At 48.3% G+C, this 277206-nt stretch overlaps 14 protein-coding genes and 1 long non-coding RNA gene across 47 annotated transcripts; 7 read left to right on the forward strand and 8 right to left on the reverse strand.

Moving 5' to 3' along the window:
• Nucleotides 1-1284: 1284 nt before the first annotated feature.
• ZNF318 (zinc finger protein 318) lies at nucleotides 1285-27236 on the reverse strand. Of its 2 annotated transcripts, XR_012673112.1 has the most exons (11): nucleotides 26777-27236; nucleotides 21473-21618; nucleotides 16050-16683; nucleotides 13504-14928; nucleotides 12103-12202; nucleotides 11041-11327; nucleotides 7941-8144; nucleotides 7359-7458; nucleotides 6202-6320; nucleotides 1645-5754; nucleotides 1285-1528 (listed from the first exon to the last, which is right to left on the reverse strand). XR_012673112.1 is itself a non-coding variant. In XM_075146703.1 (10 exons), exons 1-10 carry the CDS (start codon nucleotides 27140-27142, stop codon nucleotides 2326-2328), a joined length of 6810 nt encoding a protein of 2269 aa, XP_075002804.1. In that variant the 5' UTR covers nucleotides 27143-27236; the 3' UTR covers nucleotides 1285-2325. The 2 variants fall into 2 exon arrangements, 1 of the variants encoding a protein (XP_075002804.1); XM_075146703.1 differs by having other exon boundaries at nucleotides 1285-5754.
• Nucleotides 27057-50618, forward strand: ABCC10 (ATP binding cassette subfamily C member 10). 3 transcript variants are annotated; one of them, XM_075146704.1, is made up of 24 exons: nucleotides 27057-27136; nucleotides 27833-27921; nucleotides 29221-29270; nucleotides 34384-34580; nucleotides 35445-36813; nucleotides 38081-38308; nucleotides 38513-38669; nucleotides 39376-39515; nucleotides 39997-40076; nucleotides 40225-40396; nucleotides 41399-41497; nucleotides 41730-41919; nucleotides 42307-42384; nucleotides 42777-42968; nucleotides 43381-43516; nucleotides 43917-44112; nucleotides 44914-45257; nucleotides 45427-45596; nucleotides 45894-46054; nucleotides 46475-46728; nucleotides 47052-47197; nucleotides 47680-47777; nucleotides 47955-48067; nucleotides 50122-50618. In XM_075146704.1, exons 2-24 carry the CDS (start codon nucleotides 27846-27848, stop codon nucleotides 50255-50257), a joined length of 4782 nt encoding a protein of 1593 aa, XP_075002805.1. In that variant the 5' UTR covers nucleotides 27057-27136; nucleotides 27833-27845; the 3' UTR covers nucleotides 50258-50618. The 3 variants fall into 3 exon arrangements, with proteins under 3 accessions (XP_075002805.1, XP_075002807.1, XP_075002806.1); XM_075146706.1 differs by lacking the exons at nucleotides 27057-27136; nucleotides 27833-27921; nucleotides 29221-29270 and adding an exon at nucleotides 33377-33423; XM_075146705.1 differs by lacking the exons at nucleotides 27057-27136; nucleotides 27833-27921; nucleotides 29221-29270 and adding an exon at nucleotides 33551-33828.
• Nucleotides 50619-52836: 2218 nt separating this feature from the next.
• Nucleotides 52837-59357, reverse strand: DLK2 (delta like non-canonical Notch ligand 2). The gene is made up of 5 exons (XM_075146707.1): nucleotides 59270-59357; nucleotides 57562-57625; nucleotides 54956-55086; nucleotides 54155-54299; nucleotides 52837-53614 (listed from the first exon to the last, which is right to left on the reverse strand). The coding sequence occupies exons 1-5, from the start codon at nucleotides 59340-59342 to the stop codon at nucleotides 52837-52839; spliced, it is 1191 nt and encodes a 396-aa protein (XP_075002808.1). The 5' UTR covers nucleotides 59343-59357.
• A 13668-nt stretch (nucleotides 59358-73025) lies between these two features.
• Nucleotides 73026-112377, forward strand: TJAP1 (tight junction associated protein 1). Of its 7 annotated transcripts, XM_075146724.1 has the most exons (13): nucleotides 73026-73178; nucleotides 74239-74313; nucleotides 96213-96307; nucleotides 97190-97293; nucleotides 97874-97927; nucleotides 98872-99030; nucleotides 101982-102010; nucleotides 103120-103281; nucleotides 103934-104000; nucleotides 104466-104495; nucleotides 105722-105829; nucleotides 106540-106623; nucleotides 108333-112377. In XM_075146724.1, the coding sequence occupies exons 6-13, from the start codon at nucleotides 98905-98907 to the stop codon at nucleotides 109647-109649; spliced, it is 1923 nt and encodes a 640-aa protein (XP_075002825.1). In that variant the 5' UTR covers nucleotides 73026-73178; nucleotides 74239-74313; nucleotides 96213-96307; nucleotides 97190-97293; nucleotides 97874-97927; nucleotides 98872-98904; the 3' UTR covers nucleotides 109650-112377. The 7 variants fall into 7 exon arrangements, with proteins under 7 accessions (XP_075002825.1, XP_075002824.1, XP_075002827.1 ...); XM_075146723.1 differs by lacking the exon at nucleotides 97190-97293; XM_075146726.1 differs by lacking the exons at nucleotides 97190-97293; nucleotides 104466-104495.
• Nucleotides 112378-112906: 529 nt separating this feature from the next.
• Nucleotides 112907-120600, reverse strand: LRRC73 (leucine rich repeat containing 73). Of its 2 annotated transcripts, XM_075146743.1 has the most exons (6): nucleotides 119983-120600; nucleotides 119329-119489; nucleotides 118166-118288; nucleotides 116892-116992; nucleotides 116062-116245; nucleotides 112907-114443 (listed from the first exon to the last, which is right to left on the reverse strand). In XM_075146743.1, the coding sequence occupies exons 1-6, from the start codon at nucleotides 120252-120254 to the stop codon at nucleotides 114373-114375; spliced, it is 912 nt and encodes a 303-aa protein (XP_075002844.1). In that variant the 5' UTR covers nucleotides 120255-120600; the 3' UTR covers nucleotides 112907-114372. The 2 variants fall into 2 exon arrangements, with proteins under 2 accessions (XP_075002844.1, XP_075002843.1); XM_075146742.1 differs by lacking the exon at nucleotides 112907-114443 and having other exon boundaries at nucleotides 114571-116245; nucleotides 119983-120319.
• A 4561-nt stretch (nucleotides 120601-125161) lies between these two features.
• Nucleotides 125162-130751, reverse strand: YIPF3 (Yip1 domain family member 3). 4 transcript variants are annotated; one of them, XM_075146739.1, is made up of 9 exons: nucleotides 130415-130719; nucleotides 130121-130327; nucleotides 129941-130047; nucleotides 129257-129302; nucleotides 128774-128866; nucleotides 128209-128340; nucleotides 127562-127675; nucleotides 126969-127092; nucleotides 125162-125651 (listed from the first exon to the last, which is right to left on the reverse strand). In XM_075146739.1, the coding sequence occupies exons 1-9, from the start codon at nucleotides 130499-130501 to the stop codon at nucleotides 125530-125532; spliced, it is 1032 nt and encodes a 343-aa protein (XP_075002840.1). In that variant the 5' UTR covers nucleotides 130502-130719; the 3' UTR covers nucleotides 125162-125529. The 4 variants fall into 4 exon arrangements, with proteins under 4 accessions (XP_075002840.1, XP_075002839.1, XP_075002841.1 ...); XM_075146738.1 differs by lacking the exon at nucleotides 127562-127675 and having other exon boundaries at nucleotides 128209-128434; nucleotides 130415-130741; XM_075146740.1 differs by lacking the exon at nucleotides 127562-127675 and having other exon boundaries at nucleotides 130415-130728.
• A 76-nt stretch (nucleotides 130752-130827) lies between these two features.
• On the forward strand, nucleotides 130828-134210 carry POLR1C (RNA polymerase I and III subunit C). Of its 4 annotated transcripts, none has more exons than XM_075146735.1 (9): nucleotides 130830-130937; nucleotides 131032-131103; nucleotides 131209-131316; nucleotides 131826-131958; nucleotides 132078-132197; nucleotides 132398-132544; nucleotides 132719-132868; nucleotides 133439-133555; nucleotides 133893-134210. In XM_075146735.1, the coding sequence occupies exons 1-9, from the start codon at nucleotides 130869-130871 to the stop codon at nucleotides 134009-134011; spliced, it is 1035 nt and encodes a 344-aa protein (XP_075002836.1). In that variant the 5' UTR covers nucleotides 130830-130868; the 3' UTR covers nucleotides 134012-134210. The 4 variants fall into 4 exon arrangements, with proteins under 4 accessions (XP_075002838.1, XP_075002836.1, XP_075002835.1 ...); XM_075146734.1 differs by having other exon boundaries at nucleotides 130831-130937; nucleotides 132398-132550; XM_075146737.1 differs by lacking the exon at nucleotides 132078-132197 and having other exon boundaries at nucleotides 130828-130937; nucleotides 132398-132550.
• A 1865-nt stretch (nucleotides 134211-136075) lies between these two features.
• Nucleotides 136076-174647, reverse strand: XPO5 (exportin 5). 12 transcript variants are annotated; one of them, XM_075146709.1, is made up of 36 exons: nucleotides 174475-174647; nucleotides 174323-174351; nucleotides 173254-173308; nucleotides 166937-167142; nucleotides 166509-166630; nucleotides 165792-165864; nucleotides 165054-165191; nucleotides 164559-164741; nucleotides 163498-163539; nucleotides 162583-162609; nucleotides 162113-162298; nucleotides 160834-160910; nucleotides 160291-160390; nucleotides 158808-158891; nucleotides 158271-158396; nucleotides 157941-158031; nucleotides 156337-156465; nucleotides 155461-155576; nucleotides 154354-154509; nucleotides 153888-153929; nucleotides 153171-153278; nucleotides 151630-151829; nucleotides 150918-151017; nucleotides 149834-150015; nucleotides 144791-144891; nucleotides 143586-143682; nucleotides 142922-143058; nucleotides 142192-142289; nucleotides 141638-141684; nucleotides 141338-141432; nucleotides 140422-140484; nucleotides 139834-139916; nucleotides 138958-139065; nucleotides 138656-138793; nucleotides 138389-138496; nucleotides 136076-138285 (listed from the first exon to the last, which is right to left on the reverse strand). In XM_075146709.1, the coding sequence occupies exons 4-36, from the start codon at nucleotides 167039-167041 to the stop codon at nucleotides 138037-138039; spliced, it is 3711 nt and encodes a 1236-aa protein (XP_075002810.1). In that variant the 5' UTR covers nucleotides 167042-167142; nucleotides 173254-173308; nucleotides 174323-174351; nucleotides 174475-174647; the 3' UTR covers nucleotides 136076-138036. The 12 variants fall into 12 exon arrangements, 11 of the variants coding, with proteins under 11 accessions (XP_075002810.1, XP_075002811.1, XP_075002813.1 ...); XM_075146710.1 differs by having other exon boundaries at nucleotides 174323-174647; XM_075146712.1 differs by lacking the exons at nucleotides 174323-174351; nucleotides 174475-174647 and having other exon boundaries at nucleotides 136076-137768; nucleotides 138165-138285; nucleotides 173254-173855.
• On the forward strand, nucleotides 145367-156421 carry LOC142080766 (uncharacterized). The gene is made up of 3 exons (XR_012673114.1): nucleotides 145367-146073; nucleotides 153061-155949; nucleotides 156328-156421. It is a non-coding gene; the product is annotated as an uncharacterized LOC142080766 (long non-coding RNA).
• On the forward strand, nucleotides 167288-177291 carry POLH (DNA polymerase eta). Its single transcript, XM_075146728.1, has 10 exons — nucleotides 167288-167497; nucleotides 167605-167739; nucleotides 167829-168052; nucleotides 168486-168655; nucleotides 171938-172041; nucleotides 173115-173234; nucleotides 173854-173977; nucleotides 174643-174708; nucleotides 175411-175574; nucleotides 176436-177291. The coding sequence occupies exons 1-10, from the start codon at nucleotides 167361-167363 to the stop codon at nucleotides 177289-177291; spliced, it is 2100 nt and encodes a 699-aa protein (XP_075002829.1). The 5' UTR covers nucleotides 167288-167360.
• A 2256-nt stretch (nucleotides 177292-179547) lies between these two features.
• Nucleotides 179548-190657, reverse strand: GTPBP2 (GTP binding protein 2). 2 transcript variants are annotated; one of them, XM_075146729.1, is made up of 12 exons: nucleotides 190463-190657; nucleotides 188069-188095; nucleotides 187247-187431; nucleotides 186830-186938; nucleotides 186082-186279; nucleotides 185626-185800; nucleotides 184771-184990; nucleotides 184194-184329; nucleotides 183726-183784; nucleotides 182713-182884; nucleotides 182271-182435; nucleotides 179548-181847 (listed from the first exon to the last, which is right to left on the reverse strand). In XM_075146729.1, exons 1-12 carry the CDS (start codon nucleotides 190640-190642, stop codon nucleotides 181650-181652), a joined length of 1824 nt encoding a protein of 607 aa, XP_075002830.1. In that variant the 5' UTR covers nucleotides 190643-190657; the 3' UTR covers nucleotides 179548-181649. The 2 variants fall into 2 exon arrangements, with proteins under 2 accessions (XP_075002830.1, XP_075002831.1); XM_075146730.1 differs by lacking the exon at nucleotides 188069-188095.
• A 251-nt stretch (nucleotides 190658-190908) lies between these two features.
• Nucleotides 190909-195564, forward strand: MAD2L1BP (MAD2L1 binding protein). The gene is made up of 2 exons (XM_075146744.1): nucleotides 190909-192469; nucleotides 193104-195564. The coding sequence occupies exons 1-2, from the start codon at nucleotides 192116-192118 to the stop codon at nucleotides 193632-193634; spliced, it is 885 nt and encodes a 294-aa protein (XP_075002845.1). The 5' UTR covers nucleotides 190909-192115; the 3' UTR covers nucleotides 193635-195564.
• A 2-nt stretch (nucleotides 195565-195566) lies between these two features.
• LOC142080760 (epoxide hydrolase 1-like) lies at nucleotides 195567-205288 on the reverse strand. 2 transcript variants are annotated; one of them, XM_075146731.1, is made up of 10 exons: nucleotides 205178-205288; nucleotides 203804-203827; nucleotides 202869-203082; nucleotides 201891-202071; nucleotides 200870-201100; nucleotides 200370-200499; nucleotides 199200-199414; nucleotides 197023-197131; nucleotides 196562-196687; nucleotides 195567-195865 (listed from the first exon to the last, which is right to left on the reverse strand). In XM_075146731.1, the coding sequence occupies exons 1-10, from the start codon at nucleotides 205204-205206 to the stop codon at nucleotides 195664-195666; spliced, it is 1461 nt and encodes a 486-aa protein (XP_075002832.1). In that variant the 5' UTR covers nucleotides 205207-205288; the 3' UTR covers nucleotides 195567-195663. The 2 variants fall into 2 exon arrangements, with proteins under 2 accessions (XP_075002832.1, XP_075002834.1); XM_075146733.1 differs by lacking the exon at nucleotides 203804-203827.
• A 27722-nt stretch (nucleotides 205289-233010) lies between these two features.
• Nucleotides 233011-252443, forward strand: RSPH9 (radial spoke head component 9). Of its 2 annotated transcripts, XM_075146747.1 has the most exons (5): nucleotides 233011-233245; nucleotides 233474-233636; nucleotides 234215-234344; nucleotides 234905-235051; nucleotides 251810-252443. In XM_075146747.1, the coding sequence occupies exons 1-5, from the start codon at nucleotides 233019-233021 to the stop codon at nucleotides 251968-251970; spliced, it is 828 nt and encodes a 275-aa protein (XP_075002848.1). In that variant the 5' UTR covers nucleotides 233011-233018; the 3' UTR covers nucleotides 251971-252443. The 2 variants fall into 2 exon arrangements, with proteins under 2 accessions (XP_075002848.1, XP_075002847.1); XM_075146746.1 differs by having other exon boundaries at nucleotides 233019-233636.
• Nucleotides 252444-253307: 864 nt separating this feature from the next.
• MRPS18A (mitochondrial ribosomal protein S18A) lies at nucleotides 253308-276068 on the reverse strand. 3 transcript variants are annotated; one of them, XR_012673115.1, is made up of 7 exons: nucleotides 275899-276068; nucleotides 275718-275749; nucleotides 271947-272051; nucleotides 264827-264950; nucleotides 263943-264009; nucleotides 260451-260641; nucleotides 253978-254050 (listed from the first exon to the last, which is right to left on the reverse strand). XR_012673115.1 is itself a non-coding variant. In XM_075146748.1 (6 exons), the coding sequence occupies exons 1-6, from the start codon at nucleotides 275996-275998 to the stop codon at nucleotides 253906-253908; spliced, it is 573 nt and encodes a 190-aa protein (XP_075002849.1). In that variant the 5' UTR covers nucleotides 275999-276067; the 3' UTR covers nucleotides 253308-253905. The 3 variants fall into 3 exon arrangements, 2 of the variants coding, with proteins under 2 accessions (XP_075002849.1, XP_075002850.1); XM_075146748.1 differs by lacking the exon at nucleotides 260451-260641 and having other exon boundaries at nucleotides 253308-254050; nucleotides 275899-276067; XM_075146749.1 differs by lacking the exons at nucleotides 260451-260641; nucleotides 271947-272051 and having other exon boundaries at nucleotides 253308-254050; nucleotides 275899-276035.
• Between the last annotated feature and the right edge of the window lie 1138 nt (nucleotides 276069-277206).

The following is a 277206-nucleotide window of genomic DNA, read 5'->3' on the forward strand; positions in this document are numbered from 1 at the left end:
GGGTAACAATTCTCAGTTTCTCATTTGCAAAGCTCTTGCTTTCCCTTGGTGCTATCTGCTCTCCATCCGTGGCCAGCCAGGTTCTGCATTGAACACCACCACTACTTGTAGAAGCAACTGTAGGAGAGCAGATAACAAGGATATTGGATTTACATTGATGTTCTTTCCCCCAAAATAAAGTTAATCAGGAGTATGTCCCACACAGGTAACACAACATTGAATAAGGTTGTCTGAAGAAGACGATTGTCCAAATGATTGTTTGCCATTGCATGCACCGAGACCTTCAGGAAAAGCAATCTGCAAAAGGAAACTAACCAGAAAGCATGTCTGTATTCCAAAACAGCACTTTCTAAAATGCAGAACTGTGCAAAAATTCAGCCTTCCCTTTAATATCTCCCTTCCCTGCACTGATATCCCTCAATACAAAGCAGGCAAGAAAATCAGTTCCCTTCTTCCTTTGTGGATTTGCAAGGGACCAGGCACTTCACTGAAGGAATTGGAGAGAAAATGGGGGGAAAAAAATTTAGCTGTCAAATGTAAACAAATAGATATATAATCAAAAGACATTTACAAAAGAAAACTGAGAAACAACTACAAAGGACTTTTTTATAAACCAGGATTTAAGCAATCTCTACTCATTACCCAATTCCATTTTAAAAGTATCAAAGCATGTCAAACCTTTCTTTCTTTGGTTTTGACAGCAAACGGTTATTTGAAGAAAGTAGGGCAATGATACTAACGACTTCTCATATTCAATGCAGTAACTGCTTAACATCATAAAAACAGCTCAAAGAGCCTTTCTCAAAACCCTCTTCCCTTAATTACCTTGTTTTTGGTGACTTGACCACTTATACTAGATTTACAAATTCAGCTTAGATAGTTCTTACATTTCTAATATGAAAACCACCATAATGACTCTGAAAAATGTTTCATACCTTCTTCACACACAGTCATGGAAACAGAAGAAAAATGATGATTTTTACCCCTCTCTGGAGGTCCACGTGCTGGTAGTGATTATAGAAATACGAACTCTGCTTGTGTTCTGCCCCCGCCCCCCTGCCTTGAGCTTTACATAGGGCTCAGGACTTCAAACAAACTTCCACGGATGATGTTGACAGTAGTTCTTCCATTGACTTCAGCGGGGAATAAATCAGTTTCTTACTGAGCAGGCTAACTGTTGAATGTCTTCATCGTCTACAGTTTCTCAATTTTATCAGCTACTACAGGAGTTAGAAATGTAAACACTTTCCTTGAGTTAAAAAAAAAAGAAAATCAAGAAGAAAGTCTTGTTGACCACCATATGTTTATTTTTTAAACAATTTACAAATAAAAATGTTATATTTATCCAAGCAAACACATTTACTACTTTAGTCTTTAACAAGCTATACAAATGAGAACCATCACGCTAGAGCTTTTTATAGCTCAAGGACCATTCAGGGTAGGCATGCATGTGTCTGTATCACATGAAGCGAGTCCAATTCCTGACACCAGGGTTCTGATCTTCTGCTTCTTCAGAGCTGGTCAGCTGCTAAATGATTTAACACAAATAGTTACTGGATCACAATACAATGAAAGAAAGCCCATTTCAAATCATGTAAGTGACCTCAATATGTCTGGTCCAGGTGTCAGGCCACAGAGCCTTACCGATTAGTCTTCTTCTCCAAAAGCCAGTCGGACAGATTTTCTCCCCTTGCTTAGTGATGTGGCATCCATACATGTGCTTATACAATACAATGAAACAGCTTAAGTACAGATGTAATACAACAGTAATTACAAATCACAGAGACATAAACAAACAAACAAAAAAATCAACTCTAATCACATTCTTGCATTTCAAACAATGAAAGTAATCAAACCCATGCATTACAGTTTAAAGAAATTTTCAGTTTTAGCTCTTCTGCAAGTCTCCATTTCCTCAAGTTCTAAATTGCTGTTCTTGAGCTTGTCCCAGTGGCTGGGCTACTCACGGTGCTACTGACACAAACAGGGTGAGCTGGATATCATCCAAGAATGGTCAAAGAATAAAAGCCCCCAAAATAAACAACAAAGACGCACGCATTATAAACGAGAGATTCCATTTTAATAGCAGAGTGTAGAAAAGAAATTGGCAAAAAAATTCACATGAAAAAACATTTTACACAATTAATTATGTACAGAATAAAGTATGTGTCTGGTTTCTGATGACGTAAGTTTCACTTTAGTCAAGTCCTACCACAGGATGCAAAATACACCCAAACCCCTCAATTGGAACAAAAAAAACAAACAAAAAACATGTACATAATCCCAGCTCTGGCTCCTCAAATATTGGGACTAGCTGGGTTCACTTCAACCCACTGGGCTTTCTGCTAAGCTTTCAGCAATTCCTGAATTTGTTGTAGCTTCCAAACTACTGTCAGCAGTTTCTGTTTGCTCAGTCTTCTTCCTCTGGATGGTGCATACTCCCTTGGCTCCTGAGCCACCCTCCTTTCTGTGTGTTTCTTTGAGCCCAGGAAGGAAAGTTTCCATGCACCCAGAAGCCTGACCTTCTGTGCTGCCTCCATCACAACTCAGTGATGGCATTTCAACAGCGCCACCTTTGCTCTCCTCTGCTTGCAGAAGGATCTCAGACATGGGAGAAATCCCCTGCATTTCTAGAACTGGCATGACCACTTCTGTAGTGTCACCATTTGAGGACTGCGATCCAAGCTGCGGCATAGCTGTTTGAGAAATCCGTGTGCAAAATTTATTTTCCCGACTACCAGAAGTCAATGTAGCAAAATCAGTAATCTCTGTTTCATCCATTGTTTTTTCAATGCCCAGCTTCCTAAGTTTACTGGACTCGAGCCTAATGGATGCAATAGTTTCTAGTTTTGAGACTTCTTCTGTATTCTCATTTAAAAGTCCTGCTGTAAGGATGCTGAAGCATTCATGTTTTACCTTAGTATCTCCCAAACCGAAATCAGTGCTTTTGAAGTCGACCTCTGCTTTCTGGGAGGGAGTCTCATTGTGTTTCACATCTTCTGATGTCGAAGAAACTTTCTTGTTATCCACATGAACATTTGCAGAGAGACTTTCAGATTGCTCAGTGTTCAATCCTGAGCGAGTGGTATTCAGATGAAAGTCATTTGCTGCTGAGATTCTTACAACCTCATGCTTTGGTTCTGGCGAGTGGACAGCTTCTTCTGAAAGATGCTCCCTATGGAAATCTGCTGATAAAGTAACTACTGACTCTTGGACAAGATCAGAGCGAGCCCTAGAAAAACCTCCAGTCCCTACTCCTTTTGCATCTCTCTTGACAAAAACATTATCTAATGTGACATCAGATCCAGTGTGTTCTACTGATTTTTTTTCAACTTCAACTACTAATTCTACACTGGATCTGAGTTCAACAATGTTTGCAGAGCAGGCGTTGACTAACCATGCAACCTCCTGCCTTTGGGTTTGGTTATCTAATACTGCATGGCCTGAAGTTTCAGGTCGAACTTTTTCTTGAGCTTCTAATACGCTACTTCTAGTTTCTGTGTTGGCGAGACATGTGTCTGGCCGTACCTTTGTCAATTCTGAAGCACTAACTTCATTAGAACCAGTTTTTATTTCTACATTTGGAGTATTTGGTAGATCCCAACCACTTTCAGAACAAGAACGGGTTGTGATGACCCGTTCTTCTCCATTAGTAGTTCTGGAAGTGTCCCATTCACCAGGACTTCTTGTCAATTCTGAAATCTTATTTTGGGTTTCTGAAATTTGGGAAGCTTTGGCAAGGACTCCTGGCTGAGATACTTCCAAAACTACACTTTTCAGTTTTACATCTTTTAAGGAGGCATCAACAGAATTCTGCTCTGTCATTACTGCTACTAAAGCTTTTTCTTTTGAAGTGTTTTGAGAATCACAGAGCAAGTCTGGCCTATCAGTTTCTGAGTGAATTCTATAGTTATCACTTAACTTTTCCTCTACCAAATAAGAATTTCCCAGATTTTGAATTTCATTTTGCGTTTCAGGTAACAAAGTCTTTGGGTGTAAGCTAAGCTCAGGCTTTACCGCTTTTACTTCCCAGTCTTTCATCTCTGCATCTTTCTCCAAGGTACCAGGAACATTTGTGTTAGTAACTCCAGTTTTATTTGCATCTTCCTGTCCAACTTTCTCTTGGACCTCTGTTTTCTGTAGATCACAGAATTCCTGACTGCCTACCTGCTCTCTACCTCCTATATCCACAAGTCCAATTTCTGCAGGCATCTGGATACCAGAAGCAGTTTTTGTTTCTGGCAATTCTGTGACTGACATTTCCAATAGCTGAGGCTGAAGTGGTTTCTCGTTCATTTCAGCCTGATTCTCACCAAGAATCCAAGTACCCATTACTTGATTATTACACTGTGAGGAATCTTCTTTCAATTTAGTCTGAACATCTGTTGAAAGAGGAGTCTGAAATTTTTGACCTATGTCTTTCTGAATACCATTTTCAATGTCAGGGCTCATCTCAGTATGAAGTATTAAAGTCTCCTGAATATCAGTTTTCTCCAGTTCTGAGCTTCTCTCGGCTGAATGGACTTGGCTAACTTCGGTAGCTGCATTCTGAGAATCCTCTTTTAAGGAGGATGAGCTATTACTTGTTCTAGGGTTTGCAGATAAGTCTGCAGGTTTTGTTAGGTTAGAGTTTTCTCCATTTGGAAGTGCAGAACTTGCAAGCTTGCTGTCAGCCGAACCCTTTCCACCACTACTGTAGAAAATATCATAGAGATCTTTAGCATTGGCTGTGGCCAAGCATGAGTTTCGTTTCTCTACCTTTTTTGCCTGTTCACTGAAAACAGTTGAAGGCGGTGGTGGTGGAGGGGGTCTCACAGGCATTGCCAGCATTGTCTGTTCACTTTCAGACACACCTGGAGCTACTTCATCTGCAGGGATGACAGCTGCCTGCTGGACTGCTGGTGGAGGAGGGGGTGGTATCTCAGAAGTCTGAGAAGACTCACTTTTCTCTGCTGCTTTCAAATCCTCCTCTGCCCCTTTTAAAATTACTTCTTCTCCTCCAAAAGCTTTTGAGATGATATCCGGAGGCAGTAGAAGGTCTGCATTGGTTTCTTTTACCACAGGCAGTGGTTTCGTGGTAGCTCCAGAGGATTTTATGGATAAAAAGGTGTTCAAAGGTGCTGGTTTGCTAACTGTTGCAGTAGTAGACTTCCTGAAAATCATAGTGGGGACTGGTAGATTGGGTAGAATTTTTGCTGGTATTGGTGTGGAAACAACTGGTGTCCATGGGCTAGTGTGTGGAATAACAGTTTTCCCAGACAGCTTGATTTCAATGGGCTTGACATGGGGTTTCCCAGACTGACACTTGTTCTCCTCTTTGTTTCCTTCTGTACTGTCCTCCTTTGGAATAGCTCCTCCTGGGGTTTTATCCTCTCTCTCAGTCTTTTTCCAGCTAAATTTCCCAAAGGAGGTCTGGCTTGGTGATTCCTTTTTAGATTCCTCTTTCTTTTCTTCTTTTTTCTCCTCCTTCTTCTCTTCCTTCTTCAGCTTAAGCTTGATACCCATTTTTCGCCCGGAAGAATCTATTTTGCTTTGAGTTTCACTAGTCCCTTCTCCAAGCTCCGGGATGCTCTTTGCTTCCTCTTTCTTTATTATTTTTGGTTTCTTCTCATCCTTCTCTTCTTTCTGTTTCTCGACTAGTTTCCGTTTCAGCTCGCTCTGGCGCCTGCGCTCTGTTTCCAGAACTACAGCCAATCCAGCTTGACGGTCTAGATTTCTTCTCTCTTCATAGAGTGGGTTTTCATCTATGTATTTCTGTGGAAATAAATGGCACAATTTTAGCCACTGTTTCCGTGAAAAATAAATAAATAAATTCAGCTCTGTAACAGTTTTGACTTGTTCAGTAAGCACCATCTCAACACTAAGAGAGCAGAGAACTTCTTCCTACCAAGAAACTGAGATGCTACAAACTCCACATTCTGTAATTTAATGTGAATTGAGTGGTGGCTTGCAGCAGAGCTGGCATTTTAAAGGAGAGTTTGAAAATCAACACTGGGACCTAAACACTGTTTCAACATCATGAAGATGAAAGATCAGTCTCTATGTAGTGGAAAGTTCTGCTTGTTTAGTTCAGTAGACTGTAGTGAAGATAACCAAAAACATATACTCTGTGGAGTCAAATGTCATTCTTCAGGAAAGGAAGAGAGAACAAGTAGAAGCTAACACAAAGAATGACTCACTCCTGGTACACCAGTTACCAACCTTATATTTCTCATTGTGGGGATGACTTTTCACATGCTGCTCTGCTGAGATTTGATCTCCAAAAAATTCATGACAGAGCTGGCAATAATATCCAGTGATGGGAATCAGAAACTCAGAGCCTGAAAAGGCCGAAGAAAACGATCAGAGAAACAAAACTTAATAAATGCCAAGCTCTTAACAAAGCCAGATAAACATATCTAAGAACAACAGTAAAACCTCCAGCAATGTTCCTTTTGGAACAGTTAATGCTGCTCTTCTTATGATTACAGTATGGGAACCTATACACTACCAGGAGCAAACACGTAAAGTGAAGAAGCTTGATTACTATGATTCAAAAAATTATTTTAGTGCTCTCCATCCTATTAAGGCTATCCCCTATTCAAGCAGGTTAACATTTCCTACAGTCTTAATCTATTTTCCGTCTTTGTAGTATAGTCTGCTTAAATACTAAACACCTGGTTTATAAAAAGAACACAAGTATTTTCATTGAAGTTCAGCAAGACTGCATCCTTGTGCCTACTGAACCAGCTGCAGTTATCTAACACACTGCAGATCCTCCTTTAGCGGGCACTACTAGAAGCATGTAACAGATTAATAAACTGAGATTGATCACTGGCAGGCCTGATTTAGACATTCAGATTTTAAATCTTATATTAATTTTCAAATCACTTACAGCCCCTTCCATATAGTTTTCTCAGATTCTCTGTATCCACACTCTACCAAATATTCATCAGTGATTTTTCGGGGACATCTCTACTACAAACATGTTGAACAGAAGAGTCTGTTGCAAGACTGTGTGGAGTACTGCACAAGATCTGCCCAAACACAGCAAGCTTTTATGGTCATGTTCTGGATTCTAGTATGTTAGCAAAAATCACTTCAGAATTACACTGGAGAAAGCAAAAGTCACCTGGTATTCAAAATAAAAAACTAAACTCTAAAAAGAAGAGAAGGAACCATGCTATGTTTTCCTATGCTCTTGCTTCATGACCTTTTCCACAAGAACAACCAGGAAATTATTTGCCTTTTACCTAATAATACAGTATCTATACGTGCTCCTATTACAAGGTAAAGTTTTGAAACTCCTTTCTCTGAGCAACTGCAACCTGCTGGAGGGCAAAGGGAGATGATACCCAAGTTAAAAAAAATTAACATACCTTTGGCAGGAACAGTTATCTTATCGATGCGTTTTATGGAGTCTTGTTTGGTCTCACTCTGGGTCTTCGAAGCCCAAGGTCTGTTGTAAGGATCCAGGGTCTATTTGCACAGTGACAGAGGTATACAGGCTCATATATTACACTAGCAAGGCAAGTACACTCGTCTTTTTCCTTTTTAACATCCTTTCAGAACACTGAACATTAAAATCAACGTGCAAATATTTACAGGAACTATGTTTTCCTCTCTTTCCCCTCCCATTTTGCTATTTGTAATGAGAAAATAACCTGTGAAAAGGGTAAAATGTAAATGATAGCAAAGGACAGGTAAACACATGAAACACAAATATCAAACACTAGTTCCCGAGCGAACTGAACACAGGCCCCATTTACACTAGTCAGAACACACCGGTAGCTGTACAAACTGCTCAAGTCCAACATTAGGGAAAAAGAATTTGATAAGCAACTTCTTGGGTTCATTATTGCTTCAGGTCCTCTTGTAAAATGTAGTTCTGTGATGTATGTTTTAGTGTTAGTATTTATAGCAATATGAAATGCACTTAGTGAAGGAAGCCTGCAACATACCTGTCTGTGTTTCTTATTATGCATGTGTGTGAAAAAGTCAAACATGGTCCCGCAGATGGTATTGCAGTCTTTGCACCAGTGGTTCCCTGCATCATAATATTCATAAATATTGGCCAACTGGAAAGGATGTTTGGAGGACTGTGAAGAGGATTCTGCTGGCTTCGGGCTTCTACCTCTGGGTTTTTCATTAGGAGTTTTTGATTCCTAAATTGAACAAAAGGAAACACTTCTCTAAGACAAGGCAGGACAGACATAATGCTCTAGAACTCAGAACCTGCCTCCAGCAGAAGCCACACACACACAAAAAAAAAAATATATCACCTGCTTTTCAGCGCCCAGGCTAATTCCACCGTTTCAGAGAGCTGGTATTGCCGACTAAGATGCTGCGTGGCCGCAGTGAAGAGCTTCCAATAAGGCTCCCAGATGTAATGGCTGGATGGTTGTAGGTAATCAAGGAACCAAATGAACAAATTCCCTATGGCATGCACCCTTCCCACTTCATGGGTTTCACATAAAGATCTGAATAGTTCCAATTTACCATACTAGCCAAACAGTGCCCAGAAGACCCAAAATGCTTCCCCTAGAAGCATTCAGAATTTACTATAAAAGCAGCTTGGATGAAAGCAGAATGAAAAAGGAGGTAAGAATTAGTTGACCAAAAGTTTTAAACTCAATCAGCTTTATCAGATTATTTGAGAGTTCCTGAATTCTCCAGAAGACTCATTGCTTAGCAATAACAGAAAGATGGTGTTTTGTTAATTGCCTAAGTATATAAGGTGAAGCATCTTGTGATTTAAGCATGTGATATTTGCATTTACATTGATTTGTACAGAAAGACGCCATGCAGTGATACGCAGACATTTCAGGACTCTAACAAAATACTACACTAACACTGCAGAGTAGCAAAACAAATAATCCCTGAAACAGATCATGAATGAGCCCTGCTAATTTAGATTACGATAGTACTAAATGTATTTTGAGTTTTGAGTTACATTTTTAATGGCTGAAAGCCAATTATGTTATCATTTCTAATCTGCATGGCAGTCTGGAAAGAATAGCATGTTAACTTAGCAGACACGAGTTGGTTGCATGATTTCCAAGTTATTCACTATCGGTGTTGAACAAATTTACTTAAGCAGATTCAAAATTGTTAAATAACATCTGCCTTACTTGAAATTCCTTTTGATAAACAGGAGTAGATTCTCTCCTATTAATACCACCCCACACAATATACATTGTAAATCAAACAATGAAGAGACACCCAGCCACTATGCACCCCACAGATATCCATAACCCAATACAATCTAGTTCTTGGTAGCAGAGCAGGAAGTGACCCAGTGAATATTTGCATATATTCTGTCTGCAAGAACATAGCAAAGCTGACATTCTCTTAAACAATGAGAAGATCAACTTATGATCCGCAGGAAGTGCATGGAAGGATGTTCATGATGTCTGAGAAGTGTCACTGTTATTTACACCCAATATATCCTATAAAAATACTATCTCAATCAGAATTTTAAAAAGGCAATGCTTCTCACATAGGTAGGTGACAGCCAACTCTTAACCCCAGTTTGTGCTTAAGCCCAGCTCAAAGATGCCTTTATAATTTGCTGCTATTTAGAGCCCAGAAGGGACGGATCTGTCTGTTTAGTACAACAAGGCCAGCTTCACCTCTGCACTGACTATGTAACTCCAACACACAAACACAGGTTCAGCTACAAGGGACCACAAGGTAGCTTGCAAATAAGCAGTAAGGCGTACATTTTTGCCCTTAGGTTGGCAGAGTCAACCGATCTTAGTGTCAAAAGGCCTGCACCGTCTTTCTTTTCATTAAAAAAAAAAGTTAACAATCAGGTGAATCTTAGAGACTAAGGGCAGTGTCCTATGTGCCTACAGATATCTGAAAATACTAAATGTTCCTGGCCAGAATTCAGAATTTTACATGTTAAAATAAGGAACTATGAAAATGGGATCAAGTCATTATGGGTTTGGACAATACAAACAATGGAAGTTAAAATAATGAAAAATATATTCACACATGCCATATCTCAAGATAAGAAAGCAATGTAATTTAATGCAATGTAGGATTTAACAAACATTGTTGCCTACTTTAGTTTTATGATGTGGTGACTGAAGCAAATGATTTGTAAAAATAAGTGGATACTAGACTTCAGTGATGTTTCGAGAAACAACAAAAACAAAACACAAAAGCAAGCCTTAAAATGAAAGACATCTAATGAGTTCTCTGAACCAGACCAGGATGAAGCATAAGGAAGAGTTTACAGGATACACAGATTTGAGTGACCTTGTAGAAAATAACTCTTACCCTACTAACATCTTCCTCTCTGCAAAAAATATACAGTAAGGTCTACACATAAAGCATCTACCATCTCCCATCAGCTATTTCAGTTACATATTTGAATAAACATCTGAAAAGCAAGATAATTAATCTCCCGAATACATGCATAACCTTTCAGATGTTACTATCATACACTACTTCCAAAGTAAGAACTACCTTTTGGAATGCAATAGGCCTGTTTTCGTATATCCAGCACTCAATAGTATAGACCATGTCAGAGAGGCCATACTGATGCATACTGACGTTTCTTAAGAGAGACCACGTAGCATGTACATAATAATCACGTTAAGCTGACAATCATATGTAAATCTTGCAATTTGTTAATATCATCACCCACTGAGAAGACGAACATGCTCCAAACTTGCAGAGAGCTTTGCTGCTACAAACATTCCTCCTTGACAGGCCATGCCACAAATGTTGTAGAGAAAAAAAGTCTGTCCTCCTGGTATGGCATTGAGACCGAACAGCTACAAACACTCATGATACTGTTCAATCCAACCAACACCTCAGCAAAACCAAGATCAAAACCAGTAAGTGGTACTGAACTGCACAAACCCCTGAGGGAAATTATAAACACTGATACATTGACTCTCACCTGCATGCACCATCTAAACCAGCGTATGAGATGTGATAACAAATGACATCAAATGATCCTCTAGTAAATGTTCGGGAGCAGCTGTCTCCCCAGTGCCCTCTTCTCTTAGTGGGAAAATCATTAGCACACAAGCCAGAAGACTTTACCTTGTTGGAGGAAGATGTTTTCTCCAGACCTTTTGCATTTTCTGACTTGCTGTTCTTTTCCGAGGAATCTTTGGTTTCCACAGATGGTTTTCGGGGTTTTTCAAATATGTTAATCCCCAGGATTTGTGCTACTTTGTCAAGCTCAGACTGCTTCTTGTCAGCTGCATCAGATTCTTTGTGCAGCTCTGAAATCTCCTTCATAATATTCTCTTGTAGTCTGTTCACCTCAACCAACAAGGGGTCTTTATGTCCATCCTTCTCACGACGTTTTTTCCTCAACATCTCTCCTGAGCCAATCAAGGAAGTAGAAGAGTTGGAAACACAACAGGAAAATTGTCTTAAGATCTGTACAACTATTCCAGCCACAAGTAAAATACTAATATAAAATATTACAGCCAAATCTTAACTAGGAGGTCGTAAAGATGGAACAGACACTCAGGTACAGCATCACTAAATCTGCACGATCCACCTCTATAAGGATTGCCTTCATATACACCCCTAACAGAGGCACCATAATCCTCGAGAGAAAATCAATTTAATAACCACTATTTCCCTGTGTGACCAAACAAGCAAAAGTTAATCATACATTCTAACCTGAAAGTATCATTTTCCAAAGGTGAGGGAAGTTAGTATTTACTTGGACCAAACAAAAGTTTTAAAAATAAAAAAAGTTAGCTCTGTCTAGAGAAGACTTTTCCTTCTCTAAATAAGACTCATGAAAAATTGAAAGGCACGCTGACACGTCTTCAGTTACTATTTCTCACTTCTTCTAAAGAAGCACTAAAATGCACAAAATGTAATTCATTTAACTTATCAAGCTGCCAAAAAAGATGCAAAAGCAACTGTTTGCTTTAGTGTAACAGCCAAATTTTGACATAATTAATTTTAATACAATAATTAGGTCACTGCTTTCTCAAGAGTTCTGCATTGCCTGGAGTATGAAAATATCAGTTTTAAACTACAGACTACTATTATTTTGGTCTTCACTTCCCTAGCAGGTACTGGGACTTGTGACATGTCCCAGTGGAAAAAAAAAAAGCGGGGGGCTGGGATGCACTGTACCTTGCTGTTTACGAAGCCTATCCAATTCAGTCTTGAGATAGTAAAGCTTCTTCTGCCGTGCTTCTCGCTCATTCTTCAGTTTTTCTCTCTCTTCTATCACCTAAACAGATTGGAAGGGGACTGGATTTTCTTCTCTTCCCAACAAAAGTTAATCAGTCTTGCAAGAATGACAGCAAGACCTCAATTTGCCAGTCACAGAACACTGCTCACTATTCTCAAAATGTTCTTGAGTATTTTAACACAACAAATACACCTCTTCCTCTGCATCTGCAGGTAACTATATCATGTGCTCACGCTTCAACCCTATATGAAGGCTTTTTTTTTTTTTGGGCAGTGTATTCCCCAAAACTGCTTTGTTTGTTGCACCATTTCCCAAGGCACTTAGGCTCAGCTGACTATCTTCTACAGGGGTGAGGCAATACCTTCTAGTAAAAGATGTCCCCACCCACGGCAAGCAGGTTGGAACTAGATGATCTTTAAAGGTCCCTTCCAACCCAAACCATTCTATGGTTCTATGCCCTTATTTTAACAACAAAGATTGAGTGGACACCAGTTTGAAAACCCAAATAACTTTCAGGAATCTTCCAGTCCTTTGAGAGTTATATATCTACAGTTTCCTATTTAAAATATGTTCTTCCCCACTACTCTCTAATTATCATACAAACCAAGGTAACTAGAAGAGGAAAACATTAACACCCATAACCTAAACTGGTGTCCGATGCACCAAGTAAAGAACAGTTTCCCTTAAGTTCTTCTGATTTTGTGATTCTTGTAAGAGATAATTAATAGAAATGTAGAGGGAAAATTGTATGCAACTGTAAACAACGACATCCTTTAGTATGTATTTAAGAATGTCTAATATAGGTATAACCGTGGTATTATTGTACCATGTACCATGTTCAGATAGAGCCTCCTGTGTTTCAGTTTGTGCCCATTGCCTCTTGTCCTGCCACAGGACACCACTGAAAAAAGCCCAGCTTCATCTTCTTTATACCATCCCTTCAAGTATTTATGTATCTAGATATCTTCAGGTATTTCAATTTCTAAAGCTCAGCGGAATAAAGCCAAGCTGTGGCCACCATGTGTTTTTTCTGTAAGATTTTGGCTGGCCCAAGAACTTCAGCTTTGTGCTTGATTTCATCTGTTCAGCCATAACCTATGGGCATACAGCCATAACTTATGGGCGTACAACTCTGAGGGATTTTAAATGCATTTTTTAAAATTGTCATAGAGTAATATAGATAAATGCCTAGAAATCTTTAACAAAAGCAAATTTAGTCCAATTGCTTTTAAACTGGATTTACTTGCGAAAAAAAACCACGCGCACCTGAAAAGGAAAAGCTTCTACCCCAGCAATCAAGCAGTCCAACATATTTTGATGGATTAGCATAGATAACATACCTTCTGCTTTTGAGCTGCCCGATTTTTTTCATCTGACATCTTTTCTGTGGTATTTTTGAGAGGGTGTGAAGACAGACGAAGGGGCACTTTGGAATGAGCAGGAGTGGTAGGGACATGAACGAGCACAGAACCATCTCTTTTTAAATCAGGGACATCCTTTCCCATAGAAACTGTCTCGATTACGCGGAGGTTGGGACGTGTGGGGTTTGCTGACATGGCCATAGTAAGAAGACCATGAGCTTCTGGCAGTGTAGGATTAGGCTGCTGGGCAGGGGGGTACATGGTCCAGCTAGGGGCTGCATACGCCATATAGTGCCCATATGCATCGTATCCTGGAGGAGCCATTGTGGGAGGTGGATAGTTTTGGGGCATTTGAGTGGCAGTGAACTGGGAATAGTTGGGAATTTGGTATTGGGAAACAGAAGTAGGTGTAGGCGGCAAACTAGCAGGAGCTGGTGGAACTGAGGGAATGAGAGGGACAGAAGGAAGAGGCTGTTCTGGTGCACATGGAGGTATATCCTGTCCCACGGGCTTGTTCTTAGTATATTCTGATTTCTGAAGGGAGGATGCATCTTTAGACTGCTGGAAAGAGACTGGAGGTGATGCTGAGCGCTGCTGGCCTGACTCGGGAGAACGAGTGTCACTCCGGCTGCGACGCAAGTCCCAAGAGTCCAGTCTGCGAGGATCTGAAGAGCGACGATCAGGAGAACGAGATGCCAACTTTTTGCCATGAAGGCGTTCCTGGGTACGAACAGCCAGTTTTCCAATTTCAGCAACACCAATGTCAAGTCCAATGGTTTTGAGTAAGTCATGGATCTTTGCATACTCAGCATTAGGCTCTTCCAAAGGATCCAGCTTGACAGCTGGAGCAGGAGAAGGAGGTGGGCTCGCTTTCTGGCTTATTACCTCATTGCCACAACTCACTAGGGGCTTCTGAATGGGGAGAGATTCAGTTTTGGTGTCTTCATCCTCATCACCATAAAGAAATTTCTCTTCATCCTCAATGTCAGGAAAACTACGCCTCCTCTTCTCCTGAGCACTGACAGAATCAGCCATCATGCCCAGAATTCGTGAGAAACCACTGCCATCCTGACTGGCCCTCTCGTGAGGCAGCAGGAAGTCAGTATGGCGATCAGCAGGCTCTGACTTGGGTTCTACCTTTTCCTTGTGACTTAAGAAGCTTCCAAACTTCTCTTCAAACGTGAAAGTGTCTTTGGGAGCCCCAGAAAGTGGGCTCCACTCATATAAACCGTCACGCACCTCCTTGTTTGCAGACTCCACAACAGAGTCTTTGTTAAACCGTTTGAGAAAGTTCTCCACTTCAGAGGCAAAAGGAGCCGTATCGTTGCTCTGGGGCAAAGACGAATGACTAGAAAGAAGCGGAAGATCCTTGCTCGGAGCCGGACTGCTTGAAAAGCTCTCAGGCTGAAAGAGAGAGAAATTACTATTTACTAGAGCACCTTCTGAGGGGACTATGCGCCTCACAGAACAAATAAAGGAACATGCTAATTTCTCCTTCAGTTCACAGCTGAAGAAAAGAGAAAAGACAATATACAGTGGAAAGAGAACACAGAAGATTACAAAACAAATTGCCTCATGATTCTGCAACGTCATGTCCAGCAATGAACACTTATCCCAGAGAGTACACAAAATCACAATTATATTTCATTAATTTTTTGCAAGCGTAAGACTGAAGTTTTTAAATTGAAACGCTATAACATAAATTTGGCTACGCTTTGAGTTTAATCACAGACAAATAAGATTTCAACACCTTAAGACAGGTAAAACCAACTGCACTGGGGTTATTCCCAGTCACTTCTTCAGATATGCATAATTAATGCCATATTAAATAGGATTTCCAATAATAGGTATAGAATGGGATCCTTATATTGGGGCACCTCCTGAGATAAACATGTCACTGTCAACTAAAACTGATTCGTACAACAGGCAGATCAAAAGCGATACACTAAAACATGAGAAAAGAAAAGTCAATTTATCACAGTGGTTGCAACTGCTTATCTTTCCATTGCTCTAATTTTGAGACTCAATTGGTATAGCTTGGGTACAAATTAAGTAGGGTTGATCCCAGTCTACAGTCCAAAGGGAAAAAAATAAAGAAACTCGAAGATGTTTTCAGCCAAAGGAACTGAGGATGCATTAGGCAGTTCTCTAAGTCTATAAAGAAACAAGAAAGAGGCACTGTGACAGGCAGAGAGCTTCGATCAATGTCCTGACTGCCTGTGGTACAAAAAGACTCAGCTTTTCTACAAAAGCTGACCCAGATCTCAGTATCCTGGGCTGAATTTCAAAAAGGACATTTTACTCTGATTTTACATATATATGATTCTTGATTAAATGCCTTCGCTGTTTAAAGTTTCTAATGCAATCCTAACTTGTATAGGCCTGCAAAAAGATACCTGTCCTCTCAAAGACAGGAAAATGTAAAGATTTGGCTTTTCTATTTTGGAAATCAAACTAACATTCTGTATCATGAAGTGACTGTTTTGGAAAGTAGAAACATACAGACAGACAGACAGAGATCAAACCTGAATAGGAGACTGTACTTCCATCTCCACTCGTTTCTTCAAAATCGATTTTTTGGGCATGGATGGGATTTCCTCAGGCCTATAAGTATACCGAGGCTCAGAAGTCTGTAGTGTGTTAGTCAAGCCGGGGATCACATAACCACTGCCTGAAACATCATGATTCAAGTTTCTACTACGCTCTTCTTCTTCTCTTTTCCTCCTTGCACGGTCAAGCTCTCGGAATTCTTCATTCAGGTATGACGGGCTCGGGCTTCTACTGCGGCTGCGGCTTCGTCTGCGATAGTTTCGTGTTCCTGATGAGAAACCCTGATGCTCTCCACTCACACCATGCATCTTCTCATCCTTTTCGTACCGTGGACGCTTTATTTCTCGTCCCCTCTCTTCTGGCCTCGATGGGTAGGAGGATTTCCTGAGTTTGTCACCATCTCTGTCAGATCCACGAGGCAGCTCTTCTCGACGACCATAATGCGGACTATAATCTGAACGATGGAGGAAAACATCTCGGTTGCGGTAGTCTTCATCATGTCTCATGATGAAGGGACTTGAAGGTTGATCTTCATGTGATGGATATCTCTCAAGGCCTCGAGGACATGAGAGGCCTCTAGTGAATATCGGACCATCAGCCATATCATCCCTGTGTAAAAGAAGCATGGAATAAACCTAGTACTTGAGTCAGAGTAAACTAAGTGTTACTGCTACTCAGGAGTAAGAAATTTCCGAATCAGTTTCAGAATAACATCTCTATCATCTAACAGAAGCAACATTTTATGTACTTAAAGGGCAGGGGAGAGAGGGAGACTTATTTTAATGGTACTATACATCCCTCCTAGGAAGTCACCTGCAAACACAGTGTCATGAACAATTCAACTCATACTGCAGAAGGAGAGCTTTGAAAAATTGATAGGATGGATTTATTTCTATGAAGGCGAAAGACTACACGTTTTAAAAAAACCATTACTATCGTATTTCAGACCACAACCCCCTCTCCCAGCAAGATGCCAAGGTCACATTTCATATGAATTATTCAAAGCATAATTCAGTTTCACACTGGCAAATGCAACCAGATCCTCTTTTTATCTTCAGCTGTGGACAAGGGCCACAAATTCTAGCAACATTTTCTGTGGCAACAGATCTGTAGACAGGACTGTCACTAATCACATGAACTGCTACACCAAAAAGAAGCACAGTTTTTGATAAAATATCTATGAACCAGGGATAGTAAATTTAATAGTATCATTCTCTTGTGCCAGCCCCTGCATTATTACACAACTGGCACAACACCAGAATAACTAGCTGCATCTCTTGGAGTATCTTCTTTTGGACCTATTCCTACACACACCTCCAATTAGGAGTACTGTTTTAACTAAGTCCTTTTTCCCCACCCCTAAAAACTTTTCTGGGACTGTTCTTCAGATCAGGCAGAAACAAACCAAACCAACTGCTGTTCTTACTCACAGATATTTCAAAAATATAGTAAGATCCTCCAAGAATGGGAAGTAAATGTGCTCCTTAAGTGAAATCCATGGGACAGAAACCCTAGAGAAATGTCTTGCCCCAGTGATCAAGACATCAACTTGAGATAAACTATGTATGATTGTCTGAATCTTCAAAAATCACCTCCTCCTACTGAGAAAAGTCCCTCCATAGATCTGAGAAGGAACAAATCATGTCATGCCAGATGACATCTTCAAAAAAATTTGCAGATAAATTATAGCCCCAGTTTTTAAAGTCACCAAACTACAAGAACAACAGACATAAACAGACAAGGTCTTTTTCTTGAGTATTTTCATAGTTTACTCATGCATATTTAAGAACCAAACCAACACAAAACTTCACTTTATCTCTAACCTGCATCATTACAAAGCATTTCATATGTTATTAGATGCTTTATCAGTCCAACACATCTTGTAAGGCAAATATGGCATACACCAGTACCCACAGTATTAGATGGTACCTTTCCAGTTTCCAGCAAACTACATGCATCCACCGCCTCCAAAAGCACCAGAATATCTAAAAAGTAGCTAGAATTAAATTTCATACATAAATGTTGCTCTTGACAGCCTACATAAAGGTATGCCTATCCCCAGAGAGCCTGCTAAACCTATTCAAGCTGCATGAACACACCTGGTGGAGTAAGAGATTTATTTCACCATACACCTTCAGCTGATTTTTGTGCAAATAATTTGCATGCATGCTTGCCAGGTGTCATCTACAATTCAAATGCTCTGACTGCAGTGACAAAGCAGAAGGAGTACTTAATGATACTTCAAAAGAAAGGAACAGCAAACCTACTATACTTACAACTAGAAAGATGTTCCAAATACACTCTGAACAGCTAAGATACCCACAGATTAAATACAGGTATGAGAAAAAGGATTACTTGCCTTACAGAAACTGTGATTCTTTGAAATATGTTTTCTGTAAATATAGTCCAACAGAGATATGTCCCTCTTAACTGGTTTGGGTGTTTTCAGTCAGCAATGTCCACTACAGGCTATTGCATCCCTGAGAGAGGATACAAGGTGGCACCACTGTGACCATTCCAATTCCTTCACCAACACAGAACCCATGAATTACTGGAATGTGCAGTTTCAGAGAAGGAGAGCAGGCCATAGACTACATAGACATGATGCCTCAGAGACCTACAACTACTGTAAGGTAAGTTTACTTTTTGGCATATTTATTCACATACACAGAAGCAGAAATAAATAACGGTATTCTGCTGTCAGCAACCAACAGAACTCCACCTCAACAGACAGTCTTTGAATAGGAAATCAGATGAGCTGCTTGTACTCAAGCCAACAGTCACTCTTGATATTATGCCAAAAAAAATGCTATTTCAGAGCACAGCTTAACACAGACCAAGTCTCTGCAGCGATATGGTCTAATCTTTTGGCTTAACCTCAGATGAAAGAATTGGTGGGATGCTCTGTATAGCTTATGCCAGCTCAGATAGTAGTAGCATGTCTTAAAAATACTGACAGAGGGAGAGATGGAAGACAGGGAGAGAGATAAGATATATTCTTCACTTTGATAGACTGAGATTTTGGAAGACAAAAAAATACTAATCTGTTGAAGCAGAAGACTGAAGCTGCTTAGGTGACCTTGAAGTCACAGGCCAGCAGCATTCAGTATGTTACTTAGATACGTGCAGGAGGCCAGCTGCCCTAGAAACTCGCGGCAGGTTCTTACAGATGTTTTAGGATGGACCTGCACGTGGACACACACCCTGAGAAATTCTCCTGGGGCACCCTGAAAATCTACAACTGCAAGAGAATCCAAAAGCATCCCTGATTTCCATCGTTTGTTTTTTATTTCCTTTATAGGCTAATGAACCATCCCAAGGCCCTGAAAATTACAGAGAATAATTTGTAAAAGTGATGGCTTGAAAACTCTGAGTAGTTAGCAAAAATAGCTGAGAATAACTAAATTCAGAATTATTTGCTCCAATTACTTCAAAATTTGAAGAGACATCTTCAGAAAACATCTTTTTTTTTCTTTTTTTTAATGTGTATGGGAACGTACCACATGCCAAATAAGAATGTGATATGCCCAGTACTAAGCCCAATGATGATTCACAATAAGGGCTACTTCAAAGCCCAGTGATAGATATAAAGCCAGTGACCTAGTGACCAGGGCAGCCTCTCAGAGGGGAAAAAAACCCACACAATGAAAAAATACATGATAAACAACATCCTTAATTGAATACAAAGTGTCTTTTAAAAACAACTAAAATGGCTAAACAGTGAAGAAGTCTGGAAAGAAACTTTAGGAAAAGCTAAGGGATGACTAGGTTGGCACACACTTTAGGCTTCTGGACAATGGGCACCACTCAGACAAGTGCAGCCAGCACAAAGAGATTGGACAAAAAAAAAAAGTAAATGTAACTACATGGAGTTCTTGCATACCTACACTACAAATACATGGGAAGTCACTTAAAAACTGAGGCCTACACAGTCTCACTCTCTCTTATTCTCATTCTGATTCATCTGTCACTTTTATACCTTCTCAGGAGTCTATTCTGACCATTTGTTTACATCTACGGGTCCTGTAACAGAGATAAAGTGAAAGTTCTTCGTCATTTTCACTCATGTTAAAATAAACTCCACTGTACCTGACGTTACTTCTAACCATGCATCATAATCACAAAACAGGTTAAATATAAAACCTCACTGGAGAAAAGGAAGCAACGGGACAAACACACACACACCCCCGCACGTTCTTAATTTGCCAGAGCAGTGCCAGTTCTCCTACATACCATTTCCTGCTCCTTCTAACCACTGTACTCTCCCTGGGCAAATGCACTCATCTCATTCAGAAGACTGCAGACTTGACAGGGGATTTACAAATCAAACACTGATCCCAGGAGAACTAAGGTAAAGGCATAAAAGTGACAGTACTGAAAACTAAACTCTCATTTGGTTTTCCGCACCTGCTGAAACTTAACCTTACACTTGAGAAAGACAGGAAATTCGCTTATTCTGCTCACTTCTCTCTTTTTCTCTCTCTTTTTTTTTTAAACAGTTGGGGATATTTGCATGAAAAATTAAAGTGCTTTTTTTGTGCTGGATGTTTATCTCTGACCTGAAACTGCAATTGTCTACTCTGGGGCACAAACTATACCATCTTTAACTTCGCAATTCAAGACAAAGAAAACGATTTTATTTCCACAAAGTCTTCTGATTTTATTTCTTTTGCCAGATTATACCTGTTCTTCTACTGAAGGCAAAGATTTCCAAACAGTATCTACTAATATTTATACTTCACTGTTCACAGCAGTATTTTTAACATAAAAGACGTCTCTTCATTAACTATGTTTCTCTCCAATTCCAAACAAGGGACCCGAAGAATTCTAACACTTATTTTATTATGTATGAGATAGTCTGACTAGGTTCACTTCTCCTCTGCAGGGTTTTTAAAGTCAAAAACAATAAATTTTTTTCAAGCTACACTAGAGCTTTTTTCTGGATTATTCTCAAAAATCAGGAAAGTAGATTATTGCTCCCAACAAATGAGGAAGCTTTACACTATCCATAAACAACCTTCCTTTCAGTCAGGACTAGGTAGGTTCATAAGAAACAGAATAAGGTGGCTGAAGCTGTGAAATGTCAAATGAAGCAGCTCCCTCCTGCAATATACTCTGAGCACATTTAGTTTATATGGGTTTTAGAAGCAGTTGACAAAAATCAGAGAAAAAGTATCTGTTTAGAGTTATTACAAACACAGACAGTGACTTTTTTTCAGGAATCCCCTGCACCACAACCTGCTGGAGGCTGGGGGAATATTCCAGGGAAGCATCACTACATGCTTGCCCTCTTATCGTCATTCCCTAGGCTAATTAGATGTTCGGTCTCACCCGGTACAGCCATTCCCACGTTCTTACTGTTTCACACACTTGAATCCCCATCTGTGGAGGACCATACCTGTCACTCAGGTTATCAATTGGTGAGCCCAGTCTATCAGGCAGCCTCCTTCGCTCTGGTGTGCCAATGCAATACCGGTCATTACCAACAGTAATCCGCAAACTCTGTTCCAGTGAAGACTCAGAGCGGAGACTCGGTGAACGTCTCTGTAAATTGAAGAAAGAGTGCAAGCCCATCAATCAGGGAATTTTAATCTCAGCTACAGAAAGGCAAGTGACTCTGCTCTGCTTCATATACGAGACTTGGGGTGGATGGATTAATTAAAAAATCAAACTAGAAGAACAATTGTTCCAAATATTTCAATTGTCTTTAGTTACTAAAGAAAGGCAAGGGTACTGAGTGCATTTAATTTCTCATCCCAGCTGCCAATAACACGCTCTATATTTACATTATCTAAAAGGGAAATTTTCAACTCAAAAATACATTTCACAAAGCACCATTTTGGAAGGTGGAAAAACAGAGAGAAGTTCAAGAAGTCCCAGAGTTGCTGCTGTCCTCCTTTCTTTGTAGAGGAGAAGCAGCTAAACAAACATTGCATAAAAAACAGTGCCAGGAATTTCTTAATAAAAGTGTCTGGATTTCTGGTCCTTTCCAGCTTTAGTAACAACATGAACCAAAGTATAAACCAGTGTAAACAACAGTTTTCCTAGCAGTGATGTTTTCAACAGTTTTTCTCACCTCACACTGCTTTCAGCATATAAGCACAACACAATACTAAAAACACCAGTGATTATAGAAACACCTTCTATAACAGAATTCCCATTATCATTATTTATTATTGGTAGAGCTAAACTAGAGCTAAGTAAAGTTGCCTTTGAAAAAACTACAGCAGAGAAGGCCTGAGCTAACTGCCTCTGCACGGACCTTCCTTCGGACACATACTCAATACAGAAAATGTCATTACTGGTTAAGTTATGCTTAACGAGTTATGCCCCACATCATTCTAGAATATGGCACTAGAATACAGGAATGATCAAAGTAAGGGGAGTTCCATACGGAACAGATAAGGCTACCTGAAAACAGAGATACTTGATTTACTTTTTTAAACAAACATGGTTTAGATTCTGCTTAACAGGAAGCAATGAACCAGCTTCAGTTCTGCCAAACCAGTCATGCACTGTGCGTTGCTTTCACCACTGAAAACTGCACTAGCAAGCAGCAGGTGCGCTATGTTGTCTGCATCCACCCTGAGAAGATGCCGCAGATTCAGCTCAATCCTCCAAGAAACCAAAAGAAGAACAGTACATAATCTTCAACAAGAAAGCAAAAGAATTCCCTCACAAATTTACCTGAACAAAATTTACTTGCAGTAAAGTACAAATCTGCGCTAGAATCCATTGTGCACATAACCCTGTCCTAAGGTAACATATTAGTGATCTCTGGTTTGCTCCATTAACCTGAATCCCAGCATTTATCAGAACACATTTTAATTACTTTCTAAGACCAACTGTGTTGTATAGCACAGTACGATCCTGCAACAGCCTGTCTGGGATACAACATATACAAGGTGCATGTGTCTCACACAAACACACTCTGAAGGCTCACATGTGCCCAGTATAACACTGAATTTTGACGGCTGCCTCAAGAAGTGATTATCTTGAAGAGCATCTTCTTGCCATCGAGACTGTTGGCAAGTTGGGCACATACATGACAACCATCTCCAGAAACTGGAGACAGAGAAGTGATGATTACTTCTCAGAACAAACTTCTGGGCAAAGGAAAGAAATAGTTTACATTTAGCAAGTTTGGGATTTAGGATTGCCTATGACTGCCATACAAATTGCCCAGAAACAGCAGTTACGGTGGTACATATTTGAACTTCGCAAATTTTTTTTTCCAGTTTTGAGAAATTCCAGTTTTACCGATCACCACCACTAGTCATTCCTACCTATGCACTGCACTGCATTTTCCTCCCTTCTTGTTCCGGTGCCTAAACCACAGTTACCATTGCCATATAAATGCACGGGTTGCATACCAGCTATTCATTTTTTTCTTTCTCTGTTGACCCAACATATTCCAGTTCTCTAATTTCAGCCAATTTTCTTACAAGAAAGCAAAGAAGCTGAGAGAAACTATAAAAAGAACAAGGACGCAGAACAGCAGGGACAAATAAAAGTAGCATGTGTCAGCCTTGCAAGAACAAATAAAGTCCACCAAAATCTCTCATTCTACAGCCCTGACCTTCCTCTCCTCCATTACATTTTTCAATACTCGCCCCAAAACTTTGCCATCACTCCATGCTCTTCCAATTCCCACAGTTTTCCCCAGCTACTAAGAAACTAACACCATCCATACTTACAATGTCCAATACACAGCTCCACTGGCAGTCAGCATCCCAGTTATACATGAGAAAATAGGCAACGATGCTGATAACCTGGGAATGCATGCACTCCATCTCAAAAAAATAAGCAACTTCCAGAATCAAGAAAAGGGAATAAAAAATCTCAAAGGGTGCTCCTTCCATGCTCCAATTCATATGAAGAGTAGGGACAACAACTCAGAGCTTGTACTCAAAACTTTTCTGCTTTTCAACCCATGCCCTTACCCCATCAATGTCTTCATTCCACATCCTACATCTTCCACCCTTATGCATATACTCCCCTCTTCCAAGTCTTCCTTCCTCGTTGCAGCTTAAATTCCTCTTCCTCTCAGTCTTTTGTCTGAATTCATCTCCTTTCAGTGACAGCTCCAAAATGCCAGTTACTAACACATTTGTGTAACTCTCCACGTTTCCACACTTTATATCCTCAAAATTCTGGAGAGGGGGTCTTAAGTCATATAAATCTGAAAACTTTATTAAAACTTTACCCAATCATGCTGACCCAACATATTGCTGTCTGCTTTGTTCTGATCACACTTAGTTCCACTGTTTGGAAAACACCAGCATAATCCCAGCTTTTATCTTTCTCTAACTAACGCTAATTTTGTAAACAGTACTTCTAAAAAGTAAAATCAACCTGTAAACATATTTTATGCTTTATAACATCACTTTTAAAGAAGCAGTAGTGTTGGTCGAACACCTTTTGGTGGACAAAAACTTCCATGGAAAAAATGTGCACAATATACAGTCTAAGAATTACTTACACTGGGCTTTAGCATATGCAAGAGACAGCACAATACAGGTTAAAGAGCTATATTTAATTGTCTCAAGATCCCTCTTATTGTGAGAGGTGCTTCCTAGAGAAAGGTTTTCCTTAAATGCAGTAATATTCTTGCAAATAAACAAAAAATCTATTTGGCTCAGCAGTTCAGCACTAACTAACTTGCTAGAGCTTAATTTCTAGGATTAGTAATTTTTCAATCCTCCTTCTCTGAAATTAGAATAGGCAAGAAAAACATCAAGAATCTGCAACAATTTCCCGAGATGACTACTGTAACTTGAGGCAGAAGGGTGCAAAATAACACTGGAAGAATAGTGTTTGTCAAGAATAACGTTTGTGTAAAGTGGGGTTTTTTGGTGGCTTTTTTTTTCCCTAAAGGGGGAGTTGGAGGCTTCCAGTCAAAAACTTCTAGTTCAAATTTCTCCAAGTCTGAACCACCAACACATTTGGCATTGAAAGTTTTGTTACAGCCGGCACAGGTTCACAGCCTGTCATAGATACAGTGAAATGGCAGACTGAGTGATGGTGAAGTCAGTTTAAGAAAGTTCTACTCCTGTATCTCAGTTTTTTACCCCCTCAGTTGTGACCGTGCAACTGTCCATCGAGCTACAACACAAACTGACATGAATCAGATTAAAAATTATCTCCTTTTAAAAAATTACTTATTTTCAACCTGGGTCTTACTAGCAATGCAATTTGCGGGGCTACCCCACAGATGACTTATAGGACTGAGATAACGGTGAAATACAGTCTAAAAACAAATGGCCGGAGGCAAGCTTCTCAGCTTGGCTTGGCTTAACTGTCAAATACATTATCTTCCCATACCTTCAGGACAGCTCACCTTTAAATAACAAATAGCACCAATAACTGAATTTTACTTCCACTACAGTCACCTGTGATCTCTTATATGGCTCCATCTCCAAAGAAACCCAGTAAGAACCTGTACTGCCATCAGAAAGGACAATCCCAATTCTCTCTTGGGGTCCCATCATGCAATGAATCATAGCAGACAATATATTTTTGTCGGATTGATTTTCAGCCATGTTGTTTCCTCAAATCAGCTCACCCTGCAACTTCACAAATACAAGTGTGAGCACAAGGGAGGGGGGCAGAATATACTGCAGAGCAAGAGGAAAAAGTGAGTGTACCGTTCCTTTTAACTGTACACGTGCTGGATTGAGTGACCGTGGAACCATAGCCTAAAATATCCCAATATGAAAATATCTTCTTTCAGCGCAATACAAACGCACAGTAAACCTATTACATACCACAGCTAACAGTTACCAGACAGGTCAATCATTGCACCAAGGAGTAATAAGAGAAAACCTAAGTGAGCGAATGCCACTCGCTCAAAAAAAAGTACAGCTATACACTTCGGTTTAGTACGAAGGTGTCTGCACCCAAGATGGTATCACTTCAGATGCCAAACCAGAGTTTCACATGCCCAAATCAGATCTTGCCAAGACTGAGCAAGAAGACTGGAACACCTTGTGCACAGCTCCAACTACAAAGCAGTGCCTATCAAAGAATACCTCTCAAAGATAGAAATCTGTAACAGAGTCTCCTTTGTACGTCCATGACAGCAGGAAGAACTCGGACACAGTACTCATTCAACATCCTATTAAAAAAGTTACCTTCCCATAAATTAAACGATATTTATCCGATAACACAAACCAGTGTTAAATGGAAGAAAGCGACTAGTTACATCCTTTGCCTTAGCAAAAGACAGCATCATCTTTGAGCCTTATCTAAAATGGCTCTAGCCGATAAGAGAGAAACAAAAATGCAACGGAAATTAAAGGAAAAACATTACTTAAAATGGAAATCAATGATTTTTTTTTTCCATTTGGCTCTCTAAGAAACGGGGGGGAAATCGCCCTTCTCCCCCCGCACAGGGAGAGCCCGGGGCCGGTGCAATTCTGCAAGGACCTCGCCGCGCCAAGTTTGGGGCCCTCGCCCCGCTGCCCCCCGCTCCCGCCCTTCCGCCGGCGGCGACACGGGCTGATCCCACGGCACAGCCGCGGGGCCGGGGTACCGCTGAGGGGACGTCGGTGCCGGGAGAGACACCGCCGCCAAGCCCCGGGGGACGGTGGCCGCCATCGCCGGGGGCCGCGGAGGCGGCCGGGTCCCCCCGCGGCCTGACAGCCCCCTGGAGAGGGGGCAAGCCCCGCACCTAGACCCCTCTGCGCACGGCAGTAGTTACCCGGCTGCTGCTGCCGTCTGCGTGCTCGCTCCCTCGGCGGCCCCGGGTCCCCCCGGGCCCCGGTCCTCCCGGCGGCGATGGCAACCTTCTGCTGCGGTGCGGCGACGGGGATCGGCGGGAGGCGCCGCGGTGGCCCGACGGGGAGCGGTGGCGGCGCGACGGGGGACGGGGCGAAGCGGAGCGCGGCGGCGAGGCGGCGGAGGCGGCGGTGGCAGCGGGCGGCGGCGGGGGAGGCCGGCCGCGGCCTGGCCCCGGCCCCGATGTGCTGGAGCGGGAGGCGCGGGACCCCGACGAGCTGCCCTCTTTCAGCCGATGGGAGGAAGACGAGGACGAGGGGCCGGAGCGGCCGCTACTGGAGCGGTACATGATGGCGCCGGCGGCCCGGGGGTCCCGGCGGCCTGCGCGGGCGCCCCAGCTCCTCTGACCCGGCCCCCCCCCGACTGTCCCCCCCGCCTGCGCGCCGCCGGCCGCCCTGCGCGCGCTCCCGAGCCAGGCACCCCCGGACCCGGCGGGGGGGGCGGGGTGAGCCCGGGCCGGGGAGGGGGCGGGGGGCGGGAGGCGTTGCTTGGGGACGCCCGCACAAAATGGCGGCCGCCGGGGACCGGTCACGTGTGTCGGGGCGGGCTGCAGCTTGCCGAGAGGCGGGTGATGCCGCCGTGTTCGGCGGTGCGGGGAACCGCTTCCTCCCTCCCCGCTCCTGGTCCCCGGCGGCGGTGAGGGGAACACGCTCGGGTGCTGTGGGCGGCCTCTCCCTCATGGAGGCTGAGGGGAGACGCCGAGGGACGGGCCGTGAGGCAGTGGGCCTCGGCCGGGCCTTGCCGCAGCTTGGTGTGCCTGCGGCGACAGCAGCCTCTAGGTCGAAGCCAAAACCAAAAGGGCTTGGGGTCCGTCGTCCGTCCCCCCCCCCCGCCCTGTGCTGTGGAGCTTGTCGGTATGGGTGCTGTCCTTAGCAGAAGTGTGTTCAAGAGCAATCCTGGGCTGCTCGGTGAGGCGATGCTGAGCCTGAGCGTCCAGCTCAGAAAACAACTGAACAAATTTCCTTGCTGTGACTGCCAGGAGCTGGGATGACATGATAGGGGGGAATCGCTTCCTGCCTCCTCCCTCTCACCTGAGCACCCGCTACCGACCGTGCTTAGTGCAGGCAAGTGAGTATGACAGTTTCGATTCTCCTAAGTGAAGCGTGAAATGTTTCTCTTATTTCATGCTGGGGGCTGTCTCCGGTGAGGAGGAGGAAGAGTGTTTTCAATTAACTGAAATGGGCTAGCAGTAGAAAGACATGAATGCACAGAAATGAAGGTTCTGATAAAATTCTCCATTTCTCAAATTCTTGAGCCTTTATATCTTGTTTAGAAACTGGGAGAATTTTCATGCATTAGATTTGTATTTTATTGTTAGCTAGATGATATGTGAGGGCTTGTATTTGAAGACCCAGTCAATTTTTGCAGACTTAGATGAAATTTTGCCTGTGGTTTTTGGGAATGTATTTGCTAGAACATAACACACCATTAGAAGCATGCTACTTAACAAAGAGCAGCAGGCTGATGGGTGGGGGTCTGTCTGATACTCTAATAAGGTATTTCTGCTGGGAGTGGCTGGGTACGATTGTGTATTAAAACTAACTGCCCCACCTTGACATTTTCTGAGTGAGTGCTCCACTACACAGGCTCAGGAAACACACCAATCATCAAAATAAGCACAAGCTATATAAAGAGTGTCTTATTTTCCGTTACTGTGGTCCACTCCTCCCCCTTCTCTCCTAAGGTTGATAATATTAATCAGTGACCTTAATTCAGTTATAAGTATCCTGGGATAAGAATTTCATCTTTGAAGGTGCCCAGCAGGTTGCGGATCTGCTTCTGGTGGGAGCAAAATGCAATGACGGTGGAGGCAATGGATACTCAACCTGTTCCAACTACCTACCCTAAGCAGTAGACGTGGTGATGCTCAGAGAGGCACAGAGTTGTGCTTTACAATAACTGCAAAACTGATGTGTACGTAGGAATTTCCCCTCTAATTTTGTATTGTAGATCACATCCAAGTAGCTTATCACTGTGAGGAATGTACTATTATTCCAAATGTGTTCTGTTTCTTCAGTAAAAGGAAAACCATGTTTTCATGATTAGTGTCAGGCATCTGCATTAAGCACTGTTTCACCAACTGAAATAAGTAAAAACAGCTAGCAAGAGGGAGAAAATGGACTTGTTTGGTTTCAGACATCTCTTCCATGCTGTTCCTCTCTTTACATCAGTTTTAAAAAATGGCTTTAAACCACAGTTTGGTTTCAAAAGTCAAGAGTAAAAAGCCACAAACCCAAGAAACCCAGCAAATAATTTTCTTTTTTCTGTCAGAGTTTATATAAAAGTTATGCATATAATATCTAAAAGCTTTGCAAAATGCCAGAACATGAAAATATTTTCTAACTTCTTTTTGCCTTGTATCCAAAGGAGGTCTACAGGAGATGTCCTGGTGGAGAGATTTCAGTGGCATTTGGAAGGTGAAGGAATTCAGATATCAATAACTAATCAGAAAGTTCATTAAAACTTCTATCTGCACACCAGTAAGTAAACTGCTCAAGGGAGGAATGGTTAAAAGAAAGCAAACAGCATATGTGTTGTGGCGTTAAGAGTTCAGATAAGAAAAATTCCATTTGTTGGAGAAAAACACTTGAATGACTACTGCTCATTAGCATTTTGTAGCACCCTGTCATCTTTCTGAGCATCGTTTTAAAATTACAACTTATAAACTCATTCTGTACTAGCTGTAGTGTCATCTTTCAATCACGTGTCTTACTGAGTTAAGTTTTTAAAGGAACTGAGCACCCATAGTGGGATTCAGTTAAATTATTCCTAAAATCAGTACTGAAATTTGAGGCCAATGGTGCAGAGCAAATTGAGAGTTTTCATGTCTTTGCAAGAGGAAGCACTACAGTCAAGTCCTTACCTCCTTTACAGAGGATTTTGTAATGCTCTTGTGACTGGTGTTCCAGATTCTCACTGGACAAAGGAGGTGCCAATCAGTCTGCTCTGCTACAAGTTCAGCTCCCAAACTCCTCTTTGGAATTCCAGAGCTCATCTTTGAACTTGCAGTTAGCAGCTGCTTGGAGAGATTTTAGCTAATTGGATGCTGAGGGCAATGTTGGGGTAATAAGGTGTCTGTGAATTCTCATTAGGCCTCAAATAAGAAAGTCATGGGAGCAAACGACATTGAGAAAGAAAAGTTAGCAGTAGCTCTGTATGAACAAGTAAACAGAAATCAGAATTGAAGTTAATTCAGGTTGGACCGTTAGGTTAAAAAGCAGTACAGTAACAGAGAAAAAGACAAGACCTTAATTATAATTTTCTACCTTACATCTGAGTCAAGACTAGATCCAAGGGCATGAGACAACCATGCAGCATTCCCTCTTATGTTAAATGGCTAGGCTGCTAGTAAGAACAAAGGCAATTTCTGTGTTTTTATGACAAGGTGTGGTGGAAGATATTCCTCTGTCATCTGAACTTTGCATTAATTTTTCCCCTGGAAAACAGGGCAAAAATATGTATGTTGTGTCTTCAGGTCCAGGCAAAGCAACCCGTTCAAGAAAAATTTTGGACTGAGCCAAGTAATCAAGCCTTCCTTGGTCATGACATCATGGAATTTGAGGATGGTTCAGCTGATAGCAGAGCCCTGGCTGGGAGCACAGAAAACACATCTAAACAGACAATTGCTTTCAGAGATTTTTACATCTATAATTACAAGGTTGATATTTCTGAATTTAAGGCTTGTCTAGGCTGGCTTTTGTTTTAGCTCAGTATTTACTTTTAGCTGGGAAGTGGAATGGGCATGCAGCCTACACTCATTCCCTGACTGCGAGTCCTGGGAGGGGTATTAAGTAATCTGTTACAAAATAAACTCGCAAGAGAAGGCGAGGGGCGGTCTCCCTTTGCCAGATAGCTCTTCCTTGCTGTGGGTGTATCAATCTAGAGCATTAAAAAACTGGATGATAGACAATGAATAAAATCTGGCCTGCATTGGCCTGTGGGGGTGGATTAAATTAAACCTGATGTTGAGGGTGTTTTTCCATTTTGAATGCTCTGATTTTTTGATAAATGTCAGGTGTATGATTATTTATAGTGTGCAAGGTACTTTGTAAGCAATATACCCACAAGCCTGAACTCCACATGGCGCCCATCTTAAATCAGTCAAATACGTAGCAGTAAATGTCACAGACAGCAATATTCAGGAAGAGGGGAAATAGCCAAAAAGAAGCACGAAAAGGAGGCATGTCTATTTAGATTCTTGCCGTGCTCCTATTTAAATGTACTTATGCAGAACAGGCACCAGTGATTTCAGATCAGTTAGGTGAATTGGTATTCTCCTAGGGTTCCTTTTTTTTTTTAATACCCTTTGTGTTTTCCCGTATGAGTTTAGATAATACTGTCTGGAGCAAAAAGGGATCCGTGACATCTGAAAGCTGTCCATCTTTCAGCTGAAGTGGAAAAGTTCATGGTTTTTAACATGAAAAGGTTAGGAGGGATGAGCAAGCAGAATGCAGCAAATGAAAAAGGACAACGCTAGAACACAATGTGGCTGAAATGGAAAAGATCTGAGAGTGATTATCTCAAGAGAGAGGATGGTCTTTGTCCTGATATCTGAGAACTTCTCTGGTATCTTACTAAGTCAGGGGAAGTGGTTGATTGGTTGGGGTTTTTGTTTTTGTTTTTGTTTTCATTTGGAAATAAGTAAGACATTAGAACCACGAAATCTGAAAGTTTCACTTGTGTGCAGCTCATGCTCCAGCCTCACGTATCCCCCATTTGCTGTCTTGAGAGTTTGCTGCTTTCACAGCATTTTTTTGAAGGGAAGCTTCCTTGAGCAGAGAGAACATAAAACTTACTATCAAGGCCTCTGCAGGAAAGTTTATTCTAGAAACCTTTGGACAACCTGTGGGAGAAACAGCAGACTGGCCACACAGTGTACAGTATCAGTAGCTAGCTTGGTTGTGAAAAGGCAGCCTTGCAACTCTGACACACAGGCAGATTACTTTCAGGGCTGTGAGAAATCAGAATCCTCAGAGACAACGATTAAACAAGGATACATCTCTCTCTCTCTCTCTCTCTCTCTCTCTCCCTCTCCAGGTTTAGGAAAACCGCACTCCCCTCCTGCTCCTTTCAAGGAAACTATGGTTGGAGGGTACTGTGGCCTCCAAGCTCTTGCTCTTATCTCTGCTGTTTCACACTCCCTCAGCCAGATCGCTCTGTTTTCTCAGACAGGAATGTTACTGATACTTTCCTTCCTCAGCCCCAGTGATAACACTTCTAAGCTCAGAGAATGCTTTATTGTGTCTTTGATGAGCTGCGTGTTGAAAGTAAAGTTTGCTACCTGTGATGAATTATTTGCGGGGATATGCTAATTTTCCCTGGCAAGAGAGAGTACTGAGGGAAGGTTTGGGAAGGTGAAGTACCCACAGCATCTACTATAAAATCACCAGTAGCAGCTAAAATTGCCAGATGGTGTGGTGATGTTTACTGCACGCTCCTGTTACTGTGTAACAGCCTGGAGGGGATGAGGCTGGATGTCCTCTCGGGGTGAGCATTTACTCACCCCCCCAGTGCAACGTGCTCTTTGTAGTAAAAACGGAGTGTCATATTTGGGGATGCTGCTTGCATGTGTGTGTTGAAGCTCTGGACAAACATAGCCACTGAGCACAATACAGGTAAAACTGAGTGGATTTGTTTAGCTTGTGTAATTCAGATGATTGTACTAGGTTAACGTAATGATCTTGCTTTATATGGCTATTACTGCGCTAGGAGAGCTCTGCCACTTTGGGTTTACTGATCTATTGTTGGCAAAGTGCTCTTGTAGCAATATCTGCTACGAGCAAAGAACGTTGTACACATAAAAGCACATTTATACCCATAAAAGTACTGTACCTGCAGGTGCTGACTTCTGGAAGCACAGCAGTGTATAAATATTCCTGTGCTGGTCAACAGAGTTACACTGCCAGGCTGTAACGCGCATCTGGTGTGTGTCCGTGTAAAAACGTTCGTGGAGTGCCAGACGCTCTGAGCCAAGTATGACAGGAGAGGGAGGCGGGGGATCACTAAGATCACCAGGAGAAATTCCGGGGAAAATCACATTTGTTCATGACCGCGGACTGATTTTTATTTTAACTAGAAGATAAAAGTCTGAACGAGCAGCACGTGTTTAACTCGTTTGCTTCTCCTCCTCACCTCGTCCTCGTCCTTTCGACCGAATCCCTGAACTCCCTTGGGTTCGTCATCTCCTTGGCTGCGGCACGGCATCTGAAAGGCATTTCAGGCGGAGCTGCCTGCGAAGCGATGACAACTGCTCCCAAGCGCGGGGCCCTGCGGCCGGGCCTCGGGCCTGCGCCGCCGCCAGGGCCTGGCCCTCCTGCCTCCGAGCGGTCTCCCCGGTCCAGATCGCCCGGTTTGACTCGCGCTCCCATTCCGCTGCCCGCCGGCTGGTACTTGGCCCCGGCCCCGGCCCCGGCCCTGTCCCCCTCCCCGGGCCCCTCGGACCCGCCCGGACCCGCCCCGCCCGCTGCCAGGACTGCAGCGCGTCCTCCCGCCCCCCAGGGGGCGCACGGGGCGGCCCTGCGCCCTGTCCTTCCCTCCCCCTGTGGTCGACGGGGGGCGGGGTGAGCCGAGGTACGGCGGGGGGCAGGGGTCAAATTTCGGCGTGCGGCGGGAGCGTTGGGAGGGGGTGGCGGCGTCGGTGCGCGTCGCCCCGGTGGGAGTGGCCGGGGGGGGGGGGGGGGGGGGGGGGGGGTCCCTGGGGGTCCCGCCCGCTGCAGGCCACGTGTCGGTCTCTCCGCCTGCCCCTTGGTGCAGCGAGGCGGTCGCCAGGCTGGGCCTTAGCCAGGGCTTCCCCGCACCGAGGGCTGTACCGGCGCAGGCCGGGAGGGCCGCCATGACAGGGCCCGGTCCCCCGGCTCCGGTGCTGCAGTGCCCCGTTCCTCCCCGCCGAGCCTGTGGCTCTCAGCCGGTCCCAGGCTGGAGATGGGACCAGCTGGTGCGAACAAAGGAATGGCTGTAAAGCCGAGGCCTTCCCAGGTGTGCTTCAGCGCTCCAGGGCTGAGTCCTCCTGGTTCCCCTGTGCGGTGTAGCTCGGAGGTGCCGCCTGCTTTTCCGGAGGGACGCCGGCATCCTCCCCTGCCGTCCGGAGGGTGTTTAGCCTTACACGGCGTGTTAAGGAGTACCGTTGTGGGAATTGTTCTGAAGATGAAACTATAATTGAGAGATTAGTGTTTAAGCAGCTCGAAATATTTTTCAGAGCGATCAATAGAAAGGCAAATGCTTCCTGATGTTAGTTTCAAAGGATAAACTGACCATGGGAAAAAATCAGCCTGGAAATAAGCAGAAAGCTCAAATTCCCAGAGCGTTGAGGTCCCAGGGTGACTTAAGGGGACAAACAACATAATTTATTTTAAGCTGGAGCTTGATCATTTTGTAAAGTAGATGATACGATAGCAAGTGCGCAATAGCAGTGCCTGGACTGTGTGACCCAGGAAGCTGCTTCTAGCCCTATGTTCATTTCTTATCGCAGTCCGCCTTGGACTGGGACTGTACTTTTTCATTTTATACCTCATGCTGTTTTTTCTACCCTAGGAGCTCCTGTCTCTCACATCGAATTCCCAGCAAAGGATGGAGAATATCCTGGCTGGTTTGTGTGGGACCAGCCCAGAAGATCCACTCCCTGTGTGGGTTCATGGCAGCGTGGGCCATTGCTTTAATCAGCTGACATTAAATGTGATTCCTCATGTGATCCTTGCGGTGGTCAGTGCCTGCTTCCTTGGCACTCCAAGGTATGACAGCTTGTCTACCTCTTGATTATTATGCAGGACTAGAGGTGGGGTGGAAAGGCTGGAAATTAGATCTCACTATAATGTGGTGAATATGTAATTAGAGAAGGACACAATATTATAGTCCTATTATATTTGTCAGCATCTGTCCTAGTTCAGAGTACTGTGTACAGCTCTGGTCCCTCCATTGCAGAAAGGAATCCAGAAAGAATAGAGAGGGTAGTGAGCATAAAATTAGAGAAAATAATTTCAGTGAATGGGGATTGGGAAAACTGGAGAAAATATAAATCCAAGGTGGCGTGGAAGATGTATATAATGTAATAAGGGGTGCAGAGAAACCAAAAATTGTTTTTCTGTTTACCCTCTTCTGCAGTTCGTAAACATGGCAACGTTCACTGATACGGAAAGGCCACAAACGATAATGAATCAAGTGATAATATTTATTTGGGCAATAGATTATGGACTTTACACGCACAGCATTACAAAGACAAGAGATATCAAGGATCAGAGATGTGACATGTAGAATTTGATCATCCAGAATTTGTGTTAAAGAGGTTAAATATGTTGTTTTTCCTCAAAGATTGGAGTCTCATTTAACCACAAAATATATCAGTTTGCAAACAAATTTCTGTAGAGAAATGCTGTTCTTTGGTAGCATCTGAATCTCTGGTATTGATCAGATACTGAGCTATGTTGGCCTGATCTAGTTTAGCAATGCCTACAGTCTGAAAAAGTTACAAATCTAGGGAGGTGAATCTAGGAAGTTAGGTAAGAGTGAACAGATAGAAGGGGGGAAGAAAAGAGAGTACTGACTGAGAGGTGTGGAATTTCAACTGTAAATTTTTTCTCTGCTCTTTCCTCCTCTAGATCTGGCTCCGGGGTGCCTTGCAGGCCAGGCTGGGGATGCAGAATTGCCACCTCCTTTGTACTTGCTGGCCTATTCCTTGCTGATACCATCCCAGCCACCATTTCTCAGCAGGAGCTGGGCCCTGTGTACCTGGAAGTGCTGGCAAATGGCATTGCCGCCCTGACATGGCTCACGCATGGCCTCGCTCTTCTCATGCTCTTCAGGTCCATTCATGGCTTTACCAGGGGCCCTGCAGCCCTGGCTCTCCTTGTTCTTTTACCGCTACCTTCCTTCGTCATCACGTTAGTGTGGTACTACCAAAGCGGGACAGCTTGGTCCCCTGCCCGCCCTGCTGCCTCCTCCAGGTTCGCCGTTCTCTGTCTGCAGCTGGCCTCTCTGCTTGTGTATGTGATCGGCTACCTCTTACCCACCACTGGCAGGCAAGACTTCCTCTCCATCAATCGCTCCTGGCAACAAGACCAGGGTGTCTCAGAGCCAGGGATCCCAGTGCCTGATCAACAGAGAGTGGCAGAAGATGGTGAGAGCTGGCTCTCACGCTTCTTTTATGTTTGGATGAACCCTCTTATGAAATGTGGCTATCAGCAGAAGCTGAACCAGCCACAGGATGTCTATGTGCTTCCTCGCCAGCTCCAGGCTGCCAGGGTCTGTGATCGGTTCTACTCTTGCTGGCAGAAGAAGGCAGCTCTGCACCAAGTAGAGGAGGAGACGGTGTCTCTTACTAGCCCAATCATTGCTGGAGGCGATGGGAGTAGCAATGCCCCGGACAGCTTGCACCGTGCCCAGGAGGCTGTGCGACTCTTCTCAGTCCTTCATGCGGCCTTTGGGCTTCGTTTCTACTCCCTTGGACTTCTCAAGCTGGCTGGCAGCCTGCTGGGTTTCTCTGGTCCTCTGCTTCTGAACCTGCTGGTGAACTTCATGGAGTCACGGCAGGAGCCCCTCAGCCGTGGGGTGCTCTATGCCCTCGGGCTCTTTGCTGGTTCCTTCCTGGGCGCTCTCTTGCGGAACCAGTTCAGCTACGAGGTGAACAAGGTGACGCTGATGGTGCGGGCTGCCATCATCTCTGCCATCTATCGCAAGGCTCTGTGTGTCAGCAGCACCAGCCTTACCCGCTTCACCGTGGGGGAAATTGTCAACTTCATGAGCACGGACACCAGTAGGTTGGTCAACTTCTGCCTCAGCTTCCATGAGGTGTGGAGCCTGCCTTTCCAGTTTGCCATTACCCTCTACCTCCTCTACCAGCAAGTGGGCGTCGCCTTTCTGGGAGGCTTGACCCTGGCACTGCTGCTTGTGCCCGTCAACAAGGTCATAGCCAACCGCATCATGATGAACAACAAGGAGATGCTGAAACACAAGGACACACGGGTCAAGGTGAGGGGCAACTGGTGACCCTCTGAGTTTGTTGCTATATTTTGTCCCTAGAACTTTGGCTTTTTTGCCACTTGCCACAATCCCAAACAGATTAATTGAATCATAAATATTGGGAAAAATGCCAGAGGGAGCGCGCACACACGCACACACACACACACTTGGTTCAAAAGTGTTTCAGGTGATGCAGTTTCGCCACCCACAAGATAGTGAACCTCTAATGCTTGTCTTGCCCCCTGGGCTAATTCAGGTTCCCTTGCAGGTTTCTTTTCTGTGTGTAGTAGTTAAGGTAGGTCTCCTGATTGCTTCCTCTAGAGGTGCTTGTATCCTATTACTCCAGTAATGTTATCAATGGTGAGGTGGCTTGCAGTCTGGACAGAGGCAATGATTACAGACATAGTGGTTTTATATCACTCCAGTGTGGCACCATCAGCCATCTTTTCCACCGCTTTCTGCATATTTGCAGTGCCATCTCTCTCCTTCCCACATGTCAAACATTAGATTCCTACCTTTTGGCCTTGTATCTGTAATGTGAGGGGACAGCATTTTCACTCGCTATTTCCATCATGCTATGGAAGCATGAAACATAAGTCAGCTCCATGGCAGACCTGTTGGGAGCTTTAAAAATATTTCTCTTCCTGACAGAAAATGCATCTAGTTGTATGGGGTATGCTGGACCTTCTCCAACTATTGCAAGACTGGTTTGCCAAGTGAACTCTCACTTTTTAGTTTTCTTTAATGTCAGGCACAGACACATCTTGGCTTGCTCTGCACATGCTGACCTGAGAGCAGGAATGAGAGGGCAGCGTGCTGCCGGGACACCTGAGCTGCTGGATGTGAGTCAGCCAGGCTCTGGATACAGACTAGCTGTGTCATGGCAGCACCAGGCCTGAGAGTCAGGTGGTATTATCTCAAGGCGCTGTCAGGCCAATGTAGATAAATGGCATCCAGGCTGGAGCTAGTAATTCCACGCGTCCCTTCACCTGTGTTGCACATCCTTCAGTTGGGAAGTAGTGTAATATTTTGCCTTTTCCTGAGCTGTACACAGCACAGATGGCTGAGGAAGCCAGTGGAACGAGTGAGAGCAAAAAGTTCCCAGTAGCTGCCGCTTGAGTTTATGTTTTTGTTAGCAGTAAATGCTTCCTGGTATCTCTAGCCTGGCCCTTAGCAGGAGGCAACTGCAAACTGGCCCAAGCCCAGATGCCTCGCTGGCATTTGCTGCGTTAGGCAGGTACCAGTTGCTCTATGTGCTTTTCCTCTTTGCCTGCAGCTAATGACAGAGTTCCTATGTGGCATTCGTGTGATCAAGTTTTATGCCTGGGAGAAGCACTTCAGCACCAGGATAAATGCCTGCCGGGCTAAAGAGCTGCAGAAGTTACGAGCCATCAAGTACTTGGATGCTCTGTGTGTGTATCTGTGGGCAGCACTGCCTGTTGTTGTCTCCATTGCCATCTTCATCACCTATGTCCTGTTGGGTCACCAGCTGACTGCCACAAAGGTGAGTAGGTAGTAGGGAGAGCTCCAACCTTGTCTCGTGCAGAGGACAGTCCACAGTGGGGCTGCAGTCCTGAGGCATCTTCTCTGGGAAACAAACCCAGCCTGTGTCTCCCCACAGCTCTTGAGGCTCTCACTGGTGAGGCTGTTTGGAGGGTACAAGAGGAGGTACTACCTCCAACTCATGGTTGTTTCCTTACCCATGCAGGTGTTCACAGCATTGGCCCTTGTGGGGATGCTCATTCTCCCCCTCAACAGCTTCCCATGGGTTTTGAATGGGACCTTGGAAGCCAAAGTTTCTCTGGATCGAATCCAGCGTTTCCTTGAACTTGTGGACCAGGACCTGGAAACTTATTATGCCCTAGGTAATGGCGAAGGATGCTGCTGGGCTTGGGACCCTGGGCAGGGGGCATTCAGAGAAGCAAGCTGAGGTGTGAGGGCCAGGGGCAGTACTGGAGGGCAGGTGGCTGTCACCCCATGATTCAAGACATTCAGTTGTCAGAGGCAGAGTGAAGGCATTTCATTTCTGTGGAAAATGGGAGACAAGGCTATAACATTCCTCTTTACCAACTGTAGGCCATTGCTTGTCCCCACAGAGCTCTGCCGTTAGTGTCCCTTTAGAAGAAGCTGCTCCCTCCTCTGTCCAAAGCTCCTCTGACACTGAAGCCATCAATAACCTTGGCTTTGCCTTGCAGAAAGGCTTGAGTGGGTGCCCCTCTCCTGAGCCATCTCAGCTCCCTTTATCTGCTTCCTTGCCTTTTGCCAGCTCCTGCCATTCGTTTACCTTCAACAATAATAAAACCAGGTTATCCTTACAGTGTCTCCCTGACAGCCGGCAGGTAACCATGTGTGTCTGGTGGGAGCTGGAGGAGGGAGGCGGGAGGTATAAGTTTAAGGGCAAGTCAGTAGGCAAGCATCTCATTCTGCGGTTGTGTAAAAGGCATCGTGGTGGTGCCCTGTCCGTAGTCTCATCCATTTGGGAACAAAGCTGATAATATTTGTGATGCTAGGTGCCTTTCATTTTCTGGCCTTCTTATAGTAGTGCAATGCTGTGCTGCTTTTCTCTTGCAGATAGCCCTTCAGGTACTGCTACTGCCATGGAGATGCGATGTGCAGCCTTCTCATGGGCACCAGTTGAGGAGGAAAGCACCAGGCAGCCCTCATCCACAGGCACTCTGCAACTGCACATTGAGAACCTGTCAGTGAGAAAGGTGAGCAAAGATGCAGGAGGTAACAGAGAAGAATGGCACTAGAGAAGCCAAATAATGGAGCAGGGGTGGCATGTTTTCATGTTTTCCTGGTCTTATGAGCCATGCATCAAAATCTTCTCTTGGTCAAGAGGCACAGGGCACATACCACATCTCTCAGAGCTGAAAGGTGCTAGAGGAGATCCAGGCATGGCTTATAGACAAGAGATGAACCAGCTTCCTCTGCTTTCCACCACTACTGCAGGAGAGGACTGGGCAGGGAACGCAGCTGGGCTCCAGAATTAACATTCCTTGCAAACTTGTGTCCTGCCACATCAGGAGTCTGGTTTACCCAACAACTGTACCCAGCTCTGCTGCTGAACCTGTGAGATAGTCCTTGTTTAAGACAGCAGTCAGCTTTCTTACAGGCTACGTGTGGCTCAAGAAATGGACAAGCCACCCAGTATTAGCACATCAGGTTGCTCCTTTTCATTTCCCTTTGCAGGGGATGCTGCTGGGAGTTGTTGGGAAGGTCGGCTCTGGCAAAAGCTCTCTGCTTGCAGCCATCACTGGAGAGCTCGTTAAGTAAGTAGCCTAAAGACTTCTTTCTGCCTGGTCCCTCCATGCCACGGCAGGCAGGGACTATCCAGTACTATCCCTATTTGTAGGCTATTTTGATCTGCCAACAGTTCTGCTTTGTTGTCCTTTGCACCCACTTCTGGTGTTCTTGCAGGCAAGATGGACGAGTGTATGTTTGTGACCTGAAGCAAGGATTTGGTCTGGCCACACAGGAGCCTTGGATACAGTTTACCACTGTCCGTGAGAACATCCTTTTTGGGCGGGAATATGATGCCAGGTTGTATGAGGAGGTTGTAGAGGCCTGTGCCCTCTCCGAGGACCTAAACGTGAGTGCCTAAACTGTAAAACTGCCTTGGCCTTCTTGGCCAGCTTTTGCATCCAGCCTGAGCCTCTCTGGGAGCAGTTGTCATTCTTTCAGGCTGTGGACTGCTTTTCCAATGTCCCAATCACACAGCGTTACTCTGATTACCAATCCCAGACCATACCTGGCCCCACGGTTCTTTGAGGTGTGAAGTCACTCTGGTAGCACTTTGGATGGTTTCTTCTGCTGCTGAGCCAAAGCTCTTGATCCTGGAGAAAGGAGATGTTCTTGCAGACCTGATGACTGCAGGGTTTTTCAGGCAGAACCTATCCGCAGCTGATGCTTTTTTGGATCAGAAGGAACTTCCCTGGGATCTGGAAGGGCTGAGCCTGTGGTCTTCCCATCAGTAATACACATATTACAGGCTTGAGGCTTATGGCTATATTAGCCAGTAAACCTGGCTGTTATATATGGTAGGAAGCTCGCCTTCTCCTCCCAGTTTATAACCTGATGCCTGATTTTCTGAAGCGCCAAGCACTAGGAGCTCCTGTTTGCTTTGGCAGGAGCTGTGAATACTCTGTAAAGGCAAGATACTTATCTGAAAAGTAGTAGACTATGCCTATGCTACCAAATCAACAGGAAACTGTTTTCAGCTACTGAAACACTGTAGTTTTTACTGCTAAACTGTTTGGATGGGCCCTGGCTTGATTTTGCTGCAGGCACAGCTCTTGCTCTCCCAGAAAATTCCCAGGTGCAATTTCAGAGTTATCTCAGACCAGAAGTTGCTCTCAATGGGTAGCTTAGATGTGGCCACCCTATTCTGGAGTGCAAGAGAGTTTAGTTGCATAAATGCCAAGCTTGCCAGTTGTCTGCAGAACCAGTGTATAGACTGTTGCATTGTTTAATTTTTGGTAAGGTGTCACCCTAAGGAATTACTGCCAGAGGCAGGAGAAGGACCCCAGTGTTCTCTTTTTCGGTCCCCAGTAGTTTCCTGTCCCTTCTAAATGGATTTTCTTGAATGTTTCAGATTTTACCAGCAGGTGACCAGACAGAGGTTGGTGAAAATGGTGTGACACTCAGTGGGGGACAGAAGGCTCGAATAGCCCTTGCCAGAGCTGTTTACCAGGTAAATAGCAAAGCAGTCATGCTGTGGCAGATTGTGCCGGTGCCAAGTCAGATGTAAAGAAGCAGGAAGCACCCAGCTATACAATATGCTCTGGCAGCATGTCTTAAACCGCATCATGCTGGCCTAAAGGTGCTGGCGGTGTGCCACACAGAGGCACTTGCACTTTTCTCTACAGTATTGCCTGCTCTGGCAGGGCCAGCAGCTGTATCCTTGTCTTTTGTCTTCCTCTCAGGAGAAAGAGCTTTACCTCCTTGATGATCCCCTGGCTGCTGTTGATGCAGACGTAGCCAACCATCTTATGCAGAAATGCATTCTCGGAGTTCTCAAACACAAGACCAGGATCCTCTGCACCCACAGAACGGAGTTTTTGGAGAAGGCCGATGCCTTGTTGTTGATAGACAATGGCAGGATAGTTAAGACAGGTACACTGGCTGTCTTCTCAGGCATTCATTTGTGCCTGTGTGCCAGTCTTGGAATGGCTTAAGCAAAGACGGACATAAGGGAGTAGGACTAACTACTGAGGAACCCAGTGATAAAGAGCTTGAGGACACTGCATGTGGGCAAAGATGGGGTGGAAGGGAATGTGCAGATGCACAGATAAAACAGGACAGCCCTAGAGGTGGGGAGCTGATAAGGCAGAAGGCCATAGCAGGTTGTATGGAGCAGGGCCTTCAAGGGTGCAGGTGCTGTGAGAGAAAATAGGGAATATTATGAGAGAACAAAACCGGGCCATTTCATAGCAAGAGGCAGTGAGTAGCTGGCATCTGTTCCTCACAGACTCTGAAGCACTTGCATGTCTCTCTTCACAGGCACACCAGCTGATATCCTGCCACTCGTGGAAGCCTTTCCCAAGTTCAAGGATACAGACAAGAGGTGGAAGGATAAAGGTCTATACCTGGCGAGCCTGAGGGTGGCTGGGGCAGCACAGCTCAGCTGAGCACCTAGACAGAACCTGTACTTGATGGCTGCTGGCCTTAGAGCAGAGCTCCCACCACCGTGCTCTGCTGTGGCAGTGCTGATCTGTGGGTAGTGTGTGCATAGAGGGAGAGGAGGCCCATGTATCGTTGGGTATTGGTCTTGAGCAGTATTTGAATCTGTTGTTCCACTTGTGGTCCAGTTTGGATGAAGGTCTGCTGGGATTGGTGCACCTGTCTTGAAAAGGGAGAGAGGAGGGAAGAAAAGTCTCCATCATAGCCGAGACTTGCTCTGTTCAATCAAGGAGCAGCTGCAGGAGGAACTTACGTCACACTGACCTTTGCTTTTGCCTCCATTCCCACAGCCCCTGATGAACAGGGCCAAGAAGAGGCCATAGAGACAGAGGCAGAAGAATCAATCCAAAACAATCATCTCATCCACAAGGAGGAAGAGAAGAAAGAAGGGGCAGTGGCTTTTCAGGTGTACAAGGCATATTGGCTGGCAGTGGGCAGCTGCTTGGCGTTATCCATCCTCTTCTCGCTGCTCCTGATGCAAGGTGAGGCAGTGGCCCAGCAGCACATCTGTCTTTAGACGTTCCTCTCCTCTTGTTCCCTGGTTGTGTGGAGTCCAGGGAAGAAAAGAGGCCAGGGGTTTAATCACTATCCCTGTAGCAGGAAGACCCCTTTTCTCTTCCTCAAACTAAAGTAGCACGATTGGGAGGGGACACGTGGGAACAGGATCTGTTGTCTCACTGCTGCAGTTGCATGTCTGCTCCTCTAGCAGTGCACTGTCGCTGCTGCAGCTCAAGACTCTACTACTAACAATGGAGAATGAAGGCAGGGTAAGACTAGACTGGGCCGTGAGATATTAACAAATGTTGTCCAGCAGCTTCCCCTGCAGCTTTTCTGCTTCATATTTGCTGATTCAAAGGTTGAATCCCTCTTTATGCAGTCTGTCTTTCTCTGTAGCATCCAGAAATATCTCAGATTGGTGGCTGTCACACTGGATCTCCAGCATATCCCAGACAGCAAATACCTCTGTGATGGTCTGCTCAGCTTCCCCGCCTTCCCCAGAGCTGCTTCTCTTCTCCGTTGTTGGGCTTGTGTAAGTGAATGCCGGTCAGGAAATGCCAAGGGAAGCTAGAAACACACTTCCATTTTGCCCTTAAGTGCATTTCTGTGAAGATCCTTGTTGAGAGCAGGGATAAACTGACCACCCCGCTGCAGGGGATCTGTGTGGCTGCTTTGACAAAGAAAGAGAATCGAAATTCTGACCTGATGAGGTGCCCAAAGGGCTTCTGCCTGGGGCTGATGGAAGACCCCTAGCTGCATAGTAATCAGAGTGTTTCTCCCAGCGTGCCAAAGGGGTGGTCTCTTACAGGAGTATCGGGTTGAAGTATCCTGGTTTCCCCTTGAGTATGCTCCTGGGTTCTCATGCCCTGTCTGTGAGTTTACTGTCATGGGGACCTTGGCAGATTCATAATCCTCCTCCTTCTGTGTTCCAGCTCCCCCATTCAAGCTCTGGACACCACCCCAGTCCCTTCCAATGGTTCACTGGATGTGAATTTCTACCTGATAGTTTATGGGAGCATTGCAGGTGCCAACTCCCTCTTCACCATTCTTCGGGCCTTCCTCTTTGCTTACGGCACTATCCGTGCTGCCACTGTCATTCACAACCGACTGCTCCAGAGGGCTCTAAAGGTAATGGTCAGAAAGTCCAGGGCAGACTGGGGCTCCTGCAAGTCACTCTGCCCTGCAGTTCTCACAGTTGGCGGTAGGGATTTGGGAGGTGGATTAGGGTTTCTGCTGGTATTAGCTGATGAGCTCTCCTTAGGGCTGTATTCAAAAAGAGCTGCAACACAGCCCGCACAAGGGGCCAATGAGCTAGAGTTCAAAATGTGTCCTGTAAGGCTTGTTCCATTCCATGGAGAGGTGTTTTATGGCTGGCACCTGCATCTGTTCACTTATTAGGCTTAGATATATAGCCAAGATGAGGGCCAATTGAATCATATTAACTTTTGCAGGATCATGAGCTCAGATTCAGATGAGATTGGAAGGAGTCATTAAGCAAGATTTAGCGCTGGTGCTGGTATGTACCAGTTAACTTTCTTTAGGGCTTGGGCTTCCTTGGGTCCTCAGGCTAGAGTTAGGATTAGAAGATTAGAACATAGGATTAGAGGCTAGGATTAGAGGATTGTCCCACTGGCTTCTGGTGGGCCAGTATGGGATCTGAGTGACTGCTATCTTGGTAGCTGTCTGCCATTCGCCACAGAAGGGCTCCTTCCTTTTATCATGCGAACAGCATGAGTTGTTTGGCTGCGAGTGGATGCTGGCTTTGCGGTCTGAGATTTCTCCTCCAGCTGAGGAAAGGAAGGGGCCTGCGGTGGCCACCCCCTTTGTGGCCTTATATGCTCCCCTTGGTGCTGCTCTCCTGGGCGCTGTTCTGTGGCTGGATCTCACTGCAGCTGACCGAGTCTTACTTTCTGGTTCCCTTGTTGCCAGGCCACAGTTACCTTCTTTGACACCACACCAACAGGCCGGATCCTGAACCGCTTCTCCTCAGACCTGTACTGCGTGGATGACAGCCTGCCATTTATCCTCAACATCTTCCTGGCCAACATGTACGGGCTCCTGGGCATGCTGGTGATAATCACCTATGGCCTCCCTTGGATTGGTTTGGTCTTACTCCCTCTGGCTGTTCTCTACTTCTCCATCCAGCGCTATTACCGGCGCACGTCCCGGGAGCTCAAGCGCCTTTATAGTGTCACCCTGTCTCCCATTTACACTCACTTCTCAGAGACCCTCTCGGGACTGAGCAGCATCAGAGCCATGCGGGCAACACAGAGGTGAGTGGAAAGAAAGAGTACCCAGAGAGCCAGAGCTTTGGCTTTATAGATCGGGGCCGTCCTGACGTGGGGCTGGTTATAGGGTGGCAGGAATGCCCTGGCTGGGGCAGCAGGAACGGAGGTTGGGTGATGCACAGCCTGGTGCGAACCTCTGTTGTGCGCCTGCCAGGTTTGAGTTGGAGAATCAGCTGCGCCTGGAGCAGAACCAGCGCTGCCTCTTTGCCAGCAACACAGCGATGCAGTGGCTGGACATCCGCCTGCAGATGATTGGGGTCGCTGTGGTTACCACTATTGCAGGAATTGCCATCATCCAGCACCAGAAGCAACTGGGAAATCCGGGTAGGCGGATTGTTCTGTGCCTGCTCCTAGGCTGTGGCCCAGGGGTTCCTCCTCTCCTAGTCCAGAGCTCACATCTCCTTACACCAGGGTAGGATCCAGAGCTCCTGCTCCCTGTCCCTTTGCAAGTCACCCACAATGTAGTGCTTCAGCTCCTGTCCCTCCTCCTGCATGTCACCATCCTAGAGTGGGATCCCAGATTCCAGAGTGCTGACTTCTCCCTTGTTTCTTTGTCCTGTCACCAAGATCCCAGCTCCTTCCCTGCCAGTAACATTCTTGCTTATTCTTTTGTCCTCACAGGACTTGTGGGCCTCGCACTCTCATATGCCCTGTCTGTCACGAACCTGCTCTCAGGCCTCATTTCCAGCTTCACTCTGACAGAGACCATGATGGTGAGCGTGGAGCGGACAGAGGAATACACCACAGACATCCCCATGGAGTCCCAGGATAAACTGGTCCAGGTAAAAGCTCAAATATGTTCTCAGGGACCGGCCCATCTTCTGGCTCTGTGCCCTGCACTTACCTCCTGGGGAGATCACAGGGTTCCAGTGAATGGGTGGAAGGCCTTCACCCACAGAAACTGCCTTGATCGCTCCTCCTTTACCAGTACATCCCCTGGAGGGGATGAATCTCTGGCAGGAGTTGGTGAAGGCTGGAATGACAGGAAGGGGTAGAAGAGCAGAACAAGTCCTAGGTCCAAGCTGTGAGAGGAAAAACAAGCCTAGCAGTGGGCTGGAGATGGAGCTGGGCTGTGCATTGGGTCTGCTCAGAAGCCAAGGAACCATCCAAAGAGGTGGATGGGACTTCGCCTGTGGGGAGGCGAGGCTGAAGATGGCAGCGGGTCATGGTCATACCCTGTCTCATCCTGGTATCCCTCTTAGGTTGCTGCTGACTGGCCAAGCCAGGGGCTTGTGGAGTTCCAGCAGGTGGTCCTGGCCTACCGGGTGGGCCTGCCCAATGCACTCGATGGTGTGAACTTCACTGTTTACCCTGGAGAGAAGGTGGGGATTGTGGGTCGCACAGGATCTGGAAAATCCACCCTTTTCTTGGCCCTTTTCCGCATGCTGGAGCTGAAATCAGGCCGGATTCTCCTGGATGGTGTTGACAGCCAGCTGGTGGGCTTGGAGGAGCTGAGGTACGGAGGGCTGAGCAGAGTGGAGGGCAGCCAGCGGGGGCCTGGAGGCTGAGAGCTGTCAGTGGTTGGATGCCAAAGGGAAGAGTGAGGAGCAAAGGACTTACTGTCATGGCACTCTCTTGTCTGATTGTGGCAGCTTCTTATCAGTTGCTCTGTTGTTTCTGAACAGCTGTGCTAAGGAAACCGGGCTGAATATGTGACCCATGTCTCTGTGCCTCTAAGATACACAGCATGCCAAGGCACCCCACCCCAGGAATAAAAAAAAGGCCTTTGCTTTTCTGCAGCACTCACCCCATGAACCCTCAGCTCTCGTTTGCTTGCAGGTCTAGGCTGGCCATCATCCCCCAGGATCCATTTTTGTTCAGTGGCTCAATCCGAGAGAACCTGGACCCCCAAGGAAAATGGACAGATGCTGAGCTCCACGAGGTGCTAGAGCAGTGCCACCTGTGGGATGCTGTTACTCAGATGGGTGAGTCTGAACCCAGCGAGAAGAAGCTGGTGAGCCCTGGTACTGGGAGAGGGGAGAAGGCCTCAGCTCAGTCAGGGAGCTCAGGAAAAGGAACCAGGTGGATGCAGTAGGGAATTGGTTAGGTGAGGCCACAGTAGGACCAGGGTGGGAACAGGTCAGTGGGACCCTAGTGGCATTCCCTGAGATTTAGTGGCATCAGACTGGCAGGTGATAGATTGGGTAGCAGGATCTTGCTGATGAGACCAAGCCCCAGTGGATGTTATAGCAGAGCCTGAGAGAGAAGCCAGCCCCTAGTTCTAGGGGAGCGTGGCATCTTTGTGCCAGTCATTGCTTGCATCTAAGTGTAAACGCTCCGGTTCCCAAGGCCTGGGCTGGAGCAGGATTGGGATTTTGAGTGCTACTGGGCAAACTCCAGACTGGGGGAGCCACTTGGGGCCCTGTGCAGAGACTGGTGGGGTGACTGCTGAACTTGACCCCTGCAGGTGGATTGGACAGCGAGCTGGGAGAGAGGGGAAAGAGTCTGTCTCTGGGACAGAGGCAGCTGGTGTGTCTGGCAAGAGCCCTCCTGACGCGAGCCAAGGTGAGTGCTCTGCCTCCATTGGAGCGAGGGGGAGGGTGAACTGCTGATGGTCGTGCTCCGGAATTGGGGTGTAGTGGGAACAGACAACCTGTGTTACCTTCTTGGGCTGTTCCTGGCCAGGGATTGGGGTCTCCCCTGTGGTGCTTGGGAGCTCCCTTCACTCTCTGTCCCTGGCAGGTTCTGTGCATCGATGAGGCCACAGCCAGCGTGGATCAGAAGACAGACCAGCTCCTGCAGCAGACCATCCGCCAGCGCTTTGCTGACAAAACCGTTCTGACGATTGCTCACAGGTACAGAGAAAGCAGCACTCTGCGCCTAAATTCATCCTACCGCTCACAGGGAGTGGTGACTGCGCCTGCCATGCCTGGGCCTTGAGCTGAGCAGGGAGGTCTTCGTGATGAGGCTTTTCAAGTGCAAAAGGCTGGGCCTTGCCTATTTGCCTTTTCTGCTTTATTAGCCCCTGGGTGCTGAGAACAACTGGATGTGAAAACGTTGTACCCAGAAATTGGGGGACAGCAAAGGGCAAAACACCGCATCGCATGGCAGATGGCTCTTCCTGGGCACTGCTTGCTGGCACCGGGGGAGTGAATCGGATCTTGTGGTTCTGCCAAATTAGGACAAGGAGCAATGGAGAACTATCCTACAGAAAGGAGCAGCGTGGAGACCCGGGAGGAGCAGGCGTCTCTGGCTCAGTAGAGGGCACTGCAGGACAGCCGGCGGCAAAGGGCTGCAGCGAGCTCCTGGCCAGGGGAGGCAGAACGCTGGGTAGTTCTGTTTTTCAACACTCTGAGTTTTGGTCCCAGCCTGCAGCCAGTGCTGCAAAGCTAGACACTGCCCAGGCAGGACAGGGCAGTAGTGTTTGACCCACAGCTGAGAGATTTAGTGTAAGAGTAGGGGCAATAGATGGTTACAGGCGGAGGGAGGAGGGCAAAAAATGAATACCGTGGATACTGGGAAGGGATGGGTTAGCATTAGGCAGTGCTCCCACTCTTGCCAAAGGGAAGAGAATTTGGAGGAGGGTTATGCAGTTGTATGGAGGGTGTTTTCAAAGCACAAAGGTTACCACAAAAATAAAAATCAAATGAGCAGGTGGCAGGACCTGGTGTCCTGCTGCACAGAAGTGGGAGTGATGGATGACAGGCAGGGTGGGCTGGGCCTGGCAAGTGAATCCAGTGGGTCTTGTTAAATACATCAGATAGGAGCGAGGCAGGAGGGGTGTGAAGGGAATGTGGTTTCTACACTGGGGATATTATGCATAGAGTAGAAAGGTAAGGGCACCATGGGCTGAGGTGTGTATTTGGGTTGGGTGGGAGGAGGCCACCTCTGATGGAGGAGTAATTAGAGAGGAGAACCAGCAGAGGAAGGAGTGGCAGAAGGCAAGGCAGCAAGACTGGGTTGAAGGTGGCCCCAGCCCCTGTTCCACTGGGATGAAGGGAGATGAGGGAGAGCAGTAAGGAGGGAGAGGTGATGATGGAGTTGTTTTGTACCCGTGGTTCTTCCATGCCATTCAGCTTCGGGTAAACCATTAATTGGATGGGTGAAATCTAGGACGGGAAGTGACTCAGTACTTGTCCCTTGCCCCTTCAGGTCACTTCCAGTGCTGCAGCCTGGCACTCCTTTGGGGATGAATGTGTAACCAGAGTCCTGAACTCCATAACACTTCTTACCTGCTCAAATCCTGTGCAGTGTCTTCCCTGTGACTTGCAGCTTTGTAGGGCTGTAGTTTCGCACTGAACAGTGCATGACTGTGCAAAGGCATTCCTGCTGCCATGTCTTCCCTCCTCAGGGCCAGAGGTTGCTGCCCTGCTAGCAGTCTGGGCAGAACTGGGTGCATACGGGTGCTGCGGGTGCTGTGGTTGGCAGTCTGGCAACTACAAATCTACTGGTGGTGGCAGTGTAAGCAAAGATGCCAGACTGCTGGGGAATGGCAGCTGACGCACAAGTCCATTTCTGCTGCCTGCAGGAGGTGGCAGGTGAGGAAATGTAGGGGCAAACAGAAGCAACTCAATAACTCTTTTGTGGGAATGGAGACATCTTGTGCAACCCCAGAATCAGGCATGCCCTGAGCTCTCCCTCCACAGAGCTTCCCTCTGCGCTCCTGGTGCCCAGCCATGCCCAGCAGCTGGAAGTCATCGCTGTGCTCTCCTAAGAGGTGGTGCATTTCAGCAGTGTGCAGAGGCTCTCTGGGGAGCTGGACTGCAGTGTGCTCCTGAGTGCGCAGGGAGATGCTCCACAGATCCTGATGTTGGGCATGTCTTGGGCCACCCCTTGACAGCAGGGGAAGCAGTATCTAGGGTTTCTCCTCAGATCCACCAATGTATGTCCTGGCATCTGCTGTCCACAGGCTGAACACCATCTTGGACTCAGACCGCGTGCTGGTGATGCAAGCTGGGAGAGTGGCAGAGCTGGATTCACCCACCCACCTAAGCCAGAAAGATGGCTCCTTGTTCCAGCGCCTCCTGCACAGTGGGCAGCAGTGACCTCCCTCCTGGGCTGAGCCCAGGCAGCCATCCTGGCTCTGTGCCTGGTTTTCCCCTTGCCTCAGCCACCAGCCCTGTCCCTGCAGGGCCAGGAGCTGCTGAGGTGAGGGAAGGGGTTATTCCTGCCTGCAAACAGCGATTGTGTGTCCTCAGGGACAGGGGCCTGGCACTGCGGCCTTTCCTTTAGTAGGGAAGATGGCACCTGGTGTTTAGGGCCATAAAAGCCTGGCTGGTGGGATACTGCTCCCCTCCAAGGCTTCCCTTTGAGATTACAGAGGGATTTTCTGCTCACTGAAGAATCAGTGACTCCTAGTCTGAGACTTAGTCTCACATGTGCAATTTAAAATAAAGTGGAAACATCCTTGTGAAGCTCTGTTATTCAGGGCCCTGTCCCCTTTTCCCCCCAGACACAGACTTCCTTGTGAGATACAGGAATGGTGCTCTCTCTGCACAAAGACAACCCTACCTGTTCCCTACTACTTTCAGAGGGCATGACCTTTCCAAGCCCAGAAGGTTGCACGCAGGGACCTTGCTGCTCTTTCTCCAGTTTACAGTGGAGAAGGCCTTCCCCTGAAGGGCCAGAATGCAATTACATTAAAGGCCTCTAAGGCTAGTTTATTTCAAGACCACTTTTCCAAGGGAAACTCCCTATCCCTCCTGCCCTGCTCCCAGCTGCACAAACCCACAGCTGCTTTCAGTTTTAGGATCAGATTGCTCTTCCCATCGGCACTCTTGGACTCAGTCTTGGGTTTTCCCCTTCTCTCCAGCACTCTTAAGGCAACACCTAGCAGGTATGCACCTTTGCTATGCTGTCCTGGGGCAGGTCCCGTTCCTTCCCCTGAGGCTGCAGGAGCCATCTCCACCCCTGCAGCCAGAGCATGGGACAGGACAACTCCAGGACAACCATAATCTGGGTTTGCATTCTTGAGGGAAGTGATGGAGATACTCATCCAGAACAAGCAGCTGAGCAACCTGATCTAATTGGATCTGCTGGTGTCCAGAGGTCCCTTGCAACCTAAATTATGTTATGATTCTCTGATACACTGTTTCTGGGCTTGTATTTGTTTTATTTGATAAAGGTACATCATCCATCCATGTATTAAAAAAATAATCTTTCTGATGCAGCCCCAGTCCCCTCTCCCAGGTCTCTTTCCTGGCTGAGTGCTCACTCCTCTGTCTGCTCTCTTCAAACCATCTTGCACCCAGCTCTGGAACCCTACAGGCCAGTAGTAGGGTTTGGATTGTGGAGGTTTTTTACCCCACTGCTTAGCCCTCCGTGCCCATGAGGGGGCACAGAAAACCCTGGCCCTGGCAGAGAGATGCTGATTGCTGCACACCAGACCAGCACAAGCAGGAGCAAACCTAGTACAAAGGCTAAGCGACCTGGCCATCTACTGCCCCTTAGCCGTGCTTTAGGAAAGGTGGAGAAGGCAGTATCGTGTCTGCTTCCTATGGTCATCCCAGGCTCGGTAGCCTGTCCTCACATCCACTGTGGCGAGCTTAGCCTTTGTTGTATCAAGAAATGCTACAATGGCTGATTTGAGGTTAGTGCCAGCTGCCTGCCTTGGAGAGACTGGGAGAGGAAAGGAGGATCTGGATCTTGTATTGCTCCTGAACCAGTCACAGCACATCTCCAGCCCTGTCCATCTCCAGTTTCACCTGCGGGGGCATATGAGAAGGACCAGCTCAGGCCCAGAGGACCCTAGAGGGGAGCAGGCCATGCTCCTCCTTGTCAGCAAATGATGAGACAGAAGTGCATGCTGGAGAGGGGAAGGAGCTTGGTTGGTTGTGGCCAGACCAGAAGGGACGGCTCGGTAAGTGGGGGGAGAAGACCCCTGGATCATCAGGAGGAAAGTACAGAATGTGTTTTAACCCCAAGTCTGACAGCAAGAGGAGGGGGCATCACCCAGGGCAGAAGAAGGGCACAAGGAGACCCCAAATGATCTCCAGAGTCTCTTTGAACTGGCTCACAGAACCACAAGCCCAGGGAGCATGGGTGTTTGCTCGCGCCCTAGGGACATGGCATCTGAAACGATAGCCTCCAGAAACAGCCAGGAGCCACCCCATCCAGTACTGTGGCAGGGAGGCCCGTGCAGCCATGACCGTCCTGAAGGCCCTAGAAGAAATATCCCAACACCAGCAGAAACGAGGACAAAGCCCCTTCCAGTAGTCACAGAGAGGAGTTACAAAGGGCCTGGCAGAATTTGGGCTTGTAAGAAGGCTGTGCCCTGCTCAGCACTACCTGTCCTGTTTCCGAGAGCTCATGTCGGACGATACCGGCACTGCATGGTGTGGGCTGCCGCAAGCGGCACATCGCCGCTTCCCTGCAGGGCTGGCCCAACACAGCCCTGCTTTCAGATGCCCGTGGGTGCCGGCTGCGCCAGCCAGGCGGGAGAGAGCTCAGACCCGGGTGGGGCCATCACACCCGTGCTCGACGCCCGTGGGTTTCGTTGACACGTTCGCTGCCCTGGGAGCCCTTCCCCGCTGCCCGGCTTGTGCCGGCGCGGCTCCCCAGGCTGCAGTTCGAGAGGTTTACCAGCACAACGACCTGCCAGGGCCCGGCTCAGAGTCCTCGCAGCTTACAGCTCCGTCGTCTTCCTGGGCTCGATCAGGATGGTGTTGAGCATGCCCACCTGACACTCCTGGTCTTGGAGCTTCCTTGCAGCCTGAGAAGGGCTTTGGCACCAGTTCGACCTCTGACGGCCCCTCTGCCAGTTCCTCAGCATTAGCAGGACGGTGATGAGGACTAGCACTGCTGTCAGCACCCCGAACACTAGCACTGTCACCAGCTGGGCTTCGCTCAGCCCTGAGTCCCTTTGGGTTACCACCTCCTTCACAGAGATTTTCAACAACCCTCCCCCCGGCTCTTTCTCGCTGTGGTTGGCCACACGCCGCCCCGTGACCGCGGTCCTGACAGGCTCCGGCTGCGTCACACCCGGCATCTCGCTGGTGGTGCTTCTCATGCCCCCACCGTTCTCATGGTTCACAGGGTGGTGTGGGGGAGCCCAGGTGGGCTCGGGGACAGAGATCTCGCAGGTTTTGCCAGTGAAACGGTCAGGACACAAGCAGTCATAGTCATTGATGCGGTCATAGCACTTTGCCCCATTTTTGCACGGCTGGCTGGCGCAGTCGTTGATGTTGATGGTGCAGAAACGCCCTTCGAAGCCCACCTGGCACTGGCAGGAGAAGCGGTTGATCCCATCGTGGCAGGTGGCACCATTGGCACAGGGACGCATCAGGCAGTCGTCCACGTCATTCTCACAAAGATCCCCCACGAAGCCAGCGAGGCACCGGCAGGTGAAGTTGCTGGCAAAGCCATTTTCGTCTTGACACTGCCCCCCGTTCTTGCACGGAGACCTGCATGGAGAGAGCAAGGACGAGTCATGGCCCTGGAGAGCAAACAGCTTCCCCCGCCCCAGGGAAGTAAACACACGCAGCTGCTCGCGTCGCCAGTGGGTCCAGCACCGTCTCTCTCCATGGGGCAGCTCTCTCAAGCAGGCCGGGCAGGAGTTTCCGCCCCCCCGAGTGAGAGGCTGTGGGACCTCCTCAAAGCCTGTGGCTGTGCATGGGCCCACCACCCACCAGGAAGGGTCTTCAGCCAAATGATCTGAAGAGTAAAAACACGCCCTCCTGATGCTCCCCAAAGACATGATGGATGTCAGCTCATCACACCTACAGCAGCGAGGGTCAGGAATCTGTTCAGATCACAACAAAGACCTTGCCCCGGTGGGACTGTGCAGTGCACGCAGCTAAACTAAAGCCAAAGATGGTTTTGGCTTAACTCCATTAGCGCATGGAAATCCACAGATAATGAGCCAAGCTGGGCCACCGCTTGGCAGTGCATGACCCGAAGTTAATGCTGTCTGTAATCTCATTGCCCTCGCTGCCGTGTCTCACCCTGCCTTCTCACATGGCCCCGTCTTCATCTCACAGTCCTTCCCGTGGAAGCCTTCTGGACACAGGCAGGAATATTCCCCATCTCGATCGTAGATGCACTGAGCCCCGTTCTGGCATGGGGACTGGTGTTCGCAAATGTGTATGTCTGAGGGGAAAGAAAAAGTTGGGAATTGGTGAGAAAAGAGGGGCGATGTGGCCAATTCAGTTTGAACACGGCCCATCAAACCCGCTGGGGATGGAGAAATGGCAGGAGCTTCTCCCTCCTCCCCTCCAATGGGCACCTGCAGCAAAACAAGTGCAGTGCCTACGTGGTGCCTCCCAGCTACAGTCTGCAAAATGCACAGGCTTAGGGGTGCAGAGAAAGCAAATCGTCCTGCAGATCTGCACGATGTGAAGATGCTGTGCGTGCCATCTGGCCGGCCAGTGCAGACTCCGTGGCACAGAGGACCCTCTGAGGCCAGAGAAGGGGAGTCCACCAGCCACCTGCCGAAGGCAGGAAGTCCCGGGGGAAGCAGGAGGAGCTGCCCAGAGCCCAGCTGCGGCGTGGGAAAGGCAATGAGTTCATCTGCTCCATTTCCTGAGGCTGGCCGGTGCAGCCAGGGAGCAGGTGCCGGCAGCCTGACCTCTTCTGCAGGAAGGGGACAGTCCCTGCTGTGGCAGCCAGGCAACATCCCATCTCCCGGGCAGCCTAAGCAGCATCACCCACGTGGCTTCTGGCTATGCTGGCTCACCCGTCCGTGCAGGGTGTGATGGGCTTCTGCCCTCAGCACCAGAAGCTGGGATGTCCAGCCCGCGACTCACCTTTGTCACAGAACTTGCCGGCCCAGCCGGTGTGACAGATGCACTGCCAAGGCTGGTGGCATGTCCCATGGAGACACCCCGGCATACGCACGCAATCCTCGCAGTACTCGCCCTCCCAGCCCGGATCACACCTGCAGGAGGACAGGGCATGGCAGCATGATAAAACCCAAGTAGGAGCTGTGGAAAAGCTGGCTGCTTGCCGTGCAGGATTCCCACAGGTACGGCAGCGCTAGGAAAACTTCCCAAAGCCCCCCACGAACCTCCTGGCTCCCTCCTCCAGAGGAGGTCAGTACTGGCATCTCATCTTTCCAAGGAAGCAAGCGGACAAAGCGGAAGCAGACGCACCCTCTGCAGTGAGGGTGGGTGAGGGTGCAGAGGGGGTGAGGGGGCAGAAACAGAGCTCAGCAGCTTTGCTTTTAGTGCCCACGTCCCACGCTCTCCTCCAGCCAACCGCTCTGTATACACCACTGCATTAGCTCAGCAATTCCTGCGCCTCCCTCATCGCACAGCCAGTCTGACAGGCAGAGAAGAGGCCCGTCTCTAATCCTGAACTCCCCAAGGGAAAGGGACAAGAGGCCCCTGAGGCCCACATGTTTCATTGCATCCCGTTGCATTATAACCTGTGTTATTTTTCGTCTGAAGCGCACTGTAATCCAGCTGCGAAACCTTGCTTGCCGTGGCTGGCGTATTGAATAGACTTACCAGCCAGCTCACAAGGACAGCATGATGGGAAAACCCACAGCACACAACGAGCCCTCTGGCCCCAGAAGAGCGGGATGGTGGCGATGGCTAAGTAAAGCCAAGCTGCATTGCTCCAGTGGCTTCCCTCAGACCTGCCAGCTCCAAGGGGGAAAGCAAGTGATAACAAGACGAGATCTGAGTGGAGGTGGCACCAGCCGCAACAAAAGCTATACTCAAAACAGCACGAAATTAAACCTAACAAAACCAACGCGGTCTCTAGAATAAGCAAGGGGGTTTATTTTCATGGCTAGGGCTCATTTCAGCGCAATGTGCAGTGACTGCAGCTTTGCCAGGCTGGTCTGAGTCTGCACTTTCACACCTGGACTGGCTATTGTCACTGCAGGTTGTTCCAAAGAGATGAGGAAAATGGTTAAAAAAATAAACATATATGTTAATTAGAGGCTTTTTGACGGGAATGGAGGCAATACCATGTGCCTGATAGAGGCTGGGAAAATACATTCATACCTGGACAGCCACGAGCTTACAGTGGGCTGTGGGCACCCCTACCCCCCAGTACCTGCAAGGAACTGGGAGCAGGCACCATCAACTCTTCCCCTTCTCTAAAAGGGAGATGGCCAACCTAAAAATTGCCAGGGAGATGGCCAGGTAAGCGGCCAAGTCTCCCTGAGTTTGGAGTGATTTCAATGGGGTACTGCCAAGCTGCTGAAGGGTTCAGAAAATGCTCTGGAGGCTTGAAACCTGGAGCAGCAACTCAGGTGTGCCTCCACCAGAAAGACCTGCAAGCTGGGCCACCCACCACATGGAGAAATGTGGCTTCTCTGGCCGGGGCTTTGCGGCACCGAGCTCCCCCAAGCCACAGCTGCTGAAAGGGCTCAGGGAGGAGGGGGCCCAGCAAAGCCAGGGCTGGACACTTCCTGATGCAGCGGTCAGTATGGTTGTGGTCAGCGTCAGGCCACGTCTGCTCCATTAGGCGAGAACCAGTGGCCCAGGCATGGTGTGACACTGGGGGCTGTGTGGCGAAAGGGGGCTGAGCATGCCCCAGCGAGGAGAACGGGGCAGCAGTGGGCAGTCTGTCCCCTTGCAGCACAGGTGTCCGGGCCAGTCCAAAGCAGCCTGCTCTTTCTGGGGCTGCCCTGCAGGATGGGGGCTCCAGGTGGCCCTACAGTGGGACGAGAGGCACTGCCTGGAGCCGTGGCAGCCCAGGGTAGCCACGTGATTGCTTCCCAGGCTAAAGTGCACGGTCAGGCCCTGAGCTTTGTCCCTGCGGGATCTGGGCACCAGCTGGAGCTGGGATGCCAGGGATCACGCACGCACTTCTGCTGTGGTAGCCCCCAGCTGGCTGGTGAGCCCTTGGCGAACACACGGAGATCCCCACCACAGCCTAGGCTTCTGAGAGGGGACCCCTGATGCCTTCAGACATTTATGTGCACGCTGGCAGCTCTTCTCTTCCATGGCCCCAGGGAGAGCATCTCCATCTCAACCAGTGAGGAGGCCAAGCAAGCTGGCCGACCCCCAAGCCTGCCCTGCTGCCCAGTGACTTTCCCCATCGTATCTGAGCCTGAAGGCTGCCTCCCATCACACAGGCATGGCCAGGCTGTGCTAAGCTCTCGTCTAGACAAAAAGGGCTCAGCAGAACTACATCAGTCAGTGTGTGGCAGGGGGAGCCTGGAAGCACTGGAGCAAAGGCTGGAGGGGACCAGCAAGAGGTTGAAGGATCAAAATGTGCCACTCCAGAGGGTGTCAGGTAAAAAGAAAGCAGAGTCGTTGATTCCAGGTGTGGGTGAGCGAAGGAGGAGGCACTTCAACTTGGGGCAGGAGTGTAGGCACCGGGGACACAGCATCAAGGGAGGGAGAGCAGTTACGGTCAGGGGCAGCAGGAGCGGAGAGCCAAGGACAAGCCGTACCTGCACTTCCCATCCTGGTCACAGCAGCCGTGGGCGAGATTACAGCGCTCGCTGCAGTCATCACCTACAAGGCAGGAGATGGGTGGAGCTGGGTTAAGCAGAGACCATAGACGACTCCAGATCTGCCCGTGGCCCTGCTGGCTCACAGCTTTTTTTTTCCTTCCTAAGCACTCAGCCTGCCCTTCCCCAGAACTGTAAGGTGGGGACCTTCCTTTCAATGGCTGGATGCCACATGAGAGATGAGGATTTCGCAGTCACCCAAGCCACAGTAACACTGCCTTTACTGAGAAATGGGACCCTGCTTCAGAACTACCCAGTCTCTGATCATCTTCCCCATCCTCTCTCTGCTGCCTCCCTTAGACTTCGGGCCCTTCTGGGCAAGAGCTGGGGTTGCCCATGCATTAAGGCAACCTGTGTAATAGGGCCTCACCCATCTGGGACCTTGGTCCCACGGTCATGCAGCAAGTATGGTGGGAAAGCTCAGGGCCAGGTACTGCGAGGGGCACAAAGGGACTGAGGATGGAAATGGAAGGTACGGCTCCTCTTTATCTCCCAGGATGTCCCCATCCCCAGGGACAGCTGGCACGGAGCGGTCTGGTCAGGGGCTCCTGCCCTCCGCCAGGACCCAGCTGCTAGCACTCCCTCTCTGGCACAGGGAGGCAGGACTGGGCATTGCATGTGGCCAGGTATCCAGTTCTGTTTATTTATTTAAAGGCCACAGAAGCTGTAACTGAGCCATGGCCTCGCTGTGCCACTTCTCGTCCTCCGCTCAGCACTGGCCTGCTTTCTCCAGCCAGGTGTCTCCAGAAAGGTGTCCCCTTTCATCTCCACCTTCCCCTCTCCCCCATCACTTGCTTGCATCTTAGCCCCATGGGGAGGTGGTTCGCTTCAGCTCTATGGGCAGTAGAGCTAGAGCAAATGTTAGGAGGCAGGGGGTTTCTCCAGGAGCCCAGCATGATCCCAGGCCAGGCCCAGGAGATGAACGCCCTTACTTGACCGAGTCCCTCCATCCCGGACCGGGGCAGGTTAAAGCCCCCACGCCAAGAGGCGCACTCAGGCTTTCCCCAAGCCGCGTGATGTGCTGCCTAGGAAGCGAGCAGGGAGAGAAATCCCCCATGCATGCGTTTTTGCTGCAGTGAGGTGGCAGGTCCCACTGCTCAGGATAAGAGCCTCCCAAAACAAGCCACCGTGGAGCTGGAGCAGCATCCTGGGACTGCGCAGCCCAAGCCTGGGTATTGTCGCCTTTGCTATTTGTAACCATCTCTCCTGGCAGTTGGCTTTGGGAATTCATTGCTTATCCAGAGCGAGGAGAGAGCAAACTAATCTTTGGGAAGGGATTTCGTCTCACGGGATCTAGGATTAGCATTCAGTTTTGGGATCGTCTTTCCCCCTCACTGTGCCTCTCTGAACAGGCTCATCGATTCAGTGACCCATTCACCCTAACTGCGAGAGGCAGAGCAGCGGGACCTCTCACTGCCAGTCTGCTCAGGCACCGCCACCCCCATGGGCACCAGAGCGGGGGTCTCTACAGTTGCCACCAGTCACCCCCCCAGGGTGCTGGATGACTGAGCAGCATTTTCTGGTCTTCCAGGTCAGGCCAGCTCTGTTTTGGATGGAGAACTGAGGAGACTTCAGCAATGCCAAGGACAGTGTCCTGGTTTGGAAAAACAGATATAAGAGAGAAGGACCCATGTCTACAGAGACTCACCTTGGGCAAGCTGGTGATGGGCCAAGAGGATCCAAACCAAGGACATGAGCTGGAGACAGAAGCTCCTGAGCATGGTCAGCGTGGCCCCACCGAGATGAACACCTGCAGAGAGAAAAAGAGTAAGCTCAGAAAAATCCCCTGGCTGACACCGCAGCTTCACTTCACGCATCCCTTCCTCTCCGCTACCTGGGAGTTTTGAGTTGAAATATCCAGTTTTGTACGGACTTGTCACTGCACTCCTCTCTGTCCTTCCAGACTCCTTCCTCTAAGGCAACGTTGGAGCACTAAGAATCAAAAAGCCTTTTAAAATGCCTGTATGGGAGAACTGAGTACACGCACTCAATCCTGAGCGTGTAATAGCTCAGGTTGTTACACCATATCTTGGAGCACTTGCCCCTGCTAGCTGCTGTCAAGAGAGCAGAAGCCTCTAGAAACACCAGTCCAGTTCTGGGGACCTTCATCTTCCCTCCCTAGGTCTGGGGGGCTTCAGCTTCGTGCTAAGCAAGGTCCCTGCAGTGCACGCACGTTCAAATGAATAGGTGGGCTGAGTCTTTTCACAGCGCCCAGGCTGCTTTTCAAGCCCTTCAGAAGGGCAAGGAGTCAAGTAGGTCTAGCAGACGAGCAGGCAGTAAGCGACAGCCCTATTTAATTTTCCAAGCAAGGGAGTAAAGCTGCAGCCCCAGGTAGGAAAGGCAAACACGCACCTCTCGCTAGGTGCGGTCCTTTTCCTCGGCTGTCCTGCAGAGAGCCCCGTCAGCCCAGGGTTCCTGCACCCATCTATTTTCCGACTGCCTCCTGCTCTCTTGAAGTAACATTAAATACTTTCCAAAAATGCTCCATTCCCTCCCAGCCTTCTGGGGTTGTTAAGGGCAGGAAATTCGAGGGTGATATCATAAATATATTACTATAATGAGATGGGAGGGGTTAAACAGTTCTGCTAGGAGAGTGGCGAAGGTATGGAGCAGACTCCATCCAGCTGCATGGGTGTGATGGACAGGGGCCATTCCACTTTCAGCTGGACTCTTTAGCTCGGGAAGTTTGTGTTGGGTCAATAGTTGCATGAAAGGCTTCTCAGGTGGGGACAGAAGTGCTCCCTCCCCCACACACACGTACACATGCATTGCAGGAAGAGGTGCTGGGCTCCCTGCTAAGGGCTTCACCTGCCTGGACCAGACAAAATAGCCCACAAAAAGCAATGATGTTGCTCGAAGCATCTCTCCAGCAAACAAACCATCACCAACAAAGGATGCAGTATTTTCAGAAGGGCTACAGGATGTTCTTGTCACTGCCCCAGCCAAATCCCAGTGTGGACTGCTGCAGCCTCTCTCCCCACGGTCCCCTTGTCACCATGCTCGCAGGACCTTCCCTCACCTCCTGCTCCAAAATGCTGGGCAGTGGCGAACAGCTGCTGCATTTCAGGGGAGGGTGAAGCAATTCCTATGAAACTTATAAAATAATTTAGGGCTGACCAGTTGGTATCCTGTTCCTTCAGGGCTGCGAGGAGCTCAACCTCCGACCACGTGTCATTGCAAAGGTCGTTTCCCCCACAGTTCCCCACAGCCTCCTCACTCGAGGCACAGCCTCTCAGACCTCCTGATGTAGCTGCCCTACGGGCGCTGCTCCCAGCGCCCACCCAGGGGCCACTCCCGACCCCAACAAGGTGCCAGGGGCATCCTGGAGGGTAGCTGGTGCCCGAGGGAGCTGTGAGCAGCCCCCGGGCAGGCCTGGCTTTGGGTCATAGGGACACAGGGGAGGGAGCTCCCTCTGTCCCACTCCTCCACTACTGCCTGGCTGCGCTGGGGGCTACAAGCCCCCCAGGGGCTGTGGGCTCTTAGAGACGCCCCCGGGAGCTATTAACCTGCCCCTCGGGGATATTAGGGACCTTCGTACGGTTGGGGGATAACAGGGACAGCCCCAGGATGGGGGCTATCTGGCACTGCCCCCTAGACTGGGGGCTATCAGGGACCCCTCCGGGCAGGGGGTCCGGGGGCAGGGGTGGGAACCCAGAGGATGCCGCGCCGCTGCGGCTCGCCCCTCCTGCCCCGCCCCCCCCCCCCCCCGCGGCTTTGGGACCACCCCGAGCCCCCGGTGCCCCCCGGAGGAGCACGGCCACGGGGGTCCCCGCCTTCCCCCCACCCCCTGGCCGGCCGGAGGGGACGCTCCGCGGAGCCCCGCACCGCACCGGCCCCGCCGGTCCCCCTGCGGCCGGGGCGGCGGCGGGGTGGGGGGTCCGGGGGGGGGTGCCGGTCCCCGCCGCGCGCTGCCCCCCGTCCCCCGCCCCCCTGCTCACCTCGGCGACGCGGCGTGTCGTGGGGCTATCGCGGGGTGCGGCGGCGGGGGGCGGCCATGCCCGGCGCGGCGCGGCGCGGCGGCGGCGGGGCTGGGGAGGCGCGGGGCTGCGGAGGGAGCTGCCGCCGCGTGTGCCGCGCCGCTCCGCCCGCCGCCGCCGCCGCCGCCGCCGTGCAGCCCCGGCCGCCTGCCAGCGGCTGCGTGTGCCTGCACATCCCCGCTCCCTCCCCGGGACATCCCGCCTCCTGCCGCCCCAAACCGCAGGCAGCCCCCGGCCCGGCCCGCCCTGCCCGCTCACCCCTGCCCTGCTCCCGCCGCCGGGGGCGGGGGGGGCCCGGCACGGCCCCACGCGGGCCCGCCCGCCCCGCACCGCCCCGGGGGGGCTGCGTCTGCGAGGGGTCACCGGTCCCGTCCGCCAGGACCGGCCCGCAGAGGATGGAGGGGTGCCCCGGCTGGGGGTACTCCCCCGGGGTGCAGCCCTGCTAGGGATACCCCCGCCCGCGGCTCGGGGGGCTGCAGCGCTCGCCCCCCTCGCGGCTGGACACACACTCTTGGGTAGGGGCTCCAGACCGCTGCTGCCGGCCTCCCGCGGGGCACCTCCGCCTCGCAGCCCGGTTCCTCTCTCGGAAATAGGTGCGGCATGATCCGAGCCCTCACTTTGCTCAGATTATCAAAAAGAGGCGAAAACGCCTCCTGCAGCCCCTCCCTGCCGGCTTCAGGGGCCACTAACACACCTCCACTGGCAAACCATAGAGTTAAGAAGCTCCATCCTTAAAGCAGAGGTGGAACGTGAGGCGGTCACCTCACAAGAAAGAAGCCATCTGGTGAAGCTGTGGTCCTCGGCACTTCTCTCGATGCTGCTCACAAGCCAGCACCTCGGTGGACACCAGCACCTCAGTGAACAATAAGAAAACCCTGGGAGAGGGGCTGGGCCGTCACATCTTTGGGAGGAACAGCTGCCTGCTCTCCTCCTCACCTTGCATGGCCTTTCTGCTACTTGACAAGATCGTATCTGTCACCTTCAAAGGTCCTAGCAATCCTTAATTAGATTACATGTGCACCTCAGCCAGCCTCTTCTACCCTTACGCCCCATAAATTTTGTTATTTTCCACCAGGAAGGAAGAAGAACCATGTCCTACTGGCACTTACGTGGATGCTTCCACATCCCATATCATCTCACCAGAAAAAGCTCACCCCATCCGTGCTCTCACCTTCTCCGGTGCCCCTGGCCCTCTGCAGGTCCTGACAGCCCCATCAGCACCACGCACCCTGTGGCAGCTGTGGGTGGCACTGCGGGCCTCAGAGCCCCAGGACAGCCCAACAGCCAGCAGCCCCATCAAAGCCCATCTCTCTGCAGGCTCTGATTGCGGACCCCTGCTTGCTCCATCCTCGGCAGGTCTGGACAACACAACCCTACTGAGCAATAACATGGGAGCCTCCCACCCTGCCCACTGCCGCAGGAGCTGCCTTCTTCCGGCCTCTTTCCTGCTCTCCTGTCAGCCAGGAGCACTGTTCCTTTCCTTGCCTGCCTCCTCCTGTCTCCATCACCCCACCTAACTGGTCCAAGTTCCCTGAGGGCCAGAGAGGTCCAAACCTCCTGCTGCTTAGGCTGCTCCATCAGCTCCTCGGGTATTTATAGGACAGGTGTGAACCAGCTCTGTTCTGAGATGCTTCCTGTGGTTCTGCATCCATTCTCATCCCCTGATCCTTCACATCCATCTCAGCCTGCTTCTGAATCCTGGTTCACACTGTATCTGGGGCTTACAGCAAAAGGGAGAGGGGGCGGCTGAGGGCAAAACACAGCTCCTGGTACTCAGTTAAAAACCAGTCAGCCTCTCCTTCAGTCACCGCTGCTCTAGGACCTGGGAGAATCCACCTTTCTTCTCTGACCCCCGCAACACCCTGTTTTGCACTCTTTGCTCTGCCAGTCATGGTTGAAGGCCAAGTTTTTTACTGGCGGCACCTCTGACATTGAGTGTAGGCTGCTCAGCCTCACCCCCACCTCCTCCTTGAAATCCTACTGCCTACACCGACTGTCTCAGATACGACACCACCTCCCGCAACATCCTTACCTGCTCTCGCACTCCTCTGCTGGGATCTGCCCCAGTCCTAACAGCGCTGTGCTGCAACACCATTGCACAACCGTGCCTGGGTGCTCTTAAACCTCACTTGGTTAAATGCGCCTAAGAAAACCCTCTGGACGCCTTGTGTGCATTTGAATGGGCAGGTACGAGGGCACTTGGGGAGGGGTCCCTCCGCATGTTGACATCCGTAAGTATCTGTGTCCACAACACAAGCGCTGCGGGAGAGGGTCAGGGTTATGTTGCAGTCAGCAGAATGGGACACGTGGCTCTCCCCATGCTGCTTCTCTCGGAGCTGAGAGCCGTGGCGCGGAGCGAGGGCTGTCCAGGCTGAGGAGGTAAAGTTGGTTGCTGGAGATCTGAACGCTGAGGCAGGGGAATGGAGAACAGACGCAAGGGTGGGATTTCAGAGGGGGGGAATGGGCATATTTGAGGAAATGGGGTTTGGGGTTTGAAGTTTGGTTTTGCGTGCGAGTATCACAGACAGAAGCAGGCAGGGATGGGTGGGAGTAAAACAGGTAGGTACAGAGGAGGGGGAAGGGACCAGAAGGGAACCCCAAGCACCGTGGACCTTGGGTGTGCTCCTTCCTCAGCACTGAAGGGCTCCTGTCCCGTCCCCAGGAACACTGCCGAGTCCCAGGCTTGCTCTGGCAGTCCCTGGGCTGCCCAGGATGATTCAAGCAGAGCAGCTCTATTTGCAGACCCAAGAAATGGGCGTTGAGGAGGGGATTCCTGTGCTTGGCTTAGACCCTGCTCTACTGGGCTCTGATCCCTGCCATGCCATCCCTAGAGGCGTCTCGGATGGAACAGCTGCTGGGTCAGAATTAGGAAGGATTTTTTCCTAGCCATAAGAGTCCCTCCACTGCTTTTCCCTCTGGTGAAGGAAATCCCACAAAGCAGGGACCTGGAGTGGGAATGGGAACGACCCGTCACCACAGTCTCCCCCTCCAACGCGTGCCAGCCGCAGGCTCCCTCCCCTGCTGTCCTTCCAATACACCACCACTGCTCCCAGCCGGAGGGAGGAATTACCTGTCAAAACCAGCTGGAGCTGCTTCCCTTTCTTTCGGCGTCTGGAACCTGCACCTTGGAGGCAGCCGGACATCAGGGGCGAGGAGCGGATGCTGGGCTGAGGGAACAGGTGATCTCTCCTCTTCTCCTCCACCGAGGAGCCTTTCCCGGAGCAAGGAGAGAAAGCAACTCTTCCCTGTGCAGAAGCCTGGAGAAACTCACCCCTTTCTGCCCACTCTAATCCCTCGAGGGAGGCAGAGGAGCAGCACAAACCAGCTGGGAAAGACCGCAAACACCTCCGAGCTGCCAACTCAAATGATCATCCTCTCCCACAGCTCTCACTCCGGGTCACCCTCTCCGCCTTACGCACGGCAGCAGCCCGGGGTCTCTGGGTTAAAACAAATGTTATCCCCCATCCCACCCCCCTTGCTTTTCCCATTCCACGCCAGCCCACAACAAACATCAGCAGCTCGCTGGCCCTGCAGCCATGTAACCCAACCCCGGCCATTGTTCCCCCTTCCCCAAGGTCTATATTTGACTCTGCGGCAGCACCGTGGCTGTGTGTATGTGTGTGTGTGTGCGCGCGCGCGCGCCCACTGCACGCGCACGCTCCGATATTTGTTCAGAGCCTCATTCCCCAGATGCCCGGGATTGCTTAGAAATAGCTTCCATGGGCAGTAGGTGTTTCTGCCTGCAGCGGGGAAGTGGAGGGGGCGGGCGAAAGAGAAGCAGGGAGAGGGTGAAGGTCGAAGGTGGAAAACCTCCTGGCTCTTCCCTCCCAATTTGCACCATCTCGATGATCCGCTGCCCTGCAGAGCATGGCCGGGTTGACAGACGGCAATGCATACAACAGTGGGACTGGCGGCAGATCTGGGCAATGATGGAGAAAAGGCCAAGCTGTTTGCTGAATCCATCCTCTGTTGCCCTGCCCTAAGTATCGCTGTCTGGTGGCAAAAGTGCAGTTCAGCCTCCAAAAGCCCTTCAAACCTTCCTAGGTCTGGTGGCTGAGGCCACCAGAAATGGCACAGGTGAGGGAAGTACCTAATTCCCCTAGCCTGGTGGCTCTGCAAGGGGTGCCTCAGCATATGGGAGCTGCCCCAAGATTCACCCTCCTCTGTTTCAGTACTGCATTTTGGGTAGCCACCTTGGGCTACCCCGGGATGTATTTTGTGTTTTCCAAAAGCCTCCAGGAATGCTGCCCAAACCCAGTGTCACATTCCCTGTGACACTGGAGTCCCTGGGAACACTGCCTAGGATCAGCACGAGCCTCTTTTATTTGCATCCTTTGCAGCCTGCCAGGACACCCGGCAAAACCAGAAATAAGTGCAGCCAAAACAAACAACAGGAAGGATGGCCTTTATCTTAAACATTGATGATCTGGGGAACTCATTGCCACTGAGTAACAAGAAAAGGCATTCATCTCAAAAATGACTAGATGTTTATATAGATAGCGAGAATAAATAGAAATGAACTCTGGAGAGCTATAATACCTCCTGCTCTAGGGCACTGAAGATGAGCTCCAGGCCATGGGGTAAGGAGCAGCTTTCCACAAGGGCAGGTTCTTCAGTAATTTTGCTCAGAGAAATGCTTGTACCTTCCTCTGAGACGTGCAGATTCGACCCTGGGAGAGGAAGGATGCTGGGCATGAGGAGGCACCATCCACACATGCCCACTGGACAGAGGGGTGGCCCAGCGTACATTTCCCATCACCAAGGCCAAGGGGGGATGGACTATATGGATGCTCCGGTGGTGCCTGTGAGACATCCTGGAGAGGTGATTCCCAGGTGTTGAGAGCCAAGTGTCAGCCTCCGTCCAAACCTCTGACCGCCAGCTCGCCTCTCCTCTGCTCCGAGCCAGCTGCAGGGAGTCCCTCATCATCAGGGCTGCTGCTTCCTGATGGGGGTCTGAACCCGGCACTGGCCTCCAGGCAGCTGCTCTGTTGGGACTAGCTAATATCCGATTGTCCGCTGGGCTGCTCCACTAAAACAGATCCTCCAAGTCTAGCAGAGTGCATGTGTCATTGTAATGGACTTGAGCTCAGTACCCAGCAGCCTCCAAACCTGCTGTGAGGAACAGGTAAAATAAGCTTAAGTCACGTGTTATTTTGAGATAAAGATTCCCTGAGTCCACCCTCAGTACTTCTATCCAAGATAGGACAGAGCCACCAGGGGAAAAAAAAAAAAAAGATGAAATCCTGAAGTCAAAAGGAGTTAAACTTGAAGAGGGAGGGAAAGAGACGGCAGTATATATAGAGGGCGGCTAGAGAAAAGATGTCTTATCTTGAGCCCCCACAGCTCAAAAGACTGAGTCATCCCCCTTCAAAAAACCCCCATGAGTTCATTGAGAAGGTGTAGGATCTTGTTTCGCCCTGTGATTTCTGGATTCCCTCCGCATGTGTGTGTGACAGCTAATGTCAGGGCTCTCCCAAGGGCACAGACTTCAGGGGGTGTACACGTTCCCCCTGCCTGCCTCCCACTGCTGGGAGGAGATCTGGAAGGACTGGAGTGGGAAGGAGATGTCTGCCAGGCTTTCCCTTTGCTGGCACACAACCATGGGTGCTTCAAAGCCCACCTCCAGCCATGTCCTCTTCCTTTCCCTTTCCAGCTGGCAGCTTGAGCAATGAAACCTCTTAATCTCACCAGGAGTGCGCAAGCATTTAACGGGAGTCTCTTGAAGCAAATGTTTTGAGCTTCCTCAGTGCTTGCCTCTGAGCTTGCTCCTGGGTATTTACAGGGGTTGGCATATCTTGGCGTTTGCAGCGAAACCTGGCAGGAGAGCCTGTTGCAGTGAATTTCAAGGTCATTTGATGAAACTACGGCCTGTGCTTAGAAAGGCTTGAACCCTGGGTGCAGAGGAGGGGAGTCTGTAATTACCAGCCCCAGGGGATGTGGACGAGTGTTGGGGGCGAGGCTAATTGCAGACTGACTGGCTCCTTGGCCTTCAGCAGCTCTCGTGAAGCAGGGAAGCAGTGTGCTCAGCCAAGCACCAAGCGTGTCCTAGGGAAAGGTAATTCCTCCCCGGCCTGCCTGGACCCGTCCCTATAAACAACGAGAGCTGCGCAGGGAGAGCAGTGCTGCAGATTTCACAAAAAAAAGGTCTCTGTGAGCTGGAGATGCGCACTAGGCACGCAGAAGGGCTCCTCGGAAGGGAACACACAGCCACGTGCCTCTGCCTGGAAGAGCCTGCGAGTCCCTTCTCTGCCCTCGGAGAGCTTGGGGGATCAGCTCCTTCCTCCCCATTTGTTCACCCTGGTGAAGTGCCATCCCCAACACCCCAGCGTGCTGCAACCTCCCCCCGCACGCAGGCGAGCGCTCTGCCCCACGCCCGGACAAAGCCCCGACTGCCTGTGCACACTGGGAAGAGCCAGCGTCACGCCTAGCCCCTCCGCCACCTCCCCGTGCGCTCCCGTGAGAGAGACATCCCCCCTCTCCTCTCCACATACTTTTAACTCGGTTCATTTCAAACACTGTATTAGCATGACAAGCTAAACAAGTTTTGACAAAGGGGAAGGCAGGCAGAGCCCCTCGAGTCTCGGTCTGAGGCTGACACTGTGAGTCCAGCCTTTGCTTCCTGGGGGGTTTAGCCTTGCATCGGGAGCAGCCGTCTTGCCTCTCGGCCGTTTCCCTCCACTCCTTCACCAGGCTAAATCGCTGGTGTGGGAGGATGACTGCCCTTCAGCCTCTGCTGCACAGCAGCACCCATGCTGGGTTTAGCATCCATTGGGGCAAAGGCTTTACAGGGAGCGTTGGCGGGGCTCGGGTGAGGCTGCGGGAGGAGAAACTGTGCAGTGCTGGGGCAGCTCCTCCGGTGGGGAGCTCACCCCAGGGAGCAGTGGTAACCGTTGCGTGGGTCCCAGCTGGGAACAGGTTTTTCAGGCGGAATACCTTGTATAAGGTCACAGCCCGGTACCTGGTCCCTTGCAGAGCCCTGGATAAGAGTTAGAGGCACCTGTGCAGGGCTCAATGCAAGAGCTGGGACTGATTCACCAGTTGAATGTGGCATGGAGCTGGCCATGAGCAGAGGGATGAGGCGGATGCCACAACCAACTACGTGAGGCCAGACGACCCCGATTTCTGCTGCCTGCCCCCGGTAGTGATGCAACTGGCGCAAGGTGAGTGCAGAGCATACAAATCCACCACTGCCAGGCTCTGCACTCCCTGCCTCGCGATGAAAGACTGCTCTAGGGACGGGGCAAGAGGCGAGAGCCAGCTGTTGCTGCACTATTTTATGGCTAGTTAGAAATGGCCAGTAGGGGTCACTGACATCTATTTTATTTATTTTATTTTTATACATATGCATTTATAAATATACGAAACATGCATAGGCAGCAATTGTAATGGGGAAGTGTTGATGTGCAATGTATTCATCAGGTATACAGGTCAGGGGAAAGTGTCCCTATGTTTGAAATACCAGTGTGAGCTGTGCATCCCTCTGCTCAAATTCCATGATGGCAGGAAACCACCGAGCCATGCCAAGCGCCAGGGTACTGCGACAGTGGTTTTCTGTCATCGTTCTCCAGTTCTGCCTTCATCCTCCACCTGTATTGGCAGAGATGCTTTGAGAGAGATTCAAGAGATTCAGAGATTCGAGCCTCGGGGGCAGGATATTGTGTCTGCTTGTCTTTCTGTGCAGTGCCCAGCACAATTACATCCCAACCACGATGGATGCCTTTAGGCAGTCCCATAAGACAAAGAGCACTTTGGGTTGGGATGGGTCAGCACAGTTCTGCTCTTCAGCTGCCATTGCTGGGGATCTTGACAGCAAAGTGTTTGCCTGTGAAAAAGCTCCAGGAGTTTTTTGAGGGTTGCATCTTCATGTTAAAATTGAGCCCCAACCCTCACTCTTACGTAGCGGGATGGACTGAATTATACACATGGGTGTTGTTAGCAACTGTTTTACTGGTGGGTTGTATTTTTCTGGTAGGTGCATGCTCCAGGCATACTGGCAGGACGTGTTTGGCTGTCCAGTTCTGCATCCACAGACTTGTTTTTCTGTCCCAGGCTGGCTGTGCTTCGCTATTCTTACTGTTCCTGAGATGCGGTTGGTTTTGTGTGCTGGGCTCCTTTTGTACTGGCATATCCCAGAGTGCAAGCTCTGCTCAAAATATGTCTTAGGTTTTTTTGGTTTTGGTGGGCTCAACCCATCCATGAAGCCTCTTCTGCCCCTGAGGTCTAGTGGGGAATCCTCTGTGCAGCTTCTTCAGACAGCTGGCATCAGAGAAGTAGCGGAGGGGGCAAGTGTTTCCTAAGAGTCCCTTCAGGACTGCAGCATGCAGGCAGGAGGAAATGGGACTTCATGCAACTCTCAGGCGGGTGATAGCCTCCAAACCAGCCACCAAAGGGTGGTCCGGCACCCGCCATCTTCCCAGCTTGACCTGGGTTGGTGGGGAACTTGAGAGGACCAAGCCTGCACTGCCTTCTTTTGGTGGGGAGACATTACTTCCGGCATCTACTTCTTCACCATCCAAGACTGTAGGCACTTTAGAGGGATTTGTCCCTCCACGGGGTGGCACCTGCCCCTCCAGGGGTTCCTTTTATACAGTTACAGGGGTCTATATAAAGTGCTGCCAGCTGGAAAGTATTTTGAAGAGATTCCTCCCTGCTCTTCACTAAGGGTCATAAATTCAGCTGGTATTTGAGAGAAATGTACTTCCAGGACTGTTTGCTGAGGGCTTTACATCCGCCAGAGGCCCCTTAAAATAAAAGGATTATTGGGAGTCAAGTGTTAGATTACCTGGTTCTTGTTAATTGAACTTCAGAGGCTTTAGCGAGCAACTGGCTCTAGCAGGGAGCAGCACTTTGGTATTAATGGTGTTATATAAATGAATATAATGTAACCTAACGTCACGCTTCCGCATCATGTCACATCTCTGGGCTCAGGGCATCCCGCTCACAAGCAAACCGGATACAGGAAAAGGCAGGGTGGATGTGTGCGGAGAGAGATGGAGAGGGATTGGGAATCAAGGCCTTTGGGATCTGAGGAAAGAGTGTTTTTCAGTGCTCAGAGCAGGTGATTGGTGTTCAGGCATCCCGAGCTCAGTTCCTGTCTCCCTTTGGCTGTCTGACCTTGGGATCTGATTTTGAGAAGAGTTAAGTTTAATGGAACTTAATAAATGCCGAGACCATCTGAAAATCAAGCTCTCCCCTTCCTGCAGGGCTTATTTCACCTAGCCTTGCAAAAAGCTTGGAGATCCTACTCTGAAAGGTCACCAAAAGAAGGCAAAGGACTCTAATCATTGCTGCCATCAGTGCGCACCCACGGAAACCTGAACAGACCACAACTGTGAAGGCTCCAAGGCAGCAAGGCCCGGTGGAAATGAGAAACCTCATCAGCTATGAAAATTTCATCAGCTGGCGCTGTGGAAGCAAGAATCTGGAAGTGTAGAGCAGATGGGCAGCCTGGATTCTTGGAGCCATTGTCCTTCTGCTTGTTATCTGACTCCGGCACAGGGAGGATTTGGAGAATTTATGGGGGCACAAGTACTGAAGGCTTTCTTGAAATATCCCTGGCTGACGCGTGGCATAGTGCAGACGGAACTTGCTGGGTGCGCAGCAGGCGTTTTTGCACAATATTCCCAAGGTCATGGAAGCGGGGTCCTGCTGAGCACCTGTCTTTTATTGTGTAAGAGAAGGGATCATTTGGGCAGAGTTTGCAGCACTGTGAGCCTGGTACTACCTGAATGCAAATGTGAAGGCTTCGTAAAGGTAGTACATTGGGGAACATCTTCCAAATATTATCAGGACTTTTCTCAACCACGCAGATTTCCTCTGGACTAAGCTCCATTATCCACCATGTGAATATCAACTCAGGAGATGTTTGTAAAAGAAACAATAATAGGGAAAGGGGGGCGGAGGGTGAGTAAGGCTATGCACCAGGCATGAGAGGCAATGGACAAAGTACCTGTGTGAGCTCAGAGCAGAATAAATGGGGTTCAAAATTAAAATGTATTGACTTCTGAAGTCCCAAGGCTAGAACAATAGAGTGGATGATTTTGCAAATAAAGACCAAAGCGCATTACCTAAGTTGTGTCCAGGTTCGACTAGCTCTTGTCCACCTTTGACTGGTACACACTGTCCTCAGTCTCTCTCCTTTAAGAAGCAGGCAGTTGTCCTTGGGGGGTTTAGGTGGATTTTTCCATTCACTGCTCTCCCCCTCTCCCTCCTTCTCCACCTGGCCCCACGGATGGGGTTATGTTTCCCTAGTGACAGGCTGTGATATGCCTCAGAGTATCAGGGTGTTTCTCAGGGACTGCGGAACGTAACAAGGGGAAGGATCCTGGACACTGCCTCCCTGTGAATTGTCATGGCTGGCAAAGACCTGACGAGGGCAGATCACCTGCAGTTACTGTAAGCCCACTTTGGGGTCCTGAGCACACCCACAGGCTCTAATTGCCGTAACCAGCCTATACCATTGTTTTTCTGTCATCTTCATCAGCTCAGAGGTTGAGCTGCCTCTTTTCAAGTTCTGCTCTGTTACGGAACAACTGTGTAAGCTCGGAAGCAGCCTGCGAGGTGACCAAGGGCTGCAGCCCGGCTGCTCTGTTGGAGCCTCCAGAAGCAAATGCAGGGGCAGGAGACGGGACGGGTTCTGCATCCTCCCCCAGCCAGGCGAGAGGCCTCTGCCAGAGCCAGGCAGCGACAGGCAGCTAACAGCCTGTCAGCCCATCCGTGTCCCTAAATACATACGAAGACATCTCAACCCTTCCAGTCTCCTACCTGAGGGCACGTGGGTCCCGGTTTGTCGGACTATCCCCGTGCCATGCCCTCGGTGGTACATTTTGAGCCGGCTTGTCTCATCAGGGAGATTTATTGAACATGAACGTCCACACACAACCGTGTGGCGCGACCGTGTCCCCAAGCGTCCCCACGGGCAGAGCCGTGCAAAGGCCTCAGGGGAAGCTCCTCTGACGGGGGGAGCCCTCTCCACGGGGCCTGTCGGGGAAGGAGCCCAAGCAGCCTGGAAAAGCTTTCCCAGATAAACGCGGACCTGCCCGAAGCTGCCACCCGCCGCTTGCTACCATGGCCCCCCACCCCACCAGCCCGGAGAGGGTAAGCGGGCCCGGCCCGGCGGCAGCGCCGGTAGAGAAGGCAGAGAGACCCGCCTCGCCTCCTCCTGAGGGGAGGGCACCGTTCCCGTCCCCCCCGTCGCTGGCACTTGGGTTCGCTCATCCTGCCCCCCACCCCGCGCGGCCCCGTTGGTTTCGTCCCGTCGCCCCTCTCCCCCTGCCGCCCGCCCCGCCTCGCCCCGCCCTTCCCCTCGCGTTGCCGCGGTGACGGGGGAGACGCACCGCCCGCCCCGCCGCCGCGCCTGGCCCCGCCCCCTCCCCTGCTGTCCGATGACGCAGCTGCGCTGCGGCGTGGGGATTCCGCCGGATTACCCGGCGTGCCCCGCGGCAAAATGGCGGCCTGAAGCGAGAGCGTGGGGCCGGGCCGCGCGGGGGCAAAGTTTGGGGCGGGACCGAGGCGGGACCGAACCGGGGCGGAACCGGCCGCAAAGTCACTGGGACCCCGGGCGGAGCCGAGCCCGACCGGGTCAGAGCCGGGCTGGGGCCCCGGGGGTGGGGAGCGGGGAACGCGACCGGCTGGGGACCGGGCCCGGGCCCGGGCGGGGCCCCCCCGCGCCCCCGGGCCTCGCCAGCCTTCCCGGGCGGGCTTCGGGCCGGCGCCGTGCGAGCGGGTGGCTCTCCCTGTCCCCGTGTGTGGCCCGGGGCCGGGAGGAGGTGTCGAGTCCCCCGAGGACAGCGGGTCCGGGCGGGTCGCACCGTGGGCAGGGGGAGTCAGGCGGGCGGGGCGGGCGGCAGGTGGGGGCCAGGTGCGGGAAGGTGGTAAGGCCACAGCCTCGGCCCCGGGGAAGGGGCCGTTCCCGTGGGGGAGGGTGGTAGTGCCACCACCTGGGCCATCAGGGCGATAGGGAGCTCTCTTTCCCGCGGGGAGACCTGTGGCGTCGAGCAGAGCGGGCAGGGAAGCGGCAGGCCGAACCGGGTCCACGTAGAGTGTAGCCTTGTCTGGGTGATGGAGAGGTAGGTGGTGTGGGGGATGAGAAAGCAGTATCTGTGCAGGGAGCGTCGGTGGAGTAGGAGTTGCAAAGTGGAACAAGTCTGGGCCAGGCATGTGTGTGTTAAGGAACCAGAGCATAACTGACAGAGGCAGAGTTGGAAGTGGGGGAGCAGCACTCCCCTGGTGCCAAACCTGGCAGGGGGGTATGGGAAATTCTCTACCAGCCTGGACACCTTCTCTAGTGCAAGGGATGCTTCCTACTATAGAATTAGTGAGCAGCCCCTGGGAACATGGGAAGACTTTAAAGAAAAACAGGTGAACAATAAATACTGAACTGCATCTGTCTCTGGGCTTGAGCACACTGCATGGAGCAGAATAAAAGATCAAGTGCTAATAAACGGATTCTTAGGTGGACAGGAGATTGCATTGGTAGGCATCAGGGTGTGCAAATGATATGCAAGTCTGGCAAGGCTGAGAATGACCTAGATCTGAGAGATGCCAGGTGGAGGTTGTCCACTGAAAAGAATCATCCATCAAATGTAGGTAGTTCTGTGCCAGAGAAAGCTTTTCAGAGGTATGCATCTCTGTTTTACAGATTCAGAGAAGGAACTGGGATAACAGGCTTACGTAAGAGGAAGCAATGAATCCTTGTTGAAGCATCAGACGGCAGGTAAGAAAGCCAGGAATGAGCTGATGCTGATTCAGACTGTGTTCTTTTGGTCCCACTACTTGAATTTTTTGAGAATATGTGAACCACATACCTGAAACACTGTCCCTCTCTGTGGTGTTCTCTGCATCATAGTAGGCTTATGTTGCCTGAATTGAGAGGCTAGGGGTTTCAATGAAATGGGAGTGATCCTGAAGAATTCAGTAAGAGTCCTTGGGAAAAAAAGCTCAGTTAAAGATGTAAGCCAGTGCTCTTTACACGCCATCCAGAGAAGCAGTCTAAAGTCTGTTCTCTCAGTGCTGAAGTAGCTGTGTTCTCTGTGTAATCGCAAGAGGTCTACCCAATCGCAATCCTAAAGAAATCCTTTCCGATGATCCTGCTCTTGCAATAATTGTGATGCCAAAGTTAGGTAATTCTAGTGATCCTCTGTTCTGTTAGGTTATTTCTTCCACCACATTGTTTTTTCCACCCATATTTTAATTGATCCCCTGATGGGTGGTGCAGGTGTACTGCTGGCCTTTCTGTCCTCTCCTGACCTCACTGTTGAGATCCATTTTAGAGGCAGCTATTTGGTACCCAGCAGCTGGGTCCTTTGAGTTATTCATACCTTTCAGTTACTTGTCAAAGCACTTTTAGTGCAACTCCTTTCTCTTTTCTTCACTTCTTAGGGAATCACTGCCGAAAGCATATGTATCCCAACAGTGCTTTGCATACAGTGTGTTTCAGCTTCTGGATGTTAAATCAGCATTTAAGCTAGCAGGTCTTAGCTATGGTATCGGAAGCTTTTGGCTTTTCATTCCTTCCCAGGCACCCAGTGCTCTTGAAATCATGGGAATGCATTTCAGCAGGGCCAGCGGAGTTCCAAAGTGCAGCCCATGGCTATCTGCATCTTTAGTATTAACAAGGGTCAGGAGGAGATGAGTTACGTGCCAAGACCTGTTGCTTCCTCAAACCAGCTTTCTGAACCAAAGATGACCTTGCATTCTTTTCCAGTCTGTTTCAAGTAGTTTGTTGGCTGCTGCCAACAGCAGCAGCTGCTTTGCAGCTTTCAGACCCTGAATTCTTATCTCTGCCATCCACTCTAAGTACAATCATGTGGCATAGTATGTAGGGGAAATAGACGACAGCTTTGAAAGAGGTATAGTCCTTTGCAGGTCTGCCCCCTTTTTGTCCCAGAGTAGGATAAATAAAGTCAGATGGGACGACGAATGATTTTTGGTCAATGTGCTGGTGTGAACGGTACCAGAGCTGGCTTGGAGAAAAGATTTGTGGCATATATGTGGTGTGGCATATAAAGTTCTTTTAAAAAGGTGAAGAAAGCCAAGCTGTTTGAGCAATAGCAAAATAAATAAGTTTCAGTAAAATGTGACTGTATTTTTCAGTAGTTGTTTGAAGTAGACTTGATGCTTGTGAGTCCTGGAGGCTGATGATTTTTCTGAAGGTGAGCTCCCTAACCTGTTAAAATGTCTGCTATGTTTTATGGAGGATCCAGTGAAAGCTGGACTCTCTGAGACTTCCATGTGTCACCACATCTACAGCGTAGTCCCGAGAAATAATTCTGGAGGTTAGATCATAACAAATTAACCATGTTATGTCCATGTTAGCAAGGGCCTAGCTTTTACAGCACAGTGTGACAAGAATAATGTAGTAGTGGCTAATAACCCTCTGCCTTTCATGTTGCTGGGAGAAATATAACATGTAGGGGTCTCAAATGAATCTGCATGTGATACAGATTGAGGGCACTAAGAAATGAGGATCTGGCTTGACACCTTTTTGACTCATTTCTGCTTTTTGACTGGGGTTGTCAAGAACTGTAATTGTCATAATAGAGCAGATTTTTTTGACTGTTCGACTTGGTTGATGCTTTGCGAGTAAACTTAAGGTCCTGAAGCTGGGTACATTCATCTTTTTGCTTGAAGGCTTTGGTTAGGAAGATACCCCCTTTTTGTATAACACCTTAAGCTATGTAGAGAGTGAGTGCTTGTGGTATTTGTGCTAGCTGTGTGTATTTCAAGTCACTAGTAACTGGGTAAATATGATCCTCTCTGAAATTCTTCTTACACAGGACTGCAAAGGAACTACGTGCGTAATCTATGCAAACAGGGCTAATGCCTTAGGGCGTTAAATCACCCATCCTGTTTCCCTGCCAGTTCCCCTACCTGAGGGCTTTTCCTTAGATCTAGATTGGCTGGGTCTGTAACTGTAGTAGGAAGAACGTTACTTTTTAAAATTGAAGTACCTTTACAGCTGGTTGGAAGGGGAGGATGACCCTGCGGTCGGAATTCTGAACTGCAATGTAGGATACCTAATTTCTGCCACAGATTTATTGTGTGAACATGTTCAGGTCATTACTGTTTCTTGCTCTTCATTCTTTGTTTGCTAAATACGATTAACGCCTATCTTATTGGGGATTTGAGGAAGAGTACATGAGCGTCTATAAGATGCTTGGATGCTGTGGTGTTGAATGCTGTAGTGAAGCTCGGTGGAGGAGAGATGAAAAGGATATTCCAAGCCGTGACTTCATAATGAAGCAGGCCCCTGTGTGATCCACTGTCCTGCGTATTCCGTAGCATGGTGAAATTGCTATAAAGTGCAAGTCAGTCCCTGCCTTGTTTAAAGCAAGTGGGCACTCTGAGACCCCCCCCTTTTTTCCCTTCCCAGGAGCGGTTTGCCTGTTTCCACAGCTTGTAATGCCTTATCTGGCTGAATCTTTTTGACTTAAATTAATTTTTTCTCTTTTTTTGCCCCCTTGTTTGTTCCAGACACGGAAATTGTTCTCTTCATTGTCAGGATGTTGATGTATGGTCTTATTGCTAATATGCTCAGACAGAGAGGGCCAAGAGCAGCAGCTTGCAGGCTGTCTCATACTTGGAATGACATGAGCCACCCTCTCTGGAGTGTCCTCCTGGGAGCTGTGCTTAGGAAGGAAATGGCGTGGAAGGCCATGTAGGAGTGTGAGAATAGCATTGCAATGGTTGGAATGCATTATAAGCATCACTTGGGTGGGCTCAGTTTTCCTCTGCTTTTCAACAATGCTGGGTGCCAAGCCTGAGGAAGACTGCTGTGCAGAGGTGAAGGAGCTGGAATGTATTCTTCAGTTGAGGTGAACGCAATTCAGTGAGACTGATAGGCATCAAACTGAATAATGATTTTAAAGTATTTTCACATGATGTCTAATCTGTGGAAATTCACTACCACATAATAGCACTGAGGCTAAGAGCTGAGCGGGATTCAGAAAAGATCAAGCGCTTATGAGTGGAAATGTTCAGACTTGCTTTAGCTAAAGAACTCGTTTTAGAAGGTGTATTTTTCAGACATAACCCAATCTCTAACAGGTAAAGGTTTGAAGAAAGGGCAGTTTGTTCCATAATTGTCCACTGGGGCTTCTTGCTCCGTCTTCTAAACCACCTCGTATTGGCCTGTGTCAGAGGCAAGGTATTGAATCACACTTACTTGCTATGTTAGCTTGCCCACTAACCTTTCTTTTTTGTGATAACTGCATTAGGAAAAAAAAACCACCAACCAAAAAAAAAACACAAACCCACAAAGCACTCCAGTTGCTCTGATTAGGCCTGGTAGTTGAGGATTTTAAGCTGGAGGAGAGCAGGGTTGTTGGAAAGATAGTCTTCATCTATGGACTGCACTATCGTATTCGTGAATGTGAAGACACGTAAGTATTGTCTCTTCATGCCGAGTGGTCAGGCAAAGCACTTCGTGCTTCTTGCCTTTGCTTGTAAGAGGGAAAAGAATGTGTGGAGTTTGGCCTCTCCACGTTGCAGTCTTGTAGTGGACTTTAGTCCGGAAGGTGACTGAAAGGAAGAGCTTTAAGGCTGTTCAGGTGAGATCCGCTATGTTGTAGCGTGAGCCTCAACATACTAGAGTCTGGGAAGACACGGTCTGTGTCCTGCGCTCATGTCCAATCTGTGTTGAGGATCAAGAGAATCATCAGTGCTGCTTGGTCAAGTAGGCATACAATCGGTTTGATGGATAGGCTAATAAAGGTAAGTGGCAGTGGTATGGAGGTATGTATAAAAAGGTGTTTGTTTGCACTGTCTGCCTAAACGCAAGGGGAACTCCTGAAGGAAAGAGTGCGTGTGAGGATTTTCAGAGCTAGGAGCAGGTCCTGCAAACCTTGAGATCCCTGTACGGGTACCCTCCCTATGGGCTGTTCTGGGAACAACATTTAGGGCACAACGTAACCTTCTGTGGCAGGCGTAACGGCTGTGAGTAAACGGTTACTGACTTTCACAGAAGTTTTGTGATGGTGAGAAAGTGAAATGGGTCAGGATTGGAAAGTAGGGTTTCCTGCAAGGGTTAGCCTGGTTTTTAAGCACAGAGGATCTGACCTGCTGCTAGTGGCAAGAGAGAACTGGTTTAAATTTCTGATTTCTAGGGGTCAGCAAATTCAGAACTGAGAGTCCCACAGTGACTACTGTGTCTTTATCGCAGGCTCTGCGATAAAGCTGGCTTTGGCAATGTTGTAGGAGTCATAACTGGATTTTCTTACTCTTGTGTTTAAATTCTCAGTTGTCCAGCTGCATTAATGTAACACTCATGCATGAATGGTTCTGAAATTAAAAGGGACAGATGAGAATTGGGGAATTATACTTAGGCTCATAAAAAGCCTTAGGCAAGTTTTACTTTATAGCATTTGTTTCACAAGAATATAAGTTATTTTCCCGAGATAATAATTAGATAATCATTGTGGCAGTAAGGTTTTTGACCATTATTTTAGCATATGCTACTCAGGGTAACTACATTTAGACCTGGGTATGTCTTGCTGCACAAGCTCTATACAATTCCCAAAGATGCCTTGCTTCATTGTCTCCTATATCAGATTTCATCCTGCAGCTTTGCTGTTCATTAGTGAGGACTCTGCTGCTGCCCAACGGGAAGGTTAAAAATATTCTAGGGAGATGACTTGAAATCTGGTCTATCTCACATAACTGAAAAGTGATTGCAGTTAATTCTACTGTTCTGGTTTTTCTTGTGTGTTTTTATTTATCATTTTTTCCTTGTAGAGAACTCTTCCACCTTCCCTTGTATCTGTGGGAGATCTGTACCCAGTGTATTGTCTGTACAGCCCTTTCAAATGGGGGAAAAGAAAATAATGGAAAATGATAGGATATTTGTTTAAAATTAGAGCTGTTTTAAGTAACTTTTCTTGAGAATGGGCTCTAAAAATCCTCTTTAAAAATTTTCTGAGCAGAAAGCGTCTCATGCACTAAAGTATGGAAAATATATTTCTTGAACTTTTAGAATTTCTAAGCATTGCTTGCACTATGGTTAAATACTAGGAAATCAAAACTTTGCTCAGAAGGATTTTCTCAGGTAACTACATTTTGCTAGTGATACATTCTGTTGGTAGATGTCTATGTAGGCACTCAATCCAATTTCTTCTAGGGCTAGTACGGAGTGTCATTTTTGGGAAGCTTCTCGTACCAGGTTGGATTGATTTCTGAAAGCAAATCACCCTTGCTGGGTTGCAGAATTTCTGTAGATTCTACTTATAAGTGTATCCATTTTTCCTTGATTAGATGATGCCTTTGTAAATAGGTCCCCAGGTGTATCTGAAATGGCTATAACAGGATTCAGTGTCGTCAAGGCTCCAGCTGGATGGGGAGAGCTGTATTACTATGCAGCTCCAGAGATGATTTACTACCCGACTGACAACTTGCAATATAAACATTAGTCCAAGCATGATCTTGTCCCAAAACCCCGCCTACGCAGGGAGCCAGGAGTCTTCCTGCCACGCGCCATAAATCGTTTACAGTTTGCTCATGCCCATACATTTGAAAAACAGCTGTGTATTGGGGATTAGCAGTTTGCAGAAGGCCCGTGAGGGGCTAAATTAGGGTCTCTTGCCCTGGTGGTGAATACCGGTATCGGAATAGTGGGAGTGCTTCTCTGCGGTGGAAGGCAATTTACTCTGGGAATGGGGGGTGTGTGCAGGGTATCTGTGAGAGTTCAGCAGCCAGGGGAGAGTGTTGGATTGCAGTGCTCCAGTTTGAGCTCAGATGCCTGATTGAGAGCTGCCCAGCATAGCGGGGGATTGAATAATTCATTGTTAGCTGTGGGGTTTTAAAATTTTATTTATATATTTATTATTTCTATATATTTTACATATGTGTGTATATATATACACACAAAATGCAAGCAGACTACTTCTGTCTCCTAGGAGCTGAAGGATGATAGAGTTTTTGGGTCTTTTTTTTTTTTTAGTGTGAAGAGTGGTTCCCCTTTTGCTAGCCCATGGTAGCACAATCAAATTTTATATATATTTTTTTTATATATGTATATTATATATAAATAAATATATATAAACACACAAGGCCATCTGGGGCTTCACAACTAATTTTCAGCTTTTATAAAAAGTTTTACTGTGTGACTTGGATTTATTACAGTTTTGCAACTTCAACTCCCAAAGTAAAACTATTTTTGTGCTAGCTGCGATAATTTAAATTACCTCCTGGAGCTTCTAATGACTAACTTGTGTTTATGGTGAAACCTCCCATTTGTCCAAACCCTGGAAGCACGATCTGTTTGATAATTCTAAATGTATTGATGCTTTTACATCAATGCCGAGTACATCAGAGCCTAAAGTCAGTTGATGCCTTCAGGTCTTTCTGTAATAAACAGAATATGCAGATTTTGCTGTACAGTCAGACCAGACAGTACAGTTCAAATACCTCCTATGTGCTGGCTGAAGGACCAGCTGCTGAGTAAAGCAGACACAAGCAGATAATTTTTAGCTGGGTTGGTGTCTCCATCAACAAATCCTTTCTTGAATGGGTTGGGTAAGAATCTGGGTGGAATGTGTCAGTAAGGCACCCCCTTCTAGATGCATCAGCTGAACAGAAGTGCTTCCAGACTGTACCATGTGCATCCATGGGGCCATGGGCAAAGCTAGTGGGCTCTGGGTAAAGCAGGTGACTTGTTTCCAGAACAACACAGTTAGAAGGGTTCTTACTATTGCTGCACAGGCGTCCCTTTGAAATAAGACCATTTTCCTGGAGCTTCTCGCTCTGCTCTCCTCTGTCTTAGGTTTGGGGAGAGTAGCTGGAAGGACTCATCCTAGGCTTGTTTGAGCCTAGGAGTTGCCTCCATTTTTCTTATTCCTTTTGGTGAAAGGCTGTACAGTCTCTTTGATTCTTTGTGCTTTGCTGAGATGGAGGCCAGATAGCACCAAATAATGTTTGTGGCTGTTTGTGTGGGCATTTGAGATTTGGAAGGCACCTGCTAATGAGTTGTAGGTCATTTCATGTCAGATTGGCTAAGTTTCCGTCAGGCTGGTTCTTTGTTGCGGCAATGCATATGGACTGTGTGTGTTTGGGTATCCCTATTATCTATCTCGGATGGAGAGGGCTTTCCTCCTGTTTGCTGCCTCCTCTCTCCCCACAAGAAAAAAAAATCACCTGATTCTGGAGAGCTTTTAACCTCCAGATTGAATTAGATGCTTTGCTCTTACTTATATAGACTTTCCAGATATATACAGAGTTAGAGAGGGGCGTGGGTATGTGATCGTATTTCGAGCTTTCCCTCCTTCTCCTTGTTTTTGATGCTGCTGTTGGAATTCACCCTTCCCTTTTCCTGGGAACTGGTGTGAAGGAATTGCTGTCACCCAGAGCAAAGCTCAAGCCGCTTGCCTCAAGGTCTTACCTCTCCAGGTTAGGACTTTGCCCGACTTTCACAGGCGGCAGTTTATTTATGAGCTTATGTTACCTGAATCTTCTGGGGTAGGTCTCAAGGGAACGATTCAGGGCAGTCGAAAACTCAACTCGGAGATGCTGGGATAGGGGAGGGAAGGAAAGAATAGTTAGCAGTACAGTTAACTCTTCCTCCCCCCCCCCCTTTCTTCCCTGTTTCCTCACCTGCCCAGCTGTGTAGTAGGTTAGCAGTACGTGTCTGTTCTTATTCTTATGAAAGTAGACTTTGTTCTCTGAAGACTGCTAATCATGCCCCATGGGGGTGTAATCAGTTATAAGGTATTTAATACAGTGCAGGCGGGAACAGGCCGCCTGGCCGGGCTGGCAGATTGCAACACTACAATTATAAAGGGCCCCTTTCCCCCACTCACCCGCCCACCAGTGGCAGGATGAGGGCTGTACCTTGAAACAGTATTAAGTCTATGAAAAAATAAAGATGTGGTGGGGGAAGGGAGAGGAGAGACTGAAGAGGCAGCTCCTATTCCGGGAAACAGGCAGACCTACATTCTGCGAGAGCTGCAGCCATTGCAGGTTGCACTGTTGAGACTTGTGGGAGTTTGGGTGCCGTCACCATCGAAGTGGATTGCAAAGGGGTGGCCCTTGGCAACCTGTAGAGCAGCAGGGGCTTCCATCCTCTCTGAAATGGGTTTTCTTGTGGTGGCTGGGGTTGGAGAGGTATGGAGTGGTTAGAAGTGCAGAAGCCTTTTCTCCTGCATGCGGTGATTTAGACACCTAATCTGGTTGGGTGCTTTTGTAAATCCTGCCAGGCTTCTATTTATATCTTTGGATATAAATCTATTGGTAAATCTGGCCTTTCATGCCTCTTTCTTCCAAGTACTGGAGCTACTGCAGCCTACCTTACTGGCTTGGAAGGGAATAGGTAGCTTGAGGCCTTGAATTTTAATGGGCATGGGAAAGTCTACTGGACTTTATCTGGTCTGTTCTTGTTACTTAATACCAGACCATTCCCCTTGGTGAGGGCCTTGAAATGCACATGTGGGGTGTGGAGCAGCTGGGCTGCAGCCTTATAAACCATCCCTGCTCTGGCAGCTTGCTAGATGCATCGACATGTTTCTGGAGCTTGTGGCTACATTGACCTTTCCCCTTCCAGGTTCCCCAGAGATTACAGTGTTTCAACCCTTCATTGGTGTTCTTTGAATTTACTGACACTGTTTTGTGCGGTGACAGCACAGGGCTCCCTCCGTGTGTGCTCTTCGCTTCTTGGAAATTAGAATGGAATATATATTCTGCCATATCCGCTTGTGTTAAATAGTTTCTGTCATTTTTGCCTTACGAAATCCTGCTCCTTTCCAACATCCCTGTGCTTTGCTGAAGTTCAGAACCTACTCTGTGAAGCACAGCAGATAGAAGCGTTTTGGCAGCCTTTGGGATATTGGTATAGATTCAAGTGGGATATATTCTTGCTACAGTGCTCATGAGAGCGTTGGCTTTCCTGCTTGGCGCTGAGAGAACGCGGGCTGTTAAGTCTCACAATTGGCCCTTAGCACTGGGCAATGGGTTTTTAGGAGTGGGTTGATGTTTAATTGTATTACACAAAGTGAGAGCAGATTCAGAACATGGGGGTCAGAATACAGCTTTCCTTGTGTGGACTTGAGAACGCTGCTGTCAACTTCCCCTCCGGATGCATCCTCATCTTTTTCCCTTTAGAGTAATTTCGTGTTTGGGAGCCATGAATTCTTTGGAAAGTTTTGGGATTTGGAGCAATGCCGTGTGAAGGAGGAGTAGTGTTTTTTCTGACTAGAGCATAGGGTCTGCTTGTGACTCCAGAAAATAGCGAGGTCCCAAGAGGTTACCTGATGTCTTGGTTTTTGTACATTGAGTCTCTCTTCTCTTGGTCATGTAAGTGACCAGGTGTCAGTGCTGTAGGGGGAGAATAATGTACAACGAAGATCAGGTCTGTTTCTGTGGGCAATGGGGACACTGTTTACAAAAGGATTTTTGGGTCATGAGGAAATACCTGCATCTCAGAGAAGCCGCTTGACTAAGGTAGCATGGTTTCCTGGGGCTGGAAGAAGGCCTGGATCCTTCCAAGCACCCTTGATGCCCAAAGTCAGGTTCCTATTCAACTCTGCCCCCTTAGCTTAACAAAGCTCAGTGTTATGTTCGCCCCTTGTCTTATAGGAAAAATCAGGGAAATTCCTGCACACAGCTCTCCTGCACCTGCCCTGGAACATGGTTACTTCCCAGCTCTGGTGGTGGCTCTTCTCCTCCCTGTGGCTTGCGTGCCCAGTTGATAACCCTCCTGCCTTGCTCTGTTTCTCTTGCCCCATGGCTCGAGAACTTGCCTGGAGAACTTGAGGACTCTCCCACAGATGAGTTTGAGGCTGAAGCTGTTGTTGGGGTCCTGGCAGTGGCAGGGCTGGCATGCGTGGGGAGCGTGGTGGGTGTCAGCGTGGTGGGTGTGTGGGCTTGCTGCTTGTTTTCCTTCTCTGCCTGGTGAGGAATGCAATGTGTTTGCCTTCCTTGGCTTGTGGTTGCAGCCACATTCCTGCACTGGGAGTCAGCACGGCGGCGGGCGGCGTGCTGTTCATGCCCCCTGGCTACATGCTTTCAGCTCCACATCAAAGGTGTGTTTAGTGTGTAGCTTGTGCCATTCCTGGCCACACCTGGTGGCCTGCAGGCATGCAGGAGGTGGAGTCTGGCTGTGTTTGCAGATGGCATTCAGGGTTCAGACTTCTTGCTTGTGGAAAGGCTGGAGCTGAGTCCATGCTAAACAACCCCAGGAATGCAGCGGGAGAGCTGAGCGGCACAGTCACTCCAGGGGCATGTCCTAGCAGCAATGTTTCCTTTATAGCTGCAGCAAAATAACTCATGCCTGCTCCTCCAAAGGAACTGGCTGTTTGCTTGGGTGTGTTATAGGGTTTAATTTACACTGATAAGGCCAATTAAGGTTGACTTGTCCCCCTGCAGCCTGTGTGCTCTTGGCAATCAGTAGATGATTGAGTGGCTTGTGCCATCAAGCTCTGCTTGGTACAAACTGCATGAGATGTCTGCCTGGAGATGGAATGGCTCCGGGATTTAACCTGGGCAGGAGTGCTTCCCGCAGTCAGTGGGTAAATGTTCTTACACGCATGCGCTGCAGCTGAACTGCTCCAGCTTCTTCTGGAAAAGCTTTCTTTTTCTGGCTGGTACCTCAAGAGATGAGGACGGGAAGTTTGCTGAAGGATGGCAGATCAGGATGCAGATGCATTATTTTGGGATCCTTGACATGATGTCTGTGAGAAATGGTCACTAGTTTTCTGTGCCCCTATCATGCAAGCCATCTTTGTCCTCTTTATGTAAGTCTTTCATTTGCCTGGCACGGGGAAACGTGGTCCCTTTTGGCAGTGTCAGTATGGGCAGCCCATGGACAAGGCTTGTGGAATGCATCTTGTGTGTCCTGGGTAAACCCTGGGCTGTTCACTTCATTACCCAGTTTGCTTTGATCTTTGGGACTTGCAGCTTCCCTTCTGGCAATTTCTACTAGCCTGAAATTCTGTGACCTGCCAGTAATTTCCATATTAAAGTTAGTCTTCTGCAGAAGAACTCCCTACTGCTATCCTTAGACAGTAGTAGGCAAGAAAGAATTGGCTCTCAGAAGTGCTCTGGCTTTGTAGCATAGCTTTTGCTTTTTAGCTGCCACAGCCTCTGGATCAGTTGCTGCTGTTACCAGACGGTCCATGCCACCCTCTCTTGAGAAGGATGTATCACTTTTCAAAGAAGGATCTCAATGATGGGTGATTAGGGCAATGTTACTTGTTGCAGAAGACTCTTACCATTGTGAAATGGGTGGAAATTAACCCCATTGGGCTCTCTTCTCCTTTGATTTCATGTAAATTGTGCATTTAATTTCAAACTAGTTGCCACTGACTTGTACCTGACTTTTAGGGCTTGGATGTTGACGAGAGAGTGTGTTGCCTGAATCTTCATTTTCCTTCCTTTATTGTGCAGTGCCAAACTGAACAATATGCCCTGTGGCAACATGAGGTGTAGCAAAATATAAGTAAGTCTAAAAGTGGAATATTATTGATAGAACATTTAAGTGTGTATAATCATTGGGTGTTTCAGCTTTGTCATGCAATATAGGCTACGGCTGCCAAAATGGAGGGTCTTGTTTAGGGTTAAATACTGCTTTTGCTGCCACTTTCCAATTGTCAGGAAGGGAGTAAGGGAGCTGGAATGAAACAAATGTGACATTGGTTAAGGAGGAAGGAGGGCTGATTCTTGGCCTTTTTCTTTCCTGTCAGTGAGTTTTAATATGTTGAGGAGGGAAAGTGACTAGTTCCTTGTTTTGGCTTCCCTGCTGGCCTTCGAGTCTGTGTAGGAATCCAGATCTCTGTGCTTCTGTGTCCAGTCCCAAACACCTCTGCTGGGGAGGTGTGCTCCTCTGGCTAGAGCAGTAACCCTCACCAAGTAGCTAGATCTCCCCCTGGTGGGACAGGGAGCAGAAAGCAAGGCTACAGCTGGACAGTAAAACTGGGAATTGGTCTGATCCTGGGGCACCTCGAGCAGGCAGCAGATGTGGTGTTTCTCCAGTTGAGACATTCCTTAGTCCAGAGTCACAGACTCTGTAGAGCTGAGCTCGTGCAGCTGCATGAAGCTGAAGGCGTGAGCGAACAGCTTGCTGTCGGCACTGGACAAACACCTTATCTTTGCAACATCTGCCTGGCTATACACTGGCATTCGTCCATGGTCTTTGCCCTTAGACAAGTGGTGAGCTTTGAGTGATTTAGTCTGACACTTGACAGACAAAAAAAAAAAAAGGTACATGGAACGTGATGGCTTCCTTTCTTTAGGATATCTGGGGCCGATCATCCTCTGCTCTCACTTAGAGCCCCTTTCAGGATAGGTGACTTCACTTGCAGCTCGACTGTCTCTCATTCCCAGCTTCCTCTCTGAAGAGCTGCATAGAACTTACTTATGGGGGGGTCCGCAGGGAAGAGCCCTGTGGAGGTGAAAAGCTTGTCTTCACTGCTAAAAAGGAGGTGTTTTTTCTTAACCTCAGAATAATTAACGGGCTTACGCTATCCCAAAGGATAACGGCAGTAAAGACCAGGCATTTCAGTTTTACAAGAGCAATGCTGGGCAGGGGATGTAGTGCTAGTCTGGACAAGCTGACCTTGTGGTAAAACTAAAGTGCTGGGCCTTCACTGCAATTGCCCCTTGAGACAATTTATGCTTATTATTAGCTCCAGCTGAAGAACAACACTGGTGCTAGCAATGATGACAGATGTGGAAGGAGATTGTTATTGAGAGCTCTGACTCTGCCCCGAGGAGGGGTTGTGTCTGAGGGAAGAGCTGAAGCGACCCTGCTTGGTCTCAGTGGGGCGTCTGTGGTTATCCCCCCCCAAGAGAGGAAGGTGAAGCTAGGAGGTACAAGAAGCAAAGAGAAGGACAAGCAGTGCAGCCTGTGACTGCTGGTGACAGGCAGCCTCCTCATGTACAGCCTGTAGGACAGGGGGTGGAGGTGTGGGTCCCCTCTGCTGTGGTTAGGATCCAGCTGTTAAAAGGACTGACTGGAGCCCAGGTGAATGGGGGGAGAAGAGCCATAGCCAGTTGCATGCTTTATACAGGTCACAAATGAAAGACGGGCGGGTGGATCTGTTTGTTTTTCCTAAGCTGGATTAAACTGTGTTGTATTTCTGTGACTGAACTCTCAGAATAAAATCTCTCAGCAGTTCAGTGGTGCTGAAGACTAAGAGAATCATTAAAAAAAAAAAGCTTAAAAAAAAACCCCAACAAAAAAAAACAAATGAGGCAAACTGAGGCAGATTAACTACAGGGCCACACCACAAAAAAGAGAGAAGATGCTTCAGGGTTACATTCTGCTTCAGGAGCCATGCTGCTCTATTGTTTACAGAGTTGAGACAAGTTTTGTGCCTGTTCCTGCCCTTGGCTCAGGCTCTGAATCTGCTAGGCCCAAAGCATGTTTTTGAAAGCCGTCTCCTTTCCTTGTTCTGCCTTTGTGGCCTGTTGAGACGACTACTGCTAGTGTGTAGGAGTGGGTGCTCTAACACTGCACATCGTGCCTGGGTGCACAGGCTGAGTGGAAGTCAATGGGGAATACTTGATGCGGTCTCCAGAGTAGGTAATGGCTGTGACTTGGGTTAAGTGGGAGGTGTCTGTGCCTGGTAGGAATCCTGCTTTGCAAAGGAGTCAGTAGCAACATCACTTGTAACCTCAGGGAAGGGAAAGTGGCAGGATGTGATCAGCTTTGGGAAAAGGCTGTGAACCCCTTTCTCTTTTCTCCCTTCGGCTAGGTAGGTTTATTCCTCTAACACCACTTCTGTTTCTCTCAGTGCTACGCTGCTTTTCCCTGCCAGCTTATAACGAGCTCGTTGTAGGTGAAGCGGGGATCAGGCGGCTGGGTTGAAGAATGACCCACTGCTATCCTCGCACAATGCTGGAGTCTGTAATTTTACTTCATTATACTGACTGCTGTCTGTATTCAGTGCCATAGAGATCATAAAATATTTCTGTGCTAGAAGATCTTCTCTGATGAATAGCACAGAGGATGGCTCAAGTTTCCATGGCAATGCTTCTGAATGTGCTTCTGTCACCAAAGAAAGAAGGACTTTCAGTTGATTAAGGTTTGAGGGGGTTGTCTGAGAAAGGGGATGGTGGTGAGAGTGCATGTTAGTTGTTTGCCTGCCTTTGGGTAGTGCCTCTGACTGATAGATAATCTGGAGAAAGAGGAAGCTGACATTTGGCTAATGGCAGAGACGGACTGTGTCGTGCAAACTACAGCTGGACTCCTGGACATGCTTAACTGTTCAGCTACAGATGCAGCTGCACAATCACCCAACAGTTAAGCCTGTACCATTCTCTGCCTCTCACATCTGACCATCTGCTAGGGAAAAGCTAATTAAACCAAAACGATTCTTGCTGGGATTAAACCCCAGCAGCAGAGCGAATTGAGTATAGTGCAAATATTGTTCTCCTACTACTGGATCAGGGTTGCTGCTTTATTTGTACTTATAAAGAATTGCAGGCTATTCAACTCAATTGCTGTCAGGTAGGTGTTTAGCTCATGCACACTTTCCTTCTTTTTTCTATCCCAGATCCCTCTTGTTTTAGGTGCAAGAGGTAAGGCTGTGTCTGCTGAATTTTCCTGTAGTTCCTTTCTTATGACAGCTGAGGCTGTTTTTCTTTAACATGGAATTTCATGCAAAAACAGTGCACAAAGCTGTTTTTTCTCCTAGCGCCTCAGTTTCTTTACTTACGGAATGGAAATTGTTCCTGCCTTCTTCATTGCATGTATTTACGGTGAGCATGAATTCTAGAGTTGGTGCGGGGCCACATAGCCTTATAATTGCTAGAAGCTACCAGTGTGAATCTGAGACTCAAGACCAAACAGTTTATTGCAAAAATGTGCCTGCAGCCCTTTGAGAGTTGAAATTTAAATCTCGTAAAATGGAAAATGTGGAAGTGTGGTTCCCTTAGCAACTGAACTCTTGTGTATACCTACAGTCCATGTTGCCATGTGATCTGGGCTTCAAAATAGCTCTTTCAAAAAAATAATAAATTAAATGGACTTACAACTCTGATTTCACGGCTGCTGCTGATACTCCGCAGAAGTGACAGCTCACCACGTTGTTCAGAGTTGTGGCACAATTTAGTTTCTGAAGGCCAATGAGGGATTTAGTCCTCTGCGAGGGGCTCCGAGAGGATTCTCGCTATTGTCTTTTCGTGCTGAAAATGGAAAACTTGTGCTGAAGAGGAAGTTAGTTCTGTATATGGTGGCTCAGAGATGGCAGTAGAAGGTGGCGGTGAGGAGAGGGTGATGGTGGCATTGCTGGAGAGGAAGGTTGGAGGGAGCTCGAAGAGACCTGATTGAAGAAGCAGGTAGAGATGAAAGTGAGACTACTGAAAGAATGCAGATAAATTAAGTCTTGATATTCAGGAGGAACAGTTCAGATAGTTTTGAATGAGGAATGGAAAAAAACCCAGTAATTTTGGAGTTGCTGGAATTTAATCTTGACAAATTTCAAGGGGAAATGAGGAGATGAGAGGTGATTTCAGAGTGTGAATTTGTAGCACGTTAGGTCTGTGACCTCAGACTTGTTTTGTGTAAGTGCTCACCCCACAGTTAGCACGAGAACTTCATATTTTGGTGGAAGAGGGGCAGTAGTAAGACCATGCCTGGGGGCAGTTAGATAACGTGCTCTAACTCCACACTCCAGTTTGCTCAGATAAGCTCTTGGTGAGCCATACCCTTAGGAATGAGCGAGCGGGGAACATTGCCTTCCTGGTGTCTGAACTGTTCCAGGTATGTTGGACATCAGCAAGCAAAAGCTGCGTGGGTGTATGGAAAGCAGGGTACAGTGCGAGTATTTGTGATCACCCTCCCGTCTTGCTTGGGGAGAGTAGATAAAATGTTATGCCATGCTGGTCTGAGCTTTATTATGATGTTTAGTTGGCATAGGAGTAGTAAAACTTTCAAGTCATATAAATGTCAATACCTTTAATACCTTAATATACCTCATGTAGTGTGGTTAGCTTATATTGATTCTAAGAGATGTCACTCTGGGTTTTTGGAAGGGGAAAAAAACCCAAACAAAACACAAAACCCAGCAAAACCTTCTTTGGAAGTAGAAAAGAGCAAAAAAGGGTTAACTTCAATATTGGTAAGGATTTTGCCATTGCAGGGAAGTTGTACTGATTTAACTTAATCAGATTAGAAACAGCTGTGATTATATTAGTGCAGCATTCCTGTATAGGCATCCTTAATTTAGTTTGTGTCTTGTATCTATCTATTTAACTTAAGTTGATTCAATGTAAAGTGCTCTTAAACTCAATTAAGAACATTTACCCAGGAGGGTTATACTGCTTTACATTATTTTCTGAGTCAATTTGATTTAGTACAGTGTGTATGTAGACAAGACCTTGGGGAAAAAGCTGATCCTTTTTATTACTTGCTGAACAGTATGTCATGTTTGGCTGCTGCCATGTGATTGTGGAAAGAAAGAGCTTGTTGTGGTGCATGTTGGTGGAGGATGGGCAAACGGATCATTGCAAGCCTTTATACAACTTGGTCATTCTTAGCCATAGCATTCGATTAAAATAGATGGCTCCTCCTTATAAATTAGGCTTTTTCTTGTCTAGAACAGATGTGAGACCCCTGATATGTTATTTTAAGGTTCCTCCTCAGCCTGCCAGTAAAAGTGCCTGCAGACCTGGTTAGCGTGCTGTGTATGCAGCAAAAGCAACATCTCAAAACTTTCGCAAATGTTTAATGTTTCAAAAGATTCATATGGCTGAGCAGGTTTGAGCTGGACTTTTCTACAGCTAGGCAGAGCTTGAAAGAAATTTCACCCAATTTTGATGCTGCTTCCTGGGCACTGTCTCCCCCCAGTATGTGCGTCAGTATGTATGGTGACTTACATACATACAAAACTCACGGCTAAGGAAAAAGTTACTACGTAAGTACTGCAGATGTCAGTTCTCTTTCTTTTTGAAAAGGATAAATCTAGTCAATACATCTTGTGTTTTCTACTTGTGGGTGAAAGCTCTATGGGAACAAAACTGGCACGTGAATTACTCCGCAAGCATGGTTGTGGTGATAGCATTTCAGAATAAAGCTGGCTGCTGTAAACAGCCGTTTCATTTCTTGAAATTTGCTTTTGCCAGCGCCTGCAAGCATCAGGGCTGGACTTAACGCCTCCTCAGCATTGCAGATGCTCTGTAGGCTGGGTCACTGCAACAACTTGTCCATCTGTCCTCTGTAAATAATGCAAATAATGTGCTCTGCTCCATTGTCTGGCTGTGTAGATACTGCATAGTGTGTTAGCCATCTGTGCATCTCAGCAACTCATAAACAGAGGGGATGTTTTGGAGAGGGTATTGAGGCAAGTATATAGGTTGCAGTAATGGAGCATTCGCTAACATTGCTATATTCTCTGCTAGAGGGGCGGCTCGGTGACGTTCAGTCCCTGGCACTGAGGAGCTCAAGACTGTAGTTTTCCCACAACTTCTGAAACCAAAGGTTGAAACAAGAGGACTGCTGATACTAATTGCTGGGGGTTGTATGAGACTTAGGGAATACTTAGAGGGCCTTAGAGTCGTCTTCTCAGTGGCTGAAGAATTTAAGCTGTTCCTACCTTGTTCTAATTAAATGCCTTTTGATTTTATGCTCTAGGAAGGTAATGTATGTGGTGGTTTTTTTTTTTTTTTTTTCCCCTTTTCTTCCCCTCCTACACAGCATAGGAGCTGACAGAGGTCTGGGAAGGGAAGTCTTACATGTTGATTTTCTACAGAAATATTCACCCACTCCTTCCTTCACTTCTCTTCAAATGTTTGCTTGCTGTAGCCATTCCCTTGCTGTAGCCATTCCCTAGCTTGTGTTTGAGAAAGTTTAAGGCCATGGCTCCCAAATTTCCAGCTTTTTGCCAGATACATGTTGTTAGAGTATCAAGATTTGCTTTTTCTAGCAGAGCCCAGACAGTAATTTTCAGGAACTTTTGAGAGTTGTTTTCTAATGGCCTGGTGTACATCTCTAAATATCTGAGAAACATGCTCCAAAAGTCTTCCCATGGAAGATCTTAAAAGAACACAGGTAAGAAGACAGAGTGGGGAAGGACATGAAACCCAAGATGCAAAGACAAAGAGGCTCTGGAAGTTTGTAGCCTAAACCACCTTGTGAGAGTTGAAAGAAAGGATCACTGAACAAACTAAAGAGATCAAGCTAACAGGATCACTGAACAAACTAAACAGGCTTCTGGTGTGTCAGCGTTTCTGGATGAGAAGCTGTCATTAGCCCCTGATGTAGCTGTTGGTGCTAAAGGTAACTTGGCAAATGACCTTTTGCTGAGGTGGTTCTTGTGCAATTTCAGATGTAGCCATTAAAGGTGGTTCTATGCTTTTGTATGCATTAGAAAGCTAGCATTCATTTCCTGGTCAAAAATCTCCCCTGGGTATTTTTATTCTCCATTAACATTCCTTCTGGGGATTGGATTCGGGTCCTTTGCTTCCTGTCCTGTTCCTGTTCAGATGTTAATCAGCTGTTGCGTTCTATTCCAGTTACGTGTTAGTGATGTTAGTGTTTCTTGGGCAATGCTGATCTGTCCTGGCTTTTACAAAAGGGTTAGGGAAGCTAAGCTACTCTTAACACAGCAAAGAGAGTAGATAATAAAGTGCATGCTTAAGGATACGGAGTGCAACTGAATTAGGGGAAGTGGGATCTTTGTATTGTGGAAGAAGGGAGCAGGACTGCAAGAAAAGTGCGATTCTGATTACTTTTAAGAGAATTCCGCAGGGTGCAATGGGTATGACAGACACATGATATGTCCGGTGGTATTTATATTCAACAAGAACTATGTAAGACTGTAGAGTCTAGGGATTTCATTTTCTTTGGAAATATGTTAGGTGTTAAGTAGGGCTTGTTACATGGACTGTTGTTCAACAGCTAGTCTGATCCCTTTTTCTTGATAGCTCTTGGAATTGTTCCCATGCAGGGAACAGAGGTTTCTGCCTAGCAGTCGAGGTTAATTGGTATGGAAAAGCAGGAATGAGCAATAATCCTCCTGAAACTCAATTTTAATCCAAGAGTCACTATAATGCTATTACTCAGATCTGAATCGTGAGCATTAATGTACAAGCAGAACTGAGATGCGAGTTTCTGCACTAGGAGCTGTCATCCTTTTATTTTAAAATGAGCTTCAAAGTAGCCAGCAGCAGAATGGATCTGAACGTACTTTTAATTGAGATGCCTTCTCTGAATGAAAAGATATCTCTCATTAAATATTAAAGTGTCCTTCAATAACCTTGCAGTTCTTTTCCATCATACTCAGCACCAGCACTCTACAGGTGCTGCTTTTAACTTCACACAGCTTGTTTGTCTGTCCTGGAGAAGACCTCTTGATGCAGTTATTGCATCATCCATCTTGCTGATTAGTTGTCTTGATCAGGCTTACTGCAGCAGCTTCTCACATAGTCTGGTTTGAGGCACATGGAGGCTAAGGTTGCCTCTATCCATAAACACAGGAAGGCAACTGGACAAGTCTCTCTTGCTTTTGCTTCTCATGATGCTACTGAAGAGACATTGTTGACTGCTAAAGCAGGATGTGCCAACGTCCTGTATTGGACATACATTCAGAGTACAGGTTGACCCACACAGAGTGAAGATTCTGGATTAGCTGTGGTGATCAGATATGTGGCACAGGACAGCACCATCATTTTTTTACACATGGGTATTGCATTTGGAGTTTTTCAGAGTACACTGACTGTGTGATAGCCAGTGAGTGTTTCTGTAGTGTTGCATTAGAAACAAATGTGACTGTGATTGTGTTATGGAATGTATTTTCTCTGTCATACAAGTTTATCTTTCTGAATAAAAAGCAAGGTTAAAGAAATGCTGCTTTTAATAGGAAAAGTTTGGAAAGATGACACAGTGCCTGAAATAAGAAACATTCTCTGCAACATAATCACCATATTTCTGTTGAGGAAGGGAGACTGCTGACCCTGAACACTGGTAAGCAGGCTGTTTTATAAGGTTGGAAAAGGCAACACAAGAGAAGGTGATGATGCGGAAAACCCTGCAAGTCCCCTGCCTCTTTGCAGGGGATGTTAGGCTGCTGCAACAGCAAGCAGGCAGAAACTGTTTGCATCCTAGAACCAAAGCTAAGTATTAGCTACCTCAGGCCTCAAGGGACTTGCCAAGTATCAGGAAGACAGTAGGTGCCTACAAATGTTGCTTTTTTTTTTTCTTTGGTGCTTTCCCTTTTTGTCCAAAGGGTTCCTTTTTGGACCTTTTTTTGTATGCTATGGACCTCTTTCTTGTTACTGGAGACAAAGTGATGCCAATGGGTAGTGTTGTGGTTTTGCATGCATGCCAAGTGGCTGTTAGTTCTGTGGGCCCTGTACAGAATAGTCTTAAGCAATTCTGTGCTAGATCACATCTGTTCCTGGTGTGTGGTAAAGATTTTGCCTTTCCCAGATCACTCAGAGAACATAGCTACTCTGCAAGTCGATTTTACACTGAGGGATGCTCTCTGGTAAAACCAGCTAGAGTCAAGCTTGTATGCTGCCTGTGCAGCTGCACTCAGCCACTGTCACTGCACTCCCTCACTGTGAAGAGGAAAGAGGTTGTGTGTGTTTTGTCTTTGTGAGGGGGTGGAGGAATCTTAAGCTTTTTGCATTAATGAAGCAAATTGTTAGGTTTCCACTGCAGTCTTCTGACCCTTTGTGCGTTCATGTCTGTTTGCCTGGAAGATGTGACTATTGCTGATGCTGATCAGCGTGAGTTGTAGCCCTCAGTGAGCCATTCCAGTGAAGCTGTAACTGTCAGTGGGCTTAGAAATGAGACTGGAACTACAGTGGGTAGTAGCTAGAAGACAGTAGAACTGGAGCTACTGCAGACAATAGCCTGCTAGGAAGAGAACTGTAAATGTTACGGAACGTTACTGATGAGAGATGGAAAGGGCAGATAAAAGGAACCAGGAGGTTAAGTTTCCTCTTGTATTCCAGTGCTAATTAGAATAGCTGAAGAGCTACCTCCTGCTGTAGCTCCAGGCTAAAGCTGAGCTTCTCCAGGGTAGTCAGAATGTGACTTGACAGCAAACTCCTTCAGAGAGAGACTTGTGAATAGCGTGGTGAGCAGAATTAGTGCCGCCTTCTATTTCTGGATACTACCTATATCCGTTTCTGCTTTGGAGCACAAGGTCCATCTATTCTGCAGAGAGTATCTGCTCTTGTCTGAACAGAGATGTGGTGAATTGAGCCACTTTGGGATTCTCTCTCTGTGGTAGCAAAGGATGCTCAGGTATTGTAGGCAAGAAGGGCTTAACTGTGCTGTTCAGTGCAGGGAAGTCTGCAGAACAAAATTAGGTTGGTGTGGCAGGGTGGTTGGAGCAGAATGACAGAGGCTGGATTCCTGGTGTTGGACAAGAATGCAGGTGGGGAAGTGGTGACCCCTGGAGCCATCTAGAAAAAACAGCCCCTTTCAGAGGTCAGTTACTGGTCTGCAAAGGCATCCTGCTCAGTGGAGAGGTGGTTAAAAGACCTTCCTTTTCTGGCACACGGACAAGGAGACAAGGAGCTTATTTCACTGGAGGGTCCTGGCATTAGATGGTAGCCTGATGGTGCAGCAGTTTGCTGCCGACTCTTGCCCTGGCTGTGGGTTGCTCTGCGCATGCCTGGCTGTTTCCATATGTTGTGCTGATAGGTGAGTGACACCAAGTTTCCTTTCTCGTGTTTCAGGAGCTGTTGGCCAGATACTGCTGGATGCTGACAGGGGAAAGCTGACTCGGAGACAAGCGGCCAGAAATGTTTGGACACGTTGTCACTTTGGATCTGTAAGTCCTTGTTTGAGGGAAAGTTACCTGGAGGCACTGTGAGTGTTTAAGTGTCTCTGGAAATTCTCAGATCATGAGGGTACGTTTCAAATCCCGATATCTTTTCCAGGTAGGTGGGGATGAGATGGCAGGTAGCATAGTTGCTGGCTCTGAGGTAGGAAGCAGGACAGTCCTGTTTGAGCCTGAGAGACAGGCTCCTGTATGCTGAGAGACAGGGATGCCTTTGGCGTGTTCATTCTGAGCACCTCTGCAGTGGAAACATGTGTGGACCCATGGGTGCAGCTGTTCCTGGAAGCCTCTGCTTGTCTGCCAGCCCATGTGGCTGGTGGTTTTTCCTTGACGCTGAACCAGCTCCCACTGGGAGTTGGTGGAAAAGCAAATTCAAACTATGCTGGCCTGGTCCTTCCTGGAGGTGCATGTTCTCCCTCTCTCTCTCTTTCTCCCCCCGTACTTTACAGTTTGCCCCGCAGAGCAGTTATGCTGTTGTGAAGCTGTTTTTTCCTGTGCTAGTTGAGACCCGACTATAGCATTGTAGTAAGGAAAGGGGCCAGACAGCTTGTTGGGGCAGAGCCAGCACTAGGGCACCTCTTCAGTTTGTTTTGGCAAAGCTTGAGTTTGCGTGGTCCTGGTTGCCTGCCTGTTCCATTCACCTTCAATCTGGCTCTCCCCGTGTGTGTACAACTGCTCCACGCCCTGTGCTCCTGTCCTGCCTCCCAGGGCTTGGTGCCATTGACAGGGAAAAAGCAGCACAGCAGCAGAAGTGCATCAGGGAAGGGAAGGGAAGGCTCCACTGCAGTCTCTCTCGTGTCAGTGGCAGAGTGATGGCCACAGAGCTACGCTCTTACAGCTGGCTCCCAGATAAACCTAATTCTCTTCTTTTAGTGATGGGTACCCTGGGCTTTGAACAGAGAGGACGGTTGTTTCTGAACTTTTGTTGTATCCCTGGTTGGTTGGACGCTATTTTACAGAAGCCTATTGGCAGCAAGGTAGAGCATGGCATACTGCTTGCCTTCCTCTCTTGTGGAGGTGTGGGTTACCACAGCTGTAGGCACAAGGATGTAATGTTTTGGCTCAGACAAGAGTCTGATAATTGCCAGCTCATTTGTAGGTGAGAAGCACTGACTTAAAAGGACTAGTGAGGTAATTGTTAGCATTACCAAGCTTCTGTACTGAAGGCTTCACAGTTAGCATCCCTTTGCAGTAGCAGGGAAGATTAGCTGGGAGGGTCCCATTTCACAGGTTTGTTTAGTCCTTCCTAAAACCAAGGTTCGCTTCAAGCTATTGCTTCATGAATTTTGAGTTTGTGTGGTCCCAGTTGTCTGAGTGCCTTGGACATATCCTTGCCAGGTGCCTTTCCAGCTCTCGCTGGGTTATGCGGCCCAACTGTCCTAGGCTAATTTCAGTTACTTTCAGAAGACCTGACTTGGGTTGGGGCAGGTACCTGGAGCGACATGACCATCCAGTTGTCCTTGATTATAAATGTTCCCTATTCCTTACATATTTATGGGGTGCGATTTCAAACTGGCTGTTTTGATGGATGCTAAGCTATTTGTTTCTCCTCTTCAGGTCATCTGAGTGAGTGTCCCTGCTTCATGAGGCTTCGAATTTGAGCCCAGGCTGGTAAGTGCGCAGGTCCTTGTGGGCATCTCCGAGACTTCTTGTCTTGTGTACAATGGGGTGGTTGAAATCCTGGCTGCTTGGAGGAAGACTTCCTGCCCTCCACTGCAGTCCCAAAGTGGTGGAAAGGAAAGAGATTCTTCCATGTGTACAAGATAACTGCTTTCCTTCTACCCTATTTTTTGCTCTTGTGCTGCTGCTGCTGCTGCAGCAGGAAGAATCCTGCCCAGTACGGCTGGGGTAAAGGGACTAATCTGGTCTTTCCAGTGGTACTGCTGCATGTTGCAAAATCTCGCCTTAGGTACCAGTGTCAATGGCATTGCTCCCTAATTTGATGCCATCTGTGACTTGGGAGTGGTCTTTGTCTTTTCTGACAAAGTGAGCAGTTGTAATGGTATGGTACCTCCTTCTGACAAGCCTCCTGTGGTCTGCTCCATTGGGGTTCCAGTGTAAGCCAAAAACTTCTGGGTTTGGGCTCTTTAATGGCTGGAGTCTCCTCCCACATAGTCCCTGCTGACAGTGACAGCAGATGATCAATAACTCCTGCTCCAGCTGTCACTGCTGCCTTTAAGGCTTGCAATTTCCATATTGGAAAAGGCCTTTCCTAAAGAGCCTAATCAATATGCTGCTGTGAGGTCTGTTCTCGTTTGCTATATATAATCCGGACACACACAAACTACGTGAGTGAGCGTGTGTAGAGGGGGGGAGAGGATGTGCCAGCCCTCTGCTCTCACTGGCTGGGAGAAGGACACAGCTACCTCTTACTTTGCTCCCTCTCCTGCAGCTGCTGCTCAAGGCTTGTGGCCACATCCTTTCCCTGCTCTATTAGCACTCTGCATGGGGACCTGCTCTGGGACGCCAGGGGAGCCAAATTCCTGCTGGGTCATTTCTAGGGTTCAATGGAGCGCCCGTGACACTCTCTTCTGTGCACTTTCTGCTGTTGGTAGGTACCCCGCTTTCGGAGCCACGCAGGTGGGAGGATGTCAAGCACAGCTCCATCAAAGAAGCCTTACCGCAAGGCACCCCCGCAGCATCGCGAGATCCGCCATGAGGTACCCATCATTCGTGATGACCAGGATGGAGTGATCTTGGCCGAGCAGAGTCAGGTAACGGCTTGCCGGGTGGCAAAGGGCATAACACCATTGCACCAGCAAACAGGGTTTAGTTACACTGAGGCAGGCCAGCTCAAGCAGGCAGAGGGGTTTGAGGTTTGCAACCTGAACTTCTCCTCATCGTGGTCCCTGGAGTCCAGCAGTGAGAAGGAAGTGACAGGGTGCAGAGCAGAGTGGAACATCAAGAGTCAGACTGTCTCGCCAGCACTTCCACGTGGTGGGAAGATGGGGCAGCAAAGTGGGAAGCAGTGCCCAAAGCGCAGTTGTGGGCACCTCAGCAAATTTGTGAGCCATAGCATGGAGACTGTTGTGGTGTCTGGAGATGAAAGACACCATCCCACTTGCTCTTTCAAGAGCAGAAGCCTGGAACGCTCGCTTATGTTTAAAGAGCCTCCTGAAGTCCTGACACCGAGGAAGTTTCGGGTCTCCTCTACACACCTGCCTCTCAAAGGGATCCTGAAGCAGACCAACATGACAGGCCCATGCCCTGAGAGCTTACGCAAGTCCCGCTCAGTAGAGACGCTTTCCCGTGGCCGTGGCTCACGCAAGTACAGTGATCCTCAGCTCTGCCTCAGCCGTATGGAGAAGCACTCACTGGAGCACAGCAGCAGCAGTGCCGCTGACTCTGTCAAGCGCAGGGAGAAGATCACAGAGGAAAAACTGCAGTTCTCCAAATTCTTGGATGAGATTACCCAGCGGGTGCTGAGTCCCATGCGTTTGCGCTCACTAGGAGAGACCTGGGGAGCAGAACAAGACCAGAACTCTCCCCTTTTCGCCAGAAGCGCCGTGCCAGAAGGCCAAGGGGAAGGTCACCTGCAAGGGGTCAAAACCAAGCATGCAACTGAAAGATCCCCCTGCCCAAGCAGAAGAAAAGCAGAAAAGAAATGTGAGGGGCTGGGAATGGCTTCGTGCCAGAGAAAGTGTGCTGAGGAGGCTGAAAGAGTTTCCAGACTAAGAAAGAAATCTGTCCTTGGGAGGAAGAACAGTAAGGAAAAACTCCTTTCCTTGGAGAGAAGGGTAGTAGATCTTTGTCAGTATGAGCTGCAGCAGCTGGCAGACCTGGGGCTGGCAGGGACATCCTCTGGGCAGCAGCACTCACTGTCTTCATGGAAAAGCAGTGCAGAGGGCAGAAGGGATGAAAGCAGTCCCTGTTCACGGCTATTACAGCCACACCATCTCTGTGCTAAACTTGGGCAGAAGCGTGCAATGGAGCCGAACTACCCTGAGAAAGGATCCTTCTCCACTCCAACACGCTGGAGTCGGGAGGAGGGGCCTACCCCACCTAGATCCTCCCATTCCTTCAGCCTGGCACTAAACAAGGTAGGTGCCAGGGCCACCGGCTCACAGGCAGGGGTCTCACAAAGGCCAAAGCCCCCACCTGGATCTCATCTAATCTGTAATGCCAGTGGGGAGAGTGAGAGCAGGCTCCCAGACCTCATGTTGTGGGTGCTTGATCATCAGAAGCTGCACTTTTGTGGGTGCTACTTATGGCTGTGCTCCAGATTGGGTATGTCTTCCTGGGAGGAACCAGCTTCCCTTTGGCCCCAGGAGTTAGGAAGGTAGGAGCTGGTGTTGTTCTCCCCACTGCAGACCTCCCAGGTGTTTGCAGGTTGGAGGCCCTCGAGGCTGTGGGACAGCAGGCATGTGTAGAAGGCAGGCAGCTGTCTTGTCAGGAGGTGTTGGATGTTCCCAGCGCTTTGCGTGTGCCCTCTGCCTGGCTGCCTTGAGGTACTGGATCTTTGTATGATGGCTGTTTCAGGTCTTTGTAAGCCTTCTCTTTTTTCCAGCCTGCTTTGGGGCCATCACCTTATTTTAATAGGAATCACATTATCCCCTTTTCCTGGTCACTAGCATCTACTCTGTGTGTATTTATGGGGATAGGGGAGGCAGTTGCTAGATAATTCTGCATGAATTAACAGATTGCCATGTGGGGTCAGGATGTAAGAAAAGAATGGATTGATGCTTTGCCTTTCGGGACAGGAGAATGTATGCAGGTGCTAAGGACCATTCTTTTAAAGTGTGAATTGATGAAGGAAGCAGCCCCATGATGTATTAGGGCCAGGACTGGGGTGGTTTGCCTTCTATAATATTGCTAGCAGCTCAACAACCTCATCCACAACTGTCTGTGACATGGCCTCTCAGCCCAGAGCTGGCTCTGACACTTAATGGACAATGGTTTGTGCAGTGCTGTTGGTACCGAGCACCAAAAATAATCCATGGGCAGCTTTGACTTTGTGAGAATGGTCAGTCTTGGGCTTTCACAGAAAATATGGTTGCTTCTAGTGCTGATTAAATCTCTCCGAGCTGTGCTGGCAGGCAGCAGCCATCTCATGGGTTAACACAGAGTGCAAAGGAGGTGAGAATAGCTGAGCTGTGCGCTCTTGTTGCTGCACTGTGTCTTCTTGTTCTGCAGGTCCCTGCTCCAGCCATCTCTGGGGATCTTGCCCAGAACATTAATTTCTTTCACAGGCTTTTCTGACCTTTGGTGTTTCTTCTGCTATCCCAGAATAGTTACAGTGGCTGGTTTCAGGTCTGCAGAAAGAAACCCTTTTCACAGCACAATCTGGGTGGTGTAAATGGTAGACACATTTTTCAGCTCCCAAATGATTCTCTCTCATTCTTTTTGTGGGGCTTCAAGGGTGTTGTGATTGCTGTGGTGACAATTTAATCCTCGGTGTATGCTGGCTTGTGAGATTCCTGCTACCCACTAACTGTGGATGTGGAGGAAGCTGAAACACCAGCTAAGGTGATGATGTTACAAGAGATACTGAGACTGCACCGTGGGAGAGTAAAGTTACCAAACTTGTGTGGTGGTTTCTAGTCTAGCTCTTCTACCCTGAACCAGAACGGTAGGGTCTAGCAACCAAGACTCTGCCCTTTAGGACAGTGTGAGAGACCAACTCCTCCTTTGAAAGAATCTCACAGCTGTTTTCTTCTCTGTGCAGGAACCCTTGACGGATGCAGAAAGAATGAAGTAAGTGTCCTGCTCCCCCTTTATGCCTATCACACTGCAACTGTGTGGGTGCTGATTCCTCACATCCTGCCTGTGCCACCTGCACAGTGAAGCTGACTGGCCCTGCGGGCACCTCTCAGATCTTCAATCTTCTTGGGGCCACGTGGGCAGAGCTTTAGTCTGTGCTTTGCCAACCTCTGCCTTGCATGTCCCTCGCCCTGGAGACCCCCAGTGCAGGTGCAGGCAGAGGAGTTGGTGGGTGTGAAAGAAAGTAGGAGATGAAGTCTTTAATAGAGGTGGAGAGAGGATTGCCTTTTTTAACCCTTCTTGTTGCCACTGTTTTGGTGTAAGCCACCAGAAGCAGTATGCAGAGGCCTGCTGCTGACTGAGGGTGAGAGCTGAGCCCTTTGCTGGTGGTGGTGTGGGGCACAGACAACTGCTAGCACTGAGCTCCAGGCCATGGTGAGGAGAAAGCTTGCCCTGCCAGAGAGAAGCCGTGCTTCTGGGTTTCTCTAAGCAACTGAGCACAAAGGAACGAAAACCAACAGGAAATCCTTCTGACCACCAGGCGTGTCCTGGCTGGGGAGGAATGGAGTTGTTTGTGTTGGAATGGGGTAAATGCATTGTTGTAAATGCACCCCACCACCTCTGCTTCTGCGCTTAAGGCTGTATGGAGTCTTATTTCCACCATGTATTAAAGATGTGAGGGCTTTTGAACAGTTTCAGGGGAGGAGGAGATGATTTTACTCTTTTTGCCTTCAACTCTTCTAACCTGGACTGGGATAAATTACTGAGTGGGTTTCATTCACCAGTGAGGGACACTGGAGCTGTGCAGCTCATCTGGCTAGTGGGCTTTATCCAAGCACTGTAACCCGAGAAGGAGCTGGGAGCCATGGCTGGCCAGCTGGCGTGTGCTTCTTTGCCCCTGCTCCAAGAGAGTTTGAGTGTCCCTCTCCTGACAGAGATGCACCTCTTGCTGCATGTGCTGGAGTCTCCTACCAGTTCAGTTCCTGACTCCCTGGGGCCCCTGTGTGGGGTCTGGGCCCTAGAGCAGGGCAGCAGGGTGGAGGTGCTGGTGTGGAGTAGTACCCCTTGTGCACTCAGCGGTACCTCGTTCCTGTGTGCCCCAGGCTACTGCAGCATGAGAATGAGGAGCTGCGCCGACGGCTGACTTATGTGACTAACAAAATGGAGGCGATGGAGAGGGAGCTGGAGTCAGGTCAGGACTACCTGGAGATGGAGCTGGGCCAGAACCGTGAGGAGCTGGAGAAATTCAAGGACAAATTCCGTAGGTATGAAAAAGAAAACGAGAGGGGTAGAGTTAGAGAGATCCCTCCCACCAAGGACTCCCTCAGCTGGCATGAGCAGGCTGTGCCCTGTTGTGTAAATCAAAGGCTTGCTGCATCTTCAGAAGGGTGCACCCCTAGGCTGTAGGGCAGTTAAAGGCTCTGCAGCCATTACTTCCTCCAGGGTACAGTGTAGGAATGCTGCCAGCGCGAGGGGCTGAGAACAATAGGGAATTCTTCATCTATTGGGTGTAAGACAGGATCCAGCTTGGATGGTTACCCCACATGTGCAAAAGGAGCCACTGATGGCTGCAATAAAAGACATCACCACTTTACCTGAAAAGAACCTCAGTTAGAAATCAATGCTAGTCACTGGTCACATGCTTAGACATGACATAGCTCAGAGGACTCCTCCAAAGTCATTCACACCCTCCCCTGCAAGATCCTTTCACCCAGCCAACCTCATCTTGCCTCCAGTAACTTGGGGTCTGAAGGCCATTATGTGGCAGAGGTGAGGCATAGTTAATATGCCTGGTTGTCTTAGTACTGTGAATACCAGTCTTTCTGGAGTTGTGGAGTTGGTGGTTTGCTTGACAGCTATGAAGGGGACTTAAGCAGGTGCCTGAGATCTATTCCCATGTATATCTTGTTTCTCTAGGTTGCAGAACAGCTACACTGCTTCGCAGAGAACCAACCAAGACCTGGAGGAGAAGCTGCATGCCCTGGTAAGTGCCCTATTAAGACACTACAGAGAGGAGGTGGAAGACACCTGTGTGTTAGAAACAGATGGAGGAAGGGGTCCTGGCTTCACCCAGAAGATGTGGCAGTGGGGGAGGGGTGAGATTCTGGCCATGACCATCAACTCCCCATTGCGGCTGGTGTCATGAACTGGTTTCTTGACTTACTGAGCCCCTACTTGGTCATGCACGTGAGCTTTGGTTCCCCACAACATAACTGCATGGTATTCCGTCATGTTGCTTCAGTCCCTCTCAGAATGCCAGGGATGTGTCAGCCAGTCTTGGGGTGGTCATCCTGGGAGGACGGGTGCAGTCAGAGCAGAGCCAATGTGCATGTATGTCTGTTGTGTGCATTCATAACACTCATGGCTGTTTCTTTTCTCTCCCTCCCCCTCTCTCTCTTTCTCCTCCCCATGCTGCTGCTGGCACACGCTGGGTGCACTCACCTCTCAGGCCTCTCTCAGCCAAAGCTGGATTTTTGCAGTTGCGTCTTTTCGTTTGTGTGTTTTTTCTTTTTCCTCTTTACGTGTCTCAGCCTGTTGGTTTCATTGTCAGTCCCACATACACCATCCCAGATGGAGGGGCCCCAGCCCTCGTCCAGCCAAGGGCTCACCTGGTATCCAGCAGCTGCCCGCAGATGCAGCAGGTCCTAGCTTGCAGTGCTCCATCTTAAGAGCGTTTGACTCTGAGCCAGCTGGAGCATGGCGTGCTGGGAACTGGTGCCCATAAGCTGTGGCACTGCACAAGATGTGGATGGCTGTGAGCCATGTCTGCTCCCTTTCGTTCCCCTTCTGCGCTGTGAGCAGGCAAGTCAAACAGCTGAGATGCTGATTGCCTCCATGTAGCCCAGGATGAGATTTTTTTGGTTCTAGCACTTGAATTTCTTGGGTTAATATTCATTGTGCTGAAGAGATTGCATATGTGAGAAGCGTTGCCCTCCCCTACCCCCTTGTGTGTTGCTGTGCTGTACCCCCGATGCACAGCTGGGCCCTGGTGGTCACAGCCTCAGAGCAGCCTGGGGAAGTGTTGGAGGAACTTCTTGAGAAGAGGATGGCTTGGTTGTTCTGAGCTGTTGCCCCTCTCTGCTGTTACACCTGGGTCTCTATCAGCCCTGTACCTGAACTGTTAGGGAGTGTGAAGAGGCAAGATTGCCTGCTTTAGCGAAGGCATTAACTGAGCTCCATATGAAGCCGCACAGGTCCTTTTTCTTACTAGAAAGGCTTGAGCTCTTTCAAGATGGTGCCCTCTCCCTGCCAAACGAACCTTTTGTCCATTCAGCATTGACTGCTGGATCTTTATGGGCAGTATTCTCGTTCTGTTGCCCTAGAGAAGAGGACTAGGTATCACAAGCTCAGAGGTCTTTGCTGCTGGTGGCAGGGTGGGACTGACTGCTCAACACCACTAGCTTTCCACCAAGCAGCATGCGAACCAGGGCGGAGAGGAAACATGGTCATGCTGCAAGAAGAGATACTGCGCTAAGGAGGTTCAAACTCAGCCTTTTGTCTCTGTAACTAGCAGAGTGGCTGGCTCCATTTAGCCTTTGGAGTCCCTCCTTTGGTGAAGAGCCAGGCTGTCCCCCTTGTCTGTCTGTCTGGAAATGTTTGTATCCCAGCTGAACATGTCATTGTGCTATGCTTGGGCTGAGGTGGGTGGTAAAGCCAGGTTCTTCTGTGCTGGGGAGATTTACACCTGGTGTTCTTGCATCCCAGATTAAAAAGGCAGAGATGGACCGCAAGACGCTGGACTGGGAGATTGTAGAGCTCACTAATAAATTGCTTGATGCCAAAACCACCATCAATAAGCTGGAGGAACTCAATGTAAGTGTCAGTCTGCAAATGGCTGTGGAAGTGTGTGAGGTGTGGGCTTTTTCTCTTGTTCAAAGTCATTAGTATAAAGAAACACTTCAGTGTGTATGAAAGTGTCGGAGCAGCACACAACAGTAGGGATAGACAAACAGAAAAGGGTCTGAGGGGTTGAGCAAGGAAGAACTGACCTTCAAGTTTGATGTATTTGCTCTTTTGAGCTTAGGGTTTGACCTGAGTCCAGGCTGTACCAACGGGGGTGGGTCATTCACTCTAGAGCTGGGAGGCCTTTTCTACACCATTAATATAGAAGTTCCTGGATCCGGTGCTTGTTTCTGTTAGCTGCTTTCAGCTCCCTCCAGTCTGTCTGTCTGCAAGATGCCTGACATCAGGCAGCGTCTTCAGGCATGGCTGAGAGCTCTGGGAGGGGATAGCAAATCTGGTGACACTTCTGGAGATTATTAAAATCCCCAGAGGGAGAAGGGGGTGATACACTGACAGAGTATATGCCTGGAGCAAGGGCTGGAGTTGAAAGGGACACCTTGGCTGAGTTATAAGAAAATACATAGGGTTGTGGAGAGGAGGGAATGGCAGGTGCCCTCATGAGCAGTTCATTAGATGCCTCCTCCTGCTTCTGTTCAAGCAGCATCTGGTCAGGTGGCGCCTTTTTGGGTAAGACATCAGGCCAGTCTGACACTGTTGCACACCTGTGCCCTTTCTTGCAGGAACGCTATCGACAGGACTGTAACCTTGCAGTACAGCTGCTCAAGTGTAACAAGTCCCACTTCAGGAACCACAAGTTTGCTGATGTGAGTAGCAGTCCTGTTGAGGAGGGGAAGAAGGGCTAATGGTCTCTGCCCGCATCTTGCTTTCTCCAGCTTTCTCTGCAGGGCTGTTGGCCTCTCATCCTTCAGCCTCAGATAGAGGTGTGGGGGGGCTCCTCTTCCCACTCCCACTGAGAAGGCAGCACAGAGCCTCTGCCAGCTCCTCTTTCACGCCAGCTCCATTTCACAGCTCAGCCAGGAGCCGTTATAAAAAGCACAATAACCTTGAATTTGATAGCCTGCTGGGTGCCTGATGGGAGCTGGCAGGAGGACAGACGTCTCTCTTACCCTGCTCTGTCCTCTTCCCTTCCTCACCTGGCCACATGGAAGGGCCACGCTGCCTGATAAGGAGTCAAGCAGCAGTAGTCTGGCCCTGCTTCACTACTTGCTCTGAAGAGAAATGTGGGAGGCAGCGTTCAGGGTGTCTTTTAGGCCTCCTGAATGGGATAAGGTGGTACCAACTCATATTCGCCCTGGTGGGGCCTGTTCAGCTCATCCTGCCCTCAGGTTGGGCAAAGACAGAATTTAGGCCTTTCATATTAGTAACATCACTTCTTCGGTTGGAAGTATCATTCAGGCCCTTACCCCAGCTCTTTCTTTGCCGTACCCCTAGTCTCCATCCCTTCTTATGTTCCTCTCAGCAAAACCATGCGCTTGTCTTTTTTAACTTAGCAGGTCACCAATATGTCACCCTCCCCCTCCCCCATTGCGTCTCAAATTAGCACTCTTTGAGGTCAGTGTATCAGTTACTGCTGGGGTAACCTTGACCTCTCTCCCAGCTGTCTCCCCTCCCTGGAGCTTTGAATTCTGCCCCCCAGAGCGCCGTGTCCCACGTGGCTGCCACTGGAGGAGGGTTGGTGCTGAGCAGCTGTGCAGTCTGCCTCACAGCCAGCTGTTGCCATGCGGTGTGCCCTGCCTCCCCGGCTTTGGACGCGGTTTCCCTCTGGCTGTGATGGGACCTTGCTGTGCCACTGAGTGGCTTGTGGAGCTCTGCTCTCCACTTCATGCTCAGCATGGGTGTGGTGACCAAGGTGAGGGCAGCTTGGCAGGGTGATGGGGAGAGCAGTAGTGCCCATTTGCAGGACAAGGAGCAGTGCTTACCCTCTGTTGAGACCCCAGTCCTGCAGCTTTGGTAATAAACCCCATGTGTGCCTCTCTGAAATGGAGAGAGTGAGGAAGTGGGATGAGGTGGTGGAGTTGGTGGGAACAAGGGAAGGCATCGATTCTGGCCTGCGGGCAGGCTGCCAAGGCAGCGTGGCTGCAATTACTATATTTGGGGAGCACCGCGGATCCCAGCACTGGGGGCTGTTGAGTCACTTCAGTGCAACCACCGGCTGATTTTCCACAGATCAATAGACCCCTTCCTAGCATGCGCTGGCTGGGCCTTGACTCTGTGCTCACAGGCGTGGGGGACTGAGCCTGTGTGCCATCTTTTCTTGTTCTCTTTGCAAAATGGGGCCTGTGAATCATGGCCTAGAAACATGACTGGTGTGACAGCTGGAGAGCGTAGTTAGTCCCTCATGGGGCAGGTTTGCTTTAGAAAGAGATACCTTTCTCAAGGCAAGGTAGGTGAATGTTAGGGTCAAGATAAGGGGTACAAAGTACACATGAAGGTTGTTTGGAAAAGACAGATTATTTGCAACTAAATGACTTGCGTGGCAGCCCCCTTCTAATGTCCTTTTCCTTCTCCCTAGCTTCCCTATGAGCTGCAGGACATGGTCAATAAGCATTTGCACAGCACTCAGGAGTCCGCAGGCCCTGGTCAAGAGGCAACCCACACCTTGGCTCCATCCGATGTTGTGCCCACCTCAGTCATTGCCAGAGTCTTGGAGAAACCAGAATCTCTGGTTCTGAATTCAGCCAAGTCTAGCAGTGGCAGCTGTCCCATGGCTGAGGATGTCTTTGTGCATGTGGACATGAGTGGAGCCCCTCCTGATGCCTGCAACAGCGCAGGGCAGATGGGGAAGGAGGGAGGAGATGTGGGGAAACAGCAGAATGGTGGCTGCAAGCCGCAGAGCAGTGTGGAAAGCGTGCCAGAGGAGGTTCCTGCCTTTGAGAAGCTAAGCCCATACCCTACACCCTCACCTCCCCATCCTATGTACCCTGGGCGCAAAGTGATTGAGTTCTCTGAGGACAAGGTAAGGATCCCAAAGAACAGCCCCCTGCCCAACTGTACATATGCTACACGCCAGGCCATCTCCCTCAGCCTCGTACAGAGCGAAGATGAGAGCTGCGACAGGCACCGGACAGTCCCCAACAGCCCTGCTTCAGAAGGGCGCCGTTCGGCCTCCAGCTGTTCCTGTCAGCAGTCCCCCAAAGCAGCCAGGGCTCACGGCTCTTCCCAGAGCAGCCCATTCAGCAGCCCTCCCCAAATCCCGAGCGCCTTTGCCAGCTCTGCCAGCTCTGAGGAGGACCTGCTGGCCAACTGGCAGCGTATGTTTGTGGACAAGGCACCCCCCACCTCAGAGCGGGTGCTGATGAACCGCATGGCCTTCAGCCGTGACACAGCCCCTGAGCTCCAGAAGAGGTTCAGCCGCTCCATGCAGGAGCTGGGTAGGGCAGCCTCAGCTTACTCGGATGGTGAGGAGTCTGCGCAGAGCTGCAGCTGGACCGTGAGCCGGGACTCGAGCGTGGACACGGACAGCACCGAGTCCAGAGCCCGCAGGAGCCATTTCTCCTCAGACTATGGTACAGATTTCTCCCAGGAGGAAGCCCAGAAGCTGTTGCAGGAAAGCAGTGGAGGCACTGCTGAGCCTGGAAGCCCCTCACCAGAGAAGCACAAGGACTATGTGGACCTTGGCTTGCCTGAGAGCCCAGCTGAGGAGAGAGAAATGTTGCTCCAGGGAAGCAAGGAGAGCAGCCAAGGAGGTGCCCAAGAGGAAAGTGGAGAAGGCAGGGTCAAGCCTCCCTTCAGTCGGCCGCACCGCAGCCCCAAGAGGATGGGGGTCCACCACTTACATCGCAAGGACAGTCTGACGCAAGCCCAGGAGCAGGGCAACCTTCTCAGCTGAGGCAGGGCAAGAAGCAGCCACATGCTGCAGAGCTGTGGGATGCCTCATCTGTCCACCTTCTGAGGGAGAAACCTCCCTTAGTACCCTCCTCCTGGGGGGGCTCTGCTCTGAAATTTTATATTTATTATCTTCTTTTGCTACCTGGAAGAGCTGGGGTCCCCCTTCCCTGGCACCTCAGACCCACAGTACTAGCACACACAGTGTGCAGAAGCGCACCCACTGCCCCAGCACACTCGCAGCTCTCTTCACAGCCTCACACTGGTGCCTGTACCGGAGCTCGTTCTTGGTACCCCTCGTCCTGGTGCCTGTGCCTCTTTATGCTCGCATCTTCCTTCTCCCTTCCCACTCAGGTACCTGAGGCTCTGGGCGCTCTCATGCCGGTTGCCCGCAGCTGCTTTGCGCTCTTTTAACTTGTGCCAACAGGGCAGAGTGCCTGCGTGGTGGTGTCTGATTCCTGGCAGCCCGCAGGGGCTGTGAGTGGGGCACGAGGACTCTCCCAGCGGATGGCTATGGGCCCCTGGGGATGTGCTGGGATTGCTGGTGTCTCATTTTTCCTGCTGGGTTTTGTTTTCCCCGGCTGCCCTCTGGGTGGTTCTTCAGAATCTGCCTCTGCAGGTCCCCATCACTTGGCTCCTGTGTTGGGCTCAGCACCCGGCCCCCGCTGAGGCAACGCACGGATGCTGGTGCTGTGGCATGGGGCATGGGTGCTGTCTGCCGAGGTGGTTCGGGGAGGCACTGCCTGCTAGGCGCTGGGGTTTGTGTTTGTGTGTCTCCTCCCTCACACCTCTTCCCCCGCTCTCTGTGCTGTTGTTTTGTTTGAACGGTGCTGATGCTTTGCTCTTGGGTGGGCTTCTTTCTTCTTTCCAAGCCTTTGGTTTTGGGGTGTATTGTTTTTTCTTTCTCCCCGCCCTGCATAAACAGACACAGCCGTTGGCAGCCGGTCCGATGCCTGCATTGAGGGCGTGTTGAGGAGGCTCAGCTCTCAGAGCTGCGCTTGCCTCTGATCCTGGCCTCCAGCCTGCAGAAACCCCTCCAGATTCGAGAACAAGGTCTTGCCCTGGGCGAGCAAGGTGTGAAGGACGCTACTGGGCTTTTCTAGGCAGGGCTCCGTGCAGGGCCGGCAGGGATGCGAGGGCAGCGTGCTGAGGAGCTGCTCCCTGTAGACGCACTACCTCACGGCTCGACAGCAGCCCTTTGCCAGGGTCTCCTCACACGCCCCCTTCTCCGGGGGGCTCCAGGCTGGCTCTGGCGCCTCTCCGGGGCCTCCCCTTCTGGGTAGGGCTTCTCTGCTTGTTTTTCCTAGTGTAGCGTGATACTGTGTGACTTTTCTTCTCAGTCTTGTGTGCTCGGTGTCTTGTTGGGGGGGAGGGAAGGGGAGAGGTCTGTAGATGTAGATATTTTTTTGACGCCCAGGCGTCCTGTTTTAATTTTGTCCTGTGCCCTTGTCTGTCTGGTGTTTCTTGACTCCCTTGGGGGTGCGAGGCAGAGAATAGCCTGGTTCCCTGCACCGTGCCCTCCTCAAGCCCTGCTGGCTGTCCTCAGCCTGCTGTCTGGTTTTTGAGTTGGGTTTGTGTTGTCCTCCTACTCTACTCAATGAGGGCTCTTCACCGGGCTGTAGGAGAGCAGCCCTCTGTCCAGGAGGGACCTCTTGTTCATATGCTTATAGCAAGATGTGCAGCCAAGAGCTGCCTGGGGGCCCTGCTCCCCTCCCCAAACCCCTGTTTCTGCAAAGGGCCTGCAGCTTGCAGCTGGGGCCAGCCAGGGCTTCAGCTTGAGCCTGGAGGCTCCAGGGCCTGTGAAAGGGAGCTGCGGGCCTCTCTGGCAGCTGCGTAGGTTGGTTTGTGTACCCTGGCTAGAGCTGCTGCCTACATGCTCACCTTGTTTCCCACCTCGAACAGTTGTGGAGCTGGATACCACTCTCTGGCGGGGAGGTGGGACTCAGTATTTCACTACAGTATTTCACTTTATACCTGTGCAAACAGGCTGGTGCTGAGAGTGGGAGCCTCCTCTGAGCCTGCAGGGTGTTCATCTCCCCTGTCTTGAACGTGGTGGTGGGGTCCTTGCGTTTACCCTCATCAGCTGCTCCACTGCTGCATTTCTTCTGTTCTTCTGCAGTGTTGCTGAGGGCTTGCTCCTGCAGTGGCTGCCAGCTCCTGCCTCACGGACACCACCTGGGGTTGGATGCTCACTGAGTGAGCTCCTCTGGCTCTGAGGCTGCTGGTGGCCTGCCTGTGGACAGCACAGCCACCTGGGCAGTGGGGGAGGCATTGCTCCTCAGGGCTCAGCCCCGTCTCCCCTGAATCCTGGCATGCTGGTCAGAGAACAAAACCCACTCTTGCTGAAGCAACTGGTGGTGATGGTGCTGGGCAGAGCCAGCCTCCCTCTGCTTTGGTCAAGGTAGACTTAAAACCAAAACAGTGGAGAAACGGAGGGGTGGCAAAGGGGTGCCCAGCGCCTCACCAGACACTTCTGCTTCGCAGCATTAGGCTGCCTGGCAGAGGTTGAGGGGGAGTGGTGGCCTCAAGAGGAGCAGAGCCCCCTCCCGGCGGGCACAGTGCCTGCCCTCTGCCCTGCTGCTCACCTCCAGCAGTATTGGCTCTGGGGCCTTGAGCTGACCCCACTTTCAGTATCTCAACTCCAGACTGTTAATCTGTAACTAATGTGTTTTTTTCTGAAATTTTCAAACTGATGTATATTTTAAGACCAGAAATAAACTATTTTAAAAATAGGTGGCAATGGCTATAGTGTTCTCTGTTGGGTAAGACCTGGACTGGACTGATCCTGAGCATGTGAGGGAGCAGAGCCTCTCGTGGTACGATGTCCCAAGTTTGCTGAACTGCGTGTGCCACCCATTACCTCTCCCAGGGAGAGCGATCCTGTAAGCTTCCCAGGAGACTGGTTATCCTGAGTGCCCACTTTAGCAGCAGCCTGGTTCAAGGTGCTTGTGCAAATCAAGTCATCTGTGTTGGAGAAGAGGTGCAAGGAGTGATGTGCGGGATGAGCGGTGTTTTACTTCTGTAATCGTATCCAAGCTCTGGAAACTGCTCTCTGGGTCTGAATGTAGACTGTCAGCTCAAAGATCAGACTCAGCCTGCAGACCAGAATCCATTGTTCACAGCAGAACTTGTGTCACTTTTGACTCAGAAGCTGACAGCGGCTTAAAAAAAGAGCAGATTATTTAACCAGGCAACTTTGAGAAACATTAAAAAACAATGTGGGCAATTTTCACATTATTTAAAGGCTGTAAAGGCTAGGCTTGTCAAAACCTCTGCAATGAAGCTTGTGCTGTAAGCGGCCTCAGTGTTACTCATAAAATTCTGCCTACCCCATTTCAAGTATTTTGCTGGCCGTCCTTCTGTCTGATCTGTGTCTTGGCAAGGACCTCCACGTGCTGATCTAGAGCAGGATGAGGTACAGCTAATTCTTTCAATATTTGTTGGTTTTCTTGAAGCCCCAGCTCTGAGACTCATGTGAGAGTATCAGTTCTCCATTTCAGAAACTGAGTTATGTGGGAACACATAACATACCTCCTCCCTGGAGTTCGTAAGAGTTTTACAATTCTAGTGCCAGTATTTTGTGGTTTTATTTTGTGTGGGGAAGGAGGATTGGGGTTGATTGGACGTACCCCAGATAGGAAGCCCTCCAAACATGAGAGAGAGGGAGTTCCTGTAGGATGCCGATATGGACATTTGGAAGCGTTTCCTTTTCATGTTGAATAGCGCTGCAGAGGTCACGGGGCTGTGATGAAATTTCCTCCATCTCCCAAGTTATGCTGCCTGTGCTCTTCTGACCTAGGTGCATGTAAAGCGTGACACAGGAAGAGTTTCTTGTTTCTTTGTCCCCATAATTAATTATTTTATTCTGTGTTCCCTTGAGTAGCAGCTGCTGTCACAATTTAATCTTCCAGCCTAATCCAAGCTGTGAAGCACGATCTTCCTTGCCTAGCTCCAGCAAGGGGCACTTGGCCGAGCAGTGAAACCTGCAGTGCTGGTGCGGGCTGAAGCCTTCAGCAGAGGGTGCACGGCTGGTGCCAAGCTCCCTGCAGGTGGGCTCTAGCCCAGCCCTCTAACTCCGGGGCAGAGGGAGGGCCTGGGGGACAGCAAATTGGGCTACGACCCACCTCCCTCCAGGGCCAGCCTGCCCCTGCGAGGAGGGAGAAAGCCGGCGAGCCGGGCGGCCGCGGGGGCGAGGGGCTGCTGCCCCCTGCCGGCGCCCCGAGCCGCCAGCACCGCTCCTGCCTGCTCCCCTCAGCGAGCAGCTGCCGGTACCTGCCGGTACCTGCCGGCGTCTGCCCCAGCGGGGGCGCAGAGTGACGGAGGCTCACGCCGCCATGAGTGGTGCCACGTCTGTGACCTTTATAAAACTCTCATCGCGACAGCAGTACAAGCAATAGAAAGAACATCTCTTATACACATCTGAATAAATACCGCCTGCGCCCTGGGGGCACAGCCGGGCGTGGGGGGGAGGCAGGGCAGCGTGAGCTACACATGCAGCGACTGGACAAGCACAAGCGGCCGACGGGGCGCGTGACAACACAGAGACGTGTGTAAAGATTCGCTCGGACCAGGCTCCGGCACTCAGAGAGCTGAGGGAGGCATCAACAGGACGTGAAATATGTGAGAAGACAGCTGGGGCGGCCCACCAGCGGCAGGGGGGCTGGCGGACGCACGCTGCCCCAGTGGGCACGGTGCTCTTCTCGGCAGAAGCAGGCAGGGTAGCCCAGCTACATTTCTGTTTCTGCTAAGAGGCTGTCACCGAGACCTGACGTCATCAGGACCATCTGGGAGCTGGAATCTGTGGCGAGAGAGGGAGAAAACCATGAGCCGCTTGGGCCGCCGGAAAGCGCGGAGCTGTACTTCAGATCCAGAGGTGAGGATGAGGAATTAGAGTGCCGCAGGGTGGGAAGTGAACTGCTGAGAGGATTGTGAGATAGATAGGTCTACTCTGGCCACACAGCAGAACAGAATCGATGGGGGGGGGGGGGGGAAGGCAGAGACAGCAGCAAGAGCCCAGGGTGGGGTCTGCATTTGTTATCTTGGCTGTCGAGAGGAACATCAGCTCTGAACCCTCCCCACGTACACTTGCAGATGGTACTGGTTGTGCTGACCCAGCCGTGCCCATACCCAGCCCTGCGCAGACATTTAGGTCTGCACTCACCAAGTGTCTTTTCAGCTAGAGGGACAGTGTCCAGGTGGGACAGGCTGGCAGGCTGCAAGCCAACCAAACCCACATAGGGTGGTGGCGGTGCCTTCCCAAGAGCAGGGAGCACAGCGGGCAAGCAGCCATTTTATGGCAGCAGAGGTTTGGAAATCCTGACTTTCTGCGCTGCATGAATGGAGGGTTTGTGCAGCCCTTCCCTGCCTGCCTCAGGAAGATGAGGGCAGCTTGCTGGCTCTGCGACGGCACACAGCACCAGCCAGGAACGCTGCAACTCTCCCCACGCCAAGTGAATCAGCTGCAAGGAGGATGGGCACGCATAGCAAGTAAGAAACTCAGCAGGGTACCATTTTCCCATCCAGAAGCTTTTTTAAACAGAAAAAAATTGCTTTTTCCTGGATGTGAGGGATCTTTAGTGCCTGTGTGCTTCAGATCCAGAGTCCTACACATTCAAAACTGCTGCATGGGATCCCAATTTTGGAGGATTCCCAATTTCTGGAAAGTGGATCCAAAACTTGGCCAGACCTGTCAGTAAAAGATTTTTATGGCTCTAATAAATGAGGATCCAGATGTTTTGAGGCCCAGGGAGTGGTTGTGCTTGTCTGCTGCTAGTCTAATATGAGAACTGGGAGGGGGGAAGGACAACTAAAGGTAAAAAAAAAAAAAACAAACCAGCAGGATCACAAGGTAGGTATGACAATATACAATATCATATATACAAACAATACACAACAGGCTACTGCTATATCCATAATACATCTTTTTTTCTGTTATAAGCAACAGACAAGCTGTGGCACCTGGCTAACCCTTCACACGTTTGGGACGCAGAGATAGGAATAGCTGATGCTGTGCAGATTGCAGGGAGGTTCTGGAAGCGGTGACGAATGACACGAGTTTTGGCTAGGATGTCTGGCAAAGGCCCCCAAGATCTTTAATGCTCCTGCCCTTGAGTTTTAAGACTTTGCACAAAGATTTTGTTCCTGCAGCATCAGGGAAAACACCTCTGAGGTACCGTTTCCACTCTTTGCAGCAGCTGTATTGTCCTTGGAGGCTGCCTTTCCAAGCGCAGCTCAGCCCAACGCTATTTAACATGAAGGTCGCGCCTGGAGGCTGTCTGGATTACAGTTCACAGGGAGAAGGGACAGACCCCATTCACAAACCCCACCATGAGAGACCGGTGGTGCTGGAAACACCCCAGACACCCCAATTCCTGCCTGTGAGCCCCTGCCCGCAGCCCAGGTCCCAGAGCTCTTACTGTTCTGGCAGATCCAGGGGTTCTTCTCCCTGGCTGTGACTTCACGAGCCTCCGTCTCCTCCTCTTCCTCACCCTCTGAAAGCAGGTCAGAGATCTGCTGCTGCAGCTCAGGACTAATGTTGTTCTCCGCCAGGATGAGCGTCCGAAGGGCTGTGGGGTAATTCTCCACCATGTCCAGCAAGGTCTGGGCGGAGAGCAAGATAAACAGGCTGACAAGCAGCACAAACAGCAGCTAGGCTGAGCAGAAAGAACTTTCAATGCTCTCTGTCCCTGCAAACTCCAGCTCTCCTCTTCTTACTCTACCTTCCCTTGGCCTTGACCTCCCTTCGCGAGGCTTTTTGAGAGCCTGAGGACTTCCCACCTTTCTGTGGGACGAGCTGAGCCTGGATTTCCTGGCTCTATCTATCTAAAGGGGAAGGGACTGCTCTACATCCTGTTGCTGCCCCACAACCAGGCTAGTCCCCTCTTACCCCTGGGATCTGGGGCTCTGAGAGGAGAGCCTGTGCTACCAAGCCTTGGCCACTATCCGCCCACAGAGCTTTAGCTCTGATCCTCAGTCACAAGTCCAACCCCTTACTTCTTCCAAGAAAACCAAACTACAAACAGATCCGTGTGTTTCTCCCTGGTGACTTGAGGGAGATCCAGGAGCCCTAGGTCAGAGCTGTGGCATACGAGCTCCTCCCGTGGCCGAATGCACCCCTGGGCGCAGGGAGAGAAGGGTGTGCATGTGGACTCAGGGAGGGCGATGGAGGCAGGTATAGGTCTTAGGGCCTCTATAGATGGCCAAGACCTATGCCCTTGAGACGCAGAATAACTGTAGGCTCTCATACCTGGGCTGACTGGTTGGTAAGTCCTGTTCCCTCCAAGTCCAGAACTTCGAGGGTTCGACTGGAGGCCACAGCGACGGCAAGCATCCCTGCTACCTGGTCACCTGTGGGAGAAGCAAACCAGGGCTGTCAGCAGTGCCTGCCTTCCCTCATGTAATACCACATGCCCTCATGGGCCTCAGGCTGTCACGGAAACATCCTCTGAGTACTTCTGCCATCAGACAACCTCCAAATCTCAGTTACCTTGGGGGGAAAAAAAAGCTGTTAACTGAGAAAAGAGACAAGGTAAAGGTGCACCATTTTGTGGTTACGGGAGCAGTCACTGATTATCAGGGGGAACACAAAGGAACACAGTGAATTTGTTTTTATTCCCCAAGGAACCATATCTTCCCAAATTTTTCTACTCAAGGATGCGAGGGCCTTTAACAGTCCCTGTAAGACATCCCAGATGCAGAATAAGGAGCTGAATACCTCAGTCTAGGGGGAGGTTGGAGCCGGACAGAAGACCCTGCACCAGCTGACAGACTGCCTCCCTGGAAAGGGGGCAGACTTTTGGGTGTGGATGCAGCAGGACCAGGAGCATTAAAGATTGACGCTGGTGAAGAGACAAGACTCCAGCGTGTTTTCCTGACATTGCCCGGCAAGTGCCAACATACCGTACAACTGTGACACCTTCTCTTGGAAAAAAAAAAACAGGCTGCTGTCAGGTAACACCCTGGGGCCTTTCCTGTCCAAGAGGAGGTACCTGGTCAGACAGACAGGGCCTGGAGGGAGGCTCTGTTTCCAGAGGCGAGGGGTGAGGAGGGGAGCGCCCTGCTGATGCTCAGGGAGGCATGGCCTGGTCTCCTCTTCACCACCTTGCAGCAGAGAGTTGGTTTCTATGGCGACGAGTGCCAGGCTCTCCTCCTCCTCCCTGCTCCACCGGGAAGATGAAGGGGGGAGCGTGGGGACATGCTGCATCTGCCAAGCCAGCATCGGTGCCCAGGCCTTCAGGAACAGGGGAGACATGGAGGGTCAAATGTGATGACAAAGGCGGTGGAGCGTGCAAAGCACAACGTCCTTTCTGCACCTCCCCGCAGGGCACGTGGCCATCTCACACAAGCAGAGCAGCAAGGCTGGCTTTCCCTACAGCCGAGGGTGCCTGGCAGGGTGAATTTGCTGCCGGGGACCAGAAGGGACCTATGCAAGAAACTGCCCCATCTTGCTGGTGATGCTCTGCCGCCCTTCTAGAGCCTGGTCCCTGGCCACCCACCAGCGCAAATCGCACAAATGCTTACCTAGGGGGTTGTAGTCCAGGTTCAGCACGCGGAGCTGTGAGCTGTGAGCTACTGCAATGGCCAGGCGACCCCAGCCTTTGCTTGTGACGCCTGGGTTGGCGCTCAGCGTTAGCTCTTTGAGGCCTGGAGAAGAGAGAGAAGCCAGAGCCTTAGGGTCACCAAAGCAGTCTCAGGGGAACTAGTCCAGCTAACCAGAACAGCTTTGAGTTGTGTCTCCTGTACTCCAACGGGCTAAAGGGTTTGGTTTTCTCTGACAACTGTCATCACATATTTCACTGATCAGTGAAATATTTCACTGCCTTCAGCAGTAGCCCTTCATTTGCCCATGCTGTGCCTGCCCCATTTCCCTGCTCTCCCAACCTGTGTCCTCCTTACCCTAAATAGCAAACACAATGGAAACAAGTAAGGGGTGTGCAAGGTGACTGACCAGGAGAAGGAGGTGGCACAAGGTGACCGGTTGGAAAGAGGATAACAGGGACAGTAGGCTCTGAAGCCTGCACCTGGGACAGGTGGCCAGCAGAGATATAACAGCATCAGTGGCACTGTGAGCACACAGAGGAGAAGGTGCTGGGGAGAGGTGGAAAGCACTTTGAGAGTCAGGAGAGAGGGGTGGTGTTACCTCAGCACATGCCAGCTCTCAGCCTAATTGGCCCAAGTGGCCTCTAACCACCAAAGATCATCCCCTGCAAAGATCTGAGTCTTGGCACTAAGGCTACAACCATGCAACTACACACTCACAGAGTGGACTCGCAAGCAGGGACAATTCCCAGGCACTGACATTAAAGCCAAGTGCTGAGGTGGGGGCACACCATATATTTATCTGCGGTCATTATCAATCTGCAAATGCAAAATTATAAATTCAAAGTTCAAGCTGTCCCCTCCTCCAGTTTCAAATGCTCCTGTCATGAACAGAAGCAACCTGTTGGTCCCTGAGCTCCAGCTGCCAGCAGGACAGATCAATAGCAGAAAGCCCATGCCTGCCCGAGGGAACCGCTCCTCTATTGCTTGGCTTTTCTGCTTTACTTAAGTTGGGGAAAGAAATTCCTCAGCCCAGCCAAACTACAGAGCCTGCCTCCTCCAGGGCTGAGGATTTATTGCTGCATGCATCTGCTCCATGTGAAGCTCCACTGGTCATTGTGCAGCCCACAACCCCTGGTGCTTACCGGACTTGGCCCCATCAGGTGGCAGGAGCCCACAGATAAGGTTGATGCCTTCATCACCCAGCATGCAGTCTCCTAGATCCAGAGCCACCAGCGAGGGGTGGATGGAGAGAGCAGGGTTGAGGAGGGCCAAGCCTGCATCTGTCAGGGGACTCCCATGGAGGCTGTGCAGGTAAAAGGGAAAATTACTAAGCAGCCTTCTTCCTGGGTGCTAACTAAGCCTACGGGAAGGGAGAAGCAGAAGAAATGAGGAGGATGACAAATCGTAACCCCAGGTGGGGAAAAAGCGCTGGGAAGCCTCTGCTGCAAGGGTCAGCCGGCCGCTACGGCGACCCTCCTCTCCCGGCCAGGATGAGGGGGTGCAGGGGATGCCAGTGGGGCAGGAGCAGCCCCCGCCACCAGGACAACCCAGGTTGGAGGGGCCAGAACGGAAAGCCAGGGCCATGCCCAGCCGACGAGGGCAGAGGTGGGCTCCCTCCCAGCCGGCTGAAGGGCAAGGGGTTACCCTCTGCAACGTCAAGGGCATTTTTTCTCCAACGAGACTTAGATTCAGCGGCTGACCCAGAGCCGCAAGCCCCCGAAAGACCCGTCCCTGCCCGGGAGGGGGCCAGGGGCACCCCCAGCAGCCCCCGCCGCCCCCCGCCCCGCTGTACTCACAAGAGGGACTGCACGGAGCGGTTTGTCTTCAGGGCCTCGGCCAGCTGCTTTACGCGGTTGATGTTGGAGACGATGCCCAGGTTGAGGTTGAGCTGGGCCAGGGAGCGGGACTCAGCCGCCCCCCGGCAGACGTGCCCGAAGTCCCGCTCGGAGAGCTGGCAGCCGCGCAGCGACAGCAGCCGCACCGAGTTCTCCCGCAGGCTCTCGCAGATGTCCCGGATCTCCGCCCCCGACAGCGTCTCCCCGGAGATCTGGATGGACCCCGGCAGCATCTTCCCCCCGCTCGGGGAGCCACCGCACGCCGCCGCCGCCGCACGCCGATCCCGTCGTGGCGGCTGGGCGCCGGGGGGGAGCCGCGCTGCGCGTTGCGGGCCGGGGCGAGCGCCAACGCCGCCGCTGCCGCTGCCGCCGGGCAGTCCCGGCCCGGCCCACCGCGGCCCCGGAGGCGTCACCGCGCAGCCCTACCGGCGGTTGCCGGGCCGCCCCGCTCCACCCGGCGGGGCCACCGCCCCTCCGCGGACGGCGGGACCCGGGGGAGCCATCGGCGGGGGCTACTCCGGACCGGCACCGGGCTCTGAGCCCCGCGGGGCCGCACCGCCCCGCTGCGCCAGCATCGCCGGGAGGGGGCCGGGCAGCCCCGCCGCTCCCCGCCCCGCTCCGCCCGCACCTGCCGGGCCGCCCCGCCTCCTCCCTGCCGCCGCTCCGGGCCCTCCTACCGCCCGGGGCGGGCCGCCGCCGCCTGGCGCCCTCCCCTCGGCCCCCCGCCGGGCGAGGTCGCCTCCTCGCGGAAGGGGGCGGGCGGGGACGGACCCCCCATCACACCCCGGCGTCCCCTGCCGCCATCTTGGGCCCCGGCGCCACTCGAAGCCCGAGAGGGGCAATGCCGGTGCCCGCTGCCTCCTGCCTGCCGCCCTGAGGCTATAGCGGGGCCAAGGCCGGCGGGGGCTGTGTCCCCGGTGCAGAGGGGGTGCAGGAGGGGAGGAAAGGTGGGAGAAGCCCCTGGGAAGGGCTCAACCTGCCGGCCCCGCTCCCGCCTGGAGAAGGGGCCAAAGCCATTGGGCCATGGTGAACTCTGGGTGCTTGTTGGTCTGAGGAATAGCAGTCTTCTGCCAGCTTCGGTGACATTTATGCTTAAACCTGCTACACCTTGAGCTTCAACCCGTGGTTTAATGGCGAGGTCGGTGTGAACTGCTCCTCGTGGCCCAGGGCTTGCGGAGCTGGTGCTCAGAGGCAGCTGGTGTGGAGGGTTGGGGAAGTGCCGCAGGCTTCCATATCCCTGCAAGCACGCAGCCTTCACCCTCAGCCTGACCTGAGGTGTGAGGGGCGTTACGATAATTCACAGGTATGTGTCAGAGGGATTTGTCCCTTCTCTCCCCCCATCGGGTAATCCTGTACTTGGAGAGAAATAGGAAGCAGGGCCCCCACGTTTTCAACTCCACTGAGCTGAAAAAGGAAGCCAGTGATGTGGAAATTAGGTTAAACCGCCTAAGTAGGCAGCTTTCTGCACGTAACTAATCCGGCTGCTGCATATAGCAGCGCTCAAGTGAATTCCAGTCCGGTGGGTAACTCTGGGACAAAGCCAGGCTCCTCTGCTTAGTTTGCAGGCCAGGGCGGGAGAGAGGGGATGGAAAGTGAGGGGAAAAATAAGATGTGGAGGAGGATGTGAAGCAATTCTCCTGTGTTGAAATGGAGGAGCAGGTCGCCTGAGCTGAGGGCTGCACATTAGGTCCTGAATGAGACAAGGGGAGCAGCAGATAAGAAGCTGGACTCGAATGTCAGCTTTAAGACTTTGGCTGCAGCATCTCATTTATAGTGTAGGTGTCACCATGCCCTTTGAGTAATCCATTGCTGTTCTCTAGAGCTATCTACACACTTCTCTCTGTTTCCCTGTTACACATGGGCTTGATACTGTAGCTGCAAGCCGTGCCAAGACCAGACCACTGGCCTGGCAACATATCTGCACTGGGACATGAGCAGCAGCTGCGAGCATCCAGCTGTGGTACAGGTGATGGCTTTCAAAAAAGGAGCAACTGATCTCTAAGGTCACATTAAATGGTCCAGGTGAGAACGGGATCCTACGTATTGCAGGGTTGCACGGGGCAGAGGCTGGATGTCAGAGTGGGGGCCAAGGGGGTGACCAAGGAAATACCTGCTGCTGATCCATACAGGTCGACTGGAAGACTGCACTCAGTCTCACCTCGCAATTACCTCCAGGCACTAATTAACCCATGCTTTGTTAAACAGGCTATTATTAGAGAGGTGCTTGGAGGAGAGCTCCTGGGACATGTCCCACTTCAATTGACAGCAGCAGCCCCGAAGCATTGATGAAGATGGCCTAGTGCTGGCATCTTCACTGCCTGTTGTCAGGAGCAAGAGCACATGGAGGAGACAAGCGTCCCACCTTCCTTTAAGCTCAAATACATTGGGAAAAGTGGCACAGGAGCTAATGGTTCAAGGCTTTGGCTCACTACACCTAATTAAGGGCTATGCAGAGGGGACTTTTTGGCAGTGGTATTTTGTGAAGAACTAGATACGGCTTCCTCGTCATGTGCACTTACCCAGCAGGTATGAGGAAGGTAGTTTATTGTTTACCTACTCGGGGTACAAGGAATGAGAGTTGACTCTCTGGACTGATGCCATTAAGAGCTAACACATAAGCAGAGAAAAACAGTGGATGAGAGTGAGACTAGATGCAAGAAGGAAAACAAATGGGAGAAGAAACAGCCTATCTGTAACCCAAAACACAACTAAGGTGACAATTAGTGCAACAAGGATGGACCGTAAGAAGGGTTGGACTCCCAGGTACTGCAGAGCAGAGGAGGAAGTCATAGATGCTTTAATATAGATTTTATCTTCCTCCTTCTAATCTGACAGCTTTATATGTTTACTTCAGCTTTAATAAAAAGAGGCTTACACAGTTCTCACAGAGCTACCCTTCCTCAAAAGGGGAAGGTGATGGGGGGGAATTATTTCAGATTTGCTGCAAGAGCCGTGGCAGGAAACAAAGGCAGAGATAGTCTGGCATGATAAGGCTGTAAGGCTTGTCCTGATAACTAGAGGACTTGAGTAAGCACAGAGAGATGCCCTCCCACAAGGATTTTACTAAGGCTGCATGCTCAGCATGCTCCCTGGAACTGCAGCACGCATGCATTTCCCTGCAAAAGTGCGTCCCTCTCTGTCAGCAAAAGGAGATGCTGAAGCTCTCACCCGAGTGCTGAATTTCTGGCAGTACAGAATAATTCAGCTTCCAGCTGCTGCTGCACAGAGAATTAATCAGGGCTGAAGAACTGGAGCAGAGCAAGCCCCACAGCTTCCAAGAGGGACACACAAGCTGTGCAGGGGAAGCACGAAGAGTTTGCTCGCTGCTCTCTCCTGTGCTTTGAGTGAAAACACAGGGCGCAGCTTCATCCCTCTGATTTAGCTAAGTTGCTAGGTGTGGGAGGGGAGCACAGCTCTTCTCCGACAGTGTCTGTAGATCAGCAGTGATAGCGTTTGGCACAGAATGATTTTTCTTCTTTGCTGGAGTTATTCTAGTGACAATTGTCTCTTTCTCCATTCCTTCCCCTATGCCTGTGCTTGGAGAGTTTGCACCAAGAGAAACAGACCTGTTCTAGTCTGCCAGGGCAAGAAGTGCAAATTAGAAACCCACCTCCTGTGGAGTTATAAAGAGGAAAATACCAGAGTCATGCAGCATTACAAACTAACACTTCCATTTTGTCAAGTTTGAAAGTAATGGAAATTCTAGGACCTTAAAGTGGTTCAATTGATCCAAAAAAAATGTGGAAACTACTAGCCCAAATAATTAATTTGAATCCCCCAAACAACTTGCTCTGAGTAGTGTTCTTTGGCCAAAATATGTTTCCCAAGGTGGGAGGCAGGAGAAGAGAGAGAGAGAACACGTCTATTATGTATGTGTTTGTTAGCAGACAAGCTTCTTCCTCTTGGAAGGGGAACAAATTATGAACTCGGGAATAAGCAGACGAAGCAGATGACCAGCCTGACAGCAGTAGCTGGCGCGATCTTTCTTGCTTTCATTGCACCTTGGCACTAGTCCGAATGCCACTACAGCTGCATCCTCTCCCACTAATATAAGGGGCCAAAGAGTGCAGTTCTGAATGCTATCTGCCTTGTGCACAGCTAACTTGTGGGTACAGCAAGACAGGGAAACATCTTGGGTTTTTTTCCAGCCCGAGCATAGCGGTGAACTTCTCTGAGTGGCGACTCCTCTCCCCCAGTCATTCAGAGCTACAGGGAGAAGGAAGAGAAGGTGAAAGCCAGGTAGCAGCTAACAGCTTTCCATTCTTGGACCAGTAAAAGTTAGAGCAGTGAGGGAAGGCTACACCTAAACTACATAATTGTGAGTTACTGCAGTGCAAGTAAGCCTAGGCTGGGCTGCTCTGCTTCCCCATCCTTACTGGAGCTTTCCTGCATCAGTATGCTGGAGATAAATGTCCCAACTCTATTACCATTGTACAGTCCCCATTTCTCCCTTTGATTAATGGAAACGCTGGAGAAAAGTTTGCCAGAGACTCTCAAGGCTCCAGAAGTCCTTTCAGAAATAAGGCCTAGACTCAGCTTGAAAAGCCAGGCAGTACACAGCGGACTGTGTGTCTGGGGGAGCAGGATGCTGCTCCTGCTCAGAGCGATGGGGTGACAGTCCCACGGCTGGGAGACATGACAGCAAGCTGCATGAGGGTGACCTGAGGTGAACTGGCCTCTTCAATAGAAATATCCACAGAAGACCATGCACAAACACGCTGCCCCTGCAGTCAGAACTGCTGTCCCACAGAGCAACACGGGCAGAAGGGTGATAAGAACAATAGGTGCTGTGGAAGCACCGGGACAAATACATTTCTGACATATACAGGAGAAGGGACGGTGAGGTGAAATAGCAGCTTGGACCAAGTGAAAAGAGCAGGATCAGTTTGGAATATGACAAGGAAGAGAATGTGGTTAAACATCGTGGTGTTCCTGAAAATCTCCAGAGAAACTAAAGTTCCTGTGCCTTTTGGGCTATGGAAGAGGTGCCCAAGACAGGCCACTTATCACAGAACATTTGAAGTAGGACAGCAGAAAATTGCAAAGAATCCTGCTTTGAGTCTAGGACAGGATAGATAAAGGCATAGAGACCCAACACCACTCTCCCATTACACGAGTAGGCTCAAACGTAAGACATCACTCAGCACCAACATCAATTTAATTCTTCCCTCTTCAGGACAGGAACAGGGCAGATAGCCCTGGGGTTACATCAGCAAGCAGAAAGAGGGATAAGGGACAACTGCGCTGGGAAATCCCAGCTAAACATACAGGCAACAGAACCACTCTACTCAAGGCAGCCCAGACCTGGGTGGGGGAAGAATGTAGTTCTTCTGAGTCACTGAGGTGCAGTCCACTCAGCTGCCCAAAACTGCAACCCAAAGGACAGGTCCAGGAAAACAAAACCAGGTCGTCTTCCTGCTGTTCTGTCCAGTTCCTAAAAGGCAGCAGGTTATTATGGCGCTATGCAGCCCCGAAAGTAGTGAAGGAAGCAAGTCCAAGTCTGTGAAACTACAGGGTCAATGCAACGGCTTTGGCTGTTGTGTTCAATACAGCACTGGAAACAATTGGAATGTCTCTGGCAACTCTTTGAAAGGGCGGCATGTTGGGTCCTTCCAATGTGTCCAGGATACCTGCAGGGAAGAGAAAAGAGCGGACAGTGGCAAGAGTTAGTTCAGATGCAGATGGCATGTTTCTTCTTCTTTTTCTTTCTGGCCATGTAGTAGCTGATGGCAGCAAGACCCAAGACATGTGAAGCACTTGGAGGCGATGGGAGGAGAAATCTAGCCCCAAAAATGAACAGCAGTAAACACCTCCATCCAGAGACCACAGGGTACAAATCAGAGCTTGTCCTTGGGAACCACGTGTTCCCAAGAAGAACATAGATCCTTCCACTTGAGGGTACCAGATCCAGTCCCCTGCCATTTGACCCAAATGCAGACATTGCCAGGGATACTGTTCTGCTGAGGCAGCTTGATAAAATCCTCTCCCCACCTCATCCCAGCACAGACCCTGCTCTTAGACCAATTCTTTGCTTTCATCCTGAGATACGCTTGCAGACTCACATCAGGAGCTGCAGCTGGGGGTGCAATGTGGAATTTTTGTCACTGCAATGCAAACATAGCCCCTGTTTGGCAGGAAACATGCATACCGATGCAAGTGTCCTCCAGTTCCTGTCAATAACCTTCTCAAGACTGATAATCAGTCTTGGAAATCCTTGAAGGATAAAATATACTCCAAGCAATTTTCTATTTCATCTGCTGAAAAGTTGCAGATGAGGGCTCAGAATCTTTGCCATAAGAATGGATCCAGGGAAAGAACAGTATTTCCATCTAAAAGGACTTGTAACGCTGTGCTGTAATGTAACCCCAAATTATGCAGATTTAGCTGCAATACCATGAAGAGATCCGGCTGCCTAAACTGAGAAAGAGGCTTGCTTTTTTTTTTTTTTAAAAAAGGGGACCTGAATGTGTGTGGCCTGGTAAATGGCACTGACTGGGGAAGATGCAGCTTCTGCAATCACTGTTGTACAACACGAGATAAAAAAAGGTGTTACACAAAGAAGGAAAAAGACTTGTGACAAATTTCCTGAACAGAGAAAAGCAACCTGACTTCAGCAAGATTCAAGAAGGGACTGGACATCTGCATGCAAGAACAGTCAGTGCTGTAACACTTCACTTATGGGAAAGAGTAGGTGTCCTGCCTCACAACTTAGGCCTTAAGTACTGTAAGTACTAAAACTCAGTGCACAGAGACTACCCCACATCTACCTGCTGCCCTACTTCGACAGCTTCCTCTAATAAAGCTAGTGCTGGTCACTCTTGGATTGCAAACTGGCACAGATGCCCTCAGGTCAGATCCAAACTGTCCATCCTTTCTCTCAGAGAACAAAAAGCAGCTCCTCTTACCCCAGATCTAACAGGATATGTCTTCATATCTCCCTTGCTTACCTTCTACCACCTTGTGATAAGCAAAGTGCAGATAGAGGAGGAAAAGCATATGCAGAGCAGCAAGGGTCCCACACAGGATGAGCCGCTGCGTATGCCCCACAGTGCGTGACACCAACACAGCAACCTGGGAGAGAGGTGGAGATTAGAGACAAAGTAGCTGCTACCTGAGCCTCTGGCACTGCAGTCAGGAGCACACAGGACGATGTTCCAAGTAGCACAAGCCAGTGGAAACACTGCTCAGAGCCTTTTTTGCAGTTTGCATGACCAAATTCAGAGTAATCTGACTTTGTTTCACATAGGTGAACCTTGTCCAGTCTTGCCAAGAGTTCAGGATGCTCAGGCATGGCTCTCCATGGCAGCAGGGGCTGCAAGGGAGCAAACCTCCTGCAGCAGTTAGAATGTGTGAGGATATTAAGCCAAGTGTCACCTCCATACACCAGTGACCAAATGACCCAGGAGCATCAGGCTGTTCTTCACAGCAGCCCGACTGGCTGTGAAATGAACTGCCTGGCCCAAGGAACAGAAAGCAAACACCATTTCCCTCCCTTTTTTTGTCCCTAGAAGAGGAGGGCCCCAGGCTGCCTGTCCCTTACCATTCGTAGTGTAGAGAGTCCACCAACACCCAACCAGAAGATATAAAAGAGGGAGTGGAAGTGGATATTATAGGTCACAAACAGAGTGATGCAGTGTCCAAACAGGCCATAGCCCTGACAAAACAAAAATGTCCATGTTACAAGCATCAGTCCTACATAAAGGGCCATTGATCAAGAGCATGAGCAGCCTATTCCTGCAATGCTTCACCAAGGCAAAGCTTCACAAACCACTCATTCAATGCCAAAGAGTCAACCAGCACAACAGTTTTAACAGCAGCTCACACCCAGATAATCTGTCTGAAGGATCCACAGGGATGTCAGACATTGCAACAACTTGGGAAACACAGGAAAGAGCCTCTGATTCCAGAGGAATTGGAATCTCCTGTTTTTTTACCACCAGGCTCTCAGATCAGGAAGCGCAGAGCGGGAGACCTGCATGAAGGAACTGCTTATTTGTGCTATCGCTGGGCCTCGGATGGGGTAGATCAGAAGAGCATCCTGGAATTCCAGGTTGTCCCAGTGCAGTCACCTGGGACCACCAATTTACAAGGACTTTTCCCATTCTCTGGGAAAAGCTCACAGTCCACCCTCATGCTGGAACACGGTGCAGCCAAGCCACACCTTGGGTCATCCCCATCTGTACTTACCAACAGTGACAGCATCTGCACCATCGTGATTTGGGCATTGCACAGATATGCCAGGAAATAGATGAAAGAGGAGACGCCCAACCAGTAACCGAAGCAGGTGCCAATGGCTGTGCCCATCAGTGTGCCTTCCCTCTGTGGAGACAGCGTCAGGATGAGGAAGACTCAAAGAAGTGAGGAGGAGTATCTGGATGACACTCTTAGTGGCATGGTTTAGTTTTAGGTATTCCTGTGAGGAGCAGGGAGTTGGACTCGATGATCCTTATGGGTGCCTTCCAACTCGAAATATATTCTATTCTATGATTCTAAACGACCTGCCAGCACCCAAATCCCGCCACAGAGAGTTCCCAGATCTCTCCCGACATCCCAGCTCTCCCAGCAGCAGAACATGAAGACTTTCTCATGCATCCTTCCTCCCATCCCCAAACCAAACAGGCTCTTCCTCAAATTGATCTGCTTTTCAGCAAGATGCTATTCACTCATGGAGAGGTTTCCTCTCCCTTTCTACTGTCATTATAGCAATCCAGAGCCCGGTCAAACCACAACTTATCACCAAGACTCAACATACAATGATGGTGTCCGAGGTCTTCATCCCATGCAAAAGGATGGCCACCAGTGTGAAAACCAGCATGAGGGGTCCATAAAGCTCGCCTGCAATCTTCTACAGAAGGAGACAGATCAGGGAAGGTTTGGTTAATGCTCCTGAACACCAGGCTCCCCGTCCCAAGTGATACGAGAAGTGCCTTGGATGAAGTTTATCACCTATCCGCCTGAGAAGTAACAGCAAGGCCATTGCTGACAGGAGCCAGGCAGAATAGGTTGTGTGATGAGGAGTCTGGGATGCGTGAAGTCTAGAGGTCTAGAACTGCACCAGCACTAAAAGTAGCACATCGGGGTTTGGAACAACCATAGAAAGGGTTTACCAGTATTTTCAGGGAGATGAAAACCTAACAAACTCAGGTCCTTAATAACATGGACTATTTTAGCTTTACAAGGTGTCTGTGGGACATTCACTTGGCCATGGAGTCTGATTCAGCAAAAGGGAACTCACCTGTGGGAAATTAATCATCTTCACAGGAATCATGGACTCCAGCAGTCTGCATCACAGCAAAGCAGGGAATGACATCAGAAGCAGGGAGGACAACAGGATCATTAACAAAATGCTTCAAAAGTAAAAGATCCCATACACCCACTACCAGTGTTTTCTGCTGTGATCACAGGCCTTGGGGGACAGAGATTCCTTCTAAAGGGTCACATAAGGTAACTACAGGAGAAAAACCTTACTCTCCGTGGGTTAACTTTGCTAGGGGGGATTCAATGAAAATGTTTAGGGACCTACTCGGGGATAAGAGATCATTGACAGAACAGCAGGAAGGAAAAGCACTTTTCTTCATTCCACCTCACAAAACTTTGCCTTTTTGGACACAGCTGGGTGGCAAACCCACAGAAGCCACACAATGTGCCTCAGAAGTAAAAGGTTGAAGATGCCACAAAGCCCCTTCTTCTGCCCTGAGCAGCAGCACTGGGTGACAGGGCTGCCAGCCCACCTGGGGGACCTCATTAAGGACACTAGGACAAAGCATAGCGTGTTTCCCCATATCTGAGCCCTGCTGCCAGGCTGGCAGCTCACCCCAGCTTGCTCGCTTTGGGAGGACAGCCAGCCAGCAAGAAGCTGCCACCCCCCCCGTTCCCCCATGCCCTACAGTGGAGATGGCCCAGGCCGGGCCCTGCCCACCTGGCGCGCACTTGGACAGGCTCCACGTCGAAGTAGGGCCGGAGGATGTCGATGTTGGCGTAGAGGCTGAAGGCCCTGGAGGCTTGCCTCTTCCCCACCTGCCACATCTGCGGAGAGACGGGAGCTGGCAACGGCCGGGTGGGCAGGCGGGGCCCCCCCGGGGCTGGGGGCCGCGCTCACCTGGTCAGCCACCTGCCGGCCCAGCTGCCCCCGCAGCCCCTTCATGCCCAGGAACTCCCCGTCCTCCTCATCGGCGGCCCCCGCCTCGCCCTCCGCCTCCTCTTCCTCCTCCTCCTTCATGCGCTGGTGCATCTCCCCCATGTCCTCGAAGCTGGAGCCCGACGTGTCGTCCATGTTCTCCATGTCGATGACGGCGGAGCCGCCACCCTGCGGCGGGGCAGACAGCGTCAGCGCCCGCTCGGCTCGGCCCCGCAGCACCGCCGCCGATCGCCGCCACCCCCGGCCCAGCCTCACCTGCAAGTTGTCCTCGAAGCCGCCCCACTCGGCGGCGGCGGCGCTCCTGCCGCCGCCCGCCGCCGCCGCCGCCCCCGGCGCCGACATGATGCACGGCCCAGCCCAGCCCGCGCCGCGCTGGCTGCTGCCCCTCACCAGCAGCGGAGGACCCGGATATGACGTTAGCGTGGAGGGGGCCCCCAGGCTCTCGCGAGGCCGCACGAGGGCGGGCGGGCAGCGTCGCCATCTTCTGTGTGGCGCAGAGCGGGGAAGGGCGCAGCGGGGTCAGGGAACGACAAGACAGGGAGGGCGGCCGGGCGGGCGGGAGGAATGCGCTGCTGCAGGGACCCCGGGCCGGCCGGCGGCGGGGGAGCGCCGCGCTCCCCGGGAGCGGCGAGGCCACGCGTGGGCGGGCGGAGGCCCGTCACGTGCCGGGGAGCGCCGCCTCCCCCGCCCCCCGGTGGCGGCTGCGGCCATGGCGGCCCAGCGGGGCACCGAAGAGATGCGGGACCGCGTGGTGCTGGGCGAGTTCGGCGTCCGCAACGTGAGTGGGGCGAGGCGGGGCGGCGGGGGGCGCTCGGTGCCCCCCTCACGGTCTCGGCCCCCCCTCACGGCCCCGCCTGTCTGCCTCCTTGCAGGTGCACACCACCGACTTCCCCGGCAACTACCCCGGCTACGAGGACGCCTGGGACCAGCGGCGCTTCGAGGAGGTGGGTGAGCGCCGCCGGCGGTTGGGGCGGTCGGGGTCGGGGTCGGGGTCGGGTCGGGTCCCGCGGGCGGCGCCCGGCGTGACCCGCGGCGCGTGGCCCGTGCAGGCGTTCCGCGTGGACGTAATCCGCGAGGAGGAGGGCTCGCTGGAGTTCGACATGGTGGGCATCGACGCTGCCATCGCCAACGCCTTCCGCCGCATCCTGCTCGCCGAGGTACCGCTGCGGGCGGGCGGGCGGGGGCAGGGACCGAGGTTCGCCGGGGAGCTGTGGGGAAGGTGTGGGGATGCCGGCCTAGGAGCGGGGGACTTGCGTGATGGGGAGTGGGGAGGGCCCTGCCTTATGTCAGCGGACGGCTTGGGGATGGCTTCTAGGTTTGGAAGAGAAGCGCAAATTCGTTCTGCACGCGTGCCAGGAGCCCAAAGAGAATTAGGGCCTTAGCAGCATGAGGAATAGCGCTTGTCGCTCTTAGGGGTGCTGCTGGTAGTGTCTGTGGGTTAGCCTACCCTTCACTTCTTGTGATCATTTGTTTAAAAAAAAAAAAAATGGGGAAGGCGGTATATTGGGTGTAAGGGTATATTGGGTAGCCTGGTTTGGCAGAAATACCACTGAAAAGAGTCTGTAGGGCGATTATTTATGGGAAAGAAGGGACACTCTAGATGGATATTCTGTTGGCATTAGTTCAACTGTCATCTTATGCTGACTTGATCTGTTGTCTCCTTGAGGTGCCAACGATGGCTGTAGAGAAAGTCTTTGTGTACAACAACACATCCATTGTGCAGGATGAAATTCTGGCTCATCGCTTGGGCCTCATCCCTATCCGAGCTGACCCTCGACTCTTCGAATATAGAAACCAAGGTGAGAGCCTTGGATCAAATAGAAATATTGAAGGTTTCCTCCGAAGCAGGAAATCAGGGTCATGTAAACCAAGCAGAAGTGTGATTCCATAGAGGCTCATGCTGTTCTCCCCTTCCCAGGAGATGAAGAAGGCACAGAAATTGATACTTTGCAGTTCCAGCTGAAAATAAAATGTAGCCGAAACCCTCAGGCAGCCAAGGAATCGTCTGATCCTAATGAACTATATTTCAATCACAAAGGTGAGATCTCTCCTAAAAATAGGTGGTGTTTTTTTCTTTTTTGGTCTTGGGAGACAGGATTTGGTCTGTTCTATCAGCCCTGTGAGCAGAGAGAGCTGATTCTCTCATTCTGCTAAACTTTTTGCCATCTCCAGTCCTGTACAGGTCAGCAACCTGTTTTGAGACAGCAGCTGGCTGATGCTTGTGGCTTCTCTTCACAGTGTACAGTAAACATATGACGTGGGTGCCCCTGGGAAATCAGACAGACCTCTTTCCAGATGCTGACTTCCGACCTGTTCACGATGACATCCTCATTGCACTGTTGCGACCTGGCCAGGAAATAGATGTCCTTATGCACTGTGTCAAAGGTATAGGTGAGTCATGGGTCCTGGGGCAGCCAGAGGAGGAGTGTGAGTGCTTGGACTAGGGCACAGCTGTGTGAAGGGGAAGGGTGTTTTTCCCCTGGAACTTTAGGCCCCGGCATCCTTGCACTCTCATTCCCTGAGCCTGCCCTCATCCTTAACTCTTAACTCTTCATGCAGGTAAAGATCATGCCAAGTTTTCTCCTGTGGCTACGGCTAGTTATCGACTGCTTCCTGACATTACTCTCCTGCAGCCTATTGAGGATGAGGCAGCCGAGATGTTGCAGAAGTGCTTTTCCCCTGGAGTCATTGAGATCCAGAACATCAAAGGTACTTTTTTCCTGCTCTGAAGTGCCTTTTTCCTTACAAACCTTAGCAGAGACGGATTAGAGCCTAGAGCCAAACCTTGAAGAGACAAAACCACGTTGTGATGTTGTCTTGCCAATCAGAAACCGTTCATGCTATTCTGAGGCTGGTTTTATGGATGAGTGGCTGTCACATGCAGATGTGTTGGGTGATGAACTGGGATCTCCCTGAAATGCGAAGGCATTGGGTGCCGGTCCGCAGAGCCCTGCGGCTGCTGACTGCAGCTTCTAGTGCTGTTCAGTTGTCTGTAAGACTGGGTGGTGAGCTTGCTCTTTCCAGCAGCTTAGCGTGGAGAAGACTTCTTGTGTCCTGCCCAAGGGTACATACAAGCTTTGTGTTTGGGTTGGAACTGTTCAAGAACACCAGTTTCTATCAGGTTGGAGTTTCATGGTGGGGATGTGCTATTTCTTTGTATTTGTGGCTTTGCTGCCTTTGCTGAAGGGGGAGCGCATGTTTGAGGGGTAAGCACCTGCCATGACCATAAGGCACCCATCTGCTACAGGCGCCCATCTCGTTTCATCTTTTCCCCTTTAGGAAAAAAGGTGGCAAGAGTAGCCAATGCACGGTTGGACACATTCAGCAGAGAAGTCTTCCGTCATGAGGGTCTGAAAAACCTTGTGCGCCTGGCAAGAGTGCGAAACCATTACATCTGTAAGTGCCCCATTTTCCACAGAACGTAGAGCCCTGCTGTGGTTTGTGTAAACAAGCAGAGACTGGCCAGCGACTGGGTCTCTGCCTCCCCCTTCCCCGCCACGTGGTCAGTCTTCATACATTCATATTCCAGTAACTACTGAGGTTGTGGTTTGGTGTTGCTTTGGGATTGAATGTGTTTGTGCTTCCTGCTGGCAAACGTAACCTCTTCTCCTCTGGCTGTGAAGTTCTGGCTTGTCAGAAGTGTGGTGTAAGGGAAGATGGGGAACAGAAATGCTGGAGCCAGGTGTAGGCTGAAGCTGCGTAGTGGCTGTGCTGACTTTGTGTCTCTGTGCAGTTTCAGTGGAGTCGACGGGTATCTTGCCTCCAGATGTGCTGGTGAGTGAAGCCATCAAGATCCTGATGGGAAAGTGTCAGCGCTTCCTGAATGAACTGGACTCTGTGCCTATGGAGTGACCAGGCTGTAGCTGGGAAGCATATCCCTGCACTGCTGTTCTGGGCTTCCTGCACCTGCCTGCAGGGGTGATTCCTCTTCTGTAGGCAAGAGGTTTGAGGTGGGCTTGTTAAGAGTCCTAGGACAATCTCTTTGAATTTGTTTTCTGTTGGTAATGAGCCTCAGTGAGGAGATGCACTAAAATAAAGGCTTTTCTTTACAGCTGTCTCCTCCTGTGCTGTTCACAATTGTGAGACAGTAATACACAAAGAAAGTGGCAGCGGGTCTAAAGATGAGTAATAGCATTTATTTTAGCTTGCATGCAGTATGTGAAAAGGACCAAAATGGCAGTGTAGTAAAGCGCAGCAGGTCAGTGAGATTTAACAAGTCGGTATCAGTGCAGGACTGTTTTGCAGGTGTCTCAAACCAGCTCCAGGGTAGTTAATATGGTAGATAAAAGGCTGTACTGTCAGAGGGCTGGGACACCTCTCCTATGAAGAAAGGCTGAGAGTTTGGGTTGTTCAGCCTGGAGAAGAGAAGGCTCCAGGGAGACCTTTTTGCAGCCTTTCAATATATAAAGAGGGCACGGAGAAAGACTTTTTACCAGGGCCTGTAGTGACAAGGCAAGGGGCAACGGTTTTAAACTGAAAGAGCGTAGATGTGTATTGGACATAAGCCATTTTTTACGATGAGGGTGGTAGTGAGATGTTGGAACAGGTTGCCCAGAGAAGTTGTGGATGCACCATCCCGTGGAAGTGTTGAAGGTCAGGTTGGACTGGGCTTTGAGCAACCTGATCTAGTGAAAAATGTCCCTGCCCACAGCAGGGGGGGTTGGACTAGATGGTGTTTGATGGTCCCTTCCAGCCCACACCATTCTATGATAGAGTATTGGGCTTCTCTGTGCAAAGGTAAGGCAGCTCTGTAAGGACGGACTGTCCCTTCTTAAATAGCTCAAGGTAAGGCATTTTTTCGCAGGTGTTAGATTTGACTACTCTCTTCTCCCTTTCAGTGACCTTGAAGCAGAACTGGATGGTGGAGGGCAAGTGACAGCCAAAGGCCTGTCTCCACCCAGGGAAGCCTGGGAGAACTTGCAAGTTAGTCTCAGTGGTGAGCACTACTGTTAGTCAGCACCGGGTAGGTCTTGGCTTGTGAAAGTCTCTCTTGACAAGCTGATGAACGAACTGGAACTTCAGAGAATGGCTGGGAGTACGGGTGTGTCCCAGTTGCTTAAGTCAATCCTCACTACAGTCTAGAGTTTAGCGTAGCAAATCATACTTTTCTCTACCTGTTTCATTCGGCTATAGTTACTTATTCTGTAAACTTCCTTTAGGTGTTAATCCCATTTGAAAAATAGTAATTTCTGGCTGGATCCTTTCAGTTTAAACAAGCTGAAGCAGCGTCTGTGCTGAGCTGGATTACAGCTAGGGCCTTGGAAAAAGGTTTTGTAACAAAAACTTACACTGACGTTGCTCGGCCCACCTCTTTGAGGACTTCTGCTTTTGGTGTAAAAGGGACCCTTCACGCAACCTTCATAGGGTGAGGGGACAGACCAAAGGCAATAGCTACATCACCCTCGTGTGTTACTGAAAAGGTCAGCTGAGAGAGTTATGGCTAAACTACAGTACTATTGCAAGACACTGCTCCTCCCAGCCAAAGCTAGGGTTGAGCTTGGAGGCTACTTTAGTAGCATATGCACCTTTCTGTGCTATTGCTTCACATATTTCCCATATTGCTTATGGGACATACCCTGGAATAGCCATGCCAAAGGGCTTTGCTTTGGCAACATGTACCCTTCAAGCTGTAAACTGGGACCTAGCAGCTGTTGTGGAATTAATATAAACCAGCTGTGAGTAACATATAAATACTTTAAAATGCAGTTTTCCCCTTGCCTTCTAATTTAATTATGTAGTCTGGAATGGTTCATCCCCTCCCTGATAATGTATGCTGACTACCAGCAAAGGTGCTCCCTTTTTGGTAGCTGGACTAAGGAGTGCTGAAAAATCCTTAGGAAGGCAATCTGGGCAGAGCAGAGGCCTCAGATCTTACTGAAACAGATAAAAGAATAAAAATGAAACCATGACACCATGTGTATGAAACTGGAATAGCTTTACTGACATTCAGAGGTGTAACACAACCAGTTCAGAGACAGCTTCAGATTTAAACATTCCTACAAAAAAGGTTCTAAAAACCGTTTAAAAAAACCCCCTTGTGTCTAGCATGAAGTCACAGAATGTTAAAAATATCACAACACAATAAATACACCCAGCCTGTGCTAGAGCCAGGAGCCATGGTAGCTCAGAGGTTAAAAAAGTTTGAGGCCAGGAGGAAAGTGGAGGGTGCTGGTGGAACAGCAGGGGCAGGAGGGTGAGTGGATTCCCAAGGCCTGCTCTTCCTTTCTGTGCTCCCACCCCTCCCAACCCCAGCTTTTCTGTCCAAGTGGAGACACCACCTTCTCCGTCCACCATGGTTTATTACTTGTTCTGTCTCCCAGATGGCAAAACTGCCAGCTAGCTCTGGACAGACCCTCCCAGCTCCTGTCCTAACACTAGGATAGATCGAGCGAACCATTTATCATGTAAGAAGAACCAGCTTTGCAGACTGGAGTGGTTTGATAGAGTCCCACCTCATCTAAAACCCAGTTTCTGACCTGGCTCCCCCCCTGTAAACTGCAGTATAAACCCCACCCCTCCTGCCCCACCACGCAATTCTCTGAGAAGTACCAAACTGGGTAAAAACACGGGCTACTGTCACCTCCACAGCAACAGAGTGAGAAGATCCCTTTTGGTTTGCAGGTGCTTCAGATATTGGTCCAGATTTTGTGTACCCTGCACTGGCCATGTTCTAGTCTACAGGGCATGGTAAAAAGAAAAAATAGTAGCAAAAAAAAAAAATCTGTCCTGCTCCCCCTGAGAGATGTCCAAGAAAGGCTGGCACAAAGTAAATGCCTTCCATTTGGCTCTGGGTAGAACAAGCTGTATGATCATATATATATACATATATATGTATATATATGACAGTGTCTGCCTCCTTCTAGAGAGCAGCTGCACCTTAGAAAGGCTGATCTCAAGGGAGATCCTAGAGCACTGCTAGGCTTCCTGGCACGCAGCCCTCAGCCCAAGGCTCAGCATCCTGGAGGGAAACGGTTTCATCAGAGTACCAGTCCGTTAGGGACAAGTGCTGATAGGCATGACAGGAGTGTCTGATGTGTTCCCTACAAAGCCTGGTTACTAGCACCCAGAGGAAGATTAGGGTAGCCCCTTTTCACATGGCGCACTACTCTGCCTTTTGCATTAATCCTAAACCCCAAAGGATGAAGTGGAGCAAGAGTGACCCAAGGCTACAGGCTGACCAGGCTTTACCTAACGGAGTCTATGGGCTCAGCTCCCACCTTGCAGAGAAGCAGAGGTCCAAAGATGCTCATCCAATGGAAGGGAGGGGAAGGAATCGGGGAAAGCTTAATAGCCTGGTTCAAATGCCACCGCAGGCCCCATCCCAGCGTAGGGAGAACGGGACAGGACCTGTAAGGGGCTTTATTTAGACGAACGCTTGTGGAGGTGATGACAAGGAGAATCTAATGTGCTTACTATGAGGAGAGACAAAATATAAGGTAGGGGAGGAGATGGTTGCAGCATCCCAGGCTCAGGGCTCAAAGAGTGCAGTCAGGCCCTCTCCATCCTCATTTTCTAGCACATCCGTCTCCAGTGATGGCTTCACCTTTTTGAAGAGAGATGGGAGGTTCCGGATGTGAACTTCCTTGCGGAACTGCTCCCCGAGGGGCTTCTGCAGAGGACAGACAGGCAGGCATCAGTCATTACTGCCTGCATAGCCCCACTTAACTCAGGGGCAGCCTGCTTGCAGATCAGAGGCAGACCCCAGATTCTGAGCAATCCCTAGGCTCAGCCCCTGTGCTTGCATTTTGGGGAATCTCAGGCCTGGTCCTTCCTAAGTGCCAGGGCACCGAGGTAACCACCAGTGCACCAGCTCCGTAGCTTTTAACTCAGTGTAGCAGACTCCAATGCCACCATCCTCACAAAAGCCCAGCACCCACCTAGCAGCTTTGTTCAAACATTTTAACACCCTGTTCGCCCGGGCACCCCTGTGCAAAGTAGCCCTTGCCTCTCAGTGAGAGGTCATTGCTCGAGGGGCTGCTCAGTCTGTGCTGCATCCCCACTGTACCTCCAGGTTGAAGAGAGTCAGAACAAACACTGACAATATGCTGCAACAGCTTCCTGGCTGGGAAGGGGGGTGGTTGGGGAGAGGCAGGTAGACCGGCTGCCCCGTCACTTCTGCAGGGTACCTGCATGAAACGAAACAGGTTCATTTTCCTCCAGGATATCACCTACCCCAATGCAACCTGTGATGAGGCGCTTGAAATGATCCTTCCGGCGCTTGTCTGCCACCTTCTGCAGTGTTGGGTTGAGAAGCTTTGAATCAAACTGCTCCAAAGAGTCCCTCTGAATGTCTGGGATTTGCTCCATCACTGCCTTCAGCTCAGCATAGCGAGGGCGCTGCAGAGAGAAGTATAGTTAACACAGCTCTGCTAGAGGAGCAGCCCTGCCCTCCTTGGAGGCCATTAGCTCCTCTGCCCCTACCCAAGCGGGCATGGGATTAGTCTTCCACCACTCCCCAGCCAACCTGGCATCTGGACAAAGAGCAGAGTTTCTCACCAAGGCCTCGTAGATCTGGAAAGCCAGGTGGACAAGAGCTGCCATGCAGCCATCGTGCTGCCCGTGTGTCTGTAAGCCCTTCAGCACACTTGTGAAAAACCAGGACACGGCATCGGGCAGGAGGTTTCCTGGAAGCACCTGGGGAAGAAGCACTGTCAGCACGGAAGCAGGATGCTGCTACATGATCGCCTTTCTGCAGCAGCTTGGTCCTCCCAGCGCTGAAGCAGCCACGCTTCTCACTACATTCAGGGCTTCCCCTCCCAACCCTGCCAGAACTAATCCCTTCTTCCTCCCAGAGGTACCTGTTTGAGCAGCGGCCAGCAAAGCTGTGTTGTGGTTCTTTGGCAGGACAAGGTGTCCTTCCAGGAGAGGGATGTGTAGGCAGTGATCAGCAGCGCAGTGCAAATATCCTGAAAAGGAGTCAGAGAGGGAAACCAGTCAGAGGAATGATTTCCCACCTCCAGGGTTCAAACCTGAAGGGAGCCAAGAAGCAATCCAGGGACTCTGCAAGAGCTCCTTGAGGCTATCTTCTGAGAATCCTGCGTGCTGCTGCTGTTGCTCCAGCTGAAGGTGCTCAAAGGCACCCAGTGTGCACCATCACAGCCGTGAGGAACCAACCTCAAGCAAACCTGCCCTCGTCATCTCCCCTGGAAAGGCCCTGGAGCACCCATGGACTCCCATCAGCTGCTACTCTCAAGTCACTGCAAAAGCTTCTGCAAGAGCTTCTGAGGCGTCCACAGGAGAGGAGGAGTACAAAGGTATTGGGATGAAGGTGCTTTGCACAGTGGGTTGTGTTAACACTTCGGCTCCTGTGCCAGCTCTGGCAGATTTTACAGAAAAAAAGAGCTGCTGGGTGAAGTTCTTCCTCATGAACGCTGGAGCCCAGGATGGAGGCAGAGCCAGGGAGCACCCTGTGGGCTGAAGTGCAGGGCCTTGCCCACAGAAGGGCTGAAACTCTGTAGCTGCATGTTATACTGGATCCCAACCCCCATTTGCTTTGTGTCTTCTGCAACCATTAACAAGGCTCTTAAAAACCACATATGTTCCTGAGAGAAGATTCTCAAGCCAGGGAATGCTCCAGCAGCCTAGATCTCTGTAGCAGCATCCGGCTGCACCACAGACAAGCGTGACAAAGAGTACAGAGGAAGGATGGTGGAAGTCAGAGCATGCGCTCTTACCTCCTGCTTCATCAGACACTTGCCGAGCTCGGTGAGCTCTGCGCTGGCAGGGGGAGTCACCTCTGTGGCCATCGCCTCATCATCTGCAGAGCAGAGAAAAGGCAGCACTGTGAACACAGCCTCCTGAGGACTGAGGGAGACACAGGGAGGCCCAGTGAGAACTAAGCTGGGAACCAGGGGACAGCACACAGAATCAGGATGCTGGCACAGCTTGCCAGAACGTTTCTCTCCAAGCAGAAAGCACCCACCCTTTGTGGGGCAGGAAGGGCACCCAACTAGCTACCTCCAGCTCTTGGGAAGACCGTGCACATCCCCCTCTTCTCCTCAGCCCTCTTCTTGGTACCTTAAGAATCAGCTGCTCCAACGTGCTACCTGTGAACCCTACAGGACATTTGTTCCTAGGCTAGACTGGGTTTTTCTGTGGCCCCCAGACACACTGGGCAGGACTGCGCTGAAGGCTTCTTACCAAACCCCTCACACAGAACTTCCAGCAACAGGCCAGCCTCTCCCTCAAGAAATGCATGAAGAAATGGAAAAAGTGCTTGCACATACCATGGAGAGAAAAGGCAAAGGTGGGCATTTACTCACCGTCTCCGTCTACAGCAGCAGTAGTGTTATGCTCAACACCTTTCTTAGAAACACAGCAAACAGCTGCAAAAACAGTTGCAGGTCAGAGGAGCAGAAAAGGGAAGATGCTACTTCAGAACATGCAGAGATTATCCTACAGACTCTGATGGGCTCACAGCTGCTTTAGGCTCCCTCAGCTCTTACATGGTATCTGAAGAATCTGAAAGCCCAGTATAAAAGCCAGATACTGCACTACCTGGAAGGCTGAAACACCCCACCCACAGCACCCTCCCACAGTGGAACCGGCTGCACAGTGGCTGCTTCAAACTACTGAGAACCAGGAACATGCAAAACCACTTGAAGCCTATAACCTGAGAAGAACAGCATCTTAAGGCAGATCAGGAAAAGAGATACAAGGTTGAGGACCTGTAATCTCCAAGCAGAGTCAATTTTCCCAGCCTCTCTGCTCAAAGCCACGCTGGCAAAAACACAAGTGTTGGAGAAAGGGAACACAAAGGAGATTGCCTGGGGGGGAGGGACTCTTCCCTTCTGTCTGGCTAGAGACATGGCAATTGCCAGCAACAAAACTGCTCTACACTCAGGTTGACCACAAATCAATCTCCCGTACTGCGCTCCAGAGCACAGAAAGGGAGAACCCAGATTCCAAAGGAGGACTGGACTCCTACAGGGACAGTGCCAAAAACATGGAGCCCTAAATGAAAGAAACACTACACTTTTCTGAAAGTTTTTAATTGATCTCTTACTAGGTTTTAGCTAAGATTTTGGCAGAGTTAACTGTGTCACATCTAGCTTCTAAGGATTACGTTAAATACTACTGGTCATTATAATTAAGTTTTACTGCACGTTGGAAATTGCTATTATCCTCTCCAGGGCAAACTTCCCAAATGTCCCAGGGACCTAGCTTGATTTCACTTACTGATCAGATCCATGACTTCTCGGGTCAGCAGCCTGACCAGCTGTTCCTCAAGCATCTCCTGAGACTCGGGGTTGTCATCTACAGCATCATCCTCACTGAGGAGAACAGGTTTTAGTGTGAAGGGAGCCAATGTCTTCAAGTATCCCCTCTGCCCGCCCACATGGAGTGAGTCACCATCAGGGTAAACACAGTGTTTTCCAGCCCTCTGCCGGCAGGGCTGTTCCCTGGGCAAAGGGCCAACGCTCCATCCCTCTTCCCATTTCCCCCTTTCAGTGCTCATATCAAGGGGTGAAAGCTTACCAGAGCATGCTTCGCTGGTTGATCACCTGCCATTTCTGAGACAACCTCTGTTCAAGACAAAAGGGAAGATTCAATACCTTCCTAAGGAGCCATGCTGGACACCATGCAGAGGCCCAAGTGATAGCTGCTGATAGAAGCACAAGAGCTTTAAACACAGCTCTCATGCCAAGCCCCATTTTGAATGGGACAAGAACTGCTACCAAGTGTGCTGAAGATGCTGTGGCTGTGCTGGCTGTAGGAATCTGAGTGAGCTGTCAGGAAAATGAGGGGACGCAGGCAAAAAAAAAAACCCGCAAAAATTCTCAGGGCTGAAGGTTGAGGAGCTGATATCCACAGGTTTGAATTCACAGCAAGGGGTGCTGTGCAACAGCCAGGGTTCAACACATCTCAAGAGCAACATATCCCCTGAAGAGCATCAAAATCATTACACATCGAGGCTCTGCCCTTGTCTCTGCTGGCTTTGAAGAGAGACAGACGTTCTCACACGTTGCTGCCAGCTGCTACAAGGACTCTGGGCTGCCAAGGAACAGGCATCAAACAAGCTGTTTTCTTACCACGTGCAGATAGGTAAAGAGTGGTCCCAACATGGGGCAGACAAGGGTTTCGTAGTATTCTGAAGGGCAGGAGAGTACCAAGGGCTTCACAAACACACCTGCACAGACCAGTTAAGGAAGAGACCCAGCACCTATGGCCAGCTACTAGGGAGACTGCAGCACATCACCCAAACCAGCCCATTCCACTGGGAGGCCAAACGACAGACACCTTGAAGCCCATCTTCTCACAGCCCTGAATTAACAAGTGGCATCTCTACACAGCAAGAGCATGAGGTATTCAGCCTCTTGCCCTGACAGTTCAGCTGAGAAAGCTGAGGGTGCTCAGCGCCCATTTCCTAGCTGTCAGACTGAACGTCCAGCCCTGGAAAGTGGGCTGGGAACCCCAGATGGTCTCCCACACAAGCACAGTCTACTCAGACACCCTATTGCCAAGCTCCTGCACTATTCAAGCCCCCTTGCTCCGCAGGAAGGCACTACTCACCTCTCGTGGTGCCTCCAGGACCACACAAATCCTTTGCATTTATTCTCTCTGACCCCATGCAGTGCTGTTTCTGCTCATGCCCTCCTAGGCTCACACCTCATCCACACCAGGTGTATCCCTGTTTGTTTACCTCCTCAATCACTCTTCTTTGGCTTGGCCATACTGAAAACAATGCTAGGAAGCCACCAGGTTTTCAATTTACATGCTCAAAGCCTCCCTAGCTGGCCTGAGACAGTGATGGAAGGATACGGAGCATGGGACGCAGTCTGTAATCAGGAATGTTGTTGAGGTTGATGAAAGCTGAGCTGAGGAGATGGGTGGCAAGACCCTCAACGGTATAGAAATCCTGTTGCATGGAGGGGCCTGCATTTCCCAGGATGTGGAAACTTCAACAAAAAACAAGTTAGTTGCAACTCTGCTAGATAACAGGTACCATGCTTCTGGCCTGCAACAGCTGCAAGTACTATCATCTTGAGATTAGACAGTTGCCATGTTCTTAAACAAATACTATAGAGGAATTTTAGCATGATATCTCTTTTTTTCTGGGATACCTGCAGAGGGACAATGAATTAAGCATTTAAGCACTAAAATGCACTTTCAAGTGGCACAATTAAAAGTGGCAGAGAGACAAACTAGGTCAGGATGTCGGATAAGTGCTCCAATCCGACTACCTAACTGCAGAAGAGCTAAAAGCAGATCCACATTTTGAGGTACTTTTTCCAGCAACTGTGTTCCATGTGTATGTGGTAGGTTACAACCACCGAGTATAGCTCACCACTGCAACTCGTACTTGGATATTATAGGATGCAGCTCACATGAAAAGTCTAACTCTAGAAGAGGTCAGCACCCAGCAATAGCCTACTGCTCCAGCTGTGCAATGTTGGATTGTGTGAGGGATATCTGGTGCTCTTACCAGTTGTCGTAGAGGGTACAAAAGAAGCCCTGCATCCTTTCTAAGACTGTTTTGTAAACAGGAGAGTCATAAAGCTCCAGCAGAGGCTGAGGGAGACCTGTGGGAAAGAATAAGCTTCAGCTAGATTAATGAGAAAGCACAGTGCACCCTCAGAATGTGCTGAGCAGGCCCCAGCTAGCCTGACGGCAGTGAAGGAAGTGCTTGGCAAGATCAACATGCAGCCAAATGGGAAGAGGTGCAGGAACCCTAGGGCAGAACCTCCCCTCAGAGGTCAGCCAAGTTCAGGTTGGTTGTACCCAGAGCAGAGGTGTTCCCACTAAGGTGGTTATAGCTCATTTCTCCAAGGCAAAACTTACTGGAGCTATCAGAACCCAGTCAGAAGCAAAGCTGACAGTTGTGCATCTCCTCTAATAGCCCATCCCTTCAGGTTTGTATTCACCTCTGTCAGGACATGAGCTACTGCTGAACTATGATATTAAAAAGTTTAGAGCAGAGATCAAGGCCCTGCTGCTTTATGTGCAGTGGTTCACAGACAGAGGGTTTATAGGTCACAGAGAAGAGGCAAAGGAAGCATGTCCTCATTTTACAGATAGGAAATAGAGATAAGAAAGACAAAGCAACTTCCCCAAAATATTTCACTGTCTGTCAGAACCTGAAATTAAACCCCAAGGTCCAGAGTCATGGTCCACGCTTATCCGCAAGGCCAACCAATTCTGCTTGGCTGGAAAGGCTTCTGTGTTCACAAGCTCAAAACTGTTTTAAGATGGTTCCAAAAGCCTCTTCTAATACACTGGCTTGAAACAAACGACAGGGCCATACTGCAGGACTTGGCTCTTGCCCTCCAGGACAGGTCTCTGCACCAGCACTCAGGGATCCTGCCGAGCACTAATTCTGCTCAAAGGCAGACAATTACAGCACCCCCAGTCTCTCCAGCCTAAAATGCCATGTTGCAGAGAGCACCACCCAGGTGGGATAAGCAGTTTGGTAGGGTACCCTTCATTTCATGCGGAAGAAACCAATTTGTCTGAGACCAGTAACTTATTTAACTTCTTCATTTCAGCAGGTTCAAATCATAGCTGAGCTGCGAATACTATGAAGAAGATGGCTCTCCAGCCCCTCTTCACTTCCACTGCTATTGATGGTCCACTACCTCAAATACCTCTGAGAATCTGCCCACACATTCCTCCTGAAGAGAAGCTCCTTACCTAGGATGGCATTCTTCTCCACATCCAGCATGTCTAAGGCCTTTGCGAACGTTTCCCCCAGCCTAGCCACCATCTCTGGCATGTAGAGATTGTTGTGAGTCCTGAAACAGAAGAGCACTTGGTTTATACTCGTATGGGTCAACCCCTTTTGCCCTTGACAGTGGGATCCTCTCCTTCAGCTTGTGAACAGCTCCTCTGAGGCAGATGATGAGGAAGGCGAGACCAAGCACGTGTGCATGGGATCCCCCTTCCCCACCTGCAAAAATATTGGGGAAGCTGACCCGACAGAGACATGGAGTGACTCCACCTCATGTCCTGAATCTTCCTGGCTGCCCCTTCCACTTATTTCAGTTCACCCCACCCCCTGCAAGCACTGGTAGTAAAAACTCCCGGCAATTTTCCAGTCGATGCTGGCAACAGCTTATTAGCTTGGCCAAAGGGATCAGAGAATGTATTTTAAAAACTGACAAGACACGGATTCTGTAATCTCAAAAGATCTTCTGCACCTAAGGCCCCTGCAGAGGGAGGGGCTGTTTCAGCTCCAAAATACACACACTGCCCCCCAGGGATGGGTCACAGTCCCCAGAATGGCAGGTGGCATTGGAGGGACTCTAGGGAGAACATCAGTCCGATCAGATGTTACTCGTGGCAGACACATGTGCCCCCTGGACAACACATCCAGCTGGGAACAATTCCGCATCATCAGGAGGCGGCCACGGTCAGCTCTCCGCGAGGGACACCAATTCAGCCACGGGTGGCTGGTTCTTGCCATCCAGGCCAAAATGGGTCCCCTCTTAGCCAGGGTACTGACACTCAGAGCTGGACTCAGCAGGGGGTGTCTCTCTCACCTACCTCTCTCCTTTGAGACCTCAGACCTCCACTCTGGGTGTCGCCAGCTGCACACAGCACAAATCCTGCAGCCTCCTCCAAAACTGCAATGCCATTGTACCTGCTGCTAGAGGTGATCAAGGGCAACTCAGTATCTCCCCCTAGAGCAGCGTTTCCCAAAGCAGGGGGGTACATGGGAATGGCTGGGGGAAGGGAGCGCGGACAGACTTCAATATTGTCTCCAGAGTCTCAGCTTTCACTCATGTCTTAATGATTTTTTTTTATTTTTTTTTTTTTTTTTTAAGGTCTCTGTTCACAATCCTGGCAACCCCGATGCAGTGACATCTGCCTGAGTTTGCAGAGAGCCTGAGTTAGCTCCCAAATGACAACTATCCCATTTCTCTCTGCAAGTGTTAAATACTTCCCTGCTCACTGCATGTGAGGAAGGCAAGTATGTAAGTTTCATAAGAGCTACACAAATGACTTCTTAATGACTCATACTCTCATTCTGGGCTGGATCTAACACCGTGCAACAGGCCTCAAAGGGGGCACAACCTGGTTTTACTTTCCCAAGAGGGGCTAGGGAGCAGCCCAGCCTCCACAAAGGTTTGGATAATGCTGTTCCACTAACTCAAAAAACTGTATTTCTGCTGGAAGCTATCCTGAAACCTAGCTACTAAAATCATCTCCTCTTGTATGTCTCCTGCCTGCTCCATGCCAATGTTGGCTTTGCCTCATGCTGGGCAGAAGGGCAGCGGGGAGAACCCAAGGACTGTGGAATTGCGGGAGCGAACCTTGAAATCCCACTGCTCTAACCCCAGCAGGATGGGTCAGACAGTCACATCCTGAAGCTGGTCCTTAGTTGTTTCAGAGTCCTTGAAGCATTTTCTCAAGTTTGACAGTTGGGAGGGCAGATGTTCACTCACAGGCTGATCTCCCTTAATTAATACTTTAGCAAGGTCCCAGTGGTAACAGAGAAAATTGCTAATCAGCTGCTCCCATGGGAGTTAAAGAAGCATCCGACAGCCCTCAAACATGATGAAGATGTAGCCCCTAGGCATGTTCCAGCTGAGATTCTCAGCAGTGAGCAGCACTCCTGGGCATCCCACACACAGGAGAACATGGAAAAACAAAATTCAAGAGACATTTATGCTTTAGAAAACACAAGCAAAGGATATGGCAGGACTTAGGGGAGTGTATTTTCAGCGATGGTCACAGCTCTGCTGGAAAGAGTGTCTGATGCCTAGAGAGATGGGCTTGAAGGCCAGAAGATGAGTCCTTTAGGACAGCCCCTGCTTGAAGAATCTTGATCTAAAGCTGGAGCCGACTACACTGAAAATGCCTACAGCATCCACGTCTATCCAACAATTCTTTCACCAGCATTAATGCCTTGGTAACGTCAGCATCTCATCAAGAGGAGTTCCAAAAAAGCCTTTGTCCATGCAATGCATTTGCTGAGCCTGACCAGTCCATTTGTAACAAAACACGAGCAAATCCCAGCACAATAAAGGTGCTGCGCCAATCAGTTCATGTAGTTACTGACTCCAGAAATGTGCCTTTATCTAAAGCTGGCTGGAGATCGTGATTTGGGTTTAAATTCGGGAGAGAACAATTTAAGCCAGAAGATAGAAAGCACCTAGATGAAATGAGGTACCACAGAGGATGGGAGAATCATCACTCAAAAAGCTGCAAGCAGTGATTAACAAAGCAACCTCAAAATCATTCAGTAAATACAGCTACCAAGACAGAGACAAAAATAGGTAGGCACAAAAAGACAGGCTGGCAGGGAAAACACCACACCGTCTACGCCACTAAAAACTACCTTATTTTTCCTTGTTACCTGGACTCCCTCTCATTCCTCTCATCTCATTCCTCTTTGGTCTCATCCATGACCTACTTTCCAGCTACTTACCCTGGTAAAAACCCCAATAGCTTAGCAACCTTCACTGCTTCTGTCTGCAAACACAGGAGAAGAACGTCACACAACATCCAGAGAGCAGCTGACCCAACTGCTCAGCCTGCAAAATGCCCTTTTTTTGCAACCTGGTGCCTGACTTGGTGTTCAATTCAGCTGCTCAGTAGGATCCATGCTGCTGCTACTTGCAGATCTGCCCACACAGTAACCAACACAATCTGTGAGGACTTCCATGTCTGCTTCCTGCATAAGCACATGAGCAACGCCGGACCTTGCTTATCCCCACAGAAAGCTGCCTAATGGCACAGAGCTAAAAGAAGCATCCATCCCCAAACAGCAATACAACTATGTTCCTGAAGGCATCCTCAACACAGGCAGCTTTCCTGCCAGCCAGCCTTTCTCATATCCCTTTACTTCCTGCCTGCTGACAGGCTGCTACAGATTCCATATTCTCTTGTGTAATCCATATTAAAGAGGGCCTGAGGAAGCAATACATGGAAAAGGCACTCAAAGCCAGCAAAAAACACACCAGAAGCTCCATAGCACAAGCTCCAACTTCTCCAGAAAGACATAAGTATCATCAACATTTGCACTGAACAACTATGAGCTTGCAGTTGTCACACAAAGAGGCCTCTATATCCAGCAGCAGCCAGGAAAGGTATGAAGTGGAGGATCTACTGCTCTTAATACATCATTCATTGGTTCTTATTGGGGCATCCAGCCTTAAGAAAAGCCTGGATAGCTCTGAGTGAAGTACAGGCTGCTCCATATATGTTACTACCATGTGCTCAGAAAAGATTTTGGTCTGCAGGGGAGATGCTCGAACAATACAGATGCATTATCTCAAAAAACAGCCAGGGAGCCTCTTCCTTTATGTAGATGGGGAAGCACTGGCAATAGAACATAGCTCATGTGTTTTCCTGGAGGTGGTAAACAAGCAGGCACAGAATTTCTGCTTCTTCACAGGCAGCGATAGAGTTTGACAATAGTTTCCTAAGCTTGTTGTAACAGAGATCCCAAATGTTTTTAGTAATGCGTAAGTTCTGGCAAGAACAGTGATCACACAAGCTAAGTCTGTCCGTTGCAGCCTGTTCAGACCTTGGGGACTGATTTGTCTCCCACAATACGGAGCATGTTCCAGGCTCTGGAAGAAATGGCAGGAGGCTACCTCTACTCGGGCAACTCTACTCTACCCAACCTATCCCAAAAGCTCATCGATAGGATCTTCAGCCTTCCAGGACAAAAGGCAAAAAACACTTCAAGCACAGCTGCACAGCCATAACAAGATGGTTCAACCCTGCTCACTGGCCGAAGTACCACCTGCTGTGCTACACAGAGCTTTGCGATGAGAAGCACCGCTAGGGCGGGCCAAGACAGCACATGCTTGTCCTACCAGTCTAGCATGTTTGCTTCTCACTGGAAGCAAAACAGTCCTGGGCTCAGTGACTACCAAACATACCTCATTAGACGGAGCTTGAGTAACAGGGCCCCCTTCCTCACAGACCTGGGAGCTGAAAAGTCTAAGTGGCTCTGACAATGTTCTTTCCCAACAGGCTCCTGCCAAGGACAGAGCCTCAAGTTTTCAAGTACATAACAGGTAGCATTATCTCACAAAATTGCCCCATAAGCTGGCAAAATCCCAGTGTCAGCAGTTAGCCTGAGACAGATTCCTCCTTTGTAATTCTGGGAACTGTGTTATTCAGGATTCCCCTTTTCTGCCTTCTCTTGCTCCCTCCTCTGGCTGCCCCAGATGTACACAACACCAGTGACGTGCAGAGAGGCACTGCAAGGTAGCAACAGCCTGAGAGTATGCATCCACTGATTTCAATAGCAGACAGTGCTTCAGGAGGCTGGTGTTCATGTTCAGCAAAACCAGCTTAATTTAACACTGAAGAGAGAACAACGCAAACAGGATGCGATGAGAGCTGGGACTGCCCTGGTGGTGACTGGAGAGGTGGCCTTGTAGGGGCTGAGGGCAGAGCAGAGATGTTAGTCGAGAAACGATTAACTGGGTGGCAGATTTATAGCAGTGGAGGTGGGGGAGGCAACCCCAGCCCAAGCTCCCATTGGCTTTGATGGACTCTTGTAGGCCATGCCAATGAACATTCAGAAGGCTCCAGTTTCCCCAGTGCCATTCCCCACTGTGAACAGTCAGGAACAGTACTTGGGCACCTGCACCAGCCTGTGTTCCCGCTGGCTTCACTGGGAGAACATGCTCTGAGCATTCCACGTATTTCTCACAGTTTGGCTTTCAGAGATTCTTAAGTCAACATAAATGATTTCAAGTCAACTTGACCCACCTTATAAGAGCAAGTAAATTGTCAAGAAGCTTCAGGACCTGCTCAGTGCAGGGATTACGGTAGATTGGACTTCCACTGGGCATGTATCCCACCAAGAATCCTCCAGCTTTCGCCTCTTCTGTAGCAGCAGGCCAACGAGCTCGTTTCACAACTCCCAGAATGGTGTACACACAAAAGCTTATCTGCAGCAAGAGATGTGGAGAGAGTGTTTCTTAGCCAGAGCACAACCCGAATAAACAGGTTTTCAGAAAAACCCATCATCATCCCATCTCAAAGGGAACACTCTACAAGAAGCCTAATCTGGTGATAGCCAGATTAGCCTAACTCTGGTGGGTTTGCTGCCAGGAAAATGCAGCAAACGATCATGCTACATTCCATCATCTTCAGTGACCCTTGGCCATGGCAGGACGGCGTAGGAACTCGCTATTAGACACAGCATCGATGCATACGGTCTCATGAGTATGCAAGCAACCAGGTGGGTTGCCCTCTAAAAGGAAGGGTCTACACCACCAATTCCTCATCTCCTTTATGTGCTGGGATGCATGACACAGTGGTCAAACTGCATTAGCCCCAAATCACAAGCACAGCCCTGTGGACTGCATTTCAGTGTTTTCCACAGACCTAAAGATAGCAACTCCATTTGCAGTCTGTCCAAGAAGTGAAGACATTTCACTAACAACTCAAACAACACGAATCTCCTCGGATAAATTTTAATTATATTTCATGCTGCAGTCTCAGCATGATGCTTTCCATACTGCCTAGCTCAAAAAGCATAATTCACTGCACCATATTTCCAAAAATCATGTAAACCAATTGCTTCTCCAAAACCAAACTCTGCTACATGAAGAGTAAGGAATAGTGTGCTTCACTCTGCTGAATAATCATGGCCTACATGCTCATTACTGTAGCTTAAAGAGGCAAAAGCCAGCCTGTTATTCTGCAGTCTGAAAAACCTACTGATCCGCACCCTAAAGAAGTAGATGATCAGGAGAGATCTCGTGTGTAACCACAACAGGAATGGGGGATGGAAGGAGGCAAGTCCCATCTCACTAAGGATTACACCTCTCCCGGTAATGATACTCACTCTAGAGCGGTTCAGGCCACTAGGGTCTTCCAAGACTGGATCGGCAATTTTGTTGTCTGCACCCACGTATGAGATAAAGGCTTCAGGATCCGAGAGGACTCTGGCAGCAGCAAAAGACAGCAACGGGGATTATTGTTTGTACCAGGGAATTTGAGCAGAGCTTTGCACTGGCAATAAACATACTAAAAAATACAGAGCAGGCTAGAGAGACTAGCTAGTGCTCCACACTGTACATGGGAACATGATAAAAAGCATCAGAGACATGCACACTCTCCAAACGTCTCCAGTTCTCTTGGGCCACGGGGACCTAATGAATCTCTTCCAAAGATAGCCCTGCTGGGAAAACTCTTGTGCATGCTGCCCAGGGCTGCAGGACACCTCAGCTTTAGTAAGGAGAGCTGAGGTTCCTAGCTTCTCCTGGAGATAAGCAAAGACATCTTTTATTTCTCATTTTCTGCAAATGCTTTGAGCATGCTGGGAAGTGTTCCTCTATCTCCTTAAACAACTCTTACCTAGCAATTTTCAACAAACAGCATTTAGACTCAGTTGGCAGTTTCTGAACTGCAGGAGAGCTATTACCACTATGACTGCCCAGACCACAGGAGGTCACTAGGCATCCCACCACCCTCATTTGGTTTGCGTGTTCCCTTATGGGGCACGACATTACCTCTGCAACACCTCCCAGCTCAAAGCTCAGAAAAATGATCCATACCTCTGCATCTCTGGGGAGAGCCATAAGCCAGCAACAGGAGCCATGAGCTCCTCCAGGAAAGCCTTCTGCCGCTCATAGTCCTTGAACTGGTTGCTGATGAGGACGAGGGCCTCCATAAGAGCACACTTCTCCATCTGCGTCAGAAGTAGCTCATTGGAGAGCAGCTGCTTCACATGGTTGTACAACATCTCAAAGTTTGGCTAGAAAAGACATCCAAGTGGAAGAGTGTCATGCATTTGTTGTGCAGGAGGGCCACTGGGGGAGGCAGAGGTGGGGTGTACTGTTCTATGCAGAACAGCTGGAGGAGCATGTCTAAGTTACCTTTCCTCTACATAGCCATCTCCTTCTCAGACTCAAGTTTCTCTGAATGTTCAATCTAAAAGAACCTCTTTTCTTCCTCTGTCATCATTCTGCATCCAGTTTACTTTAGTCTCCAGAATGACTGAAATAAGCAGAGGAAATCTCTCTCTTCTAGGCAGTCATACCCCTTACAGCAGTGTCACACCTCAAAATAGTTCTGATTCTTTTATTTGCTCACAGAAAGTACCTCGCTCCTTTGGCTCTCAAGTGCCAGACTTAGGACTTTTCCATCTCTTTGCTCACAACTAGGTTAATAACGATTCATATGGTTATCACTATCTCCACAGGAATGGTTGCATTTCTTCCTTACCCACTCCAGTCGCAACCATGTCTTCCTGTAACTTTGTATAAGCATTAGCAATCACCCCCTTCAGCAAAGTCATCTGAACATATTTTGGGGCAGCTCTGGGCCCTTGGCTCTTCCAGTGAGGATGTTTGGCTGGCCATGGGAAAGAGACAGCTGTAGTTCAAGGACCAGTAGAGCGGGACAAAGACAAACCCACTAGTTCTTAGCAGCTATTGCAGAATGCAGACTGGAACCCCTAAATTACCTCAATTAGCATCCTCAAACATGTCTTTGTTTAAACTAGCAATGTCCTATGGTGCTCCCATAATCATAGAGCCACTCCACACAAACACCACTAAAGAAAGGAGTTCAGAGCTACGCATGTTGCATGCAGGCTGTTTAGTTCAGCAAAACCAAACAAAACACTGGCTCATGGATTTTTCTAGTCTCCTCAAGCTAATACAGAAAACAAATACTCTCCTCTTGCTCCTACATTCTGTGAAGTAACAGAAGAAAGTCTGGAGATTAGTCATTGCTAGCGTCTTCAGCTTAGGAATCAACTGAGACCACCACAAGTGACAAAATGGAAATTCAGCAAACATTCCCATAAAATGAATCTAGTGCTGCTTGTATCCTCCTCCTCATCCCTTTTGCATTTAACTCATCACCTTTTCATTTAACTCATCACTTTACAATTCAACCCTTCAGGCGGAAAATTTTTCAGGGGGCAAGGCGGGGAAGAAGGGAGGTGCAGGGAATAAAACACTTTGCCATTTGTGCTGCAGGAATGTTTCTTGGAAGAAAAGCAGAGGCTGTAACCAAGGAAGCTGAAGATACCACAAAATCCAGCTGAAATTGAGGCAAGACTCTCCATGATAGAGTTGAATTTACATACCAGGACAAGCTGAGGGTAATCCCGACACATCTTTATGATTGAGGAGCATGCATGCCTTCTCACATTCTTCACTGCTCGAGTTCTAGGAGCCTGGACAGACATAACAAACTTCAATGCAACAAAACAAAAGTTCAGACAAATGCAGGGTATCTTCAAGAGACAAATGCATTACATTCAGTTTTCTGCACTGTTGAGTACAGACCAAAAAAGCATTTCCACACCCTCCACCCCAAACAATCACACACAACCAGATTTCCTCTGGAGCAGTAGCCAACCCAAGAAGCCAACCCCAATTTGAACAAGTTGTGCTCAAGGAGAGAGGATGCCATGGATCTTACTCGCTATTTCAAGCTCCAAGCACTCCCTAGATAGCTAGCAGCTTTACAGCCATCCTTCACAGCCACGTATACCAACCACTGAAGAGTACCCACAGCTAATGAAGGGATTTCACTCTCAGAAAGGCCAACATAGACTTTGGGACTAAGTGCACTGGCCTTAGACCACACCTGTGGCCTTCTAAGTTCGGGAGCCAAAGCTTATTAGGCTATGTCAACCAAGAACAGATCAGTTACATCTAGACTTCCCAGCCCTTTCCAGGAGCAGGACTATACTTGAGAAGCCTACTACAGTGGAGTCTCCAGACTCAGCATACTCCCAAACAGAGTATGATTTAATCCAACTGTTATATCTTATTAGTAGAGAATAATTCAGACATACCTTACTTTCTTCTATAACTTCAAAGGTAACTGAAGCAAACAGCTGTGAGAAAAGGGAGGAAAAATCCAAAACCTCATGTCATTTGTTAATATCTAACATTCATGTGTGTTTTGAGCTCAAGGAATAGATCATAAGACTTCGGTGCAATTTCATTAAAGTCAGTGAAGAACCCTTGACTAAGTTCATAGATGAATCAGCAGCACAGTGAGGCCTTGAAATAAGACATGGTGTTTACTGGCCAGAGCGTGCACTTAATGTTAAGATTTAAGGCTAGGAACTGCAAAATTTGTGTTATTTGACATTGTCTCTTCTTGAACAAGACTCACTCTCAGTTTTTCCAGTCTTTAACACAAAGGATAGTCCTTCCCTGACAGTAACACCAAGAGGATTAACTCTTGCAGTTTAGTACAAGGGCCTTGCACCACAAAAAGCCTACTTGATTTTAGCATGGTCTGCAAGTACCTACCTTGGAAAGTACTTGCGGTAGGTATTCTGGTCGGTAAGTGACAAATGGGAAGAGAGCAGAGACATTGGTTAGCACACAGGACAGGATGAGAGGATCCTTTGTTTCAAAATTAAGGACAAGTTGCAGCAGATCTATGCCATCATTCACTGGGATTTCCTACAGAGGCAGGAAAGGGAAAGCAGAAAGAAAGAAAAAAGGAGGCGACACTCAGTACTTCAGCCTGTGGCACACATCCTACAACTCCTAGAGCTAGGCCACGGAGCTGCTGCTATCATATCAGGCCTCTCAGTTCAACACAGCTCTTCTCAAACCAGAAAGAAAAGCAGTAGAAACCTCAGTTTAACTGTGTTCACTTGCTGAGAGAAAAAGAACAGCAGCATTGCCATTGTTGGGAGGACAGTCTTGAGATGTCAATCTCAAATCCCCATACTATTGTTTGCGCCTCTGGGAAAGGCAATTTTCCTCTCTCTCAGTTTGGCTCGCAATTCTCCTCTTGGCTCTGTCCAATAGATTCCATGCTTAACCAACTATATCAACCCATATAATTATTTTACTGATTAGAATGATGAACTAAAGTGCATGAGCAGCCTAACCTAATAAAAAGAAAATCAAGTCAGTCTACATCAGACTGAGAAAAAAAATGCTTTCCTTCTGGTTTGCATGCTGAACAAAAAGCAGAAGGAAATTGCTTCCTATCTTCTACTCTCTGAGCATGAGTTTCTTTCATTTAGTTAAAAGTTAAAAATAAAATAAAATATCTAATCAGGGGATGATTAAAAAGAATAAACTTAGGAAATTTCCGCTTAAGTAGTCCGCTTCTCTAGCAAGGCACTATGTCAAAGCATGCCACCTGAGCGCTCTCCTGTGACTTCTCATAGCATAGCATCCAGAACCAAGACATGCCTGACAGAGTAAGCCAGTATGAGTTTGATCCCATCTAAAGAAGGGTCACTACTCCTCATGAGACTCACTCACCAAACAATCTGGGGTTTTGCATGGAGGTAACCTGCTACCACGAACTTTTCAAGGACAACATAGCTGAAAAAACCCACTCATGTCAACCCAGAACAAGCCAGGAGAGCAGGCAAGAGCATCTGGTACACATACGTCTTTATCCAGGGTTCGAAACATCTGGCTGATGACGCTCTCTGAGAAGAAGGTCATGGCATCCCACTGCACAAAGGATGGAGAGAAGACGGAGCAGAGACCTTCGCCTGTCTTAGCTGAAAGGAAGAGAACACTGGAGCTCTCACCATGCTCCTCCCCGCACGCACACCACCAGGCTGATAATCAGCTGCCACGCTGCAACATCTTAGCGCTCACAAGTATTTTGGTCACACAGCTCTCCCTGCAGATGCCTGGCAGGGATGCACTGGGAGCAATTAAGTACTCCCATGTGATTTGCCTCATTCAAGTGAAGGCTCCTGAGACATAAGTCTGACCTTTGAAATACTATAGGGAGCAACGCCAACAAATCACAGAAGGGAAGATGAAATGAGGGAGATCACATGCCCAGACTCAGCACTGCAAGCAAGACTGCCCTCGGTGTGACTTTGCAGAGCAGCAAGTGGCCTTCCTGCACAGGAGGAAAGCAAGGTGACTGACAGAGGGATTTGCCGGACAGGCAGAACTTCCCTGGACAAAAATAGTATGTTACGGAGATAACAAGGCCCAAATAATTGTAAAATTGTATCAGAGGCACAGCTGCATCTGTTTTGCAGAGAGATTTGGGGGAGGGAAAGGAGGAGCCAGGGACTTTACATTAGCTATTCCACAGATAGACTACAAAGGGTTAAATCTGGGGTAGGGTGGGTTTGATTTGATTTTGCTTTTAACTTGCGAAGACCTTAAAAGCCTGAAAGCCTAGTGTTGATTCTTGGCTCCCACTTAAAAGAAAGAAAAAGAAAAAAAAGGCAAAGAAGTTTCTTCTTGGCTTGAATTAAAAAACAAATCCTGTATCCCTATTTTTTTCAGGTAACTTACAGTTCATGGGTCCAGTATCAACAGGAGCTGTGAGCTGGTACTTCAGCCATTCACCAGCCATTTGGAAGCCAGTTCGAGGGTCCAGACGACAAGCCATCCTCATCACCTCTCCTTGCTGGGCTCGGAAAGCTACAGTGGAAAATCAGACACCATGCAACAAGCTGATGCTACAAATGCTCCCTTCCCCAAAGCTCACCTGCAGCTTTGCAGACCTGGGAACATTACGGACTGTTGCTCTGGCAATAGCTGTGTAGTAAGCTCAGATATACAGTCAGTAAACTAGGTGTAACAGGATGGGCAATTTTTGGAAGCGATTTAAATGGACTAAAAAATGATGGATTAACATAAAAGTAAGCGCAATTAAAATGCAGTATGAATTATGAAAATCGATGCTAAACCCAGATTTACTACAATTAAGCCTCTATTTTTAATTTAAACAATTCTTCAAACTATACATTTGCTGCTTACAAAGCACCTTGAGATGCTAGGCAGAAAAACAGCATTAGATAACTACCGCTTCCTTCAGCTAAACACTCTTTTTCAAGATTATTCAACTTAACCCAGTTCAGATTCTAGGCTGACAAGCCAATGCGAACTCAAAAAACCCAAAGAAGTCTTGTTTTCAATTTCAAAGATATGAAAAGCAAAGTACAGAACAAGAATTTCCTTTGTTCCAAAATATTCCAGTACATGACCACACAAAAGAAGCAGCTCTGCTGACTACAGACGCAACTTGCATTGTTTAAAAAAGTTGTTTTATCAAGTAATTTTATTTTTTGTTTCAAATCAGTTTTATTTTCTTATATATGTAATACCGTCAATATCATTTAACTCCCTAAAACTATTTCAAATTCTGGTTTTATGCATTTAGCTACTCTTTTTGATTTCCACCCAAATAGATTCACTACAATAAGTAAAAATATAAACTAATAAGCAGGAAAAAAATGCAACACTTAAAATCTTCAAACATAAATGTAAAAAGTAAGAATTTAAGTAATTTATTAAGTATATCCTCCCAGCCACCAAGTGAGTACCAAACTATACCAGCCAGTGAGAACCAATCTCGGTTTTGGGACGTAAAATACAAAAAGAAAGGAAAAAAAAAAAACCACTATTAATACCCAGGGTTCCCCATTTGCTGGTTTAAGATCATGATTAAATTTGGCTATTTTAATTGCTCAACTCTAGCTATTTGTACTGAATCAGAAGCTTCTTAGCAGGGCCAAGACAGATTTTCTTTCTGGAATGACACTTAAAGTCTTTTGTAGGCTGCCTTCCTCTCCTAACCTGAGCAGGACTCCAGGCTGTTTCATTTCCTCCTCTAGGTGACCAAGAGGCATATTTGCTTTGACAGTAGGCAGCAAATTCTCCTAGGCCACTGACCTGGCCAGCAAGCAAAATAATACCAGAGAGTAAGTAAAATGAAACGCCTGAGCTGCCACAGGAAAATCCTAAATTAATTTTACTCCAAGATCCAGGCTGAAAGAGTCAAGACACAAATGGAAGCTGCCAAGCCAACACGGTAGGCCCCAAGCTCAGCCAGCAACTGCAAGTAAGAGAAAAAATACCGACAACAGCTTCCACACAAGGTGATGGCAACTTACAGTTGAAGAAGGCATTGAAGTCCTCATCACTGTCAAAATCAAAGCGGGAGTATTCACAACTAGCACTGTCTGTTTTCGAGGGAAAGCCCACCTGGAGACAGAGCGGACAAGGTCAGGAAGGAAGAGAAGTCACCTATCACAGCTAACACCAGCTTCAAGGAGATGAAGACTGAAGGCAAGGAACAGACAGTGAAATGTTGAAAGCAAGCTGTTTGCTCAGCGGCCTAGATATCATGTCTGTGGCAGACACACTAAAAATGTAGTTTCTCCCCCACGATCCACAGGCCATGTTCACCTTCTCACACCTATCTGGTCACAGTTCCCACATACCTTCACTAGGTTGGTCATAGATGCACGGAGATACTTGGGAATCATAGCCAGCAACAAGGGGTCACGAGACAGAACTTCATGCCGAAAGAGGGCTCCCCACGTGATCTGGGTGGAAGAGCGCAGAAACTGGGGGGAGAAGAGGGAAAAGAGGGGAACAAAGAAGGATTTCAGCGCTGGAATCTCCACTGCTAACATTAAGAGTTGCTATCAGAAAGCAATAGAATTATACTGACTATTCGATTGAGTCCAAGGCACCTTGCAGGCTCAACCCAAACTTCCAGAACGCCAAAAATCTTTAAGTAAATAATAGGACTGATTGCAAATTCTGCACTTTCTACTCAGCACCTCTGTGTCAGGCACTGTTCCTAGTGGAGTGGTAATGGAGGAGAAACCACCCTGCTTTCCAGGTCTTCAGCTGAAATGGAGAGCCTGGAAAGCAGTATTTGGCAGCTTTCTGCAGTCTTCTATAGATTAGTTTAATTACACGTTCACACATTCTTACACAGACATACACGAGACTTTCAGCCCTTTACATACCTGGCTGGGATGGGTTGTGAAGGCTAAAAATGAATCAAGGTATTTTCCAAAGTTGGTTGGCGTTTCGACATCAGAATCTGAGCCCTATTAGGAAGACAAACAATTTCAGACAAAATACTAAATATATGTCACACTGGGCTCACAAGTGGTATGTCTCTCGGTAAAATAGGAGCGCTACATCCAAGGCCACAGACTTTAAAGGAGCAGAAAGAAAAACACTGAACAACTGCGATTTTTTCTGAAAGCAGTACAGTCTGAGTAGCAGCGAGTTCTGCTGACAGCCTGGGGGTACTGGAGACAGCACCACCCTCATTCAAGAGAAAAGGGTAACTTCTCAGATACTGGAATTCCGTTAAAACCAAATTCATAACCACTGGTGCTGCTGCACGAGTCACAATTTTACTTCTATTGGGTCAAGCCCACCCAGCAGTACCGAGGTGGATGCAATTCTCAATTGCAGACTGCAGAATTTTACAAGCAAATACACCCAGATGACTTCACTCCCATTCCTCCAAATGTTTCCTGCGTTTAATATATGGGCATCTCTTATCAGTAACTTTCTGGGAAGTTCGTCAGGAAAATAAGTTTTACCCAGAGCCATAAATTCAAGGTTTTGCTGCTCTTCATTAACCATAATATGACCTGGTGCCCTCAAGATCCCTGTTCTGGAGCTGTACAGCTCAGTTCTGCCTCTCTCGAGTGAATCTGGATGAGAGGACTCAAATCCCCATTTCATTACTTCATTACGGACTAACAGCTCCCACTGCCTAACAGCAAGTGAAGTCACTGAAAGTAGTAAGACACACTTTGCTGTCCATTCTTTGTAAGGATAAATTCTCAAAGGGTTTTTTTAACTTCCCTCCCTGTGAGAATTTACTCTGCTCTATCACTTGCACACGCTGGCTGCCTCAGTCTTCCCACGAACAGCATCTCTCAACAGGTCTGCCTTCCTTTCTGTAGAAGCACTGTGCTGAACGGAGGGAGCAAGAGTTCAGCAGCCAGCACGGCATGCAAAGTATCATTCATCTCAACATTGACACAAAGCATCGGAAAGATGAACAGCAGGAACAAAACCTGTTTCTTCTTTCAGCTTGAGAGAACCTTGGTAGAAGAACGAACAGGTATACTCTTTGAGTTATTTTTAACAGGGAAAATTAAAAGGCTTCCAGTATAGCAGTAAACTTGACTAATTTTTGATAAAGCTTCAGCATTTTACAGAGGTTATAGGAGATGATTCTAGATGACAGCAGAGGTCTGGAATCAGTCAGGGTCCCCCCATTCTACATTCCTATGACTTGGCAGGATACAGTTATCCCACTTGCAAGCAGAGCCATTTTCTGCCTCTACCAAATGCATGGAGAGAACCCTACGGCTACCAAACGTGCAGAGAGAACCCTGGTCCTACCTTAGCTCAGAGTTGCCTCACCTCCAGCCCTAAAAACTAGCCTTGCCAGGGTTGCTGCTGGTATTAGTAGAGACTTACTAGCAACGCACATAGCTGGCTGCCCAATGCACACAAAACTTGGCAAAGTCTCTTCAAGAAAACATAGTGCTTCTCCATCAGGCCTTCTCCATCTGCTGTCCTGGGAATGAGGGGAAGGGAAAAAACAGGATCACAATTACTCACGCTGTAGGTAACAGGCACACTGCTATCTATCTTGTAGATTAAAAGAGGACTAGAGCAATTTGATTTTATTGCAGTGGGATTTTCTTTGCTATTATCAAGAAGCACTGCTTTATTGGCATTCAAAAGCTCTGAAATTGCCTCTCTGAAAGAGTCTCTCCTGATCAGTTTCGGGCTAAAGGAGAAAGCTGGGGAAGCTGTGATATTTACACCACTGTGTCCTTCAATTATGGGATTTGAAAAAACTTGCAGTTTTTCAGGTTTTGCAAAAGAAATGGTGGTTTTGTTCTCTCCTAACCCAGTCCCAGCTTCTTGCAGTTAAGCAGCAATATCTTTAATCACATCTACAAAGTCATTGGTATGCAGTTTTGTGTGAAATTACAGCAGCAGGATGGTACTCACTGGGCAGCAGAGAGAATGTAGTGCATGGCAACGTCTCCAAACAAGACCATCAGAGGCTTCCGATCCTCCAGCTTACCCTATGTGTAAAATATGCCAAATGCCTCAATTAGAATATAACTATTTATTTCCACCTGCAAGTTAAATTAGGAGATCCCCAGTTGTCCTTCTATCTGGGGAGGGGCTTACAGTCCACAAATTATTTCAGTAAAAACTTGCCAAAAAATCTAAGATATTCCTGATCTCAAAAAATTTCTCCAAGCAATCCCACCACCAAAAAACTGATCCTGAGACTTTAACTCTTCTTCTCGGCAGACCTGGCTAGTTACTTAAAGGCAGCTGATAAACACTCAGCCTTGACAGTAAGCTGCTCGTGAACGTATGGGTCAAATCACCTGTTTAGATCCTGCTGTCATTTCTCTGAGCTGCCAGATGACACAGCTAGTGTCATATTTCCCACTTCACAGTTATAGAAAGTGGGGGGAAAAAAGTCAATAGGGATCTCCAACTTCAAAACTGCAAGGAGAGGCAAGCACAGAAGTTGGAGAGGGTTCCAACAATTGCTGTATGTATTGTGCTGGCATGACATTCACACTAAATATCATTAATATAAGCAGGCAAATTTGAATTTTGTTTCTTAAATAAAAAGGCAAAGATATCATTGCTCAATCTGAAGAATTATATAGGAGAATAGGAGGAAAACAAAGGTGGTGTGGTTTAGTCCAGCAGGCAGCTAAACACCACACAGCCGCTCACTCGCTCCCCACCCACGGTGGCATGGGGGAGAGAATAGAAAAAAAAAAAGTAAAATTTGTGGATTGAGATAAAGACAGTTTAATAGAACAGAAAAGGAAGTGAAAACAATGATAATGATGATAGATACAAAATAAGTGATGGACAATGCAAGTGCTCACCACCCACGAACCGATGCCCAGCCAGCCCCTGAGCAGCAATCGTTGCCCTCCAACCAACTCCCCCCTCAGCTTATATACTGAGCGTGATGTCATATGGTATGGAATACCCCGTTCGCCAGTTGGGTTAGCTGTCCTGGCTGTGCCCCCTCACAGCTTCCTGTGCACCTGGCAGAGCATGGGAAGCTGAGAAGTCCTTGACTATGTAAACACTACTTAGCAACAACTAAAACATCAGTGTGTTATCAACATTATTCTCATCCTAAATCCAAAACATGGCACTATACCAGCTACTAGGAAGAAAATTAACTCTACCCCAGCCGAAACCAGGACAAAAGGGGAGCCAGAGGAGCTGAGGAGGAAGAACTCACTTTCCTGCTGACAGCAATCAGGAGACACTCTGCTGCTCCTATTTGGAGCTCAGGCTCATTTAGGAGCAGACACAACATCTCCAAGAGCTTGCAGTTGTCTGCTGTGATGTGGCTCAGGGCCACCCAGTCAATGTAGCCAGCCAAGGTATTGAGTGCTGCCATTCCCACGCGGCAGTTTGCCTGGGCCTGTGAACAGAGAGGATGCAAAAGGTCAGAGCCAGAGAGAAACACCAATTCCCATCTAAAGCCATCCATTCCCTGGAAGAACAATACCAGGAACCACCCTGAGAGAGTGAGAGACTTGAACCCTTCACTTCTCTCTTCTCAAGGAGTTTGTATTACGGGTGAACAAATCCATCTGTAAATCAGAACTGCAGGTAATACACTCCAAGGCCTGGGAAAAGCCTAGTTCTAAGCAGCCCTGGTCTTAAGAATGACTAATGCACTAATTCCTGCATAGCTCCACTCACCTTTGGTTCCTGAGCCAGATCAGTCTTCTGGAAAAGAAAACAAGCGATGGTAAGTGAGCAGCTACAGCACACACTTCCACCCAGCCACTGCTGGACAGGCTTATTCTCGAGAACACAGCCAGAAGCAGCTCCAGAGAACAGCTCCCTAGTGAAAGAGGCTGCAACACAGTCTCCCCGCTCAGAACATTGCTGCAGCCATCATAACCACTTCCGCAGCCCCCTGGCAGGTAAGACAACAGGACTTTGAATTGCAAGTTAAGCCACAATTTCCTTCTCATCCAAAAGATGACACTCCAGTCAGCAGACACCAGGGAGACACAGGGGACAAGAAGGAAACGCATTTCGGTGCTCCTGGAAGCTTCCAGGGAAGAAACTTTTCATCTTTTAGAGCATCTTACATTCAAAAGTCAGACTCTGAAAGATGCTGGTGGCTTTTATGTACTGAGATTGATGTCTGAAAAGGGTAAGTGATTTGTCCCTGGTCAGAAAAGCTGGGGGAGAGAGAGCTGGGACAAGAGCTTACAGCCTGACTCCCAGTTCCAAACAATTAACAGCAGCAATGCACCGCTTGCACCATCTTTTTTTACTAATGCAAACGAGTCCCTCAGACACTCAGGTTTGATTTGTTTTTCAGATGCAAAGATACCACAAGCATTTCTTTCTGCTGCAAGGTTTTGGTTTGGAAAATCTCTCCATCAATGTGTTCAGTGCAGTGATTTTAAGCCAATCTGGTTGTGTCCCAAACATTTAACAACTGAGCCACCATACCAGAACTGCATACTTATAAGCACTGCAGATTATTATGATCTTGGGGAAGTCTCCATCATCTCCCCCACTCTCAGTGTGCAGACAGGTAACTGAACGCCCAACCCTCAGAATTTACCCTATGCACAAACATCCCAAAGATCTGCTAACCTGTGGAGTGGTGAGGGCTTCTTGTTCCTGGGGTGCTCCAACCTTGCCAATCAGAAAGATTCCACCGTTAGCAGAAGCAGCCACACTTCAGAGCCTCAAGCATTGCAATTCAAACCTTACCTGGAAATGCATTTCAACCAGACTACAAAATGCACCAGGGTCTCCCACCCACCACCATGAACTGCATAGAGAACTGTCTGCTCTACAGGTGGGTTTGCTCAGCCTGTCAGTGCATCAGGAAAATGAACAGAAGTCAGGTAGAAGAGGGTTTTTCATTGCCTCCCAGTTTCACATTTAGTGTAACTCCGGATTTTAATTCACAGAAAAAAAGAACAAGAGATACACCTAAGCAACTTATTTCTAGATTGGTTTCCCAATTGTGCTTCACCCTCAAATCCACTTCCTTCTCACAGGAACAAACTGGGGTAGAGACCTGTCTTCACCATCCACCTTGACCAATCTGCACATCTCTGACTCTAGGTAAGAATTCAGGAAAGAAGTCTCTTTACACAAAAAGGAAGAGCATTCCTCACCACAACTTGACAAAAAAGGGCTTCCTGATCTGAGCTCTCAGAGAAGAGGACCAGAGAAGCCCAGATGCAATGCTGAGACATCAAAAACTCATGCATTTTGGTGCATCACCACAAAGACACCACTGCAGCGTAAGAGAGCAGATGCGAGCCCAGGACAGCATCTCTTCACCACTGTGTGTTACCTAAAGTACCCCAACTCTACCCTTTTCTGCCACAACCACACCTTAGTTTTGCTAAGCCGTACACCCCTAGTGTCAGCGCAGCATTCCAACAGTACGGATGAGGCACGCATCCACTCAAGCCATTTACACTAGCAAATCCAAACTATCAACACTAACCCTATCAACCTTGTGTGTTCAGTCTCTCTGATGAGCACTGGCTTCCCAGGCCAGAGCAGATCCCTACCCCACAGCAACACCAACGGATTTCAGACAGTTTCTGCACTTGCTTCCCCAACAACTTGCGAGTTGTATCCTAATTCCTAAACGCCTCCAGCACTGACTGAACCCAAGGAAAAGAGACTCTTACCATGCGTCTGTACTTGTTGACGTTCTGCTGCAGGGCAGTTAGTAGGAAGCTGAAGATCTTCTCCATGTTCTGGGTGAGGGTTTGCTGGATATCTCGTCGTCGCTGGGTAGGCAGAGTTTGAAAAGTCACCACATCCTCTGCCAAACGTAGGAGGATGAACATCACCAGTTCCGTCTGAGTTTCCTGATGTCCCAAAATGAAATACGCTCCATCAGCACAGTTCAAACATCAAAATCTCTACAGGCTAGCTCAGTGACGTAGAGAGAAAGTGAGCATGCATGAAGATACAAGTCACACCTTGGGAAAACAAGACAGGAGGAGGCCCTCTCTCTGCTAAAATAATCTCCTAGAATAACTTAATCTTACAGGGATTTTTGAGTCCATCATCAGCCTGTCTCACCTGACCATTAGTGAGTTAGGCTTTCCTCAGGATGATGGAAGACTGAAACACATACTATTAGCATGCAGAAGAGAACAGGCAGGTGTGTTTCATACCCCTTGCTTGGAGAGGGTATCCAGCTCCTTTAGCATGTCAGGCCAATGCTGAGGCCATTCGCGCTTGATCATCTCTACCACAATGCGAGACAGAACATCCTTAATGTGACTTTCCTCCTCCAGAATACTTTGAGTTCCCTATGATAGAAGGGAGGCAGAGTTATATAAAACAGCAAACATAAGTCATTTATAATCCTGACCTGGGAAGCACAGTGGTTGCAAATATTCTAAACCACACAAATTAAAAACAACAAAACAAAACACAACATCAGGCAGCTCTTCATCCCAGCTACCTTGGATGACACTCCTACACTCCCAAGCATCCATAGCTAGCAAACTTTGGGAACCAAAAGGATTTTCCTCAAAAGGTCACCTGATCATGAGAGCAATCACAACGATAGAGAAAACACGACTAAGATAATGACTGTAGTATTCTTGCAAAGGATAAGAACATCCATATTTACTGAATTTCCTCCTAACAGAAGAAGTACCTGATATATGTTATACAAGCCTCACAACTTCCTGCCATGTGAGATGACATGGTTATTGACCTGACTACAAGACAGAGAAAAGCACTGGAACAACCAGGGATGCACAGCAAGAAAGTAATGAAATGCAAAATTGAATTCAGGTTCTCTGTGATAATTAACTGGAGGCTTTTTTCCTTTCGTTCCCATTTTCTGTCTCCAAGTGAGAGAATCACGTTTCAGAGAACAGTCTGGGGTAGAAGGTACTTACACTGGATATGAGGCCCATGACATTGTTCTTTAGATAAACTTTTTCCAGGCGAGGCATATTGTTCCAGCGGAACCTGTTTGAAAGAGTTTTAAAAAAAAAAAAAAAAGGGAAAGAGAGAAACAAAAAGGACACCAAGTCAAAACATTTATAAAGATCTCTGACTTGATTCTCAATGAACCATCATTTCTTTACCAAAACTAAAGAGAGACACTACAGCTCATTGACTCTGCCAGTGCCCAATCCCTTAATGAAAAGGCCGAGTTAAAACTGCTGCTGGCAAATGGGCGTGCACCACTGAAGTCAACAGACATGAGAAGCAGCAGCAAAAGCACAAAGCATCAGGTCTGTAGAGGCGGCAGAGAGAGGAATCTCAGAACTGAACTAATACAAAGTCTCTTTGTTAGCATGAGGCTAATGACAGAGAACGCTGCAAAGACCTACTGATAACCCTGTGTGCTTACTTACATCTTGCGATGTCAACATGTCTTAGAGCTCGGCGAATTAACCTTCCCAACATGCCTGAAAGCCATTTTCTCCTCTCCTTCTTTTACAGAGGAGGAAAGAAACAGCGCAGGACAGCAACTGTCCTCTGCTGCAGAAGAGACTCTCTGCGTCCTTAAAGTTCCTCCCTGAAGCGGGAGGTGCCAGAAAGGGAGCAGAACCCACGCCAGTGGCTGCGTGGCAGCGGGGCGCAGGCGGCGGGACGAGCTGCCTTACTTGACCACATGCTCCAGGATCTGCAGGCCGAAGTGCCGGACGATGGCCGTCTGCGTCTTCTCCGCCAGCTTCAGCCCGCAAGGCACACAGATGGGACACTTCTCCTTGAACTCCTCGCAGAACTGGGAAAGGACCGGGGACACACAGTTAAAACACAGGAGCGGGCACGGGGCGGCCGGTAACGGGGCGGGGGGGCAGCCCCAACCCCTCGGGGAGCACGCCGGCGGGGGGCCGCCCGATCCCCTCAGCGCCGCGCAGGCGCAGCCCCCGCCGCCTTCCCCGCCTGCTGACGACTCCCAGCGCCTCGGGGGCTGCCCAGCGCTGGCCCGCCCCCCCTCTCGCCCGCCGAGCCCCAGCGGGCCCCGGGGCCGTGCGGACGGGGCACCCGCGTGGCCGGAGCCCGGCGCCTCCCCTCCCCGGCCAGGTACCTTGAGCGCCTCCAGGCGGTAGCGCTGCGTGGAGGCCGGGTCCATGATCACCGTCACCGCCTTCACCAGCTGCTCGCAGAGGCTGCTCACCTGCTCGGCGGACATGGCGGCGGCGGCGGGCCCGCGCCACCGGCCACCGACGGGCGAGAGGAGGGGGCGGCCGGCACGCGGCGCACGCGCGGCACCGCTGCGGCTCTGCGCATGTGCTCTGGGGGAAGGGGGAGGGAGAAAGGAGCTGGGGGGAAGGCGCATGCGCCGCGCACAGTCGTGGCACCACCATCCCGAGAACTACAACTCCCGGCGTGCCCCGCGCGGGGGACTACGGCTCCCGGGAGGCGGCGCGGCGCGGCGGGGCGCCCCACCCCGCCGGGCGGGCGGTCAGTCAGTCGGGCAGGCGGGAGGTGGCGGCGGTGCCAGCGGGGGGATGTCGCGGGGGCGGGAGCGCGTGGTGGCCCTGGTGGACATGGACTGCTTCTTCATGCAGGTGGAGCAGCGCCTCGACCCGCAGCTGCGCGGCCGCCCCTGCGCCGTGGTGCAGTACACTGAGTGGCAGGGCGGCGGGTAGGTGCCGCCGCCGCCGGGCCAGCCGCGGCCCCGGTCCCTTGCACCCCTCCCCGCGGGGCCGGGCTGGGCCCTGCCCGCCCTGCACTGCCCTCCGTGTCTTGCAGGATCATCGCGGTGAGCTACGAGGCGCGCGCCTTCGGCGTGTCCCGCGGGATGTGGGCGACGGAGGCGCGGGCGCTGTGCCCCGAGCTGGCGCTGGCGCGGGTGCCTCAGGCGCGGGGCAAGGCCGACCTCACCCGGTGAGCGGGGCCGGGGATCGGGCCGGGGGGTGGCGGCGGGGGCCGCCTTACACGGGGCGGCGGCTGAGGCTGTACCCGCCGCCCGGCAGGTACCGGGAGGCCAGCGTGGAGGTGATGCAGGTGCTGTCGCGCTTCGCCGCCATCGAGCGGGCCAGCATCGACGAGGCGTACCTGGACCTGACGGGCAGCGCGCGGGAGCGGCTGCGAGCCCTGCGGGGGCACCCCCTGGCGGCCGCCCTGCTGCCCACCACCTTCGTGCAGGGGCTGCCCGACGACCCCGGCCCCGGCCCCGGCCCCCAGCCCGGCGGGAAGGGTACGCACCGACCCGGCCCCGGGTGGCCCCGCGGGGCTTCGGGCGCCGGGGCCGGCGCTTGGCATACCGCGGCGGGGCGGCTCTAACGGCTTTGCTTTGAGGCCCGCACAACGCAGTGAGAAAGGAGCCCGGTGCTGCCACCCCCGGGCCCCCTGTGCTGTCCCTCTCCCGCTCTATCGGTAACACTCCCTGTACGTCAACAGCGGTAGAGGGTGGGCTGCTTTATCTCCCCCGAAGCAAGGTCGTGGTAAATGGGATCTATGTTTTCCGCAATGAATGGCTTTTAAGGTGCCTACCTCTCGTCCTTGCTGCTGGCACGCAGTTACAGAAGCATGTGGCTGTTGGCTGGGGCTGGCTGATGCTACCGGTCCCTTTGCCGGGCTCTTGCCAGCAAGAAATGCCCACGTTGATCCCCTTTGTGTCTCTTTTCTAGAGGAGCTGCGGCAACGTGGCTTGCATGAATGGCTGGCATCACTGTCTTTTGATAACCCTGATTGTCCTGACCTGCAGCTGACCATGGGTGCAGTAATTGTGGAAGAAATTAGGGTGGCTGTAGAAGCAGCCACTGGTTTCAGGTGTTCAGCTGGGATTTCGCACAACAAGGTATGTGTGTAACACATCAGCCTGATCTCTTCCAAGTAGTAGAGTCAGAGTGTGCTGTAAACGCTCTCCTATGCACTCTTCCAAGTCTCCCATAGAAGACGAACTGAGTGGGGAATGCAGCCATGTGTGAGCACACCTTCAGGGAAATGATAGGACATCTGGGAAGGGGAGGAGTTTTTTTCCCAGATATGTGGCCTATGGAGTCAGCACTCAATGAATTTACTGCCTGGATTTCTGGTGTATCCTAATGAGTTAGCTCACTAGGAAGAAAAGAGTTTCAAGTCCCCCAGGAGAGTTTTCTTCAGGAAAAAATGAGAGCTTAAAGCAGGTAACCTCCACCTTGAGTTTTAAGCAACAGTAGCTGTAGCCAGGGAATGGGTTTTACTGACACAAATTCCCAGCGACTTGGAGGAAGAAGAATACCAGTTTGGGGCACTGAGGTGAGTCAGGTTGCTTTTCCTCTTTCTGGTCAATCAGCCTTTACCCCTGCTGGCCGCGCTTTGGGCGATGCTCAGCCAGCTGCTGAGAGCAGCCACAGAAGCACTTCGTGCATGACAGCAGCTGCAGAAACAAACGGACTTTGATGCTGCAGCTAGAGAGGGTTTCCTGCTGGGTGAAATGCAGTTGTTTATTACGAGTGCCTAGCACTTTTGCAAAGAATGAAACAAGGGGCTTATCTGTACAGTTATGACTTTAAAAATGCAGGCTCTGACTAAAAAGAGGATAAAGACTAAATGGATATTTTGGAACTTAGAGAAGATAAATTTCACCTTAGACTGCAGCAGAAGCAACTGGAACTATTACCAGCTGTACACAGGTACTGGAGCTAGTTCTACACCGGCTCACCTTGAAACTAGAGCAGACTGTGAGACAGAAATGAGCTAGCTGAGGAAGATCACTGGTGTAGAAATTTCCAGTGGAAGGGATGTTCAATTTGTCTTTTTGCTCTCTTTAATCAAGAATAACAGAGAATATCCCTGCTATCCCTAGCAGCTTCTCCCAGCTTCCATTTTCTATGCCAGCATTCTTCCTTTTTTTTCTTTCTTAAAAGGGAGTAAGGAAATTATGACGTACTGTGCAGTCCCTGAAGAACTGTATATCTGTACCAGCAAGCACAATGCAGAGATTACCAGAGCCTACATGTGGCTGTGCAGAACACACTACAGTGTGCTTCCACAGCCAGCTCACCTCTGCAGGTACAAACCCTTTCTGCAAAGAAGGAAACGAGTGCTAGGTGCTCTCAGTAAAGCACTCTGCATTTCACCCAGCAGGAAACCCTCTCTAGCTGCAGCATCAAAGTCCGTTTGTTTCTACAGCTGCTGTCATGCACGAAGTGCTTCTGTGGCTGCTCTCAGCAGCTGGCTGAGCATCACCCAAAGCGCGGCCAGCAGGGGTAAAGGCTGATTGACCAGAAAGAGGAAAAGCAACCTGACTCACCTCAGTGCCCCAAACTGGTATTCTTCTTCCTCCAAGTCGCTGGGAATTTGTGTCAGTAAAACCCATTCCCTGGCTACAGCTACTGTTGCTTAAAACTCAAGGTGGAGGTTACCTGCTTTAAGCTCATGTTTTTCCTGAAGAAAACTCTCCTGAGGGACTTTTCTTTCTAGTGAGCTAACTCATTAGGGTACACCAGGAACCCAGCTGATAAATGAGACCAAATAATTGAATGAGCTATTTGGAAGCACTTGGAGGATAACAGCATGGTTTTATCAAGAATCACTCATGCCCAACCCATTTATGTGCCCTCTTTGATAGCATAAGTGGCCTGATGTACAGGGGAGACTGCAGATGTGAGGTGTTGACCTTAAGGTTTCTAACGCACCTCACCCTGAGTTGCCTGAGCTGACGATGACACCCTAGCAAAACACAACATGACTGAGGTTGTCTGAAGGGCATCTAGCTGAAGAAAATCTTATCATTTTCCATAATGATTTTGTTCAGTGAGTTGCACTCAAATTGGGATGTTTAGAGTGGGATCCTGGGGGGACCTGTCTGAGGTCTGCTAAGAGCCAATATTTTCACTGAAGCCTATAGAGAGGGAACAGCTGCAGGAATTCAGGTGATGCTAATCACAGATGGGGCTCAGGCCTGGGCTGTGAGAGTTCTGGGAGATGAAATCAGAGCTGAAAATTCTGGGCTTAGAAAAGCCCAGAAACAGTCTGAAATCACCAAGCAGTGCTTCTTATGCTCCTCACTGACTGTTTTTGTGGTTCATAGGAAAAAAGCAACCAGCAGGCTTTTGGCTAAGTCGCAGTAAGTCAGGAAGTAGCCTGCAGTTACTGTGGACAAGCAGCAGGATGAGTCAGTAATGTGAGTGCTCTTGTAGAAATGGCAAATCCTGTTTCAGCATGTGCAGATTAGAGAAGGTGTCAGAAGTAGTAAATTATTTCTCCCCATGAAGTCTCAGTGATTGGTTCAGCTTGCAGCACTTCACTTTATGAACAGTGTGGGTAAACTTGGAAGAGTCTCTAGTGAAACAAGAATAACAATAATTGGACATCTGGAAAATGACTGGATATGAAAAGTTGAAGGAAAGTGATCTGCTTTGTCTAGAAGAGAGTGAGAATGTATTGTTGTTAATAAAGATCATAGCTCAATAGGCAGGAAAGAAATTTTGCTTACTTATAGGATGTGTGGTAAAGCAGTGAAAGAGGAAATTATTAGACTTGTTCAAAAAAACCCCAAACAGCCAGCTAAACGTATTTCAAGCTGGTCTGTGTATCCTGTGGTAGATTAGAGTGGGAGGGGAAGCTGTATAGCAGATAGGCTAGAGAACATCCCTTCCAGGCTAGCAATTCTGTATTTTGCAGATTTCCTTTTGCAGCATTGTGCTGCTGTGGACCTCGCAGAGAGAAGATTAAAGTAGTGACATTGAGAAAAAGCAAGATAAACACAGAAGATGAAGGAGCAAGATATAGTGAGAGAAATAGCCTGGGGAGGATTATGGGGATGCTCTGGAAGCTCTAGCATGCTGCCTGATGGAAAACTAAGCCAAGCAGAACAGGTGATAGACCCAGATCCCCTAAGCTGCCTGGAGCAGGAGTCCAGCCCTTTGCAGAGCTAGAAGTCTGGAAGCAGCAGTGCTTTCAAGAGTACCCAGCCAGTGCATGCCAAGTCCCAAGGTGGGTACTACCTGGGAGCAAGCAACGGTGCAACCTGCATGTCCTTCCTATTCCAAAGGCAGCTCTTAGAGGTGACACAGCACAAGCCTTTAGGTAGAGTCACAATAAAGTCAGTGCAAAGTTTGTAATAACGGGGTTTCCACCCTCTTCTGTGTTACAGACACTGGCAAAACTGGCCTGTGGGTTAAACAAGCCCAACCGCCAGACGCTAGTATCTTCGCGATTTGTCCCGCAGCTCTTCAGCCAACTGCCCGTCAGCAATATGTAAGTATTGGGGAGCTGCCTGCTTTTGTGCAGCTTGGGGCTCAGGCTGAGCTGCTCTGTGGCAAAAGCATGTATTTGAACTGCTGGTGCTGTGCTTCCACAATCCAGGCTTGTATCAGGAGGAGAGCCCTGTTTGTCTTCATTGTTGTTGTACTTGCTCCTGTTGGTTTGTCATCATTGCTTGTGTGAGCAGAACTGAAGTGACCTGGGGGTAGGAAACTGTTCCTGGCCACTTCAGCAGAGAGCAATTTGATGCTAATTGATAGCAGCCAGCAGAGGCTTTCAGCTCCACAGTAACTGCTCATCAATGCTTGTAAGAAATGGAGAGGAAATCCTGCCTGTAATCCTTCACACCCATGAGCAACAGCTCAGGAGGAGCATGCTTGGGAACTGCAGCTCTGCCAGTGAGGGAACCGCACGCGAAGAGCCCACTGGCATCCTGTGGGCAGCCTTTCCCTGGGTAGAGCTGTGCTTAAGATGACTGCTGGGGTGCATAGGTGTAAGCCAGGAGCAACTGTGGGCAAGGAGGCCATAGCTGTGCCCCAGTGTGAGTGACAGAACTGTGTTCCCAGAGAGCAGATGTGGTTTGCTTTTGAGCATCCACACTGTGCACAAGTACTTTTCCTGGTGTAGGGAAGAGTTACCAGCACCCCTGCTCCAGAGGAATGGATCCCTGGTCCTGCTCTCCAGACCTGCACTGCTGCCTTCTGCCTTCAGCGTCTCACTAGGGATGGAGGAAGGGGGTGTGGGGAAGGGTCCTGTCTGTGTAGGAGGAAGCAGGGAGCATATGAGCCATTCTGCAGAGCGTGGTTTGGGATCACGTTTTGAAGATGGAGCTGAGGGAGAAGCACTGAAACTGAGTGAGCCAAGGAGCAGTTCCCACTTCAACTCCTATGTGTCCTTCTACTATGAGCGGAAGAGCTGTTATGTACCAAGTGTTCCCTTTTGTCCTGCTAGTTCCTGACTGCTCCTAGCTGTCCTGATCTAGGGACAGCTGCTGCAAGAAGACTTGGCATAGTCTCCACATGATGCTTCATTTGTGTTTTCTTTTTTTCTTTCTTTCTCTGCTGTAGCCGTAACCTGGGAGGCAAGCTTGGCACTGCTATCACAGACATCCTGGGAGTAGAGTACATCGGGCAGCTGACACAGTTCAGTGAGACAGAGCTCCAGTCTCACTTTGGAGACAAAACTGGGTAATGATAAACTACTCACCACAACTTGGCTGTTGGCAGGAACTGAGACTTCCTTTCGGTCACACGTTGTTCTGCTGTGATTAGGAAGGTTGAAAGGTAAAACTTCAGTGACATCTTTGAGAAGCATTGGTCTGGCAGGCCCACAAACAGGTCTCCAGTCTTGCCTGCTCCCAGGCACTCCCCAGGATAATGTTTTGCCTGTCAGCCAACTCCTCTGCCTTCCTCTACAGTGTCTAAGGATGGGGCCAAGCTGTGGAAGGGCTCCCTGCAGGCTGGGAAGCAGGCAGGCTTGACAGTCTCATTACAGAGAAAATTACAAGGCTGGACTGGAGCCTGAAATGCCACTTCTGGGCCCAGAGCAGCGGTTGGGGTGCCCTGCAGACTGGTGAACTGTTGCCAGTTCAGGAGAAGAGGTGGAGGAGTTCTGCTGACAGGCAGTTGTGGCCTGAAGGAAGCCTGCCTGTTCAGCTGCGGCTGCAACTGCAGAGCTGGGGATGAAAGGCAGAGTCACAGCTTGCACAGAGCTGAAAGCATGGCTCAGCAGAAGGCTGACTTGCTGCCCAGTGATGCCTGCCTGTCTGTGGCTGCCTTCACCTCATGCTTCCTCTGTGGCTTTCAGGTCCTGGCTCTATGACTTGTGCAGAGGAATTGAAGATGAACCTGTCAAAAACCGGTACCTGCCCCAGTCCATTGGCTGCAGCAAGAACTTCCCTGGGAGGACAGCCCTGGCCACGCAGAAGGAGGTAGGAGAAGTCTACATCTAGCACATGGCTTGGCCTTTGCACTGCAGAAGATGAGAACGCTAAAAGCTGAGACTAGCTTGCAAAACTGCTGCTTTTCTGTGTCACGGTGCCCTGAAACTTGGCTTAGGGGCTCAGTGGGAGGAGGTGGTTTGGGCCCCAGAAATCCCCATTTGACAGAAATGCATTGATGAACTCCTGCACAAAGAGGTCCAACTTTGTTGTAACTTCCACGAGCAAAACTGTGGGCCTGTGCTGTTCAAAAGATAGTCACAGTGCCAAGCTTCAAGGGCTCGGTTGCTAGAAAGAAGGTAACTAGCCCAAAGAAAGAGGGAGGATGCACCTTACCTGTTAGCTGGGGAGAGGTTCACACAAAGCTGTAGGGAGACGCAAAGAGAGATTCAGGGCAGGGGACCCAGATTACTTGGCAAAGTCCAGTAGTAACGCTGCAGGACTTTTATGGTATCTAGAATGCCTTGCCTCCAGCATTGAATCCTCACCTGGACCGATTTCTCCAGGAGTACTCCAGATATGGGGCCTCGTGATAGTCTGTGTCCATTCCAGTCTGATCCCCCTCCAGCATTCCCCGGTGTGCGGAGCGTTGCGCTGGCCTGGTGGCAGTGCTGTGAGCAGAGGCCCAACCTGTCTGTTACTGCTGTTTTGTCCAGGTGCAACACTGGCTCCTGCAGCTGGCCTTGGAGCTGGAATCCAGACTGATCAAGGACAGGAGCCAGGTAAGGAGGGGAGGCACGGGAACAGCGTTCTCCCTGCTGGCCGTCAGGAAGCCATGCAGCACGTTTGCACCGTGAGCTGTTTGCAGGAGGCTGAGGGTGGTGTGCAGTGAGGGAGGAAATCTGCTCGCCCTCAGATGTGTGCCTGTGTGCTGAGAAGCTCCCCGCAAAGAGGTGTGCAGGAGCCCGGCCAGGAAGGATGGTTTTGCCCCAGAACACTGCAGGGCCGAGGACTGTCCTTGTCCCGTGCTTTAGGATGCAGGGACCTGAAAGCCAACGCACCTTCATCCTGCCGCGCTGCTGCTCCCTTGTAAGCCCTTTGCTGATGCAGCTCTGCCTGTGCTGTGGGCTGTGAGAGGAAGCCATATGCTCAAATCTGGATGATAGACTGCAGGCCAGGGTGAGATTAATCTGTTAGCTTCATTGCTGCAGGGGGGGCAAGAAAAGGTGCGCAGCGGCCTTTGAAGGAAAGCAAGGACTAACTGCTTCCCATCCTGTGTGGCACAGCTGTACAAGCACTTGCTGTCCTGTATCTCATCCCTTGGAGATCAGGCCAGGCAGGACAAGCTGCCATCTGTCACGCGGCATCATCAGGAGGTGGTAGCTGATAGTACAGGGTTCTGGGCAGTGAGACGGTCTCCTCGGCCTTTCCTGCTCTTGTCCTGCAGGTGTCGCTTGAAACACAGCTACCTCTTCTCTCTGCAGAACCACCGAGTGGCCAAGCAGCTGATGGTGGTCATCCGCATGCAGGGAGACACCCGGGTGTCGCGCTTTTGCGCTCTGTCCCGCTATGATGCCCAGAAGATGTGCAACGATGCCTTTGCCCTCATCCAAAACTGCAACATGGCTGGGGCTCACCAGGCGGCCTGGTGAGTGTGGGAGGAAGCGGTTCACATCCCCGCCAGGGGTTGTTCTGCTGCAGGAGGTGCAGGATGAGCCAGGGACCTGACAGAAAGGAAGGGGAGTGTTATGCCGACTGGCAAGAAAAGTGATCCCCAGCACACGCACAGTGGAGTGCAGCGACCTCCGCTTGTTAGCGGTAGGACAGCTGTGAGAGCCTGGCTTCTTCCTAGCCCCACCTCTGGCAAGACACTTCTGACTTCTGTACTTGGAGCTGATTGTACTTGCAGGGGGGTGTCCAGCTGGAGTGAGGCAGACCTTGCCCTACTGGGCTGGAGAAGCTAGCTAGGCCTTGCCCTCCTCCCCTAAGGACAAAGGTGCTTTTTGGGAGGAGGCTGTTGGGGCAGGAAGGAAAACTAAGGTGCACAGCTCCTGTATTCAATGTTCCTTCCTTCCTTCCTTCCTCCTGCTCTGCAGTGAAGACTGAGGCATAGTTAAGGCAAGAAGGTCCTTCTGTTAGGCTCTGACAAGGGTGCTGCTCCCTTAAGGCCCTCTCACCTTGCCTGGGAGTCTCACAGCCGCTCCAGCCTGAAGTCCAGGCTGGCAGCCGGCTGCCCCTGCTTCAGTGCCCTTTCCTTTGGGAAGTGCTGTCCTGGGGAGAGGCTTTCTGCTCTGCCCAACACAGTCTGCTATGTCTGTCAGACTCTGTTCTGGAGGTAGCAATACTAACATTTAGTCAGAGGAAACATCTGTCCCATCCCTGCCGGATACCTGGACTGCAGTTCCCCATCCCCTGCCTGTGAACATTTTATGTTGCTTAAAGTCTTACCTCAAAAGGCTTCTTGCTTCCCAGGCTGGTGCCTGAGCTGATGTTGGTCTGTCCTTTGCAGGTCTCCACCGCTCATATCAGTGCTTCTCTCAGCAAACAAGTTCTCAGAGCCTGCCACACTCCTCTCTGCAGGCATTGCCACCTTCCTGACGAGTGATACCCAGGCTGATGGCACTGCCACCGCCAGCCAAAACACCACGTCTTCTAGGAGGCCCAGGGTCAAGTTCTTTAGGAGCCCAAGCAAAGAGCTTAGGCAGAAGCCAGCTAATGCTATTGAGTCATTCTTCCAAAAGGCGGCAGAAAGGCAGGAGTCGCAGACAGCAGCAGCAACCAGCCTGCCCGCTGCTACCACTGCAGAGTCACCTGTGCCCAGCTCCCCAGAGCACCAAGAGAGGGATGGTGTTGGACTTGCCTCTGTGCAGTCCCTGGAGTCCCCTGTGAAGCGGAGCCCCAAAGATGGGAGCCCTACTTCTCCTTACAAGAGGCTTCCCTGTGAGAAGTCGCTGGCTGATGCTACACAAACACCCTCGACTCCACCGAGCTCCAGGACCCTTCTGAAATTAGAGCCAGCTATGGAGGGGAATGAGCAGAATTTGCCACCCTCTCCTGAGCTCGTCCCACTCCCTCCTGCCTCGCCAGGGGACCAGCAACGCTGTGAGAAGTGTGGCCAGCTCGTGCTGGTGTGGGAGTTCCCAGAGCACATGGACTACCACTTTGCTCTGGAGCTGCAAAGCTCCTTCCTGGAGCCCAGCGCTCTCACGGCTCCAGCAGCAGCTCCCAGCCCAAAGGCTGCAGCTTCCAGGTCTCCTGCCAAGGCAAAAAACAAGCCCAAGACTCCAGCAGGATCTAGTGCAAAACGTCCCAGAGAAGGTGTGACAAGAACTTTAGATTTTTTCTTTAAGCGCTTACCTCCTTAACTCCCAGCCATGCTGGGAGTTTTGAGATAATCAGTATTTTTAAAGAATCAGTGTTTTTAAATACAGTTAAAAGTTTTTATACTGCCTGTCACGTTTTAATGCAGAAAAGTCTAATAAATTATCTCTACCCCAAGTCTAAGAGGAACTGGAACTCGGGAATTGCGTATGATGCTGGACATACCCAGTTTAGCTGGTGGCAGCTAGCTTGCCTCTGCCTGCTTGGTGCTACCAGAAGCTGCATTGTACTCTCACCCACACCTCCTGCCATGGGTATTTCCATTGCTCAGTAATTCCGTTTCTCCAGCTTTCTGTTCCTACTGTAAAAGCAGGCAATATAAGCACAGCGGCTTATCCCAGGGAATCTCCAGCCAAGCCTACGCTTGAACCCCTATCCAGTCACTTGGTATGGAGCCTTCACCTCATGGTGGTTCTCCTCTGACTGCAGTTGCAGACCTTGCCCTTACTGTATAACTTACATACGGTAGCTTAGTCCTGTGGTTCCTTCTCCCCTCTCTACCTGGAAGACACTGATTTTTATTCCCCCCTCCATCAGGATTTTTGTTATAGATGGTTTGGCAATTCCCTCTGTGTAGCAGTCCATTGTGTTATGGTTATCACCAGCTCTGGAGTGCACAAGAAAGACTGCTCCTGTCAAATAAGATTTGAGGAAGCTGGAGCTGCACAGGCATACTTTTTGTTGGGCTTTTTGAAATCTCGGCACCAGTTCCTGATAATTGCTACTGACATAAACAGTCTACTGCTAGAGTCCTCATGGAAGGGATGGGAAACATGCCAGTCACGCAGCCCTCTGTGAAAGCTTTCCTCCATTGTGGAAAGAGTGCATAACCACATTTTTCCTCCTTCTCACACTCTGGGTGATACTATATGCAACTTGATGACAGGTATCTGTTTTGATCGTGCTCTGCCAAATGACTTGTTCAGCTCTCTGGGCCACAGTTCACATCAGAGCGCTGGCTGCCCCAGCGCTCCACAAATTACAACAGCAAAATATGGTGGAGGGGACAAGCGGGCACTGAGAGAGGGAGAGACCGGCTCCAGGGCAAGAGATGCGCTTGCCCTCAGCTGCCCGGCAGGGCTCAGCTCCGTGCTATACCGCTAGCTGCCTGGAGCCCGCCGGCCTCTTCCACAAGTGCTGCTGCCGATAATTTGAACTCGGCTCTTGGGGCAGGAGGAGGAATGTGCCACGTCAAGGCAGCACTGGGTGGGGCTTGGAAACACACTTTGCAGAGAGTTTCATCAGCTGCCGGCTTCCCCTCCCTGAGCAGGGGGAGAGAGCCTTTCAGGCAGCCAATAATGATGCAAAGTGCAGCTGTATTTGCACATGCTGTTTCCCTTTCATTTCTGAACTGCACTATCCCACTTGCAGCTGTTGAGCTGCTCCTTCCAGCAGACAGCCTGTGCTGGGAAGCTGCTACATCGCTGTCAGTGGGGGTCTAATACTTCACAACACAGTTGTTGCGAGATTTCAGGAAGCACAAGAAGCTCATTCTGGTGCGTGCAGCTCTGCTGGTAATCAGCAGAGGAAAGAATTATAGAGTCACTCCCATTAATGACAGTCCTCACATTGCAAAGTGACAAGTTTCCCAAAATCCTCATGTAAAGAGAAGTAGCAACCAGTCTGGCAGGGTTGCCTCACACTCCTGTGACAGCAGCACGTCTCATTTCCTAAGTGGCAGGACCGGACTCAGCAGATGCCACTACCTTACACAAAAACAAGTTGAGAACAGGCAAATCACTTCAGTGACACAAGTCACCTCCACAGGGAAGCCCTTCTGCCTCTGCTTGTCCCAAGGGAACAACCTGTTCTCATGGAGAGAAGGCAATCGCAAACCCCTTGATATGGTCGAAGATATTTTTAAAAACAAACCACCGGTTAGATGTGTGCCCTAGAAAGCATCCCTTTAATTAGGCTCTGGGGGAATTTGTGGCTGCGAGGAAGTACCCGCCACAGCCCGTTCCGCCCACAACAGCCCGAAGTGCTGTGCTCAGGGTGACGTGGCTGCCTGTCACCCCAGGCTGCACACCCAGGCTTGCTCAGATAAGCCAGGAGAGCACGGTTGTAAACAGCAGTGCGCGTGCATTCCTTCCACACCACAGGATGGTATTTATAGGCCTGAATGCAGGAAGCTTAGGAAGGAGTGAAGGGCAGCCATCTCCAACCGTGACCCAGCTCCAAGGGCAGCAGGGCAAGAGCCTAGCTCCACCCTCGCTCATTGTACAACTCAGCCAGAGGGCTCAATAAAACATCTTTATTCTGTACATTTATGTATAGATGCTTGGGGAACAGGGACAACCCCCAGCATTAGAAAAATTCAAGACAACAAAACAGCAATTATGAAGAACATGGCACCAAGAACAGCCATTCCACAGATGGCAGGGACGAGGTGAGACCAGCCATCAGCTATTTCAGAGAAGGTCACAGCACTCCATACCTGCTTTGGGGCAGAAAACACTAGGGCTGCTGCAAACAGCTGGAGTGCCCCCTACCCTCCAGGCAGCCTTCTTTGTGACCCACGAGCACCAAAGAGAAGAGCCTGCTGGCAGCTGGGTCTGTCCTTCTTGCAGGCATGGTGAAAGACCATCTCACTGTAACACCCAGACCACTCCCAGGATGGGAAGAAAGAGGGATCCTGCTTGAGCAGCGAAGCAGCTGCTGTCTCACTGCTGGGCTGATGGCAAAGAAGCAGATTTTCAGCTGGGTCAGTGCTCCCCACAAGGGACAGGTCACTCCTGTCACTACTGAGCTGCCTCTGAATCCCTTCATTGATACCGCCATTTCACTGGCATCCCCACGCCTCAGCATGCTCTTCGCAGGGTGCAGCCGCCACCTCCCCACCTGCTAGAGCACAGCCCAGAGGAGAGCGCTGCTTTGCGACCTCCACAGATCAGGATGGGCCACTCAGCCCCGCAGGCACTGCCTGTGCCCGCAGCCCAAAAGCAGAACTTGCTCTCCGGATGGTAGAAGGACTGTTAGGGTGTCCAAGTGCTATCACAGACCCTCACCCTTTTCTTCAGTCAGGGCTGGCAGGCCACCATGCCACGCGACAGGGCTGGCTGAAGGCCTGTTGCTCACGGCAGACACATTTGGTCTAACAGTCAACAATAAAACCAAAAGCCTATGTACAGCTACGCAGCCCCTGCTGCACCCTCCAGGCTACACAGGAGAGCTGCACGACAGTGAGTGGGAGATAAACGTGCTCCACTCTTTGTGCACAGAGTCCTTGCTGGCAACATCAGCTTTCCTCTGACAACAAACCCCAGTGGCAAGGGAAAGAAAAGAATTCTTCCTCCAGGAGAAACAGAAATAAAATCATGCCACTGTCAAATCACATCTAAACAACAGAAGTCACCTGGTTTTGTGTTAGTAATGCAGCCTGTCCTCCTCACACATTAAGGCAAGCCTGTGAGGAGCAAGGTGGGCTGGGACCTGGAACAGCCACACCAGGGAGCCCACTGCACACCACTGCTGCCAACGTGCAGATGACACCGTCAGCCGAACATCCACGGAAACAACCTGCGCACGCCAGCACAGGCACAGGCCCCGCTCTGCTCCACAGAACGGCCTCCTGCCCAGCTGCTGCAAGGAACAGATGCAAGTGCAAACTCTGCCTTCACGACGTTATCTCGGGAGGCTGAGCCACTCCTAGCAGCCACAGCTTCCCCGGAGTTGGAAAGTGGGATGCTGAAGGAGTGTGTACGTGTGAGTGGGGAACAGGGCATTTGTCCAACAGTAAGACACTCAGATCGGAGTAATGCAAAACCAACACACAAATGGACACACAGCAGATTAAAGCCAACCAAGATTAAAACGGTTAAAAAGTGTCCTGAATGCATTCTGAGAGGTTCAAGCAAGTCCCTGCTGTGGGTAGCAGGGCCTCTTCCATCCCCTGCCCAGAAGAATGTGCTGCAGGATGACTCAAGAGAGGATTGTTATCAACCCAGTGCTCAGAGAGCAGAAATGGGACCAGATCTTGTCTCACAGATGGAAAAACATCCCTTCACTGCTAGTCTTCAAGGGTTCTGCTCCTCCCAACCAGTAATTTTCAAACAGTACACAAAGCCAGAACTTGCCTGCCCAGGTCTGCAGGTGCCTCTCATCTATTCTGAAGAGGGCAGGGTAACAAAAGCTGCAGGCGATGCGGAGAACATGCTTAACTTGCCCCATATACGGCACTGAATGCGAGAAACTCTCCCACGCTGCATCTCATAGTGCAGAGGAGGGACACCCATGCTAGAACGGGACAGCAGCAGCTCCAGGCATCACTCAGAGAGCCACGGGAGCTTCCATCCTTCTCCCCGTGTGTTGGCGAGTGGAGATCTCTCTGACCTAGTGGTAGTCAGAAGCTCAGCTGTCCAGGCCCCAGGGACTCCTCCAGACCGTTTTCTTTGGTGGTGATGGCTTGGAGGTCAGTGACATGCCCAATGCCTTTGGTGACTCCTTCACGGAAAAGCAGCTTGGCTCCGATCTTCAAGTATTCAGGATGCTTAATGAACCTGAAACGGACAACTGCCTTCTCTCCTGTCCGCAGCTTGTCCTGAAAAGAAAAAGGGGAGAGCTTAGACCCATCTACCATACCAATGCATGCAGGAGAGGTGCATGTGGATGCTACAAAGGTGAGGCAAATGAGCAAGTTGCCTCCCTCAGACTGCATGGCTTGAGCCCTTCCGTTATTGGGAAGGGGAGACAGGAAGACACAAGCTCTGGAGAATGGAGGGTTCACCTCCCTTCACAGTCTTGCTGTAGTCCATCATGCTGCTCGTTTCGTGAGGAGGGAATTCTTTAACATGTTGGGAGGAAAAGCAACCAAATGGGCAGGATAAAGGGATGGAGCGTGCTCCTAGGACGGGACACAGCTACTCAAGATACCAGCAGCCCCTAGCTTTACTAGAGGGCATGGTGGAATTCCAACAAACCCCACAGGGAGGTCCATCTTCCTCCCCTTTCCTCCCATGCCTACCTTTCCATGGATCTTCTCTACGATAGCAGTCTGTCGCACATTCCCCACGTGGACCGTCACCTGAAACCCCTTCCGGAAAGTCGTGGCATGGAACAACAGCACGATCTCGGCTTCAAACACTGAGCAGATGGTGGGGTTCATTTCTGGGCTCACCATGACCATGCCCTGCAAAATAACCCAAAGCTCAGATCAGTTAGGGCCAGTTCCCTTGCTTCTGAACAGCCCCCAAAATCACAAACACATCTCCACTCTGTGACTTGGTCTTGTATCCCATTCTCAGCCTTGTACTCATCCTACTTCGTAGCCTGGCCATTTCCTCCCCTTCCAGCAAGTTTCCTGCAAACATCTCTACTCATTCCCGCCCTACCAATGGGGGATCTCCAGGGAAGCCTCCAGTCCTGCTCACTGGACCAGTGAGCAACCTGGCAACAGCAGGACTCACCTTGCGCAGCAGGGAGCGGTCGAAGGGTCCGAGGGCCAGCGTGGCTGCCTGTCCAGCCCGCAGCACACGGCAGGCAGAGCGGTTGCGTTGGATACTGCACACTTTCAGCCGGAGGAACTTCCCATCGTCAGTGGGACCAACCACCAGGTTCTCGCCTTCTCGGCAGATCCCACTGCCCAGGGCAGAATCATAGAATCATTTAGGTTGGAAAAGACCTTTAAGATCATCAAGTCCAACTGTTAACCTAGCACTGCCAAGTCCACCACTAAACCAGAAAAGCAGGACAGAGTTCATCAGGAGACAAGGAAGAAATTTCACCCTCCAAGATCAACTGCACAAACTCCCCCGGGCCAAGAAGGTGAGTGTCCTTGGACTCTTACCTGGGACCAGCTAACAGGGATGCAAAGCTGGCGGGAACAGGAGTTTCCTACAGTAGGAGCGAAAGCCACACTAGCACTCCTAAGAATATCAGGTACAGACAGGGGCCATTCTGTCCCCAGTGCTCTGCCACACTGCATTGCTTCTGCTGGAGAGACTGCAGCCGACGCCTGTTCTGTGTGGATGTGCTGGTAGCCAAACTGCTCCGATCACTCCCCAACACTGAGGGACAGCTGCCTTCTCATGGGGTAGCATGCAGTTAACCTCTGCTGGGATCGGAGGACTTGCCCTCTACATTTCCTCCCCCTGCTTGAGGAATGAGGAAAGCAATGCCTTGGGATCATGGCTAACCTCTGCCGACTCTGGGTCCCAGCATGCCTTCCTTTAGCACGCTACAGGTCACATTCCTAATCCAGCAACTTTAGAGCAGACTCTCTGCTCACCACCACATGACCAATGGTCTGCTCATGGCACCTCCCAACACCCTGTAGGGCTTTACCCTCACTTGGCTCAGTTATCTGGCAGCAGTCAGGACCGAGCCTTGCACTGCTTCCACATCTGCAGCGGGTGACTCTAACCTTGTGGGAACTCCAGCAATCATTCACACCCACACTTGTCTGCCTGGCCTCACTTACCTCGACAGAGTTCCTCCCACAACAGTCCCCACCTCTGGCACAGTGTAAATTTCATCGACCTACAGCAAGGCAACAAGAATAAGCTGCTCAGACAACTGTGAAATAGCACTCCAGAATGACGACAAGTTGCCCGCCCCTTGTGTAGAGGGAGGTGAGCTCTCTGCTGGTCATCAGACACCATGTCAGAGCTTTCACCAGCTCCCACTACCTTCCTATTAGAGGAACCTCTGCCTTTTAAGTGGCAACCAGAGAAACAATCTTATATCTGAGATGGGCATCCTTGGTTAGGACAGAGCCCAGCCTAACAGGCTTTTTTCAAGGACCGAGTCCATTCTTTACTTTAATGTCTCCCAATAGTCCAGGAGTTCACCATGTCTCTCCCTATGGTGTCCAGATTCCACAGATGTTTGTCACATGTCACAGCAATGAGTGCAGTACCAGAACTGGAAACAAACTACCCTTACGCACCTGAAACTCTGTGAGTTGCTGCATTAGTTCTTCCTGCTCTTTACTGTTGGTCAGTGGAGGGAGGATGTTGAGGAAGACTTTTAAGAGATCCAGGTTCTCCCCAGAAACGCTGGACAGCGTGAAGATTGGGGTGATGCTGTCAGACACAAATAGAGAGGAATAAGCAGAAGGCCAGAGCACAGCTGCAGAAGGTGGCTGGGATTCTGAATGTACTGAGTCCAGCAAGAGGACAGAGACTACAGCGATAAATGGCTAGAGCAGGAGCCCATGTACAGAGCAGTACTCTGCAGTAACCCCTGCCTCAATGGTTGGTAGAGGCACCAATCCCCTGCCAACCCACACTTCTGTCATGGAGAAGTAACTCCAGTGCAGCCTCGGGCACCCTCTGCTCCCAGAGCCCAGAAAAAGGCCTGGGAGGGGAAAATGCCTTCTTGGAGAATGCAAAGGTAGGAAACTTGATGAGGAGCCAAGATGTTCAAGATGTGGTCGCCTCCCCTGTGGTCGCCCTTCCCCAGCTCCGCACAGCAGCCCAGACTGAATTGCCCGCTCTCAGCAGAAGAAAGGAATGGTCCCTTACTTGGGAGACTGTGCAAACTGCTGTGCTGCTGTAACAGCATCGTCATCTGAGTTCACAAGCAGGGGGAGCTTGTTGCAGCCTGGCTGCTTCAGGATTCGCTCCAGCTGCTTCACTGTCCGTTCCACGGTGGCTTTCGAACACAAGTCAACTTTGCTGATGACAATGAAGAAGGGGACCTTGAGGGCCATGGCCAAGCCCAAGTGCTCTCGTGTTGTGCCTGCTGCAGGAGACAAGCGAGAGTGTAGGTACAGTAGCAGTCATCACTGTTGCTTGTTTATGTGACAGCTGTGTCTCCTGGCTCTCCCACAGGCCCACTCTAGAGATTTCACCCTAACTGCTTAGTTCATCAGGCAACGAAAAAGCAAAATCATTCTTTTAAACAAAACCAAACATCAGTCCAGAAAAACAAAAACCACCAAGAATTTTTGTGACTGTTCTGTTTGCTTCAGAAAGATGTAGTAGTTTTCATTCTTGGGCTAGAGTTTGCCAGAAAACAGCCACAAAAACGTCAAGGAAAGATGTGGGAGAACTCCAGCTGCCTTTTTACAAGGCTTCAGGATTCAGCACCCCTAAGAATATGTCAAAGTTGTTTTTTTTTTTTCTGACAAACACAGCCTCAAATTCCAAACAAAGCCTCTCTGTCCAGGGTACAGTTTAATGTGGTCTACAGCTGGTAAGAGGATCCCAGCTTTGCTCCCCTCCCAGGCACTCGTAGGCACTGGTTTACAGGAAATCAGTAGAGGCTTCCAGACTAATATTTTTTTCTGACAACCGTTCCCAGCTAACAAGGACCCACTCCCCCCATTCTGCATTTCTCTTCACACGTTGCTGTCAATCCATGCAGGCAACACTCACCAATGCCAGTGTTGGCGCTAACCACCAGCATAGCAAAGTCCGGGCAGTAGCTGGTGAGGCCAAAGATGGTTGTTTTTAGATACTTGTGGTGGCCAGCCAGGTCAATGAAAGTGATCATTTTGGAAGAACTCTCACAGATCTCTTCTGCTGTTCGGGAGTCACTGTAATTTACCACCTGAGGAACATAAGGACTCGGTGAGAGAAGGAGCCCCAGCAGGCAAGTGAAGAAAACCCAGCTCTTATCTATCCACTTTGACCTCAGAATTAGTGAGGAGAGATCATTCACCATAGGTGCAAGAAACGACGTCTGTTGCAAATGGAAAAGTAGCACTCAGGCTCAGCTAAAGGGACACAGAGCTGTGCCAGCTCTCTTCCCTCATGTCCCACTCACAGTTGTAGCAGGAGGGTAGTCCTATTCTCCTCCAGCTTTCTGAGTTCAGCAGCCCACTCCCTCACCTCTCCTTTGCTGTTGAAGCCGAGGATCTCAAAGCTGATGCTCGACGTTCTTCCTGACTGGATTTCATGGAGATGCCGGAAGAGGTTGAGGCGTGCTCTGCCCCGCCCGTTGTCCAGCTCTCCTTGCGTTAGGACACCCAACAGGGTTGACTTCCCTGAGTCCACATTCCCCAGCACAGCTACTCGCAGGTCTAAGAACTACAGGAAGAAGAACAGAAAAATCATGAAACTTAACCACTGCTGTGCTGGGTATGCACGAACACTACATGGCAGTGGAGATGTGCCTCAGAGAGCTTCCCTCCAAGATGGACACTGTGCAGTGTAGTCTTGCTCACATTCTGCTCTTGCTCCCAGTAAACCACTGCCCAGGAGTTGTGATACACTCTCTAGAGTTGTGATGTGACACATCAGGCTTTGATATCACAAAAAAGGCCATTTGCTGCAGCAGGACCTCTAAATCCTTCCCTGTTTGCACACTGGTCTGCATCGGAACTGTTGCCGTAGAAGTGAAATAATTTCTCACCTCTGATCCAGGCAATCTCCCCTACTGGTATCTGCCTCGACCACAATCTTGGAGATGAAAAGCATTATGATCAAGCCTCCCTCTGGCAGCTCTTTAAAGCATCTGCTATGGGCCAATCTATGACAAAGTGCCTTTAGGGTTTGGGCTCCCATCCCAAAAAGAAGCTGCTTGTATGAAGCCTCTAAGTCTCCAGCAGGAGAGGACAGCCAAGTTGCAGGTCCCTACCTGCTGGTTGTCAGGCACCTTTCGGACAAGCACCTCCGTTATCTTCCTTGGAACGTCGCTGTCGTAATCGACCTCCCTCTCCCGCAGCACCGTAATGTCAGCCCCAACCCTGCCACAAATACGAAAGGAAGGAATGAGACACACACACTTGTACTCAGCAGCTCTTGCACCTCTAGAATCACAGCTGGCAAAGTGAATGGGATGAAAGCTGGGGATAGCAGGGAAGAAGCCTCAAGCTTCCAGGCAAAAACCCTCTAACTGCCTTCGTATTTCTAAAGCCTCATGATGAGGGAATTTCAGTCATACAGGGGCTTTGTAGAATGGAGCCACCAGCTCCTCAGGGGACTCCTGGGGCTGAGCCTCTCCACGGGAGACTGTTTATGCCTGCGGGTCCTGCAGATGAAAGGGAACACGTACTTCTCTGCCATACGGCGCAGTGTCTTGAGCGAGGCACGCATCTCCTCCTCTGAGAGGCCCACCAGCAGCCCGTTGTCCTCCACGCCGATCTGATAGACAGCCTCACCTCGGCCTTCCTGTAGTCGCCACTTCATCTGTGTCACCAGGTGCTCAAAGCGATATTGCGAGGGATTCACTAGCTTTAGCTGTTTAATGGAGGGGGTAGTTATAGTCACAACCTGGATGCAGAGGGAATCCCATTGCCCAGGCCAGCAACTCCCTAACCCACACCGTGAAGCAACGCACCCAAGACTGACCCACCTCTAGAAATCACAGCCCATGTTAGTGTCTGCACAGAAGCCATAGGATAGAAGAAGGGTTTCACAAAGGTGCATACCTATAAGGTAGAAGAACTTTCTTGCATCTTGCCAAAGGGATCTGTACCCTGCCTGCTGTGGGGGTAAAGACAGCGCTGGTGTACCTATCTGTGACACAGGAGCCAAGTAACTGCAAATGGCAGAACAGTCACAAGAAAGTGACAAATGATTATCGGGGACACCTGCAGCTCACTCTCTAAAGGAAGATTTAAGAAAAAACGCAGTGGGTCTCATCTCCTAAAACAGATTCCTAAAAATGAGTACTGAGATCAAACTCTTCCAGCTCAGCATATTGGGTATTGCTAGGCACAGAGATACAGAAGATGACTGGTAGTTCCTTAGTACAGTGTCCACTTTTCTGTCCCTTCCTTGGACATGTTCCCCGTATGCTGTCTTTGGTGAAGTTACTCACTGCAAAATAACCCTCTGGGAGGAAGACCTCCTTCTGCAACCTCAAAAGGCTCACCTTGTACTCGATGTTCCCATCTTCTGCCTGGTCAGAGAATGAAACAAGACAGGTTAGATGCTGTGCCAGCAGGGACTTCTATAGGCATCAGCTGTCCAGATTCTCTGCAGCTCATGCTGACAGTTCCAGAGAGAGGGAAAGTGGCAGAAATATACTGTGTTAGGTCACAGCCTCTTCTGCCATTCATTCCTACACTCAACTGGAACTTACTTTAGGTTTGTTTCTGCTGTTTGCATCCCACATCATGAAAACCAGAGGACAAAACTAGAGAGGGACACAGGGTGTAGTACTGTTTTGGGGGACTTTTTTACTGCCAGTAAAGAATAGGGCCAGTCTAACAGTCACAGAGAGAGAGTTCCAGTTTCAAAAAGGCACAGGCCAGCAGATGATTAAGTCTCCCTCCTCATCCACCCATGACCCACAATGCCACCCATAGCATCCCACTCCTACCCTATCCAGCAGCTTCCATCCACCCAATCTGCACAGAAACAGGGGACTTGGAACAGAAGTCACTGCCTCCTCTCCTGCACCCTCCCTCACTCAATTAGTTTTTCATTGACTCCTTTCCATACCCTTGCCTATCTTCTCTCTGCAAAACAGAAGGGACTACAGACATAAGGAAGCAAGCTACCGTCGTCTTTGCAGTACAGCAAGCTGGTCACTGGCCTGGCAGTTCTGGAGAACCAGACCTGATTGGGACTGTCTGTACACAACGTACTCAGAAGAACTTTCTCAGGAAGGGCTGGAGCCAGACTGGGTTGTCACAGAAAGACCTGGGTACTCATCAAGCTCACTCCAACTACAACAGGCTCCAGCTTTCCGAAGAGAACGTATAGCCAATATTGAAGTAATTTTCCCACTGATTCAGTCTAAGGACCACTGAGAAACTGCCTTCAGTCTGACCTCCTCCTGGAGCCTGCAGGAAGCCAAGTACTCTGGCAGACTAAATGGGGCTGCTGACACTAAGCACTTCCTTTTCCTCTGGACACCAATTTGCATGTCAGGAGAGGCAACAGCCCTCTCCTTGCCTTCTAGCTCAGCTCCTAACCACAGCGGTGCTTATGGTGGCAAAAGGCCAACAGAGGGAAGTTCTGAATTGTCAGCTCAGCTCTCGGGCAGCGGAGCTATGCAGTGAGAAAAGAGTACTTGCGGAAGGTTTTCTTCTTTTATATCTACCAGCTTTCCAGCTCTAAGAAAAACAGAGTCACATATTGCGCTGTCGTCTAAATAAGGGGGTGGGTCTCTTTCAAGGCAGCTAAGACTAGAAAAGCAACAAGCCTAGACTTGCTGAGCCACATACTGCACAGGGTAGCCAGGGACAGGAAGCTGTGCTGAAACCACAGGGGGCTGTCCAGCCTCCAGCTGAAAGGAACAAAAACTAAACTGCGGCTGCAGGGGACAGTCCTGCCCATGGAGAAGATCTAACAGTAGCAAAGCGCCGTTTTCCCTTCTTGCCAAGAGTCACAGCCCTGCCTTGTGGAGGAATTGCTCCCTCCCAGTGCAGGCTTTCACATATTTTACAGAAAGCTCACTGAGTGGGGCCAAACAATCGACTCGAGGGCAATGTAATGCTGCCTACAGTGGCAGTCCTATTAGTGTGGTGCCAACTGCCTGAACTAACCAACACACCCACTTACTACCAATGCCATTTTTTCCTGCTGCAAGAGGCAAGTGCCTCACACTCTGTCAGTACTGTCTGTATCTCCATGTAAGAAAACTTAGCTGGGAAGGGAGTCACTAAAACCTGCTGAGCAATGTCTATGAGTTTGGCAGCTGGAAAGGGACTTACACCCACCAGATCGGCTCTCAGGGAGAGATGCGAACAGGATGCTCGGGACTACGAGTTGAGCAAAGCTTTATTTCCGAAGCTATTTAGTTCCCAGACGGCAAAGCACCCACAGATGGATGCCAGGCAGCGAGATACGACAGGGTCTGGTGGACCACGCAGGGAGCTCGCTGGCACTGGGGGCACAAGCACTGCGCGCTGCCACGTCAGACCCCGGAGGAGAGACCGGGCCAGGAGGGCACACCGCTCTCGGGGCCGGGGCTGCCGGCTGCAGGACCGCCCGCAAGGCTGCTAGCCCAACCCCGGCACGACCCCGCACCGACACCGCCGGGACCCTCGGCCGAGCCTCTCCAGAAACTGCCTCCAGCCTGACCCGCGACCAAACCTGCCAGGGTCCGGGGCAGGCCCGCGTCGCACCGAGCCGCTCGGGGGGGGGACGACGACCATCCCTCCGCCCCCTCCAGCTCCGCAGCGGCGGCGCCCCCCGGCTCTGCCCGGCCCTGCCAAGGAGCGGCGCAGACCCCCGCGGCGCCAGGCCCCGGGGCGGGGGGCGCCTCCTCCGCGGCTGACGGGACGCGGCGGCCGTTGGCCCGGCCGGGGGAGCTCACCTCGGGCGGCAGGTACGGCGGGTTGTTGGCCTTCCCCCCCCGGCTCCGCCCGTTCTTCTTCTTCGCCTTCGAGCCGCCGCCGCCGGGCGCGGCCCCCCCGCGCCCGCGCAGCGCCCCGCCCGCCCCGCCGCCCGCCGGCCGGCAGCAGCCCCCGAACAGCTCCGACACCCGTGAGTCCATGGCGGCCGGCGCGGCCCCGCCGCCCCGGTGCGGCGCCCGCTCCCCGCCTGGGCTCCCCGCCCCGTCCCCGCCGCCCCGTCCCCGGCGTCAGCAACCGCCGCGCGGCGCCACGGGAAACTGAGTCCCGCCCGTCGCCCGCCTACAACTCCCAGCACGCACCGCGTCCCGCCCGCTCAGAACTACAGCTCCCGGCGCGCCCCGCGGCGCACCTCGCTCGCTCCCTTACGGGCTCCCTCCGCGGGGGCGGATGGGAGTTAGAGTCCGAGGGAGGGGGCGCCGCCTGGCGGCCGCGGCGGGCAACGCGCAGGGTGCCGCCGCTCCCCCGGCCCTGCCCTCCGGGATCTGCCGGTGCCCGCGGGTTTCCCCTTCGGCAGTTCACAGGCTTTGCGGCGGGGCAGAGCCCCAGGTCAGTGACAGCGAGCTATCAGCACCGGTCCTACTGGCATCGGGGAGCTGGAACGTTTTTAAAGGTGTTCGGCATTGGAGGTACCTCTTAACTACAGGGAGGCAGCAGCCCAGGACAGAGCTATCCCAAAGGCCGCCTTCACCTCCTGCCGAGGCGGGGGGGGGAACAGCAAAAGACCCTCCTGCCACGCGCCGCGTCCCCTCAGCGAGTGTTTTGCCAGTCTCCAATACCACCGCCACCAAGCCTCATTTCTCTCCGCCATGTCCCCTGGGGAGGGCGACGCTGGATCAGTGTTTGTAGAACTTTCACACTCTTCGGCTGCTTTTAAGAGGCAGTCAATGTTGCCGTAAAGTAACCTCGCCCGCCGGGGAGCGGCTCCTCCCGCCACCCACCGGCAGCGACCGCCCTCCCCTCGCCGTGTTTTGGAGGCAGCACCCAATGGGGCTGCGGCCACGTTGTTTCCAAACACGGCAGCTCCCACGCACTGCACGCTCCCCGCCTCCGCCTCCCAGCTGCAGGAGGAGGAGAGCCCGCCGCGGGGCGAAAGGAGTTCCTCTGCAAGCGACCGGAGCCAACAGGGCTGCCAGTCGGAGGCGAAGGGAGTTCAGCGGCCTGGGAGCGGCCGGCGGGGCTTTGCCCCCTCGCTGCCGCACACCTTGCAGATGTGCTCTGGATGGGCCTCAGCACAGGGCGGGGGGAAAACCAGTTGACCTGTTTTCCGCAGCCCCCTGCGAGGAGGCAGCCGCAGCTTTCGGCGCCGGTGGCCGGGCTGGGGCACCCGGGCCTGCCGCAGCCGCCGCGGTGCCTCCTCATGCGGAGGTCGTTAGCCCCACCGAGCACCCCGGCAACGGTCCCTGCACTTACTCCCTGGTGGCTGTCAAGCCCAGGGCAGGAGAAGCGGCCCGGCCGGGTCAGCCCGCCCCGCTCCCCGGGGCTGGCCTGGGCTGCCCACGGACCCTCCTTCCTCCCAGGCCGGGGCGAGCCGCCGGGCGGAAACCCCGCTCCTTCCCACCAAACACGGTGCCTGCGCCGCGGAAGCCGTGCGGGGCGGGCGCTCCGCTACTCCCATGATGCTCTGCGGCGGCGGCCATTCAAATCCCAGCCGGCCGCGCTCCGCTGGCCAGAAAATGGCGGCTCGTGGCGTTACGGTAGTTCCTGCCCCCGCCCGAGCGACCTCTGCCACGTCCCCGCTCCTCGGAGCTGAGGCGCCGCCGGCCCTGGATCGTGGTGGCGGGAGGAGGCCCCGGCGGAGTGGGCCGGTGGCGGCCTGCCCTTCGGTGTCCGTGGTATTCCCGGGCGCTGTGAGCCGGGAGAGCTGCTGCCGCTTCGCCTGCGAACTCCTCAAGCACGTCCTGCACCAGCGGCACCAGCTCCCGCTGCCCTACGAGCAGCTCGCCTACTTCTGCCGGCGGGCGGCGCAGGTGAGGGGGGCCGTGGCGGCGCGGGAGGGCGGCCGGGAGGAACCCTTGGGCCCGGGGGCGGCCGTGCCACAGAGGCTGCGGCGTTTGAGTCTTGCCTGTCAGCTAACTATTTTAGCTCAGTAACTCGTATTTTAATGTGTCAGCTGCTTCTAAAGTAAAGCACTCATTGTAGCTGTATCCTTAAATGTTACCACAACTTCATTTAAAAAAAAAAACCCACAACTTTAGGTTAGATGATTAAAGGCCTCAACAACTTACTGTTTATCTCTTCTTGTCCCACTTTCTGCTCAAAGCATGTCACTGTTTTGTTTGTTACTCAGCTCTAAGAAAAAAAAATGTTGTGTGGTTTTGGAGTGATAGCTGATCTTTAAAAGATGGAGCTTCTAATTCTTGTGAGAATTCATCAATAGCATGATTCAGATTCAAACTGAGGAGCTATAGAGTGGCCTTTTGTGTTCCTCTTGGATCTCCTGATTCTATATGTGGGTACCTATATCTCTTAAAAGGAGCATAAACCCCTTTGAACCTTCCTTGGCTTTCAGGGACGGGATGGGCCATGCTTTCTGAAGAGTATATTAGGACTAATATGTCCTAATAATGAAATGTACTAATCTTTATTTATTTTGTTTTCCAGGATGGAGATGTGATTAAGAAGCCACTCTCCATGGACCTGGCAAGTAAGAAGTGCCAGCAGGTGCTGATGGATCTGGAGGGAGTGCTCCAGCACTTGGAAGTAATGTTTAGTTTGACACTGGTTCCTCGGGTTCTTATTCTACTTGGAGGCAATGTCATGAGCCCCAAGGAGCTCTATGAGCTCAACTTGGAGGATATCTGTGAGGCCAGTCCTGAGGAGAGCCTGAAAACTGCATCCTGTGTTCGCAAGCTTTTTCACTCGCTCTTCATTGCGGATGTCTTCAGTGAACTTAAGGCTCTCCCTGTCATGGGCACCGTTGTTATGCTCCAAGGACACCGCGATTGTGGTGTTGATTGGTTCCGGCCCAAGCTCAACTATAAAGTGCCGACCCGAGGGAGGAAACTAACTGTTAACTTGTCCTGTGATGGAGACATCAACATAAGTGCCTCGTCTCCTCAGCGTATGACTTCTACTTGGGAGGACTACGTCTGGTTTCAAGCACCAGTGACGCTCAAAGGCTTTCATGAATGACCCATGCTCTGTAGAACTTCAGTGGAATATTGAATGACCTTTGGTGCTGCTTTAGGTGATAATAACTTTATCAAATGTAACCGCCTATTCTTGTCTCTCTGGATCTCTTCTCCAGGGCATCTGCTGCCTTCCTGTAGCTTGACTGTGTTCATCTGTCTTCATCTCCGGAATTGTTGTTGAAAGCAAATACCCTTTAAGGCACAGTTGCACACAGATACCGTGATTCTTTGGGGACCTGAGTTGTGGCACAGGAGGTGAATTAGTGTGTTTGGAGTAGAACTTTCCTGCTGCGTACTTACTGAACTGGCAAATACTGGATACAGTCTTCTCTATCCCGAGTTTTAATGTGGCCATTTCTCTGGTAATAATTACGTTAGCTGATTGTTTGGGACTCTAGATAATGTACTTATTGGACTCTAGATAATGTGATTATTAATACACTTGGCCTTTGCTATAAAGGCCATCACCATTCTTACCTACCCTGTTCCTGTAAAAGGAGATCTTTCCTTGCAGTCTGATCAGACTTGAGTACTCAAGTGTTTGTCCATCTATTTGATAAAATTAGACTTTCCCATAATTCAATTTCAGTTACTTAATAATCCAAAGAGTGGGGCTTCTCAGCAATTGGGGGGTCTTGTACATAGCACTGTCTTGTACTGGTGAGGAAAAGAGGTTGAGCAGTCCTGTAGAGGCAGGGAAGCACATCTTCCTATTTTTTTATTTTACTAACCTTCAGTCCAACAGCTCTGACAATCAGTTAGATATACAGTTAAAAGTAAGCAGTTTCTGCTCTAACCTTCTTCAGAGGAAGTTAGGACTCCTGCCCAAATATGCTAGCTTATTCTCACTTAAAACAACAACAACAACAACAAAGTTAGTTTCTTGCTTACTTTTACCTCTTAGAAGTCTTAGACTTTAAATGCTTCTGAAATGTGAGGAAGAGGTGAGGGGAGTATGATCAAGTACAGCACTATCTTTACCTGTCAAATTCCTGTTCTAAGTCAGAATATATTACCTGGAAGCAGAACTTGAGCCCTTTCTTCTGGCCTGGTGTCTAGTGCAGAATGGGATGGGGAGGGAAGGAGAGAAACCCTTAGAGCACAGTGTGTCAGAACTAGATATCTGCTGGAGTTATTTTCAGTCAGCTGGGTATGTATCTGTAATGTAATGAGCTTAATAGCTCCAAGTAGCTCTATCCCATTTGAGGAGAAACTCGAGCCTACTGGTAGTGAGGTTGCTTGCAGTTTCTTGCTAGCAAAAATTGCACAACGGGGTGGTAAAAATCCTTTGAAGTGAGGGTAAAGGTCGAAGTAACCCTCTACACTTGGTGCATATTTTAACTTTGACCTTTTGGAATGACATTGTAGAACTAGGAGGAAATCAAGCTGGTATTTTTGAGCTTGGAGAACACTAGGAGTGCTGTTTCTGCCTTATTATCCATTAACAACTGTTTACTATGTGTAGTAACTGCTAAAGCTAGCTCTAGGGGAAAAACTGCTAGAATGAAGAAAGCTGCCTTATGTGCAGCTGCCCACTTGAATATGTAATTGCAGGTCTCTTGAATGAAATATAACTTGAACATGTTTGTGCTCAGGAGATCAAAACCCTTTATACTTCTACCAAAGCCGCTTGTAATGCATATTTAAGAATGCTAGCACTCAAGTATTTAAAGAAGTTTTTGAACAGAAGCCTTAGTTCTGAGCAACAAGGGGCCAATTCCTTTCTACTCTCTTCCCCAAATGAGTGCAATGTTACTGCATTAAACTGTTTACATATTCTGTTATACTTGAACTACGAATGCAGCAATAATACGGTGCCAGGAATGAAAGAAGACAAGATGCTTTTTTTTTTTATCCCTTATGAAGAGCTTTAGAGCTTGATTAACAAGTTTAGTACTATAATAATTATCAAAATAAAATGCTGGCTTCTGGATGTGATTACATTGGATTTATTTAATCCCTCAAAGTAAAGGCTCTGCTGGTGGCAGAACAACTTGCTTCCATTCTAAGTATGTATCTAAACTGCAGGTTCACAGCTGTTCCACCTTTCTGACAAAGTGCATGATGTCTTGAGCCAGAAGCTTTGGTTCCTCAAAGGCAGCAAAATGCCCTCCACGTGGCATGTAAGAGTAAGTGATGATGTTCTTGAAGATCTCCTTTGCCCAGGCGTGTGGTGTATGTACAAGCTCCTGAGGAAAAGCTGCAATCCCTGTGGGAACATATACTCCAACCCTAGAAGACATTAGTTAATGGTATATTTGAAGTAAGTCCTGGGGAAACTCTATAAAGATCTTCTGACTCTGGTAACTGCCACAGTCAGCTGGAGAAGTTTCACCAAAGCAACCCATTTTGTGGCCTGTACTCTGCTGAAGAGCTTCATTTGTATTTGGATCTTCTTGAGTTTAAGAATGTTATACCCAAAGATGTGTAAAGTAGAACAGTTCAATCTTGAAATGTTTCAGATTTTTAAGCTTACCTTGTTTTGTAGTTTTGTGATATGTGGCAAGATGCCACACCTCTTTGTGAAAGTCAGAAATGAGCTAGCTCATGTTTACTTTAGAACTTATGGTACCAGCGTAACAAATGACTCTCTCAAGAGGAAGGGTAAACTGGTTCAGTCTACAAAGAAAAAGACTCTCCTATTTGTTTGTATGATTAATCACTTGGAGAATTCTTTGGTGAATAAGTATACAGACCTGTATTTTGAACACAAACAAGACTGAATTGTCTTGGCCACAAGCTACCTTGTGTGAATTATAGGTTCAAAAGAAAAGTGACCCTTAACTATATTTATCAAAAGAAAATAAGAACTTGGATTTTTTTTTTTGAACTAGTTAAATTTGCTGTTTTAAGTGATCTAAATGTTTATACAGGCAAATGTGGTTCAATCTCATTTGTAAATCTGTCTTGCACCTGCTACTTCATTACCTGGCATCAGCAGTTAGACCAGGGTACTTGGAGAAGTTCTCCTTGTAGAATCGCATTGAGGACACAATGGAGGATGTCACCCAATAAATCATCACGTTGGTTAAAAGCTCATCAAGAGAATATTTGCTGTTGAGAGAGAAAGATGAAGAAATATCATTGGAAGCTGTTTCTCAATACGCTACATTGGGCTCATGACCTGAAGAACAGTTCTTCCTCTTGTTCTCCACTTGTTTTCAAGCAGCAAATTAATTGGCATCCATGTGCCCAGAGCAAAACTGCCTGGTGCTGAAGCAGTAGTTTGCAGGCAGTCTGCTATAAGTTTAAACTACTACTTGTCATGTGTAATCTTTCATCCTTAAAATTCAACTTTGACTGGCCAGTCTCTTACCTATCTCCTCATTAGTTATCATCACTCATTATTTTAATGAGTCTTCCTCATGGAAGAGCATCTGTTTTCTTACCTTTCCAAGCCTCCATCATCTTTATGCAGAAATGATTTATCTGTCCAGGTGGAGAATTTCTCCAAAATATATGCAGCAAGCCCCACAGGGGAGTCATTCAGTCCACAACCTAATTCAGGAGAAGAATGGGAAAGCTATTGCAGTTGCCTGGCATTGCAATACTCAGTGGAAGTTAAACTGGACTTTCATGAATTCTTCAGAGTTTGCTACGAGAATTCATTAGACAGTCTGTATTTTACTAGCCCTGGTAGTACTTTATTCTTGACAATTCACTTCAATGGAATTCCAGCTGTAACTGACAGCACTACAAACTCAGGTAATTCCTACACAAAAGAAGCTAGGAGCTAAGAAAGTCCTGTGTGGCAGAAGGAGCAAATTCAGATGTAAAGGGATTACACTCTGAAAAGAAATTTCAGGTAAACTATTTGGGAGCACTGTCCTGCTTAGGATGGATAACCAGGACCCTGAGTGTTGTTCATCACTTTTTTTTCTAATTTAAACAGTGGAGTGTTGTGTATCTGTTACCTGTTCCTGCCTTTGGGGAACACTAACAAACATTATAAACACAGCAGGTACACAGTATATTATATCTGTGTTCTTACCTGTAAAACAGGGATAGGGATTACTTCAGTAGTGATAGAGGCTTGCCTTGGGAAAATTCCTGTACCATACCCTAGGTTGTATTTTTACAGTATACTCAGTATTGCCTACTCTCAAGCGTATTTTAGTGTGACTAGCACTGAGTGACTTTGTAGAAGATGCACAACATGGTCTCATCTTAATAGTGGACGTAGCTAATGTAAAGTAAGTTTGTGCATTGGCACAATGGTTTCCCTGCACTGGCAGGCATAGAGTGATTTGCTGCAAATTGAAGTCATGTACTTTGGACTTTGTTGACATCAGTTTTTATTGGCCAGTTTAATCAACTGGTCACTTAAACGTTTTTGCAACTCGCTGCAGTTATCTTTAGATTAAACCAAACCCTGGATAGCTGTAAAATTTTCACTTAACCGTTAATTTTTATCTGTAGAGAAATTAGGATCATGTTGAAATGTACAGGTGCCAGCACAGATTTTTGTGATACTCTTCCTCCCCTGGAACTTGCTTACTTATTCCTATGCTTGGATTCTCATGTTAACTAGTTATTAATCCATGAACTTAATCCTTTTCTTAAGGCAGTTTAATTTCATTAAGAACACTGGGGGAGGAACCTCAACAAAACTTTTTTGGAAATGAAGTGTGTTCCATTACTGCATCCACAGCTCTTTGATTCTGCCAGAGCTCTGATTTTTGAAGCATGATTTCCCTGTGATATTATCACCTGTAAATCAGTTCTCCTCTTTAAAATAGTCCTGCTAGTCTTCTGATCAGAGACTAGACATACTGGTCTTCATTTTTCTTGGACTACCTTCACTGCTTGGCTCTTAAAAAAAAGCCCAAAAAACCCAACCTGGTGTCTTGTTTGTCTCCTTTTATTTCTTTGGTATTGCGATCAGTTCAAGCAACAGACTAGGCATTAGTTGACATTTCAGTTCGTGTTTCTTCTTTTCCAGTGAATTGCTGGGATGGGGTGCTATTCATTCTATGTCTCAGACTGACACCAGTCTGAGACAGCTCCGCTGTCTTTCCTGATGAGGGATTATTTCAATAAAGGAATACCCCATAATCCTCGCTAGTGGGGACTGATGCAAATAATTCACCTAACTTTTCTGAGATGGCCATATCTTTCTTTGGACTTCTTATCTACTGGCCCCACTAACTATGTCAGGCTTCTGGCTTTTCTGATGTTAGGGCTGTGTCTACCTTTCTGCAAGTTTCACATTGCACTTGCTTATGATATTTTTCTTGTTTTCACCCACATTTATTTCTGGAAGCTTCAATTTCAGGACCGTATGCTTTACTTTAAGAGGCTTTTTGCAAAGGGGTTCTTTCCCCAAGAGAAGTGGCGTGCCATTTAAAAGACCTTGAAAAGTGATATTTGTAGTTTCCATCTTTTCCATCTTTTTTTAAGCTGTTCCTTTTAACTTCCTTTTACACAGCTCTTGTCCCCACATCTGGCATTCAGTCACCAGAACTCATTGCTTCTCAAACACTGTTGGCCTGTGTTCAACTACAAGTTTTTATATACCATAAGCAGTTAGTATACAATGTTCATAGCGATAGAGAAGGTTCATTACCTGCAGTGTCTGGTTTGGTGGCTTGGATGTGTAGGTATCCAGACTCTCGCAGAAGTTCATATATATTCTTCTGGATGAAAGGGTATGTACGTCGAACATCTTCCCTAGTGAGGCCTACAAGCCATGGTACATAAGCCCCAAGCATCACAGAAATCATCCTTCTCAAACCTTGTCTGCTGATGAAGACGAAATTCAGATGAAGCCCTTTCACAGATCTAAAATTAAGTTAGTGAACTGAAGGTTAAATCAAGCAATTTTCTGTCTCGAAATCTTATAGAAAATAAGCCTGGCTGGAGCTGTGATAGAAGCCTTTCACTGAGCCAAATACATAAAGCCCTTCAGGTTCATCATGATTAAAAAAAATAATGGGAGTTAGAAATGGTATACAGCTGGTGCCATCTCCATCCAGCTGTGCCACTGGTATGATGTTAGCTTTAGGTATTCAGTTTCTGGATGTGGCATATCCATGCTGGTAGCTCTGGCTGTTGATTTTGGGTTGTTCTGTGCTGTAGGGAACAGGCTGCATTGGGTATTTTCTGAAAAGCTGGAGTAGATCACGTGGCCACAGTGCTCTGGGTGTGTGAAGCACAACTGCAACCAGGAACAGTGAGCTGCTCAGCCTGCAATCTAATTGCTTTAAGAGCTTTCCCACTTTATCTGTTCTCTGACCTAAGTGTGGCTATGGTGCCTGCTTTTCATTAAATGTTAAGCAATGAGCTGTGATGCCATCTTCTAAGGAAGGTATTGTGTTTCTTTTCCGATCAGTCTCAAATCTACATTTTAGATAGGAAAGTCCTATACTTCGTGGTACTATTCAGCTGCTGAAAGGCTGAGCTCCTTCCTTCCTTTTCTCCCTGCTGATTTTAAATTTTTCTCCTTCCTGATTTAGAATGATGATCTGTTTCCCTGAGGTCTCAAATCAAAATGCAGCAGTTTACTTCCACAGCTAGTGAAAGAGAAGCCAAACAGCACTGAAATTTAGAAAGTGTGAGAACTGTGCAAAGCATATGAATACAACTGAATGCACAGGTGTGGGGATGTCCCTGAAGGAAACAAAGCAGAAGGGGATGAGAGGCAGGGCAAACAGAAGGCAGGACCAGGACCATGGAGCCAGAAGGTAGGGTAAGAACTGGAGGCAACTTTTATGCCCTGATTCCCTTTGCTACTCACTGTGGCAGCATCTGGGCCATGTTTGTGGTAATACGAGATCCCCAGTCTCCTCCCTGTAGGTAGTATTCCTTGAAGCCCAATCTGTTCATCAGCTTATGAAATATCCGAGCAGTTGCTATGGTGTCAAAGCCTGTAGGTAAAGAGAAACACAGGAGACCTCTTTGTCCTAGTGTTCATCCTCTGGCCAAAGATCATGGCAGTGGTTATGCTGCTGTGTGAAGGCACAGCATGCTATGCTGCTCTGCCTCACTCCTTGGCAATAAAGTGAACACAAGATGATAGAAATTCAGCAGAAAGTGGAGAAAGTGGGAAGCAGACCTGGCTTCCAGCTACCATTGCCTTCCAAATCTCCATAGCCAGCCCCAGAGCCTCAGCCATGTGGGTGTTAGTGCAGAGCCAAGCACCTGCATTCACAAACTGCAGTGCCCAGGGGGCCTGGGTATGACTGAGGTGTTACTCCAAAAACCTTGTGATTCCAACAGAAGCTTTTCATCGCTTACCTTTCTGGTGCGGTGCCTCCGAGAAGCCATAGCCTGGAATGGATGGGCAGATGACCTCAAACACCACGTCACCCTCGTTCAGGCCGTGCCCAGCCGGCTCTGTGAGGAGAGGGATGATCTTGTAGAACTCGTAGAAGGAGCCGGGCCAGCCGTGGACCATCAGCAGAGGTTGAACAGCTCGACCGTGAGGGACGTAGGAGGGCTTCACATGGATAAAATGAATAGCGATCCCTGCCACACATCCAAGACAGATAAATTAAAGCTCTGGTTCCATCACAATTTCTGCTCTGGACTCTGAAGAAGGAGGGTGGCAAAACTGTAATTAGCATTCGTAGCAGAAGTTACACAATCAACCTGTTGCAAGAAGATGCCTAGCTGAAAGGGGGTGCCTGGTATTGTACCTATGTCTCATCTTTTACATACAGACAGAGGTATTGATCCCAGCCCCAGATATTAGGGTCACAGGAGATTGAGCATCCATCTCCTGAGAAATTGGTCTCACAGTATGTAAGTACAGCTGCACTTAAATGAATAGCATAATGCAGGTAAGACACATGCAAAAACATGACAAAATTACAAAATATGTGGGTGATAAAAAGAGAAAAATGAAAAAGTAAGTGCAAAATAGAAGTTTAACCTGCAGATCACTTACCTAAAGTCTGGCTAACCTCACCTAGCTAAACTGGGTGGTGGTGGGGGAAATTCTAGCCTCAGAGTCTGGGTAAATTTTGCAATTTTCAAAGGTGGCTTCAAGGCAATAGCAGAAGAAAACCTCATCATTAGTTAGCACAGGTTCAGAGCCAGATGAAGCCCATCTTAAAGCGGACCTAATGTTATTGCCACGGTGTAACGGTTTTAATCTATAGAAGGTTATTAGTTATATAGCCTCCACTAGTAATATTTCACTCATATCACTAAGCTGTTATGCAGACTGTTGTCTTAAATATTGTACCCTCTTAAATCCCCCCTTCTCTCCGTGCATTTCAGAGCGAACCTGCTCAAGCCACAGAGACCCCCTCACCTTCAATGGTGGTTTGGAAATGGGGGTATTTGTTCAGGACTTCCACTTGCTTGCGCCAGTCGAACTGGTTCCTCCAGTAGGCCACAACCTTCTGCAGGTAGCTGGAGTTGAAGCCGTAGTGGAAGGCGGCACCTTCCAGCGGTGGTGCGTAGCGGGCCTGCTCCAGGCGGCGGTGCAGGTCCTGTGGAGGGGAGCCCTTCTTGCGAGGCTGGCCAGCTGCCCGTGTGTGCCCTACGCCAGGGCAGGCACGGATGGCCTCTCCTGGCTCTGCTGGCTTTTGTATCACTATCTGGGATACCACGAGGCCTCCTGAAGCGGTGGCATACTCTGCATGACCTCCTGAATCATTTATATGGGGAATATATTTTTCTACAAGTTACCAATTCCCCTAGGGCACCCAGGAGTACAGGGTCCTATTCTTGCCTTGCTGAATAGGGATTTGGCATTAGGATCTTACTGGCACTGCTGGCTGGGAGAAGAATAAGCAGCTCAGCCTGAGCTGCCGACTGCTAGTTGGCCAGATAATTAGGGACAGGCATGTAGGGACAGAGGTGCTGTGACTCAGTCAAGACCCCATCTCTCTTCACCCTTCCAGCCCTTCCCTCTGTGGAAGCCCCTCAGTCCTGCCCCACCGGTGCAGCTGCTGTCCCGAGGCCCTCCCACCCCTCTCCGCCATCCGCAGACCCACTGTCAGTCTGCTGCTCAAAGTGTGGCCTTTCTGCAGGAGCAGCCCCAGGTTGCATGGAGGGTCTGTGGTCTCAGAAGGCCTTTATGGGGCATTGCAATGAATCTGAGCTCAAATCCCGTTCATAAAGGGCGGTGAGCCAGAGCATCATCTAACGGTGGTAGGTAGCTGCACTGGCATATGTAAGTGCACTGCTGCCACCCCCAAGACGTCACCTCGAAGCAGTAAAGTGGGTGACAGACTGACTCCACCTTGCAGCTTTCTGGCCCTCCCTACATCCCAGCCACCGGTACCTCGATTTCCTTGTCAGATGTTTCAATCTTGAAGGGACGGATACTTTCATCTTCTTTCCCTTTTACGAGTCTTTCACCTAAGCCCCACCATCCATCTCCCATTTCAATAGTCTTGATCTTGTGTCTAGATCTCAGCCAGTAAACCAGCATCCCTCCGACCCCCAGGGCGGCTGCAGAGACCAGGACTGCATTCTTCTGAGAATATTCAAAAGACCTGGGGAGGCATAAAATTGTTTGTGTTCAACAATGGAAGTGTCAAGGGTAAAGGGACTATGCTGAGGCTTGTATTCACATTGGTTGGGCCTGAGCAGTAACAAATGCCTACAAAACCCATGGAGTCGGCAGGGGCTGGGGGTTTCTATTATTTTTGAAGATCACAGGCAAGATTTGGGGCAGGGTTACATCTACCTGTGCTTCTTAAGGATCTCAAGTCCTTGCTAATTAGGACTTGCTGATCACAAGGCTTCCTTGTCCCGCTCCTTGTGAACCAGGGTGCCCTGGGGGACAAGGGTCAATAGGATATGGCCCAGTCTATTTTAAGGCAGGTACTGGAGCAAATGGGATAGTAGCAGCTGGACTCCTCCAGGAATAAAAACTGCACAGACAGAATCGGCTGAAGAGCAGGAGCAGAGACAAGGGTCTTCAGCTGCGGGAGAGCTGGATGTGCCCCTCTTGGTAGTGCTTTATACATAGCTCCCCTACAGATTCAAACATCTTTCAGGGCAGCACTGGCCCTCTGACCTGTGCCTCAAGCTCTCCAGCTTCCCTTGGGGATTAATAGAGGTGTCTGGGGCTATTGCAGGGGGCTGCAAGGGGACTGTGAATGAAGATTTTGTTGTTGGTGTCATACAGGTTAGGGAAGGGACTATGCTGTGCCCCAGTCAGTGTGATAATAAAAAGTGGAGGCCTCAGCACAGAGCAGCTATTTCACTCACCTGATCCGGGACAAGATGCTTTCCCTACAAAAGGGAAAAAAAAAAAAAAAGATCCTTATAGTCTGATAGTGTTGTCTGAATGGTACCAACCGTTACGGATGGTGCAAAGAACGTCACCTGCCAGCACCATTTACTGCGAAGCCATGGGATCACAAGCTGTTTAGCCACCCGGCAACATCTGCCATTATTTTTCCTACTTTTTGGATGGGACAGAAAGAGAGGGACTCAGATACTGCCTCTGCACAAAGAGACAGTGTTTCTGGGCTGTGTTTTAGCTAGATAGTTTGTTGCCATAATATTCCCTCCTTCAGCACAATTTAGATAAAAGGCACTAAACAACTGGGTAGGTGTCCTTGCGGTGTTTCATCCTACGAGTGGCTGTGTTACTTCAGCCAGGAAAATAGTTTATTTTGACTGCTGTGTAGCGATAGGTGCACAGCCTTGGCAGGGGACTTTCAAGCTCAAAGGTTATTCTGCTGCCAGCCATGTGCTAGTCATCGTGCTGCAGGGCTGGCATGAGGAGAGGCTTGTGGGACCTTTCCCCGTTCAGAGTTCAATGAGCTGCTAAACCTTTGCTACTCCTGACTAGATACCAAGCTTTTAGGTCTCATCTGCCTGCAAAAAAGAAAACATCTGCCTTAGTTCTCTTTCAGCCTGGTAGATTGTCTTGCAAGAAAAGCACAGTCTAAAATCTAGCAAAATTAGAAGCAACAAGAGAAAGTCTTGTTACTCTGCCTTGTGGAAGGCAGCTATATTAGGGAGCTGTTTGATGTCATAATTACGATACCTTGAGACAAAAAAAAAAAAAAAGGACATGAAACTCCATGAAAAACCAAGTCCGCTGGCTGTTTATTTTTACCTCGTATCATTTCCCACTGCTGTCTGTAATGCAGAACTCGGTGCCTGTACTGGAGACCCCAGCAGTCCCCAAGGCTATCTGGTAACGATCTCTGAGACAGCCTATGTGTGATTTTTAAGGCGGTATCTCCTTAAACCACTCCCAGACAAGGAAGAACAGGGCTCCTAAGAGCAAACAGTGTCAGTCTCCACCTCCCTGGAGGCTGAGCAGCTTATGCAACAGGTAATAATATCCCTCCATCCCGGAGTTTAGGAGTCAGAGGCATGGAACCAGTTATCAAGGCAACAGCACAAACTCGGCACTGCTAACAAAGCAAGCGTGTCCCAGAAGCAGCTCTCTGAGCGACACAAAACAAGGCTCAGTCTAATAAAACCTCCTCCCCACTCACGTTCAGGAGAACTCAGCCACATGCTCCCACCCACCGATGGCTTGGTGACCCCGCAGGGGCTTTCTCCCGCCCCAGCCCTGGGGAGCCCCGTTCGGGGTCCCTCCTCCCCGCGCCGAGGGGATCTCACCAGGCGTTTGGAAGGATCTCCTGCCACATGTCTGCCCCTCCTCTCCTGGCCGCTGCTCTGAGCGAAGCCACCCAGGTGTCTCCTCTGCTGGCTTTCTCTTGGGCAGTGACGCTCTCTCTGTGACAATACAAGTTACATCATCCATTAGTGCCACCTATTGCCTAAGCGTGCAGTTGCAAATGAAGCTCAAGAAAAGCAAATGCAAAGTCCTGCATGGGGAGGGAATAGCCCTGTACACCAGCACAGGCTGGGTGCCAAATGCATAGAAAGCAACTCTGCGGAGACTGGCCTGAGGTCCTCAGCTGAGCCTGAGTCAACAAGGTGTCCTTGCAGCAAAGGCCAGCTGCGTACAGGGCTGTATAGCAAGCATGTTAGCCAGCAGGCTGAGTGCAGTGATCCTTCGCTCTCTTCAACGCTTGTGAGACCACATCTGGAGTGCCATGTCCAGTTCTGGCCTTGCTGGTAGAGGAAAGATTGGAGTGAGCTCACCCTTGGTGGTGTAGGGCCACCAAGCTGCCAGGGGACTGGAGCACGTGGCATACGAGGAGAGACAGAGAGACCTGGGCTTGTTCAGCCTGGAGAAGAGAAGGCAAAGGGGGGGGTGTCTTATTGCTGCCTATGGCTACCTAGTGGAAAGCACAGAAAAATGGACCCAGACTCATCTTGGAGGAGCAACAGTTGAAGGACAAAAGGCAATAAATGCAAATTGCAACAAAGGAAATTCTAGTTAGATATTAGGAGAAACGTTCACCATGGAGGCATTCAGACTCTGGGACAGGGGCCCAGAGAGGATGTGGGATCTCCATCCTTGGAGGCATTCAAAATTTGACAGGAACAACGCACTGAGCAACCCGGCCTATCTGGACCTGCTCTGAGCAGGAGGTGGGACGAGCTGACCTCCAGGTGTCCCTTCCAACCTCTGTATGACGTGGCTCTATTCCATGTGCACATGTGATTTGCAACAGCCAAAACAAAACAAAAAGGAAAAGTTAAGTTTTTTGTTTTCCACAGAAATCTATGCTTTGTTTTAGCTCAGGGAACTAGATTTTATTTCCCTCATGGTCGGTAAAATCTTACTGGATAAAGGCTTCTCCTTCCTAAATTGTTGCACAGTGTCCTTGCTGTGCTTCACTCCAGGAATAGCTACATTTTACTGTCAGAGGAAATGATTCTTATCTCTGTGCAATGCTCAAAGTGAAGTACCATGACCAGTGAGATCTGTGGGGATTAATCTCATACTGCTGTGAGTTCACGTAGCCACTGTGCCATCAAAAACAGCCATCAGGAAGAAAAGCTTGTAAATCCTTCATTTGGTCGAAGTTCAATTTATTGCTACACCATAGCTATTTCTGGTTATGTCCATCTGTCATTACATAGCTTTAAGGTCCTATTTCCAAAGCAAAACCAGGTCTCCGGAAGCCTTTTGGAAGATGGTATCCCCGAATGCAGAGGGGACTATAGTTGGAAGACTAGACAATTATTAGCAACAAGAGGAAAGAATTACAACCCATGTGGAAGGTAGTTGAGAACCCCGTAAAGTGCCAGGTTGAGGTACAACAGGCTGTGATGTTTCCAGGAGACAAAAGAGACCTTGGGAAATCTCTATTTCTTACCTAGCGCTTCGAAAAAGCACAGAAGCTGGTGGAGGAAGGTCTGGCTTAAATATCTGAGAGTGAAATTATCTATACCAGGAATGTGGGAAGAGCCAGCAGAGCTAGTTAAAGCTGCAGAGAAAAGATACAAGTTGCTGCTCTCTGTCTAAAAGATCTGGGAGAATTGGAACAGCTTTTGCTTAAGATATAAAGGGACACACCAAAGCCATTAATACCCTGGGGCTAAAAGGCAACAAACCCCCACTGATAAATCTGAAACCGCTGAGATGCCAAGATCTCATCTACTGAAATGCAGGGTATGTGCAGGAGTTTTGTGTGAGTGCTGGTGGGCAGAGATCAAAGTGTCCCAGAGGAAATCCCCTGCCCTGGGATGCTGCAGCAGCTTGTTCGTGGAAAACAAGGTTTTTCCCTTCTCTCTTACAACCTCTAGTGGCCAAAATGCACAATTTCAGGCAGAAGCTTCTTGCTGGAGTCAACAAGCCTGCCTCCCAGCAGATTTTGATGCATGTCTCATGAATGGAAAGGGCAATCCCACAGGAAAGGACCTGCAGAAGTGTCTCAGAGCATCTCCCTGCATTGGGGCAGGATCCCTTATCCTTAATGACAGACGTCTTAGCACACGCATTTTTAAAAAGCCTCCTTGGAGCACCATTAGAAAGTTTTCTACCTCTGTCCCAGTGCGGTGATTTTGCTGGTTCAGCTGCTATTCTGGCATGGGGGAAAAAGGAGACAATAATATTTGATATACTGTATCTCACTATTGCGTCTCCATCTAAACTTCCAATTGCTGCCATCCTGTAGTCCGTTTATGACTGGCATCATTTTATAAAGGGATTTCATACATTTCCATTGCACAAATCACATACTAACAGAGAGCTTGTTTCCTATGTTTTTCTCTTGCTCTTGTCACTGACCTGCAGGATCACCCCTGCAGCAACGATAGAAAATGCGCACATGAAAATGTTACCGTAATGTATTTTTTCAGCTGGTTTAGCAGCTGGATACGAGCAGGAGGAGCCAAACACAACAAAACCTGCCAGCTCTCCCAGGCCCATTCACTAATGCTGGCGTAGCGTGACCTGCTGCTGGAGAAAGCACCCAAAGGCCAAGCAGCAGTTCTGCAAACACTGGGTGCCCTCTAGTGGGAAAGAGGAGGTCGCAGTATATGTACCAGTATATGTATTTTTTTTTCTATTTGGGCTTTTTTTCTGTTTTGGACTTACTGTTTTTTCTCATTGCCCATTGCATATAATCATAATCCAAGCCTCATAAATACCATTAATACCGAAACCTGACATATGGGGAGGAAAGCTGGTTACTTCTGGTTATGAAATGAGCTAGTGAACAGAGGTAAGAGTGGAGCACAGAAGCTTTGAACATAACTCTTTTATTGCTTGAGATGCTGTGGCAACTTGGAAATTATTATTCTGACCTTTAGAGCCATTACAAGCCCCTCGCTGGGATTTATGGCTCAGGCTGTAATGCTCTGCCCTTCATCTTACAGCATGAAGACTTTGCTGCATAATTTTCCTTTTGTATGCACAAAATCAGCTTCATTGTCTTAAGAATAGTACTAGAGAGCAAATGGTGCTCAATGACAGGGGATCTTTATGAATATGGGACCAGGGACCAGCTCTCACCTTTTTGTTTGGTCAGTGGCCACTACTGGCGAGCTGCTAGCTGGTGATGTTGCAGGGCAGGGCAATATCTGGAAGCTTTAGATCTCCCCTGTGCTCCTCCAGCCTCCTGCAACCCTGCTCGCCCCATGGTATCACTCTGTCTTTGAACTTCACCTTCTTCCTTTGCTTTTAAGGAAGATCCTTAAGGTTAACGAGGCTTTCCTTTGCTTCACTGGATCTGTGCTCCCACAGGCCAAAGATACCGAATGCTGTATTTCCCTGCGTGACTTCTGAAGGGGAATGGTCCCCATGGTCCAACAGGTCCAAGCTGGGACTGTCCATACACATGCAACTCTTCTCAATAGGCATTGTATGAAAAAAGCACTGTCCAGAAATGGGATCACATGGGAAAAATCGGAGAGCTTACCACGTGTGGCTGTGTCCTGGGCGTAAAGGAGTAGCCCCAAGCACATCACCCCACCCGCAACGGACTGGTGAAGTTTTCACCTTCCCAGTGAGGTCTCAGGACATTCAGCTGGTTGTCGGGAGATTTGTTTTGCACCAAAATCTACTCCAGCCCTGAATGGCAGGCTCTGTGCTCAGCCTCAGTGATCATGTCCCTGGAGGAAACACTGAGCTCCTAAGCGCTTCCAAGCTGTTAATTCTTGAATCTTATTAACAAGTGCCAGCTCAAACATCTGAGAGCAGATCGCAGCAACACCTTGCTCCTGCCTTCACTGGCAGCCAGCCCATGAGGCTTCTGTGCTGCTCCACGGTTTGCAGGACAGATGAACAACTTGGGAGGGCCAGGGACAATCTCTCCTATCCCCTCCTCCCCTTCACAAATGCTCCTGTCTTGCCTAGAAAGCCCATCATCATTTCTGCAAGTACCCCCACACCTTCTCTTTAGTCCTCTGCTCTGCACTGTATGCTGAATAAAAGTTAATGTTTTCCCAGCTGGAAATGGCCCCTTCTCGGCCTCCCTTATTCTCAGGAGACCTCACAAATGTTTCACTGCTACCTCCAGCAAGGACTGGCCCCTTCTGTTGCTAATTAGGGAGCTAAGAGGTTCCCCCAGGCACTTCCCAGTGAAACCGAGCCTATTAAATGAATGGCAGGCAACATCTCTGGGGGTGGGGAGCAAAGTTACACAACAGCTGCTTGGAAACAGGCAGTTTGTTACGTGTGCTGGTTTTAGAGACTCAGCAACATCATTAAAAACAAAAGCAACTTTCAAGTCCAAAACAGTGTATTTAGGTCACTGATACCCCGGGGATAATCTCGGGGATATTGGTGATGGGAGGCGGGCAGCAGGCGCTGGGAGCTTGTGTCAGAGCCCGGATGCGCAAAACGTGATGGTCCCTGCATGTGCACCAGGCCATGCACTGAAAGCAGGGCGTATGGGTCCTTTCTCTGCTCTGGGATATGGGTCCTGCTATGCTGCGCACTAGGAGTGTTAATCCTGGAGCATAATGTGAGACAGAGCCCTCTTGGGCTTGGACACATTGCTGGCGTTTTGGTAAGTGAGCGTGGTGGAGGCTTGTGGGCTTGGCTCAGCTAACCTGGGTGCCCAGCAGCCTGAACATGAGGAATTTCTTATACAGAAGGAAATTCCATACAATCAGCACAGACACAGCTTTAAACGCCGGTCAGTTATGCCATTTTTGTTGTCTTACAATCTTCAGAGTGCTTTGTGTATCTCCTGCAACTGTTGCTCCAAGCCATGTAAAATTATAATCTTGCAAAGAAAGCAAGAATCATTAAAAAAAAAAGGATGCAACTGACCAAAGGCACTTGAAGGAGGAACTAGTCTTAAGATCTATAGGACAGTATAGATATAAATATCTTATGGAAAAGAATATCCTGGGTGATTTGTCATTACCGTAGTGACAGAAGCATTGGTGGCAGAAAAAAAGGCCTTATCTTCAACAATGGGTTGCAGATAAATCAGTATGCGTACGGGGTCTATACTCAATAATTTATTTAGTTTAACCAAAAAATATCTAAAAAAGCAATTATTGTATTTGGCTGAGACAAAAAGAAATGGCAGAGAATGATCTCCATCCTTCTCAATAACAATGACCGCTGCTGAGGATCATGTAATAGTAACTACTACCACAGGCGAGGTCCCAAGGTCCTTTCCTTCATCCTTATCTTGCTTTCGGTGGGCATCAGTGCTCAGCAGCTGCGAGGGGCAGAAGCATTGCAGGAGAGGGGCAGGTTGACTCTGTCCCGTTGCTCTGCTGTAGCTCTGCATAGCCAACTTCACGAAACTAGCCCTTACGAAGAAGGGCTTCAGAGGGAAAAGGAGAAGCCCAAATCTAAGCATGGGTTTTGCAGAGACATCAGCTGAGCATTAGGCACCCGCAGAGCTCCCACGATCCGTACGGGAGGCAGCCGAGGGGCTGCTGGAGCATGTGAGCTCCCCTTTGCAGGCCTGAAGAAAAGTGCAAGAGATGTGTTTTTTGAGAAGTCAATCTCATGATGTGTTCAATTCACTGGAAATTTTCGAAAGTTTTCTGCTCTGATCCTGTGTGTTATTTCCTCCCTTTTTGGGAACTGTGCTAGCTATTTGGAAATATTTCTGTGGCCTCCTTTCTGAATAATTATTTATTCTCTCTATGGTTTTTCCTACTGTCCATTATTAGTTGTTATGCCTACATTGTATAACAACAACAACAGTAATAAGAAGAAACTCTTCAGGTCCAGAGGCATTAAGAAAAGGAAGAATCAGCTGAATCAGCTGAACTTCTAACATAAGGATATGATTTTCATTTTTCATTAAAAACAGCTAGTTTGGAAAACCAGGGATGTTTGAGTATAATGTAATAACAGCACTGCAGACATCTTATCTAAAGAAAATAGCACTATGGACCTTGAGCCTTATACGAGGACCCACAAATACAGCTGGGAAAATAATTAGGTATTGTATTTTAAGATATCAGTCTGAATATGGTAAACAAGACTCTATCAACAAGACTGTAAGTATAATTTTTTTCTCTCCTCCAGCTTTTCAGCATTCTTGGAGACTTATCTAAGCAAAATCCCAGCATACGTAACTGACTGGTCCTTCCCAAAGGTACAAGGATAAAGCCCTTTGCAAGTGGCTATTAAGAAAACTTGGCAACAATAGCTTGCAGGATGAATCCTTGCCAAAGATTAACAAGCAGTTCCACAAGCAGTGGAACTAATGAAGCCTCATTTCCTACATGTATTTGCAAAATACAGCTACTATTTGCAAATACAAAGAATTTGTATTTTGCAAGTACAAACACAAAAACTTTCTAAATAACTGAATTGTTCTAAGACTTTGTTTTCTCTAGGTATGTTTATAAAATTCCCCCTGCACTTCCCAAAGCAATCAGTTTTCATGAAACACGTAGAAAAACCTTTCAGAACTATTTTTGAAATCTCTGCTTGCCAAAGTTGTTGAAATCAGCAAACAGTTCAAAAAGTTACTGGGAGGACGCACCTATAGACACACTTGTACAAGCAGGAAGCAAAGAACTAACGTGAAGTTGTGAAAGAAAACATAGGAGAAAGCATCCATTTCTTAGCAGTGTTGCATTGACAGGAGTTGCAGGGCATCATGCCCCATGATCAGTGCTGACATGTACAGTAGCCAAGAATGATCCAGCCCAGCTCCTTTGGTTACAATGGCAAAATCTTCAGCTTAGTGAGAGCTCAGTCGTTAGTGAGACCACAGCTTACTTTTGCACCACATCCTGAGGATGAAGTGTTCAGTGAGGTAGCCAAATCTATGTAAGATTGGGAAAAACTTCAAAGTTTTTGAAAGGTAAAGGCTGCTCCTTTTAAACCCAATGCATGTTTTGGCATTTGCATTCAGTGGGAGCAGGAATGAACCAAAAGTTAGGCAAGCGGGACAAAGTGATGGCAGATGGAGCTCTCTGTGTGCCAGTATGAGTTAAGGGAAGCTGGAAAAAAATTTTCACTTACCTAATATTTAAATGAAAAATTCTGAATTAGTGCTGATCTCAGGGAAAAGCTCTGGGCACCTCTGTGGATAGCACAGTCTTGAGAGAGGAAACTCAATGCAGAGCAAAGCAAAACCAAAATAAGACGTCATGTATTAAATAGGTCAGGAACGTATATATTACCATAATAATTCCTAAATAAATGAGCTGTGTATCTCCACCTTGAAATCAGTGTTAGGTGTGATCACTTCTATAACAAAGGGGCAGAGAAGAATAGAAAAGGCAAAAAATAAAACAGCACCATAATCACAGGGACAGTGGAGGCTGTGATGGGGGAAGGGAATGAGTGAGCAGGACAGCTTAGCTTTGTGAAGACTTGAGTTAGAGGAGAGATAAGCAGAATGGATTTCTAATTTGACCTTTAATAAAGACTCTTGTCACTTTCTGAGCACCTTCCATGACTTTATATGAATTATAACTTAGGAGTTACAGAACACCTGGTGTAATAAAGAAAGTAAATCTTAATTTTATGCCACATATAATTTTGAGACAAAAAGAATTGCTGAAAAATGTGACCAAGACAAGTAACTGTAGTAATAAAATTAGTATTAATAAAGTTGCTGATGGTGAAAGTATGTCAGTTCTTGTGCCTCTTGTCTTAGGATTCCCATTCAGCTTTGTGTAGCTCACTAAAGTTGAGATTCTTCCTGTTGTTCTTTAAGCACAGCAGTGTCCACATGGGGAAATACACTTAAAGTGCAGAGAGCTAGAGCTGAGGATGGACAGCCAGAAAAAGCCAGTGTAATCCTTGTTTCTGTCGCAAAGGCATCACTTAAGAGAGCGCAGAGTTATCCTTTCCACAGCTCCCATGCAGTTACAAATCTCTACTCCGAGGATATCGGAGTTTTTTTTTAAAGCTGCATCTTCTCTCTGGAGTAACCACCTGAGGGCAACATCACACATGCAATGGGACACTACGGGCTCCTGGGCCTGGAATATTGCGCTTGCTTCCAGGAACTGCATTACCAGAAAAATCGTGACAAACAAGAAGCAGCTCAAAGAACAGCAACAAAGATGATTAGGAGGCAGGAGCTACTATGCAGAAAAACATTACAAAAGCAAAATCTAGTTTGTCTAAGGGATGATTGATTAGGAGCAGGATCCTGGTCTCCAAATATTTGAAGAGTGAAGAGAAATTATTCAGCATAATAAAGGAAGATAGAACTATGAGTAATTGGTGGAAATGAGGCAAGGAAAATGTGCCTGGTCTTCCTGTTGTATTTTTCCTATCTGTGAGATACTGGGCTGTGAATTGGAGGTATTAATATTCTGATTCTCTAATGACAGATCAAGGCTCTGTCAGAGTAAGCATAGTATGGGCCAGGAATAGAAGAGCCCCTCGGTCAAGAAGAGCAGCTCATAGTCATGTGACAGCCAGGAGATGACTAGTGGGTAAAGCACACTGTAAAATGTTGTGGGGGCAGGAAGATAGGGATACCACGAAGTAAGAAATTCTTTGAAAAAGAAAAGTCATTCTCCAAGAAAAGTGTCAGAAGTCTGGGAAAATTCAAGCTGTTCTCTCCCATCCACAACTTTCAAAATACATATGGTCCCAAGAAGAATCTTTCTTCTTTGCCAGCCTATGACATATTTTTGGGGGTGCTCTAGAGCAATACTGATTTCAGGCCAGGGACTACTTGTCCACCTTCCCATGTCTTTCCAAGGAAGCAGGTGTTTGGACCCTTGGTCAGGCATGACAGTGGTTAGAGGCAGCCCATGGGACACATCACCATTTGCTCCAGTTCTGGAGAATTATTTTTCTTGTGGGGAGGGGAGTGGAGGCATTGTGCCCTGTGCAAACACTGAGCTGGTGCCTAGAACAAGGCATGGAAGGGAGCGCTGAATTTATAGTATTGATGTGAAGTGCCACCTATGTGTGCAGACAGGTCTAGAGAGGGGACACAGAAGTCCTGCCTGCCCTGCAGTCCAGGTTTGGCTTCCTCACTGCATGGATTTGTCTACCATAGCACAACTGTGGCAGAGCCTCATGGCAGTAGGCGATTAGATGTTCGCCGTGCTGATGAACGAGTAGTGAGCTGTGGGCTGGGAGGGCTGTGCTGGAGGGACCCAAGGGGACTGAGAACTGGGCACTGTGCAGTGTGGACACAACTGGGCAGCTCTAATGGCCCACAAGATGGCCATGACAGAACTGGTCCAGCCTGGTCCCTCCTCAGGGGCAGGCAGCCCTCCCCAGCTGCCGGACAAGGAGGGAGAGAGGCTTAAGGAATCTTCCAGTAAGGGGTCGAGGAGGATAGGACAGGGTGAGCTGGATGCACTGGACAAGCTAACAGAGCTGTGGCACCGCAAGCCCTGGTACTGCCTGAGCCTCTCCAGGACAAAGAGCGGATTTAGCAACCTGGGAACGTACATAGTTGGCAGGATCATGCTGTGCCAGTGCTGAAGGCAGAGCTAAGCTGCAGAGCTAAAGCTGTGGCACTCGGGGGTAGGTTAGCATCTGTCCTCTGCTCAGGAAGGAAAAAGCTTACGCAGTGCTCACAGGGGACTCTGCGTGCCCCTGTAGGCACAACGCAAGAAAATGGTGCTAAGACAGAGGCATGGCCCATCATTTGGTAGGAGCTGCCAGCCTGCCCGGGTTAACAGTGCTCAATAAAGCAAGCGCTACAAACCAGGACAGTACAGGGGCGGCACGTCCTGTCTGCTTGTCTAAACCCAGTCTGCTCTTCTGCCGTATCCAGCTCCCTTGTGGCACTGAGTGGGTGTTTTTGTGCAGGTCTTGGAGTTACTAACCCTCACGAGCCCTAGCTCTCCTGCCCCATTCCTCTCTCAGTAGCCCTTGCTGGTCAAGTCTGAGTGACACTGGTCTAGCTGAAAGCCATCTCTTTCCCCACTTCTCCCTCAGCCAGCTGTTAATCATCTACCTGGCACCCAAATTCAAAGCTCCCCATGCCAGGCTATCCCTTTTTTCCCTTTCTGTTCCTCCATTAGCCACTGATGGGACCACACCAGCCCTTGGAACATGCCAGCATGAAAATCAGCGCCTCGCACAGAGCTCCCTGCAACCATGGAAAGCTGTCCAGCATTTTCATACGTGCCTGGCCCCTAGGCGGAAGTGGAGCGGGCTCAGCTAATCCTGAAGGGAAATGATTAGCAGCTGTAGACTTGCATCTCAGTGGCACAGGATTTGGGATTAATTTTCTTAAAAATGCAGAGCCAAAAGCTTCAGGGTGATCTGGGGCCATGGGAGAGCCCTGGAAAAGGAGCAATTCTGGACCTGTCCAACATGTGGAGTGCCCCATTACACCAGGACTTTGCAGAAGGATCCGCAAGATGTTCCTTATTTAAAATGCAATTGGAGAAGGCAATGCTGCACAGGCAGACTCATCTAGCTCCAAGTAGTCGGGATGTCAGCAGCAGTGAAGCCGCAGCAGCGTTGTCTAACAAGCTTGCTTAAGCTCCTGACTAGACTTGACTGGCCTTCCGGGAAGCCCGTCTTGCTGTTACTTCATCCTTGTTAGAGTTTATACACAGTTGCTATGCTGCAATTAAACACTGATGCTGTGGTAGGAATGCCCTAAGTGTGACGGAGCCTTGAAAATCTGAGAAGCAGACCAAGCTCTAGTAACTAAACTGACTCCAAAGCAATAAAAGACAGCAACCCCTCCTTCCCTTCCAAGATCTGCTATTTAAGAAAGAAAATCCTAACTCTTCTAACAGTCCCATTATAGGACTGAACTGTACCAATGATTACAGGTCTTAAAAAAAAAAAAGCTGGTCAAATCTACTGTCTCCTCTCAGAGGGCTTATTTGCAAATATGGCTAACCAGATCCCTTTCCTACAGTCTGCAGCAATATTTTTTTTCCCTGCGATCGAGGAATCAACACTCAAAGACATCAGCCTATCATCTCAGACCCTGGCGGCAGCCTAATGCACTCTCTCCGCTAGAGCATTATCCCCACAGCCCGCTGTTTTCAGGTTCCTGTTAAAGATTAATAATCAAAGAGCAAACAGCTTTTGTTTTCACTCTAATACCAATAGAAGTCTGGATCTCTGTTTAAGCAAAAGCAAACCAAACAAATGTTCATTTGTTTGAGAACCGCTGGTTCCCAGGAAAGAGGACAAATTTCTCTTTCCGTCTTCTGGACAGTTGGTGTGGGCAGCTCTGTGCCCAAAAGGCTTTCATGCCTCCCTAGCACAGAGGCTGCGACCCGGAGCACATAAGTCCGTAAGACAGGTCCCTATCCTTCAAACTTGGAAGAGATTGTTAGGAAAAAAAATGCAAAGTGATTTTCCAGTAGAGGACACTAACCCATGGCTTTTCTGGCAACCTAAAGCCCTATCTGTTCTTTACCAGCATCCTCTGCAGGTTCCCAGCCTGGGTATCTCTGAGCCGAGGATGAGAAGGGGAAAGGAGGAGACCAGTACTGAAATGCTTATTGCTCCGTTTTGGTTTTTAATATCTCCTACCCTTAGGTTCCACTGTTGCAAAGCAACATACAAAGGGTATCTGGCAATGCATTCAAGTACCTGACCTGTGCAGTGACATGAAGAGGGAGATACAAACTGTTCTGTTATGGAAGACATGGCAGAGGTGCCCCTAGCTGGAGGGGAAGTCACCGCTAGGAGACGGTTTTGTTTTTCCTGGCAGTTCCTTCCTGGCTTTGTAGGGTCCTTGCCCATAGGCTGTTTTCCTCGGAGAAGCAGAGAGGTTCATTTGATTTCATCACATCCTGTTTTCACTGGCTTCTGGAAAATAAAGCTGTTGTAAGCATGAAAGAAAAAAAAGGGTTGAGCCCTTGAACAGCGACCCGTGGAACAGCAATAACTTCCACAGCTATATGTGCTCCCCAGCCATGACAGCCCCTCCCTGCTGCACAGACTCCAAGGGAGGAGGTGCGAGAAAGTCCAGCATCCTCTCCCTAGCAGAGAGATAGGGGCAGGAAAAGGTGTCCAAATATCTGCTGGTGTGTCACCAAAAGGTGACAGCCATCACTGGCTCCTGCCTCTTGGATGCGTGAGCAGGGTAGCAGCTCAGCTTTCCAGGTGTTTTCTCGCTCTTTTACTTCAGCTGCAGGGTGCTGTTATCCCACTCTTTCCCCGTTTGACTTCAAGAGGAGGAGAACGTGTCCACCAAAGCAGAGACACACTGCCCAGCATGAAATGATGTTGGTCTGGGAAATCTGGAAGCCAGCAGCCCCCTTTGCTTAGGGCCTCATGCTTTATTCATCCTCCCTTGCTCTGAGTTTTGGGAATATAGATCCAGCCAGCTTTGTCTTACAGCTGGACATAGAGAATGGTCATTTCACAATCCTTTGGAGCTGCTCTGGGTTCGCTGGCCTCCAATATCTGTCCCATTGGGTATTCCTGACATCCCTTTGCCATCTGAACTGCTCTTCCATGTGCGATACTGCCATCATTACTGCTCGACTGCAGCGTGCTGTCGTGCAGAAGTTGGTGCCTCACTACTTCAGCTAAGTTCAGTCCCATGTACATTCCTCTTGCTGGTGATTTCCTGAATGACAAACATTTGCATGGATCCTGGCCCTCGTGTTTCAAAAGGCTCAGAGGTGGAAGGCAATTAATATTATCTTCCTGTGCTTCCTGACCTGGAGGAGTTGCAGGGACGCCATCAAACACCAAGGCAGAAGGAAGTTATCTAGAGTTTCATACATTGTTTGGAGACAAAAACACCTCCCCTCCTGAAGTCTGTCTAAACCCTTTGTATCACAAGGAGCCTTCACCCTCCAGGCTGCTGCCCTGGATGCTGGTTTGTGAGTTTCTTCAGCAGGGGGTTAAATGGAGAAAAATGCCACGGAGTATCTGTGACTGCTTTTCTCAGCAGGAGACCATCTTTGGCTCCCTTCCCAGGGCCACAGTGAACTTCTGGAGGCACCACTGGAAGCTGAGAAAGCACAAGGCCTTTGTGGAAGACTGTTAGTACATTATTCCTGCCTTTTCATTTCTCTTAACGCAACTGAGTATGTTCAATGACATACGCGTGAGGTTAAAAGCATCGGTGGCTCCAGGCGAGCAGACCCTGCAGGTGCAGACACTAACTGCATAATGGGGTGTGAGTGAAAGGAAGCCCTGGAGGTTGTCCTGACACAAACCCCTTGTCACCAAAACAACTGGAAGCAGTGACATGAAGGGGAGCCAACTTGCATGGTTCAGCCTCTTCCTGATGGGGTCTGGTAAACCCTGGGAATCCTGCTGAGTCTGGCGGGTCAGGAGGAGCTGGGCCATCAGAAACACACTTGGGTCTGTAGCCTGCACTGTCTCCCGACACATCCCAGCCTTGGAGAGCTCTTCAGTCCCGGCAGCACTGCCTGCCTGAGGAACTGCTGTCCAGGAGAGTGTCTGGGGATGTGCCAGAGCATGCAACTCATTACGCACAAAAGCGTACACCAAAACATAAAGGAACAAGAGATTAAAGTGGAACAGATGTTGGCTGATCTTGTCCACCCCGCTCTTGGGAGGCAGCCTGGTGCCTGCAGCCTGGGAGGCAGCTGCTGTCTGCCCCAGGCTCCGCTGGCTCAGGGTAGCAGGGCTGGGATCCTTGCAGCCTTCCACTGCTTTTCAGAGGACAGTACTGAGTATGGCCCTGCTGGTACCCTTTTCTGCTGTGGCAGCTTGTTTCATGGGGTGACCTTTCTGTAAAAATTCATTTAAATGGACCCCCGTGATCATACGACATGAGCATTTAACTGTGGGATGCTGGGCCCACTGAGGTGAACTGTCCAATCCGTAATGGGAAAGGAGGTCTGAACCACTGGGTCATTAGTCCCAAGCCACGTTAAACCATCTGTGATGCCAAGCTTGCCATCAGAAAAGCCGGAACAGGCTACTGACACTGTCTGACTCTATACACAGTTCAGCTGCCAAAACTCACTTTTCTTAGTGCATAAGCCACATTATTCCACATTTATGTATCTTTTTCTTGCCTTCCTTTCATTGTCCGTGGCCTTCATTTCAATACTCTGTCTATCCCTGCCTCCCTTATTCTGCACTCTGCTCTATCAAGCCACCACTTACTCATATAATGGCTAGACTCCCTCTCCTCATACCCTCCTTGCTCACCCTTCTCTTTTTTCTTAAATCCTCAGGGAAATCCTGCCACCCACACTGATGTCTCTGAGGGATTTTTGAAGGTGCCTCAGCCAACTTCTGCAGAACTTATGCTCCTGTGTCACTTAGACAGTACAAAAAGGCCCAGTCTTCAGTCATTTAAATTTCTTTCCCTAGAGGGTCCTGATGGAGAGGGATGAAAAAAAGGTAATCAAGAAGAAACAGTCCAAACTGAACAGCTTATCCCTTTTTGAATATTCTCCCTCAGTATCTCTAAGCCTTTTCTACTGTTTACTGATCCCTCCCTTCTACCAGTCCCCACCACTGGGAGCTATTGTCTGCCTAATGCGGAGCAGAACATGCCAATAAGCTCTGGCCAAGTTTAAACCATTAGTTGTAATGTGCCTACCACTACAGTATCCGCAAATAGCTGTGAAATCCCGGAGAATTAAGCTTGAAGACTTAATGGCAGAAACTGGCCTCTTGATTTTTATTTGCACATAATGGCTCACTCATACACGTTTGATAACTGAGGAACTGCAGCTGTAACCGTCCAGTGAAGCTCATTGCCTTCCAGCCTGTGACGGTACTTTCCCTGCAAGTGTATCCTGCGTCCTGCCTTCCCCATCTCCTGTATAGTCAGAAAGAGGAGAGGGAGTCAACCTTGCTGGTGCACCTCTTGGACTGTCTTTCCCCTCTCTTTGCCTCATGCTCCAGGCTGTTGCGCTCACAGGGCTCTGCTGAAAGCCCAGCGACACGACCAGAGCTCTGAGATTGCACCGTGCCTTCTCTGTGGGGCCACCTTAACAGCTCACCGCGTACCCCTGCTTGCAGCTTCCCCAGCACCCAACGCCACCAATAGCACCTTTCCTGTGTCTCTCCTGATAGAGCATCATATGCTACCTGACCCTTGCAAAAAAGAACATCTTTCTCAGCAGGTGTCCTGAGCCCCCCAGGAAGTGTTTGCTGTTCTCTGTTTGCAGATCTCTTCTCATTTATCAGGCCAGCCTGGTCACTCATCACCTCCTGATGTTAATGCTGGAAGATAGGGCCACTGAGTGCAAGAGTGGCAAAGCTGTCATGCTCCAGCTGGGCAAAAGTGGAGCCTCACTCAGTAAATATTGACATGTCTGCAAGCAAACAGAAGGCAGCTTTCAGCAAGCAGCTCTCTGGCTCCCTGAGCTGATGCTGGACCAGAGACGCTTGATGCTTTGTGGTTATGAGCGGCTGTTTACAGAGGGCAGGATGCAGGAATGGATCTCCAGCAGCTGTGATGACAATGGCAAATTGATGGGCTCACAGGAGCCACCAGCTGCGTGCCCACTGCCCACCTGCAATACAACAAGTGGCTGCAACCACTTCAACCTCTGGAAAAACAAGCTGTCTTTTCCATCCCTCAGCAACTTCCAGACAGACTTTCTTCAAGAGGATGTTCAATACAGTCTCCATTAAAAACAGATAGCACAAAACAGAGATTTGTTCCAAGTCTTTAGTTCCACTGATTTCCTGTCCTAAAACATCGCCCTTAGTATTTAGGTGGTTATTGCACCTCCTGTAAATTGTCAGATTTAGGCAAGTCGCAGGTGCAAGTGAGTATGAACACAGAAATAATCTAACTGAGTCCTTCTCATAGGTCCATGGAATTGAGTAGCCAGTCATTAGCAGCATCAGTTCTTACAGAAATGCCAAAGTTTAGTTCTTATACCTTATAAAAACTACAACTTAATTTACATCCTAAACCGGGAGTTTTATGCTCGCTTTCAGACTACTGCCCGGTAGCTAAATGACTGCATTCCCTGTACAGGTGGAGCAGAATCCTTATGCAAAGAAAAGATGGGATTGCAAGCAAGGGTTGGATTCATGATGGATTGGGTTCACTTCCTGGCCCACGCTCTCTATGACTTTGGGCAAGTTATTTGATCTCTTAATGCTCTAGTTCCCATCCATGAAAAGGAGGTGATAATGCTTTCTCTCTCCAGCTCTTTCTTTTACCTACTTAGACTGAAAGCGACTTTGCTTATTTCTGTGCTTCTGTGTTTTCTGTTTGTTTGTATTCCTAGAACAATTGGATTCTGATCCACAGCAGCAGTTCCCTGTACTGCAGTAAATGCAAATAATTATCTGTTCTCATTTAGAGCCTGTGGGCACCATCAACAGCCAATAAACAAGAGGATGACTCAGATCCTTAGCTGACACTGTAAGGATCTTAGAGTGGGACAGTAAGTGCAGAAGTAGATCCCAGGAGTCTCCATGCAATTAGTCCCTTTCACCTCCTTTTCTGAACATCCAAGTTCTTTCTTTACATTTGTTTTCCACTCCCTGGTTTGATTCTACTACCTGCCTCTCACTTGCAGAGTAAAGACAACAGTTAATCCCCAGTTCATTTTCACTGCATGAATAAACACTCTAAGTAACGTGTGTGCTTTGGACAGTGGGCAGATCCCTGCCACCGAGCATATCTTCTCTCTTCTTCCTCACTGCCTCTTGCCATTTTTCATTTCTAAATCAGACTGACAGTTTCTTAGAGCAGGGATGTTGTCTGCCTATAGCACTGCAGTATGCTTGACAGGCCGTTGGTGTAGACTGTACTAGGAATAGTTTCTTATTTATTAATTTCCTAGAGTAAATCAGTCACTGAAAGTTTTGTGTCAGACAGCTCCTTTGCTGAACCAGGTGTTGGGTGATGACAAGTACCAAAAGCGTGGAAGAGGAGGGTGGAAACTGCAGCCTAGGGACAGTGGAAGAGAGCCCAAGGATTTGGTTGGTGCAAGACCAAACGTCTCACTGCTACAACAGCTACAGCCCAAGCTCCGAGCAGGGCTGGAAGGCACCTAAGTAAGTGCTGCTTTGACAGCACTGGTCTTCTGATCCAAACCTCAGCTTCTACAAAGCAACTGTTTGATAGTAAATCATTTCAGCTGTTCCTCTCCTTTGGCCATCCCTGCTCCATGGGGCCTCTGCAGAGGGCCGTAAGGAAACCCACAGCTCCAGGCTGAGGTCAGTTCTTTTGCCAAGATCGCCGGAGATCACGTCAAAGCCAGTGCCAACACTGCTGTGTGCCTCCAGCACTGGCAAGTCTACCAGTACAACTGAATTGCAGGGAACGAACGTAAAAAGGCACATTGCTGGAGATCCGGGGTGGGGACAGAGACAGAGAAAGAAGAGGGAAACAGAGCAAAGGATGAAAAGAAAAAGAAAGGGACATACCAGATACAAAATGGACCTAATGGTAAATTAGAAGGGCAAACTGGTGATACCTTTTGTTAAATATTCATTGAATGATGGTTTGCACAGTTACAGCCAGAAGCAACATTAGCAGCAGGCACTAAAACTCCACTGTGCTGGCAAGCTGCATCCCTCTTCCAAAAGTCACCCATCCTGACCACTGCAACAGTATCAGTGTAGAGCTGTCAGTATATATGATGCCAAAAATTATTCCATGCAAGTTTTCCCTACAAACTGCTTCCAGTATAAGAACATACAGGTAGAGAAACTACACTGTATGTCACCTATGCATGGAAGGCAAAATGAAGAATCCTGTTATTTGGTGGCTGGCCTCCCCACTCGACAGTGGGAAAAGTGGGACTGGACTGCACCTCTGCCTTCTGTGCCTAGAAGAGGATGAGCAGTACATAATTTATTCGGAGGCTTTTTCTGGCACGGACAGATGTGTATAGACACAGAAGGGAAACATTGCTTGTTGAAAGGTCAGCATATATTGGTTATGAGCAGGGGAATGTTCTCACAGGAAACACTGAGGGCTGTGCAGAAGTAAACATACCTCCAGTGTGGAGTGGTGTGGTGATCCAGCTGAGTCCCTCTCCCGGGACTAGCTTCCCAGGGATGATGCACAAGGCCCTCGGGGTATTTACACAGCCTGTTCTCTAAAGACCAGCTGCCACTCAGCACAGTTTATCTTCTTTTCCTGATTATTCAGTCTGTGTTTTCTTTGCTCCTCCTGGCTGCCTCTTCCTCCAGTTCCTGGAACTGCGAGGAGCTGAGGGCCTCTGCAGCACCTGAGTGTGTGCGCCAGGCACAGCAGCTGCTGCATCCCCCGATGCCGAGTGCAGCCTGTCCGCCACACTCATTTCCACACCACTGGGCAATAAGGCTAATTCCAGATCCTTCCCATGCAGATTTGTTTCTAAGCCCAGAAACTTTCTGTTTTCCTGCAGCATGAAAACTCTGCTCTCAGCCCCTGGCACCTCCATGTTTGGTGTTTCTTTTAAACAGGAGGGCTCCCCAAAAAAAACCATCTTCTTGTTGCTACCAAAATGAGGAGAGCAGAGACGGTTCCAGTTTGTGACAAGCCTGGCTGAACTCTAGTAGAGGCACAGGGAATATAATGACTGAGGATCTTGCTGGATCCCTGCATTTGGGTCCTGCAAAGGCTCCAAATTCCAAGAGCCTTTCAACAGAAACAGCATTTGAAGTAGAGACAGTTCTGGTGCTCCTATAGAGGGTCAAAGCCCCTCTTTATTTCTGCTGGCAAAGGCTTGCGTGTCCATGTCTGCTAGATCTCTCTGCAAGGACACAAAAGTCTATGCTCAAATATTTGTTGTGGTCTCCACTTAGGGCTGGAGGATCCCTGACTTGCATAGGATTTCCAAACACATAAAGATTAAGCAGGCCAGGCTGAACGGCTGGCATCTCTTCAACATGCTACTTAGCAGAATTTTGCTTACTTGCAACAGCAAGGTTCAGAGGGATGCATTCTTCTTTGTGGAACAAAGAGGGCACTGTCTACCAAGCTTTTGCTGTACCAAATCAGTTCAGTGAAATCCACATTCTCTGCTTGCCTGCTCCCTACTTTCACAGGCCTGCTGTCTCGACTACCTTCACTAGACCCATTATTTTTTGACCCAATCACTGTAACAATTAAAAAAAATCCACATGAGTTGCCCATAGAACACAATTCACATCTGTTTGTGGAACACAGCACCTAAGAGAGAGAGAGGTTTCATCATCCACCCCAGGTCTTTTCTAGTCATAACCCTGCAAAGAAAGAATCCTTATAAAATATGATTTAAAAAAGAGAAGTGCTTACTAAATGCACAAACAAAAGCCTCCCTTGCTACCTTCAGGTTCTATTAGCATTAAATCTCTCAGTTTAAAAACAGTGGAGGAGAGAAGAAATGATAATGTTACTATTCATGAGATGTTCACAGCACCCAAGTAGGTGCTGTTTAAACTAAACAGAAGAGAGATTTCTTGCATGCTGCCTTCTCCCAAACCAATTCTTACAGGGTAGGAATGAGTGCCTTGATGCTTTTACTACAGACTGAGGGAGCAGAGGGGCTGCTCTGGTGAGTACGAAGTCTATGGATGTTTACAAGGTAGGATTTCTACAGCATACAAGGGAGCTAGTCATCAGCCAAGGTTACTTGTGGCTTGAGCAATCAGTTCAGTGGACTTTAGCATTGTTATATAATTGTAACCAGAAGTCCTCTGGGAGTTTGAACCACGCTGATGTGCTCTCACAACAAGTAATTTGTGAGGCATCTCTCCCCTTAGGAGTCCACATTAGTCAGTAATGTGGAGCAGCTGTGAGCTTTCTTTGGGAGAGAGGTACTCCAAATGACCAGAGCCCAGGTCATGCTCTAATCATCTACCATGATGTTATCTTACAGCTTTTCTTCAGAGCATGTAGCCAACTCACAACCACTTTAACTTTCTCATCAAGTACATATTATAAGTTTATAATTTTGTTTCTCATGCAAAACATCGAGCATCATACCCCACCTTACCACAACTGCTTTACTGCTGTTTCTGCTACTGCTGTTCCATTGGCTCCTCATTTGCACTCTACAGATGAGGTCCTGATCCAGCAAAATCAATGAAAGCTTTGCTACTGACTTCTGCCAGACCTAGGCTTCAACCAGTAGCCCCTGGCTGTCACTAAACTGTATTTTAACCCAGATAGAGTTTCTGATTTCAGTTTTTTCACAGTACAATTCTTCCAACCACTCAGCAATACACACATCTAACAGCCTACCTGAGCTCCTATTTCTGCTTACATCAAGTGGATAATGTGTTGAAATAGCCTGCAGCTTTCACCTGCCCTCAGCCAAGTTCATACAGCTGTGGCCCATCATTTCAAACATAAATGATCTCAAGCTGCGAAGATGTGATTCTGGGTTAACAGGAGCAAAAATAAAGCTGTGGTCAAATGAAAAGAAAACATTAAGTTGTTTTGTATTTTGAAAATGATTAAGCATTTACACACAGAGACCCACTGAAGTCCTAGAACTAGGCATCCAGGTCAGTACTGGCCCGAACAGCTCTCTCCCAAAACAATTACACCCTAACTCATCCCTGCTGGTAGTGGTAGCTGTAAAACAAACAGTGCTTGAGGTTGCCTCATGGAGGTTCTCTGGGAAAGGAAAGTTGGTTCAAAAGCACCGCTGTAGTCCAAGTCTGCATGTCTCAGGTGCTCAAAAGTTGGCTAACAGCCCATTCCACAGTGATTCTACTGTGCCAGGTCGAGCTTTGCGATGTGTTGTTATTAGTCTGAGATGAACTGTAAGAGACACTATGGCTGTCTAAACCAGGAGTCCACCACAGCAACCACTCCCCTGCCTTCAATCCCAGTTTTCTTTCCAATGGAAACCAGGAAGCATGGCAGGAAGGACAGGGAAGAGAGGTCAGACAGTTACACATCTAGGCTGCATCCTGACAAACAAGCAGGATGTGACTGCAGTGCACATCTCAGCCTCCGAGCTGGAAAACAGTCCCAGGCCTCCTAGTTCAGATGCACCTCTATGCTTCAAAGGTTGTTATGAGCATGAAATTGCCCTGTGGCTGGCTACAAAGCCCAAACAACTGACTATGTGAGACCCACTCCATTTTCCATTGGCATAGTGCTGTGCTGCTGCATTGACAAACTCACAGCGGGGGCTTGGGCATGTGGTTTCTCTTACTGTCATTGAGGAAACTTCCCTTGCTCAGATCTGCAATGACCTTGCTGGACAAGGTCACTATGCTGTGGGAAATTCTAAGGTAGAGGCTGGTAGAAGCAAAGGCAAACAGAACAATTATTGCAGGAAACCAAGCTGGTAGTCATTGTTATCATTATTATATGTGACACTACTTGTATTCCCGTACAGACTGAAGACCACAAGTGAGACTGGGGGAGGATTAATTCTGCTAGGTGCTGAACAAACCTAGAGCGACTCTCCACTTTTGCAGTTTACAGGTGTAAGTCAGGCTCATGTAAAAGAAAATCTCTAAAGTTGCAGCATTTACTTGTTTGCTTTTTTGCTATAAATTCCGTCACTTATTTAAAGATCAGAGAACTGGAAAAGAGATCAAACCAAGAAAGGTTGGAGTCTGCAAGGAACTGTGTGGCTCAAGCCTACAAATATGATCTTATAGAGTTAATCAGGTTTTAGGAGTGATGCAGACAATGATAAACAAATCAAGGCAAGAAGGAGAGAGGTAGGAAATAAATTTCAAAGGATTATGACTCTGGATCAGGTTATTAAGAAGAGTCTTCATGAATGCCCATGAAACCACAGACTGCATTCTCTCTTTAGATCATGTACGAGTCTCTAAGCAGACAAGAAGGAAAAATTTCTCCTACCGGAGCTCTGTCAATAAAGAAATGTCAATAAAAGTTCAGTTGATTAAAACAATTTCCCAACACAGAGGATAAAATACATTTTACAGGGTGGTCTATTACTTCTTTCAGTGACAACCCTTCTCCTCTCAGTTACAAATGATTACTTAGCTTTTCAATAGCTATGTTGGAGGCACACATCCATTTAATATTTGCCATTTTTCATATATAATTCCCTTCTGAATGGGCAGTGTGTGCTTAAGATTTTACTAAATGAATAGGGACAAATTCTGCTCTTTGAAAATTTGACATAAATCTGAAGTATCTGCCCTAATATAGACTTACACTTGTTGTTAAATGAGAATAAATGAGCGCACACTTTGGCCTCATGATATCCAGCATGATCCTCCAGGGGCAGGAATACAATACAAGAAAGGGTTACTTTCTAACTGCTTGTAAGATTTAAGGCAGATAAATAAATAATAATAATAAGTCTTTGTTTCTGAAAGGAGATATTCAGTCTACCCAAAGCACCATCCAAGTCATTAAAGGATTCCCAGGTGCCAGTATTTGGAAAGGGTATTAGCTATTCAAACAGTTTAGGCAGAGGTCTCTGCTGGGTTCTTTCTCCTGGGTCATCTCAGATTTCCTCAATCTCTGCCCAGAACTGAGCACAGCGGGGAAAGAAAGGCTGGAAATTTCAGAGGAGTAACATTTTCTCCAGAACTAGAAAGAACATATTTTTCAGTCTTGCAACAAAAATGAGGAAAACCCTCCTTTGTTAGTGCAACTGCAAGGCTGGCTGGGCAAGGACCACGTGCTGCATGTGGAGGGACCGACTCTGCAGCAGATGCTGTGCAGGGAGCCCTCTTTTCCTCCCCTTTTCAGATATAATTTACCTGGCTCAACTCTATTACTGGGAAAACAAACCACACAAAAGTGTCAGCACAACGCAGCTGGGTTGTTCAAACAAAGCAATTCAGCAGCAGGTGGGAAGAGCAAATCCACACAAAGGCAAAAGACTTGCTGAGGGGATGAGCTCTTGTGAGCTATGCTGACAAGAGTCAGTGCCCCAGAGAAGGCGATGCAAATGCCTCTCCAGGTGTTTGATGCTTGGAGGGCGCAGATGGTCATCTGAAGCCACCCACCCCACCTGAGTTGGTCTCTGGCTCCTGCACATTTTTAAAGGTTAATAGTTCTAAGCAGGTGCCTGAGACTAAGCAGAAATTTCAGATTGGGAAGTATTTTCCTGAGGAAAAAAAAAAAGGCATTGGAAATAGCAATCACTATATAGAAAGTGACATGAGAAAAGGCCAGTTCTCTCTGACTATCTGGCAAAGGGAGAGACACGGATGTCTCCAATGGGAATATGCTCTGCCTAGATAAAAGCAAAGTTTACTAGAAGAAAGATGTTTTCTGAAAACGTCATCTTTAGTTAATGAGATCTGCCTTGTCAATTGTTCTGATCCCAGAGTCCCCTCGGATCCACTTCCTCACTTCTGCTCCGGGCTCTCAGGCAGTAGGCCAGAAACGCTCATCCCACCGTCGGCTTGCCACATGCTTTTCTCACGCATCACCCAGGTCTTTGTTGCCCCTGTGCTTAATGGTTAGAAAGGTTCTGCCTGGAGCCACCTGCAAGCTGCAGACTTGTTGGCCTTTCTTCCAAGGACAAGTTGATTAAACCTTGTTATACTAAGACTGTGCTTACTCATGGCTGCTGATTCTTTCCTCTCTGTGATATGTTGTCTTGATCATGGCTCTCAAAAGCCTCAATCATTCAGGTCCCTGCCGCTGTCAGACACGCTCTTCCATCATTTCACTGTAGCAACTGCAGCTTGTAGAGACGAGACAATTGTCAGTCCTAAAAATTGAACTCGTAAAGACCAGGGATCATCGTCAGCAAGGTGCTTCCAGGGAATCACCGAAACAATTCGGCAATCTTTCATGCAATGCCTATCCTTGCTTAGGATGTCTAAAAAAACTTGCTTTAGTTATTTGTGAATATATTAGCTCCTAGTGCCAAGACATTAGGATGATGGGCAGCCTGAAATGTGGATAATACCTATATGAATGCATTAAATCCTTCTGAAGCCTAACCACAGTCAGGACTATGCTTAAATAGCAGTTTCTCACCGTGCTGTTTTTCCCTTCCCAGGGTTCCTCAACAGCATCCTCCCACTCAGCCTGTCGGCAGTTTGACTGGCAGCATCATGGGCGCAAGGTCAGAGGGCTGCATCTCACCCCTCTGGGTACCTGAAAAACACAAAGAAAGATGTGTGTGTTCTGTTGCCAGCTGGAAGAATCACAGCTACTCATGTGATGCCCAGGCAAGATGATATAATAAGCACATTGGTACTTCTTACCCCAGTAAACTCTTTACCTGGCCCCTGTGCCAAGAGCAGTCAGGAAGATAGATGCTATTAGGGGAGTGATGAAAAGCATGAAATGAACCTTAAAGACATAGAAAACTTCATGTCACAAAAATCACAAATCTCTTTGGCTCTTGTGCCTGTCTTTTCCCGAATAGGGCAGGATAACTACTTTTTTTGGGCATACTACCTGCCCAGGATCATGCCAAAGAGAATCTCCAGGGAAGGCTTGTCACAGTCATCCTGCAGATTTCCTCTTTATCTCAGTGCAGCTGTTCCCATCCTGACCTACTAGCCTGATTTCTTGCTGACTTGTTACTGAGAATGCCACTGCAGGGATTCCAGTTGTGGAGGAGTCCAGCCCATGGCACACATTGCACCTTCACCCCTTCCTCTCCGAGTCTCCCAGTGACTGCACACAGCTAGCTCAGGTCTCACTAATGGAGAAAATGGTTTTGGTTCCAGACAAGCCAAAGGACCCACATCCTTTTTCTTTGAACAGTTTGCAGTCAAAGCATTCCCAGAGTTTTGCCATATTTAGTACAGTCTCCAAGACAGAGGAAAGTGCCTGTATTATACCAGGTAGGGACATGCCTGGTCCCTTCTGTTGCTGTTAAACTGTTACTTGGCTCCAGTTCATTACTTTATGCTCAGCATAGCTCAAGACTTCGCTTTGCAGTTCTTGAAGTTTGTTCAACCGTTTGTCATCCACAATCTCCTCCCCTTCTGTCAAGCAGCCATCTATCATGCCTTCCTTATTGAGGAAAACTCTGTACTTCCCTTTCTTATTTACTACCTTTTACTATCCTATTTGCCTTATACACTAATGACTTACATGCAGGAAAATTATTCAAAGCCACAATGTTTCTGAAACCAGAGACAGTCTGAACTTTTGAGATAATTGGGAGGAAAATCAGACTTTATATTCAACACACCTCCCAGGTTATTCCTGGGAGGAATAACCCCTATCTATTTCTTGCTGCATCAGAACCAACTGCAGACTGTCTCCACCACATGAAGAAGTGACCTGGATGATGGATAGCAGTATAACTTGTGAGCAGTGTCAGCCTCATGGATGCTAAGGACAGTGCTACGGTTGTCCTGCAAGAGTATTTTGCAGGCAGCCTTCTTAATCTGTACTAGCAGAAATGGTGACATGGATTAATAACTATTTTTCTTTCTCTTGAAACGAGGTATACTAAGGAACATGAAGGAAGCTCACTTCCTACTACATCACTAAAAGTATTTTCATACGTTTCATAAAGCTGTGCAAGCATACAGGAGCCACTGCGCACTCAGCGGTAACGTACATGTATTTCAAGATGTTTAATTCTGATGCTGCAAATAGTTCTGTGAGCTTCAGTACCTTGCCCGCGACGAGTGGAAGGGAACCTGAGTTTGATTTCTCACCCAAAAGGATGCCAGCTCTAACAGGGTGGAGCTGGGAGGAGCTGAAGCTGTTTGGCACACAGGTACGTGTGTGTTCTGGGCAAAGACAGTGCTCCTATGGGAGCTGCTGCGCGCTGCTGGAGCATGGCACCTTCCCTCCCTGAAGCAGGTCTCGGAGAAAAGCCACCTAGCCAGCGGCCAGCTGAATGATGCCTGGTGCCTCTCTTGCCTCCTGGCTGCCCGACTGCTGAGCAGCTCCTTGATTGAGCGTGGGATGGCAACGGATGGGAGAAACTGCTTTCAAACTGTTTAATAACAGTGATGGTAACCTTTGACCTTGCTGAATAGCAGCGCTTTTGACCTTTCATTTGTTAAATAATACAACCACTTACTTCCCGATCCTTATCAGTGTTTAGTAATTGGGGTCAAGACAAAGCAAAGCAGAGTACAGTTACCCACCAGACTTTACTGAACCAGGAAGAATTTCCTTAAGCTACAGATTTCCTTTTTGATAATCTTCAGTCAAGACAGGCAAAGACTGGAGACTGGGTGGCTTAGAAGATCCATAACAGGCTAAAGAGCCTCTCAGCTGTTAGCATCTGGTTTGAATCCAGCTGTGGTTGACAGTGGCAGAAACTCATTATGGTCTCAGGTTGCCTCTCTGACTTGTATGAAATGAGTTTGGCTTGCAGTTCTACTGTTCTACTATTATCTACAGATAATAGCCATAACATAAAATACTAACACACGGTTCTAGAGACATTGGTGATTAAATGAATTTACAAAGCCTGAAAATTCCTATTCCCATTGAGAAAAACAGACTATGGCACAGTGGTAGGTGACAGCGTGGACAAAAAGTTTGCTGTCACTCCTGCGTGTTCTGCAAAATTCATATCAAAGGGAGGTGGTTAACCTTCAGGAAGCTGAGTCGCTTTTTGCGCGGCGTAAGTAAAACTAATGGGTCAGATTCTGTGCTGTACAGCTCATTAAACATCTCACTTGACAGACAAGCAGGTGACGACTGTTACGGGCAGCAGTCCCAGGATCAGTGTTTTCCTTAGAAGTGAACAGGAAACAGATGAAAAAGAAATCCAAGAATTTATGACATGACAATGGATTGAAATGTAAGTGCACACACATATATTTATTTATATAATGCACACATATAAAAGCTTAAACTTCCTAAAGACGTCAAACAGAAATTCTATTTGTCTAAGCAGCTGCACAATCTCATTACTTATATATTGCATTTTGTATTAAGCCAGATTGCAAGATTTTTAGGGCAGGAGCTGTTTCGTGAATGCCTGTCTGTACACGATTCAGCAAAATGAGTGATCCAAATGCTGTCATTTATAAATAAGCCATTTATTTATAGATGTACATGAGCTAGATAAGATCTGTAAAAATGACACTGTAAGTAGTGAGATTCAGAGGGGTTTTTGTTGCTGCTGCTCATGTAAGAAATGAGGAAAATGGAGCCCTTTGTGGTATCCCAGCTAAGGTGCAATGCAATTGTATGCCCTCCGTCTTTTTGAACTCACCTTTGGATTTATGTCTCTTGAAATTGAGGAACACCTATGCAGGACAGCCACCCCTAACTGCATTCTTAATGGGTTGTTGCTTGTCAGTGTCTCTGGGTCTCGGGACAGGGTTAGCTTTACACAGGACTGGCACAGTCAGAGCTGCCTGCACAGGCAGCTGCCTGCAGGGTCTCCAGGGCCCTGCTTTCTCCTTCATTGCTCTAGAGGAAGCCCGCGGCTGACCCACAGACGGCGCACAGCCTCCTCGCCGTGACCGCCCTGCTCTCCTCAGCTCCCCGCGGAGAGAAGGCCCGGGCCAAGGCGGCGGTTGAACCGCACGGGAGGTGCCGTCGCCCCGTGTCTGCTCAGGCGCTGAGCTGCTGAGGCAGCGGCTCCCTTCCCGCCTCGCCCGCGGGGCCTGCCCGGCTGGGCCCTCAGCCCGAGCCCGCCGCCCTCCGGGGCCGGGGGCCCGGCCCGGCCTCCCAGCGGGGTCGGCGACGGCGGCGAGCTGCCGCCATTGCCCGCCTGCGCCCACCGGCGCCGTTTCCATGGCAGCGGAGAGGCGGGATCCGCCGTTGCCATGTCGGCGCCTCTCCCCTCCCTGCCGTTGCCAGGGCGCTGACTTTGATTGACGTTTTGGGCCGTTCCCTCCAGCGGAAGCATGCCGTCACCTTTGACCCCAGCGCCGCGCCGTTGCCGACGGTTGCCTGGCAACCGAGCGACGCTTGCCTGGCAACGGCGACGCGGAGCCGCCATGGAGGCGGCGTCTCTGCCCGCCGCACTGGAGCTGGCGGCCGGCGGCGGCGCGGGGCTGAGCCCGGAGAAGCGGGCGGTGCTGGGGGCCTCGCTGCTGCTCCTCCAGCGCGACTACCGCTTCGAGCGGGTCTGGTTCTGGGGCTGCATCCGGGGCGTGCGCGGCGCCTACTACATCGCCGAGGGGCTGGGCCCTGACCGCGCCGCGCCCCGCAGCCGCCTCTACAGGTGCGGAGGCCCGGCCTCACCGCCGCTCCGTGCAGCGGACGGCACCTGCCTGGGGAGGTGGGACCGGGGAGGCCGGTTTAGGGGCTGGGGGGAGAAGAGAGGGAGGTCAGAGGGGGCTGCCCAGCTCTCCTGGAGGGAGCCTCGCTGTGCCCCTGAGGGGCCTGGCAAGGCTGCATCAAGCCCTGTGCTTCAACGGGCTCGGGCCTGTGTCGTGCTTGTCGCTGGCAGCTTGAACTGCGTGGAATGGAGCCTCCTGCCACCAGTGACCGAGGAGATGGTTGCGCAGGCTGAGCAGCTGAAGGGCCGTTTCCAGGGGGATCCTTCTTTTGAGTACGAGTACACTGAGATAAATGCAGAAGATGCTGAAAGATTGTTTGAAGATGGTAAGGAGGTAAATAGAGCAAAACACTTTTGAATTTTCTTTGCTAGAGTTGTACCCCTCACACTGGACAGGTGGTGGCTCCTCCTCCTTGTTTGTAATAAGCAGCCTGAGCCTCTGCTCAGGCAGAATATATACAATTTCCTCTTCGCTATCATTGTATAGCAACGGCTTCTTGATTGAACTCTTACTTCAGTTACTCCTAGAGTTGGACACAGCTCAGAAATATTCTTTCTCCTTTATGTTTTATTATGCACAATTGGTACAGATCCTCACTGCAGTGTCTGAAGCTTTATATAGGAACTGCAGGTACCATTCTCTATAACTGATTAGACAAGTCATAAGTAGCTTAATTGAGAGGGAGGAAACGATGGATGAAGGGAGGGACAGTTCATTCTCTGGTGAATCTAGACTGTCTGCTCCTGCTTCACTTCTTATGAGAAGAATGTCTGATTTGTGGTCTTCCTCTTAGTGCCATTGGGCTCTAAGCTGATGAGTCTGTTGTGGTTTCTATTGTCACCTCGAGTTTATTTTCAGAAATGACAACAAGGAAAGCCCTGCCTTTAAAATTTGCCTATTTTTCTTTAAAGCCCATGATCAAGGAGGAGTCCCGCCTTGTAGCTACAATAGAACAGATAGACAAAGCAGTTGGTATCATCCCCCGGGGGGCATTTGTGAAGACTCCTCTTGGGTCTGTGCGTGAAAACAGAAACTTTGAAGGTAAATTCTCATCATCTTTATCAGGATCAACTGTACTTTGATCATAAAGGCTGTAAATTAAGATGACTTTCTCTAGCTGTTGTTTTGATTTAAAGTTTATTTTTATCTTGGGTAAAATGAACAAGGAGGAGAGAATCCAATGTCACAAATGTTCAGGTGCATGATTCAACTCTGGAAGGTGGGAGGAGAGTCAGTAATGGCTCTGACTCATTAAACCTGTAGTTTCATTTGTCTGTGTATAGTTTATGTCAGTGTTTAGCAATTATAGCTGCAGTGAATTCTCCATCTAGAGATAGGATGTAACCAAATGGGCACAGAGAGTTGATCTCAACTCATGCCCATTGCTTATCTGGGACTGCAGTTAGCATGGTCTGTAATGCACAACATCAGGGAGTACTGCCACGCATTTCTAGCAAGTCTTTGGCCTTCTGTGGAGTCCATTGGAGAAAGATTGTGATTCTGTCCTATGCTGTGGCATTAGAGAAACAATATGACATTCGATGGTATAATGTATGTTAGCCCAGCTCACTGTATTAACAGTCATCAATGGCTGTTCGCAGGTCTTTCTTTGACGGAGGCAAAAAAGTTAAGTTCCTATTTCCACTTTACTGAGCCTGTTAACCTGAAGAATAAAACCCTGCTGGAAAAGGCTGACCTGGACCCATCCACTGACTTTCTAGACTCTCTGGAGCATGATATCCCACAAGGTAAAGAATCAAGAGGGAAGGCAGTCTAAGTAGCCTGGGAAACGCTGAGGCGACAAGGTGTGGGTTACCGTGGAGTTGGTATGCTTGGGAGAAGCTCCTGCAAATCTGTACAGGAACTTTGTCTGTTAATGTTGTAAGTGTTGTACTTAATTCCCTTTTTAAGCAATTATAAATGCTTACGGTGGTAAGATGTAAGTGTACCAGGGCTGTCACATCCTCACAACAGGTATGACCCCATCAGCAGTAACCCTTTCCGTCTGAGTGCCATATTCCCTCCTGATTCCTGTAAAGCCTGTGACAGCTGGTGTCCCTACCAGGAGAGAGAACTCCACCAGTGACAGAGGGAAATTTATGTGGTTTGAAGTATTTCACACCTCTTGTCCCACCCAGTGTTGCTCCTCTTTATCTAAATGGGCTCTCATTAATACTAAGCTGGTATCTCTGAGAGGCTGAATTCAAACTTTCCTTTGATAAACTGTGTTAGAAATGCTGTAGTGAGGAATAATCTCTACTCTCCCGGGATTACACACTGTGGAAGGAAAAAGGAAGATGCGCATACTGGAATGTATCTTCAGTTCACATCTCTACGGTTCTGCTGGACAACTGTTAAAATATATTTAAAGCCTCTTCCAGGGATTCTCTGGCAGGATATTTCTCTAAAGAGATAGAAATGACTTGTTATTTGTTTCTAACTGCTTTTTGCTGATTTGCTGCATTTTTCAGATTGGGCCAAGTGTTTCCACATCCTGCTGTCTAGAAGGATTCTTTGGACACAATCAGAACTTAGGTTTGCTATTTTATTCCTATCCTGGAGTAGCAAGATAGGATAGTAGACGTCCTGTGCCAGATGGAATTGGCTGGAAGGACAGTGAATTGCCACTGCTGTAAATAGCTTTTCAGACTTTGTCACATATCTCTCTCTCTATATATATATATCTATATCCCCCAGTCTTCCCTTTGGCAAAAAAAGAACTGAGAATGAACCTAGTGAGCTTCTGCCTGAATTCTGAACATTTTTGACTGTTCAGAGCATAAACAGCGCTAAAATCTAAACCATTGTTCAACTTACTGGGAATGTCCTTGTTGTTTTCCAGAGGTGTAGTCTGGAGAGACTGCATATTTTTACATACACTGGCTCATTTCGTTGGCCCTTTTGACTCAAAAAGGAGTATTGCAAGGGGGGTTAGGTCCTAGATACCTCCTAAGAAAATTTTAGCTGCAGTTTCATATGGTAGTTCAAGCATTGCTACTGTTTGCATTTTTTTTCCCTCTTTTTTTCCTAGGGTTTGTAGTAGGTATGCTTTTTAATTTTGTGAGGCCTGAAACCACAGAGCCACTGCAGCAGGACATAAATCTGCCATGCTTTCTGTGTTTCCACTAGAAAACAGGCACCAAGGGCTAAGAGCCTTAAGGCTAATTTGCATCACAGAGTTGGTTTTAGCTGTGATGGAGAATGGCACCTTTGAAAGATTACAGATACCATTCTGCAGTGTTTCATGTCTAGTTCAAGGGACCAGGTAACTGGCAGGTCATGCTGTATGTTAGACATGAAGATGGTTGAAGTCTTTAAATCAAATCTGACTTGTAGCTGTATTTTACCCAGTGGCAGATAGAAAGCGGGGCTCAGCCGTGCCACTGTCACGTTTATCTTCCTGTGGCAACCTGAGGTCTGTGTAAGTGTGAACCTTTGCCCCCTTCCCAGGAGGTTGTTGCTGTTAGCGCAGATCGCAGTCTCCTCAGAAAAACTTACCTCTCAAAAACTACCTGAGCTCAAGTGCAGCTGCGTGCTTCTTAATGGAAGAGGAGAAGATTCATCACGGTGCCTGTGCAGCTCTGGCTGTATTGTCCTGCTCTTTTTTGGACTGAACCTGGGGATTGATGGAATGAGCTTGTCAGGTGAAGGAAGTAAGACAGGAACTGGTTACAGGATCAGCAAGGCATGTAGCATTTCTAATTGCACTCTATCACATGCAGATAGGAGCTCTGACATTAAAGAAAGATCAACCCACCCCCCTTTAACAAGCATTCAGGTTGCCTAAAGTACTGGTTGCTTGTGAAAATGTGGGGAAAAAAAAGAACAGAGGGCAGACACAGGCTTTCTGCTGATTTTATCAGCATTATTCTGCCAAAGTCACTCAGTCCTGGCTGCAAGGCACTCAAGCTTTGGTTCTTGGATTACCTTCTTTCAACTCTGCCAGTGCATGTTGGTCCTGACCCAGAGCAGACAGTGCTTTTTCTATTTCCTGACATAGCTCTGGCAAATCCCCTCATTTTAATCTGAAACTTTTCTTGCCTTTCCTGGCTAGATCCTCTCTTGAACAGTTACTGTCAGAGCAGAAGTAGGAATTCCCAAATCTATTGCATCTAGAATTGTGAGTGAAGCCAGAATTGTCTCTGCCCTCAACAAATACACAAAAAGTGGACTGAAGGTGAGCGACATCTGAGTGATGCTCCCCTCCCAGCCTGCATTGGCTAGAATTTCCCTAGCATCTTAAAAGACCTAAAGAACAGGACTGAGAGATTAAGGGCTGATTTTAACCTGTCTAAAAGTAACAACTCAGTTGGAATAGTTTTCTTTATTACTTGGAGCCTGAGCATCTGTGACGGCTGTCAAGGGCGTAACTGTCATAAAATGTATGGTGTGTCATTATAGGAGAGCAGAGGTGTCTTACAGAATGGAAAGTTGGAGGCAGAGAGAACATTTTATATGACAGCTGAGAGGTGGGAAGAAAGGAAGTTTAAACCGGTTGAATAAAGGAAACAATGGTAAAAGCAGAGAGTTTAGTGCAAGATTGGAAAACCTGGAGTTTTGTAACAAAACTGTCTGCCGCCCTTATCTTTACCAGAGATATCTGTGGTGATTGCAGGTTCCAGATTCTATCTGTGTGTCTACCTATGAGGTTATCTGTGCACTTTAAGAGTTCAGAATATGTTGCTGCTCCTCCCCTAATCATACTGTGAGTCTCTCTGTTTTTTCTTGGTGTCTCAGCTCCCAGAGACAAGTGACTGTGTTAAAAAAACACATTTTTTTAATGATTGTAGAGAAAAGTAGGAGAATATGAACCCTGTCTCAAATGCAAATTCCATTGGTTTATCCCCTTTAAAATCGCCAGCTCTCTGAGCCAAACTCATGAATTTGAGTGGCCTGACTCAAGATTTTTGAACATGGAGGGGTTGTGATACTGATCTTCTGTCACCACAGTATCAGATCGTGTAATGCTTCATTCTGATCTAAATGGCCAGCTGGCTAGAATGTTGCATGCTAGGATCTGTAGGTTTTGCTGGCCATATGTCTGCATTAAAGATAAGCTTGTTTGTTCTAGTCTAAGCAGACAATCTGCTCAACTTTATGCACAATTAGATGTAGCCTTTCAGCTGCTGGCAGATTGCCAGCCTGGTCCTTTCTGCTGCATGGAGTTCGGCACCCTGGGCGGTAGCATTTCAGGAACTAGAGTTGTGGCAGTTTTACGTATGCTTGTAGATAATGGAATGGCAAAGCAAATAGCAGTAATTCCTAGCATGCCTACAGCATTTTCACTTGATGACCTGATGTGTAGATATGAAATAATAGTCAGTTTTCAGGCAGTGGCATGATGGGGAAAGTGAAAATGGAGGGGGAAGGATGATTTTACTGTGACCATGGTGTCAGATCAGGCAATGCTACATTCTGCAAGGGAAAAGGAAGGGGATGGGAGAAAGCCTAAGGTACTAGTGTAGAATGGAAAGCTTGGAAGGAAGTAAAATAGGGGATGGAGAATTCAGTTCTTTGGCGCTTTCAAACTACAGTTCAGAAAAGCAATAACTTGACTCTGAAGGTTTGTTACAGATTACTGACTCAGATCACTTTGATATGGAGCTAAGGGACCCCAACAGGGCACTCTGAAAAACTGATGCAAGAGGGGAGGTATGTCAAAGGCAAAGGGAAAGAAAAATGTAGATGGGAAAAGATATGAGTGAAAATAGGATTTCTATGAGAAGAGTTTATTCAAAAGTCATGACTCCCTGTCAAGGAATAGCTGCTTTTGGCTGAAAGCCTACCACAGTTCACTGGTGGAGTAAAAGTAGGAATTAGAATTAAAAAAAAGCAACATAAAAGGAAATGCAGAAAGTTGTGAACAATTAATGATTGATATAAGTTGGAGTTGATAATGAGTAGAAAATGACAAAGGAAGCCAGGATAACCTGGAGTAATCAATGACAACTGTAAGGAGGATTTTTTCAAGTATATTGAGAGGAAAAGAAAGCATAGTAATGGTACTGGAAACTGTCATTAAATGTGATGGTAAAAAGGCTGATAAGAATGTGGAAGGGCAGATATGCTCAATAATTTTTTTCTGGTTTTGTTTTTGGAAAGAATATGGACTCATGTCAAATGAAGACAATAAAATACTGTTTCAAACAGTTTTCAGACTATTTGCTAAGGAAGGGTAGAGTTAGGCAACCTTTTCTGTTTGTCAAAAAATGAAAATGGCAGAGCCAGATAAGTTACTTCTGAAATCATTATCTCAGGAGATTTGTGGCATGCTTACGATGCTAACCTTTAATAAATCCCAGCATTGCAGAGATATTCCCCTGATCTTGATTAGTAGTTGTGATTCAGAAATCACTGAATGGGTGTATTTCTGGAAGGGGTCAGAAGGGGCTTCAGCTGGGGCCAGTGCCAGTACTGATATTCTTCAACTTAATTATAAATGATCTAGAAGTAAAGGATTGGTGGAGAGACAAATAATGACAAGGGCAAGACAACTACAGAGATCTGGCAAACTTGGCTTACTTAAATAAAGTACTTTTTGATGTACCTATCTGCAAAATCACATATCTAAGAGCAGGGACTGGAAGCCAGACTTGTATTCTGGAAGCTGTGGCTCTGAAAGGAAATCCAGGCACAACTCACTGAACATCAGCTCCCAGTCTGATCCTGAGACTTAAAAGGCTAATTTGATCTGTAGATGCATAAACAAGGGCATAGCAAATAGGAACAGGGAGGTGACTTTACTTTTGCATATACTGTTAGTGGAATCAGAACTGGATTACTGCACATTGCAAAACTGGAGAGCTGCAGAAAAAAGCCACAAAATGATTCAAAGGCCGGTGAGAGACATAAACAGTTCAATCTGTTTATCTTATGGAAAAGAACATGAGAATGACTGTATTACACTGTGTAAATACTCCATGGAGTTTAAGTATTGGGTACTGAAGATCTATTTAGTATAGCAGAGAAAGGCATAACAGGAACCAGCAGCTGAAAATTATAGCCAGAAAAAGTAAAATGAAAATTAGGTACAACTTTTAACGGTGAAATGATTACCAGCTAGCGAGGGCAATGGATGAGTCTGTGTCTCTTGCTATCTTAGCATCATGCTGGATGTCTTCCTGGGAACTGTGTTTCAGCCAAAAGCAAATAGAAGTTGCTAGTCCCAGGCACGAGTAACTGAGTTCAATTTAATGGCTAGTGGTATGCAGGGGTCCAGAACAGATGACTTCCTGATATGCCTGGCTGTAAACTTGATGACAGCTGTGGAGGGTGATATTTAGCTCGGGCTTCTTCATTGTCAGTGACAATAATACAAAGGTGACAATGGTTTCCTGAGACAGTGACTCTAAGACCAGGACTCGCAGTACAGCTGGCTTTGCTTCCTGAACTATGGTCCATGAGGGCTCAAAAGAGGACTGAGGAGATTCCTGACTTATCGCTGTCCGTTGTGGAGGGTGAACTGAGGAGCCAAGACCCCTCAGATGTAGTTGCTGACTCTGTAATGCTGGGAGAGATTTTATAGCATCATTCTAAATGGGTATACAGTGGCAGAGTGGATCATGGTGAGTCTTGTCCATTTGCTGTTTCAAGATTCAGATAGAGGAAGGGGAGAAGTGCCAAGACAGAAGATCATTTCAGCTCCTTTACCATTTTGACTGTGGAGGAGATGACAGTCACTCAGCCTGTAGCTCTATTTCTTCACCAAAATGTGCAATGTTTTTGGAGCATTCCTTATACAGCATTTCAGACAAAAGGATTTATGGCTGAATACTTTAGGCACTAGCCTTTCTGTAAACTTGCTTAACAGTAGCCTGGGTTAGAATGCTAACCTCCTGTCCTCTGAGCTTCATTAGCATGCTCTTTATCAGTTCAGCAAAAGCTGGTACTTAATGGGCCCTTGAAGATGGAGAGATTGTATTTCTAAGTGGGAGATACTTTCCTTTGGCCACTCTCAAGGGCCATTTTGGTAGCCCCATCTTGGCTGCCTCAAAAGCCCAGGTGCTGGAAGGAAGAAGGCCAGGAGACACAAACCTGCTTTATCTCCATGCATTAACACTGCTAATTAACTCCCTTTCGATGCCTCCCTCCTGGCGATTAATCCCCTATCAGCCTCCGTCTCCAGCCGTTTGAAGGGTCTGTGTCTGCAGAGGTATTTACAACCCCCAGCTAGCCAGCAGAGAGCAAGTTGGTCCGTTATCAGGGCTCTAAGACAAATGGCTGCCTATCTCCCCAGTGGCCTTGCAAAATCCAGCAAAGTGCTATGCTGTGCTGGCCACCTACTTTCACCCAGCCTCCCTTCTCCACTAACATTTCACAGATGTGACCTGAGCCCTCCCCTTTCATTGCTTAACAATAAGCAGCACCTCCCCGGCCTGTGAAAGCTGAGAGCAAGAGCACTTTGCTTCTTAGCCTGCCAAGAGCCACACAGGGACAAGGCTTTTCAAGCTGCCTCACTGAAATCCAAACTGAAAGACCTATAATGAATGAGAGGGCAGTGCTTCGTGTTAGCAAGGATAAAAAGAGGTAGCCAAAATGTAGACCGAAATACCTAGTGTGGCTCACAGCTATCTTCATTCCTGGTTAGGAGAGGTGATCCTTAGGCTTGGTGAATGTGTGAAACTGAGCTACAGTATCCCATGGAGTTACCTGACATTTAGACAAGTGGTTTTGACAAACAAGCTTTATAACACAGTGGTACAGAAGGAGTAAAACAGATCAGTGTGCATCAGAACAGTCGGTTTTCATATCAGTGGGAATCGAACCGAATAGCTGCCTCAGTGGGTTATTAGTTAAAGCATTGCTACCTGAATTTGTTAAAACTGAAGTCAGCCATCCCTTGAAATAATTCTAGGATGGCCATAGCTGCTACCTTCCAGCAGGGCGCACTGTGATGCCAGCATTGTCAGTGCTGAGCACAGAAAAGGAAACCACAGAAAAGTAAAATGTGAAAGAAAAGCACCAAGAAGAGCATCAGACTGAGGAGAAGGTAAGGCCTCAGTTTCCAGACTGTGTGTGGTATACTGACCTCCTGAACTGTAGGTATGGAGAAGAGACTGTCCCTTCCAAGCTTAGGCAATTTCTGGAATGGTCACTGGACTTTTCAATAGCTTTCTTAGCATCCTTAGTGATCACAGGCATGTAACGGACATACATACACAAATACATAAGCATGTCTCCTACATCCTTCAAAAGTAGGGACACTTCATTTTTGCTAGTGCTGTATGGACTGGGGAGCCTTTAGAGGCTGTTAAGGTCACTCCTGCAGTGACCCAAGAGAGTTGCCTGGGAGCAATACAAGATGTTGTCCCTCCTACAGCTGGGGCGCTGCCAGCTCAGGAGTTCAAGATCAGACTGGAACCTCTCACGTGGCAGCACAGCAGGAGGACTCCAGAGCCAGCTAGTGTTATAGCTTTTGACTGGCTGGTCATGGTCTGCCTTGATTTCTGGAAAGGAGTCTGTTTTCCTTGGGCTTTGTGTCTACGGGTAATAAAGCAGTGCATTCACTGCTTTTGGGTCCTAGGTCTGTATCACCTCAGGGGTCTTGTTTAGTCAGAGGTCTTGGATGAGTTTATACTGGAGCAGGGCTGCCCATCAACTGAGAGCTGTGGTGGAGTCTTTCGTCCTCCTGACTGCTGCAGCGAAAGACAGAAACAGAGTCTTCGTAGCAACTTTCGAGGGATTTTATTTAAAGTTTTTTCCTCTGCAGTAAAAGAAATCATTGCCCACCCTGTCTCCATTTCAGTTCCTGGTTCATTGGATAGGAAAAGGAGATGAACTTCTTGCTGAACTGATGGGAAGTGCTGGTAAAGCCTCTTAGAACCAGAAGTTGTAGTTTTATCACCACATCAGTCAGCCTTGGCCTAACCCTTTCTCTAGGGAATGATGAAAAATTACTTGCAGGGGAAAGCCTAGGGCAGTCTGTGTGTCACCGAAGTCAGAACAAGGTCAGCTTTTGCTAGGAGTGATCTATTTCTGAACGGGTTCCTCATAAGGAGTGGCAGCTCCTGCCCACGCAGCAGTTGGCATTGGTGCCAGCCCTCCATATAGCTTTGCTTTGCTGTTTGCTGCCCCTTTGGCCATAGAACTTTTGCAGGGAGAAAGTCAACAGGCTTTGTCTTGCTTTACTGTACACAAATATCATATGGATTGAAATTCTGCATGCTGAAGGAATGTGTGGCTGTGTGTAGAGGGAAAAGGACAAGGGACAGTTCATCTATGGGTATATTTATACAGTTGTGCTGTGCAGAGATAACTAGGCTATCCCAGGCATTAGAAGATGCTTAGCTATTTTTGGTGTTCAGAATTAGCTTGAATATCAACACAACTGCACTATGCTGTGTGGATATGCTCAGTGTGACAGTCTTCTCAGAAACTGGTAAACTCTTCAGAACTCGTATCTAGTTTAGTATGAAAACATTGACAGTTTATAATCCGTGCCATCTGTTCCTTGTCCTAACCCCTTTTAACTAGCCCTGCTAATTTGATGATGAGGTAAGAAGCACAACTGGGGGACTGACAGGGCTTGTAGCCTTGCCCCTCCTGCAGGAGTGTGAATTGGATGTGCTCTAAGCATTCGGTGGGTTTTGAATCCCAACATCGACTGCTTTGTGTTCTCTCAGAATTCAGAGATCAATGTGAGGTTCTTTGCCCCTAATCCAGCCCTGTTCATCATTATCACCTCCTTAAAGTGGCCAGTGCTTTGTTATCAGGAGAGGCAAAATCTTACAAGGTGGCCATAATCTCCTCTGAGAGTCAGACAGATATTCTCCTGTGGGTAAGAAAGTGACAGTGACCGAAAGCTCTAGGGGGAAGCAGGCTAGAACAAAGCTGTCCATTGCATCCTTTCATCAAACTGTTAATCTTTCTTTCAAAGACATCACATTTGTTTGGTGACAAAAGCCCCAAAGAAGCTGAATTGAGCCTGAAATCCTGTAGCAAGATTTAGAGGAAGCGTCTTTCATTCAGAGCAGGGAGGGGCGAGAGACTCCTTCTTTTTCTTCCTACCAACCAATGGGCTCACAGAAGCCCACGAAGGTGACGGATTAATGCAGGGGCTCCCCAGGTAGATGCTACGTGACTCCTGGCACGCTCCAAAAACGTTTCCACAGCGACCAGCTGAACGAGAAATATGGAGTGTGACGGGATCCAGCGTAAACCTGTGCTTTGGAAGGAGGGTGCTTTGCCACTCTTAGAGATTTCTAAATTTACTACAGAAGACCCAAGATACAATGATCCGTATTGTAATTGTCAGAATCCAAATAGCAGGGTTTTTAATCAGTTGTTCCTATTCCTTATGAGTTTTGATTGCATATTGTCTTGCTGTTTCCTCTAGTGCACAGCCCCATTCCAAATCTTTGTTCTGGATGCTTTCTGTGCAAAGTCTGGATCTTTTTCTTAAAAAAAAAAAAAAAAAAAGTAGAACGGCTTCTAGCTCTAGTCTAATTATCAAGTGGATTTAGGACTAAAGGGCAAACTAACGGCTATAAGGGAGGCTATAATTTGATGTGCATTACTTCTGTGCTAGCTTTGTCTGTCCTTCCCATCCTCTGCTGCTCATTTATGTCTGTGTATTGTCCCTTTTTTTTGTGTTGGCATTGCTGGCTGTGCAGCCAGATTCCAGCTGGAAAAATAACTTTATTTTTGGCTAGACTATTTTTCAGCCAGATCATTTCCCTGACCTGGTTCACTGAGCAGTAAATAAACACTTTTGTGGTCTCTATGATGGAAGAGTGATGAGGGGGGGGAATAAGGGTTTGAGGGCAGAGGCTGCTTCAGCTGGATTAAGCAGCACTGTTGTCAGATGTCTAAGTATGGCCTGAATTTCACCCAGTACTCAGAGGCACCTGAATACTGTGCATCTGGGACAACACTGCAATCCCTGAGTCTTCCTTGTCATCAGGAAACAGGTACTTTGTGTGTAAAGGCAAGGCCCAGGCCTGTCTTAATCATTTGTGCTGCAGAGGCGTCCCCAGTGGGAGAAGATAATGGAGAGAAAAAGCCTCTGAACTAAGATGATTTTACTTTGAGGTTTGAGCATGGTTGTATTTGTGTGTCAAAGATGTAGCAGGCATTAGGAACACGCAAGAGCCACTTGGCAGCATCTGACTGTTTGTAGGCTGTGCTTTCCTGGCTCTGGTGGCTTTTTAAAACAGTCTTGAACCTGCAACCAGTCTGTGTTTTTATTTAATTATTATTAAATAGTTATATGGGGAATTGGAAATATTGACAGCAGTGTTAACATATGGGGTGCAGGTGGTGTGTCAAGCAAATGAAAGAGATTTCATTTGCAGCCAGTAAGTGGCATGAAGGAGTTTGAGCCCCATATAAGAGTGTTTGGATGTGTCCTTATGGCTGGTAGGCTGTGCGTGAAATGTCCGTGTGGCGAAGTTTGTGGAGAGCCAGAGCACAGTGACCTTTCCTTACAGCTGCTCTGCTTTGCAATTTGTCTTTGTTCCCTACAGAGAGCAAATCAGAAGTAGGAAGCTCTTCCCAGAGTAGGGTTTTCTGTTGGAGGGAAATGGAAGCTAAATCCCACGGGTGTAGTGTAGCTTTGTCAGAGCTAAGTGCTTGGGGTCACACAGCCAAGCAGCGGCTGCTTTTGCAAAGGGAAACAGTTTTGTTGCCCCTCTCTGGGTGTTAGTATTTGTCCTATAACTCAGTACTTCACTCTCACTGAGGACTGACTGCAGCAAGATCTGTTATAACCTGCTCTTGTGGCAGCATATTGTGCTAATGGTAAGTGCAGCCATGCTGTAGCTGCTTTTCCCTTGAGACATTTACTCCTTTGAAGAGGAATTGATAATGTCACTTTTATGACCCTCTGTGAGCTTTTGCGACATGGAGCCTCTGTATCAGGCTGTCTAGCTTTTAAAGCTGTTTCTTCTCAAGCTTGCACTGAAATGAGGCATTGCTGAATCACCTCCAAAGCAGCAATGTTATGAGAGGTCATACTGAAAGTGGACCAGTTAAAGCAGGAAAGTTCTTCTGCAAACAGCCCTCTTAAAAGGCTTTTGTTTAAAAGCTAATGTCTCACGCACCCTATTGCCTCTGTGAATTACAAGATTCAGCCTGTAGCTGAGACAGACATGGGGGATGAGACAGGGATTTCTATTGGCGACTGGAAAGGAAGAAGAAGCTGAGAAGGAGGTTGACTTTTGAAATTCAGCGCTGGTGTCCTGGCAGCTGTTGAAGGGCCATAAAAAAGGCAGTGGTTTAACACTGGGTGAGCATCAGGATCTTCAAAGCACTTTCTTGTTTGCGAAAGATGTAAGGAACTCCTCAGAATTCCTGCCTGTGTTTGGAGGGGTGGAGGCTGCAGCCTGATCCAAAGAGGGAATAGGAAGCTCCAGATCTTCATCCAGCGGATATTTTTCCCATGCTCTTTCCTCCCACACAGCAGCTCCCTCCCTTCCCTTCTGGAGCAGCAACAGGCAATAGTTTCAGCACAGACAGTGCCTGGCTTCCTTAGGTTTGCTGGGTGCAGCTTAAGAATTAACTTGCTCTTTTAAAAAAATGTATTTTGAAGAATGGAAACCTCACCAGAGCAGTGTTACTATGAGAAATCTCTAGCATGAGAGCAGCGACCTCCAGATCCCTGCACCTCAATGAGCTTTGCATGATGAGTGAAGTTAACTCTGCTGCCTGATTTAGGGACAATACACGCTACAGCTCACACATAGATGCAAGTTAAGATCAGTATTTAACTCTAGGAAAGCCAACTTTTACTTGCTGTCTCCTAGTTCTAGTTGTATTCCCTCCAATGCAACTAATAATAATTTTAAATTTTTTTTCCTGACAACTTTTATCTGGGAGTCTTGATGTACTTTACAGACTGATGCGCTGAGCTTCCCAGCCTCCCAGTAAGAGACATATTGTCTGACACAGGGACTATGACGAGCACAGGGACTGCAATGGGATATTCTGAGCCAATGGGTTATTCTGAGCTTCTGCATTTTTGTAGTAATAGAGACCTACACCCACCTATGCAATGATTTTACTCCAAGAACCATTGGTAATAGCAGGGAAGTTTAAAAAAAAAAAAAGAAAAAAGAAAAAAAAGGATAAAAGCAGCATTTAATTTTCATAATTCTCCTCATCCCTTTTCATATTGTATTATTAAATGCATTTCTAAGGCTTTCTCTTGAAGGAGGAAAGAAGACATATTCATTTTAAGCTATTATTTCATACTGTTCATTAGCTACTGATTAAAGTACTTTTAGAGTGATTTATGACATCGTTATTTAAAACTCCTACAAGAAAGGTGGGCCTGAAAAAGCATCTTGTTGTTTGAAGATTGTGAGATTTGAGCTGTGATGGAAGAGAATACAATTGTCTCGGATCTTTCAAGGAGAACAACTTTCTCCATGTCTCATGAGTTCAAATATTAGTTTTGTTTTCTGGACCATTTCCTCAAATGCTGCTAATGTGGTGAGGTATGGAAAAAAAAAGTACCGAGATAATGGGCCCTAATTTCTTCCTTTAAAGAAAAGGACCAAAATAAGCAGATAGGTTCCAGAACTTTAATGTGATGTCTTCTTAGAAGGCAGACACCAGCATTGTGTATCAAATGCAGTTTCTGAATGGGTGTTGTGTGTTGCAAAAGTCCAGTCTGGAAAAGTATACTGAATAAATCACCTTTGGTAGCTGGGTTAGACAAAAATGTCCCCAGTGATCTGGTTAGTAAAAGGTGGAAGGTGGCACTGCTGCTGCTGTTTGGCTCTGCAGAATGAAGAGCAGCTCTATGACTAATCATCATTCTGGCTGAAAACAGGATCTGAATGAAAATGACATTACAGTTTCAGGCAGTTTCTTATAATTTTTCCTGTCCTCAACCTATGTTGCGTCAGTCCAGTGGGATTGCCCTTAAGTAACCTGCTTGTTTGGTTCAGGTCCTCATTTCACAGGAAGACTTATGCAGCATCAGCAAAACTTTATTGTCCATATTTGCATAGAACTAGATGCAGAGTCAAGGTTCAGAAAAGAGCTGGAAAGTATAACAACTTAATATTCCCCAAAGGTCTCACATTTATGAAATGACAAATTTGAGCCCTTTGAGAGTTTGCAGTTTGGACAGACAGTAGGGAAATGAAGCAGCTGCAAATCACAGCCTTCAGAGTTCTAGCATAAAAGTGAATGGAGCTGTCTTCAATGACATCTGTTCATTTCTGCCAGGTGTGAAGGTGCATGCGAAGTTCCTTTGATCAGCAGTTAACTGCTGATGAATACTCTGCAGAGATTGATAAAGCTGTGTGACACTGGGTAAATGTTCTGAGGAGATCATGGATCCATGTACTCCCCCAGAGCATAGATTGGGGATTCAATCAAGATGAACTCTACCTTCTCTGCAAATTTGTCCAACAAAAAGAAGTCTGAATCCAGATATAGTCCCTGAGAGCATTAATATCCCTGTTTTCCCTCTCACCTTTCCCACTTGTCACGCTCCAGGCATTTCTTTTTGTTCTTTGTAAATAGTTTGGGGCAGAGGGTTCATCTGTGTACATGAACATATATATACAAGCTATCACATGTACCCAGGCTGCTGGATGCTTCCAGTATGTTGGGAGGCGTTAGCAAACTAGAGAATCCCTAAAGGCTTTCACCACCCAGCAAGGCAAGGCACAGTCCTATCCTTGACAGACTTGCTTCTCAGAGGACTGGTCCTAAGTCAATGAGAGTTCCTCATTCCATTATCTTTTTGTCAGAGAAACTCTTCCAATAGTTTACAGTCCCCCCTGCAAACCAATGTGTAAAGCTGCAGCAAGAACCACCAGTATTTGGATGAAGGGCAGATCATTTCTGCAAGTTCAAGCTGCAAGAACCCTGCACTGAAAGCAAAGTCAGTTCAGCGTTCAAAGGAGAAATGGAAAAAATTATTTGTCACAATTACATTCAGACCTATTTGCTTGCCACTAGTTGCTCAACACCCCTATGCATAGTCTAGCTAGTGCCACTAGCAAATGCTGAAAACTTTTAGTGGCAAAGTTCAAGAAACTGTTTGAAAGCTTGTCCTTTGACAGCAGATGGCTGTAGTGCTTCAGCCACCGGATGATCTGCCTTGTAATGAAGTGTTCTTCATCTGGGTTTCCATGTTATCCAAGTAGTGAAGTTTCTTAACAACATGCAGATTTTGTTGGAGACGCAGTCAGTCCGTCAGAATTTGTAATCCCAGTGGCTGAACCATAATGTGTTTTTACTCCATAATGTGTTTTTATCTTTACAAAGATCCAGTCCAGTTTGTGTCCATATGAGTGGCACTGGAGAGACTGCACTGGGAGATTGGGGTTGCCTTGTATGTGAAACCACTGCTTGTGAAGACACTAGCTCATGTTTTCACTAGGACCTGTGCAAAGAATGTCACAGTGCCAGGAAGGTGAAAAGGTGGCACACACCTGTACTGATCCTGCCCTATATTAAGTAGTGCTTTGCTCTATTGTGATTCCAGCTGTTTGTCTTTAGTGGAAAGTGTCTTTAGTGGAGCTGAGTGAGTCAGAAGTAAGCTCTCCAGTGCAGAAATCTCCTGAGTCTTTAAAGACTCTGAATGTCTCCTTTGTACTTCTATCCTGCAGCCAGACTCCCTTTGTCAGAAAGTTCAGTGACTGTCACGGAAGGTAGGGGTTCTTGCTGTTCATTTAGTTCCACGTTTGCACATAACTGAAGGGTACATACTTTGAAAGGTAACAGATCAAAGATGACACAGGACTTATGTTGTACATATTATGGTATAACAAACCTGTGGAACTTGCTACTGAAGGAGACAGGGGAAACAATGGTGTCCAAGAAACTTTTGAAAAGTACAGAAATACAAAGAGAAGAGATAGGTAACAGGTGAGCAGCACAACTTGCAACACCTGGTTTTACAAGGCTTTGAATTTTATTGTTCCTTTCTGATTCCATCTATATGTTTCCCCTCAATTTCCCTCCTCCCTCAAGCCCTCTACTACTGTAGTTTGCCATGAACTGCATAAGAGACTACATGTACTGCAAGCGAGTGTGCAAAAGCCTAAAGCTAGACAAACACTGACTGCCCAGCTAGCTGCTGCCTCCTGGATGCCAGGCAAGCCAAACAGCCTGCGCTTCCTCGCAGCTGCTGGCAGGCCAAATAGCTTCAGGAGGTGCAGTCAACCCCTGGGCCATGTCCTGTGGCGACCTGTTGTAGGAACTTGCGGTATTAAAGCCCTTCAGCCCTTTGTCGGATGTGACTAAAATTGGCCAACAGTCAGAAGTTAGTGGGAGAGAGAGGACTGGCAGCTGACAGCAATCACAGAAGCCCTTCCCCTGGCTAACCATGACATGAGTAAGCATGAGTCATAGCATAAATTGATGAGCCTAAAATTATCTACAAGGATGAATACCGTCTAACTAGCCCAACACATTATGGGCTTTCTGCTTATTCTGGAATTGGCAGATTTTGGCTTTGGGTGCACATAGGCTGACCGCTTGACTCTAGGCCAATAGTAGCCTGACAGCTCCAACTGCATTTTTTTTTTTATTTGGGCCCACTGCTTTTGCTTTTAGATGGAGATTCAGCAGGAACTTTCTTCCCTACATTGGAGCCTCTAGGCATTACTGATTTGGTGCTGAAGCTGGTATTTTTTCTCCTGGCAGCTCCTTACCCTCTGGCATTGAATCCAAGCTGATGCTCCAGCCCCCTCCCCTCCGGCATTGTTCCTAAGGCTGTCGTGTCAGACAGAAAACAAATACTCAGTGGCTCAGAGCTCCTTGCATCCAGGAGAAATTGCATTTTCACACTGGCTCTGAACCTCCTCTGCAGAGCCAAAGCAAAATTAATGCGGAAACTAATCCCTTTGCCCCTACCACGCACATCCTCTTCAATGGTGGAGCCAAGAAAGACTGAAGAGAATTAACCTTTTCTGTAAATTTCTCTGAGATAGGAAATACCCTGCTTTTCACTTTCTCTTCTTCCTCTTTCCCAGTTGCTGCATCAGGGAAACCAGTCTTCCCTGGAGCAGGAAAGTGCCTTCTTCCTCTTCCCACTACTAATGCTATGAGTTTATTTTAAGAAGAAATTTTATACCTATGCAGGATTGCTATAGCTAGTCTTGGCTCTCTATAGCTATTAGCTATACCAAGTAGGTGGCAGAGCTTGTTAGAGTAACTGCTGCCCACTCAGAAGCAGCCAAGAATAGCTGTAGCCTCTCCTAGGGATCAAGAATACAAGTCTGGAGCTCCAAGGATCCCTTCCTGTGACGCGTACGACATTACCATCATAGCCATGGGAATATGCTATGTGAAACTAGACACAAACATCTGGAAATAAGGGCAGCCTGTAATGCTGAATTGACAAAAGAAGAAAGGGCATCAAGGTTTCTGGTCTCCCTGACTTCCCTCTTTTCAGGTGTCACAAACTCCAATGCAGCCTTGTGCACTGTTGACTGGTCAGGAAGAACCCACCGCAGTCCATCTCCCAGCTTAGGGACAGCTTGCGCCAGGAATGCTTCCTCTTTCTCCGTTGCAGTGACTCATTAGCACATGTTCTTGCACAGGCTCCTGGACTGTCCAGCTAGAGAAGGGAGGCACTGTGGTGGTGCTGCGGAGCCTGCTGTGGCTGGGACTGACGTTCTACCACGTCCCAATGACCAAGCAGTATGGCTACGTCTACTTTGGCACCGGCGAGAAGAACTTAGATCTGCCCTTCATGCTGTGACTCTCCTGTCTGGGACGAGGACTGGAGAAAACATTTGGATTTTATACTTAGAGGTTTTTGTTTACTGCTTGTTCTAATAAATGTTTGAAACCTCTGCGCTTTGAGCAGGATTCTTTTGTGCCTGGACTCCAGCCCTGATTCTTTTCCTAGGACTTCTGAGTGTGCAATCTTCCCTCAACTCCAGATTGAATTCCCTGTAATGTGTCACTGCAGATCCTTTAGATAGTAACAAATGGCATTTTGTTCCATGACAGGTGAAGCCCTAGGTCAGAAATCAAACCTAGGCCATCTGTCTGATTACAAAGACACCATGCTTACACAAAAACTAATTTGGAGACAACATGAATGAATGCCTGCTGTCACCCATGAATGACAAAACAAAAACAGAGCTGGAGTCAGAGTAGAAAGCTGATGCATACTGTAAGGGATCAGTACTAAACCCTGAACTCTAGAAAGGCATATTGAAGAGAGTATTTTGTTTTTCAGATGTTAGGTTTCACCAAAATTAGAGGGGTCTTTCCAGCTCACGGCACTAAACTGTAGAAAGAAAATTAACTGTGGGCATCACCTGGTCTTTCGCAAAATGTGCTCGTTCAGGTTCATCTCAAGGCAATGGTTTAATCCAGTGACTTTTGTCACCAGTAAAGCTCACTGAGCAGAGCTACCTGGGCTAGAAGACATAGTAACTTCTGTACGTAGGAGAAGAAAGAAAAATCTTTTCCTTTCTGAAGGGCTGTAGGTTTCAAAGCTTCACAAAATAGAGACGGTCAGCGAAAGATTTTCTCTCAGTATAGTTAATGAAGTCTTGGCTCTGTCTCCCAAAGCAAAAAGATCTTGGCCAGCTCAAGGGGCTGAATGTACGGCTTCCATTTCACAAAGTAAGGCTAGAAAGAACCATTATAATCTAATTTGATTTCCTGGGTAATATGGGTTTTTATCCTTACCTTTTGTTCCTGTCCATGCTGATAGGTATTAGCAGATGATTCTGATGAAAGCAGTACAAGGTTAAGTGGCACAGTAGTATATAAAAAAGCTGTGTTGATTTGTAGCCCCCAGATAAGTATCAAAGAAATGGAGCCAAAGCAATAATGACCCTGATAAATGTAATGAGCCTTTCATACCAGGCCCGTAAGTAGCACTTCTCAAGTAGCAGTGGTCAATAGGTGGAAGGTACATACATGTACTGTACAGGGAGAGAAATGGTGCCACCTTTTAGTTACAGGATGGAAAATTATGCATATCTATCAGCCCCAAACTATCCCAGGAAGCAGCCATATCACTGACACGGAAGACTTATGGCAAATGTATTTGCAAGGGGAAAAAAACAGGCCAAGTCATCAAGGGTGTCAACATTCTGTATTTGCTAGATCCAGGAATGAAGCACAAGCCAGGAATCCTTAAGGGGACATGTAAGACACACAATGCCTGTCTGCCACTGCCACAGGTGTTCTGCTGCAAATTATGCACAGTAGATTATAAAAAAAATTCATTTCAGTAGTCATTAACAATTTCTGTTACTGCCAAGGAAACGTAGTGCTGCACGAGTCTTTTTCTTCCACCAGTATCACAGGTACAAAAGCCCAAATGAGGCAAATCTGAGTTGAAACACACATTAATGGGGAATCACCATTCCTTGCTGGAAAAAGAAGGAAACATCCTTTTCCAAATCCAGTCATGGACCATAATGAAACAAAAGCCTTCAGATCCTTTCTGGCTTTGAGGTAAAAGTCTTTGCCCCCTGCTTTCTCCAAATCATTCTGAACTTTGCTGAATCTTGCATTCTCCTAGAGAAGCAGATCACAGCTCATTCATTGGAGACAATATAGAGTACTAATGACAGTTTTGGAATAAGAAAATTGGAGATACTGACAAACTTGCCAAAAAAGCAGAACAGTGGAAAACAGCTGTGCTTACTGACTATGCCAGTTCTGGCCACTAGTGGTTTAAATAGAGAGGCTTGTGTGTATATTTGACATTATCCTTCAGCAAAGGGTGTCCGACCGGCATGGGTTTTTTGCACCACTTGGGGCCCCTCCTCCAGATGGGCTTTGCAGATCTAATGGACCAGCGGGTCAGATACCTGTCAAAATAACACAAACACATTTCAGTTTGAGACTGATCACTGAGAAGAGGTTCCAGCTGAAGCAGGAGCAGTCACTGTAGACTTTGCCTCCCCACGTGCCTCTTTATTAAAAGGAATAATGGTGAGCAGAGCTCCCTCAATTCAGAAGGGACCACTGGAAAGGAATTTTTGTTTGTTTTGGAACTTCTAAGCTGCAGCTCTGTACTGAACCCACTGGCACCTGCTTGACTTCCGTGTCACAAAACAAATCAGGTGTAGTCTCCAGGCTGCTGGCAAGTTGTCCACCTGTAGCTAAAGTGGAGTGCCAAATCCCTTCATTGCAACTAATTCCAAGACTGAATGCATCCAGCCTCTATGGGAGGTGTTATTTCAATAGCCAGCCTCAATAAGGTAAACTAATGACAAAGTCTAAACTCCATGAGAAATAAAGTCTCTAAAAAGGGATTCGTTTACTTTCAGAGGATAATCAGTTATTTCTTCTGCATGGGATGGGTTTCTGGCCTAGTCTTGTATTTTCATATGTCCAAATTTGCTTTAGTATTCTCTGTACAATACCATTGCAGCTTGTTGGTGCAGAAAGTCAGAACCTACAATGTAAGAGGTACTAGAACGGAATTATCTTCACAACTACAAATCTCTGTGAAGACCAACGTCTGGCAAATATCCTCTGCTTTTTACCATTTGAAGTTTTAGACTTGGCTTTGCAAACAGGCGGGGGATTTCAGATCTAGAATCAGTTACTGGAAATCTTACCCTGTGGCTGGGTGGCCTGGAGTTTTGTTAGGCTTTAAATCTTTTGCTACCAGTAGAGAGGGGAATAGAGGTCCTTAGAGAAAGAGGAGTCTTTTCAGACAATAAAGATCCAAAGTAAAACGCTAGCATAATCTGCACAAACAATGCTCCAACAAATTAGAATTTGGAACAGACTGATAAACTTTGTCCAGCGATGTTTGCATGCCTCCGTTGAGTAATCCCATGGTCTTAATGTAACCTCAATCAGTCATCCTCTCCCCAAACAGCTTTGTTACCTTTTATTTGCATTGTGCAAACTTGAGATATTAAGAACTTTGGACAGAGACCATGTAATGCATTTGTTTGAAGGCATCTGGCACATTCCTGAGAACTATAAAGAAAGCTTGCAATGCCAGGCAGCTACAGACTGTATAACAGCAGCCCATTTTCCTAGCACTTCTCTTCCTCAGCAATCCTGAACAGCACAAATTGAAAAATTAATTGCATCTGGAGGTTCCTGCCACTGAAATGGAGCCACTCCCAAAATGCTTTGCTTTTGCTTTGAGGAGTTTATGATAGTTAAGACACCTAGAAGCAACAGCAGGAGGGATTTGGGAGACAGCGTAGAGCAAGATCTAGCCACTTGTTCTCCTATGCGTGCATTAAATTAGTCCCTTTTGACCTTTAATGTTATGCTAGTGCATTAGTGGAATCCCTTACATAACAACATCAGGACAGGAAGTAGGAGAGACCCTCCTGTCTCTAATTTCACATGCAAGGGGAGTTCAGAGAGTCCAAACACAGGTCCCCGGTTCGGAATCTGGCAAAGAACCATGGCAAGGCAGAAGCAGCTGTAGGGGTATTTGACGGGCACGTGGGGCTAGGTCCTTCTTTTCACATTCCCCTTGCTGCAGGGGGAGGTCTGTAGCACAAGTTTTGATATCGCAAGACTGCACTTATAGCAAAGGAGGAAAAAAATCCCAAATTGTTTTAATGCATCAGTGTGCCAAGTGCAGTTCTGGTCACGTGTCCACACGCTTACGGGAAAGTGCTCCCGTGATAATAAATGATCTCACTGGGAGAGAAGTGTATGTGTGAATGTGAGATACGCATCAATGCTGTGTGCAGGTTTAGACAGACAGTGGCTTTTTAAGAAATCCCTCTGTTTCTGTGTGGGGGCTGGAAGTGCACACCCCAATTCTGCATAGGAAGGAGGATTTAGTAATGGCCTGATTTTAAAGCTTTTGTTGTTTCTCTTTTGAGCAGGTCTAATCCAGCCCTCTGGTCCAGGCTTTTGGCTTCCTTTGGGGACTGCAGGCTGGGGCTTTTCATTGTTAGCTGAAACAGACATTTGGACGCTTTCCCTTCCTGGAGCACATTTGCTTTTAGCGCTTTTAATACTTGCTTTGTCCCGAACTCAAACTTGTCCTATTTTGTTTGCTGCCTCTTTTTTTTTTTTTTTACCTTGATTCAGCAGTGGCAAAAGCCTGATGCCTGGGAGCAGTCAGTCTACAAAGTTCCTTTTCCTCTTTGACTAACTCCAGTTCCTACTGTTTCACAGACAGATTTTTTTTTTTTGCTGAGAGTAAAAACAATCCACAGAACTCACACATGAGAGTTTCAAAGCCCAGCACACAGGACTTTTCTGCAAACTCTGCTGAGCATGTAAGGTAGCGTACCCCCTTTTCTAGCCAAGTCACCCAACTTTCCATTGTATCCAACCACACGGTTTGTCTTGGGGAGTTTTTCCAATAACCTACAAACACACACTGGCAGATGGTCTGAATTTTCTCAACCAGTTGAGGGTTGTCAGGACAGAGCCTCCATGTGGATGCCAAATGCAGCTGGTCCACAGTCTCCTAACCTGTTATCTCAGTGTGCAGAGCTCTCTCTCTGGACAAAGGGGGACAGAACTGCCAGTCTCGGGGATTGGCAACTCACCTTGGGGCTCAGCTTGCCCCCTTGCGTATGGTACTATCTTGGTCAACAACCAGAATCCCTAGACTCCAGCTGCACGAATGAGTAGTTTGGATAAAGCATGACGGGAATCCTGGTGGGATTTCCCCGATGGGAAAAGGCAAGATATAAACAGGATGGAAACAACTGTGGTTAGTCACCTGCAGTCATTACAATTGCCTAAAATCTCTGTGGCACGTGGAAGTCCGTTTTTATGGATTTTATTCAGTGAGCAGGAGGGCCCCAAAGCCTTCCCACTCGGAGGCTGCCACTTAACGCCTAGGAGTAGGCACAGGGCTTCGATGTGCTGGGTAAGGGAAATGACCTACCCATGGGGCAACTGCAGTCCTGCAGGCAGCCCAAGCAAAGGCCATGTTGGTACAGTTCAAGGCTGAACTTCTGAACCCTCACTGAACTTTTTCAGTCTGGCTTTTGTTTGCATTAAGAGCAGAAGGCAGAGGGCTACAGACTGCAGGAAGCACTCGATCAAAGTGCTGGCAAGACTGCCTCCTCCCTGCCACATCCCTTCCCATGACACCTCTTGGCTTTGCTCACCTGCAGCCGCTCTGGCTCTTTGCTTTTGAATTCACATGCTATGCACAGCACAGTTTCCATGCAGATGAGAGAAACCACATGCTGCTGGAGTGAAATGCTGATAGCAGTGAAATCAGATTCTGCTCCCAGGGACAAGAGGTGTCCACAGAGCCTAAGAACTTTGTAATTCATGAGGAGTTCATATGGAACCTGCCTCTTTCCTAACACATAGCAACTTCTTCAGTTCGGGTGATGGAAGAGGAACTGACTTAGATATTATCTGTGCCAAGTTCTGTTCTTCCAGTAGGAAGCTGAAAATGGAGTGGCAGCTGAGCACTCAAAATCAAGTACTCCATAATCTACAGCACCTCTTGCTGACAGAGCCCAGGCTTAGGGAACCTGTGACATCCCTTAGTCCTTTTGGAAGGGGAACAACATCACAGTGTTGTGCTTTAACCTTGGACCTGCCAGAAGAAAATGAGTGCTATATTCACATTAAGAGAGCATCTAAGTGCTGGCCTGAACTCAGTGACTGTTCTGGATAGAGTGTTAGCCCACAATATCCATGCGACAACTTCCATGCTGGAAAGAAAACTGCTGAGCTATTCAGGTTTCCATTCCTGAAAGCAAGCACAGAATTTTGACCTGCAGCTGCTGTGCTTGACCATTTCCCAAATGGTTCTGGTGTGTGGTGGCCTGCACACACATGAATCTGGAATATAAGAACAGTCTGTCACTCTGCACAGTGCTGATGAAATCCCTGAGAATTTCCTCGGCCTCATGGGCTAGTGAAAATATTTTGTTTCTGCAGCACTTAACTGGAACATGCCAGGCTGGAGCACAAATGGATGCAGAAATAACAGCAGGAAGTTATGAAAGGGAGAATTCAGGTTGAGGATGAGGGAACAAGCCTTGGCTGCAAGACAAATTTGCTTGTGGAATCATCCCTTGGAAACAGTGAAAGCCCCAGACTGCACCAAACATGAGAAAATGAATGTAGGGAGTAATTCTGCATTGATGGGGGGTAAACTTCATTGGTTTTCCATGTCCAAGTTCTGCAGGCAAATGATACGGAAGAGAAGGGGATGAGAGTAGACTCAAAAGTTTATGGATGATGTGGATACTCCAATGGCCATATTTCTTCAAAAGCACCCATAGCTAGTAAAGCAGTTAAATGATAACATTCATGAGCTATCGCTGTCAAAAACAAATCAGGCAGAAAGCAAAAAGGCAAAGAACTAAAGTCCAAAAAATGAGAAATATCATGGTAAGTTTCACTGGGACAGTGTCCCAACTGCAGGGGGTAGAAGAGAGAGCTGTGGAATGCTCACCAGTTGAATTCTGACCATAAGGTGTTCTCACCTACCACCCCAGGACCACACAGCTTGGCTCAAACTGGCATTTCACTTTCACATTATACCTTCTTCTGCAGTTCCCAATCTCCTCCTCTACATTCCATTACATCCTGGATGGGTGATCCCATACTGTGCTAGACAGTTGGATGACCAAGAACAAGGCGCGATCTGCAGGCCACTACTTCCCAAAGCATTCTGCTCTTCCTCTCGCATTCCAGTAGTAGAAACAGGATCAGGAGATGGGGTGGGTAGGGGGAAGCCAGCTGCCAAGTGACCCAGTGCAAAGCAGGGAAATTCTTACCTCTCTGCAGAGAAATCTGGGGCATGTAGGAGGGAATGTCCAACGTTTGTACAATGAAGACAATAAAACCACTTCAGAAAATAGAGCAGGGATTCTGCTTTTTGGAAAACGTAATTGAGTAAGCACCGGAAGAGCACCTTCTGGAGGGGCAGAGCAGGCAGAGGCATTCTGGATGATAAATCCACACTTCACATCACTAGATCAACGGCAGGGCAGTACCCCTGACCTTTGTTAAAATAAGATAGTTTGCTGACAGTTCCATAAGGTGGCATGTTACATTTTAATCTCAGCTAGGTGATAGCCAGTGCATGCCAGATACTTTGTATTTGAAGCAGGCTCACTTTAAACAGGGTGACCGTGACATAGGCCAAACATTCTGGCCAAGATAGCCACAAGTGCAGCCAAGGAAAAGCTGAGGAGCAGCTTTTCTGGTGCTCTCAAAAGTATACATTAACACTCCTCAGCTCTTCTTTATGTACTTCCTTAGCACCTTTGCCCAGGAGCCACAGAGCTCCTCCTATGCAGCTGGCCGGTACATCATCTCAGGGGCAAAGAGCAGAGACAAAGCAGTTTTTCATCAGGCTGGTTTGTCCCTTTTTCGGCAGCAGATGAAGCTGCTCTCAAAAATACTGACACAACCTTGGAAGAAGCCTGGCCAAAGGGAACATCAGCCAGAACTTTGCAAGACTGGAGAAAAATGAAAGGGACTGCTCATCCAAATGAAGTAATCTGCCAGACTTCTGCCAGGCAGGGGTTGCTGCTCTGAGTCTACGGAACATCCACAGAGTCTACATGCAGAAAGTGAATGCTCAAGTCTGTATTATGATAGAGGTGCTGGGCTCTGACTCCCACTTCCAAGTTACACTCCCCACAATGAATCTCCTTCAATCTCAGGTGGTGTGAATAGAATCAGTCCCTAAGGTTATCTTGGGCTTTCATCTTGGTCCTGTCACTCTAGCAGCTGATGGTATAGTCTAATGTCAAGAGCTCTTCCATCAGCAAAAACTTTTCAGCTCAGCGTAAGATTTTCTGTCCCCAGATAGTAGGAATTCTCATAGAAGTATGTGGGGCAACATCTGGAGTAGACAGTGACTTCTTAGAAGTCCCTCCTTTAAAAAAGTGAAAGATTTCTCAATTCAGAATGAAGAGTTAGACAACAGACTGCTTACAGGGGGGCAATGAGAGGAATTTTAGGGCAGAAGGGGTGAGCACACAGAAGTAGAATCATAGAATCTAATATTAAGGTTGGAAAAGACCTCTAAGATCATCGAGTCCAACCGTCAACCCAACACCACCATGCCCACTACACCATGTCCCTAAGCGCCTCATCTACGCGTCTTTTAAATACTTCCAGGGATGGTGACTCAACCACTTCCCTGGGCAGCCTGTTCCAAGGCCTGACCACTCTTTCAGTAAAGAAATTTCTCCTAATGTCCAATCTAAACCTCCCTTGGCGCAACTTCAGGCCATTTCCTCTCGTCCTATCGCTAGTTACTTGGGAGAAGAGACCAATCCCCACCTCGCTAAGATAAAACTCAGAGAAATGCTGTCCTTCACCAGGGCAAAGCTTATTGTAACAGTCTTGAGACGGATTATATGCCTCTATGATGCTCTGTCTATTCTTTTCATCTTGAATCCTCCTATTTTAGAACAGTACAGCAGGAACTGTCTTCTGTATGCAAGGCTTTCTTCCATGTGCAGTGCAAGCTCCTGATGGCAAGAGAATAAGTGCAGATGAGCGAGGGGGAGAGACAGCAGGAACAGAGGACATGTGACTGGGAATGGACTAAATTCTCAGTATACTGGATACTACTAGCCCACCTGTGAGAACTATCCATCTCAGTTTGCAGCCCTGACACAAGTTTGTCTCCGTCTTTGTTTGCTGGCTTGTTTCCCCATGACTACCTTCTTTTGAACAAGGAGGACCAGATGCTGCAGAGCCACGCAAGTGATGCCTCTTTCAGCTCTGCAAGCATCAGTGCACAGCAATGGGCAAGCTGCTGTGCCAGGAACCCTGGTTCCTTCACAGATCAGGTTAAAAGACCCTCAAGCAGCTGGTGGCAATTCAATAGCTCCAGCATCTACAACATGGGCACTTCAGCCTGCTCCTGAAGTGTGGCTGGTGAGTGTTATTTTGGAGGGGATGGGGTGCAGAAGAGCGTATTTCAACACAACAGTCAGAGTAGACCCACTGGCAGAGCACGGAAAAAGCCATCACTGCAGGCAGAGCTGGGGAGCACAAGGGCTGGTTAAACTGATATTAAGGAAGGTACATTACTTGTGTTCCTGTCTTGGAAGAGCTTTAACAAAGGGCCCAAGCGTATTATGGGGCACCTCAGTTTTTCCTCATTGGCATTCCCAGGGCTACAGTAGCAGTGCAAAAAGGCACTGTTACCTCTTATTTAAGCAGAGAGGTGAAGATGACTAGAACAGGCAATACAGTGATCTCAAGAAGAGCTGAAGCTCAAGGATTTGGAAAATATATCACTTAACTGTGCAATGTACTGCCTGCTATGATAGGATCTCTGTACATCATGGACTGACACTTAAAAACCCAGCAGACACAAACGCAGTGAAAGGACAGGCTGAGTTAGGTGCGCAGCCCTGATGTTACACCAGACAGGATTAGAGGATGACCTGGTCATGTTCTCATGGCACTGAACAAGGCAGCTTGTTCCACTCAAAAGTCCCAGCCCAATTCTGCCCCTGTCCTCCCCTGCCAGCTCACTTGCATTTGGCAGCACCAGTGGTTGAGTGCTTCCCAAATTACTACGGACTTACAGAAAGGTTTAGAAACAAGTACAGAGGCAAAGACAAGGTAAGCTTGGACAAGTCATTTATGTGGGAAACTTGGTAATAGCTCTGGCTTCCTTCCCAAAATAAGTACTGGCTGAATGTCTTCAGCATGTGGGTACCCTTCAGTCCTCCCTTCAGGCTAGAGGAAGGAAGCAATTTATATCTCATGACTTATGTGGTGCCATCTACTGTTCCAGAGAGCAATGCAGGAAGCGCAGGTGCGGGTATGCACAGTCAAAACTCTCACAGAACCGCAATGGCCAAGATTTTGCAAGGCTCCAATATGCAGAGCTTTCCCCTTCCAGCAGGCTGAGAAGACAATATCGTGAGGGACCAAGGGAGCACTCCTAAAGTACCCCTGCAGCCTTATGCTGGCTCTGGGACTCACTTGGTTACTTCCAGCCCCACCGCCGAAACTTTCAACCCAATTTCTTGATCCCATTCTCTTATCTTCACCCAGACCCCAAAGCCTGCCTATTTCAATGCTGTTCCATCTCCTCAGCAACAGCTCTGCTCTCTTTTTCTAAACTCTGCTTCCACCCTGCTTGCTACGTTCCCTTGCTGGGAGATAAAAAACAAGGGTGGTGTAGGGAGGGACTAGCAATGCAATAGGGAGGGCTTGGATACTAATCTCCAATTTAAATCTCTTAATTTTAGAGGTGTAGCACACCTACTTGCATATAGAATGTATCTGGAGGTATCCATTCTTTGTTCTCACTAAAAGTCTATGGAACAATTTATAAGAGTCGAGGCATTAGATCTGGAGTCCTGGTGTGATTCCAGCAAGATACAGGATTTACCATTTCCTGTCTCAACCTGCTATGCGGGGTTGCTATGTGAATGCTAACTAGATAATGTGCTCCACCCCACAACTGCTAGATAGACACAGCTACTAAAGAATCCCGAAGACTTGTACGGCACAGGAAAGAAGAGGTTTTCAGAGTTGAAGTATCTGATGGCTACAGGGCTGCATCAAATGGAGAGTCCTCTAATCTGATCCTCACTGATACCCAGTGTGCAGCCTGCCAGTATCCACGGGACATTTCTAAGAGCTCAAATCTCCGCTGCAGAGAGTCAGACCTGAAATGCAGGAGTCTCTGGCTGCCCCCAGCCCTGCAGCCTAAGCTCTCCCAGCAACAGCCCCATGGCCTCTGGTAACCCCACGCTTGCTAATGCGAGGTTCATAAACCGCTCTGACATCCCCATGGAAACAGAGTGTGAGGTCATAAACAGGGGATTAGCACCTCCGAGTGCCCAGCACAGCACAGGAGGCGGCCGCAGGCTTCCCCTTCGCCCACCAAAGGCCAGGGGCCATTCAGGCTGGGGAGGGGGAAGAGAGCCTGTTGCACAGGAAGGGCAGGCGGAGGTTAAATCGCTGACTGGGGGAAACGGGGATGGGGCAGAGGGGAACAGGCTTGTGATGGGCCCTTGCTGGCTGCTCAGCCCCCCACTCACTGCTAGTACCCCTCCTGGGCACCCTCCTGCTGTTGGAGGCCAGGCACTAAAAGCCTAGGAGAGAAGGGATGACTCAGCCTGGAGAAAAGAAGGCTCAGGGAGGGTCTTACCAATGTTTATAAATACCTGAAGGGAGGGAGTAAAGAAGACGGGACCAGGTTCTTCCCAGTGGTGCCCAGTGACAGGACAAGAGGCAATGGGCACAAACTGAAACACAAGAAATTCTGTCTGAATGTAAGAAAACACTGTCTCACTATGAGGGTGGTTCTTTGGAACAAGCTGCCCAGAGAAACTGTGGAAGGTCCATCCTTGGAGATATTCAAAACCTGACTGGACATAGTCCTGAGTAACCTGCTCTAGGTGACCCTGCTTGAGCAGGAGGCTTGGACTAGACGATCTCCAAAGGCCCCTTCCAACCTCAACTACTCTCTGATGCTGTGACTCCATCCCTGTGGCATCCTCCTGTGACTGCCCTACTGAGTGTTAGTGATGAGGAAGTGAGTGCAGCTGAGGAAGGGAGGGCAGACTAACATGCATGGCAGTTTTAATCCTCTGTGGATAAATGGTTTGAATGAGATGTGGTTTGTCCTTAGAAGACTGACAAGAGAATATTGTGACAGCCCTTCCTTCTCCAAAATGCTATGGGTACTCTTTATGAGCCCTGTTGCCTGAGGCATGATTTACCCAGTTATAAGGAACTGCTTTTCCTCTTCCAATCTGTTCCTGAAAAAAAGACATGTGGAAAGACAAGACTATTCACCTGTTAAGCTTGGGTTTCTTGGGAATATGCCCTTCAGGAAGTGGAGGCCTGTGGTTTGGCAACAAACCTGAAACAGAAAAAGAAAGGCGTGAGAATATTTTGCAGTGCCTCCTTGCCTCTATAGCATCCAGAAGTTACATTACACCTCGTAATCCAGGCAATCCAGATCCCTACTGGGACAGCACAGCAAAAACTCAAGTATAGCAGAAAGGGTATTTTATCTTTAGTCATTGCTGAACCTGCACCCCAGCCAAAGAGAAGCTAGGAGGTTCTGCTTGGTAGAGAGAGGAAATACACACCAAAGACACAGCCACTTGGGCTCATTGAAGAGGCTTTTTGAGAGGGCATAGGGCACTGGTCTCCAATCAGATTCTATCTCCAGGATGAAAATCTGACTATTAAAATTCTCAGTCCATTTAACTTGGATATAACTCAGGTACCAGGCATAAAGATCAGCACAACACTCTGACTGTGTCAACCTGGGTCCCACTCTCAGAGTAAAGCAAAAAGTCTTCACATGGCAGATGGTAGACAGGTGCGTGTTATTAACAAGGTAGGTCAAGCTTTTGCTAAATCAAGTAATTTCAGAAGCTGGTATTTAATCATTAGTTACTAGAGACTGAGCCACTTCCCAGATCTTTCTGCAACAGTAGACTCATCTACAGGGATAAATGTCTGCTGCCAAGGCAGAAGCCAAGACACATAGAAAGCGAACAAGTAGTCTCTGGTCCATCATCCTGTCCCAGCACTTGGACCATAACGAGTTTGCTGGGTGACTGGACAATGACATCTCATTGACCTATACTAGTTGGGTGGGAGACCCCTCTCAAGGGGTTCTGTGGGTACCCCACAGTAAGGGGTTGTCTTAGGAGGAGGCTAGGTACCTGCACGGTGAGCCATCTGCACACAGACAGCAATCTTCTTGTGCTCCTCCAAACAGAGGCCTGTGATCCTTCGTGGCAGCATCCCTCCATCAGAACGGATAAACTGACTCAGCAGCAAGACATCCTGAGAGAGCAAGAGAAGGGCAAAACCAACAGTGCTACAGCTACTTCAATTGCTGTGATTCTTAGGTGTTGTGCTGACCCTCATGCTGTGTACAGAACTCAAAACAAAGCAAAACAAAACAATGATTCCTTCCTACGCATTTTGGCTGCAGCCTGACAAGAAGTGGCTTTTGCTTGCCGTCACTCCGCCTGCCAGCTTAGCTCAGTAAGGTCACTCAGATGGTCTGAGTCTTCCCCTGACTTCACTAGTGTAAACACATGATGTCAGCTGCAATCCTTGCTACTTCACTGTCACTTGCTCCAAGATTCTGGCTAAGATAAAGTGTCCTAGGTACTCAGGCACAGTTACACAAGACCTACAGATGGATAGTGTTTACACAACTTGAAATGCTGCTATCACAGCTGCTATCCTAAAGGTCACAGATATGTTAGATCACCTCTGGCCCCCTCCTTGTTCCCTCAGAGCAGGATTGTTCTCTGCTATCTACTCCTCAAACTTTTATCCAGTTTCCCATGGTGGAACTTCCCTCATGTCTCTCTGGAGGGCTGGGGAGCAGGGAAATGATCCAAGATCTCGCATGAAGAAGCTTTTTGTAAGAAAAGAACGTGTGCTGATGAGAAAGACCTACTAGGATAAATTGGTGCCTTCATTCCTTTGACTGTGCGTGTATGAGGTGGAGCTGTTACAGCCATGCTGCGTGGAAGGAGCACTCGGAGCATACCGAGGGTTCATCCGTGATACAAGAATCATTCAGATTACACTGCTGTTGACCTTTCCAATTAAGAGCTCTAGAAACGTAAAGCACTCTTAACAAAAACAAAATTAAAGGGATCTCTAGGATCAGATAGTATCACAGAGCTGGAATGACAAATTTTTAAACACAGCAGCAACAGCTGTTGCACGAGTGTCCCATTAACTGTACACAGTACAACAGCCCAGTATTTAAATACATGCTCTCCATTTCCACACACAGCACCACTGCAAATGTACCCCTCAGACCAATATAGGCAGGTACCCTTGACATGCTGACGCCAGTATAAGTTGGCCCAAAGGGCCTCTGGAGACTCTCTGCTTGTTTTTTCTGTTGATGGACTTGTTGCTAGTTGAGAGTTTACTTCTCCACTGCTGTTATAAACATGTTAATAGTTGAGGTAGCTGGACCACATGGAGGCTGCCGGAAGGCTGCAAGGGACCTGCCAGCGAGCACCCTGACAGAACGAGAATTCAAACCAGGTACATCAGCACTTCACACCCGCCATGTCCCCATGTCTACGGCAACAGATGAGAACAAAGAGTGCTTGTTGCTTTTCACATTGGGTGATCCGGACTCTGCCTGTTGTTCACAGATTCGCAGACCTGCTCCCATCCCCCTATCTTTGCTCTTTTACAAAGAGCTCCCTGGAGCATTCCTAGCTTCGTTTACTGCCCTTGCAAAAGCAAACAATCACAAGTGGATATAAAATGAACATTCAGAAAACCTAGCTATCTAGGAATTATACATCCACTCCACTGCACAAGACCAGCTCAGCCCTGAAGGGGACTGCTGGAATTCAGTATGGCTTTCTGGTAATGACCAATTCTGACAGATGCTGTCATACAAGTGTTGCAGTCAAAATTTAGAGGTTTTTTGTTTGTTTTGGGTTTTTGTGGTTTGTTTTTGTCCTTCCCCCTCCCCGCCTTCAATCCCACCCTCACTACTATTATCATGACGCACAATTTCCCTCTTCCCTTATCTGGCTTCCTTTCTACCTCCACTTGTCTACAATGAATGTGTTCAGACTGATTTTCATATCCAGCTCCTTTGAAAACACGGCAGGTTAGGCAACTTGTCACTGACACAAAATGACATCAACCACCATACCGAGTGATGTTGTATCCAAAGAACAAGAAAAGCACAGCTGAGCAACTAGCAGCAAGCTCCTGAGAGGCCATCTATGGTTAAAACGGAAGTGAAGTGTCCTCAGCCCAGCTAACCCATGGCCTTGCCAATGAGAACAGTAACCAGGGGACCAGTTGGTGCCAGCTGCGTTGGTGGAAACTGGACGGAGGCCAGCCAAACAGTCCAAGGGCACTGACTTTCGGCCACTCCTGAAATGCACTGGATTGGATTCAGGAAACTAGAGCAAGACTCCATCCCCTTTTTTCCTCTCCTTTAGCCATCCAGTTCTCCAAATCACCAACAGCTCAATTTGCCATTTAGCACAAACATATCACTTCCCTAAGTGAAAACGGGCTATTCAGCTCCAAGTGTCTAGAAAGCGAAAAACTTTCTAGACTTTTCAACTAGCCTGCTACATTACTCTGTGGGGAAGAAGAAAAAAGGAGCTGATGGCAAGTTTGAGACTGTTCCAGTCTTTGCAGCCGTGAAAGCCTAAGTAGGCCACAGGCTCTTGTGAAGGGTGTGTGTGGTCCAAGTGATTTCTCATATTACCACCACGCCTCATGGAGTCACAGGCTTGTTATCAAGTGTTTCCATTCAAAGGGGGGAGGTGGGAAGCAAAGTCTTTCTTTTTAGCCCTGTGGAAAAAATCAGGAAAATCCGTTCTCTGTTATCATCTCTGACCAACAGTGTCACCAACTGACCAACACCCTTGTGTGGCTGTCATTTCTTAACTGAAATCATCTATGTCTGAGCCGCTGCAGCTCCAAATTACACTCACGCCGTTCAGCTTAAAATGCTGCACACTCGACAGAAGGTTTGTCCATTTCTGAAGATCCGCACAGCTAACAGGCCAGGTGCCTCTCCCAGAGTACTCGCACAGATGCATCTTACCACAGGGAGAAAGCAGACAGGTACAGCCAACTTTATGGGGCAGCTGTGGAGGGAAGCGAACAAGCATGTGGAGCAGTCAAAGAAAAAAATATGTCTGGCAAGTTCTCATGGTGCCGTCATGTTCCATGAAATTCACATTTTGTGCTAGTGGACAGCCAAGCCTGTAACCACGGATTTACTTTAATCACTGGACAGCTCCCACGAGGCTGGACCCAGATTCCCACCCCTGTAATCTGCAGGATTTGATGAAAACAACTTGGATTGAATTAATCTAGGGCTAATAGGCAAAGCTTGCAGTTTGGTTTCCCCTAATTGCTGCCAAAGCAAGATGACATATTTACTGCCTACTCAGACTAATGATGTTTGAAGTGGATAAGGGGGAAAACAAAAAACAAGTTTAGCCTTCACCTTTAAAAGGGCTGGATAAACTTGCTAAATGAAACACTATGTACAGCACGTTCTTGTGAATGGATGGCAACCAAAACGCAGAGGCATCTCTGCATTTTAATATCTGCAGACACTTTGAAAAGCAGGATCCTTGACTAGTTACATGTGATTCATTAAAACCTTCATTTACCGCACAAAGAGTTCTGTCTGTGTAGCCAAATTACTACTGGGCTGTATCAGACAAGTCTGCCAGTCATTACTTCCAGTTATACAAGAGTCTAGTTTCTCCTTTCTCCCTTATTCCTGGGAGCTGTACACCATTCTCCAGTCATTTCGTAACAGGATTGCAGGTTTCAATCCAGTTGCATCCTGACAACGATCAAAATAATTTTTTATCTCCAATGGATATGAAAAAAATCAACTGAGGTCTCAGTTTCAATGGACAGACACACACAGACCACAAGCTGTGGGAATTTATACGTTAGGCTCTGTTATCCTGAGCCTTAGCAGAGACTAAGGACTGAACTGGCAAAGACAACTACAGCCCTCCACACCACAGCTGAGGCAGGTTGGAATCATGATCTGCTAGTGCTCACAATGCCTGTTCAGTTGATTAATAACTTTGGAGACATTGGTCCCCCAGTTCTCTGACAGCCAAAGTAACTCATTATGCCACTACTTTAGACTGTGCTGGTTGCACATGACAAAAGGGAAGTCCTATGAGGTCATATTACTCAGCTCCCTCAGGGGCTAATTCAACGCTTCCCTTTTCATAGTGCCTCATTCAGTCCAATTACAAGCGTCCCAAGCAAAAAAGCTCACACTTTCCCTTCTGTGCAGCTGACTGATCTCAGCTTATCAATCTCAAAGGAACCACTGTGATCCATCTATTCTGATCTCTTACCAAGCACACATTATAAGTTATGCTGTATGAACTAGGCTATCTCTCTAACAAAAATAGCTGTCCTCAATTTACAGACTTTTAGGACAATTAACCACCAGTGAGTAAATTGTGCCACTAATTACTCACACAGTTAAATGCCTGCACTTTATTATTTAAGCATTTCAAGATTCTGTTACTCATCACTGCTGCAGCAAAGAAAAATAGCAGAGAGTGCTTTTGTGCAGAAAAGGGAGATTTTATTCACCTTAGAAACCTGAAAATCCATGACTGGTACAAAGCATTGAATAAGGAACTTAGAGGTGGTCTACTCCAGAACTTAAATTTCTCCTAGTTCTCATCAGTCCCACAGAGGAATGCTTCTAAATACTGAAGTAAGAACCTTCTACAATTCTGAAATACCAGTTCACACTGCCCTCTTTAGCTTTTTGTCCAGGTTCTCCTCTGCTCTATAGCAGGAGTACTGATACATATACGCCAGATGCATATGCATTCAAAAACTACATGACAGCCAGGATGGACATGTTCCTAGTTTGTCTCTTGGGACCACAATTTCTTAGGAACAATCTCAGCAATGATTCTCAAGACTCCGGCTGCAGGATCTCTCCTCACATTTGGTTTTCTCTTGCCTCCATACTGAACAATAGAAATCAGGATTTAAGAATCAAACTGAACTGAAGCGTGGAAGAAAACTCGTAATCTTAGTTCACTCTTCAAACACACCTAAGACTCATGCTTTACATTGTCTGTTGGGACCAACAGCCTACTTCTAATCCCGGAACTCTACAGCATCACATTGTCTAAAACTGCTTCTTTGGTTCTTGGTAGCACTGTTATCTCTACGTGCAACAGAGTCTTCTACCACAGACAACTGTAGAAAGTGAGTCTACATAATAATTTCCAAGATTGAATCCGCTCCCATGGCTCATTTCATCCCTGAGCATCCGTTTATAGTTTCTCTGGAGCTGTTAATGTATGACTTGCGGAATGCTTTCTGGGAATCTGTAGAATTACCCAGCTTAATGATGCTGTTGACTCCTTGCATTTAGAAATCACATAAAACTATATTAACCTTAAGAAAGTATTTTCCAGTGTAAGTGATTGGTCTGTTTTGATCACAACACAATTCAGCAACCATGAAGAAAAAAAGAGTTGCAAGAAATCACTGCATTCAAACATGGGCAGCACAAAACAAACGTGATCTGTTTTTGTAGTACTTTCCATACCTTAATGGTATTTGCAATTTCTCCTAATTTATTATCATCTGCAAATTCATTGTATTTTTAGCTTTCCCAGATTGTTGGAAAACCAGACCAGAGAACACTAAATACCTCCCTCCCCCAACTTATTTCACTGTTTAATATTGCATCCAGCCTGAGTCAGAATCACTGACAACACTCAGGTCCCAGAAACTTAATTTCTGCAATACAGGCTTTGAAACATACTAAACTGATATTTCATTTACAGCTCACATCTGTTGTTTCACCTGGCTGGAGTAATTGAAAGTATTTTGTCTGGCACTATTTCTGTACTCATATTCTTCATAATTCATGAGTCATAATTAGTCCTATCCAACAGGTTATTTGTTTTTACTCCTAGCTGATACCATTTTACTTGGAATTTGCAACGTTTGATTTACCAAGTGGTAATCATCAGCATCATTCTCCTTCCTCTCTCAACTACTTAGTATTTCACTTGCTATTTTCAAACCATTTGGTGATTCCTTAGGTTTTTTTTCACGCTTTAAAAAACATCCTGCAAGTGAAGTAATATATTTGTTAGCTAATTTCCTTAAGATCTTGGGGCTACATGCAATCCAGGCCTGCTAATTCAATGCTTAAGTTATTTCTGTACCTGTTTTTTCCTGTTGTTTTACATTTGCAAGTTTGACATTACTACCTAGATATTAAAACATAATTTTTCTTTTCTGTGTGTGCTAGGATTGCATGCGAGCAACTTGGTCATTCTGCAGCCAACATGGCTTTCAGTCCCCTTCTCTCATTAATGGACTTTCTTCCTCACAAAGATTTCTTTTCTTCCAGATGCATTTGTATCTCTCTCACCCTAATCCTATTGACATTAAGTTATTCTGAGTTTTCTGTTGCCTTATCTTAGTAACAGCATGTTCCTGTCTGGTTTTTTTCTTTTCTAATTCCAGTACTGGGTTTTTAGCTTGCAAGGGGGCACTTAGTCCTTTTGTAAACGCTGTGTTTGAATGACCTCTTGTAAAGTTACATTCTGCATTTTCTACCTCATACTTCTCATTCTGAAGTGTTCTTGACTGTTGCGCTTTTGTTTTAAAGCATTACAGCATTTCCCTCCCATCTTCTACATTCAGTGTTAGTAATCCTCTCATTAGTTAATAAACTTCTCATTAGCATTTCCTGCAACAAGCTTGAATGAAACCTATTTTTTCTGTTGCAAGGGATGTAAACACGTATGCTCTCCTTCATACCCATCAAGAGTTTTAAAAGTTATATAAAACAGTTGTTACCTTAGCGGACAATGAGCAATGAGAAATTGTAGTGCTTGAAGACATATAATTGCTCTAGTCAAGTCTTTTGGTGTCTCTGGAGTTAGAACAGACCTGAATCGATTGACTAAATGTTGCAATCCAGTTTGATTCAGTGCAATGCTGAAAGGCAGCTGGGCACAAAAGAGATATATGGCCTTCTCAGATCAGATGGCCATGTGTATAATTCCAAACCTCCTATTTGATAGGAGCTCATCCTTCTTTTTCCCAGTAACACCATCAGCCAATGCAAACAATTACTATGCAGGAAGCTCTGGTTACACCCAGGAGAAGCAGAGATGGAGTTAACTATCTTTACTACACCCAGCAAAAGACAAGAGGGGCAGGTTGTACAGTATGTAGATCTGAGAGCAATATTTATCTAGCTATGAGGATGGGGGAACACTCCTTCATTAAACTTACCACATAATCGTACTTATGCTTCAGGTCCCAGCGACAAATGGGACACTGGCCAGAGGGGTTTGGAGGAGTTGGTGTTTCAGCAGCCTCTATAATTCTCCCTTCAATCTAGGAAACAATTCAGAGGATATAATTATCAGGCATAGTTTAGGCCTCTACCTGCACCTGTGACTTAAGGAATACTTTTCTTCAAGTCCACAACATGTTGACCAGTATTACGCAGACGTAAGGGGAACAGTATCTGCATTATTCAACTTGCTTATGTATAGACATACCAAGCACTTTGGATATACACGAACTGTGGGGAAAAGAACAAACTCAAGGGGCATAGAGAACCATTTGGTAAATTCTTGTATATGTTCTGCTAAATGTAAGTTAGTTCACAGTTAGCATGAAGTTCTCACATTCACCTGAATTCCATTTATTGCAGTACTCTTTTGAACCACTATACCTTGAAATTGTAGTGGCCCTTTAGCCAAAAGCTTTAAAACACGTTTTTTCTGGCAATACAAGAATGTCACAGAATAGCAGATGCATGTTGTGGACCAAAACATGCAGGGGCTTGCTAGTATACATCACCAACAGAGAAAATTCTGAGCAAAAGTTATATTTATGAAAGGACTGTTAGGAGATGTCTGTGGGTTTCAGTTTTTTTGTTTGGTTGGTTTTGTTTTTTTTTTTTTTTTTTAAATACATCAATATTTTATCCAGTTTAATTCCCTGAACAATTTCTTTAGGAGATCATTTTATAAACTTTTCTATGTCACTACAAAGTGGTGACATCTAACACTCAAGTTTTCTCAAAAGTAACATGCAAAGAGATGTAGAATGTGTCTGTGGGAAGAACTTGAAAAATTTGTTTTCTAAATGTAGTTATGTTAGGAATATGAAGCCTACATGTGCACTTGTCTTTTTTTGAGGACTTACGAATAGAAGCAAGAGCTATCTCAAATTGCAGCTGAACGGACAGAAAAGACAATAAAACTAAGCCATTTTTTTCTCCAAAATATTTTGGAAGTTTCCTCTGGTCAAATTAAGATTAAAACCAGATTTTGAACACCAACTGACAGCCTCAAATAGCACAAGCACTAGAGAGTTTAAAAAGAAATCCTGGGTGGAATGCAATGTTACTTTTAAGAAAAAAAGCTGACTGATTAGACTGAAATGTCAGGTTCTGTGCCTGAAAACCTGGGAAGAGAAAAGCATGACATTTTCTGTAAGTGTGCATGGAACACTGGCATCCAGCCGAACTGTCAGAACTATTTTATACCATGGATTTCTTATCTAGTGATGACAAAATGGAAACAGGGAAGTTATTTGAAGTTCAAGCATCTCAGTACCTCAAAGAGAGAGAGAATAATGTCATTTTTTAAGTAAGATTCCTTTCCCCACAAGTAGAACAGTCAAAACAAAAAACTAACTGTGATTATAAAATATAGGCCATATATAATATAAAATTTAATTTCCTATTCATTGGTAAAGTTATTTTCTGGGAAGCCGGTGTATCTGGTCCTTATTCTTGCCAGTCTGGCCTCAGACTGTACTTTGACTGTAATCCATCTTGGAAGTTAATAAAGATTCAGAATGCTATGTCAATATCAATTTTTCTTGAGATAAATTTCAGTGTACGGTTTTTGGCAATTATCCTCAACTACTGAGGACTTTCATATTGTTAACCCACTCAGTTATTATTCTTCTGTTAGAGAACTAAGAAGGAATATAGGAGCTCTACATTCTTAATATGCTGATGAAATCCAGATTTCTCTGGGATTTGTTCATCTGGTTCATGTCAAACACTTCCTTCAAAACTGATAAAAGCAAGGACACATAGAAAGATGGATTCAGAAAAGACTGACATAGAGTTGGTAGGATAAATGGAGTGACCAGAAGATATGCTGAGAAACATATCAGTCCTTTAGTTGGTCAATTTACACCGTTTGTTACAAGATTTTCCTCACCTAGGGGCACTGATGGATCCTAGATTGATGCTAGGATATTATAGAGGAGAAATATCCAAATCTCCCTCATGCTTTTACAATGGCCAGGAAGAATTATTTTTCTAAAGGGCTCTGCTACTGTAATATATACCTTTTCTACTTCAAGCCTCAGTTAATGTATTGGAACTTTGTGATTATAATTTACATCCCCTTTGAAACTGACTGAGTGCGAAGTACAGCACCACGGCGTTACTCCTGTTTGCTCTCTCACTTCGAGAGGAGCCGGTTCCAGGTGATGCCTGCTCTGCTGGGAGGATGCTGTGCTGGCCACGCAGCGGGGGTGTCCTCTGAAATTCATAAACTTTTACCTCTGGAGGCAGGAGAAAATTCTGCCATTCTGGGTAGGACACACTGTGTGTGTCGTGTTGGTGTGCAGACTACCTCCTTGCTTTGGTTAAAACAACTTCAGGGCATGCTTGCAAGCTCTTCTCTTCAGGTCTACGGGGAAAGATTAGTTGTCTGGTACTTGAAGAGAAGAAAAAGAGACTTTCCATCACACCTACTGTTACACCTTAAACTTATTTTTGTTGACGGTCTTCGACATCTTGCTAACTGCCATATTCTATTTGATATTATACATCTAAAATATAAGTAACCTGCTCCACTCAGGTTTCAAACATGACAATGTCCACTAATACAAATACGACAAGAAGGAAACTCAAACTTTCAAAGGCATGAAAAACCAGATTTTGTCTGTTTCATTAGGAAGCAAAAAAGTCTGTCCCCTCCTTATTATTTATGTATGTATAGATTAGCATTTAGTGCACTGTCTTCTAGCTATTCCCAAATAATTGCTACTCCACTCTCCTCGTTGTATTTACACATTTCAAAATATCTGTGCTACCTGTCTCCAGCCAAGGCATAGATTGCTACTGGCATATGTAACATGAGCAAAATAATACAATCTCCTTTCCCCCCCAGTAATTTCAGTGCTTCTTCTAAAAAGTTACAATTCTCTTGATAAAGTGCAACAGATCAGACGGTGTTAAGTAAAATTCTAATTCTACTGCTTTGGTCTTTTCCTTCCTCTCTTAAACTGTAGCTGAGAAAATGCTCTTCTTTATCAATTACTTCAGAACTTCTGTTTTATTTTCAGGAGCAGTTTTCCTTTAGTATTTAAAGTATTCCTTTGACAATACCCCTTTCACTGAAAATTTTTTCTTACCAAAGGCATTACAAGATGTAAGCTTTGTATCACCTGTAGTCACTATGGCACACAGTGATCAACAAACACAACACAGATGAAAGGCAAGCGACGTGCGTGGCACAGAGCCATCCTGGGATGCCACATCACGTTGCCAGCCCAGGATGAAGTGACAAAGCCACTGGGCAAACCTCCTTCGTGCCTGCCCACACTCAAGACGATGCTAAGTGTCACTACTTTATGAAACGAATCCATCTGAAGAACTGCCTCTTGCATTTTGGGTCCCAAATGCCTCTGGTCAGGGCTTCCAACTTTACCAGAGCTGCAGCGATGGGTTTGGTGCTCACGTGTGTCTCTGACAAGAGGCACCCGTCACCAGCAACGATCCTGACCTTCGGCAGCCAAACCCTCCATCCGGCTTACCTGCAACCGCAATGCACTCCTACCTTGGTTTTGCCTTCACACCCTGGGATGTGTTTCAGGCAGAGAAGCTACCCTTTTGCCCTTTTTTTTTCTTTGGGGCGGGGGGGGGAGAGGAGGGGGGGAGAGGCGGACACACACACAACGGGAGACTGAAGGAGAGACAAGCTGCGGCAAGGGCAGCTACTGAGGAAAAGGGGTGCAGGGACTTACTGTGGTCGTGTTGCCTTCAGTCACCTCCACGACTGCAAAAAAAGAGATGGGAGGACAAAATGAGATTCATTCCGCCTAAAAGAAACAGTATTTTTTGCGGGAGAGGGTGAAACACAGTGAATGCAAGCGTCTCTCCCGACGCCGGTGAGGCAACGGGGCGCGGGGCAGCCCCTGGACTCACCCTCCCGGAGGGCTCGGGCCGGCGGCGAGGCCCAACCGTTTCCGAAGAGGCCGGTGAACAACCGCCTCAACCCCCCGCGCAACAGGCTGGGCGCCGCCATCTTGCCGTCGCCGGCGCTGCCGTCACTCCCGCTTCCGCCGGCGAGAAGGCGGGCTCTGCCGGCGCCATTTTGATGCGCGTCTCTCCCACGCCCCTGTCACCTGAGGGGAAGGAGGAGACGGGAGGCTGTTATTTGCGTACCCAACATCTTCACCCTGGGGTGGTTTTCCTTATTTTTTAGTTTGTTTGTCTGTTTGTTTTAAGTTTTTTTGTTGTTGTTGTTTTGGGGTTTTTTTGAGCTTGTATCAGCTTGGGGTGGAGGTGAATCTAGAAGTAGTGCTGGCTTTGTGTTATGGAGGCCTGAGCTACACTCCTGCCACAGCTTCTGAGTCTCTCCTGGCTGTCCAGTGAGAGGAAGAGCAAGGGGTGGTTTAGCTTAAACTATGTGGTGGAGAGGCTCCTCTGTTTGGATGGGCTCTGAGGTGACTTCCGCATTAGTGGGTGTTTCAAGCCAGCTGTGGGGTGCAGGGAAGGGACTTGTTTCAAATCTGCCTGTTTCAGATCTGTATCTGCCAGGGATGCTGAAGTCAGTGCATGTTCCTGCACTGGCTCGTGTAATTCGACAGGTGAAGATTTGAAGCAGCATGTTGCCAGGCTGCAAACTTACTCTTGTAACCAGTTGGTCCAGTTTAGATGCTTTCCATTTTTGTTTTAATATCGCTTGCCTTTGGCATGTCTCGGGCAGCTTGTAGGCTGCTGAGAGATGACTTTTCCCATCATCTTTCTTAGCATGCCTCATCTCTTAGCTTCTTCCACCTATCTTTGGTGGAAGGTAGTCCAGAGGTGCCAGTTGAGGGGGTGTGTCAGATAGCTGGGACTTTAGATACCAACAAACCGTTTGTTTGAGATGGTAATGCTGTATCATCACGAAGAGCTGTACTTGATAGCAAAGGTCATTCATGGGGTTTCCCCAAGTGCTTGTTTGCTTTCTCTTTGTCATTTCAACTCTTTAAAAAAATCCAGGAAGCAAAACCAATGGAGTGAGATAAAATACCTTGGAAGTAATGTGCATTGATGGACATTCATGCTGTTCTATTCCATCAGTGGTCAACAGTGCTCATGCAAGATGTTCTGTACATTTTTCTGGGTTTCTGGCTGAAATGTGGTGTAAAATATAAATTGTGACATAAACGTAGGATTTAATGTAAGATAAAATTTGATCTTTCTGTCTCAGGAGGTCTTCCACCTCCTTCCTCTTGTGTGTTACAC

The sequence above is a fragment of the Calonectris borealis genome, chromosome 3 (genome assembly GCF_964195595.1).
Source record: "Calonectris borealis chromosome 3, bCalBor7.hap1.2, whole genome shotgun sequence".
In the NCBI taxonomy this organism is placed as follows: domain Eukaryota; kingdom Metazoa; phylum Chordata; class Aves; order Procellariiformes; family Procellariidae; genus Calonectris; species Calonectris borealis.

Bases quoted from the DNA above. Each gene is read 5' to 3' on its own strand.
- ZNF318 (XM_075146703.1), bottom strand. From the start codon at position 27,142: ATGTACCGCTCCAGTAGCGGCCGCTCCGGCCCCTCGTCCTCGTCTTCC. The intron at 8,145-11,040 runs GTAAAGTCTTCT...TGTTCAATTTAG, and splicing joins AAACATCTTCCTCCAACAAG to GAATCAAAAACTCCTAATGA. The intron at 7,459-7,940 runs GTATGTTGCAGG...CTGTGCAAATAG, and splicing joins ATAATAAGAAACACAGACAG to ACCCTGGATCCTTACAACAG.
- ABCC10 (XM_075146704.1), top strand. From the start codon at position 27,846: ATGATAGGGGGGAATCGCTTCCTGCCTCCTCCCTCTCACCTGAGCACC. The intron at 40,077-40,224 runs GTAAGTAGCCTA...GTGTTCTTGCAG, and splicing joins ATCACTGGAGAGCTCGTTAA to GCAAGATGGACGAGTGTATG. The intron at 43,517-43,916 runs GTAAGTGAATGC...TCTGTGTTCCAG, and splicing joins TTCTCCGTTGTTGGGCTTGT to CTCCCCCATTCAAGCTCTGG.
- DLK2 (XM_075146707.1), bottom strand. From the start codon at position 59,342: ATGCTCAGGAGCTTCTGTCTCCAGCTCATGTCCTTGGTTTGGATCCTC. The intron at 57,626-59,269 runs GTGAGTCTCTGT...CCTGCCTTGTAG, and splicing joins CCATCACCAGCTTGCCCAAG to GTGATGACTGCAGCGAGCGC. The intron at 54,300-54,955 runs GTGAGTCGCGGG...CTTTCCCCTCAG, and splicing joins CGGCAAGTTCTGTGACAAAG to ACATACACATTTGCGAACAC.
- TJAP1 (XM_075146721.1), top strand. From the start codon at position 99,262: ATGGGGCAGCAAAGTGGGAAGCAGTGCCCAAAGCGCAGTTGTGGGCAC. The intron at 104,001-104,465 runs GTAAGTGCCCTA...CTCACCTCTCAG, and splicing joins AGGAGAAGCTGCATGCCCTG to GCCTCTCTCAGCCAAAGCTG. The intron at 105,830-106,539 runs GTAAGTGTCAGT...CCTTTCTTGCAG, and splicing joins ATAAGCTGGAGGAACTCAAT to GAACGCTATCGACAGGACTG.
- LRRC73 (XM_075146742.1), bottom strand. From the start codon at position 120,254: ATGCTGCCGGGGTCCATCCAGATCTCCGGGGAGACGCTGTCGGGGGCG. The intron at 118,289-119,328 runs GTAAGCACCAGG...TCTCTTCTCCAG, and splicing joins ACCTGATGGGGCCAAGTCCG to GCCTCAAAGAGCTAACGCTG. The intron at 116,993-118,165 runs GTAAGCATTTGT...CTTCTCCCACAG, and splicing joins CCTGGACTACAACCCCCTAG to GTGACCAGGTAGCAGGGATG.
- YIPF3 (XM_075146738.1), bottom strand. From the start codon at position 130,501: ATGTCGGCGCCGGGGGCGGCGGCGGCGGCGGGCGGCGGCAGGAGCGCC. The intron at 130,048-130,120 runs GTGAGCGCGGCC...GTCTCTCCGCAG, and splicing joins GCCGGCAGGTGGCTGACCAG to ATGTGGCAGGTGGGGAAGAG. The intron at 127,093-128,208 runs GTAAGTACAGAT...CCTCTCTCCCAG, and splicing joins TGCAGATGCTGTCACTGTTG to GTTGCTGTGTTGGTGTCACG.
- POLR1C (XM_075146734.1), top strand. From the start codon at position 130,869: ATGGCGGCCCAGCGGGGCACCGAAGAGATGCGGGACCGCGTGGTGCTG. The intron at 131,104-131,208 runs GTGGGTGAGCGC...TGGCCCGTGCAG, and splicing joins ACCAGCGGCGCTTCGAGGAG to GCGTTCCGCGTGGACGTAAT. The intron at 132,198-132,397 runs GTGAGATCTCTC...TTCTCTTCACAG, and splicing joins ACTATATTTCAATCACAAAG to TGTACAGTAAACATATGACG.
- XPO5 (XM_075146709.1), bottom strand. From the start codon at position 167,041: ATGTCCGCCGAGCAGGTGAGCAGCCTCTGCGAGCAGCTGGTGAAGGCG. The intron at 139,917-140,421 runs GTGAGTAAATGC...TCTGCTCTGCAG, and splicing joins TGCTGCTGTAGACGGAGACG to ATGATGAGGCGATGGCCACA. The intron at 138,497-138,655 runs GTGAGAAACTCT...TTCTCTCTGCAG, and splicing joins TCCAGATCTACGAGGCCTTG to CGCCCTCGCTATGCTGAGCT.
- POLH (XM_075146728.1), top strand. From the start codon at position 167,361: ATGTCGCGGGGGCGGGAGCGCGTGGTGGCCCTGGTGGACATGGACTGC. The intron at 173,235-173,853 runs GTAATGATAAAC...TGTGGCTTTCAG, and splicing joins CACTTTGGAGACAAAACTGG to GTCCTGGCTCTATGACTTGT. The intron at 174,709-175,410 runs GTAAGGAGGGGA...TTCTCTCTGCAG, and splicing joins TGATCAAGGACAGGAGCCAG to AACCACCGAGTGGCCAAGCA.
- GTPBP2 (XM_075146729.1), bottom strand. From the start codon at position 190,642: ATGGACTCACGGGTGTCGGAGCTGTTCGGGGGCTGCTGCCGGCCGGCG. The intron at 184,330-184,770 runs GTAAGGGACCAT...TGTGTCTGACAG, and splicing joins CAGTTTGCACAGTCTCCCAA to CATCACCCCAATCTTCACGC. The intron at 181,848-182,270 runs GTAGGCATGGGA...TTTTCTTTTCAG, and splicing joins TAGAGAAGATCCATGGAAAG to GACAAGCTGCGGACAGGAGA.
- MAD2L1BP (XM_075146744.1), top strand. From the start codon at position 192,116: ATGATGCTCTGCGGCGGCGGCCATTCAAATCCCAGCCGGCCGCGCTCC. The intron at 192,470-193,103 runs GTGAGGGGGGCC...TTTGTTTTCCAG, and splicing joins TCTGCCGGCGGGCGGCGCAG to GATGGAGATGTGATTAAGAA.
- LOC142080760 (XM_075146731.1), bottom strand. From the start codon at position 205,206: ATGTGGCAGGAGATCCTTCCAAACGCCTG. The intron at 203,828-205,177 runs GTGAGATCCCCT...TCCCTTTTGTAG, and splicing joins GAGATCCTTCCAAACGCCTG to GGAAAGCATCTTGTCCCGGA. The intron at 202,072-202,868 runs GTACCGGTGGCT...TCCCCTCCACAG, and splicing joins CATCTGACAAGGAAATCGAG to GACCTGCACCGCCGCCTGGA.
- RSPH9 (XM_075146746.1), top strand. From the start codon at position 233,019: ATGGAGGCGGCGTCTCTGCCCGCCGCACTGGAGCTGGCGGCCGGCGGC. The intron at 233,637-234,214 runs GTAAATAGAGCA...TTTTCTTTAAAG, and splicing joins TGTTTGAAGATGGTAAGGAG to CCCATGATCAAGGAGGAGTC. The intron at 235,052-251,809 runs GTAAAGAATCAA...GTTCTTGCACAG, and splicing joins GGAGCATGATATCCCACAAG to GCTCCTGGACTGTCCAGCTA.
- MRPS18A (XM_075146748.1), bottom strand. From the start codon at position 275,998: ATGGCGGCGCCCAGCCTGTTGCGCGGGGGGTTGAGGCGGTTGTTCACC. The intron at 275,750-275,898 runs GTGAGTCCAGGG...CTTTTTTTGCAG, and splicing joins GGCCCGAGCCCTCCGGGAGG to TCGTGGAGGTGACTGAAGGC. The intron at 264,010-264,826 runs GTACCTAGCCTC...TTTCTGTTTCAG, and splicing joins GCAGATGGCTCACCGTGCAG to GTTTGTTGCCAAACCACAGG.